We start from the raw sequence: 288358 nt of genomic DNA on the forward strand, positions 1-288358 counted from the left end.
GGCAACAAGAAGTACAACCAGACTAAAGTTTGAAAACCACATTAGAAATGACAAGCCAAGAAGACTGATATAATCAACAGTCTGTTCATCATGACACCTGTTGAAAGCTTTATGATTTGTGCATGTGCAGCCTAAATGAAGGAGATGCCATGGGACACCCTTCACAGTGACTCTGACACATTGGATACAGACTAGTCATCAGTCACAGAGTTGCTTGATGCCTATCTATTGGATGCATCCCCTGAATCCTTTCCTTGTGGGAAGGGATGATGACACAGTGGTGTATTTGTGCAGCAAGTAGTCTGTTCATCTGCACTTGTGCACATTTCTATTGATTGGGAGTGCGAGGACAAGTGCAGTTGTCCGCAGCTCGAACAGGGTGGGCCTGTGTTGCTGGAGGGGGTGATTTGTTAGTTACACCGTTCCCCATCTTAAACGCTGATCGAGTACTGAGCACAGAACTTGGAGTGCGAGGACGAGTGCAATTTTCTGAATCCCAAACAGCATCAGCCTGTGTTGCTGGAGGGAATGATTTGTTAGTTATATTGTTCCCCATCTTGAACTTAGATCAATTGCAGAGTGCTTAGCATAGAGTGCGAGGACGAGTGGAGTTGTCTGCAGTTGGGATCAGGAGGGGCACTGTTATGCGAGGTGAAACTGTACTATTGCAATAATGTATCATCTCCGTAACAAAAGCTTATTGGAAGATGTGCAATCTACCAGCTCTGTCCCTGCTCCCCATGACTCATTGGAAAAGATAAATAAATAATTGCTCCTGGATATCTCTACCTCTGCTAAAATGGCAGCACTCTGTAGAAAAAACATAGTTGATTACTTTGGCCACAATTCTCAGGTAACCCTCACTACTTCCTCAACTGCCCAGCCCTCGTCAAGTACAACCAAAACAGATGTAAAATGTAGAGGAGGGAAATATTACAAACTCAGTTCATTCAGATTTCTCTACCTTGAATGCTCCTGCAATCCTAAAAGAGCAAAAGAAATTGAGGAGATCATTCCAGGAGGTATTGGAAATCTGGGTCCTACTTCCATATCTGCTCTCAACCTGGTCCTGGCATCTATGATACATTTGTATGATAACATTATGAATGAGGGGAAGCAGCATACTTCAAGTCTGTCCACAATGCAAGCCTGCCTGGGCTCATTATTTGGCAGAGCATTGTGGCTCTCCACAAACCTCAATAATTCTGTTAAAGTGCTTGGACATGGAAATTTGCCATTTCAGGAAACATCTGCAAGGGATTCTTCTGAACAAATTGGCAGCTGTGGGCTAATTCCTCAGAGTCAGTGGTATTGTTTGAAGATTCTCAAACAGCTGTAGAGAACATTTGTGAGCAATTACCTGCTCTTCCAACAATGAATCTATTCCCTGTAGGGTAAAACTATTCTAACTTGTAAGAAAAGAAAAAAAGAAGAAAGGCGAATCTTAATAAAAAATCCCCTAAAAAATGTCTAAGTTCCCTCACTAGTGAGGAAAGCTTAGGTCAGGAATCTAATGCCTCGATCAACCAAAAAGGAGTAACAGGAAAAATAAAAAGAAGCATCAGGAGATGGTCTAAGGCTTCAATTCATCTTCACCCATGGCTCCACCCGTCCCTGAGGTTGTTCCAACAGTAGTTGATGTGACTTATGTGACCCACTTGTTTTCTCATAATATGGAAGGCATGCAAAGCATCTCTAGAGGAACTTGACTCAGTCTTGTTCAAATAGTACTTTAACTGTGAATCCTTTGGTAAATTCATGTCCGGACCAAGGAATGAACATTTGCTGTCTGTCACAAGAAGAGAAAATATATACCTTTGAGGACTTAATTAAAAAGGGATAGTGTCATTAAATGATCTAGGCTCCTGTTGGCCTACTGTAAATGAGAATACACCGGGGTAGAAGAATCTGATGAAACGTTCACTTTCAGGACTTAATCTCTCCAATAAATCTTTTAGACCTCTAATACTAAAATTAGTTATGGAATATCTATTGCCAGAGAGGGATAGACATTTACTCAATCGAGCAAACATTTGGCACTATGTATGATATTCCCAAACTTAGGCTAATTACGTCTCAGGATATGTCCCTGGTTGAATTCCAGGAGGAGGACCGCTTGGATCTGGTTATTCTTCAAATACTCTCATGAGTAATTAGATATGGGTTACTCTCTGAAGCAGAACATTTCAGGTCCTTGCATTATGACATGTTGCCTCTTTTAGAGAACATGCAAACATTATTAATGTCAGAAAGGTTACATACCCTCTAGGGGAGGGAGCTTATCTGAGACCACTTTGGCTTTGAAGACTGTTTGAAACACTATTCTCCAAGTGAGGGGACAGAATTTCAATGGGTGTTGCAATAATCCGAACAGCATTGTCTCGGATAAATTGAGAGAATGGCTCTGGCTACCCACAGCTTTGATTGAATCAGCTCAACAAGAAAATGTTGATAAGAAGTCTCTTTAACACAGAGGGCTATCTCAAAGTAATATCATGCAACTCTCGAGGCCATAGTCATCTCTGGACAAATGGGGACCTATGTAATATGCTTGGTAGCCATCACATTATATTACTTCAAGAAACCTGGCTGTCAACTAAAATTCACATGGATAGTTTCAAAGTATATTTGAAAAAAATGCATTGAGGATAGGTCGTCCCTCTGGTGGTCTCCTAATTGCTATAAGAAACTCATTAGGAGCAGCGATTGGTAGAGTAAAGGATTCCTATCAAGTCCTTTTGGCCATTGAAGTTAACTTGTTATTGGACATGGAGCACTACAGGGTGCTCATTGTAAATGTTTATTTTAATTCCAGGAAATATGATATCCAAGCTTATATTATGAATGTTAATACAATAGTAGAGGAGTGGTCATTAGAATCTAAACAAGGTCCGATCTTGAGAGTGGGGGATTTTAATACTGTGTGTTGTGAAGTAGGATGAGTGGTAACATTGAAGACTTATCAAAAAGGAAATTTTAATGATGTGATATGGTCTATTGTTTTATATGGGGGGAGTTTGATCAAATTGAACCAGAATGTTCCAGGTAATCAGGATCGGGCTCCTACATTGCATCATGATATGGTTTCTACCTGTATAGATTACATGTATGTTAGTTCAGATTTGTCTATAAAATTGTAACGCTCACCTGGTTCCCACGGGGGCGCTGGTCTAGTCTGGATTGCTGTGGCCTCTTCTAGCGTGATGCGCAGGACCCAGAACACCGATTGGACAGGACCTCCAAATCGTGCTTGCCTGGCCCGTAGGAATATCCTTCTGCAGATGAGAACGGGGATTAACAGTCTGCAGAATAGTGTGCTAGCTCCCCCCTTTCCCCCTTCCCCCTTCGTTCCTCTCTAACTTCCTCCAAACCCCGGTTTAAGCTCACCTTATGGTTTGGAAGGATGAACTCTTCATCCTGCTTCTGGTGCAGGGGCGCGTGTTCGTCCAGTTACTTCACTGGTTTTCAGAATGGCGCTGGCAAAATCCACTTGACTTTCCTGAGCGATGCGCCGTAAGTATGAAAGTTCAAAGTTCCAGTGAGGCCCCCTTTATGTTGTCTTTCTAACCTGTGATCTGTCCTTTATTTCAGGTGCAGAATGAAGGCGATGCGTCGAGGGGTTAAACTGCCGAGGTGAGTAGTGATGAGGGCGATCCCTCTAAATGTCCTTATCATTCCCCAGAAATGTCTCTTGTCCTTTCCCCATAGGGGCCGGGGTACGGTACCTGCCAACGGGGCGGCGCCGACCCAAAATGTGGAAGAAAAGCCAGTAAGTATTATGGCTGTTAATCAGGCTTTCCTTCTGTGTTCTTTCTGCTCACCTTTTGTTTCTTCCTCTCTCCCCTAGGTGCAGAGATGTGGCGTCCGATGCTGACAGCCACGATGGAGCCGGGAGATGTCTCGAGGACAGGTGAGTGAAGCGTGGCGCTGCAGCGAGCAACACAATGCTTTTAAATGGAAGTCTTTCTTCAGGGATGCTGGCGAGAAGATTCCGGATGCAGGTAAGAAGTTTGAAATAGTCCTTGGTTTTCACCTTTCTCTTCTCTTCCTTCCTTGCAGGTCTTCCAGGTTCGAGGCGGGCGTGGCTGGAGTCCAGGAGCAGGAGCAGACACAGTGAGCGTTAAGCTGCAGGAAGCAGAACAACGCGAAGCATGAGCTGCTGTCTGGACGTGGCTTAAATAGCCTCCAAAGAAGTCCCAGGTATGTATCCTTCCCCAACTAGGTATGTATCCTTCCCTGGCCACGCCCGAGTGAAAAAATAGTCCCTATGAAAAAATAGTCCCTTTCAGGTCTCAGGGAGGCCTGAAGCGTGCAGCATGGTCTGCATCAGGTAAGTGCACAAAACACCTCCCTTTATGAGCCTGGCGCCTATGGCGCATGGAGTGAGTCCAAAGAGCCCCTATAAGGGGTCGCTGGGCTTTTACCCGAGGGTATGATGCCTGCTTCCGGGGGTGCTGGGCCTGGCCTGGTGCTCCAGGGTAGGCATCATGACAAAATGTTTGTATTTTGGCATTCTAGATAATAATTTAAGCGACCATAATATGGTGTACACTATATTTCGACAGGCAAGGAAAAAGCGAATATGATAGAAATAAAAGAATGCATTGTTAAACCTTCTGGTAATCGGATTTCATGGACTCCTGGATTCCTGTATGAATGTAATAATCAGGTTAACCTAACCTCCGAGAGTTATAATGCATATGAGAGAAATAGAATGTTCTCCTCACAGGAAATAGAATGTTTCTATTCACAGAAAATCATGTAATGTGTAAAACCCATGCATTCTGTAATCCTGAAATGCACAGGTAAGTCCATGTGTAATGTGAAAGGCAAGGGTGCTTTAACGTGTATCTCCAGCCTAAAACATGTAGATAGGAAGGCAAATTAATAGAAGTGGATTGAAAGCTGCACACACACATACATAGATTGAAAGCTCTATACACACATATATATATTTTATGTTATTGTGATTTTTCTTTCAACAATCATTTCACATGCAAAACTAATTACTTACTTACACATTATAAAAACAGTTTTTGACAAAATACGATAATAAAAATATGAAAATAGCATTCTAAATATGACTTTCCATAAAAACACGTATTTGAACTATGTAAACAATACTGAACTGTAATGTATATTTACAGAGATAATCATTTTTCCTATTTGTCTTTAACTTGTTTTATAATTATAAAATAGGTGGATCTTGGGTTGGCTGAGAGAGATATGTGTATGTATTTATATTTTTGGGTTAAAATGAAATATGTGGAATCTTTTTTCAGCTTGACAAGAATTTTAAGTTAAATAAATGGCAAATTTCACCTGTGTATGTCACTGGTGAAGCATTGTACATGAATTCTCCTCCATGATATTAATATATGTGCATGCTAATTTCTTTTCAGTGGCTTCAGCTAAATGGATTTTTATGAGGGGCCAGATATTGATGGATGTGACTGCTATCTTGGTACTTATACAATAGCTAGCAACTGGCAATGTTTATGGGGACTGGCATTTCAAATTAGTTCAAACACAATGAATAGAGTGGTTCTAAAGAATAGTTTATATTTATTCAAATTTCTACAATGAATAATAAACAAATCACAATAACACCAGTCACAAACACTGAGGCACAACACAATAATCACAAATGCAAATTACTTTCATCAATTAACTGACATGTATTTCTTAATAGTCTTTCAGTTACCACAACAAACACACGTTGAATTTTAAGTCAAAACACACATAGATTTCTTTGCACGTTAACACGGAGGAAACTTTAAAAACAGAGAGTGATTGTTTGTTTATCACAACAATCTTTTCTCTCAGCAACCCCTGACCCCCAAGCATCAGTTATATATGACCCCTTTGGTTTGAAGGCAAGGTACAGGGAGTGGGAATATAATGGGAATTTATTTTGGACTTTTTTAAATTTTATTTGAAAGGCAATGTTTGGAAAATGAACTCAATGGGAAAATCATTTGGGGAACACGCATTGAAATGAAAGGCAGGGCTTTGGGATTCTGAATTGGGAATACATGGAAACATTCATTTTGCAACAGACATTCTAATGAAAAGCAGGGCATTGGGATTCTTGCTTGGAATGAAAGGGAACATTTGTTTTTTGACACACTACATACACTTGAAAGGCAGAGTGTTAGGGATTCTTATTTTGGGATTAAGGACAGCCCTCTTCTGTAAGGAAGTCAGGGGTTAGAGGAAAATAGGGTCAACAAATTACTTGATTGATTGATTTTAATGCCTGTAACGCACTGGGCATGACATTGGTTAGTTTTAATTTGTAGCACAAATCATCCTGTGATCTTTTCTATATGGGAATTAATTGAATTAACTTTAAATAAATGTGCTAAGTGTCTACACAGTTTCACCCCCTCACCCACAATTAAATGAAAGGATTAACGCAGGTAGTTCCCAACACAATGTATAGCTTTGGGGATAGATCTACTTACATAGGAGGTCTCTATTCTCAGCTCAGGCGGCCAGCCAAGTTGTAGGACTCTCTTTTGGTAGGCAGCTCACACCCTAGGCCTCTATTCACAGCGAGGTCTCCCAGGTTTCTAAGCAAATGTCCCCAGCGAGTGTCCCATGGTCTCCTTTTCTCTCTCCTTCTAGGTAGGCCTTGGTTTAGCTTTTTTCCCCTAGCCAGGTGGTACCCTGATGGTTTTGGCATCTCCCATTGACTCTCTTGCTCCTTCTGTCCCTCTTTAGATTGAAAACTGATATTATATAGTGCTGATGACACTTACATATTATGAATATTCACATGCTATGCAATGGACATCTCTCTCTGTCCCCCTTCCACTAATCCTCCCACTTCCACCTGATAGGTCAAGTAGTTAGGTGGTCTGTACTATGGATAATGGGGGAGGAGAAACTGTATCATTTCAAAATGACATGTTTTTACTTTTTTTTTTTCAACCTCCACTTTTCACATAACTGCATACACATACATATTTTTGAATTCTGCAATTTATGACAAATCAGGGAATACTCATTTTATTTTGGCAAAATCTTCCTGGGAGGAGCTGTAATTTTTGCTGGTTTATTCATGAGCTGCAATAGTTATAACTATCCAACTTTATAAAACACACATTCATTTTTCTTTCAATCAGCTCACCAAATGTCCAGTTCCTCTGAATTATGAGAAGGCCAGGATCATGGTGTTCTTCCTAACTCAAATTCTATACATCACATAAGGTTAGAAGATACATTAAACTGACAGGCTTCTGATGATTTACAAAATGAGCCCCGAATGAACCCATCACGATCTACAGTTCTCCTATAATGAATGAAACAGTGTCCCATGCTATTTCAATGGCCATCCATTCATATGGAAAGTTGTAGTTTCATATTGCAAGCAAATCCACCCAGTTCTGTTTGACTCAGAAGCATGTGACCTGAACATTTGCTTATCAGTAGTGTCTGCTTCTAACACAGTCTTTGAGTATCCATTAGCATTCTCTGAGAGCCATTTTATTGGGCCATGACAGTCTAAGAGGTCAATTCTGCTGGCTGGTTTATCTGACCCTTTCACACTTTTCATCTAAAATTGTTGTATTTCTTTGGATTTACTGTAACAGACCTGCTTTTCCTCTTCAATTATGTAATATTGAATGTTGAAAAGTAAGGGTTTTTATTCATGACAAATGCAAAGTGCTTGGCTTCAATGTAGATTTCTGGATCACAGTCCTGTGCTGCATTGAAGTCAATGTAACAAGCTGCTCTTTGTCTCATTAAGTGAAATTGTAGCTTTTCATATTTTATGAAAACAGAATTTTCAGCCATAACTGTCTTTTGCAATGTATTGGGCACATCCAGCAGTTTTAAATTCTCAGGCACATTTTCCTTCACTTGAGCGCCTGTCTATTTTGATGAAGTTGAAAGAGGCCCATTTTTGTTAATTATCTAGGCCTTATGTTGGAAAACAATGTTTTGAACTGGCCTGCATATTCCAATGAGTCTCAGCATCAGTCAGCTTCATTTTCACAATAGGGGCCTTGCATGGCCACTCAATTTCTGCCTGCTGGGGCTGTATTTACACCTGACAGTGGGGGCTGTAACAGACAATGCGTTTGGAGAATTTCAGCCAGATCCGTCTATTTGGTCAAATGCTATTAGAGATTGTTCTCAAAAGACAATGGTTTTTAGGTGTTATCTTAACTATAGGGTTACCATAGCTGCCGTATAAATATCAATGATGCATATGTGATGTCATCTGTGTTGTTGTGTGCCAGTTTCAGCAGTCCATGGCAGGGCCTGAGTTATGATTGCATAGTTTATCATGACTGATGATTTTCTATGTTTTTGAATGACGCTTTTGCATTGCAACCTTAATGTCCCTTTAACATGCACAGGAGATAGGACAGGTAGCCAGGAGGAGGAAGATTGGCATCCACCACTGCAGTGATGACAGAGAGTATGGCAGTGTCTGACACTTTACCAGAAGACCCAGGCCTTGACATCCCAAAGCCCAGACATCAGTGGTAGAGGTTTATCAAAAGAAGTAGTGAAACTGTGGTCTCAGCAGGGAAGAGGGTAGGTGGAATCATAGTGCACCATGTGACAAGGTGTTGCATTTGGAGCATTGCAATAGTCTAAGTGACTAGTAACTAAGGCTCCTATTACAACTAATCTCTTGCACAGGCACATGAATGGACAAATACAATTCAAAGAATGGTGGTTATGGTCATTTAAAGTGGAGGAATGGTAAACAGAAAAAAGTGAAAGTAGTGGAACACTGCTCCCACTCATTTCGATCAGTGCCAGAGATGTCTTGTCCCACATCACTCACTTGGAGCCTTGACTTATAATGAAGGCTTACGGTTTTATTGTATTTATTTTTCTGCAACTTCCTTCTGTATTTATCCATATTTATTTGTTGGCCTTTTTTTCTGAATGTATCCACATTTATTTTTTGTCATACAAATATATAATTTGCATAACAGTATTTTTCTGTATTTATTCTAATAAAAAATGCATGTATTAAAGCATAGATGCGGCCATATAGGAAAGTATGTGCAGGCTCTTTGTGCAGCTTCACTTTGTCTGAGGAGGGCAGGATCCCATCCCTCTCTTCCATCGTCCCGGAGGCTACAGGAGAAGCGGAATGTACCTCCAGCAGATTCGAGCCGGCCCCTTTGTCATTCCACATGCCTATCAAAGGTATTTGCCCTACCACCTGAAAGGAGCATTCAGGCCCTGCTCTAACAGCTGATCTGTCCATTTGCACACGTTAAAATCAACAGCTGTGCCGTGATTTACATGTGCGGCGAGAGGAAATGGCTGCTGCACCGTTGTTTTCAGGTTGCTAAGCAACTGAATCTCAGAAGCAGTCTGCTAATTGGCTGCCACATTCTATTTGCCGAGGTCAGCTCCACCGGAAGGCGTGAGCCGGCCTACACCCGAAGCGTCTCTTCAAAAGGCCCAGGCCCGCCTGTGCCTGTCATTGCCGCAGGAGCCAAGGGACCAGTCACCCTGCTCCCCATTCCTTCTTTACACATAGGTAAGAAGTTCATTCATTGTGCCTGTAAAACATTTACACTATAATACAAAAACTTGAAACTCTGCTCTATCTTCCCGTAACTTCGCGGTCACCTGCACGCTATTAGCCTGCTTTCCAAACAAGTCAAAGAGCTTGCCCCACACTCTACTGCCTGTTACTCCAGGTGCTGCCTCTGCACAGACCCTTCCGCCTCAATCATAAGGCCCTGCGATCGTGGATTCAGACTATTGACTTTGGTAATGGACTACCAACCATAACTGAACTTCTTACACGTACCGCATACTGCATCATTGTTTTTTATCTGCATTGCTACATGCTGTCCACTAGCCCTCGCTACAGTCGTTTGCCTTTTTCCTATGTACCGTTTTATACAGCTTAATCAGGGATGAGCCTCAGAATTACACCTGTGGCCATCTATCATTCACCAATGTGTTATTACCGCATTTTAACTACTACTCGCCACACAATATATATTCGCATTAGGCCTTATTCTTTAATACTGTCAAAATGCTACCATGTCACCAATATGATTCTAACTTTAATAGTGCTCACGCTGCTTGGAGCGTTCCAGATTGCATATACCATGATTGATAGCGCGTGACCTTTATTGATAGCGCGTGCATTTGAGGAGACTTGTTATCTCTGTTCAGCCGTGTCATACTGTTATGTCATCACTGCCTTAAGTGCTGGATGACCTATATTGAATTATCAATGTATAGCCTTTCCAGAATGTTTACTTTTGGCAGGATTATTTAACCTTACATTAGAAGTTCCCCAGTCGAATGTTTGCAAAGCTTACACCAAGAGCCTTACAGAGCCATACTGCCTAATACTGTTTTGCTAAACTATAACCTAGGCTCTCCCTTATGCTGTCCTGCCCATACCTAGTTCTATATCGTGTCTGTCTTGCCCCACGTTCTTTTCCATCAATACTGGACCCTATCTAATTTTGTCTAGACACGTGCTCCACTTCGTTCTAGTTGACCACATTTAATATGTATGCCTCGTTATTTTCCTGTTACCTCTGTTAGGCTTAATCTCTGTTTCAAACCAGTACCACTCAACTATATATAGTGCTACGCCGGCACAGACAGCGCGTCTACATAATGCTCTATCTATTTTGTTTATTTCCAAATGCTGGTTTGATGCGGCTGATGAATCGCGCTGGTCGTTAAACTATGGGTATGTTTTCGTCAATTTACAATTAATGGACTACATTTTGTCAGATTGAATTCTACCTGCAATCACGAAGCAGCAGAGGTATCGTTTTAGTTTAATTATGGTATCTCTATATTTGAACAATATGATAAATGGTCCTTTGGATACTGGATAGATGAACAAGTTACTTCTTACCTTGTAACGTTCTTTCGATGGGATGTTCCTCCGACGTATTCCTTATCTTAGATATCTCTTTCCAGCTTTGCTGGCCTCGGAAATTTTTTCTCTAGAGGGCGCTGCGCGTCGACGTCCGCCGACTCGATGTCTCTCGACAGCCGCCGTATCGACGTCGACGTCATCCTGCCTATAAAGCCTGCGCGCAGCGTCCGTTGCTCAGTTCCGTTTTGTAGCCCACAATAATTCTTTCTGGACTAGACTAATCACCCTGAAGGAGCGTAAGATGCAACAAACAAGAGAAGTAGTACTGCGGGGATGGATGGGAGGGTCGATAAGGAATACGTCGGAGGAACATCCCATCGAAAGAACGTTACAAGGTAAGAAGTAACTTGTTCTTCGAAAGGATTGTGTCCTCCGACGTATTCCTTATCTTAGATAGGCTCCCATAGCAGTATTCTGTTATTGGAGGTGGGAGTACTGACTTCATGCTTCCTCTTATTGATGAATAGAGTGCAATACTGCCCTTCCAAACCTAGTCTCTTGACTGGAGGAGGAATCCAAGTTGTAAAACCGTGTAAAGGTATGGACGGACAACCGTGTGGCAGCCGCACATATGTCTCTAACCGGCACTCCTCTTTTGAGGGCCGATGAAGCTGCAATACCTCTGGTCGAATGAGCCCTAAGATTTTGAGGGGGCTCTTTTCCTGCCAGTTTATAATATTCCAAAATGGCTAAAATGATCCATCTGGAAATGGTCTGCTTAGTTATCGGTAACCCCAGCTTGGGACCTGCGGAGCCTACAAACAGCTGGTCTGCTTTTCTTATGCTAGCCAGTCTACTAATGTAAAAACTTAAAGCCCTTCTTGGGTCCAGCCTGTGTAACCTCTCTTCCTCTTTCCCCGGATGAGGAGGAGGATAGAAAGATGGAAGGGTAATCTTCTGAGTGATATGAAATTCAGAAACCACCTTTGGGAGGAAATTAGGCTTCACTTGCAGAACAACTTTGTCTTTGTGAAAGATTGTATGAGGGGGTTTACAAGAAAGCGCTTCTAACTCGCTCACCCTTCTAGCAGATGTAAGTGCTATTAATAAAACAGTCTTAAGGGTAAGAAATCTTAACGAACAAGAGTGGAGTGGTTCGAAAGGTGTGCCCATCAGGAAAGTTAGGACTAAGTTTAAATCCCATAGGGGAACCTGCAATGGTCTTGGGGGATAAATGTTAGTTAACCCCTTTAGAAACTGTATTACCAAGGGTAACTTGAAATAGGATGGTTCTTCCGCAGTGCGCTTAAAGATGGATAGCGCTGCGAGATAGCCCTTGATGGTGCCAACTTGAAGGCCTGAATTCACTAAATAAAGTAGGAAGGACAAAGCCATTGGTGTACCACATGAAAAGGGATCGATATTCTTTTCTCTACACCAGCTGCAAAATCTGTTCCAACGGCAGCGGTATAAAGATTTTGTTGCTGGCCTTCTTGCCGAAAGCAACACCTCCATGACATCAGGGAGGTCCCAATCCTTGTACCTCAGCCTTTCAGAAGCCAAGCGTGAAGGTTGAGGGTTTTGATGTCTGGATGGAGAACCTGACCTCCCTTCTGTGAGAGTAGATTCTCTCTGAGTGGAAGTCGAATTGGAGGGCAGATGGACAAGTCTAGAAGGTCCAGGTACCACGTTCTCCTGGCCCAATCCGGGGCAATTAGGATCATGGTTTTCCGGAATCTTCTCAACCTCCTGATCATTTGAGGAATGACAGGGACCGGTGGAAACACGTACAGAAGCGGAAACTCCCAGTCCACTAAACGCGTCTCCCAGAGCTCCTCTCGGGGGAAATTCCCTTGAACAGAACAGATCGCACTTCCTGTTGACACTGGTGGCGAACAGATCCACCTGAGGGGTTCCCCAAAAGGCGAAAATCTCTTGAAGGACTTCCTGAGCTAGTTCCCACTTGTGGGAGACTGTGCTCTGCCTGCTCAGAGCGTCCGCTGTCAAGTTCTTCTCTCCGGCTAGGTGAACTGGCGATAGAGAGATTCCTTCTTGGATTGGCCAAAACCAGAGCTGCATCGCCTCTCTGCACAGAGGTAGTGATCCTACGCCTCCTCTTTTGTTGAGGTAATGCATGGCCACTGTGTTGTCTGTCATTATCAGGACATTCTTTCCTTGTAAAGGTGGCAGAAAAGCCTTCAGCGCAAGTCTGATGGCCCTCAGCTCTAACAGGTTGATATGTAGTCTGGACTCCGAAGGAGACCAACGACCGCTGATGGTCAAGTCGTTGGCGTAGGCTCCCCACCCCGTGAGTGAGGCATCCGTGACTACTGTTATCTCCGTCCAGGGTTGCCAAAACTGCTCTCCTTTCAGAATGTTCTCCTGACAGGCCCACCACTGAAGGTCTCGAGCCACCCTGTCGAGAACCTGAAGAAGATCTGTCATTCTCCCTGAGAATTGTGACCACTGAGTTCTCAGTGCCCACTGGAGGGATCTCATTCTCAGGCGAGCCTCTGGCACTAGGAAAATGCAGGATGCTATGAGGCCTAGCAACCTCAAAAAGTCGAAGGCTGGGAGACGTTGGGCATTTTGAAACTTGGTAACCATCTGTAGGATATCTTGAGCCCTCACCTCTGGTGGCGAGGCTTTTCCCAGGGAAGTGTCCAGGATCGCTCCGATGAACTGGACTCTCTGTGATGGTATCATTTGTGACTTTTTTAAATTGAGGGAGAAGCCCAGTCCGTGAAGGGAGTGGCAAACATGATCTAGCTGGATCTGAGCTTGTTCCGAAGATACAGCTCTGATCAACCAATCGTCCAGGTAGGGGTAGACGTGAATCCCTTCTCTCCTTAGACTTGCAGCCACTACCGACATTAACTTGGTGAAGACCCTCGGGGCGGAGGTCAGCCCAAATGGCAGCACTCGAAATTGATAATGAGAGTTGCCAATTGCGAACCTCAGGTATTTCCTGTGTTTGAGATGGATTGGCACATGGAAATAAACGTCCTGAAGGTCCAGAGATACCAGCCAGTCCTGGAACTGAAGGGCCTGAAGGATCTGAGAAAGAGTTACCATCTTGAATTTGTCTTTCCTGAGGAATTTGTTCAATTCTCGCAAATCCAAGATGGGTCTCAGTCCTCCGTCTTTCTTTGGAATGAGAAAGTAAGGGGAGTACCAGCCCCTGTTCCTCTCCGCTACAGGCACCGGTTCTATGGCACCTTTCTCTAGCAGGTCTAAAATTTCCTGCAAGAGGAGCGGATCTGGAGCTTTTTGAGAGCTGATCCCCGGTGGATGACTCTGAGGTATGCATAGGAGAGGCAGGCAGTAACCTTGTGCAACTGTCTCCAATGCCCAAGCATCTGACGTGATAGCCTGCCATTCCGCCAGATGTTGAGTTAACCTGCCTCCTACAGGTGTCTTGTGAGGGAAGTCCTTAGAGTGGTTTTGGGGCGGCTGATGCAGATGCCGATGGTAAAGAGGCACCTGCTGTTGCTGCGGCTTTTGAATATCTATCCCATTCACCTCGGGTAGTTCTTCTTTGTCCCCTTTGAGCCGGTCGTCCTGTACCTCTTCCTAATGTGGAGTAGAAGCGAAAGGACTTACCTCTCGCAGAGGTTCCTGTGGGACGAAAAGGTGTCTGACGGATTGCAGCGCCTAGGGATTTTGCTGCTGCCTTTGATGTTTGCAGTTTTTCTAAACTGTCATCCGCCTTTTTCCCAAACAAAGAAGAGCCATCAAATGGCATGTTCAAGAGCCTGGCTTGCACATCTGGGGCAAAACCAGAATTTCTCAACCAAGCAAATCTCCTGGTTGTTGTACTTGCCGCCATTGCTCTGCTGATACTGTCAGCCGAATCAATGCCCGTCTGGAGGGATTCGCACATAGCGTCTTTACCGTCCTGTATGATATTTAGGAACACCTCCCTTTCTTCTCCCTCCGGGATGCAGTCAGCCGCTGTAGATGCAGACTCCCAAAGTGTATGGCTAAATCTAGCAAGGGTGCAAGTAGCATTAATAGATTTTAACGCCATGGTACATGCCGAAAATACTTTTTTAGCCATAGCATCATATTTTTTATCGTCCCTGTCCTGTGGGTCGGTAGGGTAAGCAGTCTTGATGTCAGTAGAAGATGCTGCCTGTACCACCAGACTTTCTGGGGATGGGTTTTTGGACAAAAACTCTGGGTCTGCAGAAGATACCCTGTATTTAGTAGACAGTTTTTTATTTACTGCCGGGACGACATCTGGGGTTTCCCAGTTCGTCATGATTTTCTTTTGAAGAGCTTTATGAAAAGGTACTACAGGATCCTCCTGTGGACCTTTATCAAGAATATCCGTGAGGTCATCCTGTAGGAAAGCCTGTGAAGGTGTTGACCACCCCATAAATTCTGTGATCCTGGCCATTAAGGCTCTATAAGGGGTTTCAGCATGCTCCCCCGGGTCTGGCCTAGCGAACTCCACCTCAGGGGAAGTGTCTAAACCACTTGCCTCATGTAAGGAATCATGGAGTTCCTTTAATCTGCGTTCCTCTGAGGATAACTCCTCTTGAACTGGGGTTGCAAATCCCTGCAACTCAAATGTCTCTTCTTGGTCAGATAGTTCTCCCTCTTCCATAATTGAGGACATTGTTCTCAATTGGTCTGAACTCACAAAGGGTGTGAAACCCATCTCCAAGACAGAGGGTGCCAAACTTGTTGTAATTGGCCTCGAAAACGTCAATGTCATCGACGCCGACGTCGAAGGCTTCGAACGTGGCGTCGAAAACAAAGGCAGAGGCCTCAAGGTCCTCGATAGAATTGGAATTCTGCTTGAGGATGTCGACAAGCTCGACGACATCGTCATCGAAGACCTGGGAATAGCCACTGGGTGCGCCGCAACCGTGACTTTCCTTGGCGTCGGCGCCGGTGTTGAGGATGGCGTCGAGTCGACAGACCCGTGTGTCGAATGTCCCTTCGACAACGGCGTCGAAGATACCGACCTCGGCGTCGATGGAACCTTCGTCGACGGAACCTTCGAAGAAGGATTCGAGGTCTTAGCTTTACTCAAGGGTTCGTCACGCGCTCGAGAAGCTTCCTTCGCCGGGTACTGCGACTCGCAGCGTTTTGGACCTTCGGGTCTTTCGACCAGAGCATCACTCTCAGCCGTCTTCGAGGGGGTCGAGGCCGCTTTCTCGAAGACGCTCATCATATTTTTTCGGAATTCCTCCCATTCAGACCAGGAACTATGTTTCGTGGGGCAAGGGATTCTCTTAGGTGAAACAGTGGAAGAGGAGGACGAAGAAGGGGATCTTCGACGTCTCCTCTTCGAGTGCTTCGATCTCGAGGAGTGATGGGACCCGCTTCGAGACCTGGAGTGCTAATGGTGACGAGGAGATGAATGTCTCGACTTCGTCGAGGAAGAAGAAGCTTTAGAAGGCTTACCTTTTTCCAGCTTCCCCCTACGCTCCTTCAGGGCCTTAGCTGTCATGGACATACAGTCCACGCACTCCGAACAATGGTATACAGCTCCCAAACACCACAGACAAACTCTGTGAGGGTCAGTCAGCGACATCTTTTTTCCACAGTCTCGGCATTTTTTAATACCGGACCGAGGGGTCGTCGGTTCCGACGAGGAAGCCATCGAGTATGGATCGAATATCTCGAGGAAGTTGGATTAATTCTCTACGAAACTGAGCAACTATATTCCGAGGCACTGAGTAAGCGCGGAAAAACAGAACTGAGCAAAGGACGCTGCGCGCAGCCTTTTATAGGCAGGATGACGACGTCGATACGGCGGCTGTCGAGGGACATCGACTCGGCGGACGTCGAAGCGCTGCGCCCTCTAGAGAAAAAATTCCTGAGGCCAGCAAAGCTGGAAAGAGAAATCTAAGATAAGGAATACGTCGGAGGACACAATCCCTTCAAAATAGGTATTTCTTCCTTTCTTTCATTTCAGTAATTGAACAACCACAAGGGGTTTTTCCAGCAGGTACAAAACCTGTCTGGAAGTTCTGATTTTCATCTCTTTACATTGTCTCAGTAAGCCTGGTTTGCGGGCGAACGACAAGTGATCAATTTCAATAATTGCTGTACTAGAGTGCATTTGACTTTTTTTGTAGAGATACAATTTAAGAAGAATTAAGGTATTTGAATGCTTATTAGTAACCGGACTAATGGCTGATGTGCTCCTTTTGGCGCACATACATGATGTTCATAATATTTTCTGATGTGCACCAATTAATTGTAGTTTCTCTTTTCTTCTCTTTTCCTCTTCTTTTTATGAATATGGCAACAATTTCTGATAATATACATATACACTTGCATTCGGAAATATCCATGTTGTCATTGATTATTTGTGGACAAATGCAGAACCGCCTGTCCTTGTCTTTTTTTGCTTGATATTTAGGCTGTGATTATTTATGTCCGATGTACAATCAATTGTTTTGTGTGATATTTCATGCCATATTATAAATCAGCCTCAGATGAAGAGCGCTTTGCTCGAACCGCGTGTCAGGCAGACACTTCACTGAATAAACTGCATGCAATTAAGCTTGAAAATCTGGAACTTTTGGTGCAGTGTCACTGTTTCTGTTCGGATCTCATCAATAAGATCAACCAATTTTTTACCTAAGCTTTGCCTAGACTCTAAGACTCCTAACATAGCTCTTTTGAGTGGTGCTAACTCTCCTCTGCCTTTACCCAATCTGGCCATTAAAGGCCTCTATATCCAGCCTACATCGCCTAGACATCCATGCCCCACTAAAGACAGAAATTACAGACGCCGCTCTAGAATCCTGACCCAATATGAGCCCTTGCTCAACACCCCACATAACAATTCACTACCTACTATTCCCAAGAACCTCACTGCACCTAGTAAAGACGTAACGAAAACCTTGATCAACCATAAAAAGAACCAAAACGGGATAAATTAAGGGTCACTCCCATTAAAGATTCCACACATACCATTAAGGGTACATTAATTAATGCCAGATCAATGGTAGCTCATGCGACAGACATCACTGATCTAATCACAGCCGAAAACCTAGACTTCCTGGCTGTAACTGGATCCTGGCTACTTGCTGTACCTGACAATTACTCGTTTGTAAGAGCGGACAGGTCTGATTCCAGAGGTGGCAGTATTGCCATCATAGCAAAGTCTAACCTAGACCTCAGATTAGTGACTACGCCAACTTTTTCATCCTGGGAATTACTCACAGCTAAAATACCAATTGCAAACTCCTGCACCATAACTGTCCATTTATTATACAGACCTCCAGGGCCCTTTGGTACCTTTGATGAAGATATGACGATACTACTATCGGCTAAGACTAAAACCTCCTAGCAAATATTAGTACTAGGAGCTTTCAAGCTAGGATTTAATGACCCCAATGATCACCAAGCACTACCAACAGCCAACACCTTTACAGAACATGGCTTGAACCAAAATGGTACCCAGCCTTCTCATGACAAAGGAAGAACCTTAGATTGGGTAGCTTACCTCAACTGTGATACTATGTTCACATCTATCACACCCCAATCATGGACAGATCATTACCTATTGTTATTTACTCTCTCTGCAATCCTCTGAAAACTAAACCTAACAGCGCCTCCATGTCCCACGAGGAACAAACGGAACATTAGGGCGGATGCCATCCTGCCACATGTGATCGCTATTCTGAATTTCCTAGAGGACACCACTGACTCAAACATGTTAGTAGAGGTCTACAATTCTACTATGACTAAAGCATTGGGCATCATTGCCCCACTTAAATTGCGCAAAGGTAAACCAAGAGCTCACCTGTACCCTTGGACACCTTGCATTTAAAAATTCTACACACTGAAAAAAGAAAACTGGAAACTCTTTGGAAACACCTCCCTTCCGCAGAGAATAAAACCAATCTGGTGAATATGTCTGCAAAATACAAGGAAGAGATATTTCACACTAAAAGTGAGTCGTACAACAACAGAATCAACAGAGCTAGCTCCATTACCAAAGAGCTCTTCGTTATCCTGAAAGAAATGGAGACGCCACTCCCCCAATGGATCCTTGCCTAAAGGACAAACTCTGGTGTACGAACATTCAGAATGCTCTCACTAACAAAATAGCCACACTGCAAAGCAAAATTGCTGACAAATGCCTAAACCTACAAAACTCAGACACCCTAAACCAAACCCTAAAGCCATCTACTAAAAAATCCCAATGTTTTAAATTTTCCAAAGTCTCTGTCCTGGAGGTACAAAATATTACTGCATCCTTTAAAATGTCAAGGTGCCAAAGAGATAGTTGCCCGGCTCCAAAAATTAAAGGTGCTGCCAGAGACCTGCTGGCTTTCATATCTAAACTAATGAATGCTTCATTTACCTCAGGTATTGTACATAGCAACTTAAAGGAGCCTAGGGTTCTACCCCTCCTTAAAAAACAATCATTGGACCCTACAATTCCCACAAAATACAGGCCAATCCCTATGATCCCATTCTTACTGAAGATACTGGATAGGGTAGCATATTTGCAGATCCAGGAACACTTTGAGATCAACCATCTCCTATGGACTCAGAAATCTGGATTTAGACCTCAACATGGTACTGAATTGGTGCTGATTGATTTGAAAACACAGATTGATGAACTTAAGGATTTTTGGAAAATTGCACTGCTAATACTGTTGGACCTATCGGCTTCGTTTGATCGGGTCGACCACAGAGTACTATGTAATCAGGAGAAGTGGGTTTGCTCCTGGTTATCTTGCTTCAATTTTCGGGATAAATAATCCTTCTAACACGATAGTTAGTGCGATACAGGTTTGCTTTTATTAATGGTATTTTGAGCGGTTCTTCTTAATACAACGGTGAGTGTTTAGAACACTGTTCTGGCATTTGTGCACTAGCTCAGTCAGCCGACACGTGTTTCGACCCAAGGGGTCTTTCTCAAGGCAAGTAAGTCATGCTGCGATCCCCGGGTGGGGTCCTTGTCGTGTTTGTAGTGGCTGTCCTTAAGGCAGTCAGGCTCATGTTGGGCTCTGAGTACGAGTAAATCCTGTGTTGGGTTGCTCCCTGCGGCTTCAGGGAGCAACCCAACACGGGATTTACTCGTACTACAAATCGCAGCATGACTTACTTGCCTTGAGAAAGACCCCTTGGGTCAAAACACGTGTCGGCTGACTGAGCTAGTGCACAAATGCCAGAACAGTGTTCTAAACACTCACCATTGTATTAAGAAGAACTGCTCAAAATACCATTAATAAAAGCGAACCTGTATCGCACTAACTACCGTGTTAGAAGGATTATTTATCCCGAAAATTGAAGCAAGATAACCAGGAGCAAACCCACTTCTCCTACGCACCAAATTGGGGTCCAGGCTAAACCCCAAACCACTCCTGTGATCTTGCGACACCAGAACAGTCCTCCAACCCATAATAAAATTGGCGCTCAGCATGGGCAGGTTCCATTTCTAGAGCCAACCCAGACCCTCCGTACTATGTAATCACCTCGCCTCAGAAGCTCACTTCTCTCCAAACGCAATTACATGGATCCATTCCTTTTTGAACAATAGGACCATGAGAGTCTTCTCACTATCAGCAGCAGCTGACCCCATTCCCATTACATGCGGAGTCCCCCAAGGATCCTGCTTGTCACCAACCATGTACAATATTTTCATGAAGCCTTTGTTCGATGATCTGGACCATCTAGGTGTCTCCTACACTAACTATGCAGACGACACCCAGATCCTCCTCCCTTTACCGGATATCTACAACACTGATGTACTGCTAGTGAACAAAATGTATCTAATCATTCAGGCATGGATGGCCACCCGTGGCCTCTGCCTGAATGATAATAAAATGGAGCTTCTGATCTTGCGCTCCCCAGGTAACCTGAATACACTTAACACAGATTATGTCTCCTTCAATATCAAAGGGAACAATGTCCTAGTGGCGAAAGAGGTAAAAACATTAGGTTTTTATCTAGATTGCACACTAAACTTACATAAACAAGTTAACACCACAGCCTCGTCCACAGCCAATACTGGTAAACTGATAAGGGCTTGCAAACCTCTGCTCTCCAAGGAGAGTTGCCTTACCCTAGCCAGAGCCCTCATCCAGTCTAAGTTGGATTACTGTAACAAACTTTACTTAGGCACAAGTAAGTACGTTCTCAATAAATTACAAATCCTGCAAAATAATGCACTTCGGACTGCTTTGAGCATCTCAAGGGGAGAACACATCTCGGAAACAAGAAGACAGCATAAATGGCTGTCCATCAAGGATATGATTCAACTCAAAACTATGTCTCTCGTACAAATTCTTGAACCATGCAGCCCCACTATACTTAACTGAAAAATTCAACATCAGATCCTCAGCGCGGGCCACCATGTCATCAAAAACCTCCTGCCTGGTAGTCCCTAGGTACAAACTAAAAAAGGCAGGAGGGAGCAGTTTCCCAGTTATGGCGGCCCAGCTATGGAACACACTCCCACCCTCCCTGAAGATGACCCAGTCCTTCTCTAACTTTAGAAGAAAATCCATCACATGACTAACTGGGAAGTACTAACGTTGAGAATAGGATCTCCCCACCACCAAAGGGCACCTACTGCACACTATTTATCTCTGCACTGCTAATATTGTTCCTATTACTGGTCATCACCTGTAACCTATTGATTCATTCACTGTCGTATTGTATTTCTCTGTATGTTGTGATCATGCCTACTTGCAACACTTGTAACCGTTACAATGCGCCCAAATACCTCTGGGGTCGGTGCACTATAGAAATAAATCAAACAAACAAAACAAACAAACAAATGCTAGCACCATTTATTTCCATAACAAAAGGTTGCTTCTGTGACTGCTGTTGCCTTAAGATTTAGATTTAGAAATTAAAGGATAGTTCCGGGACTTTTTTTTTATTGTCCCTACGGTTCGGCCATGTGTTTTTAAGCATAACTCGGTAGATCGTAGAAAACTTTCCTATGGACCTTACCCGACTTTTCGTCCATTAACGCACTCGAAATCAGCCGCCATTTTCTGATAATCCTATCATTTCCCCCCATCGCCCTGGCTCACCTGCTTTTGCGGTACTAACTCAAATCCCCCGCCCCTGAGCCTGACATCAGCAGACGCGTACCGCCCATTTCCCAACGCCAAAGCACGTTTCGTGTCAACAATCGCTGCGCCTCAGCTAATGAAGTGTCGCCATGGAAATGGCAGGACGCCTCTTTCCTCAATAAGTATAAACACACCGTTTCACAACACACAGCAGCAGATTTTCGATTTCATTACTCTCTCTGTGTTACTTTGAGTATTCTGTGACTCGTTTCTGTGCTCTGGTCAGCTACCTTCGCCGCTTCTAGGCCTTGTGAACACCTGTACCATCTCTGTAAATTATTTTACTTTCTTTACCACACAATGGCTACAATAATGCCGTATATGTACGAGCCTGAGTACACCGAGCAAGAACTACTGGAAAGGCAAGCACGCGAAAACGATGGGGATTCGCACGGCAGTTGGGAGGACCAGTCAACGGATGAAGAGCCTGGACCATGTCGCATGGACGGCGTCTCCACCTGGTGCACGTGCAATCGGTGCGAGCTAATGCCAACTGAGGAGGAGAACTGCTGCTGCCGTGAAAATTCCGGGTGCTTGGCCTACATTTCGGAAGGCGAGCCAAGTCCGCAATGCATCACCGAGCTGCCAGAGTTCAGGGAAGCCTGCCTCTCACGGACCGTGTTGATGATGATGATGGTGCTTATGCACGAACTTCGCGGCACTGTTCGTCCGCGTAATCCGAGTAACAAGTAAGTATACTCTGGTTTTGATGTCAGTGATGCCACTACTATGTCATGGTCGTCTCCCACATATAAAATGACATCTACATATCATTCGAATGCATGTAAATTGGTTCCATATTGTGCATTTTCTAGATAGAATGTTTTTCAAAGCAGAATGACATTTTTTACCTGAATCGACAGTGATAAGAAAGTTTTGTCATTTTAATACAGTTTGCATCTTTCGTTTTCACAGGTGGTACAGGCTGGTGGCCTATCGTTGCTTCACTTGGTGGCTTCACGGGAGGCTCGGACACCGCGTTCGGAGAGTAATACCTGCCTGTGCGGTACTTGCCATTAGACAACATTTCCCCAGCGACAGTGGACAATACCGCGGATTTTCCCTGGATGTGCTGCAACCGGAACTTTACAATGTGTAATGTTTATTATTTATGTTCAATTGACATTAAGATCTAAAATAAAACCCAACATATATTTTAACAATGGATGTTTTGATTTTTTAAATGAATCTAGTGTGTCTCCATTGAATAGTCTTCCTGTGCCTTGTCTTGTCACACCACATGTCTCCGGCCAGCATCCTCCCTCACGCTGGCCGCCCACCTTCAGTCCACATTACCGTTGAACCCATATGCAGCAGACATACATATGTTATTTTGCGGGTTGGCATCAAGCCTCCCGGCCTTGCCTCCTCCCCCAAAAATACTTACCACACCACTTTGTTCAAGCGTTGGCAATAAAAGGAAGGCCGTTGGATTTTATTGATACAAAACATGGTTATAGGTAAATAATCAATATGGTTGATCATAATAAATCATCCTTTTGGGCACCGGGTACAGAGATGACCCCCTCTGGCCTGTGCCGCCTTGCCATCACAGGCCAGCCTGCTGCTGACTAACTGCCTAGGCATCCAGGGTCTCCAGGGTGAACTGCACCCATATATTCTCCTGGGAGGGTGAGGTATTTATAAACTCACCCCCCTGCCTTCCATGTACTAGATCCTGCAGCCTGCCTCTTACATGCAGTTAGATGGCCTCTCCTTGGTGAGGCCCTGCGGCAAACGAGTCTTGTCTGCACGACCACCGCCCTAATCCACACCCCCCCCCCGCCCTATCAAAGGCAGTTCGCACCGGGGTACTTGTGCTGCCAAGTGGAGCTGTCAGGGAGCGATAAAGGCCAAGAGGTGCCAAAGACCATGTACACTTCAAAGTGGTCTATAGAGCATGGGTTGTTGTTCCCATGTCTACCTCCAGACCCCGTGTCTCCTGCCAAGCATCCCCCCTCACGCTGGACGGCCCCCTGCAATCCACATAAGTGTGTCTCCATTCACGAGTCTTCCTGTGTCTTGTCTGCACGACCACCGCCCCAATCCACCCCCCCCGCCCTATCAAAGGCAGTTCGCACCGGGGTACTTGTGCTGCCAAGTGGAGCTGTCAGGGAGCGATAAAGGCCACGAGGTGCCAAAGACCATGTACACTTCAAAGTGGTCTATAGAGCATGGGTTGTTGTTCCCATGTCTACCTCCAGACCCCGTGTCTCCTGCCAAGCATCCCCCTTCACGCTGGACGGCCCCCTGCAAACCGCATAATGCCACGACATATACACGTCATTCATTCACAAACACACCCCTGTTTCGAATTCTTTATAACCCACTTCATATTTCTAATGAGAACTTCTTTGCGCTTTGCTAGTCACCCGTGAAGGTGCTGGTTATCTGCTCTTCGTCTCTGTGAACTTCCGTGACCACTTCGAGGAAACTCTTCAGTTTGCAACCTGTGAACTGCTCCCTGTTCTACGACAAGAAACTACTCTGATCCCTGCATCTAACTGTTTGTTCGTCAAGGTAAGGTCATGTACCATAATCATTTTGCGTCCAATTTCTTTTCGTTCAAGACAGTACATGCAAGGAACTAGTCACATGTTCTGAGTTTAGTCAAATTATCTTTCTATTTTTTTAAAGTTATTCAAATAATTATCCGCATGTGAATAACGTGTATAGTTCCAAGAACCAAAACGAACCTTGCATTGAACCTTTTATGTGTCATTTAATTTTTTAACACATTGGTATTCATAGAGAATTGTTGATCTTTACTTTTCAGAACTTTCCACAATGCCTGCCTGTTCCATTGGCGGTTGCCCTTCGAAGACCCATAATAAATCTGAAGGTACTATAATGCATGTTTTCCCTAAGACAATAGATCAGATAAGAGAATGGGTCCGATATTGCGGATATCCACTGTCTGAGCTTGAAAGTAGAGTCCTAGAAGTCTTTGCGGACAAGAGGGGTGATCGATACCGCATCTGCAGCAGGCACTTTAGCTCAGACATGTACTCCACATCATTGCTAATAAAGAAGAACACATCGCGAGCGAGGCGAAAATTGCTCTCAACCGCTATTCCCACTCTATTCGTCCACATCCCTCCACTGGTGAGTCAAGCTTACGTATTTATCTCTCGGCCTTGCGGTAGTGTGTAGCATTAGCTAACAATAATTTCCCCATTTATGTATCCACTCAATATGAAGGCGGAAGATTCTCCATCCGTGTCGTTATTGCAGTCATCAGCCACTTCAAGCGCCTATCGGGTAATCTTACTTAGCTATTCTGCCACTGACTTGTTTTAGGCATGTAAATCAAAAATTTTAATTTATTGTGTAATTATTTTACCTAATGGTACACCCTTGTACTCGTCCTGTAGTCTTTGTTTTCAGTTATAATTATTGTTATCCAAAATAATGCAAGTACTGTCTTTCAGGGAGATGCTGAGGAGTCCAACGCATTGACGACAACCGTTGATGTCACTCAGATGCTCGAGGTACGTTTCCGGACAGTTCCATCGATGGAGATCATCAGATCTTGCATTCTTGTAGCGTGATTGTTACACACAATGTTTCTTTCGTTTTTAGCCATTGATATGTCCTTCTGTCGTCGCCCTCCTATGTATCTTCTTTTTTCAATATTGTGTTCATTACTAACGAAAGTCCTATGTTTCAGGGAGTCGATGGAGCATTAGTCCAAGAAGAAGGGGGAGCATGCAGTTACGGGTCGGCGCAACAGCTTGCAGAAGTGTGCACCGCAGTTACATCGTCCCTTGATGTTCTTATGCATTTCGATGTATGGATACTGACAGTTCGATCAAGCGAAATCATATGACGTGATTACATCCGCTATACTTCCTTCTTTATTAACGCAAGTACTATGTTTCAGGGAGATGACGGAGCTTCTTCTACAAGAACATCACCCCTAGTAGTTGATGCAGATCTCTGGGTGGTGACACTTCCAACGATCGAGCAAATCGAATCATATTTACATATCCATTATTTATTTTAGACAACTGATCATTTGTGCAGGTCTATTTAGATGAGCCGTTGACGCCTGCACAAAGTTTATGTTCTTTTTAACAAAATAGAAAACCATACTAATGCAATTACTGTGTTTCAGGGAGTTACTGAAGCATCATCTTCAATAATATCATCAATGGAAGTCTATGAGGAGCCCGAGGTATGGATCTTAACAGTTCCATCTAACTAGATCAACAATGCGTGAATAATTGTCGTTTGAATGTTCTACACAAAGCGTTCATTCGTGTTTTGCTATTGAGATGTACGTGGGTATTGGTCCCCAAGTACATTTTGTGTTTTCGATATTATTATACATACTAATGAAAGTTCTATGTTTCAGGGAGTCGATGGAGCGTCAGTGCGTGATGGATGTGCTTATCATGAAAATATAGTCGTTGCAGCGCAAGAGGAAGTGGAGACATGCACACACGAGTCGGAGCAACAGCGTCCTGAAGTTGAAGTTCGAGGCAAGAAAGTTTCAAAGAAAAGAAAGCAAAAGAAGGTTAGTGTCCTGGTCACTATATTATGTTGTTTTTCACTGTTAATAGTTCAATACTGTAAGTTGTGTTTAAACTGAACATCCCTTTTCCAATCTGTCCTCTAGTTGCGAGTGGGTGTACGAACTAGATCTACACAGACAGTGAAGCGAACGAGAGATGTTGCTTGTCAAACCTTTTGGCAGGGACTTGAGACTGGAGATGCATCGTGCCAATGGGAAGAATATGAAGTGATTGACAACGGAGCTATACCACATCCAGCCATTGATAGTGAATGTCCTCCTGGTAGTTCGGATGCAGTCGGAGATCAATTCACAGAATCCACACCCGCAAAAACTAAGACCGCGAGAAAGTTGAAGAAATTGTTTTATTCACCCATCGCCGGAGAAGGAACAGATGTTGCAATGGAAGAGAATGAAGTGGACGACAATGAAACACCATCAATATCACTGAACATAGCGGAAGACGATATCAGAGATTCTACCTTTCATGTGAGTGACATGTCCTCAACGTTACAGGCCGAACCAGCTGGGATGCAGAGTGACAGTATAAGGAAAGAGGCCAAATTCATTGTATTCGGTAGTTGTTTGATTGATATTATTATTCGGATGAAATGTGGGCATTCGGTTGGTGGGGAAGTATGTGGGGAGCCATTGATTAATGTGACTCGTGCAATTCGAGGCACTAACCTTAAAATACATGCCACCTGTACAAAATATCATCCTTTCTCATGGTCTGCACAACCCATGCTGGGGCAACTGCCAGCAGGCAATCTACTTTGTGCAGCGGCTGCACTTTTTAGTGGTTCAAGTTTTAAAAAGTTAGTCTTTCTTTTAGTTTGTGGGAATCCATTTCATTGCGAAAACTCAGTTCTACAAATACCAAACCGATTATCTATTTCCAGCCATTAGCGAAGCTTGGAGAATGGAAAAAATGTCTATTGATAGTACATTCGCGGGCAAACGGTTCAGGCTAGCCGGTGATGGACAGTGCGACAGCCCAGGATTTTCAGCCAAGTACTGCACCTACCACTTTCAGGACATGGAAAGTAAGAAAATTGTGAGTTCGGTGGTCGTGCAGGTGTCGCAAAGTACATCCTCAGTGGCCATGGAGAAAGTTGGCTTTGTAGCATCATTGCAAGAACTACAATCGCGGGGAATGGTGATCGACCTGATAGCCACGGACAGACACGTTTCAATTGCCAAGACAATGAGAGAAGAGTACAAAAATATAAATCACCAATTTGACGTTTGGCATCTTGCAAAAACAATCAATAAAAAAATGTCGGCTGCAGGTAAAAAAAAAGATATGCAAGGTATTTCACAGTGGTCCAAGTCAATCAGCAACCATCTTTGGTGGAGCTCAAAAACATGTGGAGGGTCGTTGGAAATTCTACTGGAAAAATGGCGGTCAGTAATGCTACACTGTAGCAACGTTCACCGCTGGAACACAAACCAACATTTCCACAATTGTGAACATGGCCATTTGTCCACAGAGGAGGCACGGAAGAAGAAGTGGTTGATTCCTTCATCACCCACTCACAAAGCCATTGAAAAGATTGTATTTGATAAAACTATAACAAGAGATTTGAGGGGACTCACGGAATTCTGCCACACAGGAGATTTGGATGTGTTCCACAATATGTGCCTAAAGTACAGGCCAAAACGATTGCATTTTGGCATGGAGGGCATGATAAATCGGACTCTTCTAGCGGTCTTGGCACATAACCATAATGTTGGCCGTCAACAAAGTAGGACGACCGGAACTTTAGGGACGCTTCGCTCAATAAGGCCTTCACTAAAAGAAGTAAACAATGGGTTATCAAACCAGTGTTTGAGGATATGCAATATGACCTTATTGAGAGACTTATTGTTCATGTCCTAGATAGGCACATACATGGAGTTGTGAACGAACCTGTGCCGGGGACAACTGCATTGCCACCCAACATTGCCTCTGTTCCATGTCCACCTAAAGAAGAGCTCATTGAGAAATACACATCACGGTTTAAATGATTGTAATTTGATTGTCTGTTCTCTCGAGTCTCCTCATGTCGCAGGCCCATTGAATATGTGTAGCTATGTATTGTGTAAATAAAAGTGATTGCTCTGTGAGTCCTGTGAGATGGCCTTACACTGAATGTAGCTAACTAGGAATGTGTGCTCGTTCAAAGTGAGGGTCAGCTGCTTTGATTTTTTCTCGGGTGCCGGAATGGCCCACGACTCAGTATAAGGTTCTATTGTTATTTGACCTTGACAGGCCGGGACCATCCCGAAAGACTTCTTTTTGGGGGTGTGGGGCAATAACATAAGAAACGATAATGAATATAATTTCAGAAACGAAAGCCATTTAATGTTCGTTCATTAGAAGAAATAACGTCGGCATAGAAGGAGTGGTATTTCGGGGCTGCCCTACGCACAGACACAATGGAAAATGCAAATATAATGTAAGTAACTCTTTAGATGAGTTTATACCGCAATTTAATTACTATACAGTAGCTTTAAAGACGGGTTAAGTTGTACTTGTTCGTTCTATGTGGCATATTGTTTTGTACCGCGCACTATCTTGAGGAGAACCATCTCCTTTTACGGAAGCACCTCAAAACCTTCCTCTTTGCTTCTGCTTTCTCTCTCCCTCTCCCCTGCTACAACTGGTCCACTGTCTGCGACCTCGGTCCTGGGCCCTTCCACTCTCCACCTGCACTGCCTCCCTGTCAACCCATGCACTGGGGGACTGTCTCAGTATCCTACAGCCCCCCCCTTGACGTATAATACCCAGTTGCACTGTCCTAGCTATGAAATAATTTCCCGACCTAATATATAAAATGAATAATTTTAATAAAGATCTGATGGTGAGACTAATTTCATTTTTTATGTTTTTAAAACAGGTACATCCTTCATTATTGTATGTGTCACGAGTACCAGACACCGGCGGATGGCTTTTTCAACCGCCAGTTGCTTCTCCGCGTGAACAACTTTACCACCCTGACCATTTTATGGGATGATCGCCAAGTACAAGTATGCCCTTACGCGGTACTAACGGCTAGATGCAACATACAGACCGTTGTGGTGGCCTAGTGCCTCGTTGTTGGAACAGCCATGCGATTATAAGTGCGACCGAAGAGCTTATTTTATCGTAAACCAACACCCTGTGTACTGCACACGAACATCGCTTGCCTCAAGACGAACTATTTTGGATCGAGAGCAAAGAAAAATGCAAATCGCTGAATATTCTCAAAACATTTGATGTCAAATAAATGTACTTTGCCAAATGTACAATCTTGCCGTTTGCTTTTAAACCACAGTTTCATATTCCGAATTGTGGCGCTGTATTGTGAGATGATCTAAGACCCTGTGTACAGCAAAGGAACATCGCGTGCCTCAAAACAAACTTTTTGGAACGTGAGCAAATAAAAATGAAAATCGCTGAATATTCTCAAAACATTTGATGTCAAATAAATGTACTTTACCAAATTTACAATCTTGCGGTTTAATTTAAAAGTACAGTTTCATATTCCCAATTGTGGCGCGCTGTGTTGTGTGAGCTCATCTGTGTTGATTTCCGGGTTCTGTGTGGAGTCGCGTAGAAGACGCCTGGGCGCGTTTGCCTACGCAGCTCAGTCACGTCACAGATAGAGGCGGGGAATATGAATGTTTTAATAAAGTCTGTTTCAGGGGCGGGGGATTTGATTTAGTGCCGCAAAAGCAGGTGAGCCAGGGCGATGGGGGGAAATGATAGGATTATCAGAAAATGGCGGCTGATTTCGAGTGCGTTAATGGACGAAAAGTCGGGTAAGGTCCATAGGAAAGTTTTCTACGATCTACCGAGTTATGCTTAAAAACACATGGCCGAACCGTAGGGACAATAAAAAAAAAAGTCCCGGAACTATGCTTTAAATGCTATTTTTATACAACGTTTACACTCTCCATGCTGCAAATCTGCAATGTGATTGGTCTGTGATGCATGATTGACATCATAGAAAACCAGACAAAAAGACCTATTATTTTTTAATGTTTATAAATGAATACAGACAGAAAGATTGATTTCCCTGTATGTATGTGTACAAATCAGTACAACCGGAAAAACTGGAAGCCTTGCTTACAATGCAGGAGCACCACTAAGCCCACCTGGTGGAGACTGTTCCCAAAGAGAGTGACAGGCTGAGAAGTGCAATGAAAGAGCAACTAACCACCAAGAAGACATGGGGTGGCATTTATTACTACAAGGATTGTACAAGACTTTATTTGACAACCAAATTGTGGAGCCAAAGGTAAGCAAGATATAGAATGGCAGGTATTGTAATCACATACCAAGCATTGTCATCATAGAGGTAGACCGATGGACTAAGGTCCTTATTCAACCATTTGGTATCCATTCTCCTTCTTTAGGTCCGCCCTAAGTTCTTAACATATATAGTTTGTAAAATAAACCTGTTTAAACCATATCCTCTGGGATACGGATTTTCTGGTCATTCTTCAGTCGTCATAGCTCAAAGTAGTGAAATGCCCACTTAGTGTACTTTCAGTTTAGTCCTCTGGGGGAACAATGCTTGAATTGCAATATGCTCCACTCACTTTATCATGCTATTTCTAAAGGAAGTGTCTTTAGAGTGCTCATTAAGCTATTAAGGGGTTGTTTAATGGAAAACAATAATTTCTTAAGGTGTCAGAAAAAGATGAGATGGCCATCTATGCTAGCAGGTTCCAAGGACTTTTGATGCTGCAAACAAGTTCTACCCAATCAAATTTGGTGAACACTTAGGGTCTGAATCTCAAAGATGTGCGCTGTGCAATAAAGGAGATGCCTATGAGCATCACCGATTTGCACCTGCTACCTCGTATCTGATTCTCAAAGCCTAAGATTGGAGAAAACCTGAAGATGCCTTTCAGCAACTGTTTAATTTGCATGTGCCCATGTGCATGTCAATGATGCACCGTGCATATCCTGATTTGCTCCAAATGTGGGCTTTGAGAGTTGGGTATAATCAGGTATGTCTGTGGCATTTCCACATTTACTTCTCTGCAATCTTTGAGACTGGGGCCATTATTTTGATCTTGCTCGAACATTTTAAGTGTTTCGTAGGGCCGGTTCTATGTGTTTTTACAGGAAAAAAAATGTCGATGGATATTTTACCAAAAAATATCCATCGGAAAAATCACTGATTTTTAAAAAAAAGAATAGATTTGGGTGTTGCCCTCTAGCCCCACCGGTTCCTATGTTTTTAACTTCCCCAACTGCCTCTCTACCCGTTTTTACCGCTTACCGCCATATATATATATATATATGTATATATATATATATATATATATATATTTCTAAAATCAGTGTTTTGCAGTGGATGTTTTCCGGTAAAAAATATTATTACATTTTTTTTTCCGGTAAGGTCACTGGATACTGCCCTACACATTGGAAATTGGAGGTAGGGGTTAAAGACTGTATAACATGGTGATACCAAACTGCATTAACACTCCCTGTACCATTCGCATCAGAGTGGTCCAAGTACCTGTCTTTCCATTGCAACAAACTGCCAACAATGTCAGTACCTGTGAATATGATTAAAATGCCCGGTATGTGACACAATACTGCCAACTGATGTGCCATGTGATGTGAGTAGCTGGGCATATCGTTTCAATGCATGATAAATGATGGCACTACCGTCTAACGGATGGACAATGCGCAACACAACCCAGTGGTTTTACGATGGCATGTCTGGCAAATAGATATGCAATGGCTAAACAAAAGCCAATATACTTCAACAAAGAGATAGGACACAAAACTACTACAGTACAAGTGTAATACTGAGACCCTACATGTATTCCCTAATAGAACACACATACTTATATCTCGAAAAAATAGATCAAGTACAACCAAATACAAAAAATATATATGCATTTATTCATCACAATGGAAAAAAATTGAAACATTAGAAAAATAGACCCATATTAAAGCACAAAAATCGGTCATAAAAATACAACTCAATTATTCATTCAAACCATTCTTCATCACACATTTATACCTCATCCATAAACACAACCTTAGCAGCAGATCACAATATCATAAAACAAATGTGTTTTCAATGATGTATATAATCCCGACATGTAACATGTTTCAGTTCTTGTCGCCATACAATGGCTGAACTCTCTTCAGGGGAAAACAAACACTTCTTTCTTGTAGTATTAAGATTCTTTCAATGTTGTGCAGTAGGGGTCCCAAGCAAATCCACCAACAGATGTAGTACACACGAGTTGTAAAATATAAGGGAAACAAGGGACCTAAGTACTCAGTATTCACAAAACATAGACTCAACATCATTCACCATCTCTATCAAAGACGAGGAGCAGGGCCCCGCACGTGAAGAAGAAGGTGAGAAAAATAATCACCATGACCATATTGCCCTAGAGTCTGAACAGTCACCCTCGACGTGAACCCAAATTCACAGAAGCGGGGGACTACCAATAGTCACTTCCGGGGCGACAACCAAAAATTATTTGTTCGCCTCAACCACTGTAAATGTGGTCAAATGGATGTGAGGTGCAAAAATCTCCTCAGGTTCGTAGAGTAACCCATCACCAGAAGTGTGCGACAAAAGAAGAAAGAGAAGGGAGAGCAGATGTCACCCAAATTTCAAAAACGCCACAGCATGGCATAACATAGACGTTACCTGGCCAAATAAACGCCCTGTTCATACAGCGTAATTCTGCACACGGATCACATTAATGCCAGATGGTCATTTGCTATCCCGAATCACGTCAGGGTCCAATAAGTTCACTGGGACCGGTAGCTTCAAAGGAGTTTGAAAATCTAAAATCAATAGTAAATAAATATATATACCTCGTTACCCTCGCGTTCCCACTAAAGACCTAAAAGCAAGGTGACAACTACATATAGCTATCAGGCGAAATGGGAAACACACACAGCATCTTTAGGCAAGGGAAAGGACTAAATGACTCAAGATAAAGCATGCTCTGTAATTACACAGTATTACCATCGAGCGCTTGTTGGATTGAAGACACCCGTAAAACATACCAGCATATAGCAACAAACTCACTCATGGTTCAAACCTACTTGAACAACGCCTCTGTCCGACCTGAAATTGGCCGCTTACATGCTTCCGCACACCCGGCGGAGCTCAACCAACTATTTCCGTGTACCGCGAAGGGGCAGGGAAAGTGAAATAGGACTTAGAATAGGAGTCCTAAATGTATGAGCGTGCATAAATCGCGCCATCTTAGAGAATTCAAAAAACGAGCTACACCCTATGATGCACAAAGCTGAAAGAATGAAGAAACCAGGGTCATAGAAAAGGGCTAATTAGTCACATATAAAACTAAGAGCTAAACAATTCAGACGACCAAAGATGTCACAAACACAGAATTTTTCAAAGTTTTACAGCGGCATACATCATGTGATTCCAGCATGTATTTAAACTTCCGTGCATGGATATCACCACACACCTTTTTAAACACCTCATTGCATGTTTCCTCTAGGTATATACATGTTCCAAAAGAGCTCCCTATATACCAGTTGGGATTCATAAACTGAAAAACCCATACATAAGATTTTCACAGATAGTCAAAGAAACACAGGTATCTCATAAATTAATTTGGTGCCAATCCACACTCTCATTTAAACCCACCACATGGCTTTGTAATTTAAAAATTACTTTCTGTTCAAAATTCAGTCGTTTTTGGTCAGTTATCTCTTTATTCATACCCTCAATTTTCTTCAGGATAACCCATTCAAAATTGGTATAGTCATGTTCCATGTCTACAAAATACTTAATCATGGGTGCTGTGAGAACCTTATTTTTGATACAACTGCGATGTTCAATGAGTCTGGTGCAGCATTTTCTATTTGTTTTGCCGATGTAATGTAGGCCACACAGACATGTAATCATATATATCACATTTTGGGTGTTACAATTAGTCATGCTACTCATTGTCCACAGCAGGTCAGGATTAATCTGAACAGATTTAGTAGTTTTGGTGAACTTGCACATAACACAGTGGCCACATGGAAAATGGCCCAACACGGGGGGGATGTCCCCACAAGGTGGTTTGTTTCACAGGCACGAATGGTTTAATCGTGACATCATTCCTGATTAGTACATTTCTAAATTCTGACTCTTTTTGAAAGCTACTAAAGGAGAGGGTGATTACTTGTTATTGTAGACTGTTTTCCATGTTTTACCAATGACACCCTTTATCTTGTATGACAAGTTAGAGAAGGTGTTGACAAGTACAGGACCCATCTCTTTTCGTTCTTTATTGTTTTTTTCCAAAATGGCTTCTCTGTTGTTATTATAAGCCCTTTTGGAGGAGGTCTTGACCAGTTTGGCCGGGTATCCCTTATCCAACAATTTCCGGGACAGAATATTAGCACTAGCAACAAAATCTTCCTTAAGGCTACTGTTACGTTTAAGCCTAAGAAACTGTCCGTAAGCCAAATTGGATTTCAAATGATTTGCATGGTGGCTATTGTAATGCAGCAGTGCATTTTTGTCAGTCCCTTTGCTGTAGGGTTTAACTCTGAGGACCCCTAGGTAGTGGAAAATAGTAATGTCCAAAAGGTCAATTTGATGTTCCTGTATGGTACCAGTAAATTTCAAAAACCTATTTTGTAGGTTGAGCCAAATGATGAATTCATTGGCTTGGCACATAGATCCATCCCAAACAATACAGATGTCATCTATATACCTTAACCACTTTCTCACAAACCGTAGATATGGATTATCGGCAGAGTAGATGACACTCTTTTAAAAAAACTCAACATACAAATTTGCTAAGTTCGGGGCCATAGCTGCACCCATAGCCGTGCCTTCTGTCTGTTGATAAAAAGATCCTTGAAACTGGAAAAAATTCTTGGTTAAGGCAAATTCTGCGCACCACATAATAAACCTGTTACTGACTGGATGTCCGTCTTCACTGTTCAAACCTCTTTTAAAAAAACTCAACATACAAATTTGCTAAGTTCGGGGCCATAGCTGCACCCATAGCCGTGCCTTCTGTCTGTTGATAAAAAGATCCTTGAAACTGGAAAAAATTCTTGGTTAAGGCAAATTCTGCGCACCACATAATAAACCTGTTACTGACTGGATGTCCGTCTTCACTGTTCAATAGGGTTTCCTCTATCACTTCCAAATTGGCACGCTGCGGGATCATAGTGTACAGAGACTGGATGTCTAAACAAATAAGAAGTGACTTGCCCGATTCGAAAGGTAGATTTTCTATCTTATTTATGGCATCTGTGTTGTCTCTTAAATAACTCCGCCATTTTGATTACAAACGTTCTCAGATAAAAGTCTGCATATTTGGACATTGGTTCCAGAATCGAATTCATCGGCCTACCCGGAGGATTGGTGGGGTGTTTGTGAACTCTGGGAAGTATATAAAATACTGGTACTCTGCCAGTATCCCGAATGAGAAAGTCACATTCTTGTTTAGAGATAATTTCTGTTTCAAAGGCTCTTGTGACCTTTTCTTTAATGACAGAGCACAACTCACGGGTGGGATCACACATTAGGCGAGTATAACTTTTGACATCAGAAAGTAATCTTTCACATTCATTCACATACTCAGTCCGGTTTAACATGACAATGGCTCCCCCCTTATCAGCTGGTCTAATGATCACATCTTTGTCTTGAGCCAATTTGGAAATTAGGGTGCGTTGGGATTTGCTGGGATTTGCTAAAATTTGAGTTGTGGGACTCCTCTTTGCTCTCCAAGTTCAGTACCTCCTTCAATACCTGTCCTTCAAAAACTAAAGGTTCAGGGCTGTACGAATGGGTAGGGGAACAAAACGTGGAAGGATTGCGTAGACCACTAAGGTTTTTGTTGACATATTCATTATCATCTTTGAAAAATTTGTTGAGACAAACTTTACGCATTAAGGCATAAAACACAGTCCTAAACTCGAATGGATCATGTCTTTTGGTAATCACGTAGTTCAGCCCTTTGTTCAAAATGGCTTCTTCTGCAGCAGTTAAAATATAGGTAGAAAGATTCATTACCATTGATTTCTTGACATGCTCTGTGTCCGAACCTCGTTGTCCCAATGCCCTCGGATCGGGCCTTGCCCTAAGAAACGCCTTTTTAAAGTGAATGATGTTGAGTCTATGTTTTGTGAATACTGAGTACTTGGGTCCCTTGTGTCCCTTATATCTTACAGCTGGTGTGCACTACAACTGTTGGTGGATGTGCTTAGGACCCCTACTGCACAACATTGAAAGAATTTTAATACTACAAGAAAGAAGTGTTTGTTTTCCCCTGAAGAGAGTTCAGCCATTGTATGGCGACAAGAACTGAAACATGTTACATGTCGGGATTATGTACATCATTGAAAACATATTTGTTTTATGATATTGTGATCTGCTGCTGAGGTTGTGTTTATGGATGAGTTATAAATGTGTGATGAAGAATGGTTTGAATGAATAATTGAATTGTATTTTTATGACCAATTGTTGTGCTTTAATATGGGTCTATTTTTCTAATGTTTCAATTTTTTTCCATTGTGATGAATAAATGCATATATATTTTTTGTATTTGGTTGTACTTGATCTATTTTTTCGAGATATAAGTATGTGTGTTCTATTTAGGAATACATGTAGGGTCTCAGTATTACACTTGTACTGTAGTAGTTTTGTGTCCTACCTCTTTGTTGAAATATATTGTGATACCCCCTAAAGTTAGAGATAGTGAATATTAGGGGTAATTCCTGTTTGCCCTTTTTTGATTTACTAAACAAAAGCCAAAACATGTTGCTTTGCCAATGCATGCTATGTATTGTATGGAGGAGGTAGTTTATTCCGTGGCATGGCAACACCATTACCCCCTTTAATACTTGGTGTTATGATCGTGTTGATGAAAATTCTTGATTGGTGGATTACATGTAAAATGCACACTCTGTACTGTGGGATACAATGCATCAAAGTGCAGTTTTGATGAGTTGCCAGAAATAATGTTTTTCGGATTACTGGAAGTAACATTAAAATTCGACTTGTAATTTAAATGAAATGGTATCAGGTAGATATCATCTTGCTATTATGTACTAATTCCAGTAGTGAAAGAAATAAAAACACTGACATAAACCTCGCCTTAAAAACTAATATTGAATTGTCAGAGCAAAAAAAACTTAGATGAAAGGAATCTGAAATGCTAGTCAACACCTGAATGGTGTGCTTCAGTAGGTCTCACACTTTATGCTGGCAGTCAGCATTCTGCCATTACAACGTGTCCCTAATGAAGCATTACTTGACGTAATAGGGGGCTTCCGTGGCCAGTTTTGGCCCGCCAACCAAGGGTGATAGGTAGAGTGAAGCAATGAGCCCCTTTATCACTCTCTGTACATGCGAAGTGGCTATGGAGGGCAAAAGGAGCCGGACGAATGGCGTGGGCGGCAGGTGTTCCCGCAAGGACGCCATGCAGCATGCATGCCATAGGCCCATAGGAAAGAAAACAAGTGGTGTGTTGACCGGCAAAGGCCGGGCAGGTCAGGTGCCTCAAGACGGGAGGAAGACGTGATCAGCAGGGAGAGCGGTTCATGGAGATTACAGGTCGTGGATGGAGACATGGATGAGTGGCCTGGAAGATGGTGGGACAGCACTGGAGCCAGGAGGACGGGAATGCAGGTAAATACTGCCAAAGTCAGCCTGCAGTCACTGCAGTCCACTGGCTCTGTGCCTTCCAAGGATGCTAAAATGGTAGAACAGTTGGTAGCGATGTCACAACTCGACTGTTATAAGAAGCTTATGTTCAGTAATTTATAAGGATATTGCAGGCTGTAATGCTTTAGAAATAATTATGTGTAAGTTGTATATAGATATTGCAGGTTGCCATTTATTATATATACATAATACTTTGGAAGTGCAGTAGAACACGCTCAGCTGCACAGTTCAAAGCACCAGCTGTTACAATGAATGCTCACAGATTTGCCCCTCCTTCTTCCTCGGCAGCACGTCAAGCTATGAATGATAGGCAAAAGAATGTCGAGAAATGGATTCCTCTGAACTACCTTTCCTGGAAAATGAATACCTATGGAATGAGTTGCTATCCTGTTTCTGTGTGCTTGAGCTAATGATTCCCATACTTGTGGGATGGAATTTACAGGCCTCTTGCTAATGTAAAGAAACCTGGGAATGTGGGGGTATTGAATATATGTTTCACCAAATGAGTAACCTTGAATAAACTAAGTATCACAAATGTAAAGTTCTTAGTACACTGATTAATAATTCTTAATGATGAAGTAGAAGGAGAGATCGACTAATTAAAAGAAAATAATGCTACCACTATGCGTATTGAATAACACAGGCTGACACATTATTTGTATTCCAAGTTTGATTCAGTCCAGCAAATGGTCTGACCATTGCAAACATATCACAGAAGAGGTACAGTCATACTCATCCCTGAAAAGGTGGTAAGAGTGCAGTGGCTTTCATGAAGGACATTAACTCTGTGGCATGAATTCCTGACGCACAGTGGCGTCGCCAGGAATCAAATTTAGGAGGGGCACAGAGGGAGCCAAAGACAGAAGTAGGGGGGACACAGACAAATGTAGGGGGAGAACATGGTCACTGCTCGTCTTAGGTGGGGGCCACAAAGGGGGGCACAGGGTTTCACAGAGGGGCCAGGGCCCCCCAGGCAACCCCTAGAAACCCCACTGCTGACGCAGTGATGTCATAAATATTGCATATAAAACGCTAAGGGCTGGTACGTGCATGTTCCATGCACATGTATAACCTTATTTATTAAGTTCGTTGTTAGAGTGGTGCTATATCCCCTTCTTCCAGAGAAGCTTTCCAGCCCTTGTCCAACAAGCATGATTATTATATTGTGCTTTACATGTTCTGGGAGGCCCCTGATAATGACATGGTGGGACCTCTCTGTAGTAGCGTATACACCACAAGCTTGCTTAAACTGATCTCAAAGGAACAAAGTGGTGTGCCATTCCTAGCGCAAAACTTACAATAGCATAACTAATGTGGCATTCTTTTCACATAAGCTCCTCTCACCAAGCCTTTGGTGCAGTGATGACTGCATGAAGCGCCTACCATGTCATTACACAGGTCCTCTTCTACCAACAGGAAAACACTGAGGAGGATTTGAAGATTCTTTTAATAATGTGAGCTTGAGTACCAGGGTGGTTTCTAGTCTCTATGGGCCTGATTTACAAAACATTTCCCAATGGGATTGCGCATTTTAAAACCTATTTGTAGATCAAACACAATGTGGTTTAATGGTGAAACTCTAGAATGTACCCCGACCCTCAAAACACAAACATTCCACTGTAACCCTGCACCAACATCATAAAAGTATTGCAATAGAAGCAAACTTAGTTCTAATTAATGTTGCATGTGTTATTAAAGTAATTCAAAGTAATAGGTAGAGAGAGAAAGGCATACAACAATATTGAAAATCAAAGATGAATTGAAGCAGTAACTTCTCTTCAAGCATTAAACATCTGAAATATGTCTCTTTCAGATTTAATTGCTTGAAGCCCCATCTACAATTAGTTACAGCAAGTGGAAAACTAACAATGATCCTCAGGGCGATGCACCCACGGAACAACTAATGTTTCTTTGTGTAGTGAATATGTTGTAACAAAACATTTTAGGATCTACAAGCCAAAATGATTGGCTTTGTCAGTGCGTGCTTTCTACCTATGCATGTCAGCACTTAAATAGCACTCCTGCAATAAATCAAGCTGTGACAAATATACTGCCAACTACTAATGGCCATTATTGCTTAAGTGCACCCCTATCAGTTTTTAGACTTTCACGGCTCGAACCCATTCAATGCAAGTTCCACATACTCGTCCCAGTACTTTCTTTTAAAGACTTAGCGAACAATGTTATTTCTGGCTTTTTTTTTCGAAGGCCGGCTTCTTCGTGGGTTGGGTCTGTCAAAAGGTGGAACATACATTCTGGGAACCAGCCGAGTAAGATACTCAGAAGTGGACATGCAGATCCCCAGGCAATCCAGTATTGGGAGCAATGGCTGGTGAATCATGGTTGCGGCATCCTGGAACGGAGAATCGCTCCACGTCCAGGTGAAGTCAGGAGTCTGTTATTATGCAGTCTGTGTACAGGGATGATGGTGCTTTTGCTACAGAAAATAACATTCTTGGCAGAAAGCTGTGTTATGTGGGAAAAAATCTGTAAGGGGTCCCGCTTCGGGTGAGGGTGTTTGCGAGGACTATAAAAATGGTGAACCTACCATGGTTGTGATAACACTCTGCTGCTTCATCCGCCTGTCTTAACTGGTCTCCAAAGGTTAGAGTGAAGGTCCACTCAGCAACAGGAACGCAGAACCCTTGCAGGGAAACTATGCAAACTATCAATAGGGTTTTTCCCATGTACTGTGTGACAGCCCAGTGATCATCTTAGTTAGGGATCGCTTTGCCCTCTAGGAGCAGGCAGTCTTGGGCATGCAAAAGAAGTTGCTCAGTTGTTGTAATGGTTATGTTGTGACACTAAAGCTTTGGTGCCAAGATGGGTTCCTTGGGTAAGAAGGCCATGAAAAAAAACTTAATTACATGCATTCTGACCCCTCTTCTCCTCCCGAGAAAAGGAGAAGGAAGGAAAAGAAGCACAATAAATCTGACATTTTCTCATCTCAGGTGAGTCAAATAGTAAAGAAGACCCAGAGAAAGAGAGAAAGCGTGAAAAAAAATCTTTTTCTTCACCTTCCGCATCTTGGGGAGGATGGTCAGAAAGGCAAATATTGGGCAGAGAGTGGGTACCAGAAGTAGTGGAAGTGGTGGCAAAAACCCAGACCCTGACAAGAACTCCAAGATACAACATTTCAAACACACCGAGAAAGTTGGTTACTATGATATCAAGAAAAAAAAGCCCTGAGAGAGGAAGCAATCTACCTTATCTGTTTTCCTGTTCAAGCTCCCCTCATCCCCCGCCAGCCCCAAAGAGGGATGAGAAAGCCTTGTCACAGAACATTCGGATTGATTGATGAAATCCTGCCAAGCCTTATCTAGGTTATCTATGGTGGATGAGGACCTGGTTCAGGATGGGGCACTAAAGAAAGTGTACACAGGGCAGACTAGCACCTACACATAATATAATTCAAAATCGGTCCTCAATGGTTTTTTAAAACCTGCATCAGGCTGCAAATTATGGGATTTGTACCCTATTCTAGGGTCCACGCAGAGGCAGATAGAGTGCTTGTTGGACCTCACTTTGTTGAGCTGAGGGTAGTGGTCATGATGATGGAAGCTTCTCTCTCTGGATGGAGATCCATAAATGGCATACTAAAGGCTGCCAAAAGTCCTTGGCCATGAGGATGCTCATTAAATGATCCTTGTCATTCAGCAATCACCTTTAAGAAATGTTCCATAAGGAATTCTGCTATGATAACCATCCAGACAAACTGCAACAGAAGAGAAAGCAGCCAGTGAAAGCCAAAAACTCAAGGTATGTGAGGTGTTACACATGACAGCACAGTTTCTTTGCAAAAATAGGTCTCATCAGAAGTCAGTTTGGAAACATTCGCCATCCATCAAAGCTACTTTCCCTGATAAGCTACAAAGATGCTTTCAACTAGACTATCCCAGTGGAGGCCAGATATGTAGGTTCCCTGTAGGTGTAGAGGAGGATAATCCAAGATCAATGGGTGCTTTGTGTTGTAAGGTTGGGATGCAAAATGGGTGTCTGTGTCTTTATCTGTTTGGAGCTGTCTTTGACATCTTGCACAAATGATTGGACAAGATTAAATCCCTTCTAGATAAAGAACTTACTAGTAAAAAGAGTTTTCTTGAGAATTCCTACAGGTCGGGCGGGGATAGGATTTTAATTCATCTCTTTTCTGGAGATTAAGGCATCAGGAAAATACCAGATAGTCCATGCCTTAAAGTGTCTGAACTTCTCTGCAGCCAAAACTTGTTTCAACATAGATAACCTGCACAAAATCATACTGGTGATAACAGGAGCAGACTTTGACATCCGTGAATCTCCAGGATGCATATTCCCGTATGTCAATCAGGAAGGCAGCTTAGAGGGTTCTCAAAGGTTTTTTGGCCTCAATTTGGAACTGACCGTTTTCACAAAGGTTCCGAGTCCAGTCGTGGTGGCTTTTCAGGAGGTGACTGAAGGATTCAGGTCTTTGCATACATTGACAAGCTGCCCCTCCTGCTCTTTCCTGTTCAAACATATTAATCGGACGTGACAGCTGGTGAAATCTTTGTGATATCTAAGCAATTTTCAGGAATCACAACGTAGCCTTTCCCACAATCTGTTTTACAGAGGGGTACACTTCAAGACAGATATGACATAGTGCTTCTTTTAGAATACAGGCTAGAGTGGTTCAGAGTCATGCCACAATCAATCCTCTAGGTGGACACTACCTCCGGGAGGCAGCTTCTTTAGGGTGTGCACTCATCTACCCCCTTTTGTGGCCCATATCCACAAACACTGAGTTCAAGCTTCCCAGGAGTTGAAGGAAATTATTCCATTGGGCAGGTTATCAAAGATGGCCATGAAGTTGTACAAAGAGTGGCTTCAAGAAGATAACTTAGGCAGGGTATCCTCTATGAGTTGGCCATCATTGCCTATTTTTTTCACACAAGCAAGGGGGAATTGGTTGGGGCAACCCTTGATCAAGTATGACACCAGGAAAAATGGGAGCCAGAGTAAGGATGTCACACCTCCGAATGGAAGGAATTGGAAGCATGATATGGATCTGTGCTGTGATTTAGGTGTGGGGTCAAGGAGAAGGTGATCATTGTGAGGACAGAGAACATCAAAACTATGATCTGTATCAACAGGGACAGAGGACTATGAACAATGGAATATATCCCCAACTTACACCTAACACAAATACTCAACAAATAATGTATTTTAAAGTATATATTAATAATGTTTTATGTCTCAACAAAAGAAATGATTTTTTTAACAATCCAGACAAGAGGGTTCAAACTATATAACAAAGAAAAGACAACTTGTAGATAATTGATAATAATTTACATTGCAAAAACAAAGAGGTGATGGCTGGAAGATTTAGACTGAATCTTAACCATTGGCATTGCTCTGGGCAACCTTCCAGACCATCGTTCTTCGCCTGCCAAGCTATTACAGAAGGGGAAAATCCGTATGCAAATCAGACTTGGTCTCACCTCAAAAGAGGCAGTCCAGGCTGAACTGCTAGGTCACATCCATTCTTCACGAGATCACAAGCATCCCCAAACATGTTTCGGCCTTGTTGGGCCTCATCAGTGAGGAGTAGCTTGGGTCTCTAGGCCCAGCAGGCATGAGACCCACGTCTGGGCAAACCCGTCCCACTCGGGGTGACAAAGCAAAAACAGAGAGGTGACGGCTGGAAGATTTAGACTGAATCTTAACCACTGGTGTTGCTCTGGGCAACCTTCCAGACCATCGTTCTTCGCCTGCCAAGCCATTACAGAAGGGGAAAAAACACAATGAGGAGATAACTTGTAGATCTCAGAGATAATCTCAAATGTTAAGGTTTTTATAAAGGATTAGAAAAGTGGGTGTGTATGTGAATGTGTGACGTGTTTGCTGACATCCACTCAGCCTCGATGGCAATGTTTCACATATGCCATACCCACCCTCCCTGCCCCCTTGCGAGCGCATGACCACAGGTGCGAACTGCCATTGATACTGGAGGGGGTATGGCTGGGTATGAGGCAAGCACAAATGGCCCAGAACACAGCTGAAGGAGACAAACTTATGTGGATTGCAGGGGTGGGGTCTTGAAGAGAGCAATGTGGAGACACTGGGTCGGGGGAGACCATGGGAACAATGGGCTCCATGCAGAAGATCCCTTTTGAAATGTACATGACATGATGTTTGGCACCTTGAACGTTCCCACCCTCCCTGCCCCCTTGCAAGCACATGACCACAGATGCGAACTGCCATTGATACTGGAGGGGGGATGGATTGGCATGAGGTGAGCGCAAAAGGCTGGAACACTGCTGAAGGGAGACAAACTTATGTGGATTGCAGGGGCATGTCTTGAAGAGGGAAGTCTGGAGAGACTGGGTCTGTGGAGGCCATGAGAACAATGTTTACCATGCAGAAGATCCCTTTTGAAGTGTACCTGATGCTTGGCACTTGAGCGTTCCCACCCTCCCTGCCCCCTTGTGAGCACTTGGCCACAGGTACGAACTGCCATTGATACTGGAGGGGGGATGGATGGGCATGAAGCAGGTGCAAAAGGCCCGGAACACTTCTGAAGGGAGACAAACTTATGTGGATTGAAGGGGCGGGGTATTGAAGAGAGTAGTTTGGAGACACTGGGTCTGGGGAAGCCATGAGAACAATGGTCACCGTGCAGAACATCCCTTTTGAAGTGTACATGATGTTTGGCACCTTGAAGATGCATCCTAAATTCTATGGCAGTCCAATTTTATTATAATCTTGTGGAGAGGGCCGACTCACAACTAAATAAATCCCCTCATTACATGTTAAAATATACTGGGCCGATCAAAGCAAAGAGGAGGATAATAATGGGTGTGAGTAGGTGAAGGGAACCTACCAAAGAGTTTCCAATCCAAAATTGCCATATCAAATGATGCTGCCCTGGTATAGTTTGCAGGGTATTTAAAGTCAAACACATAGCAGTGAGGGGGAGCTTTGGAAAAGCAGAAAAGTAGCTGATGGCAATTCTCCAGAAGAAGGCCTTTTCCAGAGCGAACTGAACCAGATTTCCTGAGAGGGATTTGGGAACAGGTGAACAGAATTAAAGGAGCAGCTTGCGTGCTAGTTTTCCTGAAGCTGTTGGAACGCACAATCTGTCCTGGACATTTAAAGACAGACCAGAAGTGATTACAATAACCCCTTGGCATGAAGATGAATGTTGCAATAATTAAATAAATCCCAGATAACAATTGAAAGTATTTTGGGGGCCCCATGTTTACAAGCTAAGTCAATGAAACAGGAACGGGGCGTGTAAACAAACATTTGTGTATTTAAAACAGAGTGCCTAAAATCTATACGTGTACAGGGCATATTGGTCTATGGCAGTAGCCAATTATTAATAGTGCCCTGAGTTTTCAGAAGAACAAATACTATCTGGGTTTCCAAGTGAGGTGTATAATGTGTCTCATAGATTATTAGTGACTGAAAAATTTCTTAACATGTGAAAACCATAGTTTACATAAAATAAACATTCTGAATAGTGTTCTTCTCCTCAAAGTGAAATAGGCCAGAGGTTAGTTTCTCCCCATCGTTCCCAAGAAAATAATGTAAATATAAATAACCAGTGTCATTTTCCAAAATAATATTGAGCAGAAATACGAACTCTGCCCTAAGTAGATGCCTAATGCCAATTAAAGGTATTGTACTGATTCCTTTTTGGTTTCAATTTTGTAATCCCATGCTTGCATGACCCTTTAATGGCATGTTGCTCTCCAAAACAAAATCTTCTACCTAGTAGTGATGTCCAGATATCTCAATGCTGATGCCTGGGCCATTTCCGAAAAGCCTTGTCCGTGGTGTTAATGTACATAATGCTTACTTAGAGTATCATATATGTGCAATACAAACTGTAATGTTTAATTAAACCTGTTTGGAAATTACTGTGTGAAATATCAGCAACCCATATCTTCCTTATTAGATGCCATAGTTTGCTGATATAATTTTATAAGTATATAATAGATTTTTGTTTTCCCACAAAGGAGGTATACCTGTTTGGCTGTGCCTGTTTCAGCTTTATGATTTAGATCACTGCTCATCCCTAGTAGTGCGGGGCAGAGGATGAGTTTTATTCACTACTCATCCTTATTTGCAGACTATCCACAACCCGCCCCCTTTTACTAGCAACCAGCCTGAGACTTGGTACTTTGGATTTTTGTGTGCATGTTTCTGCCCCTTACCACCCAGACATCCACCATCCCACACACAGGATCTTCTCCCAAATCCATACCCAGCATCACTTGAACTTTGCTTGCACCCATTGGTTTGTGCTACCTCTTCATATAACTGACATTTACAAGGTAGCATTACCTGGACAATAGGTTAAAGGAAAAGCAAACAGTGTCTTATCTTTTCCCATTCACTGACATGCCCAATCCCTCGTTTGCCACTCCCTATAAACACGAGAAACCAGCCAGCAACCAGTTAACAGACATTCTCTTAAATGTTCCCAACTGGTTGAATAGTCCTTATATCTCGGGGCTCATTTTGATATTTGCACTGTGATAGCTGTTTCTAGGTGGGTCTACTGTCGCATTTGCCTCCTCAAAGCAGTTGACCTCTAGCATTTGCAGTGTTATATTTGCACTGTGATAATTTCACCTGCATGGGGTCATCTTGGCTACTTACTCTGGACCCTGTTTTGTATTGGCAGATAACCCTGGAACCAGTAGATTGGGAAAAGACAGGCATTTCTAGTCCAGCTGTCTGTTCCATTACACAGTGCTGACATTTTGAGTATACAGGGACTCAGCAACTTTCCAGCTGATGATGAACCACATCAAGCAACCTACAGCATATGGTAGAGGTGGTTTTAAAAGTGTCATTTTGGCATAACATTGGTAAAGTGCATGGGCTTCAAAAATGATTTGCAGCTGTCTTCATAATCTGCTTACAATAACATTCTCGATATGTTCCCCAATGTTTGGACGTTGTACATAAACAATCGAATGCTATTACACCCGCAATTTCAATGTAATAAAAAGTATTAAATATTATTTAACTTTGCAGATTTAATATGGTGTATGATTCATTAATGTATAGCTTTTGCCTTCCCTTTATTTATATTACTGGTCCTCAATTGATAAGACACATGTCTGTGGTTGCTATCGGTACTATATTTCAGAAGAGAATTGCCCTAGCACACCAGTGCTGCACTGCCCATTTGGGTGACAGAAATAGTAATTTGCAAATAGATATTTACCATCAGTCCGGTACAACCCCAAAAGGCAAACCTAGAAGTCATAATAAAGGCCATACTACCCACAATGAAATGGGATTTGAGAATCTTCCCAGACTGAGTGGGCTACTTTCATCAATTTACACTCTACTTTTTGCTAGAAGCCCTGATGGGTGTACTTGCAGGATGACGGGCACCTGGATTGACCAGTGAGTAGAGAGCTTCAAGTGATTGAAAAGCTCACTGTGCCATCTGCCCCTCCTCATAATGGAAGACTTCAATCAGAATTTCATTTTACAAACCGATTCCAACTGATTTGGTCTTATCTTGTCTCAAGAACTAAATAACATTGAACAGATCATAACATATCCAAACTGAAAGCTTTTCCACAGGAAGAATCATGGCACTGTTTTAGAGTTATAATGGTTGTCCATCAAACGGGCGAATAAAACGTTGACTTTTTTTGATTGGGTGAAACTGATCACAAACAATAACTCCAATTCTAGTGTCCTATAGTTTTTCAAAACTCTATAGATATAGCATTTTATGATTGTACACCAGAGTATCACATACTGGTGAATGTAGATTTCCTAAGAAGGAAAACCATTGATACCCTGGGAGAGAGCTCTGAAGAAGGACAAGATATGGGGCAAAGTTCTGTGCCTCACCCTGGATGTAGATGGTGGCTTTAGCAAGTGGGCTGGGTTCACCGCCATCTGCGTGAAGATGAGTAAGTGCTGTGTGGTGGATCCTTGGCTGACCCCACCATTGTACATGAGGAAAGAAAGGGCTCACCCAATTGCCACACCTAGGACTACTGCCCCTTTAAGGGATGTTTTTGAAGTGCAACGGGCAACATTATAAGGAGGTAACCGTTTGGCCTACTGTCCGTTAAAAGAATTTCCAAGATTACAATTCATGTTTTCCTATCGAAAATCATGGCCACAACTGTAAAATGCTCTAAAGTAGTTAATAGTCTAGTCCCATTATATTACAAAACCTTGGTCTTTTAGAGAAGCTAGTGAAGATTAGATACAGCAAGCCAAGGTTGTGGACGTGTTGCATGGGGGCCTACTCTAATATGATCTTTCTGCATGTCATAAAAAAGACAGCCGTCAAGACCTTTGAAGGCTCATACAGTATATCACTGTAGCCCAGCAGCCCCATCAGAAAAACAGCTATAGCAATCTGAAGTCAATATGATACACAGGTGCAAATGCTGAGATCAAAGACAGCCTGAGGGAGGGATGATGGCCCTACAAAATACAGGAGGAGAATTTGGGAAGTGAGGGAGTTTGGAAACAGAACACAAATGAGGGGGTGGTGTAATGTAGAGGAGAGGAGTGGAAGTAGTAGAAGCCGAGAGGAGGACATTGAATAGAGGTGTTAAGGGGGAAGGAGGAAGGAGAGGAAGGGATCAATTCCCTGCAAGAGATGGGATGAGCAAATAGGGAGTGAGGGAGTTTGGAGACAGCTGGAACAAGGGAGTGCTGTGGTGTAAAGGAGAGGAGGGGAAGTACTCGAAGTAGAGGACAGGGTTGAAGAGAGGTGTTAAGGTGGAAGGAGGAAGGAGAGGCAACTTGGAGAGAGAAGGTGAGGAGGTAGAATTAAGGCAACAGGAAGTTTGAGAAAATATAAGAAGAAATAGAATTGAGGAATGGAATATAGCCAACGGGAGGCATTAGTGAAGAGTTAACAATAGAAAGATGATTCTTCAAGGCAGAAGAAGAGGTTTGTAATAAAGACTGGAGGTGGAGGGAGTACAAGTACTGGGAGAGGGTGAGGTTGTAATAGTCATTGGGGGACGGATGAGAAGAGTTGAAGGAAAAAGGGGAGATGGATCAAGTGAAAGAATTGAAGGAGGATCCTGATCTGTTATCAATTGGGTTAAGTGAATGTAAAGGGCTATCAGCATATGGTGAAGGGACAAAACTATGAGCTAGGGACAAAGAGAACGAAAGAGAGAGAGAGGGAGAGAGATAGAGAAAGAGAGAGGGTGTGAGAGAGAAAATAAAAGAATATATATATATATATATAGAGAGAGGGGTTGAGAATGGAAGCAGTTTTTTTATTTGTGTATTTGGTTAATTCAAAAACCTCACACAATTCATTGTAACATATAAACACATACAAATACATGCAATTCAATGTGACAGAGCGGTATGTACTATAAAGATTATGTGCATCAAAAATCACAATGTTTTTACCAAGATGTTAAAATTGTACAAACTAAGTACCGTTTATTTAATTCACCTTTGTGGGACACATCATTTAAAAAGCACTATAAGGAACTCATGATGGCAACAGTAAAGGCAGACGCAAGTGATCAGTTCAAGGGTGTGTATTGAACTTTATAATGGGTGAGATAAACACCTAATCTAATCCTGAATCTAGGTTGGGAGAAAGCTATGACCATCAAATAGTAATAAGGCAGTCCTAGTGGCCTCATCAAATAAAAAGGGCCTATACTAAAAAATAAAATATTGTCAATCCTTACTAGTAAATTACAAAAAGAGTGTGGGATAATAATGTTCACCAGAAAAGATACAAGTGTTCACAAAATTATAAGTCAGGATGGCAAGGATGGGTCTCCCTTGCCCACGTTTTAAGCATGGGACAAGGCGGGACCTCTGAGCACAGCATACTCCTGGGCCTCAACCGCACGAGGTTCACAGTTCCAGTTCAACAATATCAAAAACCTTCAGAGGTCAAATCTCTTTCCTGCAAAAGTGTCTTGTCTGAGAAGGCCTGCTGTTTCACAATGACAAACAAACAAAAGTTATCTGGGTAATCGTGCACCTTGAGTGATTGCTCTTTGCCCCGATTTCACAATGACAAACAAAAGATCTTTCTGTGATACTGCACCTTGGGTGATTGATCTTCGCCCCAGGATCTCCCTCTGCGAGGCTTGGATCCTCATTGCCACTCAGGCTTCCGTCCGTCGGGTTTACTACGGCCTTTCAAGAGCAGCTTGCAATGTTCTAGAGTATTTATCTCTTTTCAAACAACTTCTCAATGTGGACAACCCTAGGCCAGGTTAACTGTAGTCGACACAAAGTTCATGTGTGTATTTGTCTCCACTTTGCAGTTTGGGCCTCCCTCTGTTGGGTTCTCTACGACCTTTCTTTAACAAAGATCATGTATTTCTAATACAGTTCATGTATTGCTCATTCACATCAGAAAGCAGGGTTTTCTTTCTCCTAACTTTCTTTCAGCATCCTGTCAGGTTCACAGTTGCATTCTTTCATAGTTCACAATCTTATCGGAAAGCAGGATTCCCTTCCCCTAGCTTTCCTCTGGCAATGGATCAGAGACTTTCAATTGTCCAAGAGATTTGATGTAACCCTTATAGGACCACTCTGATACCTCACGCCACCCTTTGCTAGGGTCTTCTGGTTCTGGTATTTTCAAAACATGTCCCGGTCAGAGTCTTTCAAATGAGCACCCACGTGGCACCGGACCCCTCTGCACTTGGACCTCAACTGGGCTTTCTTTAAACTTCAAACACACACACAAGTTCTTTCTCTTGCAAATTCCTTGCATTCAAAATGTTGCTTTTTACAACCTTACGCTAAACACAGTTCGGTTTTCTAGCAGATCCCTCCGACTCAGCGGGTGTGCTGAACCCGTTGGCTTCTCCGTTCTCTGTAGTCAAGGATAGTACCATGGTAGCCAGCTTGCCTCTCCGCCTGCATTATCAATGCGGGAGGCCACAGTGTACCATTGACATCTGCTGCTCTGTATGCCAGTTGTAACTCCAGGTTTTATGATTTCCCTTTCAGAGGCTTTGCAGCTCTGAGTTGAAAGAGGAAAGGGCAATTCCCCTTTGTCATACTTCCAGGTCTCACCACCTTTCTCCTCAATTTTAACTGCTGGTGTGATGTAGCTGTCTCCTTGTGCATTCAGCCTTGCTCCTAATGTGCTTTCGGGCTCCGCCTTTTGTCCCTGTTGGGGAGGAAAAGAGCCATCAGGTGTGCATGGTTAGTGCCAATTGCCTGACTCTGCCTGACCGGTGTATTGGAACGTGTCAGGTAAACGGGTCTGGTGTTAGTCCATTGTCTGTTACAGTGTAAGAAAGTGTCATATTGGAAAAGGGGGGGAGAACTTCTAAATATCCTAAGGGGTAGGAGGAGGAAAAGGTGTTATATGGAATCATGGCCCTCGTACTAGGGGTTTGGGGAAACTCAGAAGGGTGAGTTTGGCAAGGTTTGTGAAACCAACAGGAATGACCGGGATTATTATCATGAAATGAACAGGGAGGATTGTGGGAATGGTAGTGTTTTGTGAAAGCAGATTGGGAAGCTGGAAAATAAGGAGAGGGACGAGAAGAAGAATAACTAGGAGTGTCCTGGTAGGATACAGGAAAAGTGGGGTCTTGGAAGATATGGGTTCCAAGCGCAATATGGGGTTTGGGCTCCTAGGGCATTTAATAGATATGGAGGGTTTATTAGATTTGGGCAATGGAAATTCTTTGCGTGGAATAGAGGCAGACGTGGAACTACAAATGCCTCCAGGACTTTGTCCCCAGTATAGTACCACGTCTCACCTGTGGCATTTCCCCGAGCACAACCCTGGGTTACCCATTCCAGGTGATGCTCCCTCGCTCGTCCGCCCCCAGGTTTGGGATCTGGGAGCACCAGCCCTTCCCTGGCCACCTGAATAAGGGACTCTCGAGGTCTGCTCAGCAGAATACCCTCATGTTTCTCACAGCATATTGCTTAATATCCTATGCCAAAAGTGACAAAAGTGCATCTGTACGTAGATGTTCCCATCATGGAGAAACCTCTTGAAATTATTATCTCTATAGTGGAGGGTTTTAATACATCCCGTTAGGAGTTCGTGTCTCGATTGCATCCTCCTCTCCACACAGTCTACATTTTCATTCTTCTCTTGATATATTAGTCCTAGCACCCCCAAACTCCAGGCTCAGCTTAAGTCTGAGGAAGCTAGACCTCCATTTGGGGAATGGAAATGTATTCCTCAGTAGAGTGGAAATGTTTCTCCTGCAGGGCCTGATATCTAAAAAGGGCATAGTTATTAATGGTGTCCATTGTTAAACACCAATTGTGGTCCCACGGGGCTTGTTTTTGCATTAAGGGGTTGGAGGTCAAGAGACTCTCTTTTTCGGTCTATTTTTGTTAGGAGACTTTCACATTCATTCACCCAATTACAAAAATAAGTACAGCTTTTCTCATTCATAACCAAATTCAGTTTGCAGAAAAGTGATTTTTAGGGTGGGGGGAACAAGGATTTTGCTATAAAAAAAAATGAAGTCCTCCATTTAATCATACTAACCAGATAGATGAGGCCCAAATGATACCGTATTATCGCCACAGGGACACAGTTTGGCAAGCCAAGCACTCTTCACCAAATAATCCCCTCCAATTTCTGCCACTTCTGATGTTTAATGTTAAAAAGTATCTCCACATCATAAAGCAATGCAGGAGTTGTTTTTGCCTTATAATAATTATAGGCAAAAAGGAGAAAGGGACATATCTATTTTTTAGCTTTTTCATTTTGGCGATGAACACTCTGCATTTTTTTTTAGTTTCTCGAGATGCGTACCCCAAGTAGGAATATTGATCAAGAGACTCCATCGTCTCCCCATTTAGCTTCAATTTGAAATTTGTTTTTACCCTCTTATTTGTACATGTCATATTTTAGACTTGTGGGTATTAACTTCAAGTTAATGGACCCGCATGTATGTAGCTAGGGCATACAAACTATGCTGTAAACTGATAAGTGCCTGGTCCAGGATGACCAGGTCATCTGCGTAAGCCGGGTATTGAGGGGGAAAAGTACTAATGCGTGGAGGAAATGCCCAGGTCCCTTTTATTAAATTGGATAGATATATATTAAAAAGTGCTTGGCCCAGGACACAACTCTGTTGCAAACCCTGTTTAGTACCGACTGCCTTAGATATATGTCTGCTCCTGTCTAGACTTACCTTTACCTTCTTGTCCGTGTGGATGGAGATCAAGATTTCCAAAATACTATCATGAACTTCATCTTTTCTTTATCATCTCTGAAGCCAGGCTCACTTCATCAGCCCACAGGCCCAGGACCGAGTGGAGGGGCTAAAAGCTGGTTTACCCAGGGAGCCGGAAAGGCGAACAATGGCCTCTATCCAAGGGCTGTATTTAAGGGGCACTGCTGATGCTGTCTGGGCCTGTCCGGGTCCTGGAGGGCACTGGGGGACTCTCCCTTGCCACCTGATGCAGCTGCCTTCTCTGGATTGTCCATCGCTTGTCTGCTGGTAAGCCTCTTGCAAGCCCTGTACTCCAGTCTCTACTCCTCTACTTTGTGCTCATGAACACCTTGCATGTTCTGATTCCCTGTGCCTCTGTGAGCTCAGTCTGCCACCATCGCTCAGCCTCACCACCTTCCTACCTGAATAACCTGACTTGCCTGACAACCCCTCCCATTGACATTCTGCCAGCCCTGACTCAACAGTGTTCACCAATGCTGCCAGATGTAGCCCCTTGTACGATGAGGTGAGGATTTGCCTGTCTAACTATTTCAATTTGACTCCAATGCTGCCAGATGCAGCCCCCCGCAATAAGAGGTGAGGCTTTGCCTGTCTGTGTAACCATTCCATTTTGACTGCGATGCTGCCGGATCTAGCCCCCCGCAACAGGAGGTGAGGTTTTGCCTGTCTGTGTAACCGTTCCATTTTGACATCTATGCTGCCGGATGTAGCCCCCTGCAACAAGAGGTGAGGGCGTGCCTGTCTGTGTAACCATTCCATTTTGACTCCAATGCTGCCAGATGTAGCCCTTTGTACCAAGAGGTGAGGCTTTGCCTATCTGTGTAACCAATCCATTTTGACTCCTATGCTGCCGTATGTAGCCTCCCACAAAAAGTGGTGAGGCTATTCCTGTCTATGTACCCACACCAACTTACAAATGTAACCATACGCCTTGCACTTGACTAATGTACCATGCACTTGCTGTAACTACCGCCTAGATACCTCAGGGCTTTGTGCTCTGAAGTAAATGCAAAAAAATAAAATAAAATAAAAATAAATCTTTCTCCAAAGAATAACTGTGCTCACCCTGTCAAAGGCAGAGGAAAGGTTTATATAAGCAATATTAAGATTATGTTTCTTAGCTTTCCTGGTCTTAAATAACAGTGACAAGATAAAGCCATTTAATTGGGTACCCAGACGCATACAAATCCGGAATGGTTTGCATCCAGTCTGTTTGAAAGTTCAGCCCATTAATTAAGTTCCCCCAGAATTCAAGTGGAAAAAAATCTTACTTCCCATGTTAAAGAGGGCTATAGGGCGGTAAGTTTTAGGTTGTGCCTTATCACCCTTCTTGAACATTGGGATTAAGTAGGACGTCTTCCAATATTCAGATATGGTTTTAGTGTAAAGGATATTCCGAAACAGAGTCGGAAGTATAGGTGGCCACAAATCAATGTCCCTCTTCGGAACCTAATTGGATAACCCGTGTGGGCCAGGTGCTCCAGAAGGGTCTGCCTTTCTAATCAGATGTTCAATATCGTCTATGTTCACCTTTAAATCACGCTTTTTACAATTCACGTTTCGATGAGCATTGCTCTACTCCCATCAACGAATCGGGTAAAGGATTTAGTTGCTTACTTTCCTGGCACGTCCCATTCTCATTCATAAGCAACCAAAAAGCATGAGTGGTGTTTGTAATTGGTGTTTTTAACATTAGTTCTCCATCAGATTGGCAAAGCTTTATTTTGTAACCCATTAGCCAGTTTGTATAGGCCTTCTTTAAGGCCTTCACTGTTTGTCAACTCTCTGGATCAGATCTATTTTTTTTAGAGCTCGTAGATGACATCTTAACTTTATTTTTCCTGAACTCTATCGTCAAAGCTATGATTTTTCATATATCTGCCAGTGAAACCGTGGGTTTCTGTTCTCCAGCACATTTAGGTATAGTATTTCTGAAAAAGGTGATAAGTGCGGGGCAGAGAATAACTCCAATGTTTCCTCTATAGCAAGGCTTCCATAGAATCTTGCCAGTTGGTAGCTGAAGCTTTCTACTATTTTGGGTCTCGACCTAATATGGTTTCCTGCATAGTTTACCAGGGCTTCTTTTGTCAAAGCTTAGTTTTCCCCTCGAATGAATCTCCTGAAAGTAGATGGGTCACTTTGGTCAGCTGAGTATATGTTAAACCCCTGACCATTGTCCAACAATAACTGGGAAACAAAAATGTAGTCAATCATAGAGGTTACATTACCTCTTTTAGAGTTGTACTCAGGTGTTCTTTTTACTTACAAATTCCTTATTTAAACATTGCCTATCCCATTCGTTCATGAGGTACTCCCATCTGCAAACATTCCTATTAGACATGAGATCTTTCCCTTTGCTACAGTAGAAGTAGGGGTTCAGGAATTTGTGACAGTCACATTTCAAATCATCCAGAATAACCACTTCCACAGAGTTATCCCTGCTAAATCATTCCTCTAGCAATACTGAAATAGGATTGACCATGTCATTTTTATCCGGGGCGTGAGGGATCCAGTAAATATTGATTATGAAAAGCTCCCCTGCATGCCCCCCATGCCTAAAAAAGGATTCAGAGTTTTAGCAAGACCACAGCAAGAATGCCCAGATGGGAAGTGTCCCGTATTTGACAGTCTGCCTTTCTTCATGAATATAATGAGCCCCCCATAAGGCCTCCCCCTCGATCCTTGGCTTGCAGCTTGTGTGAATGTCAGATAACCATCCAGAAAGGGTGCTTCCTTTAGCCATACCTCGTGCAAATGTATTATATGAAATTGCGTTAGATGTTGTTCCTCCTGTCCGACCCTAAAAAGGTGCTTATGTCCCTGTGTGTTCCATGAGGCTATGTGTATGCTATAATCCTGTGCTCCAAATCCTATCCCTCTCGTGATTTTTTTCCGTCCTTAAAATGGCTGGAAAAATGACCAGTCCCTGTCACGCAGCAGCCTGTTTCTGCCCTTACCCTCTGGAAGGGTCAGTTTTTGTGGTTCAATGTTTCCTGTTGATCCCACCCCAGGGTCCGCTTCATACACCCCGTCCCCCTGCCCCTCCATACTCTCCCACCCCCACGCAACACCCACCAGGTGTCAGCACATTTTTTCTTTTTAGGGGATCAGTATAGATCGGAGTCCATAAATGGTAAAGCCACCTTTTCATAGAGTAAAAGATCAAGCACAAAATTAGAGCGAATATACAGCCATGCAGTTTCAGTTCTTTCCAAGTCACAAAATTCTACTTGTGCCAAGTCCTTGGAGTAGACCTTTCTCAGACTTGGGATGTTATTGAGAAGGACCAATACATTCCCCCATTTAAGCATAATGTTGGAATAACATGGGGACGGGTGGGAGGAGGATCAGACGGGAGAGAAGTTTACAGAAACGGCACGGAAGTGGGTTGAGAAAGTCGTCTGCGGTGGCTGCGTGTCCCACTTTGCTGTTTGTGGAGAAGTTTGTCTGCAGTCACTAATCCTATGGAGATGGGACCTGACCTCTCACAACCCAACTTCCAGTGCCGACTGCAGCACGGAAGTGGCTCGAGCTAGTGGTCTGCGGTGCTCCGCAGTGTCCTGCAGTGGCGTGAGGAGAGGAGACTTTGTAAACCACACAATTAGCTCCTGAGAATAGAGATCCCCAGAGACCTGTCAGCAACAGCGTTGCCTGGACTGCATTTCATTTTTATTTTTCAGGTCTCCCTCTTTAGTGAGTCTATTTTATTTACTCTTTTTTTCAAACAAACAACGTGTATTACTCACCATACTTCTTGGAAAGTTTTTGATGCTCCACCTTACAAATGAAATCTTACTTGCTTGGAAGCAGTAGTGAGGCTATGCTTTCTCCTAACATGCTTTCTGGAGAATGTGTGCCCTCTGTTGAACCTCCCATTGAACTTCTGACCCCTACGAATACTTCGATCCTGAACATGTCCAGTCAAGGAAATGCGTCCTCTATGCAAGTGGGCATTTCCACATGGGTACCAGCGGTCAGTCTCCCTGAAGCTCGCCGCATCTCATTTATTTCAGAGACTCGTCATTCAATGGTTAACAATCTCTGTCTCCAGTTTTATTTTCGGCTGCCTCACCTAGATGCGAGGTCACAGATTTTCAAAGTGATAATTTTTCAATGTCTGGGCCTATAACCACAGCGGCTCCCCTCTGACGCATACTTCTGTTCAAGAGAAATCTGAATAAACCAGGATCAGCCATGCAAGAGCTAAATTTTACACTCTCTAGCTTGACTAATTCTCAGGAAATTATAGCTGATGAATTTCGAGCCAAACGTTCAATAATTGACTCAATGGCCTCTAAAATGGCTTTCTTGCAGGGATTCATGTATGGCAAGGTGGAGTCCAACTCTGTCTTGCCCCATGCAAACAATGCCAACTTAGCCCCCACGCTCCAGCAAATCCCCCATCAGAGAATTCAGCTTGAACAACCCAGTCCTGCAGTCTGCAATAATTATACGCAAGCAGACAGACTCTTGGTGGCAAGGTCTGGAAGGATTTCAATTCGGGTGGACATTAGCACTATCCAAGAAGAGACAATTATGTTGGATTCAGCAACAAACACAATTAACCTTTATCATGAGAAGAAATTGAAAAACAAGAAAATCTCCTCGAAGCAATGGAACAGGGGATCTCGTCAATTTCTGAGGAACTTTGCAGGTAAATAGCTCACCTGCCCCGTGTGATAGATGCACACAAGAAAACACACCTTCAGCCTCATACTGAGCCCCTACCTCTGAGTGAAGCTAAAAAATTTCCCCAAAAGAAGGTCAAACTGAAAAGGAAAAATCTTTAAAAACCTTAGGCCTACGGATGGAGAGAGGGTGCTTTTATTTCAATTGGTGACTTGGAGGAGTCAATGGGTATATGGCCACTCTCGGTTTTCCACTACTTTCCTTTGAAGAGGGTCCTGGCGGGAGAGACTTGGAGGGAGAAGATTCAGGGAGACCTCACCCCTTTTGAAGCGCTCCTTGACAAATGGGGGGGAACGAAAGGCCCGATCTTGGCAATGTATGGTATACTGGTGGATGCGGGAGGAGGTCAACGGAAAAGGTGGGAAAGAGATGCCGGGTTGGACATAGACCCTGAACTTTGAGGGAGAAATTGTAAAGGGGCCTCGCAGATCTCCATATCCAGTCAGTACAAACTACATGCCATTAAACTGCTTCATAGATGTCAATATGACCCAGTCAGGCTCTCGAAGATGTTTCAATCGGCCAACCCGGGTTGTTGGCACCTATGTGGAGAACGGGCAGACTATTGGCCTATGTGGTGGGGTTGTCCACATATCAAGGTGTTTTGGGATGAAGTCCTGGTCTGGATAAGAGACCTCGACGAGATCCAACGTGTTAAGTCGCCCTTTCTGATTCTATTTGGGATGGAGACAATAGAAGGCAAATTCATCAGATTGATTGGGCTCACGGCCCCCTTAATGCAGGCCGCAAGGACCTGCCTGGTTATGAACTGGAAGGGCTCCGAAATCCCAGGTAAGCATGAGTGGATTAATGTAGCTTTGATCATATGTGCGATAGTGAGTATAACAGCTGCGATCCATGGCAAAGCAGTGTCGCATGAAACAATGTGGGGTGAATTTATGGCTAAATATGTGGATAAGGATTAACGGAATGGGATGCTAGCAGGACCAAGGGGATCCTTTTGATTAATGTATCCCCATGTCGAGAGAGGGTCTAACCCAATCTACTTTGGACTTGTGAAAGCCTCCCGTGAGGCAGCCAAAGGTGGAGTTTCAAACAGCGGAATGACACCCCAAAATGCCACTATCGAACTTTGAGCAGAGTGATTTCAATGTATGCTGCAGAAGACCCTGTTCAATAGGGGGTAGGGGGAGGGAGGGTGAAAATCAGTATAATGACGGGGTGTGTATATGTGGGCGGGGGATAAGTAAAATAACCAGGAAGGGCCAATTGACAAATACCTCAAACCTGTGGCAACATCCATTGAAATCCTAGATATGAGTTCTTTGTCACTTCATTCAGAGATTAAAAGTATTGGAGAGCTGGCTGATACAAATAGGATATTGCTTGGGGAGACCTCACCCCTATCCTTGCTGGTGAGGATCTTCAAAGATTCTCCTGTTCATGTGTTTCCTCCTGTACCGGCCCCCAGAACAAAATCCACCCTATCAACTAAAACTCTGGCCTCTATCTTCCGGACCTGCAGATCGGTAGCTTTAAAGATTTCTCCTCCATTAAAGCCATCTTTGGAGGCAAGCCATAGTTCTGCTTATGGGGCTGCATCTTCCAAACAGGTTGACGAGAGGCAAACTACCATGGCTCTGCGATCTGGGGGAGGGTCCCAGACATACCTCTGCCTCTAGTATCATATTAAATGGCTTTTGTACTTTAGAAGAAAAAAGGAAGGGAGCGGGTACAGTTCTTTTAACCTCGAGGCCCCCTGTGTACCATCTATTTAAGGTTCCTGCCCAACCACCCATGGCCTCCGAAGTTAAGGTGGAAAAGGGTTACTTTAATTTAAACTCAGAAGCTTCCACCCTGGCCGATTACCGCAAGCCAGATGCCGTAAACCACACAAATTATGGGAACCAGGCCCTTATGCACTATGCAAGGGCCGGACAAACTAAGGCCTTTGGAGACAGAGGAAGAAAAATGTGCAGAATATTAGAAGCTGCTTTTCAGAGATCACATTTTGTCCTTGAAACAGGTTTTGTGAACTCAGAGTCTTACTCCTTACATTGTACTCATATTATGGCTCTGTTTTCATAAATCCCAAATTTACGCCTGCTGTCCTCAAAAGACTTTGCTCTTGTTGAGTGTGTTATTAAGGGTACATTTGATTGGGTCAAACTTTATACTTCCTCTCTGGAATAATCAGGTCATTAGTTATTTCGGAAATGAATACTTCTTGACTATGGGCTACGATGTAGTGTCACTTTCAGACCTGGAATTAAATCAAAGACCCCAAATGCCCAATAGAGGGGCGATGGGGAAAAGTATGGGTACATCATATATAGCCGATCCAGGAGCACCAGTCTACCTAAGTCACACAGATTGGAACCCCGGCATGTGGCCTCCTGGAATTGTAGAGGCCACAGCAGTTTGGCTTCTGACTTCGGTAGATTGGCGGCCTACACTCTTCGTTGCTTTCAGGAGACGTGGTTGACAGCCTTTGTATTCTAGATGGTTACACAGTCTGTAATATTGAGGCAGTACAGGGTGCATGGGGTCGGCCATCTGGGGGCTTAATTTGTACACTTAAGCATGGGCTGAATCTCACAATGACCAGACTCGAAACTTCTCGCAAAGACATTCCACTGCTAAATTTGCATCAGGATGGTGCTGTTAAATCTACCCCCTGTGTTATCTAGTGATACTCTCTCTTTTTTGAAAACCTTGTCCAACCTCATATCTGAGGCATTGCCAGGGTCCTTTGCAGAGGTGATTGTCGTGGGCAATTTTAACAGCAAATGCCTTGATCAGAAATGGTATGCAAAAAGAAATAGAATAGGCACTTCATTTCAATCTCGGAAAAGAGGCATACAGATACATTCTGAACTTAAAGCATGGGACCTAATCTTGGTCAACGGGCATCTGTTGCCAGATATGTCACCGGAATATAGCTGGAAAAATGGTTCATTGAAGTCCACCCTAGATGTCTTCTTATCGAAAGACCTGTACTAGAAATGTTCTAGTGACCATAACATGCTAACCTTGGTTTTGGACTTGAACATTTGCCAAACAAGTGAGCTCGAACCATTAATTGTGGTTGATGTAAACCCACAAAATCTCTCATTTGTTTGGAAACTATCCTTAGAATTGCGCCTTAATGACCGTACCTTTCACTTGAGGGAACGGGAAGAGGGGTTCTTGTTAAACCCTTCTACTTATGATAAAGCAGTCCAAGTAGCCTTGCGCAATTTATATATTGGCAAATCAGCTAGATCCTTTCAGACAAATAAGAATGCTACTTTTGCACATAAATATGATTCCCAGGTTGTGGAATAAAAGTGTTTCCTTAGTAGAATGCTACGGCTGTTGATGAAATCCTCGATCCATGTCGGCGAGCAGGTTAAGGTTCTAAAAAGAAATTATGAGAATTGGGTTAAGGGACAGCGCTTTAATCTATATATTAGAGATGCTGAAGCCATGCTTGGCTACATCTTATGTAAGGACGCAAGCTCCTTTTGGAGATTGGTAAAAGAACATTTACATCATCAATTCCTTCTGTTCCAGCCATTTAAAGCAGAATGCTGGGAGGCTCACTTTTCAGAATTCTACTGTGAATTAGGAACAGTCTCTGAGTCCCCATCGTACAAAACCTGTTGGTGGAGTGACATGAAGGTAGACCCGTTGGATGTTAAAAACATGATCAGAAAATGTAAAGCCTCAAATGCTCCAGGTTGGTCTGGCTAATGCCACGCCGAAATCCAACATTAATCTTTGGCGCACTTTTTTAAATGTTTTTTTCCAGGATATTCTGAAGTCCAATAATCTCCCTTCTTCTTGGAAGAAAGCATTGATTGTGGTCATATACAAGAAAGGCGATAGGTTACTTCCATCAAACTATCGGCCTATCTCATTGCTGGATTCCGCCAGTAAAATCTTTGGGGTGTTAATTTTGATGGAGCTGCAGCTTTGGGTATCAAAAAAGGGCTGCATTGATAAATTCTAATCTGGCTTTAGACCAAGCCTAAATACCTCTCGTAATTGCTTTGCAATCCATTTACTGCAATCAAAGTCAATTCAGGAAAAAAGGGTTGTTTATTGTGCCTTCATAAATACATCCCAAACTTTAAATCAAGTAAATTGCTTCATTCTCTGGCAAAAATTGCATGATTGACGGTGCCCCTCTGTACTGATTGCCATGCTAATTGCCTTACACTCGGACACCGAAGTGAAGATTTGTTTTGGATCAAAAGGGCAATTATTCCAGATGGATAAACACCCTCTGGCATTTGTGCCAGGGCTGTGTGTTAGCCCCATTTTTATTCAACTTTTACATAAAGGAGAAGACAAAGGCACTTTGGAAAATAACCAACTTCCCGCCTAAATTGGGAAGTCTGACAATTAACTATCTCGCTTATGCAGATGATATTGGGCCTCATTCCAACTTGGGTGGTAAGGGATAACGGTCACCAGTAAGGAGACCGTTGCCGGTAAACCCTTAACACCCAATTCCGAGGTCCCTTAGCGGGAGCCGCAAAGAACGTGTGGTCAGACCACATGTCCTTAGCGGGTCCCGCTAAGGGACCAGGGCGCTAATTATGGGCCCGCTATTTGCGGCCCCATAATTAGCGCCTTCCCCATTCCCATTGAGCCCTATAGGGGCTCAATGGGAATGGGGAGTGGTTGGTTGAATGGGGATTTACCGGGTCCTCCAAGGTCAGAATGACCCGGTAATTCCCCATTCAGCCAGACTGGACCCGGTATTGGAGGCAGCCATGGTGCTAATAGCACCATGGCTACCTCCAAACTCGGAATGGGGCCCATAGTCTTATTTGACATGACTCCAATCGGCCTTCACAGATCATTGACAGCAATTAATTCCTATTTTAAATCCTTAAATTTACCATTGAATGTGCCTAAATCCAAAATAGTTATGCTGAATTACACACAAAAAAAGGAGACAGCATCTGAAATGGTTAATAAACCACACACATTTGGAAGTGGTTCCTAATTTTAAATACTTAGGAGTTGAAATCTTTGAAATATGGTTAGGTCGAACAGACTTAATCAAGTTGAACAATAAAATTAGATTCAATTAAACTATCAGCTTTTGATAAAAAATATGGAATGTTTTCAGCTCTTCCGGTCTTGAAATATTACCAGCAAAAGTCAATTTCACGTCTGCTTTATGGGGCAGATACAGGGCTTCTCACAATCAATGGGATACACTTGTGTGCATGCTATTGAAGAGATTGCTTTGAGTGCCAAAGGGAACTCCTACTGCAGTTCTCCGTCACGAGATGGGCTTGATCTCTCTTCAGGCCATGGTGACTGCAGGAGACTGCACATTTTAAGAGTTATTATGTAGCCCCCTGAAAACTCTTTAATATCTGAACTTCGTATGGTATTGTTCACAACCCCTTACAAAGTTCTGAGAGACTGGGTATATGACACTTTGTTAATCATGAAAGAATACAATCTTGACCCATTAGCTCTGATGACTCCATCAATCAATATAAAAAAGCTCCTTTTTGAATTTGACTGTATTAGGAATAGAGACTTAGTTATGACCTATCAAAATAATAGCTTTTAACACTCTGCCTTTCTATCTAAGACAACATCCATCTAGACAACACAGATTTGATATGGTAGACTTTGAAATGAATCTTTTTCCAACTATGGAGGTTGCTGGTGCAAGACAGGGCATTCCTCGCTCGGAGAGGACTTGTAGGCATTGTGCATAGAGTGTTGAAACTCTTTTTTTCCTCTGATCATAGAATGCCCTGTCTTGGCAGATCTTCGCCGCCACCTCATTGGTCACTTTGTGCGTGATGTTTGTTTTTAAAACATTGAGTGGTTCTGAACTAGAATTTTAAATAGCAATGAAATTTCTTCTGATATTTCTATCCAAAAATGTATTATTGCATTAATGAAATTGCTATTGAATCACTGATTTAATATGATCAATCCCCTTTTTAACTTACCTTTTTATTGGTGTAATGTGCTGTGGCTTGTAAACTGAATTGTATGCACCGTTTTTTATTGCAAATATTTTGCATAATGAAAGCAATTAATAAAATAAATAAATATTAATAATCCTGCAATAGGAATGCTAGACCCAGTAAACCATACAACCCTACATAGTTATGATTGTCATGTGTCATGCTTTTGTTATGCACATTCTTTGTTATAGAGGCAGTGAGCCTTGTCCTCAACTGAGGATGTTCCTACTGGAGTGAGTGCCTCTCTAGGACTTTAAAATAGCACTAAATGGGAGGGGCCAAATGGACAATATCATGGTCTCCTCATGCGTGGTGTGAAACCGGGATACAAGGCCTTTTCATAAAGTTCCAGACGAAGATGGCAATGTGCTTTCACTCCCTTAAAGTTCCATGAGGAGAACAGTGAGCAAGTTACAAGCACAGAGAAGAAGCCTTGGCCTAGGGCCTAACTGATTAGAGATGGTAGGCGAATGAGCTAAGATGTCTGACATTGTTCCCCTGCACCTGCATTCCGTTTCTTATGTGCTGCTAAAGAGCAGAATGTCCAAGGGTGGAATAGTGTGCCAACCAATCATGAGGGCCTATGTAATGATGGACTATACATTGGACCTCATTCCGAGATTGGTGGTAGTCATGGCGCTATTTGCTCCATGACTGCCACCAATAACGGGTCCGGCACCGGTCTACTTCAATGGGGAGTTACCATTGTAGTCCGACCTTTGTGGGCAACTGGTAAGTCCCCATTGAAAATATCATTCGCCATTCCCATTTGAGCCCCCATAGGGCTCAATGGGAATGGGGAGGGCGCAAATAGCAGGCTTGCGCATGTCAAGCCCGTTATTTGCACCAAGGTCCCTTTGCGGGTCCCGTCCATAACGCCTGGTCAGACCAGGCGTTACTGGAGGGACCTGCTAAGGGTCCTTGTAGTAGGGCGGTAAGGGATTACCAGCACCAGTCTCCTTGCCGGTGTTCGGTATCTCTTACCAACCTACTCGGAATGAGACCCATTGTCACAGAAGCCTATACTGCTGGTATTGTGCTATTATCTGTATTTTATGTATTTAGAGGGTGTCTAAGGGGTGCCTACCAGACAAGGGGCAGCCAATGATGTTACTAATACTTTATATATTCAATAAAAAAACGTTGTTAAAGGACATTATGGTTCAAAGTAAAATCGAAAAACCCCTGAAATTCGGCAGTTATGGTAAGATAAGCAACCATAACTCGTGCCACCGTGCACTGCTAACACTTACACCCAGGACATCAAAGATGACATCACAAATGTCATTGATGACATCACTGATGACATCACATATCTGGCTCTAACTTTTTTCCCTTTACTGACATATCTAGGCCACATGGTTTTCTTCAGTAACAGTCAGGAAGTAAAAATTGAAAAGGTACTATATTTGTAGACTTAGGGTCAAGTCACATCATATGAAACATATACGTAGCGGAAGATGCAGGCTTGAAAGAGAGCAATCCTTTCTGTGCATGAAGATAATCATTAGGGTTATCAGCACTTTCTCATAGTTTTATTTTTATTACTCTACCTTCCCTGTATATGCTCATATTTGTATACATTATACTCACTCTCCTTTCCTTTGGGTGCAGTCACATCATGTGATACACATACATATGGTAAGTAGCAGCTTTGAAACAGAGCAATAGTTTCTCTGCATAAAGACAATCAGGTTATGAACTCTTTCTGCTACTACTTCTGCTTTTTGGTTTACTTCACTGTCCCTGTATATACTCATATTTGTATGTGTTGTTGTCTCTTTGTGTTTTGTCTGTAACAATTATGTATTAAGTGGGTTTTATTATCTACTTATTCCATGTTTCACAGTACGCAAAACTCTAATAAGAAAGCAGTTATCATTTCACTATTCAACATGCCAAGATTATGAATATGGCACCTTCATCATGTATGCTGCACACACTGCCTATGTTTCTGCATGAGTAGCTTAGTATACTGGATATAACTTCATAATAGAATGCTATTTATATCAATGCATTGCTTAATGCACTAATTAGCTCATGATATTTATCCCAATGATCCTTGACAGTTTTTGGTCAGCATTATAAGAATCCCTTGTACAGAGTTTTCATGAAAAGTAAATGCACATGTGATGTCATCAGTGATGTCCTGGGTGTTCGTGTTACCAGTGCACGGTGGCGCGCATTATGGTTGCTTATCGTACCATAACTGCTGAATTTCAGGTGTTTTTCGGTTTGACTTTGAACCATAACGTCCCTTTAACAAAGTTTTTTACTGAATTTCATAGGTTTTTAGTAGCACAACTTAACCATAATATCCCTGACTTTAAATACATGTAACATAGAACATACTGAACCCCTAGCTAGTGATTTCGATGTCCGCGGACTACCGCCATGTCCGCGGACATATCGAAAATCTGAGCGTGGTGAATGTAAATTTAAATAGTGTGCCCCACTTCCCCTTTCAGGTTGGCTCTGAAAAGAGCCTTTTTTTGTTTTTTTTGCAGATGCTTGACAGACACCTGTTATTTTGTATTTTTTTTTCTTTTTTTCTTACTTTACTCCTAAAATCTTCACATAACCTTCTCCAAAGCAACCCTTACATTCCAAAACAGCATGGCATTTCCCATAAAAGATAAGGAAATGCCATCTTCTTTAAAATAAACTGCATTACTGGAATCAATATTCTCATTATTACAGAAGAATATACCAGCTCTAAGCATGAAGGCACACAGGCCTCGGTTGATTACACACCTAGCATTGTTTTTCTGAGGACAAAAAACTGAACTATTGTCCCATATTGCCCTAGGTAGTAATCCAGAAAAAATTACTTTGCCATTTGGAAGGATGTTCATTACTGCTTGAACCAAGTGTTCCAAATCTGCCAACAAAGTAGGGGCACTGACATAGCCCAAGCAGAAAGCACCATAGTGCAGAACTACCACATGGGGACTGTTGATCCTGCCCATATCTTCACAAACTTGTACAATTCCCTGTACATTGCAATCAGGCACAGTGCTCCACACGATCTCCACTCCTTTAACATCAAAATTCTTTGCAACATGCCTGCATTGAACATACTGTTGTAAACCATGCACAAACATATCTCCGAGCACCAACACCCTGACTTTCTCAACTTCTGCCATCTTCACTACACACAGTCTCTTTCAACACAAATCCACAACCTCCATCTGATTGGCTGATCCCTACAGTCTTCTTTCCATGCTGGATTTGCTGGAAAACCCCGGATATAGCACGCCCTGTCCACGGACAGACGCGGTATCCGGAGACCGTGTAACTCTTGGACAGCCCTTCTACCATTTCCACTTCACTCTCTGTGCCATTCCCTCATTGCATACAGCTAAGCAGTCACACAATACGGAGAATGTCCTCAGAACACCCCCATTTTCTTTATGTACGAACATTTCAGTACACAGCGAGTGTTCTTCTGGCTCACACTTTTTTTTTTTCTTCTTTTGCTGACATATCTAGGCCACATGGTTTTCTTCATTAACAGTCAGAAACTAAAAATTGTATTTTATTTGTAGACGTATCCTACAAGTAGGTTCTTATAGTAATTCCCTTAGAGTCCAGTCACATCATATGAAACATATACATAGGGGAAGACACAAGCTTTAAAGACAGCATTATTTTCAAGCAAATAAATGATGATTTCTCTGTTTCAAAGCTGCTATTTACCCAATGTATATGTAAATTGGTATGTGTTCTTGTCTCTTTGTGTTTTCTCTATAGTAATGCAAGTATGTAATACATGGGTTTTATTAGCTACTTATTACATATTTCACAGTACACAAATCTATTAAGAAAACAATTATTTCATTATTTAACATATTAACATTACGAATATTATACCTTCATCTTGTACGCTGCACACAATGCTATGTTTCTGCATTAGTAGCTTAGTATACTAGATAGAACCCCATAATAGAATGCTATTTATATCAATGCATCGTTCAAAGCACTAATTAGGGTATGATATTTATTGCAATGATCCTTGGCACTTTTTTCACAACATTATAATAAGAATCCCTTGTACACATATTTCTTGAAAAGTACATACACATGTGATGTCATCAGTGATGTCATCAATGACGTTTTTGATGTCATCTTTGATGTCATGGGTGTTAGTCTTAGCAGTGCACGGTGGTGGCACGAGTTATGGTTGCTTAGCTTACCATAACTGGCGAATTTCAGGGGTTTTTCGGTTTTACTTGGAACCATAACGTCTCTTTAACAACGTTTTTTTGTTAGCACGCACACAATATACAAAGATGGAGTGTAAAAAGCAATTTCTCAGAGATGGCTGTACACAGAATGTTGCAAACTAAGAATTTATGCTCGTTTACAGCTGATCCATTTTTGGCTCGCGTGCCGGAGAGGCCCACTAATCGCACTATAAGGTTCTATTGTTTTTTTACCTTGACAGACAGGGATCGTGCTAAAAGACTTCTTTTGAAGGAGTGTTGCAAAAACGTAAGACACGATAAGGATGAAATTTCTGAAACAAAACCACTTTTATATATTATATCCCTATGAGAAAGATCGTTGGCACAGACAGAGTTGTATTTTGGGACTGCACTACGCTTAGACAATGGAAAATGCCAATATAATGTAAGTAACCCTTTAGATTATTTTATACCAGAATATAATAACAATAGCGTGGCGTTATAGCCCAGTTAAGTTGTACTTGTTCATTGAATGTGGCATAGTGATTTCTACCGCGCACTATCACCGCCGAATTGGTCCCCTGTCGCTTAGCGGGCTCTGAAAAAGGCAGAGGACAGAGGGTGGGTTAATGGGAATAAGTTAACATACTCCGTTGCACTATCCTTGCTAGCAAATAGTTTCACGGCCCAATAAATTAAAATGAATATTTTTAATGAAGATCGGCTGGTGAGACTAATTTATGTATTTTAAAACAGGTACGTCCTTCCGTACTGTCAATGCCACGATTTTCAGACCCCGGCCGATAGATTTTTTAACTGCCAGGTGCAGCTACTTCTAAACAACTTCATGACCCTCACCATTTTATGGGACAATCGCCAAGGACCAATATGCCCTTAGGCGGTACTAGCGGCTAGAAGCAACATAACAACCATTATGGTGGTCTAATGCCTCGTTGTTGGAACAGCCTTCCGATTATCAGTGCGACCATGGTGCTTCTTTTATCATAAACCAACACCCTGTGTACCGCAAAGGAACAGCGCGTGACTCAAGATGAACTTTTGCGGATCAACAGAAAAGACAAATGCAAATCGCTGAATATTCTCTAAACATTTGATATCAAATAAAAGTACTTTACAAAATGGACAATCTTGCTGTTTGCTTTTAAATCAGTTTCATATTCCGAATTGTGGCGTGCTGTGTTGTGAGATGATCTGTGTTGTTTTCCGGGTTCTGTGTAAAGTCGCGTAGGACTGGAGACGACTGGGCGCGTTTGGCTATGCACCCTGTACCGTCACGGAGACAGGAATGCTTTGATAATGTCAGGCTTAGGGGCGGGAGATATGATTAGTGTCGCAAAAGCAGGTCAGCCAGGTCGATGGGGCAAGTGATAGGATCATCACATAAAGTTGGCGCACAGCAGCCTGATTTATTTGTATTATTACAATTGTAATGTCAACGGACATAAGGAGGGTTCTTAGAACACTTTCAACCTAACAATACGAACAGCGTTCTCAGAACACCCCCATTTTGTTTAATTGCAAACATTACCTCCACGCCCACTCTTCCTCGTCCCAGTACTTACTTCATGAGGCCCCTGCCTCCGACACAGGACCTTCTTCTATTTCTTTAAATTCCTATAACTCCTCCCCCACATCCACATCACTCAGTTTCATATTACCAAGCCGGAGCATGGGACCTTCCCCGCAGGGAGGGTGAGGAGGGTCGTCAGTACTGCGACAAGCAAGAGTAGGACTAGGAGTAATGAAGATTACCGGTAACTAATCGGCGCATTTCAGGACACCGCGAGTGTTCTTGGAACACATTCAACAATACGGACAGCGTCCTCAGGACACCCCCATTTTGTTTATGTACGAACATTTAAGGACACCGCAAGTGTTCTTAGCTCAAATTTTAGCTTGCTTGCGAACAAAACGGACACATACTCCGTCCTCAGAACACCCCACCATTTAGTTTATATAGAACATTTCAGAACAGCCGTGTTGTCTGCAGACAAATCGAACACAACAAAAGTGTCTAGCATATAAAAAAAAACAGAACATTGAACCTATCTCATACTCCCCCACCCTCCCCAAACACTCTTACACACCAACACACTCCACTAAATACAATTTTTAATCCAAGTTTCACCGCGCTGTCTGCGGTTGCGAATGCAAGATGGCGGGCGCCACAGAAAATCTGACGCGCTTCACGCACCACGCCGTCCAATCAGCGAACATGTCGCATGTCCGTGGACATCACGCAAGCCGCTCGGCCAATCGGGGCACTGTCCGTGGAGCGAACCGGGAAGTCCGTCCGCGGAGCGAACGGAGATATCACTAATTGTTTTGCCTTACATTTTGGTCATTTTAATAAAAACTACTGGACGGATTTACACCAAATTTGCAAAAGCAAGCTTTCGGGACCAAGCCCCCGCTCCTGCCGCAAATCTGGTGTAAATCCGTCCATTGGTTTCTGCTGTAGGCGCGCGCAAAGTTTTTTTTTTTCCCCTTATGTCTATGGGAAAAAACAAAAGTTTTGGGACCCCCCTACAACTTTGCCCCCCCTGGACCAAACCTCTCCAAACTTTGCAAAACATTCAGAGTGGGCCATATACTTTTTGCAAAGTTTGGTGAGGATTCGTCCAGAGGGAGCGAAGTTATAAGCCACCCAAAATATGCTCTTCCTATGGAAACACCAATTTAACCATAATATAAATATACTATAGGTATATGTTCCCTTAACCAATCCCTCTATCCAATAGTTTTTTATCATTTGCCACGTAGAATGACGTCATAGCTGATGTACATTGAGGTACAATGTCTTTTGCATAATGGAAATGCGATGAGTGTGTGAGCTACAATCTGTTTGTTTGATGGGTTTCCCTACTTTATTGAGCTGATAAGGTAATATTTTGCCACATTCTTTGTCCAGTTATTTGGGCCTTACATCATTGATTTGGTAATCCTATTCCGCACCTGCAATGATCCAGGCGCTATGGCAAATAATGAATCCACACTGTCCCTGACAGGCATCTGCATATGTCATTCAGACAAAGTATGCTGTTTGGCTGGTCAGGCAGGATGCTGCTTGCTGTGTGCTGCGAGTCGCTGGTTCCGTCAGCAAGAAGAAGTTTAACAAAGTTCTCCTGGCGTAACTTTTGAGTGCTGTGATTGGCTTTTGGATTTGTGTGTCCCTGCCCCCAACTTACCCAGCTCCCATCACAAATACTGACCCTGCAGCGCACCTGCGCGCGCCCCGATGTAGCCCAAAGTAGGCTGTTTGGCTGGTCAGACTGGATGCTCTTGCTGTGGGCTGCAAAATGCCGGTGCCGATGGCATGAAGAAGGTTAAGAAAGTTCCCCTGCCGTAACCATTGAGTTAGCAAGATTCTTCTAAGAGGCCAAACGTTTATGCTTGGAACTTTAGCTGCAGTGAACTGTTACTCTGTTACACACGTTTTAACAAACGTTTGAATTCAGCGCTCTAACAGACTCTTCTCTCTTGTTTATTCAGTGCTGTGATTGGCTTTTGGATTCGTGCGTCCCCGACCCCCAATTTACCCAGCTACCTTCACAAATTCTGACCCTGCAGCGCATCCGCGCACGCACCCGAAGTAGCCCAAATTAGCCTGTTTGGCTGTTCGGTTGTGCAGGGGTGCGCGGGGCTGTTAAATCTCGATGGTTTAAGTGGTTTGCATGGTCTTTTTTTACGTGGAGTGCCAGAGGTACATGTTATACTGTGGGACACGGTAGTATCATTGTTCACTGATTACTGAAACGCTGTTGCTTTAAGAGGTTCACGTGGCTGTGTGTATTTATTTTGCCATGCGGTCTGCAATAGTCATAGCATTCAGATAGTAATTCAATAAGGAGGTATATGTTTAAATTAATTTACAGTTAATCTGCAGTTGGAATTTCATGCGCTTTTGGGTGCTGTTGCATGAAAGTCTTTTAAAAAGGCTTTTTAGGCAGTGTGGTGACTATCTTCATAATTGTAGAAATGTGTACATTTGTTGGAAGTGTTGCTATTGTTTAGTATGAAGAGAAAATCCAATATGGATAGGACCAATATAGTTCCTGGTATATTCAGGTCCATCAACACACGATGGTCGAGTTTAGCTAGAGCAGCTGCCCTTCCACTACCTACAATCAGTGATAACAAGGAGGAATTACTTGATTGTGCAATGTATTGCTCAAATGAATTTTAAAAAAATGACACAAATAGTGTGATTGAATTAAATCCTATCAATGAAGGTTCCTCCCACTCATTGTGGAAGATCCCAAAAAGCTTCTAGCTAATGAAAGCAATAAGTCATGTATTGACTAACTTGCTATTTTTCAAAAGGGTGATTCCTTGCGGGGGCTTTCGGTGCAAACTGACAAAAGTGGTGATATATAATCTTGCAACATTAACGTGCCCGAGTTATCGTCCCTACTAGGTTTTCATAATGGCCTTGTCATACAAGAGTTAAGGAAACAAACGGAAGTGTTTCATGGCATATTTCGGATGATTGGGCTTCTTCCGGATAAATTTAAAGAGGACATGACATTTGTGTTTCTGCTCTCTTAGACAACAAGATTAAGTTAAAGGAGAATGACCAAAGTAAGGGGTTGATTATGCATTACAACAAAGTTCTGAACGCTTCTATTCTGGAAGTAATAGACATCACTATTTCCATATCTAAGGAGATGTTTGCAAAAGCCTCCAATCATGTTCCTGCTGAGTTGGCCATATGTAAAATTCCTCCAGTCAGTGTGATCAACCTGGTAGAGGGGGCTCACAATTCAGATCGGGAACTCAAATAAGTGGGAGGTGTACCGTCCAAGGTTAAATGTGGAAGAACTCATCTAGGACATTTTTTGAGAGCTACAACCCTCAAGCATACTATCGAGGAAGCTTCTCATGAGATTATTTCTGAGAGGCAAGCCTTAGCTGATATGCATCAACCTCCTAAGGGTTTAATTGTGAATAAATTCCCAGTAGAGTTAGGGATACAGGTGGGGCATAAAACAACTACAGACCTAAATCTGGAAGTAGAAATATTGGGCCTGGATCAATATACCCAGAGCGAGTATCAAGAGGGGGAACAGAATCTCGCTGACATCTTGAAAAATAAAGACTCTACCAGTCTTGAACTACAGCTCAAAACGATTGAATATGGCATCAATAAAATCTTCAAGATTTTTAAAAACCCTAACGCTCTGTCTAGTACAGTTACACCCATATCAGCCCATAGGGAGCAAGTGGGTGCTGACAAGTTGTTAGAGAAAGTCCATCTCAAACTCTTGGATCAAGAAAAGGTTGATGGTAGTGTTCCTATAGATTCCGAAGCTGTGGTGAATTCAAAGGTATCAACTGGTGACATAATGATACCTCAGGGTGGGAGTGATAAGGGATGCAATGTGCCATTGGCTAAGGTAATTCATAAGAATTTGCTAGAAAATGGGGTAATCAACAAAGTGGTAACTAAGAAGGATGAGGGTCTATTGAGCCATGGTGGGGAACTGGTGTCTAATGTGGCTAGTAATATGTTATTGGATACGGAAGCTGTCAAACGTCTCATCTCCACCATGTTAGAAGACAATGAACCTCATTGTTCTCAAGGCCAGAATGAATATTTGGGTATTGGCCGGGAGAACTATAGACCTATCAATAACATTTATAAGGAGGGGGATAAAAGAACTTTATCCCAGGTTGAAGTCGATTTGAGAAAGCCGGTATTTCCAGATTACCCAAGTTTGATAATGTCATTTTTGTTTGAGGAGAGGGGTCCTAGAGCCTTGAATAGACCATATATTCTTTCGTTGTTGTCTGAGATCCCTGAATTAAGTCTAATTTCATCATCACACATAATATTGGTGGACTTCATCCACAACTTGAGGTTTGACTATGTATGGCTTGTTATCCCCTCTCCACTTGTGAGGGCCCTATTCCTAAAAGAAGCAGCAGCCATACAAAAAAGGGGCTTTGACATTGCTAATTTTGAACAACCAATGTGGTGTTATGGGAGAAAGGACTCCATGACAAGGAATTATTCTGATATCCATAGAAAAGGGTCGACGGCAAAGAAAGAAGAAGTGATTAAAGGAATGGAGACTCAGAATTGGCGATGGCTGACTTTATCTTTAAGAGACTCTATTAGTAATCTTCAAAATTTAAATAAGCCACTGTAGCAGTACTGAAAAATGAAGTGTATGTATTTGGGATGTGCGTGGCCATTCCCATTTGGTGAATCAAGTAGATCTAATTAAAGAGCTATCCGGATTTGATATCATCCTACTCCAGGAGACATGAGCGAGAGGGGAATTTATTTGGGATGGCTTTCATATAATCAATACTTTTGCGATCGTTGTGGAGAGAGGGAGGCCTAAAGGGGTCTCATGATTGGGTATTGTCAAGGTCGATCTATTAGGGAGTTGGATGAATGGAGAGTAGATAATTGTATGCTTATACTTACTATTCAGATTAAAGAATTGGCCTATGTGTTAAATATTATGGTTGTTAATGTCTATTGGAATCCATTGGAATACTGTGATGCCCGTTTGGAGAAAAATCTCTCCCAATTAGGGAACATTATGGATCTCTCAGATCGAAATGGACACAAAATAAAACAAAGACATTTATGACAGTTATCTTACATGATTTTGAGTTTTTAAAATTGGAATTGAAATTAGTAAGCTATTCTGTGTCAAACGATACACCTTATTTAAAGGAAACCATGATGAAGATGGTTAATAAGAATTCCAAATTGAAATTGCCTTTTAATAATCATTTGCATCAATTCAATCTGTTGACCCACGGCCGTAAAGCTTGTCTCCGTAAAGAAATTAGAGTTATACAAAAAAGTAAAGATATTGTGGGGGTCAAAATGCTGAAAATTAAAAAGCTTACACAAAGTTTCAAAAACTGGAATATTAGAGGAACCATACACCAAAAAGATTGTGAAAAACTACTTCTATCCGTTGGGTACAATGACTCCAAATCCTTCTGGCAGGTTTTAAACAATCTGGAAGCAAACCAAATAACAAGGTTCCTCAATCCAATAAATGAACAACTGTGGATTGACCACTTTTTAAAGATATTTAAAAAAGATGTGGAATGTGCAACTGCTGGTATAATTGAGTCATCTGGCTGGTGCATCAATTTGACGTGTACTGGGATCAATCGCCTTATTAAACTTTCAAAAACATCAAAAAATGTTGGTCCTAATAATATTTCGAATGTACTGTTAAAAGAGAACATTGGTGTATGGTCCAAAATTCTATACATTCTTATGACCCAGACCATTCCTGACTCTTGGAGTCTGTCCTATGTTCTTCCAATTCATAAAAAAGGTTTAAGGAGCAATCCGACAAGTTAAAGGCCAATTGCTATAAGTGATGCCAACTCTAAAATCTTTGCGTCCTTGGTATTAATTGATATCCAGAAATGGATAGATACAAATGACATCTTGAGTATCAACCAGACAGGATTTAAGAAAGGTATGGGAACAGATTGTGGGGGACTGATTCTCACTTCCTTTCAAAGAGACACTCTGAAAATAGGAGCTCAGCCTGTTTTTATGGCCTCAATGGATCTTAGTGTGGCATTTGATAGGGTTGATAGATCTACCCAATGGAGAATGTTAAATGCAATGGGTATGCCACACAGCTTGTTGAATATCATAATTGATATGTACTCACATACTAGTATTCAAGTGATATTGAACTCAGAAGGGATCTTAACAAGAACAATTTATATTCTTAATGGATTGAGGCTGGGGTGCATGTTAGCACCCATCCTTTGCAACCTTTACACTTCCAGTGCTGGAAGGGCTCTGAAAAATAAGGGATTAGTTTCCCCCAAATTTGGAGGCTCTTTGATTGAGTAGATCTCATACGCCGATGATTTTCTTTTACTAGACTGTACAAAAGTTGGGCTCCAACAAATAATAAATACATTTGTGGAATATATAAAAGTTCTAAAGCTTCAAATCAATCCGACTAAAACTGTCCTCTTGCGTTTAGGCCAAAGAACAAATACACATTCTAAATTATCCTGGTGTTGTGAAGGGAAGCTAGTTAAGCTATCCAATACCATGGGTTATTTGGGTTATGTAATTTCAGATATAGACTCAGTAAGTATGGCAAGAAATCTGATAAAGACGAAAGCCGAAACTGCACTCAGACAAATGAGAATAATTTAACACAAATTCGGAACATTTTCCTTAGTTCCTTTGAGAGAATTTTATAGGATGATCGTCCCTCGTCTTTTGAACGGTTCAGAGTTTTGCTCATATCAATGTCTAGAATATTTGAAGGGTATAGAAAGTTGAATTTGGAAAGGGGTATTATTTTTTCTGCCAAAAAGTGTGCCTATTGAAATGATTAGATATGAAATAAGTCAACAGTCATTGAAATCTTTAATCCTTTGGAAAAAAAGTGCAACTTCTTAGGAAGTGTTTAACTTCTAAGCAGAAGGATGTATATGCTATAGCTGGGGTGGATAAAAAAAGGTTTTATGTTGAAGTTGAACCAGGAGGTGGAATCTGTATTATGTACTTTGAGATTGTCCATTACCACACTTTTAAACAGACCATCAAAAGTGACAGATTTAATTAACTGTCAATATTGGTGTGTTAATCATGAAATAATTTACAATTCAAGGATCTTCAATCAAGTTTGCTCATCATGGAAATTCTATCCAGTTTTAGAAGTGTACTTGGTGAAATATGCTAGTAAGTCTGTTCAAAATCAACTCATGAGATTTAGAGCCAATGTTATGTTGACTAATGAAATTGAAACCATTAGAAAAAATAACTGTGATGACATTAAATGGTGTAGATTCTGTGAGGATGAAAGATAAGTGGAAATGTCACAACATCTATTATTAATTTGTCCAGTGCTTCTACCACAAAGAATTTTATATTTTTCACTGTTTGTGACATCAATTCATGGTATGAAATTATTCATTGTCAGAGTGTCACTGAAAATTAGATTAATAGCGTATCTCAAAAATATACCTGAAGTTAAAATGATTATATTGAGATTACTATTGAAGTATTGGTTCTATAGAAAGATGTTCTATGTCGTAGATAGTGTTTCATCAACAGAACTTCTAAGAATGTATAACACAAAGATCCTAAATGTGTTTTATATATAGTTTTTGTATTGATTTTGTTATTCATATGTAGATGTTTTTAAATTTTGAAGGAAGGGTGACATTGAGAGTATGGAGTTATTTTGTTAGGTTGGTTGTATAGGAATGGTAATAGATCTAAAGTTGAAATTTTAATATGCTTTGCTGTTGATATTTTTGTAATGAATTTCTGCTATGTGTATGTTGGTGTATGTACAATTAGAAAATTTAGGATTAGGCTTGTTTGCAATATGGTATTGTACTGTTTTGAATGAATTGTTTTTTTAATGAATTGTACAACAATGGAATTTTATTATGAATTGAATTGTTTTATGTTTTGTATATTTTGCAAAAGTTTGTATAAACTAAATGCAAATAAAAAAATAAATATATATGTCATTCACAACTGGTTTCAGGCTAACTAGAACCCCCCAGTCCTGGGGAACACACATACAGTGGCCAAAGTTGTCCACCTGCTCCATCTCACACACAAAAAGAAACAAAGGATAGTCATGTGGTCCCTCAGGTCTTGGAGGTGAATACCTACAACTTCCAATTTAATTAATAGATGAGGGGGTCAAAAAGAACCCAGCCAAGTCAAATGGATTCCACACAGTCAAACCATTTTACACAATCAAAAAAGCCACCACCAGCCTAGCTACATGACTAACAGAAAGAGAGCACTCTCTATGGGAGATTATGGGTACCTTTGGGCCACCCTTTTCCTAGGAGTCATGAGGACTCTTAAGGCAGAGCACAAAAAACACAGAGCTAAACTTTTAGTCAGGCTTCAGATTAAGCCTGCGCAATAGAAAACAAAGTTCAAAACCCAGAAAAGCAAGAAAAAAACACACAAGGGCTAACACATATGGTGAAAAGTGGCATTTCTTCCTAACAACGACTTCACACTATACCGTCTTGGGTTTCATGTCCCAGAAATCCTTCACATTGTTTTTCCTATGGAATCCATAACAGAACCCTTCTTAAACTGAGACTCAGCCAGTAGGCTGAAGGGAACTCTCTCAGATGCATGGGACTTTGCATAGAATCTTCAGTTGTAACCAATTCTGGTGCAGCCTAAGAACCACGAGTGACCAGGGATGGAATTGTAGGACCGCGCAGGTTTGGAGAGGGCCCACTGAAAACAGAAGAGCACTATCCTGATAACTTTACTTTGAGTTTGACAAGTTCCAATTTACTTTCAGTTGACCCACTGTGTACATGTTCCCCAAATATAACTGTGCCTTTCTTGATCCTACATTATAGGTGGCAAAGGTTTCATTTGGTTGACATCGGGACAGGCCTCAAAGCTGTTGCAAAAAACCAGGTGCTTTCTACAAATTGTATCTTTTTTGTCTCTTTAGTTCTCAGTCATAGGGTATATCCTTAGTTTCTCACAACCCATCTTTGTCTACCTCCTCAATGGTATGATTTCTGCAATCACTGCTTTGCCACTGGAACTTTCCCCTCCCCCATAAGCACTCTCTTGTGCACCCCTTCTAAAGAAGCCCTTGGCCGATCCTTTCTCTCCGGCTAACTATCGCCCGATCTCCATCACTCATTTCCTGGGCAAACTCTTGGAAAAGCTGGCCATCTCCCATCTTAATCTACATACTGGTTCTATTGATTGCCTCCATGACCACCAGTCTGGCTTCAGAGCTGCCAGAATCACGGAAACTGCTCTCATGAACACCTGTGAAGACCTGTTCTGCAATCTTGACTCTAGTCTCCCTTCTGTCCTCATTCTCCTTGATCTATCCTCTTCTTTTGACACAGTCAACCATGCCATCCTGCTCAATCGTCTCAGGGACAACCTTGGTATTACTGATCAGTCCCCAGCCTGGTTGATCTCCTTTCTCACTGACTGACCCTCTCAGGTCCAACTGGGGTTGTTCCTCTCTTCTATCTCTCTCTCTACTTTTGGTGTTCCCCAGTGGTCTAACCGCTCTCCCTGGCTCATCAACCACTGCCTGGCACCTTTGCCCACCACATTGCTACTGTCTGCTCCAATTTCAATGTTATGGGGATGATACTCAGGTCTCATTCAGTCTCTCCTTAGCCACCTCTGCTTCTTCTCTCATATCAGACTGTTTGGCCACAATTTAGAAATGGTGTGCCACCAATGATCTCTGCCTTAATGCCAGTAAGGCTGAGATCCTCCTCAATTGGACATCTGCTCCCTCCTTATCTCTCTCTCTCTGGCTGCCCACTCCCTGGGCCTTCTTCCTGCTCCTTCCTGTGAGGCTAAGAACCTCAGTGTCATCTTTGACTCCACCCTCTTCTCTGACGTCTCTAAGAAGTCAAACAGTCAGCTGCACCTCCTCAGAGGTATTCTTCTTTTTTTCACGTTCCCTCAGAAGCTCACTGTCTCCAGAGCTCTGGTCCTCTCTAGGCTGGACTATTGCAATAGCCTCTTTCTAAATCTTCCTGCCACTACTCTTCGGCCTTTACAACTTATCCAGAACAGGACTGCACGACTTGTCCTTGGCCGCAAGCCCAGGGATCGTCTCTCTCCAGGTCTGAAATCTTTTCTCTGGCTTCCTGTGGCTGCAAGGATCAACCCTCTGCATTGTCCACAAGGCTTTCTGGGGCACTAGACTGCTTTACCTGAAACATTCTCTTCCAAAACATCTTCTTTCTCAAGCTCTCTGCTCACCAGCCACCATCTCTCTGAGGGTCAAATGCTTCTCCAAGCAGAGAGTTGGGGGCAGATCTTATCTCCTTAGCTGGGGCCTCCCTCTGAAACAGCCTCCCTGCCTCTCTCAAACTTGAGCAGAACCACCTATGGTTCTGGAAGCAACTCAAGACCTTCCTTTTCACTTCTGCTTTCTCTCTTCCACTCCCCTGCTAATGCACATGACTGCTCCACGTACTTGTCACCTGGTCACCCTCTGAACTCGGGCACAGGCTCCTGCATGTCCAGTTGCCCTTGCACTGACTCCAGGCTCCCCAGTCTGTATCTGCAACCCTACAGTCCCTTCTCTCTGCACATATGAGCCACCTGCTGGCTGCACTTGTGAGTTAACTGCACTTCCCCCTTCTGCTCCCCCGGCACGTCTCCCCTTCCCTCTTCCCACACTTGCGCGATCTGAATGACGCAAGGCCTAGTAAGATCGCTATTTTGTCCTCCCTTGTTTCCGCCTCCTTGCCTCGTCGCGCCTAGAAACACTTGTGTACAGGCGCGTTATAAATGCCACCATGTCATATGCAATGATCGTGTAACTAAAGGGACCCTACTTCCTCTCTCAGCCTCTCCTCTCTCTCTCTCTCTCGCTCTCTTTCTCTCGCTCTCTTTCCTCTTCACCTCATTGTCACTTTGGAAGGTGCATGTACCTCCACCACTCTATTCACGCCCCATAAATGTAGGGTGAGTCTTCTTCACTTCCTTCACTTACTCATTCGGTCCCATTTCCATCAATTCTCACCACCCTTCCCCCACCTATCACGCTCCCATTTTCCTCCACTTCTTCTTTTACTCCAGCCTTTTCCTCTTGAGATGTCCTTAAAACATCTCCTCTGCCTTGATATTCCTTATTTGTCCTGTTAACTACCTCTTCACCACCTCCTCCCCTCTGCTATACTCCACTTCATCCTTTCCCTCTTGATTTCACCTGATATTTTCTGCCTCTTTCTTCCTCTTTACTTCTACCGCCTCATCCAGTTACCTCTCCTTCCTACTCCTTCCATTCCTCTCCTCTGCAACACACCAATGGATATTTTTTTACCCATCCCAAAACTATCTCAACTCTCATATAATCCTTCTAGCTTTTAAAGGGCATTGGTCCTGCTCTCGGGCCCATGTTTCCTGTAAGCATAAGCATGTACCTATCATAATGGGCTCTATGTTTATGATTGGTGAATTACCAATGTTCAGTTTGTAACAGGTGTGTTTCTGGTGGGTCACAGGGCTGCAGAGATGCATGGTCCACGACTTCAAAGGGCTTGGCCACCATCTTGTTACTGAGCTCTGCAGTGGCTACAGGAGCAGGTTAACCACTTCGATAATATTTTAATGTTGATAATATGTTGGGACTACCTCTTTGACCACTTATGTGAATTTTACTGTTGCAGCCCTCATTTTCTCTTACACACCTTGAGTTACAGTCTTGGGAATCCTTAGAAGGACAGCAGGCCAAAGGGTTACCTCCTGATTGATTTGCCCACTTTACATCAGTAAGTCCATTAGAGGGACCTAATTTCCTGGGGGACTATGTTGTGAGCCCCTGCCTCGTATAAGTGGCATGATGCGGTTGAACACACCTTGCCCACTTTGGAACCCTATCATCTACATCGATGGCGCGGCAGGCAACGTCATCATAACATGTGCACTCCTCAGCACGAACACACCTACATGTATACATGCATGTGCACAAACCTGCATATGCTCACACCGTCCTATGCATGCTCGCACACATCTTCACACTCAGTCATGGCCACACACACCTCCAAAGAGGCAGAGAGAGAGTGATACTCCTAGTAAGACACTTGTAGCAGTTATATTATCTACTGTACGTTTCATTGATACAATGTGGGCCTGTGTTTACTATCTGACAGGACATAGTCTGGTGAGAACAACGTCAGGTTTCTAGTAATCACTCTATTATTTTTTCTTTGTTACAGACGCAGTAGAGAGACAAAGGTGCATTCTAAAATGTTTTCCCCCATAAGTCAATTGCAGTACTCATTTAGTGACTAATTTATAAAGTTACAAGGTGTCTTCCTAATGATAATGCAACTTAATTATAGAAATTGTCTTGCCCTCCTATGCCAAGGACAGTTAATTAAGTAGCCTCTAACACTGATAGATACATCACTACAAATTAATCAAAACATGTTCTACACACGACATCATGTTAAAATGACTTTACATCACTAATAAACTAGATCCAAAGTGGCATTGGTCAGATTTCTAAGAGTATCTAACAAAGGGGCTACATTGTGGCTGGCTTAATGTTGTTCAATACTATTCCGCAATACATTTTGTTAGACAGGATATAGAGGCTAATTGCAAATAAATGGCCAGATACAGATAGATTGAGTCCTTCCTACAAGGAAAACAACATCGTGCACACATAGGACATTATTTATATCTTTTCATGATTAAGAATGTGAGGATCCTCCTGATGCTGCCCATTTCCCTGATCTTTTTCTGTAGTTATTTGAGATTGCTGGGAGAACTAATTTGCTCACTGCCGGTTCCCTAGCTATATGGATAAGATATGACACAATTCCCTGGTGATAAATTGGCTAGACAGACTTACAGAAAAATGGCTTTGCAGATGCTCAGTCGGGATATTGGGGTTTCCACTGAGAATCTTTGATGCAAGATAGCATGACCAGCCCCCACACATTAAGAATAATTCAGAAAACTGCTTACTGTAGTTTTCTCGGAGGCTGCTTATAGTCTTAAACCGATACTGCTGTCGTTTGAATTGAACACATCTGCAATGTTTTCAAAATTACTGCTTTAAAGAGAAAATAGCTTTATATGTTGCAGGGTGGTCAACTTAACATTAGTAATGCTGTTTTCTAAACCAACAATCTGAAAAAGCCAGTAGATTTCGCTTTTGTACAGACATTGTGTAATGCGTTAACATATGCACATTGTGTCGGTGGAATGAGCAGTGTGCAATTGGGTTTTGTGTGTGAGTGTGTATGCAGTGTGAGAGAGCACGTGCAATGCAAGGACAAATGTGTGGAACGGATGAAATTGTAGTGAAAGAAAACACTGTCTCACACTTAAGAAGATTCACAAATAAAACAAAAAAGAGACACATGGAAATGCATGAGCTTACACCTATTCACTGACAATTCCACTGGGTAAGGTTCTATTCCATTCTTTAATTGCTTTTTTTGTGTATTTCTCCATGATTTTTTGGCGAGTGAATGTGCAGTTTAAGGTTGCATGTCAATGTGAACATGCGTGTGCAGTGTGAGGGTGTCTTTGCAATGCGAGGTTAGTAACTTTCACTCTTGGGGTGACTCAAAAAACGTAATGGTGATCTCTGGAAGTGTGTTGTTTAGCTCATGTAGGCGTTTTCAACCATTACCTTTTTTGTTTTTTGTCATTCTGTTTCTCTGCACTATAGACAGGTTCTGGGAGTGGGATGGGTGAGTGGAGACACGTCATACAAGATTCATAGAGGAAGCCCACTGACTGCCCATCTCAGGAAACATTACTATTAACCATTAATTTCGGCAGGACAGTTTCAATCACAACTCTGTGTAAATGTATGCATTATGTGTAGTTACCATGAATGGCAGGTTCTGAGCATGCCTTAAGAACAGAAGTCCTAGAACATACATGAGACAAGCAGGGAAACTTCCTGCATGAAAGATGGTATGCAAAGCAGGATAGCTGGTACACAATAGCAGGTAATACATTAAAGTCACCAATTTTGCAAACTGTGTTGCTTTGGTGACTTTGTAATGTAACCTGCCAAATGTACGCAAGCTGTAAGAATTGTAACAATGTGCATTTAACTGCACTTGTGTTATTTGCTGAAAAGTTTCTCAAACTTAAAGTTCAGTTACTGAAAACAATGTTTTACATCTAATGTTGTGGAAGGATTAGAAAAATGTTCATTGCAGTTCAATATAAGAAAATCAGTTTTTCATTTACTATAGAATGCCAGATTAAACCAGCTTTTAACAATATCCTGTTTATAGTGGTGAAGTATTGAGACAGCTGTGGGTTTGAACTTGAAAAGTGTAGACTTGCTCTGAGTGCAAGTCAAGCACCTACATATGAGCTATTCACCCAGTAGTACAAACGATCGCACACCAGTGCTGGCAGTGAGCAAAGCTGACTCTTTGAACTACCTCTCCCTTCTTCATGCGAAGGGGTATAATAGTAATGTGGAGGATGGGTTTGAGGAGTGGAGCCCCAGCAAAATTTCGAGCAAGCAAGATCTCCTCAAAAAAAAAAAAAAAAGAAATCCAAATAAATTGCTGGAGGGACCAAGTCCTGTTGGTTTACCTAAAAGAGTATTTTGAGCAAATAAGAATGGCCACAACATTTTATATTTTAAATATGTCTGCATAGTAGTTAAAACAAGAAACCTTTCTGATGAAGTAATGCAAACTGGGCTCACTGCTCCTTTCATTATTTCCAAATAAAGATTTATAATGATGATGATGATGATGGTTATTATGATGAATTCAAATCTAGTCTTGGTTTTTTAATCGAACAAAGGTTCAAATAATTAGAATCAATAATGTATTTAAGTATGTGTTACTGTAAATGCATTTTGCTTCCACCGCTGAACATTACATTTTTGTGGATTCTTGTTAATAACAGAAAACATTTGCTGGAGCAGATATCCTGGAGAATCTCCTAAGAGAATGCATGTAAACGACAAGACATAGAAATTGATTTAGACCGTGGATGTCTATAGATGTGACACGTGGGCCTCTTCCATGCAAAGTCCTTCTTGCCGTCTTTGTCTGGCCAACTCCTCCCCTGCACACAACACCAATAACCGGCAACATAGCGAAACTTAATATGCAGCCCAAGAGGTGTGTAACATTCACTGAAAACAGTTGTCTTCCTCCACAGCAAGCATTTGAGTTAAAAAGACTGATGGGCCTTTGGTTGTACACAAACTGAAAAAAAGACCATGCTTCACTGACAGAAATTCAAAATAACAAAATATCACCACATGTGCATATGCTTCTGAATTAGCACAGATAGTTTTCAGACATGGTCAATCAGGAGCCTTTCTGATCAAAGCCAATGTTTGATCCGGGTGGCTAGTGTCTCACCGAGACTTCTACTTAATGCCCATCTCCATCACTACCCAGTGACTCTTGCCACTTCCACCCACCACCTGACCACTTCCTCACTTACCTGCTCCACCCCTCAGACACAGAGGCTCCTTTCCTGCTCCGCAGCCTTCGTTCCTCACCACCATCTAAGTCAGCTCCTATCAGGTCACTGCTCGCTCCAACACAACACATCAATGCCTCTGGATCCTTTTTGGGGCCCACGCCACAGATCATCTGCACTGTCCCACTACACTTCTATCAGGTCAGCACCACCCAAAAAGACAAGGGCCTCCACACAGAGCTGTTTCCTTGGTGACCCCGGTTTTAGTATGTTTATTTTGAATGAACATCTGACTTGTGTGCTTATTTCTTGCCAGCTTCCCATCTCCCAAAAAATGCACTTAGCACCTAGGTTAGGATAGTTACCCAGGCTGATAATAGATCAAAACTCCCAATCATTGGGCCCTATCTAGTGGTAATGACCTGACTGTCTGAATTCAAGGCCTCTTAGGTACAACCCACCAAATGTGGCATTATAGCTTAATTCACTAATTGCACATCTGCACTGTTTTATGCTTATTGATTGAAAGATCCCTCAGTAGAAGACAATGTATCTCAGGGTTCAAATGATCAAACTACCAAAGCTTGTATATTGCCTAAACGCACCAAATATATACACAATGCAGCTAATCAATTATAAATTTCATTATAAGGACTATAAATATCTCAGGGCCTTTTTACATGGTTTTTGTGATTTTTATGACTCTATTATTAATAGTGTTTTTGTTTACATATTATCAATGTTATTTTTATTACTGTAAGTAGATGAAAGTTCTTCTTTATGAAAATGGGTAATTTCCGAGTAAAGATTTACGATGATGATGATGATGGTGATGATGAATCAAATCTAGCTTTGGGATTTGAATGGAGCAAAGGGTTAACAGATTAGAATCAATGTATTTAATCATGTGTCACGTTAAATACATTTAATTTGTAATGCTGCACATTTCATTTTATTGAATTCTTGATGCTGATTCTTGATATTAACAGAATACATGTGCCGGAACAGATATCCTGGGAAACAAAGGAATCATTTTAATAGGATGGTTTTGATGTAGCAGACCTTATTGGTCTGCCACATCAAGGTTCAATGTTTATGTGGACATCTGTTCCTCTGATGTGGCCATTACTGGCTGACCATGCATCCACCAATGTCATTCCAATTAAGCCATCCAGCTAAACTTTAAAAAATAGGTTTTTGAAAGTTTGCAATTTGGACATGCTCAGCTTAGTTGTCTTGAATTTGCGAGAGAAGACTGTTATTCTCGGCAAGCACAGCCTTTCCTATTCATGTCTTTTAATGGCTTTGTCACAGATTAATACAGAGGTTGGTTGTACAGAAAGCTAGCCTTGTCTGAAGAGAGCTGAGCACAAGCACATCTTAGATTTAACCAGATGTCAACTATTTTATTTATTGTATTTTATGGGAATTTTTGTTCAGTACTAGCCCCACCTAGAGGGTCTGGAAGTGCCTCACAAAGTTCAAAATTTCATGAAGTGGAAGAAGATACAGGGTATGCATGTATTCGGTAAAGAATAGGACGATTGGGATAGACTGGTGATGGCAAGACAGGTGGTGTGGCTGTAGTAGGTGTGGGGAAAGAGGTATGTTTTGAAGCTTTTTCAGAAATTGGTGATGTACGATGTGGTGGGGATGTGAGAGGTAGGATGTGAGTGGTAGGGTATTCCAGGCTCTGAGAGCCCACTGGGTGAATGCTTGTTTGTGTGTGCATGTTAGTTTACAGAGTGGAATGCATAGAAGATTTTGGCAAACGTGCCTGGTGTTTGTGTGGGTGATGTGTGTCAGTTTGTTGTGAAGGTGGGATGTCATTTTGAGGTGGATCGATTTGTATACAATGCAGAGTCCTTTGAAAGCAATTCTCTGAGATATGCAGAGACAGTGGAGCTGGGCAAGATTGGGTACTAGCAGGATGACTCTTGCCACTACTTTCTGTAAGGATTGGACTGGATGAGGGTTCTGTTGTGGAGTCCAGTGAGTAGAGTATTTCTGTAGTCTTGCTTAGCCAGAACTAGTGCTTGAACACTGGTGCACAAAATGTCAGGGGAAAGGATGTGCCTTATCTTGTGGATGATGTGTGGTTATAGGTTGAATTTTTGGTAAAGGCAGCTATGTGGTGTGTGTGGAATGGTGGAGGTTGTCTGTGGTGAGTTCACAGATAGAACGGGTGAGTCATGTATGTGCCTGGGTAGCACATGAGGAGGCGATCTGCTTTGGAAGGGTTTAGTTTGAGGAAAGGTGAGGCCATCAAGGTGCTGATTCCAAAGAGAGACAGCTTTTCAGGGTATGGAGTTGTGAGGGGTTTGTGATTTGTAAATATACTTGTCGTCTCTATATTGGTGAAAATGGACATTGTTGTTTCTAAAGGTTTGTAAAAGGGATTTGGAATATAGGTTGAACAGTAGGGTGAGACAGTGGGAACCTTGACTGAGTTTGTTTTGGATCGATAGGGGGCCAAGGAGACAAAGTGTGTCCTGTCAGCGAGGAAGGGGGTTAAAGTCTAGAACAGTGACTGAAAGTTTCATTCTGTGGGATAAGATGTTTAGGAGAATGGTGTGTTCAATGGTGTTGAATGCTATGGGGAGGTCTAGGAGTGTGAGGCGTGTTGTGTGTCTCTTGTTAGTGTTGTTGTGGAGGTCCTCAAAGATACAAAGTGTTGCTGTCTGGGTGATGTGGTCTAGGCGATAGCCAGATTGGAAGAGAATGAGACTGTTGTTTGTGATGATGTGTTGTTGGAGGTGACTCATGTCATAGCATCCATGATTTTGGCAAGGTATGGCAGAGTAGTGATGGGGTGGTAATTTCCAGGGAGTGTGAGGCAGAGGGATGTACTCTTCAGGAGGGTGCCAATCAGTCCTATTTTGAGTCTGGATAGGATTGTCCCAGGTGTCAGACAGGAGTTGATGTTGGCCCAGTGTAGAACCAGGGTGGTGATGCAGTGTGAGGCAGCTTGACCTGGGCATGCATCTTCCAGGAAGATAAGGGTGTCTCACTTGATGGGGTGGAAAGTGTTGCATAGTGAAGAAGGATGTGTGTGGGGGAGGACGCAGCTTGCATGAGTGGTGCTAAGGTTGCATCTGTAATGTGTTTCCATTTTTTGGCTGTGGGATGAGGTAATTTGTGGCAGGTGGGGGTATTGTGTGATAGAGTGACTGTGAAGGGGATTGCAAATTGCTCAGACCATGATACCCATATTTGATTTTGTCCGAGATGTGTTTTTGCAAGAAATATGAAGATCAAGGATGTTGCCAGAGATGTGTGTTTGTTAGGTGAGGTGAGATTATAGGGGCGAATGGAGGTAGGATACTGTTTGTAATGGGGTTGTTGTCTGAGCGGTAACTACATGGTTAAAATCGCCATGGTAGATGTTGATGTAGTAAGAGCTGTGAAATTGTTAGCATTGAAATCAGACCAGTCAGTATGGAAGTAGTGATTGTGTGTTAGAATGCAGTAAATGAGGTGGATGAGTGTTTGATGTGGGATGTGGGCTTAATAGAGAGAGCAACTGAGACAGAGCTTCAAAGGATGTGTATAGAGGTGTGTGGGGTTGTCAAGTGTGGGTGAGTCTTTGCAAATGATGGCAATGTCACTACCTGCTTTGTGTGTGTGATCTTTGTGGTGGATTAGAAAGTGGGTGGGGGGCATGTCAGGGATGATAGGTATGTGGTGTAGTTTCTGCCTTGTGAGAAAGAGAATGTTTGGAGAGTGTGTGCTAATATAGCTATCACCCCGGCTTTGGTGTGTACCGGGATAGTGGCAGTCATCCACCCCGAGGCTATCCAGGTCTAAGCAAAGCAAGGGCTCAGGGCCGTTACCAGCCTAGTACACCTACCCGATACAGGGTGATAGCTGTTCGCACAACAAGGCTCTGTCCAATGTGCAAATTGTTTGCATTCATTTTTTCACAGGAGACGTACTTTATGCAAATTGCGTGATCCCAATCTCCTGTGAAAAAAACAAGATGGCTGCCTCCATAGCAAAGAGAAAGGGGACTGAGTCCCTTTCCTTTTTCTATGTCGATGGTCTGAAGAGAAGGAGCGGCAGAGCTGGGAGGCCAGGAGGTAAGTGGAATGGGGCTAAGGGGTGGTGGAGGTTGGAGGATGATGTGGGGGCTAAAGGGTAGGGAAAATGGGGCATCGGGCTGGCATGGGACAGAAGCACCAAATAAAAAGGCAGAACCCATGGAAGGGGCTCAGATGGCGGGTAGAATGTGGGCAGGACACTGGCAGTTCTCGCCTATGTTTCCAGCCACCTTCCTGGTGCAAATGGTCAACTAAAGTATCATTTTCAAGGTAACATGTAAAAGGAAAAATGTTTTTTTGTGTAATTCTTATTTGTAATGACAATGTTAATAAACTGTAGGCCGATCAAATAAATTCACTGTCTATATAACTTATTTTTTATTTTATTTATTGGACAGTTGTAAGGCGCCTATACAACAAAGGGTGTTGCAAGACACCACAAGACAAAAAAGGGGGGAACAAGGGAGAAAATAACAATAACAGTCCTACTAGGCCTTGTGATATTTAGATCATGCAAGTGCAGTAACAAGAAGTGTGAGGGAGAGGGGGGGAGGTGCAGGTCTGCACAAAATGTGAAATGCTAGGGTGGGAAGGGATGTGCAGGGGAAAGAGGAGAGAGTGCAAGTGAAAGGGGGAGTGTAGGAGGGGGAAGAGGACCACAGGCCTAGGAGGGTGCTAAGGGAAAGCCATGAGGGCAAGTGTTAGGGATTGCAAGGGGTGCAGGGGGTGCCGGTCCACACAAGATGCAAAGTGCTAGGGTAGGAAGAGAAGTGCAGGGTAAAGCTGGGCGGGTGCTAAGGGGAGGCCAGGAGGGCAAGTGTAGAGGGGGTGATGGTCAACATGCTAAGTGCATGGAGGGGATGGACTGGGCAGGGAGAATCTGGCACCCTGTAGAACTCAGAGGGAACCAGGCAGCCAGTGACTGCAGAAGACGGCAGTGTTAACAGGGGAAGGGGGAGGGAAGGAAGAAGGGAAAAGGAGGGTCTTGAAGAGCTTTCCAGAATTCAAGAAGATCCGGCTCAAACATGAGAGGGCCAGGGAGAGCATTCTAAAGAGAGGCTTCTGCAGAGGAGAGAGATCTTCTCCCCACTCTCTGCTTAGTGAAGTATCTGATCTGCAGAGAGTTGTAGCTAGAAGACTGAATGGCTCTAGTAGGGAGGTATTTAGAGAGAGAGAGCTGGATGTAGCACAGTTCCTGGCACCAGAAAGCCTTGTGGATGATGCAGTGGGCCTTGAACTTGATCCTGGCAGCAACTGGAAGCCAGTAGAGATTTTAGGGTTGGTGAGATGTGGTCCCTGGGCTTGAGGCCATGGATAAGTCTTGCAGTCCTATTATGGATTAGTTGAAGGGGGTGAAGGGAGGATAAAGGAAGATTGATGAAGAGGCTGTTGCAGTAGTCTAGCCTAGAGAGGACCACAGCTCTGGAGAAATTTGAGTTTCTGCTGGATGATGAGGAATGAGAGTATGCCTCTGAGGAGGTGCAGCTGATAGTGGGCCTTCTTGGCAAGGTCTGCAATGTCAGGAGAGAAGGAGAAGGGAAACTTGAAGGAGAGCTTTGTGTCATCTGCATAACACTGGAAGTGAGGAGAGAAAGAGGAGATCAGGTGGGCCAGAGGGGCAAGGTAGATGTTGAAGAGCCACAGCGAGAGGATTGAGCCTAGAGGGGCGCTGCAGGTGGACGGTGTAATAGGAGAAAGGAAGGGGCCCAGTTGAACCTGGGAAGGCCGCCTCGAGAGAAATGAGGTCAAGCAGTTCAGTGCCAGGCCCATGATGACAGGGGTGTCAAACATACGATTTGTCAGGGTGGCATAATTTACCATTTTGAAGGCAGAGGAAAGATCCAGAAGGATAAGAATGGATGGACATTTTTTCCATCATCTCACAGAATATTGTTTTAATGTTTTTGTAAGTCAGCATGATAAAGTCTTTAAAAATGCACCTTGTGCAAGGAAACACATTAAATGTAGTCAGTGATTAAACTGGTAACATCTTGAGCTTGTACCCAGTATCACTGGCTCCAATAACCAGGGTGACACAATGGCAATATTTAGTTTAGGGGCCAGAGCCAGAAATGGCAAACTATAATGATGGGGTGAATATCCACAGCTAATGAGGCGTACATTGTAAATATTTGCATGTGTCCAGGTATTTCCGATACTGGTCAGTATCAGCACTTAATGATTTAAACACTAAAACACAATGCATTCATCAAGGAAGCTAGGATACAACTCATGCTATCTAGTCACACAGTAGCCAATTTGAAATGTAAGCTTCAGCATTCATATGCAATAAATCGGACAGGGTTTGGTGCTTGGAGTCAGGGATATAGGGGTCGGCAGTTCATGAATGTTGAGAGCGATGGTTTGCCATTTATAGAGCTCTTCACAGAGGTAATGTGTATACCTGGTTTGGGAGCAGTAGGCTCCATACATTATGGCATCCGTGGCTTTGCTCACAACAGTGTCTGTTTAATGAGTACAAAGCAAGCCATGTTCTGCTGCAGATGGAGGGGAATTCCATATATAGTTTGCAATCTCAAGCACAATTGTAGAAAGTATGTGGGTCCTCTGAACCCATATCCTGCAGGTCGGATTTATCGTTGAGCCCTTCCAGTGATAAGATGTGGAAGCAAGTAGACATTGGACATAGTGCTGTTCTTGGGCGTAGATACATCTGACTTAGAGTAATGTGGCCCTATAGGAATCAAAAGAAGGCATCACAGAGACAAAAGTTTGACTTTGGGAGTTGCAGATTCCTAGAGTGCCCTAAAAACTGCTATCATGCAGTGGCTTGCACTAGTAAGATCCTGATTGCAGCATTGAGGCAAGCTGCATTAAGGACAATTCCTGGGTGAGAGTGTGAAAGTGCCCCAGCAGATATGGCCTAGGTCCTGTACAACCACCAATGACACGTCGTTACAAGTGTGGAGATGGTAGGGACATAGTGGAAGCACAATTATTCGTAGTGTTGACTACACATTGTGCCACTAAAGCACCACCTTCGTGCCAAACTAGAAATGTGAGTATGTTAAACAACCAATGAAAAAAGAACACTGGTTACCAGTACACCATCAATGTCATTGCAGCTATATGCTTCACATAAGATGTACTGCATATAGGCTATGTCACCTTTCATGTTCTTATGTCATCTGCCTAACTGACAAATACATTCAATATGGCAGATATTTAGGACGAAAAAATAACCACCAATATGAACGTAGCTTCTGGTAAAAAAAAAAAAAAAGAAATAACACATACGTAAAACGAGAAAAAAAAAACTGCTTTGCACGTTTTGTGGTCGCAGTCTTGGGCCAACCTCCCTTACAATTGCACATTGTTTTCCTTGTTGTTCTTTAAAAATATATATATATATATATATTCACAGGAAAAAACTTTGTTAAAGGGACGTTATGGTTAAGTTGCACTAATAAAAACCTATAAAATTCACTGAAAAAACTTTGTTAAAGGGTTGTTATGGTTAAGTTGCACTAATAAAAACCTGTGAAATTTGTAGGGTGTTATTCTTAGCAGTGCATGGTGGTAGCGAGAGTTATGGTTGCTTAGCTTACCATAACTGGCGAATTTCTGAGGTTTTTCGGTTTTACTTGTAACCATAACATCCCTTTAACAAGTTTTTCCAGTGAATATATATATATATATATCTATATATCTCTATCTGTTAAAAAACTTTGTTAAAGGGACGTTATGGTTCAAAGTAAAACCGAAAACCCCTGAAATTCGGCAGTTATGGTAACATAAGCAACCATAACTCGCGCCACCGTGCACTGCTAACACTAACACCCAGGACATCAAATATAACATCACAAATGTCATTGATGACATCACTGATGACATCACATGTGCATTTACTTTTCATAAAAACTCTGTACAAGGGATTCTTATAATGCTGACCAAAAACTGTCAAGGATGATTGGGATAAATATCATGAGCTAATTAGTGCATTAAGCAATGCATTGATAAATAGCATTCTATTATGAAGTTCTATCCAGTATACTAAGCTACTCATGCAGAAACATAGGCAGTGTGTGCAGCATACATGATGAAGGTGCCATATTCATAATCTTGCCATGTTGAATACTGAAATGATAACTGCTTTCTTATTAGAGTTTTGCGTACTGTGAAACATGTAATAAGTAGATAATAAAACCCACTTAATACATAATTATTACAGACAAAACACAAAGAGACAACAACACATACAAATATGAGTACATACAGGGACAGTGAAGTAAACAAAAAAGAAGAAGTAGTAGCAGAAAGAGTTCATAACCTAACTGATTGTCTTTATGCAGAGAAACTATTGCTCTGTTTTAAAGCTGCTACTTACCATATGTATGTGTATCACATGATGTGACTGCACCCAAAGGAAAGGAGAGTGAGTATAATGTATACAAATATGAGCATATACAGGGAAGGTAGAGTAATAAAAATAAAACTATGAGAAAGTTCTGATAACCCTAATGATTATCTTCATGCACAGAAAGGATTGTTCTCTTTCAAGCCTGTGTCTTCCGCTATGTATATGTTTCATATGATGTGACTTGACCCTAAGTCTACAAATATAGTACCTTTTCAATTTCTACTTCCTGACTGTTACTGAAGAAAACTATGTGGCTTCGATATGTCAGTAAAGTATAAAAAGGGAGAGCCAGCCATGTGATGTCATCAATGACATTTGTGATGTCATCTTTGATGTCCTGGGTGTTAGTGTTAGCAGTGCACGGTGGCGCGAGTTATGGTTGCTTATGTTACCATAACTGCCGAATTTCAGGGGTTTTTCGGTTTTACTTTGAACCATAACGTCCCTTTAACAAAGTTTATTTACTGAATTTCATAGGTTTTTAGTAGCGCAATTTAACCATAACGTCCCTGACTTCATATACATGTAACATAGAACATACTAACCCCCTCGTAGTGATTTTCATGTCCGCGGACTACCGCCATGTCCGCGGACATATCGAAAATCTGAGCGTGGTGAATGTAAATTGAAATAGTGTGCCCCATTTCCCCTTTGAAGTTGGCTCTGGAAAGAGACGTTTTTTTTTTTTTTAACAGATGCTTGACAGACACCTGTTATTTTGTATTTTTTTTCTTGTTTTTCTTTCTTACTTTACTCCTAAAATCTTCACATAACCTTCTGCAAAGCAACCCTTACATTCCAAAATAGAAAGGCATTTCCCGTAAAAGATAAAGAAATGCCATATTCTTTAAAATTAACAGTATTACTGGCATCATTATTCTCATTATTACAGAAGAACATACCAGCTTTAAGCATGAAGGCACACATGCCTTGGTTGATGACACACCTAGCAATGTTTTGCTGAGGACAAAAAACTGAACTATTGTCCCATATTGCCCTAGGTAGTAATCCAGAAAAAATTACTTTCGCATTTGGAAGGATCTTCATTACGGCTTGAACCAAGCGTTCCAAATCGGCAAACAAAGTAGGGGCACTGACGTTGCCCAAATGGAAAGCACCATAGTGCAAAACTACCACATGCGGACTGTTCATCGTGGCCATATCCTCACAAACTTGTACAATTCCCTGTACATTGCAATCAGGCACAGTGCTCCACACCACCTCCACTCCTTTCACATCAAAGTTCTTTGCAACATGCCTGCATTGAGCCTACTGTTGTGAACCATGTACAAACATATCTCTGAGCACCAACACCCTGACTTTCTTCACTTCTGCCATCTTCACTACACAGTGTCTCTTTCAACACAAATCCACAACCTCGACATCTGATTGGCTGATCCGTACAGTCTTCTTTCCATGTTGGATTTCCTGGAAAAACCCAGATGTAGCATGCCCTGTCCACGAACAGCCGCGGTGTCCGCGGACGGCGTCCACTTTACTCTCTGTGCCATTCCCTCATTGCATACAGCTAAGAAATCACACAATACGAATAACGTCCTCAGAACACCCCCTTTTTAGTGAATTTTCAAACATTTCAGGACAATTATCATTTCATTATTCAACATATTAACATTACAAATATTATACTTTCATCTTGTACTCTGCACACAATTCTATGTTTCTCCATTAGTAGCTCAGTATACTAGATAGAATCCCATAATACAATGCTATTTATATCAATGCATCGTTCAAAGCACTAATAACGGTTTGATATTTATTGCAATATCCTTGACACTTTTTTCGAAACATTATAATAAAAATCCCTAGTACACAAATTCCATGAAAAGTACATACACATGTGATGTCATCAGTGATTTCATCAATGACATTTGCGATGTCATCTTTGATGTCCTGGGTGTTAGTCTTAGCAGTGCACGGTGATGGCGTGAGTTATTTTTCATAGCTTACCAAAACTTGCGATTTTCAGGGGTCTTTCGGCTGTACTTAGAATCATAACGTCCCTTAAACAAACTTTTTTTTAATATCACGCAAACAATATACAAACATGGCGTGCAAAAACCAACTTCTCACAGATGGCTTTACACAGAATGTTGCAAAGTAAGAATTTATGCTTGTTCACAGTGAAGGTTAGCTGCTTCCATTTTTTTCTCGGGCCCCAGAGAGGCTCACGAAGCGGACTATAAGGTTGTATTGTGTTTTGACCTTGACAGACAGAGATTTTGATGAAAGACTTCTCCTGAAGGAGTGTTGCTAAAACGTAAGAGAAGATAAGGATGAAATTTCTGAAACTAAACCACTTTTATATATTATATCACTATGCGAAAGATCGTTCGCACACGCGGAGCCGTATTTTGGGACTGCACTACTCGTAGACAATGGAAATTGCAATTGTACTGTAAGTAGCCCTTTAGATTATTTTGTACCAAATATAATTACAATCGCGTCGCATTAAAGACCGCTCAAGTTGAACTTGTTTGTTGAAAGTGGCATAATGTTTTCTACCGTGCACTATCACCGCTGAATTGATCCCCTGTCGTTTAGAGGGCTATGAAAAAGGCAGACGACACAGGGTGGGTTAATAGAAATAAATTAACCAGTCTATAGGCGGTCAAGCACTCTACTCGCTGTGCCACTTCACTGTAGCCTGTCAAGTGGCACAGCGAGTGAAACGCTCGCTTTGACATCCGTGCACAGCTTGTTCAAATCCCGGCAAGGCCAAACTTCCGTGGTCGATAAATGAGCACCACACACCGTGGTTAATAATAAGCACTGCTTAGATACCTCACGGTTCTTAGCGCTATATGAATGGGAAAATATTATTATTTTATTATTAACATACTCCATTGCACTATCTTCAATAGCAAATAGTTTCACGCCCTAATAAATAAAATGATGATTTTTAATGAAGATCGGCTGGTGAGACTAATTTATGTTTTTTAAAATAGGTATGTGGCCCCATTTTGCCTATGTCACGATTTAGACTCCAGCGGATGGGGTCTTCAACTGCCAGGTGCAGGTCCAAATATGCAACTTCATGACGCTCAGCATTTTATGGGACAATCGCCAAGGACCAATATGCCCTTACGCAGTACTAGCGGCTACAAACAACAAGGGCTCGTTAGACCTTCCGATTATCAGAGCGACCATTTACTGCTTTTATCATAAACCAACAGCCTATCTACTGCAAAGGAACAACGCGTGGCTCAAAATAAACAATTGCTGATCGACAGCAGAGACAATAGCAAATCGCTGAATATTCACTAAACATTTCATGTGAAATAAATGTACTTTACCAAATGTACAATCCTGCTGTTTACTTTTAAACCACAGTTTCATATTCCGAATTGTGGCGCACTGAGTTGTAAGCTGATCTAACACCCTCTGTACCGCAAAGGAACATTGCGTGCCTCAACATGAACTTTTGCGGATCGACAACAAAGACAAATGCAAATTGTTGAATATTGTCTAAACATTTGATGTCAAATAAATGTACTTTACAAAATTTACAATCTTGCTGTTTGATTTCAAATCACTGTTTCATATTCCGGATTGTGGCGCGCTGTGTTGTGACATATGTGTTGTCTTCCGGGTTCTGTGTAAAGTCAATTAGCACTGGAGAGGACTGGGCGCGTTTGATGACGCACCCTGTAACGTTACGGAGAGAGGCGGGGAATATGAATGCTTTGATAATATCAGGCTTAGGGGCGGGAGATATGATTTATTGTCGCAAAAGCAAGTCAGCCAGGTCAATAGCCCCAGTCATAGGATTATCACATAATGTCGGCGCACACCAGCCAGATTTATCGTTTCTTTAGTGGACAAAAAGTCGGTTGACGCCCATAGGAAATTGGACTATTAGCAGACAAAAGGAGTGGTCTTAAAACACATTCACCCTGACAACGAACAATACAAACAACGTTCTCAGAACACCCCCATTTTGTGTAATTGCAACCATTTCGGGACAAAGTGAGTGTTCTTAGAACACATTCAACTAGACAGATTACAATACGGACAGCGTTCTGAGGACACCCCCAGTTTGTGTATTTACGAACAATTAAGTACACCGCGAGTGTTCATAGCTCATTTTTACCTTCCTTGCAAACAAAAATGACACATACTCCGTCCTCTAAACACCCCAGCATTTAGTTTATTTACAAAATGTCAGAACAGCCGTGTTCTCCGCGGACAAATCGAATGCAACAAAAACGTCTAGCACATAAAAAAACAAAACATTGAACCTATCTCATACTCCCCCACCCTCCCCAAACACTCTTACACACCAACACACGGCACTAAATACAATTTTTTATCCACGTTTCACCGCGCTGTACGCAGTCGACGGCGAATACAAGATGGTGGGTGCCACAGAAAATCTGACGTGCTCCACGCCCCTCGCCGTCCAATCAGCGAACACGTCGCATGTCCGCGGACATGATGCAAGGCCATGGGCCAATCGGGGTGCTGTCCGCAGAGCGAACAGGGAAGTCCGTCCGCGAAGCGAACACAGATATCACTATTTTTTTTGCCTTACGTTTTGGTCATTTTATAAAAAAAACTACTAGACGGATTTACACCAAATTTGCAAAAGCATGCTTTCGGGACCAAGCCCCTGCTCCTGCCGCAAATTTGGTGTAAATCCGTCCAGCGGTTTGGCCTGTGGCCGTGCGCAAAGTTTTTTCCCTTTATGTCTATAGGAAAAAAAAAAGTTTTGGGACCCCCCTTATAACTCCCCCCCCCCCCCCCCTGGACGAATCCTCACCAAACTTTGCAAAAAAAATCAAAGTGGGCAATATATAGTTTGGTGAGGATTCGTCCGGAGGGAGCGAAGTTATAAGCCACCCAAAAAATGCTCTTCCTATGGAAACACCAACTTAACCATAACTACATGGACGCTACCGCGTCCATGTAATATATATATATATATATATATATATATATATATATATATATATATATATATAATTTTAAAATACTTGCCACTGATTAACTTTATTTTCTCAACAGATAATAATTGATCAGCCTTTAAGATCCAGATTAGACTACATTTTCATACATGTTATGTGTGATCCTCCCAAGTGTGTTGCCCTTTTAAGATGGTCTGTCCCTCCCAAGTGTATTGTCCTTTTAATATGGTCTGTGACTGAGTTATGCCCAACCTAATAAATGGAGCCCATGCATGCACGTGCTTCAGACGGTTGCAGACTCCATGAATGGAATGACTGAGTTTGTGTCTCATTTAGGCCTGCAGGCCCACACCGTGTGAGCACGGGCCTGCAGGACATGGTGCCTTTGGACCCGCTTTCCAGAACGGTGGTCATGGGTCTGCATGGGTTGGGCATGGTCCGCCCTGCCCCTGCATAAGACCGGGTGTTCCCTGGCCAACGACCTAACTCCCCCGAGGCACTGAGCCTCCAACTAAGGTGCTGATGTCCACATCACCAATGGGGCCGGCTCGATGCCAATAGCTGGCCCCCATAACACATGTTATCGTATGCATCTTGTTAATGTTCGCAATTCCCTCATCACCTACAGGATTTATCATGTACCCTCTACATGTTTGCATTTGTATTGAAACAGATTTTGTTACTCTGTGAGGGGTACGTGGGTTTCACTCTTTGCTGCGAGTCTCTGAAGGAGGGGAGATGTTTCAATGTGTTATTTGGTATTTTTCAGCCAGGTAAACATGGCATCTATCACTATTGTTTTGTTGATCTATCAGTTTTGTTTTGTTCTGTTCTTCTCACATTAACATCACGAACTGCAAGCTCTTGTTTTGATGGTACATGGTGCACTTTCAGCACGGCCCATGACGAAGACATAAACCTGTTCTAAATCGAGGCTGCTTTTTACTAGTAAACAAACAAACATTGCCCTCACGCTGCTGTAAATGTAACTGCTCTTTAGCTGCTGTTTAGCGATCAGAACTAGGTAAACAAAATAAAAACAACTGTAAAAGGATTCACGGAAAAAATATCCACATAAGCATTTTAAATATAACTTTTTCTTTCATGTTTGTGAGAAAATATAATGCTACTCCTGCCCTCTGGATGCCATTTTGGCTGGATTCTTTTTGGTCAGTTGTATGGCACTCATTTTTGAAAAACAACTTACGTTGTACTTGTATTAGAAGCAACAAATAAAAATATGTTCAACAGGCATGACACTACCCATCACGTAGAACGCCGCTGTGGAAACCCTACCACTAAGCTGAAAAATGAGTTGGAACTTACTGGTTCTTTAATGACGTAACAAAGTAAGGTCTGTGAAAAGTCACATTTTGGGTTATTATATAAGTGGAAAATTCAGCTCAACCCATCATCTTCCATACACAAGATAAAATTGGCACCAATTTTAATCAAAAACGGACAAAATGTACAACTATTTCTCTAAGCACATTGATTTCCTATCAAGGATGTAAGGTTTAATCATGCTTCAAAGTGGAATTATCCAATCAGACCAGGTGATTGAGATTCTGGCATGCTTAAAGCTGTGTAAGTACATGATTTATTGCCTCAGATTGACACAAGCTAGTGTGGCACAAATGCGTAACCACATCATTATAATAAAACCTCAATTTATACTTTACTCAGAAATGCAACATTTATTTAATCACATTCAATGCATTTGTTTTAACTTCCAGCCTTTGAATGGCTGGAATGCTATATTTATCACATGTATATACCCCACACAGATATTGGCCCGCATTATAAGTTTGGTGGTCCAGAAATGAAGGTGCCAGTAGCAATGTACCGGCACCCTTCCGGACTGCCAAAATATTAGTCCATTACTAGTGGTGCCGGTGCTTCAGTGTCCCCATTCCATTTGAGATTTATTGTACCGCTGCCACTAGCACTGGGATGTGAGGTGGCGAAAACGGTAATACAGGGTTGGCTGCAACCCGTCGGTAGCACTGGCATGTTACCGCCAACCTCGTAATGAGGCCATTTGCCTATCTGCAGCTTCAGGGTACCTTTTACAGTGGGCTGGTTTGGAGGAGATTACAGTGAGGAAATAAAAAATTTGCCTTGAGGGATGATAGGCGAAGGCTAATCCATAAGCTTGATGCAAAAGATGGGTTTTAACTCCTTTGTGGTACTTGATGAAGTATTTCTGCAGGAGAAGTGGCGAGGGTTAAGCTAAGGATGGACTGGGGCAAAAAAATAATCCTAGGCAGCACAACAAAGTGGCCCACAATTGTCAATCAGAATTCATAACTTCTTACCACAAACTATTTCACTAATATCTGAGGGACACGTTTTTTTGTGAATATTTGTGACAAATAGCTTATTAAGTATATTGACCTGGTAACATATATAATATACGAGCTGCAATGCCCAGTAGGTAACTGAAACATTCCTCATTAGCCCTGAAAACTGGCCCACACTGGCATGTCAGGCCTTCCCCTCGGGACCTTTCCTGTTGCTACTTGTTTGTATAATGTTCTTTCTCTAAATATTTGTCTCCCGCCATAAAGAAAGGCACGTCAGCTTGGAGAGGCCGACCCAGTCGTCTAGCCAGTTGGCAGAGCTAATAGGGATACTTGAGGGAACACAGCAGTATCTAGTAATCAGTGTGGTGTTTGCCCCTTTAAGGGCGTACACACGCGATGGAGTGACGCAATTCTGCCGGGTGTGCTTTAAATAAAGGGCAAGTTCGACTGCAGCATTAGAGCGACCGCAGAGCCCGAACTGAACACACGCATCCTGTGTGTGGTCTTTGCAGTGGGGGGGGCTCACGGGGGTCAGGGAAGAGCCTGTGACTATGCAACAGTGGCGACAAGGCAGGGAACCGACCCGGGCATAGGCGGTGAAGGAACGGAGAATATGCGGTGAGCATGCGGTGACCATGCGTTTTGGCCACCATCTTGCACATGTGGTGGATAGGGATGCGGCTCCGTTCAGGAGTGCTTGTGCGCCCATCCCAGCAAAACCTTTGGATTCCCTGCAAGAAGCATGATGCTGTGCTTTTCTTCATTTTTAAGTTTTTTGGACATTTCTATCCCATCGAGTATGAGGTGAGGAGCTGGGGGAGGCCGACCATCTTTTGTCCTTTGTCCCCTGGGCCCACCCCACTCAATTTATGGAGCCATTATTTATGGAAGAGGAGTTCCTTCTTTGTTATTCCTGGCTATTTGGACATTGGTGAAGTGGGCCTGGTATGTTTAGTGCCCTGAGGTATTAGAGTGCCAAGTGGCTCTATGCCTGAATTTTTGGACAGTAGAATAAGATGCCTGCGAGGGAATTTGGCTGGCTGTGTGGTGGTGGAGGAAGATCAGTAGAAGTAGCTGCAAGTGGTGTGTCTTGCCAACATTATCACACTCAACATCTGGGTGCAGCCTTGCCCAGAGTAGCACGTCAGTGAGTTGCGGCCCCAGTGCTCTTGTAGGGTGCCTGTGTGCTCACTGCCATGGATGCCCAGGCTGCTGAAGTGGCCACTGCCACCCAAGCACTAGGGCCAGCTGGTCCAATTGCAGCACATGTGTTGAGAAAACAAGGGGCACTCGCACCAATGCCCGAGTTTATATCTCGGGGGGCCCCATCCAGCCTGGGATTGAGATGCAGAATGTTGATTGATAGGCTTGATATGTACTTCTGGGCCACTGGGGAGACAGATGAAGACATTGTGGTGGCTACACTCCTGTACTCAGCAGGACCGGCAGTACACAAGGTGTTTCAGTGCCTGCAACCGACAAATGTGACATACGCTGCAGCTAAAGACGCTCTGCAAGAGCATTTCATGCCGCTTGCCAATACAGACTATGAACGGTTTGTGATGTGCAGCACTAAGCAAAAGGATGATGAGTCCCTGGAGAATATCTACAGATGGCTGCACCACATGTCTCTGCCATGTGCCTCGGATAACCGTGATACGATGATTAGGAACCAGCTTATACAGGGATATTTGTCTCACAAACTGTGTAGGCAAGTGCTGCGAGAACTGGGAATCACACTGCCTCGCATATTGGAACTGGGATGCTGCCAAGAGGTGCGGGAGGTGCGGGCGTCAAGGATGAAGGCAGCTGTGCGCCCAGGGAAAGTGGACATTGTGTGTGCTGTGAGCCACAGTCAAGATGGCAGAGGGGCCCGGCATCCCAGCAGAGGCCAGCGGGACAGGGGTTCAAGGGCCTTTGATTTGTGTATAAAGTGTGGGAACGATCTCCCACACCCCGCTGAATGCCCTGCGCAAGAGAAGTCTTGTGGACGTTGCAGGGCACGGGATCACTATGCCCACATGTGCAGATCTCCAGTGCGGGTGGTGATACCACGGGGGCCTGTGAGGGCAGGGTTTTTCAGGCCACAGAGCCCACCAAATGCCTCCCAGATAGACCAAGGGGAGGAAGGTGCCCCTCATGCGGAGGATGACAAAGAGGAGAAAGAAAACATCTTCATATCAAGCATGAGTGCGCTACGAACCACCAACAGGAGACAGCCAGTGTCTGGTGAAAGTGAATGAGTCAACGGTGCCGGTGGACATAGGGGCATTTGTTAATGTGATGGCGAGGGTGCACTACGACACCATGGTGGTGCTGTCTAAACTACAGAAGCCAAGGGCGCGCATCTGGACAGACTGGAGAAGACCTTGGAACGGCTCCAGGCACCCGGGTTAACGCTGCATAAGGACAAGTGCAAGTTCCTCGAGAAGACCATTGAATTCTTCAGATTTGTGTTCAAAGAAGGGGGTGCGTCACCAGATATGTGTAAGGTGAAGGACACGGCCCCTATAGAACGTGTCGGAGGTCTGAAGCATCTTGGGGATGGTCACGTACTGTGGCCGATTCATCAGAAATATTGAATCCCAGTCAGAACCTCTGCGGGTGTTAACCAAGAAGGACGTGACATGGCAGTGAGGATCCCTTGAGCAGACTGCGTTTGAGGAATTGAAGGGGGCGCTGACGGCAGAAGATATGATGGCCTTTTTCAATCAGGCCTTGTCATCAGAAATTGTGGTGGATGCCAGTCCATTTGGTCTGGGGGCAGTACTTATCCAGATGGATGCAAACGGTGAGGTCCGGCTGATAGCATTTGCAAGCAAGTGCCTATCAGAAAAGGAACAGCAATATTACCAGATTGATAGAGAGGCCCTGGCAGTCGTGTGGGGGGCCTATCATGGCTGGGTCGTCGTCCAAACCTCCCGCCAGCATCGAGAGGTGGATGTTGTTGCTGTTGGAGTATGGGGTCTCTTTGTTGTACCGGCCAGGCAGAAATAATGCAGCCAACTACTTGTCCAGACACCCCAGGTGCGAGCCAGATGGACAAGGAAACATCAGCGCCGATGAGACTGATGAACATGTGAGACTGGTGGTGGAGGCGGAAACTCCAAACTATGTGCCCATGCACGAGCTACATCAGGCGGCGGCTGACAATGAATGGTTCAACATCCTGAAGGCAGCCTTTCGATAGGGTTTGTGGAGGTCAGTCGTGGATACGCTGCCGCAAAGGACCCAAGAGGCAAGGTCGGCGTTGGAACTGCTGTGGACGGTCAAGGACGAGCTGGTGTTTGTGGAGTCAGGACTGTTACTCGAGGGGACTGAATAGTAATACCACAATGCAAGGTCCCCTAGGTCATCGAGCTGGCACACCAGGGAATTGCCAAAACCAAGGCTTGCCTGTGACAGAATGAGTGGTTCCTAGACCTGGAGAGGCAGGTTGAGGAGTTTGTTGCTGCCTGTGTGTGGTGCCAGGCAGCGTCCCTGGCACAGAAGGAGCCTCTGATTGAGACCATGCCCAATGGGACGAAGCCCTGGGAGAACGTCCATGCTGGCTTCGGGTCCACAGGCCAGGGCACTCACTTCCTGGTGGTCATGGATGAGGGGTCCCGGTATCCGCCGGTTGAGTTTATTGACTCGGTATCTTTTGACAAGGTGGCTGTGGCATTGGAGAAGATCTTTGCTACACATGGCCTGCCTCAGACCTTGTGCTCGGAGCACGGACCACCATTCCAGGGGGACAGCTTTACCCGACTGATGGAGGAATATGCTTCCAGCGTCGGAAGATCACTTCTGTCTGGCCTTGGGCAAATGGCAAACCGGATAGATTCATAAGATTCATGAGGACGCTAAATAAGGTCTTTTACATCGCCCACGTCCAGGGACATTGCCTACAGAGAGCCCTGTATCAGGTTTTAAGGGAGTACAGGAACACCCTGCATGCGTCCGTCCACAGGAGTGGCCCCGGCAGAAGTTATGTTCCGGCGATGTCTGAGGGGGATGATTCCAGAAAGTGAGGGAGAGAGAACCCGCCTTCATTGGCAATGCTCAGGTGGAACGGGAGAGGAATCTCAGGACGGAACAGGATAACATCAGGAGAGGTCTCCAGCCCCATCAGTTAGCTCTGAGAGTTGAGGTGCTTGTAAAGTACCGGCACCCTCGAGGCAAGTTGTCGCGAACATACAAACCTGGTCCAATGGAAGTGGTGGCGGTGTACGGCTCCATGGTGACAGCTTGGGATGGGACTGTCACCCGCAATGCCAGCTTCTTAAAGAAGGTTGGAGAATTCAGGTCGGAGGCGATTCAAAGAAGGGACCATGGTGATGTACTGGACGAGGGCGGTGGCCTGGCCCATCTGCCGATTTACCCAGGTCGGAGGGGTCACAGGTGGGGAGGGCCCAATCTGGGAGGCGGGCAGGAGGTATCCCCAAAGGGTCGGGAGGGAGAAGCCTGCCCATCTCAATGACTATGTTTTGGACCCCTGAACTGGTGGGCCCAGCTCATGGACTGGAAAGTGACTGATGGGTCTGGGGTGGCATGTGAATAAAGGGGTGTTTATAATGGATGCAGTGTATTGTTGTTTGTATTTTACCTCTTTTGCTGTTTTGTTATGAAAACGGAGGAGTGTGGTGTTTGCCCCTGTAAGGGAGTACACACGCGGCAGAGTGACGCAACTCTGCCCCATGTGCTTTAAATAAAGGGGATGTTCCAAAGCCATGTCAGAGCAATCGTGGAGCCCGAACTGAACGCACACGTCCCGTGTTTGGTCTTTGCAGTGGGGGGCACACGGCGGTCATGGAGGAGCCTGTGACTATGCAACAATCATCACTGTTCGTAAAACACGTTCAGAATATGAAAATGCTGCAGTCAGAAACATGCAATCAGCTGCTTAAGGTTTGAGGTCTGATAATTGTCCTTGAATACATTATTGTAGGTAACAACTGTATGGATCTGAATGCATCCCAGCAGTCTTTCAAATTATTGTCCAACCTAACATCAGCTGTGAGCTAAACGCTCACCTGCTGATGCGGGCGAACAATCTGTTGCGTGGACTGCAAGCACTCAGGTATTGTTAGAGGAGTACTTTGTGTTGTAGGTACCCTTGGCCCGCCCTTCAAATTAGAATGCCTTGTTGTAGGAGACAGTCATACGGCTTGTTGTAAATATTTAGCCCCTGGTATTTAGACAGTTATCAGAAAAGCAAAATATACCAATGCCTGGGTTCTTCGCTTGCCTATAACCACGTGACCCTGTCCACATGCCTCTATAAAAATAACATTAGGACAACAAAGAGGAGCCACCAGCGCACCAGCTTATTAAGCAAATGGGCTGCAGCCTGGTTGCAAGTCCCACACAGTTGTGCTTCTTCTGTGCGTCTTGAGCAAGTAAAGAAAATACTTTCGTAGAAGTGGTTGCTGTTTATTTCAGACATGCATCCGACTTGAACAAATGGGCATTCTTGGTGACAGTTATTGTTTTGCAAGTGTGCAACCACTTATATTTGATTTTGGATGTAATCCTTCTCTTATGTTTGTTTAGTTTTTCAACACGGGTTTCACTGTTAACTGTTGCAGATGATTCAGGAGAAATGCATGTAGCATAGAATTGCATTCGTATCTGAATAATACTGGCAAGGCCAAGATTATTGTTCTGACCGGCATGATAACTAGGGCTGACATGTCCGAGAAAGACAATCGTTTGGTCTTTAACGGGAATGGTATGGACATTTGCCAGGTATTTATCGTTTGCCACCTGCCGCTAGCATATCTCTAATTACTTCCATCATTTGCTCTTGTACTCACATTAGTTGGCAGGCATTTGATCACATATCAATTTCCCAGGCACCCTCAACATTGACAGGTTTTGTTATAGAATTTTATGTGCTCATGCCATTGTCGGAGAGTGAAGTATTGCCAGCAAGTGCCACGTTTCGTGAGGCTATGGGGGGAAAGTGAAAAAGCGCCTCATGGATGCAATGCATCTTTACCATTTATAGTGTAAAGGAATAAGCCCCCCCCTCTCTCTCTCTGCCACAGGCAGAATGTACTGCAGAACATGCTCTTCTTTAACTGCATCCTTTTCCAATCCGCTTCTTTGCATGCAAAAGGATTCACACAGCATCGAAGGATTGGGAAGGATTGTTTACTCCAGTCAATGTGCCCAGCGCTCTACTATGTAGAAGACCAGAGTTGACTGTTTTTGGCCACTCCACCCATCTGCCACTACTAGAAATTAAGGTTTCATGGTGGATGAAGTTGACTCTGTAGTGTTTCAATACATTCTGGCGATCCTGTGTCAATGAATGAGTCCAGCTCTGGGGGCTCTCTTGGTGTTTTGGGTCCAGCTCTGGAAGTCTCACGTGAAGTATTGTGTTATCTCTGGTGCCCTTCTTGACTTATTTAATGCTAGGATGAAACTTCTGAAATATGATTCAGTGAGTTCCCTATTTCAATATTTTGCATTTTCTTTCACGGTTCAACAACATTTTTCCCCATGCAATTCTCCATCCAGGGCTTCACCAGTGATGTAAATCAATATTGTGTGTTCCTGGGAGTCCCAAGAGCATCCAAGTCAGGGTTTCCCAAAGGTTCTCTGTAGACTGTTCCCGAATCTGGTGCACTGTTCTGGGTGTGCCTCACTGACTAGTCGCAGTTCCTGAAAGCTTTTAGAAGGCTGTAAACATCAGCAGCCATTTTGTGGACAGGGAACAAGGGCTTGGTCCCAGAAGGTCCATATTAAAATTGTGACCTGCATTTATATATGGGCCTGACATTCCTGAGACTCCAGGTTGGGTGCTGAGAGCAGCCAGGACCAGAACTGGGAATACGGTGTGATGCTATTTGCGCTCAGCATGATTGTCCAATGGTAATAAGATACATTTTGCTGCTATTGTCCAAAAAATGTATCAACAATGTTCATATAAAATTTTGCTGGTTTTCTTTAATCTCAATTACAGCTGGCACATGTTTCAACATAAGTGTCGTTCTCAAGTCTCGGTCCTTTGACATGTGTGTTTTTGCAACATCCATGCAAATTATTGTAACCGCAACCATATGGCACATTTATTTTGCGTTAATTATGGCTACTGGCATCTTTGGGTCGGCGTTTGTTTAATGTTGTCATTTGGTTACCATGGGAATTAGCAGGATCACGTCACCGTTATGCGACTTACTCCTACTGTACGACAGTAGGCTGCAAAACGCATGCACGGAAGTGCTTTTCAGAACATCTGCATATACATAAACACGGGCCTCACTGGCATGCATTTCCAAAGCGTAGTGCGAGGGGTCTATCCCAGAGAATACTCACATTCACTGCTAAGTGGGGTGGCAATGCCACCAGCTGGATTCCCAGCGTTAATATGGTACGACCATACAACAACGGTTATGAATTTTTCATACTTTCTATACTTGAGCTTAGCCAGTTAGCCAATTGTTTCCCCGTTTTTCCTTCCGTAGGAACGTCAACTGGGACATAGACTATATTTGCAGATCTAATGGGGCATATACCAATTCCGTCTCAATATAATACTTTAGATAAGATTTATACCTTTTAAGGGTTCTGATTGGACTCCGTGTATACTGTTCCAACAAGCTCACTGTTATTTTCCTACACCTGCCTAACAGGTCATGATATAACGGACCTAGGAAAGGATTATCCATTTTCCTTTTCCTCACTTGGGGATAGCAAATATCCAATAGCAGCACTGGGGACGGTACTTCACATGTGTATATACATAAAGACTTTTACAAAAAAATCTTTATAGTATATAACCACTATTATTTATGGCTCACCATTGCCATTATTAATGTGCACGGGTTTGTGGTTGCTGCACACTCTTTGCTCTTAACATATTATTCCAATAGCATCTGCTTAATCACTGTAAACAAGCAAGAACATTTCAATAAGGCTATATCAGATTCATTTGGACTTGCTATATGTGTGCAATTCAGATATATCCTTATTGGGCACACTGCTCATGACAATGTCTGTTTATTTATTTTGATGATAGTCTCTCATTTGCTCCATCAATGGCCCATTATGGCATGTCTTGTTTCTTTTATTCTCTTTATTTCTGTTGTTTTACCAATTTTTCTTTGTGTTCTATGTGCGTGGTACCGATTATATTATGGGCTGTGGGGTGCCTTTAAAGGCCCCAGACAAAAGTCCCTTTCACATGAATAGCAAGATTTAAAACAAAAACGGCTTGGCTTTTGTTTTTGTTTTTCAAGTAAAGTTAAAGAGCAATGTGGAAAGGGGTTGACCTGTCATTACCAATGGACAAGCAGCATTTTAATTTACAAAAGAAGGAGGAATTAAAGATCCCTGTCACATGGAAAACAGAATTTGGAAACATTGAAAACAAAAACGGCCTGCACATGTGTGTGCAAATAAAAATGGCTTTCAAAAAAAGCAAAAGTGGAAAAAATATCACTGCTCACAGAAAAATGTTAGGAAAACAAAAACATAATGTGTGTGTTGACAAAAGCAATGTATATTATGTTTCACCAAAAAACTCCAATGACATTTGAGGAGCCACTTTGTCTTCATGGAAAATGTCAGCCTAAGGCAGACTCTGTTTCTGGCTGTGGTCAAAAATTCCCAAAGGAAATCATCCACTTCCAGCCTGAATGTCACATCTCCCATCTAAAGACCTCCCACAATAGAATTTCCTGCTGAAGGTGTCAAAATCCCATGTTCTCGAGACCTGCTGGCACTGAAAGCAGGGACTTCTAAGGAAAGTCATCCTTGGCTGGAGCATGACTAAAAGGTGTGAAGACTTGGGGCTGCAACTTCAAAGAGCAAACTACCAACTTCAGAGGCACTCATAAAAAATCCTCTGGTCACAGGCTGGCACAGGGAGACAGATAACTATGCTGGATGAGGCAGAAAACTGCCTTTTGTCCCACATGAACATTCACAATTAATTTAAAAGGACTATTATCATTTAGGCCTTTTTCTTAGCAACAATAATGTGGATTGATTTCCTTTATTTACAATGTTTTATGTCATTATGGGCGATTTTGGGGATATAAAATGCATCTACCTGTGACTTTGGGAACTGTAATGGCCAGTTAGACTAGGTTTCTGGCTGATCTGAGCATGTTCCAAATGTGAGAGTTGGTGAGTGGGTGTAAAATGAAATTAGGGATATGCTTAATAACTTACATCTTCATAACTGCTGTGCTTTTGATGGAAATGGCAGAAATGTGCCATGTTGCCATGCTACATCGTACAAATTTGGCGGTCGGCTTATCTAATTCTCCATGATCCGCTTAAACAGAAGATATGTTTAGTATGGCAGTTACTAGTAAAATTATGAAGTTGTAATACATAACTAGTTTTTGCCAAAAAGTTGAAAGCAGAACAAAGGATGATGACAAATGGGAATAGAAATATGTTGCTCCAGACCCCTAAACTAATCCTGACTTGGAGGCTGGGTTGGGGCGAGAGAGTGACTAACTGTCCAATCCTAGTGGCATGGATTATTGCACGGTACTTCCCCAAGATTGTAAAATTGGTGATGCCATTGCTGCTATATAAGGGGGACTGGGCTAGGACAGAGGACACAGAAAAGACAGAAAAAGGAGAAAGACAGAAGGACAGAGAGGAGAGACATAGGGCCTCATTACACGGTAGGCGGTAAACCATGGCCGGTACCAAACCGGTACCACCATGGAGGAAAGGGGAATTACCACCCCATTCCAAGGTTGGCGGGGCGGTAATTCCCCCTTCCTCCATCGCCCTTCCCCATTCCCATTTTTGCCCCATAGGGCATAATGGGAATGGGGAAGGAGCTAATTACAGTAGCGCAAATTGCGGTACCGTAATTAGCACCAAGGTCCCTTTGCGGGTCCCAATTTTAATGGCTGGTCTACACCAGCCATTAAGGTCGGGTCCCGCAAAGGGACCTCGTAGTAAGGCGGTAAGGGTTAACGGTCACTGGCACCCTTACCGGTGACCGTTGACCCTTACTGCCTTCGTGTAATGAGGCCCATAGCATGAGGAAGGTAAGGAGACACCAGCGGCGATTGCTCAGAGTGCATCTGGGTGGAGCTGTCTTTTTCTAGGAAGGCCTCAAAGCTGACTGGGCCCTGTGGTGGAGAGCAGGAGGCCATCTTTGAGAGTGCAGTGAGAAGACCCCTGCCCTATCTTTCCAGAGTGTCCTGAGATGCAGCTGGCTTTCCTGAACCTTATACAGAGGTTTTCTATGTAAGTTGACCTAAGCCCTGGAAAACCAAAAGGTGGGGGCAGTCTGCTTGCCTTGAACCATTTCCCTGTATAGGGGGTGGGAGGGGGGGTCTGTGTAGATCATTAGCCTATGTAACAATAAATATTAGTCTAATTAATTCCCTATTTGCAGAACACTATGGGTGAATTGTGTTAAAATTAAAAATTAACAAAGCTCACTTCTCAGTGTGTGCTGAAAACTATAGCCTATCATTTAATTAGGTAATCCTTGTTGTCCAGCTGACCCTGACTTCTTTAAGGAAGCGGGGTGTCTTTGTTCTTAAATCGGTCCAAACTTTTATCCAGCTTCCCCAACACAGGCCTTTCAGTAAGGGGGGTCTGAAATCCCAAATTACCCAAAGCATTCCATTTTTTCTGACTGATTTCCCAGTATAGACCAAAGCAAGGAGGGGTCTAAAAAAACAAAGCAATAAATCATCCTGTGTTTGTTTGAAACCAAATGTTTGGGCAAAATTATATTATAGATCAGTGTAATTATTTCGTGGAGTGAAATTGTCAGAAAGTGTACAATTGTTATTATTTTCTTGTTAACTCACTTGTGTGATTTATTTATGCTGAGAGAAGTTGATTGTGTTGTTCCACGGATAAAGTGGTGTTTTCAATATTTTCATCTTAATTTCTATTACTGTTAATTTAAATAAATACCAATATATTTCCCGTACACCGGCCTGGTTCTTGGCGGATTGTTAGTTCAGGGGAGAGGCATCCAAGGGGCATAATATGTGTCTGAGATAGGGCTAAAAAAATATTTTAAACAGTTTGTTGAATAACCACTTGAGTAGGGTGGAAAGGAACTCCCTGTGTTGAGGGTGGCTTCTCAATAAACCATTACAAAGTCTGGGCTCAGGCCGGGATTTAGCTTCCTATTCCTGACCAAGTCTATTAATTTTGATGCAATTGCATTAAGGATTGTGGGGATGTCATCTTTGTTTTGTTAAAGTGCCACAAGGACTTGACTCCTGAGTGAAGGGAGGTCTATGGGTAGATAATTAAGAGTGTGTAAGAATTTATTTGATTGAGGAAATCAAGCAGGAACAGGGTGAGTGCGCCCCTGCATAAAGAAAGTTTTATTAAAGTGAAAAAAGACAATTGTGAAAATGACTACTGTACAGATTAGCTAAGCCAGGGAGCATCTCCTAACTCAAATATTTCTCAAAGGAGAATGGATTGAGGACAATGCAGGAAACTGGCAAACCAGAATTGTGCGGGAGTTTACCTCAATAAGCAATGATATTTTGCTTAAAGCCGGGATATTGCACAAAGCACTTGAAGCATTTTATGTGACCACAACTGCAGATACAAATGGCTCAGCTAACTGCTCAGTTATATTGTGGACATCTTTTTCTTTTCTTTCATGATTATGATTCCAATTTTGTTCATTACTATCTGACCACTATATCATGTATATGTTACACAGCCTTGAGAACGAAGCTTATGTCGAAACACATGTCAATGTACCTAGCCTTGAGAACAATGATTATGTCGAAACATGTGTCGGCTGTAATCAAGATTAGGGAAAACCAGCTAAACTTTCTATGAACATTGTTGATACATTTTTTGGACAATAGCAACAAAATGTATTTCATTGGACAATCAGGCTGAGCGTGAATAGCATCACACCTTATTCCTTGTATCTTTTATTGAGGGTGGGTGGCGGTTTACCACCCTGTGACTGCGTCGCAGCCATCTGCCAAAATCAGAGTCGAGGCCTGAGTGCACTTCCACGGTCTCAACTCTTACTCGTCTTTCATGACCAGAACTGGCAGAATGTATGAATGGATGTCTTGGTTTTACTGGGCAGATCCTGGGCACATCCTGACTGTATACCCAGGGAGCAGCCCTTGAAGGTTTCAATGTCACAGCCAGCCATGAATTAGTGGTCGCCAAATATTTGAGTGGTGCTGTTTGCATTATTGGTATCTCAATCTGCATTCAGTTACCATAAACTCTATAAGAATAGGGATATCTGCACCATAGCCTTGTCAAACTCCGAGACTCATCTTGAAGCCTGAAAGAAAAAGACATACCCAACAAACAGGAAGACTCTGCTCATGCAATCTATAATCTAACCATGAAGTGGTGTGTTATGTACTTTCTTCCTGTCTTGTCTGCCTTGCATGAATGGTAATGTCATGAGAGTTCTGAAAGTGGAATGTGGTGTGAATGCTGACTGCTGAATGTTCTGTTGGGGAGAAGGTGCAATCGACCCAGGATCCAAGCAGTTTTGAATGAGGCACAGGCTGGAAGTTTACGATATGGGCCTAGGGAGGGTGCAGCAGAGAGGTGAGAGGCGGCAGGGGCTGCTATGTGAGAAAGGTAGTGCATGTTGTAGGTTTAGACCACACTGGAAATCAGACACCATCTTAAGTAGTAGTAGCCATACTGAAATCGAGGCCTAAAACTGCACCACAGCCGGGCTGCAAGCTTAGGATGCACACCCATGGAAATAAGTGTGAAATAGGTTGTGTCATGGGTGCTGGTGAGAAAGGCCAGAACGGTAGTGATTCATAGACTGTTCATTGTCTCATTTTGTCAACATTTCATATCCGAAGAACAATGTGTCCTGCAAGGCCACAAGGGAGTTTAGAGCTCCCTGCAAAAAGTGATTGCACAAGAAAGAAGGCACGAACATCCAACCTTCCCCAGTTCTAAGTACTAGCACCCAGCTGCCCCCATTCCACGACCAAAGCATTCCAAGGTACCAGTCAGTCCAAGACCACAGACCATAAAACTGTTAGCTCCCCCCCCCCCCCCAATCGATCGGAAAAGATCAGAAAGCAGGGACAGGCTGCCTTCACCATGGGTCACATTATTTGTGCTGTGAGGTTCCGGGAGGGATAAAACAGCAAATCTAAAATGAGGGTGAAAAACTTTGGAAGAGGCGTCCACATGTATGGAATCAAGTTAGGATGGCCTCAAAGTATCCTCTTAGCCCTTGTCTGCAGTTCCAGGTGCACATTAGGATAGAAATAATGATTGTATTGTTTTTTCTTCATCTAATGAGCCAGCAACTGTAGCCTCCTGTTGGATGAGTGAAGGAGAAGCCCACGTGGAATAAGATGGACAGACAGGGCTGGGACCAATGGCCTGGTCTCCCTTATGGAGCCGGTAACCTATGTATAGGGTCATGCCAACCAGCAACCCTTGTTTGTAGCATATGTAACTACGTCACTGATGATGCAGTATGCCTTTTTAAAGTGTTGCTTATGCTGATTTTGCTGTAACGTTCTGCGGCAGCAGAGTGCTTTGCTGGTGCATCTCCATTTTTGTGGAAATAAACTTTGTTTTCCTTGCAAGAGGTGTGCTGGGCCTTTTTCCCTAGTGGGTTGCATTGTTTCTGGTGTGAGCGTTGAAGGGTTTCTCTGCATTTTCATGGATGACAGTTTAAGAGAGGCTGGCTTTGAGAGATGGTGTGCCAGTTGATGATTGATTGATTGATTGTTTATTCATATAGCGCCGATAAACAATGTGTTTCAAAGTGCTTCAAGACAGGGAGGGAACAAGGGAGAATACAGTGACATTCTTACAAGACCTTGTTACATTCTGAATGTGTAATCAGCCTGGTGACATTTCAGATGGTGCAACAGCTTTTGACAATGATAGGAGGAGAGGGGGTGGGCAGGAGAATGAGACAGACAAGAGGATACATTACTATGCCTGACAACAATTATTATTATTCTTTTTTTTTAATATTTATTTTCATTTTATTCATAGAAACATGTAACATAAGCAAATCAAAGAAAAGGATAAGAAATGCCAAATTACAATAAATATTTCCATAACACAGTGTGGACTATAAACAATAGTCACAAAAATAATATACTATTCACTTTCAAACCTCCCCCCACGCCTAAACCAACCAACACAATATTACAAACAATAATGACATTAGTGCAGATCAAGAAAAGATAAAAATGTATAGTAACAATAAATCTTATCCATAGATCAGTGCAAGCTAAAAAAAAAAAACAACTTTAAAATGAAAACAGTTCCGATCCAACCCTAAATGATATATTGCAAATACAAAGAGACTAGTACAAATCCAAAAACCTTCCCCACATTGTCTCAAAAAGATTAACATTCCTGACCCTCCTGTAGATAGTCTTTTCCATGTTTGCAAGCTCATTTTTTTCATCGATCTAATCATCTATAAGATGGAGAGACCGTAGTTTTCCACCCACATAAAATCAATTTCTTGCCAATTGCAGCACTTCTGAGAAGCCATTTCTTCTGAGAAATGTTCAAGTCCCGCAACAACTCATCCCCACACAGGATCATCGTCTTAAAGTCAAAGTCAATTCTCTCACCAAGCATCTCCTCACAGATTACGTAAATCCCCTGCCAAAAATCATGCACTCTTATGCAATTCCACAACATATGTTACAGAGAACCAACCTGGTGTACACAGCCCCAGCATTCATCAGAGTCAGAAAGACCTCTTTAATACAAGCGTTCAGGACTCCATTAGACACGGGTACTGGGAGGGCGGCGGGTGGGCAAATGTTGAAGGAGACAATGAAGTGATCGTACCAGATGATACGGCTGGGGGGTTTAGATGTATCTGGTCGTGGGAGCTAAAGATGGCATCAAGGGTTTGTCCTTTATAGTGAGTTGGCCCTTTATGTGGGTATGGATGTTAATCGCGTCTAGGCAGTCGACCAGAGAGTGGGTCATAGGGTTGGTGGGGATGTCAAGCCAGATATTGAAATCTCCTAGAAGAGTGAGGCTGGGATGGTTTCATTGGATGGTAGCTATTGAATTGCAGAGGTAGTTTGAGAATTGTCTTTCGTAGCCAGGAGGTCTGTTGATGATTAGGAAGCTGTGGGAGAATGATGGGGGAGGGAAAGTTTGACGAGAAGCGGTTCGCAGAAAGGGAAGGTTGGTTGGCTGTTGATGATTGAGGCGGAGAAGTGTGACTTGAAGGCGATTGCTACTCCTCCTCCTCTAGAGGGTCGGTTGAGTGGAATGAGGGAGTAGTCTGGTGGGAAGGCTTCATTGGCGATAGGGGCAAAGTTGTCGCAGAACCAGGTTTCTGTGATAAAGGTTAGGCCTGGTTTGTCTGAGGCGAGGAGGGCGAAGATGCTGTGTCTATTTCTTGCTACAGATCGGGCATTAAAAAGGATGCATCTTACTTCGGTACAGGAGGATGATGTGGAGGTTGCAGAGGTGGTGGATGGGAGGAGAGGGGGAGTGGGTCAGGGGGGTGGTCAGGGGGTGGAGGTGGGTGAGGGGAGAGAGTGGTAACTGGGGTGTGAGAGAGGGGGATAGATGGTGGTCGATGGGAAGAGTAGGCGGGTGGTCATGGTGGTGGGTGTGGGGGGGGTGGGGTTGGTTGGATTTGTGTCAAGGGACTTGAAGGTGGGGTGTAGGGGGTTATGTCTTCCAGTTGAGGTTGGTGAGAATTTGAGGGAGAGGGGTTTCAGGCAGGGAGATGGAGGGGGGGTGGTAATGGTCGAGATTGGGAGATTGAGATGGCGGGTCAAGACAGGAGTGGCGAGGTGTATTGAGGGATTGAGGGAGACCAGGTACGTTTTATTTTCAGGGTTTTTGTTGCAGTTGGTGTGTGAGAGAGGGTTGGGGGGTCGGAGGGTGAAAGGAATGTGGCTACTGTTCTTGCCAGGGCGAGACGTGTAGTTTTTAGGGAGGGGAAGGAGTGGGGTCAGAGGAGGATGTTGGTGGGAGTTGATGAGAGGAAGGGGGACGGGGTGGTTGCGGGGCTGGGTGTGCCTGGGAGGCTGGGTGGGCCATTAGTTGGAGGGGCCGGGGGTGCATGCTTGATGATCGTGGGTGGGTGGGTGGAGGGGATGGGGATGGGGTCTTAGGATGGTCGGCTTGCCATCGGGCTCCTCTGGCTTGGTGTTTGGATATGGGATGGGATGGGGGCGAGGTGGTTCTTCTGGCTTGAGGGTTGGAGCGAGTGGGTTGAGAAAGTGGTGGCGGGTGGGCTGGTTTGGGATGGGTTGGTTCTTCTGTCTTGGGAATTGGATAGGGAGTGGGCTGAGGATGTGGTGGAGGGCAGGATAATTTGGGGGGGAGAGAAGTAGGGCGAGAGGGAAGGCAGGTGGGCGTGAACAGGTCTCTTTCGGAGGCTTTCGGTGGGTTGGGTGGACTCATGGCATAGCTAAGTTTGAACTGTGTTACAGTTGGCATAGGATGATTTTGTTCGCACATTCGAAGTTCAACTATACCACAGGATGTTAATTGTTCACACTTTCTAAGTTTATCTATACCACCAAGTTCAACATAAACCACAGCAAGATATTATTCACTCTTTCTAAGTTTGCTTATTCCACAGTTATGGACAATTTCTAAGTTCAACCAAGCCACAGGAAGATATTATTCACACTTTCTGAGTTCAACTATACCATAGGATGATGATATTCACATGTTCTAGGTTCAATTATACCATAGGGTGAGGTTACTCACACTTTCTAAGTTCAGCTATACTACAGGATGATATTATTGGTATCACCTAACTAAACCCCAGGGTGAGGTTATTCACACCTTCTAAATTCAACTTTACCACTGGGTGAGATTATTTCACATTTTCTAAGTTGGACTATACCACAGGATGATATTATTCACATCTTTTAAGTTCAAATGTACAACAGGAAGATATTATTCACACGTGTAAAGTGCAACTGTACCATAGGGTGAGATTATTCACACTTTCCACAGTTACCCAATTATAAGGCACACTTCCCAAGTTCAACTTTGGCACAATGATGTCATTAGGCACACTTTCCAAATTGAGCTAGACCACAATTATGCTATTAGGCACACTCTCTAAACTCAACTTTGGCACAATGAGGTCCCTAGGCACACTTTCTAAATTGAACTAGACCACAGCTGCGCTACATGCATACTTTCTAAATGCAACTTTGGCAGAATGAGGTTATTAGGCATACTTTCTAAATTGAACTAGACCACAGTTACGCTATTAGGCACACTTTCCAAGTTCAACCTTGGCACAATGAGGACTTTAGGCAGACTTTCTAAATTGAATTAGACCACAGTTGTGCTACAAACACACTTTCTAAATGCAACTTTGGCACAATGAGGTTATTAGGCAGACTTTCTAAATTGAATTAGACCACAGCTGCGCTACAGGCACACTTTCTAAATGCAACTTTGGCACAATGAGGTCATTAGGCATACTTTCTAAATTGAACTAGACCACAGTCATGCTATTAGGAACCCATTTTTTGAGTTCAACTTTGACACCATGAGGTTATTAGGCACACTTTCTAGGTTGAACTAGATCACAGTTACACTCTTAGGCACACTTTCCAAGTTCAACTTTGGCACAATGAGGTTATTAGGCACACTTTCTGAGTTTGTGAGGTTTTTGCAGACAATCTAGATGTGAGACTCAGCTCAATTAAACAAATCAGGCATGGTCAGTGTTGTTGGGAGTACAGTCTAGGTGCAGGAAATTACCATAGTAGGGCTTGTAGGTTTGAGTGGTAGGGTTGTATGGAATGAAGTAATTGCTTCATTCCCCATACTTGCCACATCTACTTTTTGGTGGGTGCTGGCTTCCTGCTTCTCCTCCGGATACCTGCAGATACAATCTGGAGCCGTCCTTTGCCTCCTTGGGGTCCTTAGCTGAAGGGGCTGCCAGGCAGAGGGCTGCCCTGGGAGGGTCAGTATTGACCAAGTGAGTCAGCCAATCAGGGTGATGGGTGGGCTGGGGGGGAGTTGGCTACAGGCAAAGCAGGAAGTGAGAGCAGGGAATGCAGGCACACCGGGGTTCAGCAGCACTTTTTAAATTTGAGAAAGGGCCAAATGGAGGTCTCAAAGGGCTGCACTCGCCTGCCTCAGATGGGTAGATGCGTGCGGCTTGAGCAGCAGGTTGCTAGGCCGGCAAGCCCCGGAGCGATCCACCAATCAGGGGAGGTGGGAGGGAACAGGGAAGTGGAAGCAGGGGGGTGGGATGGAGGAAATAGCAGCAACGGCGCTAGATGCGCTGAAACAAATACTTTGGCAACAAAAAATATAAGAAATAGAAATGGATTGCAAAATGGATTGTGACATGCGCCACCATATACATATATATGAGGAGTAAAGAATGGATGTTTCCACTACGTATGATAGCAGTGCTGGACAAGAAAGGAAGGCCTTTCAAGTGTGTCAGTTATAAAAGAAATTGGATTAACAAGAGTGAAACTCAGAAAGGCGAGGCTGGATGAGCCCCAAAAAGCCAAGGTCGTATCAGACTGGGATGAACAGGCATTGGATACAAATCGTGTGAAAAAACAAAACTCCTGTTCAGAAGGCATGGACAAAACAAGGAAGATGTCAGAGGTCTATTAGAAAATAGTATTTTAAATGCACCAGAAGGTCAATCTTGTGATCATCAGTCACGTGGAAGGATGAAGTTGGACAAGCATGACGACCACACCTATGCATGGAGGCAGCGCGTGCCTTCACTCCCCTGAAATTCTCCAGAGCAAAGAACACTCCCAAGGAAATGTTCTAAGCCTTAATTGACAGCAGACCACTCAGTGATGACAGATGATATGGTAATTGGTGGGAAGCTATGGTTATGACCAGCTCACCAACACCTGGAAGTCTAGCCTGCGTGCTGCTAACAGGTGGAAAAGTACTGACAGAGGTTAGAGTGCAAACCAATTGTAGGGGGCTGCGTGATTAAGGGTTCTATAGTTTGTGTAACCAATGGGACGTTGTGTATTTATTGACGTTTGAACAGAAATTACTAACTCCCCCTCTTAAACTGAATGTAGTGAGAAAGACCCCCTCCCCCTTAAAGTGAGTGGTAGGGTGATCCATGCGTTCAAATATGCAGAACACTAGAATTATACTGCTTTGTGTCTAAATAATGAAAGACTTATTGAGTAGTGCATGATAAGTATATTGTACTAAAAAACTAGGTTTGAAACGGACCAGGTGTCAAGATATGAACAGAAATAGGGTAATCCACCATTTTGTGATAGATCAGACATTTTGTAATATGGGCAGTCATCTAAAATGGATGCTGTGCATTTGAATAGTGAATAGTGAATTTCTGTGAAACCATGTTGAAATGAAAAAGAATTACCTCTTGGTGGTTCAATGAGAGTTCAGTAGCTAGAGGCGGGGTTTTCCGGACTCTTATCTCTAATCTTAACAGAGTACTGCGTGGGAGCAGTGTAGCAGTCAAGAGAAGATTGTGAATGTGCATTTGGCTGGTTTAATTAACAGGGAAAGCACAGCTGATGCCCATATTTTGGCCTCTGGGACAGGAAACCAGGTGGCTGGTGCTGAAATGACCTCAGAGTGGACGTCAGTAGCATCTCCAGTTGAAGGTCAAGTACAGCACGCACAAGTTTTAATTAGTTGTAGGTGTGGGTTTGACGTCAAAGAGTCTTTTTTATAAAGAGTGCATGCAAAGGACAAAGACAAAAGGTGGGGGCTAGGAGTGGCTAGAACGAGTTCAGACTAAGCTCGAGTGCCAGATGAGTCAGCCGAGTGGCAGAAAGGTCAGCCAATCACAAGCAACAATAAGAACAGCCCATAGATCAGGCCATATAAGTTAACGAATCAGAGATAGGAAGGGGTTGTCTTTATGACCAAACCACTAGCTCACCTCCCTAGGACTGTATATAAGGATGAGTGTATTCCGTGTTTTAGAGCAGAGTTCCAGAGATGTCCAAGATGTATGATGTGTACCTGCCTGCTGGAGAAATAAAGCCTGATGTCTTCTTGTAACCTGCCTCAGTCTCCTGTTTGTTCCAGTGCCTCTTCCTGATCCTAAGAGATTCCAAGGCCCAGCAGATGGGGTTTTTTGGGACCCTCAATACACGTTCATAGTGACCTGTTTTGGGGGAGGACTTAGTTGCCCCACCTGATGTTAAGGAGCCTATTACTCCCTTACATTAGCATGGAACATATACTTAGATGTTCCCTCCAGTCCTATCACTTTCTTCAATAGGTTTTTGTAGTTTGCCTTGAGACGTTGATGTCCGTTGTATTCCCTGTTTTAGATAATTGATATTAAAACAGTTAACCTTTTTACCAACTACCTGAGTTGTTTCGCTTATTGATGTTTGAGTAACTTCTGCATCCCCATTCATCTCAAGGGTATTGCTACCTCGTCTTAAAGGGCTGGGTGGAACCCCAGTTCAAACTTGTTGGGATCACCTCCTCATCCTTAGTCTTGTTGTGGCGGGGAGCATGTCAAGTTGAAAGTCCTAAACTGCGACTCAGAGTGAGTTCCCTTTTATTTATTTATCTGTTTGTTTGTTTGTTTATTTATTTAGCATTTTCTCTCATGGTTTTCCAACTTCCTTTTTTCAGTCGGTCACCATCCAGGGCCTATTTGGTGATGTAACACAAAGTGTTATGTCTCTGTGACAACACCCAAGTGATGGTCCTTCAAGATGGCATGTAGTTTGTTCCCCAAGCAGGTTGCCCTCACTCCCTTCCTGTTTCCTTCCTATGCTTGCTTACAACTCCTTTGTGGTTTGTAAAGCTGTAAACTGCTTCAGCCATTTTGTGTACAGGAAACAGTGTTCCCACCAGTTTGCATTGAAATGGCAACCTATATTCGGACATTCACTGAGAAACACTCCAGGGCAAGAGGAAGCACACTGGTGTTCCCTCCCGTTGCCTCGCTGGACTCAGCTGGGTTACTCACGACAGGACACCAGGTCTCTTTGGAGTAGCAACCAGCTTACCTTGTGTTTGAGACCTCAACTCTCCTACAACACAGCTGTTGTAGGTAGTGCCTTTGATGTACAATTACTAAATCATTTTCTAACTTGCTCTATTTTCACAGAGCCTTTTACCTTGGCGACAGAAGTAGATGCAGTGACCCTGAATCATCAGGATCACCTTTTGTCTGTCCAGCGACATTGTACACTGTCTTTTCTCCAGCTTCCTTGTCTGAGTGACACTACCTGCACACTGTGCTTCCTTCACTTCCACTACTAGACTGCAACTTTGACATCTCTTTTTCCTCCAAACCTATGCACGTTAGGCTAGCCTCACAACACCAGACTCCACAGCTGGGACTCAATAGAAGGGGTCAGAAGTGGCAATCTGGGAGTTTCTCCGGTGAAGAGAATAAGTGAAAAGCCTTCAAACCAGAGCGATGGAGGATGAATTGCTCTGTTACTGAGCTTCCCAGAAAGAGGAAGACCTTCTTGTAACATAGGTGAACTACATTCCTCTTCCCTGTGATTTGGACATCTCTTTACCTACGCTGGCTCTTTTTCTGTTCTGCAAATGGGAAAGGTGCACTCATTATTTATGTTTGTCCTCAGAAAGAGTAACCTCTCTTTCTGCCAGTGCATATACAAGGATATGGTCGATCAGAGGCAGAACTCCTAGTGCTTCGATTCTTAGTGAAAGGCTCCTCTTTAGTTGGGTCTGTGGAGAGGTACTCTTATCAGGGGCATGTCATTGTAATTAGAATTAAATAAGGAAGGACAGCTGTGAATAGATGAAAGGACTATGATGAAGGCCTGGGACTTTTGAACTGTGCAAGGTCTGAGGGGTCGTTTTGAGGGACTGTGAACTGGTACTGGGTCTCTAGAGTGGTAACAGTACAGTGGAGCGGTGACGGGACCATGAAGAGATCATGCGGCTATCGTGAGTTATGTGTGCTGCTGCAGTGGTCGTTGGGTGTGAGTTGGAGCCTTGTGAAAAGGTGCAGATACTCTGTATTGAGGTGATTGGATGTGGAGAGTTCCTGGGCTGTGGAAAGCTGCAGTGCTGTTGGAAGATGCAGGGCCTGTAAGAGATGCCCTAATTAGGGCAATGTTCTCCGGCAGTATATATTTAGGGTAGGAATGTGAAGATGAAATGGTTAAAGGGATGCTGCAGTTATAGAAAAATATTGATACTTTGGCGAGGCAAGCATTGAAAGGAGATGCTGGCCTGTGGAGAGAAACTGGGGCCATGGAGAGTTGACGGGGCTGTGGATGAATGAGGGGTATGTGAAAAGACAAGGGGCTGTGGATAGGTGAAATTACTTTTGAAAGATGCTGGATCTGCGATGTGATGCCTGAGATATGGACAGGTGACAGGCTGGTGTGATGAATTGCCATCTGGTAAGGGTATGAAAGACGGGGCGTTTTAAATTCTTATTAAATAATAAAATGACATGGGTAATTTCATTTCAGGAGGGGAAATCTGCAGCTCAGATTTCCTTTTCATAATATACCATGCCAAAAACATAGTGTACACCTGTGCACTTTTGCCTAAGTATATTGATGGCAGCATCTGTCCTACAGTGCAACATGGCAGTTTTAGGTGCCTGGCGCTCTCTTGACAGCTTCAGTGAGAGCCATGTCTCTGCAGCACAAGGGCTGCATTTAATGTCTGCACTCCTTTTCCGAAAACTGCACAATTCTGAGGATTGTTTCCTGGTGGAACGATCCATACATGAGTTAGGGTATGGTGGCCAGCATCTTTCATAGTTATCTCAGCCACATTCAATTACTGTCACACATGTGTGTCAGCCCTGTGGGCACAGTTCAGCTGTGGAATGGTTATGTGTATTTGTTCCAGACTAGGCTCCCCATACCCTTGACTGGACTGCAGCCTTAGGGAATTGCCCCTCTTTGTTCGTTTGTAATGGCAGGTAACACCTTTCCCCAGTGACAGCCACTTCAGTGGAAGCTGGCCTAGGAACAGGAATCAAAGGGGACACCTTTTCACAAAGGGTTAGGCCTCACACCAGGGTGATGCATTTATAAAGGCCTTTGATTCTTTTCAGAAGGGAAGGCGTGAATGTGGGTAGCCACGGATACATATGTACAGCGGAAGAAGTCATTCACCATCTTGTTTCTCTCTGCTCCTTTTTCTCTCCTTCCTGTCCCCTCTGCTTCCTCTAGAGCAAAGCAATTTTAGTGTGATGTCAGAAGAGAAATGGCCACTCATTTCAAGAACAGGGATTGGACCACTAAGGTAGGCTAGCTTTAGTCCAATCACAGGTGGGTGTTTGCATTTGAAAGAAAGGGCCTCATACAACTTCTTTGAATCATTTCTGGAATCCAACCGTGGAAGAAGATTTTGCTGGACCCTGCTGAAAGATCAGTGGTTTCTAAAGTCATCCAGTTGTGAGTTGAAAGCAGGTGTTGCAAGGCAGAGGAGAGCTCTCTCCCCTAACCATCCACAGGGACCATTGGGGTGAACTCTGTTGCTGGGCCAAGACCAGCATCTCTGCCAGCCACTGTGTTGTCTAGGACTTCCCTTTGTTGCAGGATCCCTGAAAGTGTGCCAGTCTCCCCCATGAGTGGAAGCCAGAGAAAAGGACTAACCTTGGCCCTTGAGACCCTGGAGTGAGGCTCACAGTTCTTGAAAGCCTGAACAGCCAAGGTCACTGGATTATCGACGTTGACCCGCTGCGAGCTGTGATTCAAGCGTATTCGATGCTGATCAAACCTCCAGGAGCCTTTAAAGCTTCCTTTGGGGTTCATTGTTCTGAGAACTGCCATTTGCTGTTCAACTCCATTCACTACTGCACTGCACCAGCTGAAGTGTGTCATTGCCTCCGGTCAAACCAATGAAGTACTGTTGCCTTGAAAATTCTCGAATCACCGTTCAAAGCACCCACATCTTCATCGCTGCTCCAATAAGTCGATCAACCCGACTCTGGTGTTTCCTGAACAGTGACCTCCGTGCATCCAAATCAAATTGACTCACCTGTGCATCCTGCTACCAGCTCAACCGCTGTCGATCCTTGACGCCAAACCAAGCCTGGTGACCGCCCAATCCGCACAGCTTGAGTAGATGATTTGAGACGGCAGCTCCTTATGTTCGACCCTCTATCGACATCAATTTGCTGCTGGACCATCATGAATATCACATCCTCAGAACAAGACGAGCCTGAGATTGATGCTGAGAATCCCAGTTCCACATCAAACCACCAAGTCATTTGCAAAGATATTGACTGATATCTGCACCCCTGGTCCATCTTTGTGCCCTAGAGACTGGATAGGGGTATTGTAATCCCTTTTACAACCCCAAGAAATATCCTTTTTGAACATTGTGGTTACCTTTTCTCACTTTCTCTCATCACCCAGAGTGCGGCATGTTTTCAATCTTTGCATATTCTCTGTTCTTTCTACAGGGTGGCTTTCTACAGTGTTTTCTAGGTGGTTATTATTGTACATGGTGTGCTTAATTAAAGTATACTTTATTGGCCATTCCTTTATTTTGGGCTGTTATACTTCGCTCTTTGCGTTGCTACTGAATCACATTCACACCCCTCTTGAGAGTGTAGCCTTTCCTCAACCCATGTCGCCACAAAAGGTGAAGGAGATATATCTCTTAACTGTGTTTATTTTACCTTTATGATTGTGTTGGCTCTTGGGTTGTGTAAGTGTTAGGGCTGAGAGGGTGTTTTAGCTTATACTCATCCTTGAACTTCTGTGGGGCAGAAGTCAATTTGTCACAGCTGGGCAGAGATGCTCGGCTGTGTAGAGATTCCGGTGCTGTGTTCAGGTGCTGGAGCAGTGGAGATGTGAGGGGGCTGTGGAAAGAAAAAGGAAGAGCAGAGAGATTAGTACATGTGGCGAGATGGTCAGTTGTGGTGAGAAGCTGTGGTGAGAAGACGGCATGTGAAAAGATAACTAGGCTGCCCAAGAGATCCCAAGGCTGTGGAGTTATGCTGGGGCTGTTGTCTCCTTGTCAATACTGCCTTTGGGATCTCGGGAGGAAGGCACTCACTTTGTGCAAAAGATTTTTTTTAAATGAATGCTTCATGTATGTCATCTCTTCATAGTCTGTTCTTTACAGGGTTATGACAATTGTGTCTAACCAAATTGAATGCCCCTCTGATGGCTGTATCTTACAACAGTGCCAGAGGAAAACATCTGCAACATTTTGTACAGGCTAGTTGTTGTCCTTTCCTATAAGAAACATATTTTGGCAGTACCAATGTTGTGAAACCTTTGAGGCAGCATTACTATATGGTCTCCCAATGCTATATCTTTGGAACAGCCCATCACATTTAGTTCACTCAGTACATCTCTTCCATCAGGCCAAGAAGAAACCAAATGGTAATCTAGTTCCTGGTCAAAGAAATTACCATAGCAATGTTTCCATAACGTTCAAGTTGTTTACATTCTGCATAGCATCAAAGTGGACTCCAAGGGTGCGTTCCTGCACTGATACAAGTGATTAAGTGTTGGTCCTGCTTCCCATAAGCAACGATATAAATGGCTGGTCAAACTCATTATTGTTATAGGGTGAGTAGAGAGCTGACGCATTGGCGCCGGTAAGTGGGGTAGGTGCAGATATAGGCTAAGGACACGTGCAGATGTTGTATACCTCCACAAGCGGCAGCTCTAACCGTTTACACACTGGATGTCAAGAACTGTGTTTCCACCGGCGGCACTTCTTTGAGCAAAACCTAAAAAGGCACTGATGTGGTGAGAATTAACGTTTCCAGAGGCACAATGGCAGTGCAGATATGGCATATGTGTTTTTCGGTGCTGTAAAGACTAGGGGGGGGTATCTGTACTCCTGCTCCCTATATGGCAAAGTAGAAGCACAGAGCACCCCAGCCAAGGTTCTCTATTCGGTAGCTTTCGATGAGCAACCAAGGCTAAAGCTCTCAGGAGGTGAAGCGTGCTGGTTCTTAAAGTACAGTGTAGTCCCCAAGCACCCACCAAGGAATGTCCACACACTATGTTAGTAAAAACAGTTCTTTATATAAATACGCCTTAGATTATGTACACATACAATAACACACTTTGTGCTCAGGCAATTCTAAAATGGTATATATATAGTCTCTATGTGGTACCACAATTACTTCTTTGATTCCATTAAAATGCATCAACTGTAGACAGTTTCAAATGGCATACAAATCAATTAATAAAGTGAACCAACAATAGACTTAGGAGGAATACAAGTTGGTTAAACAATTGGCAGAATACTGGGCCCCTACAACTAGGCACAGTACTGTATGAGGATCTCCCCACCTGGGCAATCTGTAAAATAAAGTATATTGACAAGCCCAGTCCATGTATTGTCTATTAGAGACTTATTTCCTTCTATACAAGTTCTACCACCCCAATGCTCCTGATTTAGCAGAGTTTGACACATGGTCATCGACGGATCCTTCTTGAGTGACTCCCTTTAAGGCAGAAGCCACGGATCATCGAGAACCCTCGAAGAAAAGGTGAACCAAGGCATTGCATTGAGGCAGCAGCTTCGTCCTAGCGGTGCGTATCGACGATCGGTCGTGGACGTCCTGGGAAGATTAGGCATGCGGTGCACCTCGACGATGATAGTTTGTTGCCGCAAAGAGTCAATGAAGAACTTTGGCCCAGCAAGGGCGTCGGTTCGTTGATGTCTTTGTGGTCTTTGGGTGGTGGGAAACCACCGGCAGATACTCCTCAGTACGTCAGTGGCCTTGGCTTTCTCCGGTGGGACAAAACGGTCGTCGATGATGAGTGAGGGAGTCCTTGTTTCAAAGTGTTCTTAGGAAATTTAGCGTTACGGATGTGATCGTCGGCGGAAAAGCATCAAGCTGTCCCTGCTTCTGGGCAACATGGCTTCAACGGGCTTCCAGCGGTTACAGCGATTCTCAGAACCCTGCTCGACGACATTGGAAGGAATGTCCAGGCACTTCTCTTCAGTTTCCTCGGCGGTCCCCACCTCCGGTCGACAGTCTTTCGAAGGCTGACTTCCAGGGAGCCTTGGTGAAGGTCAGCTGGTGCACGATGGTCCCTCATACCTCAGGAAGAGGTCTCCTAGCCAGGACCTCTTTTGGATCAGTTTCTTGAAGGCACAACAGCTTTCAGATTGCCTTGAAGGGAAACAGCAGTTAACCTTCTTCCAGCTCGGCTTCGAGAGTAAGCATCAACTTTTGACTTCAGCTTCTGAACAATTTCCATCAGCGAGAGGTCCCCAGATATACTGTTTGGTCTCTCATTCACTCTGCTGGGTCACACTCAGGCAACCAATCATTCAGAAGGGCATTCAGGCAACCAATCAGGCTCATAGTGCATTCAGGGCATTCTTATCCATCCAGACACTCACAACAAGGAATGTGGATTGGGACAAGTACCCAGCCTTTCAGCACTCCACACTGCATCCATACCAGTTTTGGGCAGGGCTGTCTCAGTCTTTGTGTCACATACCAGAAACCAGACATCCATAACATGAAACTTCTTGACATAAGATGCTTGTCATGTTATGTCACCTTAAGTTAATGGTATTTGTTGGGCATGCTTATTGTGACCAATGCAACTTTATGGCACTGGCTACAGAGTTGTGGTTATGCAGGATGATTACTGTGGCAATAACTTTTAGGCCTTCTTGAGTGCCAGAAGTGGTTTAATCGCCTTGAGATATATTGGAAAGAAGTTCCAGAGAGTAGGTGACTGGAAGGGAAAGGGCAGTCCTCCCATGCTTGCACGTTTAAAGGGAGAATACCGCAAGCTTCGCCCTACTGAATGGCAAAGCTCGGTTTGGGATCTACAGGGCAACTGAGGTCCTCGCTTGTCCATTGCTCTATCGACAATAGAAAGAATTGTACATGTGATGAATGTTTTCACCCTCAGTCGGTGCAGAGTGCTTACGACTGGGGAAATGAGGTGTAATATCGCTCAGTATTTGTCGGAAAGCATGCTGCCGCTTTTTGGAATCTCTAAGTCTCTAGATCATATACTTAAGAGCTCCCAAATAGATTCCACTTCCATGATATAGCCGTGACCAGAAGAAGGCGATCCCATCCTTTGTAGGGGTGGGGAAAGCCATGCAGGAATATAACTACCGAAATTGCAAAAGCATACAAAAACTTTTCGTTACAAGGCTTACCTGCTATTCTAGGGAGAGACAGTTCTAATCTAAAAGTACTCCTAGGATTTTGTACCACATCAGCTGTCTGAGGACAGGGGTCAAATGTGTCTGCACTAGAGTTAACATAGAAAGCGAAGGCAAAAGGAAGCATGGAATGGAGTGAGTTTAAGACAAAGTCAGGAGAAAACAAAGATGGCGGAGAGAAAGTATCGGCATGTTTAAAAAAAAACAACCAGGAGGAATTTCAATTTGAATTTTCACTTAAAGGGTTGCCATTTAAGTTGAAATGAAAGGTGGCGAGCAGAACGGGGAAGCTGAATGATGGTTCTGGCTGCAGAAGTAAGAACAGATTTTAAAGCAGAGAGAGAGAGGGTGTGTGAAGTGTGTCCAAGAAAATGTGAGCCTCAACCAAGGTGTGGAAACATGAGCATGTGAACCATTCCTTCAGTGGCAGGAGCAGGTGATGAGTGGATGGATTTTCCTGATATTGCAGGGAGGTGTCAGCTGCGGGTGCACCGAGGCTGTAACGCGAGCAGCCAAATACAGGGCGGGATCGAAATGATGTTGAAATTTTCATTCCCTGGAAGAAACAGGAGCAGAAACAAGAAAAAAAGATGCGGGCGCGGGAAAGAAAACAACGTATGGGTAACAAAATAGAAATGTAATGTTCTTAATGTTTGAGAAAATATGACCTACTGGAGGTTTGGCAGCATGCTAGTATCGCAGTGGGTGGCATTGGTTACACAGAGAGAATGAAAATAAATGTGTGCACTTCAGCAACAATCTGTGATTAAAAATAATATAATAAATACAAAATTAGAGGAACACAACTGATATCACAGTACAATGACAGGGAGCAAGGCATCTCTGTGACATTTCCAATATGCATCAGACTGGACAATAAATACATCTGGTAACCAGCTTGAAATCTCCGAGTGTATCTAACACACAATTCTGGATGAAGCAAAGAGGAGTGCAGACATAATGCTACTTGCACAGGCACCAATCGACACCTTCTCTTTGGCCTAGTGAAATCTAATTGACTCTCCCCAAGCCCAGTAAAGAAAGTCAAAATTCTATGGGTGCAGGCCCACCACAAACTGTCTTTCAGAGTTGTTTTAATGCAGAGGTCAAGGGGCCGATTTCCGACCGGCCATGCCAAGGAGGTTATCACAATTGCTCCAGATAAACCAAACTATACAATTCGTAGCGACTCATTTTAAACTGGTAGCAAATAACTTGTTTTGGACCATGGCCACTAGCACACGTGTGTTTGCGCCATCTCCATGCAGTTTTCATTATTTTGTTTTACGAAAAGCATACACTAAATGCATGGGAATTCGAGCAGTTCCGATTTTTCAGTGCCTGTTTACACTCATTGTTAATGCTGCCCACCATATACGTCAAATGCTGGTGGCCTTAACATTAATCCGTATGGATTCCATCTGGATCCATAGGGGTTCCTTCATCAGCTCTCTGGGAGAGGCGAAGGAGTACTTTCGGCATCGAGCTTGCAGAAGAAGCAAGAGCATCTGCCAGATCTGTGCTACCAATGCATTAAATTTCAGGGGTCGTAATTCACAGATGGCGGGCTTTCGTTGCCTCTAGCCTTTCATCTGTCAATTTTAAGGCGCAATTTAAAATAACCCCCATAATGTAACTTTGTGTAATGAGGTCATGTATCTCGTCCGCCTAGTTATTTTAAGGGTGGGACCTTTCTTGGCTGTATTGGAGGGAAGTGAGCTCACCGGTTAGGGAGGGGCACTAATGACAGGGAAGCAAGAGAATAAAGTGTTTTACCTTACCCCCTTCTCCACGTCTTTCTTGAAGGGAAGCACCATGATGATACCATGCAGCCGGAGCCCTGCTGGGACACAACACTAGCGGTGATCGTGGATGGTCTCCTCCATGCGCTGTCACCTGCTGTGCTTAAGGATGGTTACCCAGGCGACAAGCCGCCATTGAGATTGCCGAAGTGCCCATCTCCGTCTGTGCATATGGCTGATGCTGCTGACCTTTTGGCGCTGTCTATTGGTCACTCATTTTAGCCAGAGAGAGCGAGCGAGGTGCAGGGAAGTCCATGGCAACCCTGCTGTGACCTGTGTCTGATTTGCTGCACGGGTTTGTTGAAAGGAACTGCTAGAGGTCGCTACTCCACGACCCCTGGAGGGTTGGTGAGTGAACCAGGGTGGATTCCCTATTGGTAGCGGAACTTGGAATATGGGGAGAAACATTGGGGACTCACCCATTTTCACCGGGGGAAAATAATATGCAGAGGCGGTGCACTTTTAGCACACAGGGTGAAATTCACGGAGCCCAAGATGTCAGATGATGAAATCCACTCCCTGTTGTGATTGTGTCAACCTCACGCAATATGTTTCAAACACGACCCCAGGAGTTCCTGTCATTACAATTACCTTGCACATTGAATCTGATTGAAACCAGCAATCTAGGTCTCTGGTGGGAAAGGTGGTTACGTGGCTTTGATGTATACATTGATGCAGTAGGCCCACCTGATGACCACAAGGAGAAGAATCGACTTAGTCTGCAGTAGGTTTGACCTTTCAGAACCTAGTGTACCAACTACCGAAGGATACAACAGATGTATTCAGAGTTCTGAAAATGGCTTTAACTAAATAGTTCACACCCCACACGAATGTGGATTATGAAAAACACATTTTCCATTCAAAGTTCCAGATTAAAAGTGAAACAATTTACACTTTTGTTATGTGTTTACTTTCCTGCCTAACGCAGTGTGCATTTCACAGATACTCAAATGAGGAAGCTCTGCGATCACAAATCATTGTGGGATGCGAATCCTCCAACTTCATTAAAATGATCCTGCAAAAACTGTGTTCAGTAGAAAAAATCGTAATGTTGACTCCCACAGAAACGGCGGTAGAGATCCCAATCAAATCTATAAACAAGCTCAAAGTGCCCTCCACTCCTCCTTTGGGGGTGAATAAGATAACAGTGACGCAGCACTCAAACACACAGTTGGACAAATTCTGCTTCAGGTGTGGATATCAGTTCCTGCATGAAGGAACGTTCACAGTGATAGGTCAATTCTATTCTGCCATTTGGAGGAGGCAGTCACTTTAAAGTGTTATGCCGAATATCGAGAAACTCTAAAAACCATCTTCGAGACTCATAGAAAAAGCATCAATTACATCATTCTCGCAATATAGAGAAACTCCTTGTGGGCAACCAAATGACTGAATGTGGGTACAAAAAAAGAGATGGATCATCGGAGAGCAGGAGATGGCCAGAAAGGCCACCTCGCAATCATCTGATCATCGGCAGTACCAGCTCATCTCAAGACTGTCAGAGACAAAAGGGATATGTGTTTACATTGGGGAACCAAGCAGCACTGGAACACAGCCCAAAACTGTTGCTACAAATCAATGATTTACAGGCTGAATTTTTTTGTGAACACTGGCGCCAGGGTGAATGTTGGGAGTGAAGCCATCTATAACAGCATATGTCAGAATTAGACATATACCTCTACGGATCACAAACTGGATGCAAAACACAGCAGCCAAAGTCCTATTTAGACTAAACAGATGAGACCACATCACTCCAGCACTGAGAATCTTACACAGGTTACCAGTAAAAAAGTGCATCAAATTCAAAGCACTCTGCATCGCCCACAAAGCCTTCCACAGGCAAGAAGCAGCATTCCCCCAAAACAAGATTAGACGTATCGCCCAGGAAGGGAACTAAGATCCAGCAACGACTTACAAATAGAAGCAAAACACTATGAAAAAAGGAAATGTTGCAGAACAGCATTCTCACGTATAATTGCTAACATCTGGAAAAACATGCCCAAAGAAATTAGAACCACAGAAGACCACATCACCTTCAGGAAACAGCTCAAAACCTGGCTATTCAGCAAACAATGACAACCTCGAAGGGACACCAGCAACAACAACACCACAGACAACTAGAGAGTAGATGAGACAGGCCAAAGAACCACAAACCAGAACCTGTCTAGATGCCGTCAAGCGGCAACCAAATAGCCAGGCCAGCCAGAGGCTCCAACAAACTGATAGACTTACTAACTCATTTTCCCCTTCTTGCTCCTTCAACATAACTGACGCCAATACACCAGACCTTGGACTAGCCACACTACACATAAACAAACAGGAACTCAATACTATGCTCTCTAGATGCTGAAGCACACCCAGAGTGAACCACCCACATAGTCCATAAAACCATCAACAACGCAACTACACACCAAGATACCGTATTACTTTACAACTACAGAAACCCGTGACTCTGGATTCTTTATGGACACTATCTAACCAGTGCGCACAACCAAACCCACAACAACCCCACACAACACACTAAAACCAACACAAAGTACTACCACACACCCGAGGAACTGAATCATACCCATATGGTTAAAATGCATGAGAATTCTCGCACAAAATCCCACATGCAAAACAACACTCACAGAGGCCAGTTCCTCTTGGTTCTGAACATGTCCTCTCACCCTATCACCACTAACCTCCCTACCCCCTCTCTTGCAGATCCATGCAAGCGCCTTGGAGACTGCCCCCGGGGAGGGTAGCGGTGCGCTGTATAAATCAACAAAACATAACTCCACTACCATGCAAAGGGACTTTTGAAGCCATGTGTCAATATCCATCTTAATCTGCTACCTTGCAAGTACATGTTTTGGAGGTCACGGCTGAAAGTGGGTGGCTCCTCAGCTGCAAATCAGCTCCAGACATGGGGCTGATACATGTTCTATACAAACTGATGGCACACACGTATATCAACCCAGTGGAAAAGATGGACCACTTGTTCCTGTCTTTATTAAAGGGCTTTGGAAAACTGAAACATAGACAGGTACATCTGGGCATTGATCATACCTGGCAACATTCAATGGCAGGTGGAAGATGAACTCCAGAAACTCATAGATCATGATATTATAGAGCCTTAAACCAGGCCCACATCATAGGTATCGCCCATGCTTCGGGTGGCTAAGAAAGGATGAGACATCATTAGAGCGGGCATGGATAGGAGGTGCCCCAACCAGACCATCCAAAGGGAAAAGCATCAAGCCCCTTAAATCACAGATATGATTCTCATGCTAAATGGAGTGCAGTTGTTCTCGAGGTTGGAATTCAACAAGGGCTATCAGCGACTGGGGCTGGCAACTGAGACATCTTGTATCATAACCTTTGTGACTCATGTAGGTCTATACAAGTATTAATGCCTCAGTTTTGGGGTCTTGTCTGCGGTTGAGATTTTTCAAGAGGAGATTCACAACGTCATCAAACACATACTGAACAGACTTAATTACAGGAATGACATTCTCGCCTTTGGCACAGATATTGAGAGCCATGACGAAACACTGATCCAAGTTTGCATGGCTCTTGAAGTGGTGAACCTCACATTGTACAAAGAAAAATGTGAGTTTAGAAGACACACTCTGATTCTTTGGCCATATATTCTCAGAGTGGTATGGTATGGTATGGTATGGTAATGTTTATTTGTGGAGTGTTTCAAGGCGCTAGAAGAAACTTGCATCCAGAGTCCTAAATGAAGAGGAACAAATAGGTCACCAGTGTTTAAAGACGCTTTTTGAAAGGGATGGGTTTAAACTCCATGTCGGGGTAATATTAGAGTCAGAGGTCTATGTAACCGGCTGGAGTTTGTCTAGTCTGTTAACGTCTGTCGTATGTGTGTTTGTTGTGACATCATAAGTAAAAATAAATTCCTTTGAGGAACTAGTATAAAAATTACGCAATTTGATACTTTAAATGGTGTAGAATACAACCTGATGTTTATTGACTAAAATAGAAGATATCAAATTTTGTGGAAAAAACAGGATTGGAGCTTGCAACGATTGGTGCTCGCTCATATTGTTGGAATTGTTTAAGTAACAAAAGACATTAACAAGTGTTGTATGAGGAGGAAGTCAACAGATTTAAATATGGAAGGCATGACTCCATTAGTACACATGTGGAAACAGTTGCCAAAACATGCACCCAAGCTGAAAAGGTACAGTGCAGAATGGGTGAAAGGAACCGCAAACAAAATGTTTATGCCTTGGTCCCACGGTCGATCGTTATCTAAAACGGTCTTGCAACACAAGACTACATACTTGCACGCCACATACACGGGCAAAAAGTTAGACAAACACCTAGCTAGTCTAGAGTTGTGGAAAAGGTACCAACAAGATAAATAGGAGGAGCTGCCATTAGATTGGATACTTAATGTATGCACAGAGGGGGGTGAGATGCCCTCAGCGCCACCCACTCCATCTGAAACGAAAATTGAAGACATTAAGGACGAGGGTTATACCCGTTGAGAGAACTTAAAGCAGCCACAGGCTATAGCAACCCGGCATATGAGTCACCTATGCAAAGTGGCAAAGAAAATCTAGACAAAGATAGAAATAGAGATAGCACCTCCAAAGTCCTAAGGGACAAGGAGAGACGCGAGAACGAGAGAAAAAAACAGACGCAAGCAAGTACATCTCTCGATACAGAGAGAGAAGGCAAAATATGGAAAGGCAATGAGGATAGAACTGATGAGATTGCATTCACACAAAACGAATGGATGGGAGGGCAGATTTTATTGAAACTTGATGGTAAAGGCATAGATGACATGAAACAAAAAGAGAAGCTAGACGATTTACAGAGAAAAGAGAAGGAAAAAGAAAAAGGATTGAGAGATGAAAGAATAAGGAAAAAAGATAGGCAGAGACGAGAACAGTTATGTCATGAAGAGCAAGCAAGGCAACACGATCGCAAACAGAGAGTAGCCAATGATCAAGGCAAACAGGAACAGCAAAGGATAGAGGAAGAAGAAAGGATATGAGGGAAAAGAATAAAGAGATGAAGTGATGAGGAAATCCAAAATGCAAATGAACGTAGAGACGCAAAGAAAGAGGAAGAACGTAAGCGAAGACAGAGAGCATGTGATCTTGAATATCTGGAAAGAGAGGTTAAAAAATTTGAGCCAGTAGTAGACTGGGAAGATATAGAAGAGTTCTTTCCTGAGTATGATTCAGTACCCGGCAGGTCTAGGGCGAATATCGAGGACCACTTTGACACAAGAAGCATCGGAGAGACGATCAATAGAATATATGATGAAATGGGCCTAGAACAAGTACCCCAAGGGGAGGGGGAAGACGAGCGCCTAGAGAGCACTCAGCTGTACGATGCTGAGGATGTCTCCCGAAGTAGTGGGAATAGAGAACTGTCCCTAGATAGGTTGGAAATAAGTAGGAAGAAAGAGGATGCAAGAAGTTGCACGAGTTGGGCGCAGACAATGTCTGACACTGAAAGAGAAGAGCATAAGAAAAAAGAGGAAGAAAGGAGATGAGAAAAGTGATTCTCAGGAGGGACAGGGATAAGATGGCTAGATTCTAGTGGGACTGCACTGACGGCATCAGGATCAGCCATGCAGTCAGGCCGACTCGAAGAAGTATCTCGCGGTCAGAGGGGGGTGTTTCCACCACCCTATGTGAGCAGGCTAAGGACATTGCCATGTAGGCGGCAATAAAGGAATATTACTCCTGCAATAGACAAGAGAACAATGAGAGAAGAGAGAGAGGGCTATGCGTCCCAATTTCTGTTGCTCAAGCAAGGAAGAGCAAGACCACAGTATATTACATGGCCACACATGGATCGGGAAAACCTGAAAAATAAGCTTCCAGTGCTGACATTGAGAGCCGGAAAATGGATACACGAGTTAGAAAAAATGACAGGAGGGAACACGTTAGCTATAGGGGATATCAACATTCTCTTAATTGCTATACTCGGTGATAGAGCAGACGATGTGTGGGCGCAAGCAGGTTACCCTGGTGTGACCACAGTTAATACCACACATGACGGAGCTCCATTTAATAATTGCCCAGCCGCGGTGTGGAAAGCATTACGATTGCTATATCCAGATAATTCCAATATGGGAGCTATCATGACTCAGAAAATGAAGGAGTTGGAAGACCCGTTGATTTACATTCAGAATTTCCAAGATGCGTGTGTACTCAAGACTCGGGAATCTTGGGGGAAATCTATACCTGTGTTCTACCATATATTGTGCCAAGGGCTGCCAGAGCTGGTACAGAAACATCTCAAGAAATTGGTGCCAATCGAGGCCAAACCGTGGTGGGAAAATGCAGCTGACATCGCACATTATTGCAGGCTACTGCAAGACAAGAATCGCAAAAAAGAAGCTGCATGAAAAAGTGAAGAGGTAAAATTAGTGCAGAAGAAATTGTCAAAATATGCCCTTGAAGGAGCAATGATAACTAGCACAGACGGATCGAACATGCAACAAGCCAATAGTCCACAGCAGAATAACCAGGGCAATACTGGGTTTTACCCTAGGGGAAGAGAATTTAGAGGAAGAGGATGGCAGAGTAATCATGGAGGTTTTCGAGGTAATAAAGGAGGTTTTTAAAACATGCAAATTGGCAACCAACATATGTCAAATGGGCAAATAATCAGAACGCCGCCAGTATGTTGGTTGTGTGGGATGACAGGGCATCTAGCACGCACATGCAGAAGTCAAGGCATGATGCATAATGGCCAAGGAACAGGAGCAGTTATGGTGAATCCACCTGTGTTTTTACAATGGGGAGGAAATGGATTTGCACAGAATCACACAGTGCAACAACAAATGTCAGGAGCACAGCAAAGCTTGCAACCCCAGAATTCAATGAGTTTTCCACAAGGACAGTCTCAACAGTCGCCAATACAACTGTCACAGACAGTAAGTGCAGGACAGCTGCGAACCCTGGTGATGGGGGTAGTCATTTCGCACAGGGTGGGACAAAATTATATATGGACTAGGACAGCTCACTGGGAACCCTGATGTGTTATATCCTATCAGTGACACCAGACCCTCACCAGGAACTAAGGGTGGATGTTGTTGTAGGGGATAAAGAATATTCCCTCCTAGTTGAAAAGGATGCAACACGTTTGTGTATACATGAAGGCAAATTTTCCTTGTCCGGTGATGCTATAAATACTCAGAGTTTCACAGGAGCTACAAGTCATGTTCCTTTTACAAATACACTTCCAGTCTCTAGGAGAATGTGATATGAATGTACCTTTGTTATATTCGCGACAAACCCCAGTAAACATGTTGGGTCGATATCTAATGACAAAGTTAAATGTGACAATCTCATTCACGAAGGAGGGCATAGTATGTTCCACTTCAGGAATGCATTACCTGAACATATGCAAAATGATTAGAGCATACGCAGGACATACAGCTATGAGGGCTATAGCATTAGAGCCCAAAATATTTGAATATGGAGTGCGTGTGCGGACCCCAGGTGCATTTCCCTTTAGGCCAAGAATACCTATGCATGAGGAAAAGGGACAAGTATTTCCCTTGATGATACATAGGGAAACTGGCTTTGATCGATGGTTGTGAGGATGAAGGCCGACAATGGTGAACAGTAATCGCCATTGTGGATGGGTACAGATTGACTGACGTCACTGATGATGATCTGTTTGAAGAGCAAGCAGATGGGGGAGAAACAGCAGTTGAGGCAAACCTCACCTTTTGGGTGAAAATGATCAAAAGAGTTTCTGAGAATGATGCTGGCACAGAACCGCCCTGAATATTTCGAGGAAGACATGGCCCAAGGGCCTGTCTCAGTGTGGACCACAGGGCCCTATTAAGTAGGCTTATTGAAAGGAGTCGGGGAAGTGAAAATTAAACTGAAGCCAGGAGAAATGTTACCAAAAGCACGACAATATCCCATGTCCAGGGAGGCAGATGAAGGAATTTTTAAGACAATTTCAGCTATGATGGAGCAGGGCATCTTACTGACGTCAGAGTCGTCATGCAATACTGTGGTTTGCCCTATCAAAAAATCAAAGGGAGGGTCTTGGAGGCTAATTCAAGATCTGAGGCCAATAAATGATATTGTGGAGGCCGAGTTCCCTTTAGTCCCTAACCTGGCTACAATTCTATGTAATATACCTGTTGAGGAAAAATATTTCACGGTGATTGACTTGAAAAATGCCTTTTTCTCAATCCCATTGCACCGTGACTCACAAGATCTGACATCATTTACGTTCGGACAGATATGTCTGAAAAGCACGAGGCTACCCCAGTGGTACTGTAAGTCTCCTTCTATCATTAACAGAGTCCTGCAGATGGACATAAGAAATATTGCATTAGAAAGTGTTGTCGTGCAATATGTGGATGACATCTTAATTTGCAGCACGACAGAGGAGCAATGTAGACACAGTTCTGTTCAGCTATTGACTATTTGGGCTGGGAAAGGATACAAAGTTGACAAAGAGAAGTTACAATATTGTCAACAAAAAGTGCTATACATAGGTCAGCTTATCTCACATGAGGGGAAAAGAGTTACCCCAGAAAGAGCTGAAGCCATACTGAACACAGCTAAGCCACACACGGTAAAACAGATGCAGAGTTTTTTAGGCATTTGCAATTATGTCAGGGCAAGGGTCTTCGACTACAGCTCATATACCAAGCCTTTGCTTCAGGCCCTAAAGAAGGCACAAGTGAAGAAAGGAAAGATTGAATGGTCTGAGACCATGGAGGAAGGATTTGCTGAACTCAAAAGAGCCATTTGCACGGCACCAGTTTTAAGGATTCCCAATTATGCAGAGGAATTCTACCTGTTCTCCCACATGAATGGCAGTGTCATGACGGCAGTGCTCACACAGAGAACCACATTGGGGTACAAGCCTCTGGCATACTATGGTGGAAATTTGGACCCAGTGATGAGGGGCCATTTCCCGTGAAAAAAAAGTTTAGCTGCCACAGCGTTCCCCATCGAGAAGGCTACTACCATTGTAATGGGATGCTCAATGTACGTCGAGCACTCGCTATTTGCTATTTTAGAGAAACCGAAGGGCACACTGACATCTCAGAGAGCTTCTACTTATGAAGTTATCATATCAAATTCATGGATTATAATAGTCAGATGAAAAATAGTGAACCCAGCTATGTTCATAGCCGAGCCAGTCACTGAAGGAGAGCCAATACATGACTGAGGATTTCATCATAGAATTCTTCATATTTCGCACAGAGTGAAAGAAATTGCATTGGCAGAAGGAGAAATTGTCTTCATTGACAGTTCTTCGAGAATCGATCAAAACGACGGGCAAAGATATACAAGCGTTGTTGTGATGAAGCACACAGCAAATGGAGGATTTTGAGTGCTTCTTAGTGCACAAATACCATCACATTATTCAGCACAGGCTGCAGAATTATTAGCGTTGATACTCGCGATTGAGAATCACGCAGACCAGGATGTAACGCTGTACAGTGACTCCGCCTATGTGACGTCTACAGTGCACGCAGGCTTAGCGTGCTGGAAAAGGAGGGGCTACCTCTGAGCAGTGGAAATGCCAGTGGAGCACGCAGCCCTATTGGACAGGTTAATTAAGGCACTACAGCTCCCAGTGGGCATAGCGGTCGTGAAATGCGCCACCCACACGAAGGGGACACATTTTATCTCACCAGGAAATCAAGCAGCAGACACGGAAGCTAAGCGTATGGCACCCAAGAGTGAGACAATCATGGATGTGGAAGTCACTAACATAAATGAGAAAATGATTGTCGCACGGAGTGAACCTGAAAGCTACAATAATATTGGACAAACGCAGTTAATGGAACTCCAAGGGGAGGCACCACAGGAGAAGAACTTATGGAAGCGGCGAGGGTGTTCTTTAAACCCCTCCGAAAGCTGGTGGTGACAAGACAGCACTGGTAAACCAGTAATGCCTATAGCCCTGTTAAAAATAGCGCTGGAGCAGTTACACTATCGAGCACACATGACAAAAGAGAATCTACCGGCAACGCACGCTGAAGACGTGTTCATACCGAATTTAGCGGAGCATGTTGCATTTATTCTGGTGAACTGTATAATTTGCCAACAGTTCACAGCTGGGCACACACTAAAAGTAATTGGAGGAGTCATCCCAAGGCCCAATGGACCCTTTCAGCACTTGCATGTCAATTACATTGATATGATTCAAGTATGTAACGTGTACAGGTATCTAATTGTTGTGGTGTGTCCATTCCCTAGATGGATAGACGCAGGTCCATGTACACACACAGACTCTACCTGTGCGGCCACATTTCTAGTGAGAGAGGTATTTCCCAGGTGGGGGGTATGCCAAGTCATGCTATCAGATAACGGGACTCACTTTGTAAATGAAGTGTTTGAGCAGATTAGCTTGTTGCTTGGTATAAGGCACAAGTTCTCGTCGGTGTATCATCCACAGGATAATGGAATATGTGAGAAGCTCAATGGCTTGTTAAAGGAAAGTATAGCCAAGTTAAAGCTTACTCTAAGAAAGGGATGGTTAGACTGCCTTCCTTTGGCACTGTATGCGCTCAGGAACCAACCCCGTTCTGACCATCATCTTACACCACACGAAATAGCCACAGGAAGAAGAATGCGCACTCCACTGACACCCCAAGACAGAGCTAGATATGATGCCCAGTCGACAGGAGAAATCTTAGGGTCTGAAATGCGAAATTACTTGAATTGCATGACATCTTGCCTTAATGTAATTTCAGGCCAGCTGCATCAACGATGAAAAGTGTGCAGGGCAACACGGAACACAGAAGGAGATAGTACTGCAGACAAAGCTCAAGGACTACGTCTTCCATCCATCTTCCCTGGAGATACCGTCCTGGTAAAGAATCATACGATGAAAAGGTGGGAGGAGCCAAGGTTTAACGGTCCCTTTATAGTGGAAGACTGCACTCCCTCTGCAGTGAAGCTACAAGGAAGAAGAGCTTGGATCTTTTTGGGTGACATCAAACCATACATCGGAGAAGGCCCCCTGCCTGCACCCACTGCAAAGAAACTACAGACGACGGGGAAGAACCACAGCACGTGCAGACGCGATCCATGACGAGGAAGAAGGACGCATGACCAGCAGCAAAGTAAAGACAAAGAACTTTTGTGCAATAGTTGTTGCTTCATTTTGGACATTCGTCTGAGCAAAAAAAGGGGATAAGGACATTAAAAAAATGGACACTCTGTGCATCCTAGTTGCAGGGTGAAGAAGAGAATTGCATTTATAAACCACAACATAGTCTTTTGACTTTGAACTTTGGACGGAGGCGCATTGAAGCCTTGATGAGAAAAGAATATGCCAAAAATTTTTTGAGGACACATAAATTGGAAGAAAATACAGTATCCAGATTCTTTCCACACAGAGACCTTGTTCGGAATCACTTATGGTGTCCCACAGTAGCAACATCACCAAAGATGTGGTGACATATTTCGATCTAGTGTTAAGATCGTATCCGTCACTGGTGGGGAGGCTCACCAGCATCACTGACTTCCTTCAAGATCCTGAAAATGAAAAGACTATAAGAAGGCTGCTTACTGTAGTTGCCGAACAGTTCCTCCTACATCCGAAATACAGCAAGGAAAAACCAAATGACCTAAGCGGAGGAAGAAGGGAATAGGCTTATTAATGTACTGTTCTTCCGCCTAATTGAAGACTGTCCAGACCTTGTCGGAAGAACTACAGACATATTGACATTTCTTCGTGATCCAGCAAACACAGAACTTTTAAGTATAATCCTAAATGGAATGGTTATCCAAGTAGCTCTTCACGCACACTGAAATTGCAAAGACTGTTCACAGTAAGTGAGAGCCAACAGTCCCAAAATTCAGCAAAGGCAGGACAAATGTCCCTGTCACCAGAAGACAGCAGATTGGCGAGTAATGTGTTATTTTGCCTAATTGAGGATTTTCCAGAGCTTGTAGGGAGACCTGTCGATGTTGACATTCTCACAATCATCAGAGACCCAGCTAATTCTACGCAGATGGGCATACTCTTGCATGGTATTGTGATGCAAGTGGAATTCTCTAACCATCAACAGAACTATTTGTGAAGATTCTAAACTTTCCACCGAGGGACAGATCGAGAGAGCAGTGCCATAGATTTAATTTCTTATTTTTATATTGACAAGGACACAGCATTGGTAATGAAGCAGATCAGAGGTGGAGATTGGGAACTAATATATTTTGAACATGCACAAGAGACTTGCTGAATTGTTGCCGATTAGACACTACCCAGAGCCCAACAAGAGAACTGTGTCCAGAAATAATAGACAATCCAGTGTTCAGACAAAGGGAGACAATTGTGTAGTACCTAGAGCCCACAAACCGAATCAACAGAATCCATAGATAATATTGCTTAGTAGTTGTATTAAAAGTTAGCATATTTCAATAGATGATCGAGATGGGGATCCAGAGCAGCAATCTCATCCTCCCTCAGGAGGAAAGATGTCCTTACTTTTCTGGAAGTAAATGCTGCCGATTGACCTACAGGGGCATAATGGTTTTATGTATTATATTCATCATTGTTTTACTGTCACTGGCGATCAGAACTGCATTTTGTATTGGTGCACAAAGCATTCCAATTCCAGTGCACCCACCTAATATTGCATACATGAAACCTACAAAGGCACCCAGAACTTACATAGTCATTCCAGTCCCTAGAAAATCTGATGGTGGAGTGAGTTAACTTGAAATGGATGTGATTAGCAATGACACACACACTTATGATAACAAGCAAAGTGAAAAGCCGGAGACAGGGTCGACAGAGTGTGAATGCAAAAAGATTACTGATACCCACAAGCATGCAAACATTGAATGCACACATACCAGGCCTAGTGTCAACAACTGCAGAAACACAACCCAAAGCAGATGCTCACCAGAGGAAGAAGAGATCTGCGGAACTGCTGAATCGAATGAAGAAAGAGAATTACTTTTCTGCCAAATCAGAAGAAGCTGTTCATGCAATCTCATACGAACACAGGCTGTTCAGCCTTACCTCATCAGTGTTCACAACAATTTTCATGCCAAGATTTCAAGTTGGAGCAAATACTAAATGGTTACAGATAACCAGCTGGGAGTTACTGCAGACCATCAACATGACCATAAAGGGATTCACCGCAATCAAGGAAGAGTTAAGGGCAGTCCGCCTGATGACTCTCCAGAACAGATATGCAATTGACATGATCACAGCTATGGATGGAGGAGTTTGTGCAAAAATCAGAGAATCATGTTGCACATTTATACCTTCTCACGATGAACAAAATGGAACTCTAAAAGAAGCCATAGGTTTGCTGATAAAGCTGCAGAATCAGAAGATTGATGAAACTGATGAAGTTGATGATGACATTTGTTTTGGATCACTATTCTCGTGGGTTCCACAATGAATGGCAGATGCATTCAAATTCCTAGGTGCCCTGCTAGTGATGATATTGCTAGGATTCTGTGTTATCAAGATAATAATATCTCAGTGGCAGAAAACTGCAAAAAAAGCCATAGGGATGAGATCATGATTGATGTCGAGCCAGGATGGAAGCCCAAAGACCTGACTGATGAAGAAATAAGAGACTTTGTGAAGGCTAGCATACACGCACCAAAAGGAACAAAGTTTCTATATCCCAGGAAGCATAGAAATTGTGTGGGAAGATGGGTTTACTGTGGCCCAAATGAACTGTGTCAACTGATGACGTGGAACAAAGACGAACACGTGAGAACAGCAGGAAGTATAAAAGGAGTCATAAAGATATAGACCCCAAAAAGACATTTTTTCAGACCATCATGTATAGACCCAGAAGATGAAGAAAGAATGGAACCAGGCAATGAAGTAAAGGTGAATACAGAGGAACCAAAGAAGACGGATCCAAAGAAGGGGGTGAAAGTGAAAGGGGCCCCTAGGGGTCCCTAACGTCTATGGAAACAAGGCGAGTCACCACACATGATAGATACACCAGACACGAGGTTGTATTCCCAAAGCTAGGGTTTATTCCAAAGCAAAAGTCTCAGTTGGCCAACTCGGTCTCACGCCCCGCAACGTGTATCTCTAGACCTCGAGGGACGTAAGAGTGAATTACGTACATCAGTTACATATATACAAAATGCATATCAAACAATCAGCTATGACATGTTTAACACGCCCCTTTTATTGGGTTTCTTTGAACTTGGTGTGATGATGGACATCTCCGACAACTATGACACCTTCAAACATCTATTCTAGTAACAATTTGCAATTTGTGAGTGCAGAGGCATCTTTCAGTTGTTGAATAGAACACAGCGCTTCTGTTCTTGTAAGCGAGCTACATACGGGGGGGAGAGTTACATTCCAAATCTTGCTATCTATTAGGTGCTATTCGTGTCCTGGGAGCCGACACGCTCTAGCGGGCTCAGCAAAGGGTGGCCATAAGAAAAGCATAATTCAAGCCTTTAGCTATATTATTCAAACATATTCTACCATATAACGAGACTGGCTGGCAGCTGCGAAATGATTAAATGCCCTGCAGCTCTGCTTCAAGGCTACATTCGGGAGGGAGCCGGGCATTCTTCTGGCGCTGCCTAGGTTTGTGTTTCAATGAACTCTTGTTATCCTCTCGGCCCTGCGGCCTTGTCCTTTTTACGTACAGACAACAATGTTTTACAATCGAGCAGTGTAAGCGGAAAATATACTGCAAAGCAATAGGAACAGAAAGCAATGAGCAATGTTTGGACAACAAAATGGCGATTCTTGTTACATCAAAATGGCCGTTCATTGGCAAACTCGAAAACCTATATTCTGTCATATCGTGCATGAGACGGTTGGCCCACGGCCACCAAAATGCGTTTGCGGTCACAAAGTAGAGGTATCCATTTTTCTAGACTGACAAAATTGGTCGATGAATCGCCCAGAAGGGTGAGTGTAGAGGAGGTCCCAAATACAGCCCGCACTCCAACCGTCCATTTCGAAATACCAGGAACGTTCATGCCAAAGTATGTGACGTAGGATGAGCAAATAAACCAGCAGAGAGCTGCAGTAGGGCTCTGTCTAGTACCTATCAGAAGAACAGAACCTCTTGAAGTACTGATACCAAGGAAACCATGGACAGTAAGGTATCCATTGAGAAAACCATATCAACAAATGAAACGAAATGAAGATTGTCTAAGTACAGAGCCTCAAGAAACCAAAAAGGTCTTAATGGAAGACGAATAGTGACGTCACGAGAACCCGGACTGACTCACATATAAAAGAAACGACGACCAGAGAATGATGTAACGAAACGAGGTGCCATGGGCCAAATATATTGTGCACCTAGAGTGAAAGGACAATGTCAAATGTAAGAAGCTCAAGCCGTGAGCATGATGAAGATATTCGACCAGTTTACGCATGTACATATGCTTGGAACCGCAAGAAAGCTAAGAAAATCGTGCAGCTTGCTATGCTTAGTAGAAAGATAGTGCGGCAAGCGCCACATATACATATCTACCTCAAACGAAGCACATTATATAAGTGTATTTCCACTTTGCACAAGAAGCAGAATCAACCCAAGGTTACTAAAGGCCACACGAGAAGGGCTTCATATTTAGCAGAATCAAGAATAAGCGGCAGAAGCGAAACTCAGCAGAGACAAACTGTGCCAGGAAAACCAAGGTTGTAGCAGTAGAATAGACGAACAGTAGCTACAATTAATTGAAGCTAAGAACAGAATATCCTGCCTCTGAAAGGTCAAGATAAGAAGGCGAAGGCAGGTGGTGGGTGAAACGAAAATCAAATACACTAATTATTTGGAGAAGAGGCAAATTCACGGTGTCTGAATCACATGATCAGCCGAGCAAGAAGAAGCGATACACCTACGCATGGCAGCAGGCCAGTTGAAGATATCAGAACTTTTCCAGACAGGAGATGCAGTCTCGAGGCCAAGCATAGTGAAATAATTGACACATCGCCACTAAAGTGATGATTGATGTAACAATAATTGGAGGAAGGCCGGGAGAACTAAGGGGCACCCCACACCTGGCCAACCATTCTGTGTGCTGCTAAGCAAAGGGGAAAAGTATGCATGGGGTTGGTGCCAACCCAATCACAGTGGACCAAGTAATCTAGGGTCCTATAGTTAGTAGAACCAATAGGACGTCATACTTTTAGTGATGTGTGCAGTAGCCATTTTGAGGGAAGGGCTTAGATGCCCCACCTGGCAGTGTTTTCCCAATCCCCTTACTCCGTTACCATATACAGATATAGTACCGATGTTAAACTTACCTTTCCTGAAAAAAATAGAAGTACATGCCAATTTTTAAGTGCTACACACCAATGATGATGAGTTTTCAGTATAAATGTCATGTTTTTATGAAGTTAGTTGGAGTTGTGAAGCGAGAAGGAAGATCACGCATACGCTGATATTCATGAGACTCCCTGTTTTTTGTACCTAACATTAAATGGACTCCCTTTGCCAAACCGTCGAGTTGTCATTATTGATTTGGTGTTGGAGCATTTAATCTGCACCCCTATCCATCTCACGGGTGCTGCTATCTCGTCTTAAAGTACTTCTGGGCAAACCACGACTCTATGGGCCGGTTGGGGGTCTCAGATCAAAGAAGATAGATAGACGATCTACAAGGCATGGTATGTTCAGATCATGCAACTGCAAAGACATTGCTGGAGAGGGGGGACAAGTGCAGGGGGTGAGTCAAAGTGTACCCAGTCAGTCAGAAACTGGGGTAAGTGCTGAGAGATGCCACTCTCATGTCTCATTGACCAAGTGCAGTAGCGATGAGGCATGTGCAGGCCCGGAGGCAGTGTGAGAGGACTGGCGAGGGTGCACCTGTGAGACTCTGAGGTACACCCGGCGGCCAGTCAGCAAGCTGTGTGGAAAGGAGGGAGAGAGGGGTAGAGTGGAGAGAGAGGTTAGCAGGGTAGAGGGAGAGAGAAGGAAGAGGAGAAGAGAAATGTCTTAAGGAGTTTCCAGAACTTAAGGAGATCAGGCTCAAGACGGAGAGCGGCAGGGAGGTTATTCCAGAGGGAAGCCCTGCTGTGGAGAAAGATCTCCCTTCAAATCTCTGCTTGATGAACTGGCTCACTCACAGAAGGCTGGAGGTAGATGAGTGGAGGGCTCGGGAAGGGACAGTATTTAGGTAGGCATTGTTGTAGATAGGTAGGTCCCAGGCCCCAGAAAGCCTTGTGGACAATGCAGAGGGTCTTGAACTTGATCGTTGAAGCCATGGGTAGCCAGTGGAGGGATTTCAGCACCAGAGAGATGCGGTGCCTGGGCCTGAGGACAAGGATAGATCTTGCGGTTCTGTTCAGGATAAATTGCAGAGGGCGCAAAGCAGAGGCAGGGAGGTTGCGAAATAGGCTTTTGCAGTATTCCAGCCTTGAGAGAACCAGGGCTCTGGAGATAGTGAGCCACTGGGGGAAGGTGAGAAAAGGGAGAGTACCTCTCAGTAGGTGCAGCTGGTATTTGGACTTTTTAGAGATGTCCAAAATGTGAGTGGTGAAGGAGAGAGTGGAGTCAAAAATGACACCAAGGTTTTTTGCCTCAGAGGTGGGTGCGGGCACAGAGCCAAGGGAGGCCGGCCAGAGTGAGAGTGAGAAAGCGGGAGCAGGAGTCCCAATGCAAACGATCTCAGTCTTACAGGTGTTGAGGCAGAGGTCATTTGCAGCACACTATGACTGAATTGCAGACAGACAGTCCGATATGAGCGAAGGTAGTGGAGGTGGCTGAGGGTAGCCTGGAGGAGAGTTGCGTGTCATCCGCATAGCACTGGAAGTTAGAGATGAAAATGGCAATCACATGCCAGGGCGGCCACAGATTGAAAGCGTGATAGTAGAGAGAAAGAACCCACGTTCCACCTGGGATAGGCAGTTGGAAAAGAAGGAGGTTAACCACACCAGACCCTGACCTGTGATTCCCAGGGTTTCACAGAGATGTGCGATCAGGATGTTGTGGTTTACTGTGTCAAAGGCAGAGGAGAGATCAAGAAAAATGAGGACAGAGGGAGTGTTAGTGTCAAGATTTGAGAGCCGGTCTTCACAGGTATTCAGAAGAGCAGTTTCTGTGCCTCTGGATACTCTGATGCCAGACTGATGGTCGTGGAGACAGCCAACAGATTCAGTGTGGAGGGTGAGCTGAGAGATAGCCAGCTTCTTTCTCCAGGAGTTTGCCCAGGAAAGGGGTGATAGAGATGGGGCGGTAGTTTACCATAATGGAGGGGTTGGCAGAGGGTTTCTTAAGCAGAGAGTTCACATGGGAGTGCTTAAGAGAAGTTGGGAAAACAACAGTGGCAAAAGAGAGATTGCAGAGATCAGCCAAAGGTCCTGGGTTCGTCAGCTCGGGCATGAAACTGGACCCGAATAAAGGGGCCACTTTGAATGACATGCCTCAGCCCACAAACGTGTCAGATCTCTGGTCATTCTTAGGATTAGTAAGCTATTGTACAAGATATATTCAAAACTTTGATGCAGAATGCTGTACTGAATTGACCCTTGATGCGAGTCCGGTGGGTTTGGCAGTCATAATGGCCCAATTTGATTTGTCGGCCTCTCAACAGCGGCATAATGTCTTATGTACCAGTCATAGCCTGTCCTTAGCAGAGCAGGAATGCATATAGGCGTAGAAGGATGGAAGGGCAGTAGTGTGAGGTTGCAAACATATTCACCTTTTCCTTTATGGGAAACCCTTCACAGTTGTGATGGACCATCAGGTACTACTGACCATCTATGGAAATCCTCCAGGCCAGGGTACCCCTGAGGATGGCATGGTGGGGATTGACGCTGCAAGATTATGCCTTTAGATACTACTCACTGACCTGGAAAGGAGGACTACCCGGCAGATTTTCGCTCAAGTCATCTGATGGGATCTGCGCGTACAGGACCTTCCATTGCAGACAGGTATATCAACTATGTGATTCATCAGTTGAAGCCGAGAGGTTTGGTACTCCAAGTGCTTCAGAGGGAGCCAGAGAAGGACCCAGATTTGTGCGTCATTGCTGACTGATTGAGGCGATGTCGCTGGAAGCATTAAAAAAGGGCATTGGAGACCAGGAGATGGCTGACACTCAAAATGACATTTGGAAATCTATTGTTAGTGAAAGAGGAGCTATCCTTGTCCAAGGATGAATTACTCCTCAAAGGCACCAAGCTGATAATATCATCTATGTTGCGATGAAAAGTGATTTATCTAGCACATGAGGAGCACTGAGGGATTGTGACAACAAAATGCTTGCTAAGAGAGAAGATGTGCTTTTCTCAATTGGATACACAAGTCAAAGAGACTCTGATTGGATGTTCCAACTGCCATATCATAACTCCGCAAGCACAACAAGAACCCCTACAAATGACGACACTGCCAGTGGCCGTGTGGAAGGAAGTGGCCATTGATTTTTTGGGCCGAAAGTAGATCTTTACATCCTGGTGGCATTTTCCAGAGCTACAAATAGTAGCATCCAGAGCAGGCACTAGTCTCATACATGAATTAGACAACATATTCACAGCATATGGAGTTCCACGAATTGTCAAATCTGACAATGGGCTTCCATTCTCCAGCCAAGATTGTAAGGCCTTCACAGAATATATGGGATTCAAACATTGCAGAGTCACTGTGTTGTGGTCCCAAGCAAATGGGACAATTGAGCGATTCATGGGGAACATAAAAATAACATTACAAATCTCTCATTTAACTCCTTGGAGGAACTTCTATATCAACTCTTCAGAGACTACCGAAACATGCCCCATAGTACCACAGGGAGGTGTCAGTCAGAGGTAATGTTTGGAAGGAACATCAGAACAAAGATACCCCACGTAAATGGCCAGCATGAACAGAACAGAGAGGACCAGGTTACACAGGAGCTGGAGCAAAGAATAAAATGTAGTCATTTGTTGACGCCAGAAGGAAAGTAAAGTCGAAGAATCAACCCTGGCCATAGGCGACACAGTACTGGTCAAGCAACCAAGGACGCACAAATACACCATGTCATTTCACACATATCTGTTAGTAGTGGTTCAGAAAAAAGGATCATTGGTGATTGCACAAAGTGACAATCATCAAATCACAAGGAACCTGTCCCACTTCAAGAAAGTTGAGTGTGATGAAAAGATGATGGATCTGATATTCTCTCCACTACCCGCCCTCTCCACCTGTAGCTGCTTTTTCATGTAAATGGTGCCTAGATGCCTCTGGGTTGAGTGTGCTCCTACATATTTAAAAATAAATATAGACAGCTGACCACCATTCAAGAGACTTCAAATCGGACATTTCATACCTGGGTGATGGGCTGATACATCTGAAGAATATATCTTGGGGGTGCCTATTTCCGTGGAGAATATGATTGAAGAACGAGCTCATCATATGAGTACAAGGCCCAGGAGACTGATTGAAGAAATGGGATGAGAAGTATCTGTTAGTTTAAATTGGGGTCCATTGTAAAATTGTGTAATATGGTCATGTACCTTGTCTGCCTTGTTTTGTTGGGGTTGGGTTTTGTTGGGTGCATTGGAGAGAAGTGAGCATATGGGCTAGAGCGGGGTAGTAGTGACAGGGAAGCAAACAAATAAAGAAGTGTTTTACCCTGCTCCCGTCTCCGTGTCTTTCCCGACTAGCTTCCGAATCAAGGTTTACCCTTCTTCAATTGCTGTTTATACCAAGTTCCTTCTCTGCGTCATTTCTATTGGGCCTGGATGTTAGTTAGGTGCTAGGCCAAACAGTTGTGAGAGCAGTACTCGAATTCGGCTATATTGCACTGTATCGGAATCTGGCAAAAATTGGATTCCTGTATCTAGAGAATGTAAAAGGCCATGTCTGATGTACTATGCAACACCGTACCTGTATAGAACAGGTGTACCAAGGCACAGAGACAAGCATCAACACGTCTTGCTGAGTGGTTAATGGGGAATGGCAATGGTCTGCTGCATGTCCCTTTGCAGTCCTCCCTCTGAATAGTGGGTGACTGGAAATGGGAGCGGCGTATAAAGGGAAATACTGCGTGAAATAATAAATACAAGAAGAAAAATGAATCACACATTATTTTCTTTAATTGTGTTCCTTTCAGTGTTGCTAGAACAAATGTAAACCTCTGAGAAGATTGCCTTTGGTTCACATTACTTTGCATGTTAGTAATTGTAGTCATCCATTCAGCATGGGGAACATAAAGCTAAAATCAAATGTGTTCTACTAATCGTATTACTGCAATGCTTGAAATATTGCTAAATTGGTTTATTGTGTGCTTTGTCCATGTTACAATTCATATGTAAAAAAACAGTGCCATTGTATCCTCCACCTTGTTTTACAAGCCTACCACTTACATTCCATGACTATGCCCCTAGACCAGTTTCCATTTCTCCAGCCACTCCACATTAAGGGGGGTTTCCAAGAGTACATTTTGCCTATGTTGAGCACTGCCACAGAGGTATGGATTATGGTAAAACTGTAACATGTGTCTCTGTCCTGTATGCATTTTATTAGGCTCCCCAGTGCAAAGCCTCCAAGCAGACTAGTGAGTCTTGAGAAAAATGTAAATGCATTTAAAACCACTGTCCATATACTATGCAAGACTAGGACTCGAACATGTGTCATCAAAGACAATAGATATTTTTGTGATTATGAACATTTGCCAGGTATTCACTATTTGCCAGACATCATTAGCATGTTCAGGGGGTTGCCTCGGTATTCACCAGTAAAAATTATAAAAGTAGTAAAAAAACAGTGTGCAAGCCAGGCAAGCAGTAACGGCAGTTTTGGTCAGGGCCCCAGACGCAGCTGTGACAGCAATATTCAAACAGAATGCAGAACAGAACTGCATGAAAAGGCCCTGTCAAAGAAACACCCCTAAATCAAAAGCTTTTGTAATCATCTAAACTAAATAACATCAATCACTTTGCAACATTAAAACATCTCCCGACAAGAAGCTGATTGGCGAAAGCATTTCATTCCCCTATAGAAGGGCATTCATTATCTTTTATGATTGGGTCCCGCAAACCTTATCACACTACCCCTAGCTTCCCATTGTGACGTCACAATCCAACCCCCAATTCGCACATCATAGTGCCAATTCATTGAAACATTCGAGATTACCAGTGGATCTTTAGTCATCTGTCCCAATCTTCTCATCTACATTCTCATGAGAAAGTCTTCTACCATGACAATGTCAGAGCCTTGAACCAAGAACAAGTTACTCGGCCTCGTTATAAGTTTGCTGGTCCAGTACCTACAGTACCGGTAAGCTTTCCGGTACTGTAGTTACCTGACCGGCAAACTATGAGTTCTGCTCGCAGGTGCCTTTTCGCCCACCAGGTCTGACCTGGCGGGCGGACCGGCACCCGCGAGCAGACCATGTCGGATGCACTGGCACCCTTCACGAATGGTGCTGGTGCATCCGGCCTCCCCATTCCCATTGAGCCCTATGCGACTCAATGGGAATGGGGAGCATTTTTTACCGGTGTCTGGGAATGGGCAATTACTGGGTTCGGCGGGCCCGTAATGACCTGGTAATTGCCTATTCCCGGGCGCCAAAAAAAAATGATACTGGCGGCAGCTGTGCCGGTTTTACCAGCATGGCTACCGCCGGTCTCATAATAAGGCCCACTATGTTAATGTTGCACATTAGGAACTCTTTGAATTTCTTTCCAGGCAGAAATGTACTCCGGGGCAATTTGAAACTGCCATGGGCTTTCAGAAACCGACAGTAGTCCAGCCTTTGTAAATTAAAATGCCGAATTATAAAATTATTGTGCAGTCATTGCTTTTCTCCGGCACCCTGGAGCTCTGTTTTATGTCCTCCAAAGTAACAAAGATTGTTTGCTTCTACCGTGCGATCTTGGGATCGTGGGATTTGCAATGTGCTTCCAGCCGCAGCGGCTTCCAAGCAAGTTATTGAAACGAGCACTCCTTTCTGAAAAGCATGTTTTGAGGCCTATTTGCTGTGCCTCAGCCTAAGGCTAAACCTTGTATACTTACCTGTGACCCATCTTTACTATCTATGTTTCTTTAACATGAAATACTCCTATTTGTGAAATACTGTTATTTAGGGCATTCTCCAGCCTAGTTCAAATTACTGTGTGGATATCAAGGAAGCCCCCTCACCATTCAGAGTGCTACACACGCAGCTGATATGTTTGTGCCTTTTTACTCTGCTGACCTTGCATTTTTACCACAAGCATATGCACAAGTATTTCTTCCACTTGATCTGGTAATCATGTCTTATGACTGATATTGACATCATATGACAACCACTGAAATAAAAAGTGCATGTTCTCAACCCATGGACAGTTTTTGCAATCAAATGCCCAGGGATTAGTATAAAATACCCATTACGACAAAGTCAGGGGGTTTGGGAAGCTTTTGGGGCCAGGTAACGCTTCCCTCTCCATGATGCTGATGCCAGAGGTGGGATAGCTGGAATCTCCACTCTGTCTTTCACCTAGGCAACTCATGTTGTGGATCCCCATTGGGTACAAACAAACAAGGTACAGAGGAAAGTAGTAAAGCGGTAACAGTCCACAATTGTGTTTCTTCAGCTGGAGCTCTTAGCCCAGATAGAGACAAGGGATAACTTAGAGAGAGAACAAGAGAAAGGGAGAGAGAGAGAAGCGAGCATGAGGGAGAGAGAGATAGAGAGAGAGAGATACCTTCTCTCTCAGCTATATATTCTGACTCAAGGAGAGGGAAAAGTTACCCCCTTGTTCCATTATGCACCACCGTTGGCGGGGGTCATGACAAGAAAATAACTTCGGGCTGACACACAGAACAAACAGAACAGACAGAACGAGTGGGGAAGAAATATACTGTAAATAACTACACTATGGTCTGGCTGAGCTGGCAATCAGAGTAGGGTTAACCCTTAGCCCAGATGAGCCAATCACGATGGCCAATTGACAGGCCCAGGTGCGCCAAAAACAGGAGGGTCAATGATTTATGAAAATAAGTTGCCTGGAATGCATATTTAGAGGAACAGTGAGTGACTTTGTGATTTATTGATTTATACATTTATTAGGGAATTTTGGACCAGAATGTGGGGTCCTAATAGATTAGGATTTGCAATGCCTCTCCCATTTTATGTGTCCTCTTGGACAACTACAGTGTTGTACTTAGTCATATCTTTCTTCTCCTATTAGTACTCCCTGGCATTTACGACAAGGCCCAGCCTTAGGGCAGCAGATTGCCAGAGGAGCAGCATTTTATTGCAGTTTTTTTTTTTATTTACTGTTGTCAATTTTTTAAATATAAAGCCTACTTTGTTTCTCTGAATCTGCACTGTGAGTAATTTTCAGCTGTTAGCAGTCATTCTACTCTCCACACCTGTATATATGACACCTGTATATATGCTTGATATTTGCAAAAGCTTTATTGTTAGGGTGAATATTGTTTATATTTTTTTTAAAAGGAAACACGTACCAAATCCAGCATGCTTTAGGTATTTAATGGCTCAGTTATACAACTCTCACAGACATATATGACAGATACAAAAGCTCTTTGGTCATGCTTATCTTCCCAACATGCTCTTTCATATGCAAAACAGCCAAACCCTTGTTGGCTTTATTGGTGCCACTTCACATTATCTTTGGAGTTATTTCTGATCAATACACTGTGTTAAGAAATTACTTTTACATTCCAAGCACAGGGTTACCACAGGTTGCACTAAAATGATGTTGAGAAGCAAGCACTCATTTCCCTCCCTGTCCCCACATTTCATAGGTCTGTGACTGCCCAATAGGTGCAAGCATGAAATAGATCAGAGAGTAGTTAAAATGGCAGAAAGTAAATCTGAATGCGCAAGTGCATCAAGAAACCTGTGAAAGTATACACAAAGCCGTAGAAGGATGGAAAAAAAACTGGTCCAAAGGTACACACTGCTTCACAACTATAAAGGTGTCCGGTAAAGATTTCCATTCAGCCATCTTTACAGAAGCTGTTCAGTGCAAATGGCACCCCTGCCGGGTTTATCATGTACCGTTGATGACATTCGGCTTCACGCTCAGAACTGCCAAGAGAACCAACTGCAAAGTATGATGCACAATGCATAACTGTGATGCTTGTAAGTAATCTTTACATTATTTATATTTCCCTTCCCTCTTCGTCTTGAGCAGGACCTCCTAAAGTTACGGAATCGCCTCAAGACCTTCCTCTTTACCTCTTCCTTCCCTCCATCTCTGCCCTGCTAATCGCACAATAGCTTGATTGGTGTGTAGGTCCCTTATGCATCCTCAGGGCCCTGCCCTCCCACATCTTATCATCCCATCTGCTTCTACTCTCTTCACTTGCATCAGCTCACCCACCACCGCTAGAGGTTGGATTTAACTTTCGTCATAGCACTTCATCTGCTACTCTCTCTGAGCACAAAAGCACCTATCCCACACCCCGCTCCCCTCTGCAATTGCATGTTCTGAACACTCACAAGGCATAGTAGGTTTGTCCCCCCTCCTCATTGTCTCTTCTCATATTTTTGTATTTAATTATTTAATCATTGTTGTAATTATATTGTGTAACATCCCCTGCCCTCTCCCTGTTGCCCTGTGGGCGCTTTGAAACAGTATTTCCTTCCTGTATAAGCACCTAACAAGCAAACAATAAATAAATATATAAATAAAATAAATACATGGTAGGACTTTTACTGTGAAACAGTACTTCAAACGACAGCAGGAGATCTATATCTATAGCTACACACCTCAAAATGTTCTTATGTATTGGACAGTCCAAACAATTCTACAGAGTTAACAAACATTTTAAAGTACCTTAAATGCAAGCTGGCAATATTCATAGCCTAAACCACGCCAACAATGGTAATATTGTGCTGTAACGCCTGATCCATTGCTCAATTTTACTCTTGGAGTGTTTAGCTATGAGGAATGCTGTTGCTTCCCACACATGAATGTTCAGAGTTGCCCTTATCCATCACTACACCGCGAGAATACACAATCAAAGATTCCATGAACCTTCTCCAACTGTCTTTACTCTACTGAGGTGTTTATGTCAAGGCAGAGTTTACAAATTTCACTTGTGATTGTACCATATTCTAATGGGGTTCCAGCCCAAGAGATTAGAGGTACATAAGGTGCAGCCGGTAACTTGCCTTATTTCTCAATTGTAGAACACACTGCCTTCTCCAAATCTTGGGCAGCAGAGATCTGAAAAACTCTTGAAGAGGGAAGGTCAAAATACGCCTCCCATTCCGGAAGACCCTCCAACCGAAGAAGTACCAAAATAATATGTGCGCTGATCGTACACGCTCACATCAATCCCCACTGCTCCCACGATGGAGAACTACCAAGAGAAATATCCTCTTAGCAGACCCTACAACCCAGGAGCAGTGCGGACACTACCCAAAATGGGTGAATACACAAAAGAGGGAGCTGGAGACAGCTACATGGACAGAATTGACTAAAGCGCTGAGAAGCCATGCCTCAATTCGTTAGAGACACCATGACTATATAGCAGCGTCAGACATGAAGCACATGTTCCATCTGCACATCCGGGACACTCACACACCCAACTACACGAAGAACACATGCGTACAGTTCTATGAGCTATAGGACAGTGACATATACATACTGCCTGCACGTTTATTGTTTTGCCATTAGTTTGCCGCAGCAGCACAATAACGCAAGAAGCAAAAAGACAACGTGTGAATGCTTGCAGATGCTTACATGCAAATAACCCCATGGAATGGCAGGAGCACTCCAAGGACCTGACGGGACCGTAATGCACTAACCTATGGACACTATGGAAGGCACGTACAGTAGATGTCAGACTATGGCTTAGAAACTCATAGTAGGCCATAACCATTGTAGGAAAACCTGAAGCCATGCAGAGTGCTGTACAAGCAGATCTTCTGCGTCTGGAGAAGAGCAGCTGCCAAGGTCACAATGTTACAATAAACAAAGGGGTGCCTGGTATAAATCCCTGGGCCTCCAGGCTAAAAGCGTTGAAAACAAACAATAATGTACCCTTGGAATTGGGAGCAGCACATCTTATACATTTATCTTTTTTTAAAATACCAATAAATGTCACAATCTGAATTCAAATACATTTTTATTGTCACACACAAATAGATAATATAAATTCATAAAATACTAATATCAAACAATTTATTCAATACTCAACTCACATACAATCGATCCTACCATCTATTCAATATCACTTAAAAACATACATATAACATTTATCTCTCTGACCTCTTGGTCAAAACTAACAGACTGATTCATGGAATTATTTGCGTGAAAAACGCAGATTTGCGCGCCTTTCTGCCTGAAAATCCCTGTTTGAAATATCGGGATTTTCGGGCAGAAAGGCGCACAAATCTGTGTTTTTCATGCAAATAATTCCATGAATCGGGCAGTATATATGTTCACTTGTGAAATGTCCTCCACCCGATTTGCAAATGGTACTATCTGTATGTAACAATTTATACAGATATGATATGATTATATATAATCGTTGACATGTGTTTCAGGTTGTCTGTTTGGACTTCAACACATTCGTCCACTTGGTAATGCAACCTTCATCAGGACCACAACAGGGAACCCAATAATTCCCGTTTATCAGAGTAGGGTGAGTTACACACTCAAAAGCATATATCACAGTGTTTTTGATGTCGTCTTCGAATAATTTAGACGTATCCTTAGTTGGTCGAAAAGGATCCTTTGTTCCCTGAATCGTTTCCTGCACTGTTTACATCAATCAAATATGTAATTCATCTGATCATGTCTTAATTGGCATCATCAAAATCAACTCCTTGTGGATACATTCTATTGATCCTTTATAGTCAGATACTCAATGTGGTTTACCAGAGCTTATCATCAGTATAACATGTGTCGCCTCAGTCTCCTTTTACAGATTCTCCGATTTCCACCTCGCCGAATGTCGAGTGTTTTCTCTGTGACCGTCGCACAGGAATTCCGTTGATGATGCCTAATAAGACATTATCAGATGAATTACATATTTGATTGATGTAAACAGTGCAGGAAACGATTCGGGGAACGAAGGATCCTTTTCGACTAACTAAGGATACGTCTAGTGAAAATATATAGTTTTGACCAAGAGGTCAGAGAGATAGATGTTATATGTATGGTTTTAAGTGATATTAGATGGCAGGATTGATTGTATGCGAGTTGAATATTGAATACATTGTTTTGATATTACTATTTTATCAATTTATATTATCTATTTGTGTATGACAAAAAAAAAGAATTTGAATTAAGATTGTGACATTTATTGGTATTTTTAAAAAAGATAAATGTATAAGATGTGCCACTCCCTATCCCATGGGTCCATTATTGTTTGTTCTCAAGGTCACAATGTTGCAAGTGACATTCTTTACCCTAAACTAAAGTAACACCAACGGCAGAAGAACCTATATCCTTGTAAATACAGAACAATTCGCAGCTGCAGAGCTCATAAATGCAGTCTCCAAACACATGATTCGACCGAGCTGATGAGGAGCCAAGATTTGGTGGCTGGGAAAAGCAACTGCCTTACAGACCAGCCAATGGTCACAACAAAATTGTTACACTCCAGCTACAGCCATGTTATGGAAAAGGGAGCACTCTCACAGCAATGATGGTCCACACACAGTTAGGTCACAGACACATAGTTGCATATCACAGGCACATAGCACAATGAACAGGTGCATCCTGAGCTGGTAATTGATTTTATCCCAAGCCTGGGGGCTCACGGCTCAGCCAATCATAAATCATGGCACTAGGGGTGGGTAGCTGGGGTCACTGACCAATCATTGGGTATGCATATGGTAATAATTAGTAAGTATTAGTTTTCGGGGATGGTTCAGGCCTGACACCTGACATCGCCCTGTCCTATCCACTAACCTCTATATGGGCTCCTAAAGGGCAACTACCAATCAATAGCCTATCCAGAGTGAAGTTAGGTCTTGAAACGGGCCCGGGTGGTGACAATGTTGTGTGCCATCTGTCATCTAAACTGGCCTGCGAGCCAGAATTTGTTGAGTTGAGCCTGGACTCACCTCCATGCATTTGATCCCTGTGGTTTGTTGACTTTAATAAACCCAGTTGAACTTACTACTTGTCTGGACCCTTACGTTCTTTTGGGTTGGGAAGGAGTTAGGCCTTCCATGAGTTCGGCATCCGCTGACTTCTAGCACGTCACTCTGCCTGTCTGGGAGTTCTACCCTAACAAGTTGGTAGCAGAGCTGATGTTTCGAGGCGTCACCCCAGCAAGAAGCTGCCTCCTTAGCCATCTCACCTGAAAGCTGCAGGGCCCTCATGGGAATTGCGAGACAACCAGCAACCACAACCGGAGATAGGTCGTCGGAAGCCGTCTTGAAAAACTATCCCGCCCGCGATCATTGAGTTGTCCAAGCAGACCAGAAGGGCGAGACGAGCAATTCATAGGGAGCCAGCGGCTGAGCAGCATCAATGAACACGGAACATAAGTGTTGGTCCAAACAATCAGCAACAGTGTGAGGGTGGGTATCACATGCGCGGGAGGAGGGAAGTATTGATTGTAATATGTAGTTGTGAATAGTGTTCAGTGAATAGCGGTAACACGTGCAGTAGAAGGGACCTAAGCGGAGGTAGAAGTCCCTTTTCTATGTCTAGGGAACATTCGATCCTAGAGGTAAAAGGTTCCGGTGATAAACCAGTATTATAAACTTGATAGGCTTGGAGTATAGAAGTATGTAAATAAGGATTTTCTATGAATTGGGTGTTTTAGCTTGAAGCATAGCTGTTGGTATCCCTGTACGGGTTAGCTGGAGCAATCCTAGATTGCGGAAGGTGCTCTATCTGGTTAAGTCTCCTGGAGAGGTGTTTCACACGTTTGGCGACACAACGGATGCAGTTAGTCACGAGACATAAAAGTATACTCTGCCCCGGAGAGGCAGGAAGACAGCTGTAAGGTTTTGTGGGATTATTGTGGGGTTTGTGCAGGTTTAAAGAAACAGGTCACTGTGCTATGTGTACACAAATTATCTGCATACCTGTACAAACTTTAGCTTGGTGACGTCACCCATAGGTCAGTGCATAGAACGGAGTGTTGTGACGGAGAGGAGCTAGCATTATGGGTTTGGAATTAGGAGAGAGGTGAACGAGCGGCATTGCGTGGGAGGAGCATGGGCAGGATTGAGGTGGTGTGTCAGAGAATGGCGGCGCTGGTGAAGGAGGGGCTGTATGCGGAGTACGCCGTGTAAGGCGTAGAGCCACTGGGTCTTGTAGCAATTGAAGGTGATAACAATTGCATTTTAACGTTTTCCATTTGACAGCAAAGTATTGAAAACTTCGGTTAGAGGTCAGTTAAACAATTAATGACGTACCCTGCCACCATATAAAGATAAAATTATAACAGTGTAGTACAGTGGACAAAGGACACTGAGGGTAAAACAACCAACCCATGGCCACCTAATGCCAATTTCAACAACGACGTGCTGCTATCGCTGCTGACACACCTACAGAGCACATTCAAGGGGAAGAGACTAGCAAATCGAATGTCCATATTCCAGTTGTGGCGCATGTTCCAAGAGAGGGTTGGAGAAAGACAATGGATGATGAGCCAACAGGAGGTAAAGGAAGGATCCGACCCTTCTGCGCCTCCTCCACCCCAGTCTAGTGTAATATCGGATGAGGCAGAGGAGAAACATGACATGTATCCTTTAAGGGAACTAAAACTGGAGGAGGGGTATTCAAATCCTATGTGTAAACCACCACCACCATACACCAAAGAAGAACACCAGTGAAGTACAGGGCAGGCCGCCAGCAGCACCAAACTCGTTGAGGAGTGGCTGCAGTGCATGAAATAAGAATTTGGGGGAATAGGGGTGGATTAATTGATAGCAGCACAAATACTTCTGAAATTAAAGGGGTCAAAAAAAGGAGGGAGCAGCCGATGGGGCAACAAAAGCAATAGAGAGCTTGGAATTGTGACAAGGATGCTGTGGATGGGCAGGAGGAGGAGCAACAACAGGATAAAGAAGCCAGACCAGAACGTGAGGACAGGGAACAGAGAAGGGAGATAGAATTGGAATTGAAACAGTGGGAGCAGGGAAGGAAAGAGCACTTGACAATGTTGGAGAGGGAACGAAGGGATAACGTGGAGCGGGTCCATAATGAGATAGTGGAAATAGAAAGGAGGGAGAAAGAGATGGAAGAGTGGGAAAAAAGCAGGAAGAGGAGAATGAGGCAGAGATGGCAGCATGGAGGAAGAAAATATTACTGCAGAAAACACATACATATGAAGAGAAATGGCTAAAGCAGTTAAGGTTGGAAAGAATGGTAAGGGAATGTAACAGAGAGGATGAGGGTGCATGGGTAATAAGGCAGGTGAGTGAACAAATTACACTAGAATTGGATAGGAAGAGATGAGGAGAGGCAAAGGGAACGAGACAGCACAGTTGAAACTAAGGAACGTTCAGCAGGAACTGGCGCTGCACACCTAGAGGTACGGGAGGGAGAGCACACGTGTAAATTAACAGACATCGATCTTAATGTAGAGCAGAACTCCAACCTAATCACACAGAAGTTAAACTTTTCAGAAGGATTCTGTAGCAACATAGACAAAGGGTCTGGCAATGAAGACAAACACAGTGATGATGAGAGAGGGGGAACCAGCAAACTGTATCTCACATGTTCAGGTGAAGGAACATCATGGGAATGTATGTTACCGAACCAAAGGGAGGAAGGACAGCCCACAGAAAAGCAACAAACACACTACAAATGAGGATGTTGACACCACACCATACCTTGACAGATTAAGGGAACTTCCAGGGCGCAGGAGAGATGAGGCCAGTTTAGCACAATCCAGAGGACAACTGTCTAGAGCACACAACCTAATACAATGGAGACCTACATTCGAATGGACACCTGCATTAGAACCAATAGACATGTGCGCAGACGTAGAGGATGAAAGAGGACCTATCCAGATAGACAATATAGACGAACACCACAAGAAACACCAGCATACTCCTAGATGCCCCTGCTAGAAAGAGGAGGAACAAGGCCACAGTACGTGACTTGGAAGCACACAGACAAGGAAAACGTTAGATACAGGGTTCTACGTTATTTCGCCGCAGTATTTTTCATCGCAGGTTTTTTCATCACTGTTTATTTTTTATTCCCTTACACCCACAACCATATATTTAATTTTTTAACCCCCCAAAAAAAACAAAAAAACAATGAGGTTTTTTTTCCAAATAAAAACGGCGATGAAAAAACACGCGATGAAAAATACCGCGGTGAAATGTGTGTATACCAAATACAGATTGCTCTCACTTAGTGCAGGGGCTGACAAATGGATATATGAGATGGAGACGCTAACAGTAGGGCACAGGCTAGCAGTGGGTGACGTCAAGGGACTGCTGGTCTCCATATTGGGTGACGCAGCTGACGACATCTGGAAGAGGGTGGGGTTCCCAGAAGTGACCATACAAAATACAGCCCATGACGGGTCACCATTCACTAATTGCACAGCCGCAGTATGGCAAGCATTTTGGACACAATATCCTGACATGTCAGACATAGGAGGTAATACATCACACAAGATGCGTGACAGTGAGGATCCTGTTAATTACATTCAAGAGATTTGGCGGCTTGAAACTTGAGAGCCGTGGGACAAAAGGATAGCAATCTTTTATCACATCTTGATGCAGGGGTTACCAGAGCCTGTACAAAAAAATGTGAAGAAACTAGTGGGAATGGAAGCAAAGGCCTGGCCAGAGATACAGCTCACCATAGTACACCATTGCAGACTATGGCAGGAGAAAGCAAAACAAAAAGCAGAAGAGAGAAAAGCAGATGAGGCAAAGTTAGTGCAAAATAGATTGTCAAATTATACACTGGAAGGGGCATTGATAACGAGCCCCACCCCACAGGCACTTACACCTACAACACAGCCACAATACCAATCACAAATACCATACCACCCCATACAAGAATATACACCACCCATAAGAGGAGGATGCACAAGGAGGTGCGGGTACCAACAAAATTATCGAGGGACGGGGGTTTCCAGAGGGGGCAGGGTTTTGGGCCACAATCACACTAACCTCCAGGGGGGACTTGGGGTTATAACCAACAAGTGCCACAAGGACAAGGAGAATTATGGGGAGGTTTCCCATGGCAAGGAAGGGAACCACCCCAGTGCTGGACCAACGGGCAGCTGAGACACATTTCCCGCACATGGAGCAATAGGGGGATGCAACAAGGGTGGGGACACCAGGGGCAGCAGGGCTACCAAGGAGGACAGGACAGCTATTACACCCAAGACACACAACAACAAGGACAGGTGCAGAACATACAACAACAGAACCCACATTCAGAACAGACACAACCTCAGGCTGCACCTGTAACACCACCCATGACAGCACTCCAAACCATAGCACCACTACCCCAATATTTGCAACCAGTACAACAGCTAACATAACCAGAACCCATGGACACAATGGCAACAGTACCGGTCTGAAAAGTGGAGTTACCATAGTGGGGAACAATCCTGACATGGCGAACAGATTATCATTGTACCCTCAATAAGACAGCCCACAGAGGAACTTGTGTCCCATCCTGTCGATCACACCAAATACTGTGGACCTCGCATAAGGGTGGCGATAGATGACAAAAATGTTTCCTTTCTTTTTGACACTGGAGTGACTATGTCATGTATTCGGGAAGGGACATTTGCATTGTCAGGCGATGCCATTATCACTCAAGGATTCTCTGGGGCTTGAGAAATTGTTCTTTTTACTGATAACATGCCCCTATCTATAGGAGATCATGACTTAGCTTTACCCTTTCTTTACTCCAAACAAGCACCTGTGAACATATTGGCACCCGACATAATGAGCAGACTAAACATGACCATCTCATTCACAGACAAGGGCATAATATGTTCCACACCAGGAATTCACATGTTAACTGTAAGGCAGATTGTCCAAACATATTGTGGGAACACAGTACAGAGAGGGGTGCCATCAGACCCTGAGTTGTTCCAGTACGGGACAGACATGGCCCTCGCATGGATTGCAGGGATAGCAGGGAAGGTGTGGAGAATGCCAGGTGTGTACCTGTTCATCCCAGAGACACCATTGGATAGGAAGGATGGAAGAGTTGTGTCTATAGACATCGAGGCAGTTGTGGAAAGGGAAGATTGGATTGCAGTACATGCAACAAATGACCAAGGGAGAGCATGGAGGGCAATAATTGCAATGGCATTTGAATGTAGGTTGGCACAGGTTGCGGACGAGGAGTTGTTTTCCGAAGACAGATCAGAGACAGAGATGATGTTGGAAATGAGTGCGAGGTTCTGGTTGCAAATCACATACAGAGAGGGTGTGCAGAAAATACCCAACAGTTTATGGATCATAAGTCCCTATGATGTGGGGTGCATAAAAAGCATAGGGGGGTGAAGATAAAACTGAAAACTGGAGCAATACTGCCACAGGTGAAGCAATACCCCCTGACAAAGGAGGCAGATGAGGGCTTTTATGAAATGATCAATGCCCTTATTGAGAGAGGCATTTTGGTACCATCAGAATCTCCATGCAACACTGCAGTGCACCATGTATGCAAGGCAAACGGGGGGTCATGGCATTTTATGCAAGATGTACGCCCTCTCAACCACATTGTGGAGACAGAGTATCTGGTGGCAGCCAACCCTACAACAATTCTGTGTGGCATTCCAGCGGAAGCCACCTGCTTCGCCGTGATCGATCTCAAAAATGCGTTCTTCTCAGTACCATTACACCCAGACTCACAAGATTTGACAAGCTTTATGTACCACAACCAGAAGTGGAAACACACCAGACTACCACACTATCTTTTAACAGAGTAATCCAGATGTATTTGGGGAACATCCAGACAGAAAGCACAGTCTTACAGTATGCAGATGATATCCTCATTTGCAGCAAGACAGAAGAAGAGTGCAGGACAGATTCAGTACACATACTCAGAGTACTAGCAGACAATGGGTACAAGGTAGACAAGGCCAAACTCCAGTACTGTCAAAAGGAAGTACTATACATTGGACAGCTAATATCAAAGACGGTAGGCACATTGCCCCAAAGAGAGCCCAGACAATACAGAACACACCACAACCTAAAACAGTGATGGAGCTGCAGCAGTTCCTCGGCTTGTGCAACTATTGCAGAGCATGGGTTTTTGACTACAGCACATACACAGGACCACTTCTAACTGCCCTGAAGGAAGCACAGAGAGGAGCAAAACCACTAGCATGTATGTGAGAAATGACTGATGCATTCAACGAGCTGAAGGAAGCAATATGCATGGCCCCAGTGTTAGGGACCCCAGACTACAAAAAAGAATTCTTCCTGTTTCCGCACACCGACAGTGTAGTAATGAAGGCAGTACTGACACAAAAAACAAGCATGGGTCATAAGCCAATTGCTTACTACAGTGAACAACTTGACCCAGTGATGAAAGGACACTATCCGTGCGAACAATCACTGGCTGCTGCAGCCTTCGTAGTGGAACATGCCTCAACAATAACCATGTGGTGCACAACCACCCTCTACATGGAACACACTCTATTTGCGATACTGTACAAGCTTAAGAGCACATTGACAATACCGAAAGCATCAGGTTATGAGATAATACTGTCAAAAGCAGAATTGAAGATAATAAGAAACAAAACTGTAAATCCAGCCTTATTCATGGCAGACATCTATCAACCAGGAGATTGGGCTTATGACTGTACCAAAAACATAGAGCAATTTACTGAGACACGGCAGGTGGAGGAAGATGCAGTTGAGGGGGAGAGGTACTTTACATTGATGGGTCTTCCACTATTGATTAAAGTTATGGGATAACGAGAACTGGGGCTGTTGTAATAAAATTGAAGGAGGATTGGACAAGAGAGGTAGTGGCAAATGCTCAGTTACCGCCTCACTATTCAGCACAGGCAGCAGAACTGGTGGCACTCATACTGGCTCTATAAAACAGTGTAGAAAAGAGGGTGACAATCTACTCAGAAAGGGCCTATGTCACCTCAACTGTACATTCAGGATTGGCCAGATGGCTCAGGAGAAGTTACAGGAGGGCTGATGGAACTCCAGTGCAACATGCCCTATTGTTAGGAGAACTAATTGAAGTGATAACATACCCACAGGAGCAAGCATTAGTGAAGCGTCAAGCACATACAAAAGGGCAGGACACTGTTTCAAAGGGAAATGAAGCAGCAGTCTATGAGACAAAGTGTGCATCACATTTTGGAGAGATATGGCAATTGAAGGGGAAGCAAAAAGACAGAGGCAGGTGCTATTGAAAGATGGATACAATTACCCACCAGAAACTCAAATAATGGAACTACAGGTAGCTGCACCCAGGGATGAAAAGGAACTCTGGGTAAAGAGAGGATGTTCAATGTCCCTTACAGACGCCCTATGGTGACTAAACAACACAGGGAAAGTGGTCATGCCACTTGCGTTACTGAAAGCAGCACTAACACAGTTGCATCATCCTACACACACAGGAAAAGAAGTCATTGCTGCACGCATTGGAGAATCATGGTTCTGCCCCAACCTAAATGAACATGTGGCAAACTTTATCACTAACTGCTTGACGTGTCATCAGTTCACTGCTGGAAACACCCTGAGAGTTGTGAGAGGAGCCATACCTAGACCCAAAGACCCATTTATGTATCTCCATGTTGACTACGTGGACATGATCCATATATATCAAGGATACCATTACATGATAGTGGTTGTCTGTCCCTTCTCAAGATGGATAGAGGCTGCACCCTGTTCCCATGCTGACGCTCTCTGACCAGCTACATTTCTGGTCCGGGAACTATTTCCAAGATTGGGCATCTGTGAGGTCCTGAGGTATGACAATGGCCCTCACTTTGCCAATGAAATGTTCCAAAACATCACTACGCTGCTGGGACTAAAACACACATTTCCATTGTGCGTACCACCCACAAGCAAATGGGGTGTGTGCACTCCTCAATGGTCTCTTGAAGGAGCGAATTGCCAAAATTCAGCAAGCACCAAGAAAAAGTGACTTCACTGTCTGCCATTGGCACTATTCCAATTGCACAACAAGCCAGGGTCCAGCCACCATTTAACACCCCACGAGGTAGTAACAGGATGACTCATGCACCTGTCATTGGCTCCTCCCACTAGGGCACTAAAGGACTGTGAGAATGTGGCTGAAGTGTTGGGTCAAGAAATGTTTGAGTATGTCACTTCACTGGTTTCTAGCACTTCTTTTGATACAGCGGACACAGGGCAGGCCAGAAGACAATGTACAAGGATATACTAACGACAAAGAGCAGCAAACACACAAGGAACCAGCTGTGCAAATAGGAGACCATGTCCTTCTAAAGAACTTCATTAGGTGCTGTAACGTGTCCCGTTTTACAGGTCCCCACGTTGGCAAGGCAATTACCGACAGAGCAGTGAGGCTACAGGGGAAGACAATCTGGGACCACCTGCAGAACATCAAGTCATACAAAGCGCCAGCCTTGCCCAGGAGTACAACTGCAGAGATCGACAGGATCAATGCTGCAACCACTGACAATCCACAAGGAAGCACAAATGTCCCAAATACCTGTGAACTAGGAACTAGGAACTAGAAACTACCGGCACCCTATGGTAAGGCGCTCCCAAACAACTGAAATTCCCACAGCCATATTGGTACAAATTGACCAATGAGGACCACTATCCCTGCCCAGCCCAGAGCAACAGGTATACATTTACACATTGACAGCAGTAACACAATTTCACATTCTCTCATTTTTGGACACGCAGGCCATGCACATTATACAGCAATAAAACTGTCTGAACATGTCTCTTTTCTCGCACATGCATGGTGCTGCGACTGCGATATAAGTGTTACAAGAGGACTGTCTGATGTTACCTCCTATTGATCACCCAAAGCATTTTCCAACCAATTTGTCCATGCTATAAGAAGACTCTGACATTTTAGAGCACATTCCCCTGAGATTTACTTCCTAGTCATTCATAGAGTATTTGGCCCAGGCATACCCACAACTCGAACACAGTGCATAGCTTGTCCTGTCCACGTTACGAAACTTATCTATAAAGAAAATTTGGGAGGAGATTTTTGCATGGGCACTCAGTGATTACTTAGTACGCAGGAGCTTAAATATTACTTACAAATACTAATACAATAACGCCTTTACTCATGATTTTCAGGTGGGAAACTTTATCATCTCATCAGTTACTCAAAAGCGGCATAAGTGGTTATGGTACAAACAATAAATATTGTCATGATTGTTGTGTGGTTCCTATTATCCACTGGGCTCTTAGGTACTGCCTTCTGGCAGCTGTACTGCTTTGCATGTCACTGCTTTATCCCGCACTAACACTTCCCCGACCCAAGCAGCGAGGACTACCATGCCAGGTGGAAGTGAAGACACTGCTGATAAGGTAAGAAGAGGTAAGTGCAATGTTGCCACAGACATGAAGGGAGTTGACACATATCTCACAAACACAGCACAGGTTGAAAGGGGCCCCTCGCGCTATGGAAACAAGGCAATGACCATACACGAAAAGATGCGCCAGACACGAGGTTTCAAATTCCCAATGCTAGGGTTTATTGCAAGCAAAAGATAGTATCAATTGGCCAATTCTGATCTCACGCCCCGTGACGTGAGTTTCCTAGACCTCGAGGGACGCAAGAGAGCGAATTACGTACATCAGTTACATATATACAAAATGAATATCATACAATTAGCAAAGTCATGTTCAACACCCCTCTGTTTTAAGTTCCTTTGAACTCGGGATGACGATGGACATATCCGACGAGTATGACGATTATAATGCTTTCGATGTCTATTCTAGTAACAATGTGCAATTTAGAAAGTGCGGAGGCATCTTTTAGAACACAGTGGTTCTGTTCTTGGAAGCAATCTGTACACGGGGGAAGAGCCACATTCCAAGCTTTTCTATCTATGAGGTACCATTCGTGTCCTGGGAGCCAACACGTTCTAAAAGGTTTTGCGAAGGGGGGCCGTAAGAGAAGCATAATTCAATCCTTTAACTGTATTATTCTAACATATTCTACCATCGTACGAGACTGGCTGGCAGCTGTGAAGTGATTAAATGCCCTGCAGCTTCCTCCCAAGGCTACAGAGAGGGAGAGTGGGCATTCCTCTCTGGGCTACTCATGAGGAGTTTCAGCAAACTCTTCAGTCCCGCGACCTTGTCCTTTCATATTCAGACAACAATGTTAACAGTTGAGCAGAGTAAGCAGAATTCGCAAGAATTGCAAGCTGCAAAGCAGTTTTTAGACAGAAAGCAATGAGCAATGGTTAACAAGCAAAATGGCGATTCTTGCTACATTTAAAATGGCCGCTCGTCGGTCAAGCATAGCAGTTTATATTTCTATAATTTGGTGCATAAGACGGTTGGCCCACGGCCATCAAGTTACGTCTATCATTCAAATGAAGGGTATTCATTTTTCCAGATTGACAAACCCTCCTTTTGGCCGTGTGTCAAACGTCTTATTTATTCATTGTATCCTCCTCTTCTGAGGAGGAGTCTGGGGTATCTGCATCTGAATCATCTCCATCATTAATGTCTATCGCCATGAATTGTTTTACTATTTTTGTTTCCTCAGTGTCTCTGTTATTCCAGTCATGCGTTTGTTTTCCTCTCAACACCATGTGCATACATCCCTTAGTACATCCATCAGTTATTTCAATGCATTTTGTTGGTAAGCATTGTATGCAACAGCAGCATGTTATGAATATCCCGAGTACCATCATTAGTATCGAAATTAACTTCCATCCCCAAGACCGCAATAATCCCCATAACCAGGATTCTATCCCCCAACCCCCTGCTTCAGTAGAGAGTGTGGAACTTATGACATGTAATTTCTAGATCGCTTTAAATATCGTAAGGGAGTAGTCATCTATATACACACAGCATGCAGTTTTTACGAGCTTGCAAACTCCCCCACGATCAACTAATATTATATCGAGAGCCATCCTGTTTTGAAGGGCCATCAGTCTAATTCCTTTTTCTTCTAACGTCATATTCAATAAAATATCCGTTGTGGAATCTATTGTTTTTTGTAATATTCCAGACAGTTTTCTTATATTGTAAGAATTTTCTATTTGGGACAAGAACGGTATAAATGATTTGGCTATATCCATTGCTATCATTCCATCATCACTACTCCTTCGAGTTCTACCTTTTGTTCGTCTGGCTACTTCTGCTGTCTCCAAAAGGAACACGCCTGGAAACAGTAGACCTAGGTAGCATGTACCTCCCCAGTTCCTAGGTAACCATGGATATGCCTTTTCGCCACATATAAAATAACAGGATCTCCCACGTACACGGGTTCTATTTCATGTTTTAAAACCACTGTGTTCAGGCAGTTGCTAAACGTTCCTACTTTATAGGAACCCTTTTTCTGTAGACATAGGGGAGAAGTTTTGGGGCTGTGATCCACTGCATAGGCAGGGGGCACAGCATCTTTGTTCCATTCATCCCTCATCTGAAATGTCATTACTGATGTTCTTTCTGCTGGCAGGGTTGGTCTATTCTGCCTATGTAATCTATCTAGTCTTGTTATTTTTCGTGTATTCTTTCTCATGGGTTCTAGTGCAAACACGGGAGCTTTTTGGAATATGGAACAACCCACAGGTCTCATGATTACTTCCTCAAATTCATTCATATTGGTCTCATCTAGCTGACCCGTATTACTCTTGTTCCATTTCCCAAAGAACATTGCACTTAACGTTACTTCACAGGAATAAATCAATGGCAATGGTTGAGCATACCAGCCTATCCCTTTCCCAACGTGCTTTGGTAAATGAGCGCAAACCCAGCAATCTTTTTTCTTTAACACTGCATGGATGAGCAACAATGTATTGTTGCCGTAACCTTCTCTGTCTTTCTTCCATTGGGGGCAAAGTACCAGTGATTACATGAACCAGGCTTTCAGTAGCTGCTTTTGGTAAAAGTGTTTCTAATGGGTGTACATACTCCAGGAACCATAGTGTAATAGCTGTTATTGTTGGTACTATCATACTTAAGAAACATAGGACCAATGTCCAAATCAGTACCTTATTCCTTTTACCATGCTTTTTCCCTAAATTTACAGTCTCTAAATCTATTATTTTTTTAGCAGGGGTGCAGGAGGAGGCTGAAACGGTCTTGACTTGTTCTTCATCGTCCTTCTTCTTGCTGGCGAAGTTTGTCGTGAATGTCTCTCGTTCTTGATGCCAGAAAAGTTCAACGAAAAATGTCAGTTCAATTCTGCCAGCCTTTTTACAGCCGGGATCATTTATCCACTCCCGAGCAAGATTAGTTGTTCTTTCTCCTACTGCTCAGACGATTTCTGAACAGTTCTTTATTGATAGAGTATCATGTGCATCCAGCTTGTCCCGCTCTGGCTTAGGACACATGTACTCTATCAGCCTTAGTACTTATGTGCGTCCAGCTTGTCCTGCTCTGGCTTCTGACACATGTATTTTATAAGCGCACCGAGGAGCCGTGAGTTTTGAATTGTCCGACTTGCACAATTCTCACACTTCTCTCCTCTACGCCCCTGGTTCCTACTCCGTCCGTGAGTAGAACCAAAGGCCAAAAAGAAAAGCACCAAAGATCTGTGGATCACTTTGCCTGTCGAGGCCGCAGATTATATCGATTCACTCCTGCTATTGTATGATCCGTGAATGGTGCCCTTGCATTTCCAGTATCAGGCTCAGTGTCAGCCTGTGGCACAATGATGGGCAGTGATGGGCGTCGTGGCAATGATGTAGTTTCTTTCTCTGGCTTTGGTGCATTCGCGAGAACTGGTGGACGCCAAAGGGGTGCACGTATTGTTTCTGCTTGGGTTTGCAATGCAGGGTTTGTGTCGTTCGGCAGTGATGTTGTTTCCGCTGAGCAACGTTGGGGCACTTTTCGCCCTTCCCCCTTACTGGCAGCCTCCTCAGGCTCTGTTTCGAGTTTCACTTCTCGTTTGCGCTTTGTTTTAACTTTCACTTCTTGCTCAGGCTGATGCTGTGGTCCTGGACTGACAACAGTTTCTTTTGTTTCCGAGACCGTTGTCTTTTTCTCGTCATCTGGATCAGGCAAAGTTTTCAGTGACGCTGGGAACCTTTTGGCATGGGTAGCATGGATCCATGCCTTGCGTCCGTCCACTCGGATGGCCGTCTGTGTTGCCAAGAGTACTTGATAGGGGCCCCGCCACCTGGGTGCTAATGCTGTCTTCCGTTCAAAGTTTTTGATTAGCACCCAGCTCCCAGGCTCCAGTGAGTGCCCCGGTCCTGTCTATCGCATCGGCAATGCCTCCTGCACCTGCTGATGAATCAAACGCAACTTTTGTATTAAAAGTCCACAGTAAGTGCTTAACATAGGATGCTCGACCTCACATAATTTTCTGGGCTGCGGTGCGCACCATACATTTGCTGGTCTCCCCATTATAATCTCATAAGCGGAGAGCCCAGTCTTAGCCTGCACAGACGTGCGCATACACAACAGCGCTAGGGGTAATGCATCCACCCAACTCAACTTGCTCCCAGCGCAAATTTTCGCTATATTTGACTTCAGGATTCCGTTGCGTCTCTCCACAAGCCCGGCAGAACTGGGATGCCTGGAACTGTGGAATCGCTTCTCTATTTGCAGACCTGCACAGATCTGTAGCACTACTGCGCCCACAAAGTGGGGGCCGTTGTCTGACCACAGGACACGAGGCAACCCAAACCGGGAGAAATACTCCTTCAGCATTACTTTTGCTGTGGACATGGCAGTACAATCTTTTAAAGGATATGCCTCCACCCACTTGCTGAATGCACAGATTACCACTAACACGTACTTGTAGTTCTGGCACCTTTCCATTTCTATGAAATCAAAATGGACCACCTCAAACGGCATAGAGCGTGGGCCGAAACTACCTGCTGGAGTCACGGTTCCCTTTCCTACATTGTGTTGCAGGCACGTGATACAATTCTGCACTAGCCTTTCTGCAATCTTTTTTATGTGCTCATTCTTCCATACTGTGGATAAATGCTGTACCATTTTCTTTGCGCAAATGTGGGTAGGGCTATGTGCCATTATAACCATTGCAGTTACGTAACAATTTGGCAACATCCAGTTCTTTGTTTCCTTGTCCACCCAACATCCTTCCAAATCTAACGCAGCAGAGCCCATAGCCCACCCTTGAATCTCTTCGGTCGTGGCCTCAGCCTGCATTTCTTTGACTGTGGCAACTCCATTCTCTATCATACAAGGTACTTCCTCAGTCTGTACTGTCATCATTTTATTCCCCAAATCTGTGGTTGTTTGCTTTGCAATCCTGTCTGCAAACGCGTTTCCCTCTCCCACTCTGCATGTTACTTTCTTATGCGCCTCGCACTTTACTATAGCTAGGCGCTTTGGAAACGTGAGCGCAGACAACAATCGCACAATCAAAGGGCCATGCTGAATCCTGGCTCCATGTGATGTCAAGAAACCCCTCTCAGCCCAAAGTCGGCCAAAATTGTGAACCACGCCAAAGGCGTACTGGCTGTCAGTATAAATATTTACGTTCAGATTCTCAGAGAGTTCACAGGCTCGGGTCAGTGCTATTATTTCTGCGGCTTGTGCCGAATTGTAGGGGATCCTTCTGCTCTCTACAACTCTCTTAAGGGTAGTAATTGCATATGCAGCTGTTGATGTGCCATCAGGTAATTTAAAACAAGAGCCATTGCAAAATAACTCCCTATCTGGCTCTTTTTGTGGGATATCGCTCAAATCAATCCTTCCTATTGTTTCTTCTTCGGTGATCATTAAACAATCATGGGGTGGTGATTCGTTGTCACCAATTTCTGCTATGGGCAGTGGCATTAATTCTGCAGGATTCAATGCGCTACACCTCATAATTTGGATGTGGGGTGCAAACAAGATGAGCTCATATCTTGTCAGTCTAGCTGAGGTGAGGTGTTGCATCTGCGTCCTATTTAATAGAACGTCTATAGCATGTGGCACCATCAGAATTAAAGTGTGCCCCAATACCATTCCTTCCGTTTGTTTCACTGACGTAGCAGCCGCTGCGACGGATCGCAAACATCGTGGTAGTGGGTGCGCTACAGGGTCCAACGCGCAAGAAAAATAGCCGCACGGCCTATTTCTTCCACCTTGTTCCTGTGTCAAAACCGCCAATGCACATCCTTCACTCTCACTCACAAATAGTCTGAAGATCTTTTTATAGTTGGGAGTGCCTAAAACTGGCACAGCACACAATGCAACTTTCAATTGCTCAAACGCTTTCTGACATTACTCATCCCACTGTAAAGGCATCTTTGCATCCTTTTTAGTCAACTTTATCATCGGCTTCACAATCAACGCAAAATTACTGATCCACTGCCGACAATAAGAGGCCATGCCTATTACAGCTCTCACTCCTTTTTGAGTTTTTGAAATAGGCATACTAGAAATACTTTTTATGCGTTATGGTGTTAATCTTCTCCCTTCTTTCGAAAGTAGGTATCCCAAATAAGACACCTCCTTTTGATTATACTGGAATTTCTTCAAACTTGCCTTATGACCATGGGTCGCTAAATGTTTCAAGAGTAATACAGTACTTTCTTTGCAGATCTCTTTCGTGTCAGCAGCTAATAACAAGTCATCTATGTACTACAAGAGTACGCAACCTTCGGGTAGTTCTAGCATGTCTAGCTGCTCTTTTAGCGCTCTGCTGTAAATGCTCGGGCTTTCTGTATATCCTTGTGGAATGCGTGTGAATGTGAATGATCGACCTCCTAGAGTGAACGCGAACAGATATCTACTGCTTTTATCCACTGGGATGCTAAAGAATGCATTCTTCAAATCAACTACACTAAAGTATTCTGCAGTGGCCGGTATCATTGTCAGTATTGTTGTGACATCTGGGACCAAAGGGAATTGTGGGTCTACCACTTTGTTTAATGCGCGCAGATCAATTATGAAACGATAGGGTACTTCATTGCCTTCTTTCTTGTAAACTGGAAGAATCGGGCTGTTGCATGTGCTCCCTGCAATTTCCTCAACCACCCCCAATCTCACCAGGTCAGTAACAATGCTTTTCAATCCCTTCTCACCTTCAACAGAAATTTTATACTGGGGAATTCGTGGTAGTGTTACACCTTCTTTCAGAGTTATTTTTGCTGGCTCTATTTTCAAGCATCCTACATCATTATCATGCATTGCCCACAGACAGGTTGGTACTCCACTTAACTCTTCTGGCAACTCTTTTGACATGAATTCCGTCACCGGTGCATCGTGAGGCCACATCGTGAGGAACACCCCGCCTGCCGTACAATGTATGACTGCCCCCAATTTTCTCAACAAATTTAATCCTAGCAAGTTCTCTCCACAATTCTCTGTCAAAAGAAATGGACACTGCTCCATAAACGGTCCTATTGTAATTGGGACAGCTTCGGACATGGGGTTAATTACTGGTGCACCTGCGAACCCTACAGAAACATTCTTCTGCCCCGACAGTGGTATCTCCGGAACCAAGTGGTGGTCTATCGAACACTTCTGTGCCCCTGTATCTACAAGGAAACGGTGCTCCTTATTCCCGACTCTCATTTCTACGTAGGGTCCTCTCTGATTCACAGGAATAGACACTGGTTCCGACCCCTGTCGTGGGCTGTCCTATTGCGAAAATAACACATCGTCCGATGTGTAGACACCGCTACTGCTATAATACGTGTTTGGTTGTGTATCAAAAATATTCCCATTTCCCCCTCGATGTCCTCCACTCTGATCATTTCTCTGTTGGCCCTGCCCGCCCTGATTTTGGTTTGAAACACTTTGGTTCAATGTCTGGTTCTGTTGTGCTTAGTTTTGGCCATATGATTGGGTTTGAGTACCTCCATTGGTATATCCCTGCTGCTGCATGTTACTTCTGCTTGGGCCGTTAGACCCCTGATGTCCTCTATGAGACCTTCTCTGACCAATCCCACCTCTATTCTGTAGGTGCGGGCATTGCGCTCGCCAGTGTCCTTCCTCCTTACAGTACGCACATTGATTTAATCCCAATGACACCACATGCATATTATTCAAATTTCCCCGGCCTTGTGCATTACCTCTACCTCTATTGTATCCAATGACCTGCTGCAGTAACACCCCTACTATCGTTTGCATCACTTCCTTTCTCATCTCCAATGGGTACCCATTACATATCTCACTTACTTCTTTTACTGACGTTCTTTTGTTTAACATCCATCGCATTGTTTCCCCTACCCATACCTGCAATCTTTGTTTATCGCCTATCTGTCCCGGTACCGGCAAATGCTTTGTACCACCTGGAAAAACTCTCGGCCATGATTTTTTTATACTCAACCTTGACGCCTCCTTCCTACCTTTCTTAATAAACTCTCTGCTATACTCAGGTGTAGCAAACATTTCAGCATATCTGTCTTCCATTTCATTTTTTACTTCAATCAGTTTGTGCACATGTTTTCTTACATCCTCATCTCTTTGCTCACTGCGTGCTAACTTATTCAAATCTAACAACCGCTGTGGCGGTAAATTCCCAAGTATCTTTTTCCATTCTCCCACCAGAATTTCCCCCATGCATTCCAACACTACCTGTCTCTCGTCTCTTCTTCGGTACCCATACAATGAGGCCAATGCTGCCGTCCCATCATTTCCTTCTATGTAAATTTCTGCCTCTTGCCATAATTCAATCTTTCTCGCTTTGCTGATCGCGCTTCGAGTTACCCGTCCAAATCCTGTTCCTTTAGCCCCGCCTCTTGCTTCCCCACTCTCAATGTCGACTTCGGGAGGGGCGGATGGTGCTGAATCTGTCTCTAGAGCGGGAGGTGCGGATGGGACAAGTGACACAGGTGGCATCTGTTAAGGGCCTTGCTGGGTGCTGGGAAATTGTGTGTCCGTGGTCTGCGCTTGTGGGAGTGCTCGTGCTGTGGGCGGGGCTTGGGTTAACGCTTGCGTGAGGGGGAAGTGCTCGGGCTGCGGGAGGGGGTAAGAGAGATATTGGTTGGGCCCGCGCAGTCACTGCTGGCGTGTTTGGTTTCGATTCTGGTTTTGGGCCTCGACCCGTGTTAGTTAGCAGATGAATTAATGGAACATTTGTTATGTGTAGTTCCCGCTGTGGGTATATTCTGTCTATGTTCATCTGGTCCCGTCTCCCTTCCCATCTTAGACTCTCAGTCCACTCCTCCTCTTCCTTCTCTCCTGCTATCTCAAGCTTCATTTTATGCCTACGCGCATGCTTCTCTCTACTCCTTAGTCGGAGCATCGCTTCCCTCCTCTAATCTTTGACGGTCTCAAAAGCTGCAGGTCGCGCTTTCTTTCTAATCAGCACCCTCTCTAGGTTATCTATCCTCCCCATCTCATAACTACCATTAATTGGCCACTGATGGTCGGGTTGCTTTCTAGTTTGCCTATGCCAAATTTCACAAAATATTATATCGCATCCACACCATATTTCGCATACATATCATAAGCCGGCGTTCCCCCAGGCGGTGCACTTTGGCCATATTCCAAGGACTGTCTACCGCAGCTGCCCCGCTAAAGTGGACAGTACTCCAGGCATGTTTCTTTAACCTTCCCCTTTGGTTAGCCACTTTTACCTGGACGTTTGAGTTTGCAAAATCAACACTCTACCAAAAATCAGGTTTTTCTTTGAATCGGGGAATGACTCACCTGATAAAACAAGTCGCCTGTTCTAACGCAACCTCTCCCCACGTCGTGTCTGCGCTTCTCTGGCTTCTGCCTCATCTCGGGACGCTCGCCTCCTTTGCCCTCTGGCCCGGTACGTCGATCAGGGATCAGATGTGTGCAGATCTGCGGAAGGAATCTCTCCTCTCTTCTACAGGGCGCCCCGTACACTTCTTGATCCCGGCTCGACCGTCCCGTCCTTCCGCCTTTACTCCGTTACAACGTATACGATGGGGCAAGTGGGGGAGGGTCCCTATTCGGGCGCCATCTTGAAAGGGGCCCCTAGGGGTCCCTCGTGTTATGGAAACAAGGCAATGACCATACACGAAAAGATGCGCCAGACACGGGGTTTCAAATTCCCAATGCTAGGGTTTATTGCAAGCAAAAGATAGTATCAATTGGCCAATTCTGATCTCACGCCCCGTGACGTGAGTTTCCTAGACCTCGAGGGACGCAAGAGAGCGAATTACGTACATCAGTTACATATATACAAAATGAATATCATACAATTAGCAAAGTCATGTTCAACACCCCTCTGTTTTAAGTTCCTTTGAACTCGGGATGACGATGGACATATCCGACGAGTATGACGATTATAATGCTTTCGATGTCTATTCTAGTAACAATGTGCAATTTAGAAAGTGCGGAGGCATCTTTTAGAACACAGTGGTTCTGTTCTTGGAAGCAATCTGTACACGGGGGAAGAGCCACATTCCAAGCTTTTCTATCTATGAGGTACCATTCGTGTCCTGGGAGCCAACACGTTCTAAAAGGTTTTGCGAAGGGGGGCCGTAAGAGAAGCATAATTCAAGCCTTTAACTGTATTATTCTAACATATTCTACCATCGTACGAGACTGGCTGGCAGCTGTGAAGTGATTAAATGCCCTGCAGCTTCCTCCCAAGGCTACAGAGAGGGAGCATGGGCATTCCTCTCTGGGCTACTCATGAGGAGTTTCAGCAAACTCTTCAGTCCCGCGACCTTGTCCTTTCATATTCAGACAACATTGTTAACAGTTGAGCAGAGTAAGCAGAATTCGCAAGAATTGCAAGCTGCAAAGCAGTTTTTAGACAGAAAGCAATGAGCAATGGTTAACAAGCAAAATGGCGATTCTTGCTACATTTAAAATGGCCGCTCGTCGGTCAAGCATAGCAGTTTATATTTCTATAATTTGGTGCATAAAACGGTTGGCCCACGGCCATCAAGTTACGTCTATCATTCAAATGAAGGGTATTCATTTGTCCAGATTGACAAGCTAACAAACAACATGTGGTACATGCATATGACCAAAATTAGTAGGGATACCACCAGGGAGAGCTGCTATGTCTTTTCGTTAATCCCTTTTGCCATAAGTGGCTACAGAACCTTCACAGCAACAGAAATACGTGCAGCAACAGCGCAATGTTTGATGTACCTTGCAATCTTCCAAACGTGAGGAAGATTCCAAGGGAAAACAACAACGTTAACGTGTATGTCCAAAGTGACCTTTCCATATGAAGATAATTATATTAAGACTTGACCTATGCTGAACAAAACCTGCCATGCAATCGAGAGCAAAGGAAATAGGAGGAGACCCGGGGTGCTGGGAGAGGCCACAGATAATGATAATGATGGACAAGTATACACAAATGATGGCTGGGAGGACGGGGTGGTGGGAAGTAAGGCACTAACCTTAGCAAAGGCAGCAGTGAATAAAGTGCAAGAAGAAAATGACAAGAGCCCAAAGAGTGGGACAGAAGTGCAAAATGAGTGACATGGGTGGACAACGAAGCTGGACCTATGCCATTAATTCCCCTTACAACACCAACAATGTGTTATCAGCACAATGGAGAGGAAGAAGTAGGAGAAAACGTTGGATGCAAGAGAATAGAAACAATACCGGATATGGGAGCAGGAACAGCAGTACGGATGGACCACTATTGGGCTTGCGGATCCAATGCATATAACAATCTGCCACCAAATTGAGGAGGAGTATGCTCCCTAGCGAATATCAACATGCCCTCTTTAGTGGTACAGAGGAAGGACGTTCAGCTCGATGACTTTCCGAAAATGCAACCCAACGAGAGGAAGACAAGATTGCTGACCAGTGCAACAACTGTTCAACCAAACAACGCTGACCAGCACAAAACACTCAGCAAGGTGAGAAGAGAGGGGAATTACTCATGGGGAAGATCAGAAGCAGCAATGGATGAAGTAACGGCATCTCACAGATTGTTCAGCAGGGCACAAATGTTCTTTGCATCACTACTACCCGGAGTACAGACATATGCAAGCGCCATATGGTACAGGGCACTCGCTGGGAGTTGATGGTAACCATAAACTCAACGGTGAACAGGTTCAACGCAATAAAAGAAGAGCTCAGAGCGATAGATTTGGTGGTGCTCCAGAATAGATATGTTCTGGATCTCCTCACAGCTATCGAAGGAGGAGTTTGCGCAAAAATAGGGAGTTCCTGTTGCACATTCCTATCCGCCAACGACGAAGATAACAGAATACTTTCAGAAGCAGTCACCCAATTGACCCAGATGCACGCAAAAATGGAGGAAGAGATGAAGGGAACGGGGAAGGACAAGAGCTGGTTAGCCTATCACTGGTCATGGATGCCTTCCTGGCTGGCTGATGGATTGAAGGTTATAGTTGGAGGACTAGTACTGGGAGCAACATCTCTGTGTGGGATCAAAATATGTATTGGCAGGTGCCAGAAAATGGTGGACGAGGCAGTGGGGATGCAAGTACTAAAGGAGCTGGAAAGTGGAGAAGCAATGGATGACATTATGATGGAAAGAGAGAGACTAAGACAGAAGATAGCAGAATCTGACATATTCCCACCTTGAATGAAGGTAGCAAACCCACTCAACCCAAAGAAGTAAGTAGGAAAGTGGGTATGGTGCAAACCCGAAGGTGGATGCATCTACATGTACTGGTCATTTGAAGATCACATCAACTACTATGGACACTTGGCAGGGATAACAAAGGTGTGGTGTTTAGTAGACAATAGAAGAGATTGTGGTGGTGTGGTCATCAAGTCGACCGAGGGGGGCTGAAGAGGGAAGATCAGAATACACTTCCCATCCTGGAAGGCCCTCCAACAGGAAGAAGCACCAAAGACAATATGGCCAGCGATCGTACAAGCTCCTACCAATCCCCATTGCTCACACGATGGACAACTACCACAAGAAATATCCTCTTAGCAGAGGCTACAACCCAGGAGCAGTGCGGACACTACCCAAAGTGGATAAAGACACCCAAGAGGGAGCTGCAGACAGCTACATGGACAGAATTGACTAAAGCGCTGGGAAGTCATGCCTCAAGTCGTTAGAGACACCATGACAACATAGCAGCATCAGACATGAAGCAAACGTGCAATCCTCACATCCAGGACACTCACACACCCAACTAAATGAAGAACACATGCGTACAGTTCTATGAGCTAGAGGACAGTGACATATACATACTGTCATCTGCAAGTTTATTATTTTGCCATTAGCTTGCTGCAGCAGCACAGTAATGCAAGAAGACAATGTGTGAATGCTTGCAGATGCATACATGCAAATAACCCCATGGAATGGCAGGAGCACTTGAAGGACCTGACAAGACCATAACACACTAACCTATGGACGCTGTGGAAGGCACATACAGTAGATGTCAGACAATGGCTTAGGAATTCATAGTAGGCCATAACCATTGTAGGAAAACCTGAAGCCATGCAGAGTACTGTACAAGCAGATCTACCACAACGGGAGTAGAGCAGCTGCCAAGGTCACAATGTTGCAAGTGACATTCGTTACCCTGAACTAAAGTAACAGCAACAGCAGAAGAGCCTAATTCCTCATAAATACAAAACAATTTGGAGCTGCAGAGCTCACAAACGCGGTCTCCAAACACGTGATCAGGCCTAGCTGATGAGGAGCCAAGATTTGGTCACTGGGAAGAGCGACCGTCTCATGGACCAAATGTTCACAACAAAATTGTTACACTCAAGCTGCAGCCATGCGATGAGAAAGGAAGCACTCTCACAGCAATGATGGTCCACACACGGTTAGGTTGCATATCATAGTTGCACATAGCACCGTGAGCAGGTTCATCTCGAGCTGGGAATTGATTTTATCCCAGGCCTGGGGGCTCATGACTCAGCCAATCAGAAATCATGGCCTTAGGGGTGGGTAGCTGGGGTCACTGACCAATCATTTGGTCCGCATACTGTAACAATTAGTAAGTATCAGTTTTTGGTGATGGTGCAGGCCTGACACCTGACAACGCCGTGTCCTATCCAGTAACCTCTAAATGGGCTCCTATAGGGGAAGTACCACTAAATAGCCTATCCAGAGTGGAGTTAGGTCTGGAAACGGGCCTGAGTTGTGATGATGTTGTGATGCCATCCGTCATCAAAACTGGCCTTCTAGCCAGTATTCATTCAGAGTTGCCTGGACTCGCATTTGATCTCTGTGGTTTGTTGGCTGTAATAAACCCAGTTCAACTTGCTACTTATTGGACCATTACGTTCTTTTGGGTTGTGAAGGAGTTAGGCCTTCCATGAGTTTGGCATTCGCAGACTCCTAGCACATCACTCTTCCTGCCTGGGAGGTCCACCCTAACACTCTTTCAACTAACATAACATTGAAGATGACAGGCTTGAATTAATAGAGAGGAAGCAATAACCTTCTAATCCCTGCAACTTTAACAACGTCCTTATAATGTTATGGAGCCAAAATGGGGGATAAAATGGGGGTGTAGGGGCTTAACACGCGGGCAGAGTTTGTTGAAGGGGTGGAATCTGGTGAATGGCTGCTGCCATTGCAACAGGGACTTAGTCCCTTTTCCATTTACATGGTGGCCACAGTCAGGAGGAGGTAAGTGGGGGGAGGGCAGTAGGGGGAATGGTTCTAATGTCATTGAGGGGGAGAGGAAAGGGCATATGGGGCACGTGGGGACACAACATGGATAGGCTCCCTATTACCGCCCCACAATCAAGATGGCACCATCTGGAGAAGGGCCTCGGGTGGCTCGAAAGAGTGGGCGGTAAACACTTTATTTTCACCCGCTCTTTCAGCCACCTTATTCCCTGGTGGGAATATTTGTGTATCCCCTCAGCTTGTGACACCAGGCACTCACATCGTTAGTTAGCATTGTGAAACTGGTGTGTGAAGTGAAACAATGTTTTATGACAGCAGGGCATCTCCAAATTGTACACAGTGAGTACACTGACTCCTGCCCACTTGCCTCAGTGAGCATGCTGTCAAAGTTGGCAGCCCCACTACCTGGCATTGGAGAGATAAATGATGTCATGATCACCAGACCAGGGGAGGATAGGCCAAATGAACTTGTGCAGGGTTTACAGTCTTTAACTATGCTTTCCCCATTGGATGCATTCTCCACACCACTATATCACTGAATCAATTATTTATTGTTCTCCTTTTAAATCACAGACGGACATTGGTTAGGGATACCCCCTTTAACTATTGGCAGGTGGAAACACTTGCAAAAGACTGAGCAATATGCATGCACCAGAGAAAATGTTGAGGTGAACGTTTCTAGTGCTTCTTCAGTGACTGGGTGAAGGCCACTCAGCCGCCATGTTCATGATGTGCCGGTTTGATCTGGTCGAGACAATGGGGCTTTCTTCCACACCGGAAGTGCGTTGGGGAGGAGAGAACTGATGCCCCTGACCTGAGGAGGAATGGAAAAGGAAATCGACCTGGCTACCCAAATGAGCCAGAAGAGCTCCACCATGGGATATCTGATGAATCATGAAGATAGAAGATGGACTAAGGAGAGGAATGCAAGGGCATCATTTGTTCTGTGGAGGCGGGAACGGTGTGCCAGAAGGCCTTTCAAAGATACGGGTTGAGCATCTTGAGGGGTATTGTCATGATCTCTGCTTCCAAATGGTCAGGGTTTTTCCAACTCCCTTGGAAGCAGATCCATAACCCAGGTTCTGAGTGCCAACCAGTCCCAATTGGGACCTTTTGGACCCAGTCCTGGCGCCTGTGGCACCAGGCTCATAAATATGCCCAGTGCCAGCGCTGGAAGCGCCGGGCTCATAATGCTTGGGTGGACTTACCTGCAGCAGACCATGCTGCTTACTTGCCTGCCAGTTGAGTCTCTGATCCTCTTCTGTTTGGAACTACTTTTCCTGTTGGGTGGGGCAGGAGCCACTCCCTAGATTCAGAACACTGGAACTCTTCTGGAAAGCAGGAACTCTTTTCTTACCTAGGCATGGCTGTGGAAGGAGACACCTAAGCACTACAGGAGGCTATTTAAACCACACCCGATGGATGAATCTTGCTTTGCGTTATTCTGCATCCTCAGCAGCAGAACGCTCATCGTGTCTTCTGCATCTGATCCTGGGCCTAAGGAAAAAGGCTTACCATTCTGAATCCAGTCTTCAGCAACAACTATAAAGACAAGAGAACAGGTTAGCATTACGGTCTTCAGTGACAGCTCTTCACTTACCTGGTCCATCGGCTGTCACCAACGCCTCGCGCTGCATTTCGGCATCTGAAAGACAAAGGCTTACCTACTCTTCGTGCGCTCCGGAGGTCTTCACACTGCATTCCGGCATCTGAAAGACAAAAGCTTACCAACTCTTCGCACGCTCCGGAGGCCTTCGGCGCTGCATCCCGCATCTGAAAGACAAAACAAGGTGCGTTTAAAGACATTGGGGAACTTTAATACTCACGTGCCATTACTCCTTTCCACATCTAACCCAGTGGGTATTCCGGCACCCTGCAGCCGCCCCGAACTTGTACCTGCAAAATAAAAAGACAGTTAGAGCGCATCGTGAAGCAGGCAACAAGCGCTTACTTACGTGCTTCCAGGCGCTTCTATTCATCACACGGGCTCCATCTTCAACTCACTTCAGCCCGCCATCCGCCATCGCCGGAACCCTGCAAAACAAGCGGCATCATTACTAAAGACTTTAAAGACATTAGAATTACTCGAAACTTACCGTTCGTGCAGTAAACGACGGACAGCAGTCCTCTGAAGTCAAGAGGCCTGCTCCCCTTATCCAGTGAAGAAACTGGTTACAGCACCCTGCCTCGAGGCAGATGGAGAGCACGGCGTTCACTTACCTAAGGTGAGAGCATTAACCTTTGGGGTTCTACAGGAGAAGAGAAAGGGAAGAAGAGAGAGACATTCAATAACCCAGTTCATTAATCCCACATTTTCTATCTGCAGACATCTTACCCTTCGAGCCAGACATACAGTGCACAGAGGTCCAGCCCAAAGAGCCAGCCGTGTGTTACACATCACCTTTGAAGATACGGTATACGCCCAGTCAAGACCGGCGCCTCTACGGGAATCAGGTGAGCGTTACAGAACGCAAAGCCTACCACAAAACTCCCGTCCAGGCGCTATGGAAACCTCGGATACCGACCAGCTAGCCCAGTTACTTGGGGAACTAAGGGCAGAAGTGCATGCAGCCCGTCAGGAAACGAACGCTCTAAGAAGGGAACTGATTATTTCCAAGGAGCGAACAGATGATCTCGCTAGACAATTGCTACAGTCACAAGCCGGACAGACCCTGTTACCCGCATCTGGGGGAAATCTTCCTTCTACATCCTCTATGAATCCAGTGCAGATCAACCTACCTGGGAATGTACCTCTGGCTCCGCCCGAACGATTTTCTGGTGACCCAAAGAGGTTTGCAGTATTATCATCAGTGCCGGTTGCATTTCTTATGCCGGCCAGCAGCCTTTCCAACTGATCAAGCTAAAGTAGCTTTCGTGCTTTCATACCTTAGTGGCAATGTGGCAGACTGGTCGATCCCTCTAGTAAATCAAGATGATCCGGTCCTCCATGATTTTCAAGCTTTTCAGCTCAGTATGGAAAAACTGTTCGCAAGACATTCACAGGGGCAGGCCTTGGACAATGAGCTTCTTTCGTTGCAACAAGGTAATCAAGACCTTTTGGCTTATACTGCGTCTTTCAACAGACTGATAGTGGAAACTCACTGGCCTGAGGACAAAAGGATTACGCTGTTTTATAGAGGTCTACGCGGAGAGCTAAAAGATGTGTTAGCCCAAGTAGTGAATCCCCCACAAGATTGTTCAGACTATATAGACTTAGTCGCTCAAATAGGTCACAGACTGCAGAACAGGAAGGCCGATCGTTCCAAGTTTGATGCTCGAGTATTTTCCAAACCGCCAACTCCTTCCAAAGGAGTAGACTCCGGGGAACCCATGTAAAAAGGGGGTCTGAAAGGTCCTCTAACACAAAAGGAGCGGGAAAGGAGAAAACAGTTGCAATTATGCCTCTATTGCGGAAACTCAGGGCACTTTCTTCGAAACTGTCCGGTGAAACCTGCCAAGAAGGCAGTAGGAGCTGCAGTTACCAAAGTTACAAACTCTGAGCAGGGAAACGACCTCGCCCGACAAGAATAGAGGTCCTCTTGCCGAGCGTGAAAACCAGTTCTGTGACCTCGCATTTCGTGATACCTATGGTCCTCATTAGCCCTGATAATCCGGATCGATTACATGCAATTGAAGCTTACGTCGACAGCGGTGCCATCGGCAATTATGTGGATCATGAAATGGTTTTGAGGATGAATCTAACTCTTTGTCCCAAGGCTGTAAAGGACGTCATTACTACGGTGGATGGTACGGAGATAGCCTCTGGGCCAGTAACGCATACCACTCAAGAAGTGACGCTAGTAAGTCAAGATGGACACCATGAGAAGATCATGTTCGATGTGATCAAGGCCCCTCAGTTTCAGATTATTCTAGGAATACCTTGGTTAGAGAAACACAATCCTCTGATCGATTGGCGAGCAAGAACGGTCCAGTTTCCAGAATGTGTCTCTACTTATCACCCTCCACCTGGTGTTGCACTGGCAGCAATTTCTTCAGAGACTCCCCAATTACCTCCCGAATACCTAGAATACCAAGATGTTTTCCGGAAGGATCAGGCTAACTCTCTACCTCCTCATAGGTCTTATGACTGCCAGATCGACCTGATACCTGGATCTACTCCTCCTTGTAGTAGAATTTATGCCCTCACCGAGCCTGAGAACCTTCACCTTCGACAATACCTGGATCAATACCTGGCAAATGGGTTTATTCATCCTTCCAAGTCCCCTGCTTCTTCAGCTTTGTTCTTCGTTCCAAAAAAGGAAGGAGACCTTAGAACTTGTATAGATTATCGCTCCCTGAACCAGATCACCGTTAAGAATAGATATCCGTTACCTTTGATCCCTGAACTCCTGGACCAAGTCAGAAAAGCATGCATATATACAAAACTGGATCTTAGAGGAGCTTACCACTTGGTACGAGTAAAAGAGGGCGATGAATGGAAGATGGCCTTCCGCACCAAGTATGGGCTATTTGAATATCAGGTCATGCCCTTCGGACTTTGTAATGCCCTGGCCGCCTTTCAATATTTTATGAACGATGTCCTCAGAGAGCTCATAGATGTGTGTGTTGTTGTTTACATTGACGACATCCTCGTTTATTCTTCATCGGAATCTGAACATCGGAAACACGTGAAAATGGTCCTCGAAAGATTGCGTCAACACAAACTTTTCGCTAAGTTGGAAAAATGTGTTTTCAACGTGACTGAAGTTGAATTCTTGGGATTCATATTATCACCTGGCGGAGTGCGTATGGATTCAAAGAAGGTCGATGCAGTTCTCAAATGGCCATCACCATCCTCCGTAAAAGGTGTGCAAAGCATGTTAGGCTTCGCTAACTTTTACCCCAGGTTTATCCCCGAATTCTCTCGAATAGTCCAGCCCATCACTGCCTTGTTAAAGAAAAACAAACGTTTTGAATGGTCTACCGAGGCGGAACAAGCTTTCCAGGATTTGAAGACTAAATTTATCTCTGCACCAATCTTAAAACACCCTCGCCCCGAACTCCCCTACATCGTGGAAACTGATGCTTCAAGCCTTGCCATGGGGGCAGTTCTATCACAAAAGGACCCGGTAACCAATCAGTTGCATCCCGTGGCATTTTGGTCCCGCAAATTCTCGCCTCCTGAAATCAATTACACTATTACTGACAAGGAACTTCTGGCTATCAAGTCTGCCTTTAAGGCTTGGCGGCATTATCTGCTGGGGGCCCGACACACCGTTACTGTGATTACGGATCACCGAAACCTGCAATATTTGAAAACCGCAAAAGCCCAATCCTCTAGACAACTCTGTTGGGCATTATTCTTTGCCGAGCTTGACTTCATAATTACCTATCGACCTGGTACAAAAAACGGTAAAGCTGATGCCCTTTCTCGGATGGGAGTGGAAGAACACTTGATCAACCCTAAACCTGTACCAATCGTTCCCGAACAAAGAATTCTGGGTGTAATCGCCACAGAATCCATAGAGGAAGTTAAGGATAAAGCCAGGCAACTTGTAACTCCAGCAGACATACAGAATTGGCATCTGCAGGGAAAGGACTTTGCAGTAAAGGACAACTTATTGTATTTCCAAGAACGATTATACCTACCCAGCACAGATTTACAGAAAAAAGTAATCTCTTGTTATCACGATTCTTTAATGGAAGGACATCCCGGTATAGCCAAGACCTCAGAAAAGATCAAGCGCTACTTCTGGTGGCCGTCGTGGAAAAAAGATGTCAGAGACTTTATAATGTCCTGTGGAGTATGCGCCCAAAACAAGAGTCAAAAGGAAAGACCAGCAGGCCTCTTACGCCCTATTGACATCCCACCTCGCCCTTGGCATACGCTTTCTATGGACTTCATCACCGATCTACCTCCATGCTCCGGATACAATACGGTTCTAGTAATCGTGGACTTATTCTCCAAGATGGCGCATTTCATTCCGCTCAAAGGCTTGCCAACAGCAGCAACTCTGGCCCAAGAATTTCTCGAAAACATCGTCCGACTGCACGGTTTTCCTTCGGTTCTAATTTCGGATCGAGGTAGTCAATTTATTTCTCATTTTTGGCGAAGTTGCTGTCGGTCGGCTCAAATTGATGTGAGACTATCGACCAGTCACCACCCTCAGACCGACGGACAAACCGAGAGGACCAATCAAACTCTGGAACAGTATTTACGCTGCATGCTGCAACAAACTGAAAAAACTTGGAAAGACATCCTTTGGATAGCCGAATATGCCTACAATAACTCTGTCCATTTGGGAACTGGGAAAACCCCGTTTTTTCTTTTGTACGGCAGTCACCCTCGAACCTCGGAGTTGGATCCCCTCCAAGATCTTGAAACACCAGCAGTAGACTACCTGCATTCTACAATCACCCAAGCCTTTAAGGAAGCTGTTTCTCACCTTCAAAGGGCTAAAGAACAATACAAGAAAGGAGCAGATCAACATCGGAAGGAAGCCCCTCAATATCAAGTAGGGGATCAAGTCTGGTTATCCACCAAATATCTACCTCTAAAAGGGCCACGCACATTCAACCCAAGATACCTTGGTCCCTATTCCATCACTACCATAGTAAACCCAGTAGCGGTCAAGTTGGACTTGCCCCCGCACATGAAGATACATCCGGTCTTCCACGTCTCTCTATTAAAACCCGTGCAACCTCAAACCCGACTAACCAAATCTCCAAAACCTATCCTATTTGATGGAGAACTCGAGTTTGAAGTCAAAAGCATTTTGGACTCCAAGATCTCCAAATCTAAACTATTCTACCTAATTGACTGGAAAGGCTAAGGCCCCCAAGAGAGATCCTGGGAACCTGCTGAATATGTCCACGCTCCTCGCCTAATCAAAAGATTTCACTGAACATTTCCTGACAAGCCAAAACCCCCGGAGAAGCCCGGTTTGTGAGGGGCCTTGAGGGGGGGTACTGTCATGAACTCTGCTTCCAAAAGGTCAGGGTTTTCCCAACTCCCTTGGAAGCAGATCCATAACCCAGGTTCCGAGTGCCAACCAGTCCCAATTGGGACCTTTTGGACCCAGTCCTGGCGCCAGTGGCACCAGGCTCATAAATATGCCCAGTCCCAGCGCTGGAAGCACCGGGCTCATAATGCTTGGGTGGACTTACCTGCAGCAGACCATGCTGCTTACTTGCCTGCCAGTTGAGTCTCTGATCCTCTTCTGTTTGGAACTACTTTTCCTGTTCGGTGGGGCAGGAGCCACTCCCTAGATTCAGAACACTGGAACTCTTCTGGAAAGCAGGAACTCTTTTCTTACCTAGGCGTGGCTGTGGAAGGAGACACCTAAGCACTACAGGAGGCTAATTAAACCACACCGATGGATGAATCTTGCTTTGCGTTATTCTGCATCCTCAGCAGCAGAACGCTCATCGTGTCTTCTGCATCTGATCCTGGGCCTAAGGAAAAAGGCTTACCATTCTGAATCCAGTCTTCAGCAACAACTATAAAGACAAGAAAGAACAGGTTAGCATTACGGTCTTCAGTGACAGCTCTTCACTTACCTGGTCCATCGGCTGTCACCAACGCCCCGCGCTGCATTCCGGCATCTGAAAGACAAAGGCTTACCTACTCTTCGTGCGCTCCGGAGGTCTTCACACTGCATTCCGGCATCTGAAAGACAAAAGCTTACCAACTCTTCGCACGCTCCGGAGGCCTTCGGCGCTGCATCCCGCATCTGAAAGACAAAACAAGGTGCGTTTAAAGACATTGGGGAACTTTAATACTCACGTGCCATTACTCCTTTCCACATCTAACCCAGTGGGTATTCCGGCACCCTGCAGCCGCCCCGAACTTGTACCTGCAAAATAAAAAGACAGTTAGAGCGCATCGTGAAGCAGGCAACAAGCGCTTACTTACGTGCTTCCAGGCGCTTCTATTCATCACACGGGCTCCATCTTCAACTCACTTCAGCCCGCCATCCGCCATCGCCGGAACCCTGCAAAACAAGAGACATCATTACTAAAGACTTTAAAGACATTAGAATTACTCGAAACTTACCGTTCGTGCAGTAAACGACGGACAGCAGTCCTCTGAAGTCAAGAGGCCTGCTCCCCTTATCCAGTGAAGAAACTGGTTACAGCACCCTGCCTCGAGGCAGATGGAGAGCACGGCGTTCACTTACCTAAGGTGAGAGCGTTAACCTTTGGGGTTCTACAGAAGAAGAGAAAGGGAAGAGGAGATAGACATTCAATAACCCAGTTCATTAATCCCACATTTTCTATCTGCAGACATCTTACCCTTCGAGCCAGACATACAGTGCACAGAGGTCCAGCCCAAAGAGCCAGCCGTGTGTTACACATCACCTTTGAAGATACGGTATACGCCCAGTCAAGACCGCCGCCTCTACGGGAATCAGGTGAGCGTTACAGGTATAATGGCAGCCAACCTGGAGGATGGAGTTGGTCAACTAGGGGTAGAATGGGATGCTGTTTGATCTCTTAAGAGATCTTGTAGATAGTAAACCTTTGCCTGTTAATTCTCTGCATCCTAACTTGACTGTTTTTCTGTCACATTCATAGATGGTGCTCCTGACTCGGTACTGTAGAAAAACGCAGTACAACATCTTAGGAGGCGCTTCCTACTTCCGAAGACCTACTTCTGTGCATTGAATAGGAGGTAGGAGTCTTTATTTAAAACTCCAGGGGATTGGGCTGGTGTGACACGCTTACCAGGGATGGTGAGCATGCATGCAGGACCACATAGGGAAACCAAAGGTCTTTTTATAGACATGGGAATCGATATGCAAAGCAGGGATTTCTTTAGGGGTTATGCAAAGATGGAATGGAGATTCTGTGTTAGATATATTGGGCCTCATTACGAGTTAGCCGGTCCAGATTTAACGGTGCCGGTAAAACCATACCGACACCATTTTCCAGACCAGCTAACTCCAAGTTATGTGGCTGTGTGGTGTTACACTCGCCAGGTCTGACCTGCAATGCGTAACGCTACCGGCCGCACACGGACGTGGAAACACTGGGACGGTTAGTGCATGGTGCCAGTGTTTCCAACGCCCCCATTCCCATGGAGTCCTATGGGTAAATCCCCATGAATCTGTGGCAGCCTGCCAGTTTTACCGGCACGGCTACCGCCGGACTCGTAATGAGGCCCATTGTTTTCGTTATTTTTGTGTTGCCTGTTTTACTGCAGTGGTTTTGGCATTCTATATTACTTCCATCCTGGAATAAATTTGTCTAAATATTTGGATTAGGAGAAAAGTAGGCTGGTTGGTCTTAATTTGTTTTTTTATTTGACCAAACACATTTAACCTAGACAAGGTGGAGGACCCTAGATGGGCACTAGAAAATAAAAAGGAAAAATAACACCAAATCAGTGGGGAGTGTTTGCGATGTAGTTACAGGAAGTGATAGCAAGAAGAAAGCACTGTAAGGTTAGAGGGTTGAGGGAAGATAACGATAGGTTGAACTGAATGGTCAAATGAAGTATTTGAGAGCAAGAGGGGCAACAGGCAAGGACATGCACGTATGCCCCCAAATAATAGAGGAGAAGAACAAGGAGAAGGAGGAGGAGAAGGAAAAAGAGGAAGCAGAAGATAAGTAGAAAAAAGAGGACAGTGAATCAGATGACGATATTATTGAGTGTTTTACTAGTATGGGGGCAGCAGTCATAGCCAGACAGAGAAAGGCCATGCAGGAGGTGCTAGAACTGGAGGGGGCTCTACTGCCAATTCAACCCATTGCACTCAAGTGTCAGGCTCAACAAACAGAGGAATATATGCCAAGTGGTGCACCTCCCTCCTACAGCCTGTCGATATATAGAGGAGGCACAATGTATGGAAGATCAGGTAAGGAAGACAAAGGGCAGCAGCAGCTAAAGTTCATTACAGTACATATTCCATGGACGCAGGGAAATTTGTGCAACCTGGCAAAGGAACTCCTGGACATTAGAGAGAAGTCACAGTCGTTTGTGTAAGAGCTGCAAATGGTTTTTTAATGCTATACAATTTCATAGGCAGGTATAAACAAGCTCATTAAAATAATCATGGCACCTGAGGTGAGGCAAAGACTTGTAAAATGTACCATGTGGCCAGCCCTGGACCTGGGTCAAACTGACCCATTGGTTCCACCTAGAGAGAGAATAATTGTTGTGATCTTTGAGATCTGCCCACATAAGACTGGTTGGGCTAAGATAGGAAATTGCAAACAGAAAACAAAGGAGAATCACTGTTAGACTATTTGAATAGGTTAAAGGTAGTATTCAATCAACATTTCAGTATCGCAAAACCAGATGAAACAGTGCAGAAAGGCATAGCTAATTCCTTTCTGGCTGGATTTTTACCTAAGATCCAGGTACATCTTAAAAATGAATGCATTGGGTTACATACTAAACCCTTAGCAGAGCTAGTGGTGGTTACATATTAATGTGTTGCACGAGAAGAGAAAAAGAAGGAAACATTTGAAAGTAAACTCATGACTTAACATATGAAGGCAAGTGCAAGAACAAATGCAGAAAGTGCAGATGAAAACCCAATGGGTGCAAAATAAGAAAGGGGGGCTGTGGAGGCCCTTCCTTGGATCAGGCTACACAAGGGGGGTGGGAGTGGGGAATGAATGGCTATCCAGGACCACAGATCCAAAAAAGACAGTGGGGCACACTATATCAACAGGGATAGTAGGGTCTGAAGGCCAACAGAGACCAGGGAACGCCCAAACCCACATGGGGACCCCCACCAGGCCCCTTGGTTTGCAATTATAGTAATAAAAGGATATTGGAAGAATGAGTGCCTGTAAAGACTGCAGAGACCATACCCTCATAGAAATATGTGGCCGGGTGAAGTTCAAGTTCCCCCACCAAAAGGGATGGCTCCCATTCCAAAGGCTCCACAAGTAGCCCCAGCTCCTTACCGCAATTCTAATGCTAATCCTTTTGTTCCTAGATTACCAAATACCACGCTGATTGACAAAGATCCTATTTGACTACCAGAAGGGGGGATTCTGGAAACTCCTGTAGTGCCTTAATCCCTCTGGTAAGGCTGTATGGCCAATGCCATGTGGAGGGAATGCCAGTACCATGTTTGGTAGATACAGGAGCCAACAGATCTACTCTAAGAATGGACACCTTCTCTGACATTCCTATGTCTAAAAATGCTGTGAAAGATGTAGGTATCACAAACACCCCTATCATACATCCAGTTACAGAGTCCCTTATTATGCTGGGACCTATTACTGACCAACACACATTTCTTTTGAGCACCACATCACCTGTGAATTTTTTATGTAGGAATCTCCTATGTAAATTTAAAAAGAACATTGTATTGTATCCTGATTAAGTATTTCTCAGGCATGACAGCGAGGTAGGCTATATTCATATAGCTGAACCTGTTAAGATTAAGATAGATCCATTTAAGAGACTGCTACCAATTCCCCAATATCTCTTGAGGCCCACAGTTGTGCTAGGCATTATCCCAGTCATTGAATCACTCCTGAATCAGGGAATCATTGTCTCTATTAGGATCCTGTGTAATACTTTGATTTTACCTATGAAGAAACCAGGGAAGTCCACTTACCATTTTGCCCAGGATCGTAGAGCTTTTAGTGCAGTTGTAGATCCTTCCTTCCCTGTTGTTCCAAATCCTTCCGCCATCCTCTCGTGCATTCCTCCCGAGGCCACTCATTTTAGAGTGCTGTACCTTTTTCTCTGTCCCCATGAATGTAGATAACCAGCACATGTTCACATTCTTGCATAAAGTGACCCAATACACATAGCCCAGACTACCCCTGGGATACACAGAGTGCCCTACTCTCTTCTCAGAACAATTCAAAAAGAACTGGGAGGATATAAGATTACCTTGGAAGTCAGTGATGGTTCAGTATGTGGATGACCTGTTAATAGTGTCACCCTCATATGAGGCATGTACACAGGATATCAAAGTGTTATAGACTGCCTTGGAAGATAAAGGGCATAAAGCTTCCAATCAGAAGCTACATACATTCACAGAGTCATTTCCTTAGGTCATGTGAAGGATGAGGGACACTCAGTGAGTTGAACTGTGAGTTTATTTACTCATATATAAAGATAAAGTATATTTATATATATAACTTATTGCTAAGTAAAGTGGACATGAGCTGGATCGCTTCTTTCTTCTCCTCTTCTCCAACTGACCTCCGCTCTCCGCATTCCAAATTGGAATCCTCCTTTGCGTCCTCGTTCTCCACGGCTCGCGCATTCATTGCGTGCTGGATGCACGCACATATGTGAAACCCAGGACACTACACATCCCCCTTCTTTATGGACAAAGTAAACTTGATATAGTTTGAGGTTGATTAGTCTGTATAGTCAGAAACATATTTCGGTGGTCTGTAATTCCTTCCTGTTCTAGCCCTCATCTTGTCTCCTCCTTCAGGATGGTTATCTGTGCAGGTAGGCAAGGAAGACACGCTCGAGGAAATTCTACTTCTACCACCATTCTCTCCCCATGCACTCTCCTCATCTCTGTTTCTGACTTCCCGCTCTCTCTTTATTTCTCTACTAACTTCCAGCATTCCATCAGGATTATTCTCCACATCCTCATTTCTCGAGATCATTGCTCTTTCGTTATTCCAGACTCTACCAACCTGCGTCTTCACGGCATGGGAATATACCTCTACCACTCTGAATGGTTTTGACCATTGACATCCATCTTGCATCAGATTTGCAGGAAGTTTTATTCTGACCCAACTCCCCACTTGAAACTCAGGCCTTTTCCTGAAACACTTTCTGTCATGCAATCTTTTATTATTCAATTGTCTCTGCATAATACACTCTTTCACCCCTTCTATGTTGACTTCATTTCTCACCAGAACACTCATCCAGCCTGGGAATATTTTTGTATTACCTTTCCTGCCCCTACTCAGTTCAAAGGGGGTAACACCTGTGGTGCTGAGAGGGGTGAATCTGTGTGCTATTAAGGTTTCCCTAACAGCTTCTTTCCACTCTCTTCCATTCACCCATGCCAACTTGATAGCATCCTTTATCACTCTGTTAAATCGCTCCACAATACCGTTGGTCTGTGGGTGGTAAATGGCACAAAACTTATGATCAATGGCTCTGTCATAAAAATATTTTTCCATTTCCCTGGATCTAAACTTGGATCCATTGTCTGTGAGTACTTCTTTCGGATACCCCTCTCTTTCACACAATTCTTCCAAGAAATTGATAACATTACCTGTAGTAACCTGGGGCAAGAAAGTAATCTCGACCCATCTGGTTAGCATATCACTGACCACTAAACAATAAGTTGAAAAACCATCGCTCCAAACTGGGACAATCACATACATAGCAATTTTACTCCACGGACTTCCGGGAACATCTCTCAACACCATCGGATAACTAGCACCCATGCATACTTTATCACTTTTGGAGCAAAGGATACATTTTCTGACTTGGTCTTCAATCTGGCGATCACATCCGGGCCACCAATATGTATTCCTAATCCTCCTCTTTGTCTTTACAATGCCTTGGTGTCCTTCATAGCCCATTTCCATAATCTTCTCTCTCAAATTGGTAGGAGGAATTATTTTATCACCTTTCATTAGATATCCGCTTTGTAGATACAAATCTTCTCGTACATCCCAAAATGCTTTGACACTTGTACATATCATCTCATTTTTCCTCCATCTTCCTTCCTTGACATTTTTCACGACTTCTAGTAAAGTCTCATCTTTCTCCATCTCATCATTCCATTCCTTTTCAGATAAAGCCTGACTTGATACAACACAAACTGATTCTTGTTCTTCAGAATTGTCTTCAACATCATTCAAGCCAGTCAGTCTTGAGAGACAATCCGCTGTGACATTTCTCGAACCAGGAATATGTTCAATTTTGAAGTTGTATTCTTGTAGTCTCAAAACCCATCTCCTGATTCTACTAGGCACTTTATCAAGACCCTTGGTACTGAAGATCTCTACTAGGGGCTTGTGGTCCGTGTGAATAGTAAATTGCACTCCCCAGACAAAAGACCGAAACTTCTCGGTGGCCCATTTAATTGCTAAAGCTTCCTTCTCAATGGTAGCATAGTTCTTTTCTGCTCCCTTTAACAATCTGGACGCAAATGCAATAACTAATTCTTGTCCATTATGATATTGTGATAAGAATGCACCCAGACCTACTTCACTTGCGTCTGTCGTTATTATAGTTTTCCTACCCCTAACGTAGCTTTGAAGTGCTGGGGCTCAGGCTAAAGCTTCTTTAATAAAATGAAATTCCTTCTCACATTTCTTGTGCCACACACATTTCTTGTTCATCTTTAGTAAGCTCCTCATCTCGACTGTATGGTCTGAAAAATGTTCTATGAACCTAGCATAGTATTCTGCCATTCCAAGGAATGTTCTGAGCTGTTCTTTGTTGTCTGGTACATTCATGGATTTGATGGAGTCTGCCAGATCCTTCTTCAGTTTGATACCTTCTCCAGATATCACATGTCCTAAGTATTCTATTTCCTTTCTGTTTATCTTTGATTTGGCTTTACTCAACACCATCCCTGCTTGGTACAATTCCCTCAGAACCCTATTCAATCTCATATTGTGCTCATCTTGATCATTAGCATAAATTAATACGTCGTCTTGAAAGAATACTACTCCTTCCATGTCTCCAAGGATCCTTTGCATTACTCTTTGGAAAACTGAAGCTGCCGAGATTAACCCAAATGTCGTCCACCAAAATTGGTAGAGTCCTTCTGGCATGATGAAAGCAGTTAGGCACTTGGATTCCTCATGTAATTTGATTTTGTGATATGCTGCCGTGAGATCTAAAGTAGAAAAAACTTTCGCCGGTCCTAGAGTGGATATCAATTCTTGTATATTGGGCAACGGATGTCTGTCTGGGATCACGCACTTGTTTAATTCCCTCATATCGACGCACAATCTCACTTTTCTTGTAGCTTTCCTTACTATAACTAACGGCGAAACCCATTCTGCAGCATCGACCTTCTCGATAATGCCTTGTGTCTCCAATTTGTTCAGTCTTCTTTGACTTCAAAGAAGTCTTGAGAGCCAAAGGTACACTCCTGAGTTTCTGGGCTATGGCTCTTGAACTCGTCTGGAGTAATATGTTTTGTGAAAAACCTTTTAGACAACCAATTACATCATCTCTGAATATTTCATCCTTGATTTTCTGAATATCTTCATTGTGTGTCCCATCAACTTGATAAACTGCTTCATCGGCATTTGGGTCCAATCGCACTTTGAGCAGTTTCTGATGGGTCCACCTAAGTAGGGCAGTCTCCCCTCTTTTTGAGACATACATGCGGCCACTCGCCTGTCTGCCTTTAAATTCTAAATTGGTGATGAACCATCCAATTAAATCTATTCTGGCTCCACTATACGCTTTAAGTCTTATGTCTACTTCGTGGAGGTATTCTGGTCCACATTTCCTCCACATTTCTTCTGGTATAAGTGTATACTTGGCTCCTGAGTCTGCCATCATAATGACCGGGAAACCATTCACAGCAATTTTCGTCCTGGGACTCTCAACATGTTCATCTACATCTGTGACCATGAACACACATCCTCATCTCCAATCCAATTCAAATTTTGTTCTTCACTTGGGTTGCTCCTGCAACATTTGGCTATGTGTCCTTTACCTCCACATCTCCTGCAAATCATTTTGAGAGTGGGACACTCCTTGTTATTAGCCCAGTGACTTGGACTACCACACCTGTAACAACCTCTTTGTCTGGTTCTCCCTCTTCCATTCTGGGTAAACTGTTCTTTGTTTTGACGCTCACCTCCCGATGTGGGCACTCTGGTTGTCTAGAATCTATTACTTTTTCTGACTCCTACTCTGTCAGGTCTCCTCGCCATCGTGCGATTCCTGTATACTTCTCCACTATCGGAGTTTCTGCGTTGGAAATTGTTGGTATTACATTTCATTCCACTGTGATATGGTACCATTTTCTTCTTCTTGTTGCCTCTTACCACTCCTATTTCTTCATCTTGATCAGATTGTACAGAACTGATCGATGATTTGACAGATATGTCCTTCACTCTGTTTTCCAAAGTGGACACACACGTCTCGATGTGCTCTACTTCTTTGGTTAGTCTCAACACTGTATCAAGAGTGGGATCATCTTCGGACCACAGTCTCTCCCTAACTTTGCTGCTCCTACACTCAAGCATAAACTGGTCCCTGATCCTTTTGTCAAGTTGCTGATTGAATTTACAATTACGGGCCATTTTCCTCAAAGCAGTGACATATTGTTCCACAGATTCATCCTTCTCTTGGGCCCTTTTTCCAAATTTATATCTTTCTAGGATAGTACTCATCTTCTTGTCGTAGTGCTTGTTAAGCTTAGCGATGGCTATTTCGTATTCGTTCATGTCCACTATCTCATCATCTGTTAAGTTAGGTAAGTCTTCAAATTTCTCTTGTCCGGCTGGACCTAAACAATGTAACAATAAGGATTTCTTCCTCTCTGTACTGTAATTTGCTCCACACACTACATGTGTGTAATGCTCAAAAGCTTTAAGCCAGCGTTTTCATGGGAGCGTAGGTTCTCCTACTTCTGGTAGGAACATGTGAGGAGGTTGGACTCCTTGCATGGCCATGTCGTACTGAGTACTTGTAGATATTTATAGTAAAAACACTGTGAAGAAAAAGAGGATTGAGATTGATGAGGATTATCAATGCAGGGTTTAGAAGTAACCACTGCGAGGAGGAAGAGCAGTGGGAGTAGTGAGGATCACCATGCAGAGATGAGAGGCAACCACTGCGAGGAGGAAGAGCAGTGGAAGTAGTGAGGATCACCAGGTGAATGTATTTTTTTTTTACCATTCTTCTTTGTTGCACCTTTTATCCTTTTCAATGCAGAGCTGAAAGGTAACCACTGTGAGGAGGAAGAGCAGTGGGAGTAGTGAGGATTACCAGGTGAATGTTTTTTTTCCTCTTGTTGTGCAATTTTTTTTTTTTTGTTTTTATGTGCGTGGCTCCCTTGATGATTGATACACGGAATGTGATCAATTGAGTGAATACGCTCTCGAGCGCACAGAAAACTGACAGGTGCGTGTTTATTAACAACACGTAGCAGGCGTAGCAGGGTATGTCTCAATAAGCAACTCGACACCGGACCCGCCTCCTTCCTCGCTCACTTCTGGGATTGGGAAATGAGTCGTAACGTGGGCGGTCGCTGAGACTCCCAAAAGGAAGCAACCAACATGCACAGACTGCAGGCAACAGAAAGGGAGCACTCGGAAGATTCAAGATCCACGGAACAGTTTGACGGAACTATACAGGAAGATGACAGATGACACGCTATAGCAAATGCGTGAAAGGCACTCCTACCTAATGTGCGGCCGGAGATCCTTCTCAACGGCAACAATGGGTTTTCCTCGTCGCCATTGAAGGATGAGGGACACTCAGTGAGTTGAACTGTGAGTTTATTTACTCATACATAAAGATAAAGTATATTTATATATATAACTTATTGCTAAGTAAAGGGGACATGAGCTGGATCGCTTCTTTCTTATCCTCTTCTCCAACTGACCTCTGCTCTCCTCATTCCAAATTGGAATCCTCCTTCGCGTCCTTGTTCCCCACGGCTCGCGCATTCATTGCCTGCTGGATACACGCACATATGTGAAACCCAGGACACTACACATCATGATATCATAAAAGGTTACCGGCTGATATCTGCATCCCAAAAAGAGACTGTCTACAAAATTACTTGACCTCAGACTGTTACTCAAATGAGAGCATTTTTAAGTGTAGTCTGATACTGTTGATAGTGTTTACTAGAGTCTGCTGAGATAGTCATACCCCTTCAAGCGTACACTCGACTTAATACAGTGGAGCCCTTATGGAGGGCTCCCGAAGCAGAGGAAGCCTTCACAGAGATAAAAGCATTTTTGGCTTAGGCACCGCCTTTGGGGCTTCTGGATTACAAAAAGGGATTTACTCTGTACTTCCTTGAGAGGGATGGATTGCCACTTCTGTATTTACTCAAAACATAGCATCCATTACAGACCTATTTCCAACTATAGCAAATAATTATATCCTGTAGCTGCTGGAATATTGTCTTGTTTGAGATTTGTGGCTGCAGCGACTTCAGCAGTGGAACAAAGTGAAAACATTGTGTTATGGCGTCCCTTGGAATTATCAGTGCCTCATGCCTTTGGCCCTTAATACCAGTTTGCCCTTATCCCACTGGAAATTCTGGCAGGATACCGCAAAACTGTCCCTACCATTACCAGTGATTGATATCCCAATATTACCGGGATATTCAAAGTGCCAGCAATGGCAGGAAATCCCCATTCCATGGAGTCGTTTCCATGGAGGTAATTGCAGCATTTTTTTGCCAGTGGGAACCTGTTAGGCAGAATTCTCATAAATGTAACAACTTTGCTGGATTTTGAGGACTTGATTTTTTTACCTGGAAAGAGTGTGAGCCTTCTTTCCCACTCTTTTATGTATTTTGATGTTTGTTTGTTTTATTATTTATAATGCACGAGCGTACCCAGAGGTATCAGGGCGCAGCCTTTACAAGAATTTTCGAAGCTTAGTTACAATAAACATAGAATATACATAATGAAAATGAGGTAAACCAATGTTATATACATAGCAGCAGTGAGGCAAACAGGCCATTATATACATGCAAACAGGTAGGCACACGTGTTTACAGTGTGTGCGGGTAGCGCGGAAGGGAGAGACTAGGCATTTAGTTGTCTTAATGGGCCTCCATTTGCAGCCATGAAATTACCTTGGATCGGAAGTTCTGATAGGGCGGGTCCACTCTGAGACTTGGAGGCAGGGAGTTCCACAGTTTGGCTGCTTTTACCAGGAAGCTGTTGCCCCCTATGGTGGCACGTTTGTAGTTGGGAACGAATAGGCAGTCTTTATATGCAGTTCTAACGGGTCTTAAGGAGGACTGTCTGTGGAATCTATTAATCAGGTAGGTTGGGGCAGCATTATTAAGAGATTTGTAAGTGAGTGATGCCGTTTCTAAGAGAATTTTATCTCTGGTGGAGAGCCAATTGTTCTGTTGGCTAAGTCCTGTTATATGTTCTCTTCTGGAGATGCCCAGAGCTGCTCTAAGAGCATTGTTCTGGATAGTTTGTAGTTTTCTGGTGGTGGCCTTGGAAGATCCCAGGTAAAGAGCGTTGCAATAGTGGAGGCGGGACAATATGAGGGCTCTGGCGAGTGTCAGGCAGCTAGTGTCCGACAGGAATGGTTTGGCTGCGCGGATTAATTTGCACGTATATGCTGTGGAAGATGCCAGGGAGCTCACTTGTTTTATGAAGGAAAAATTAGAGTCCCGGCAAAATCCCAATAATTTGACCTCCTGTCCGACTTTGATGTTGTTCCCGTCAATCATGAAGGAATTGTAGGCTGGGCCAAGTTTCTTTAGGCTGGACATGGTACCTAGGATGATAAGTTCTCTTTTATCATCATTCAGACATAGTCCATGAGTGGCCATCCATGCCTGGATGATGATGTACACCCTATTTAGCAAGGCCAAATCCTTTCCATAATCTCCAAAAAGCGGAAGGAGGGTCTGGGTATCATCTGCGTAATTAGTGTAGGTGATAACGAGATGATCCAAATCATCGAAAAGGGGCTTGGTAAATATGTTGTACAGTGTAGGGGAGACACAGGAGCCCTGTGGTACACCACAGGTGATGGGTATAGGGTCTGCTGCAGCAGTGGGAGAAAAGACCCTCATAGTTCTACCGTTAAGGAAAGATGTGATCCAGGTGATGGCCTTAGTAGAGAAGTGCACTGAAGTGTGGCGGTGTGAGCATAGGACAGAATGATCGACCAGATCGAAAGCTGCAGATAGGTCGAGGAGGAGAAGTAGGGCAACTTGCCCAATGTCTCTGAGCGTGTCGATCTGCGCTTTCAGGTCAATGAGTGCCGTTTCAGTCCCGTGTTGAGGACGGAACCCTGATTGTCTGGATCCTAAGAGGTGGTGTTCTTCCAGGTGCTTCTGTATTTGTACATAGGCAACCTTGTCCAGGATTTTTAGTAGCAAGGCAACAGTCATTATGGGTCGGTAATTTGTGGGTGTGGCTGGGTCAAGTGTGGGTTTTTTCAGTAGTGGAAGTACCCAGGATTGTTTTAAATTGGTAGGGATGGAGCCAGTGGCGAAGGAGGCATTAATCAATTTCGTAATGAAAAGGGAGGGGTCGCGGGCAGCGTCTTTAATGAGCTGTGCTGGGCACAGATCTCCCTGGCAGTTAGATGATTTCAAGGACCGGATAATTTTTTCTACTTCAAGTGTATTGACTTTGGAAAACTTGAAGCGGGTGAGATCTATGGACATGAGCTTGTCTGGAATTTTTGAAGAGAGCATGTCATTAAGGGAAGCTTTTTTGCTGGAGATTTTACTTTGAAGGGTCGCAATCTTATTTGCTAAGGCACTTTGAATTTCTGAGCACCAGTTTTTATCTTTGGTGCAGGTGTCAAGGGGTACTATGGGGGTTTCTATTTCTTTAAGGATGGAGAAGAGTTCTTTCATGTTGGATTTTACTTGGGATATGGAAGAGTCAAAGGAGGCTCGTTTAGCGAGGTAAATTTATTTTTTGTAAAGTGCGGCTAGTTTGGAGAGTCTGAGTTTGTTCGAGACTGAGGGGGATTTTTTCCAAGTGGCCTCACAGTTTCTTTTTTGCTTCCTTAGGTTTTTGAGGAATGGAGTGTACCATTTGTTGAGGTGCGTTTTCGGTTTGCTAGGTCTGAGTTTGAGGGGGGCGATAAGGTCCAGCGAGGTGGCCATGATCTTGTTATATTATTTAACCAAGGTCTCTGGGTCCAGGTTGTCACGGAGTGTGTTGAGTAGGTTTGGGATGAGTCTTTCTACTGTCATATTCTTCTTATTTCTAGTGAGAGTAGGTGGGGCCCTAATGGCAGACGGAGGTGGAGGTCTGTCAGTAGAAAGCATGAACGATACTAGGTGGTGGTCGGTCCAGGCTAGGGGTGAGATATTTGTGATATTCACTAGGCAATTGTAATCGGCCACCAAGTCAAGTGTTCTACCTTTCGAGTGAGGGCTGCCGTACATCGTTGCGTGAAGCCTAATTCAGTAAGAGTGTTAACTATAGTGCTGGCGATATGGTCTTCCGGGTCATTGTAGTCCAAATTAAAGTCTCCCAAGGTGAGAACTTGAGTAGACCTTTTAAGGTTGCTGGATAGAATAGAGTTGAGGTGCCAATGGGGCCAATGGGGCCTGGCGGGCGGTAGATCAGATAGATTTTAAGGGTTTGGGTATTGGTGAGTGGCACTTTGACTGATAGTGTTTCCCATGAGAAGACATTGGTAAAAGTTGCTAGTCTCATTTTAAGACTGCACTTATGGATAATGGTGACAGCCACTCCTCTAGAGTTGGGGCGATCTTGTCTCAGGATAGAATAGTTATCTGGGACTGCCAACATGAGCATAGGGCCAGCAGCTGGGTGTAGCCAAGTCTCGGTGATGGCGAGGAAGTCAAGGTCTTCTATAAGGATTAAGTCTGCAATTTCTGTAGCATGAGCTACTAGCGATCTGGCGTTGATCAAGGCTCCCTTAATTTTGGGGCTAGCTTTATTTTTAGAAGCAGTAGTATGGTGCTTGTCCTGTGTTGATTCAGGAGTGCCCTGAATGAAGGAGTTATGAGGGGGGGTCTAGGGTTGAAGTTTTGGGGTGAGTTGGAGGTTTTTGTAGAAGAATTTGGTTGAGGCGGCAGCGCTCTGGAATTCTGTGTGGTGGGCTGTGAGCGGGCAAGGGGCTCATAAATTTTGGCTAGTCTGGCTCTAAATCCTAGGTTCCTATCTATGGTGGTGCAAGGGAGACTGGTGGGTAACAGTAGCTGAGGATCGTTTATATCTAAGTATGATGCTTGGTTGCTAAGTCTGGTTAGAGATGACGTATTGGGTAGGTGTGGAGCCATCTTAAACTGTATTTCAGTGTTTAAGATGATCAAGAAGCAGGCAAGCAGGTTGGTAGTGAATGGACACATACTAAGTGGTGATGGCAGGAATGTTGGGAAGCCGGGGAATAGGCTTGGTTAACTCCAATTAGACCAGTGTGCATTTGTATAATGGCCTGGGTTGGAGGTATAGCAGTTAGGCTGAGATGCGCTAGGGTTATGGCTAAATTAGGACTGAATTATTTGGCTGAAAGCACTGAGCGACACCTGTATTTGTGCTATCACCATGTAGCTAGGGAGCGCTAAGTAATATCTGGGTTTAAATGACAGAGTGGTTGAGATACGCTACATAGCAGCTGGATATGAGGTCGGATGATATGGCTAAGATGTCTAGAGTGACACCTAGATTTGAAATACGGGGGAAGTGTTGCTAAAAATACTTCAGTAGCACCTAAATTAGAGATAAAACAAGTAAGGCAGGATGGCTAAAGTACATAGATCAACAACTAGATTTGAAATATGGCAATTTGGCTAAAATGCATTGAGTAGCAACTAGAATAAGTAGAACAACGAAGTAGAACACCGTTGCTAGTATGCATTGCGTAACACCTAGATTCGAAATCTGGCAATGTGGCTAAAATGAAATGAATAGCAGCTCGGTCCGAAAAGGGCAATGTGGCTAAAGTACATTGAAAAATAGCTGGATTATAATAAGGCAACACGGCTGGAGTGCATTGAGTAATACCACGATTTGAGGTAAGGCAGTTTGTCTGGAGTGCACTGAGCAGTGTCTGCCTTTGAGTGCTGCAGTTTGACTAAAGTATTCTTTATAGGTTGCAGTCCACCGGGCAGGACCTACATTGGGGAGGCACATATGACAAGGTATGATAGACTAAATTAATAGGCACACGGTTGCGCACAGGCAATTATGTTACAATTGCGTAGGGACTAGCGTCAGGAGCATAATTGACTGTGGGTGACATGTGGCTCACATCAGAGTAATGCAATGTAGGTAATGACAGTTATATTTATGGAAGGCTTAGTGTTCGGTGTGGAGACAGTGGTAGTAGCTGGAGATGCCAGAGAGGCGGCAGGGGCATAAAAGTTACCTTAGTAGTATTCGAGCCTAGGGCCAGGGGGTCTGGCAGACGGGACGGCAGAGGCGGCAAGAACAGGCAAAGAACAGGCGATGGCCTTGTTCTCGTGGCCCTTGCTGGGAGTGGGCCGGCTATGCCTGGCGGCATCCAATCCCTAGATGAAGGTCGCGGCAGCCAATTAGGATTAGGTATAGGCTGCAAGGCGCCTGAATATGCAATGGAGATTTCCGGGATCAGGTCTGAATATGCAATGGAGATTTCCGGGATCAGGTGGGCGGCCATCTTTGGCAGGCTGGGTACCTCATGTACTTTAATGGCGGGCGTGATGGTTTGCTACGGCAATTTCATGCTGTGGTGGTCTGCGGGGATATTAAGTCATCCGTGATGTTGCAGATGGATTGGATAAAATATACAGAGCTTCGGGTGCATTCGCATTCAAGCACAATGCTTACCGCGTTCAGGCTGCAGCAGGCAGGGATCTGCTGGACTCCATGCTGGGCGCCTTCTGCTCCTGCAGTTCGGCTCGACGTGGAACGGGAGGGCGAAAGGAGCTCCTGCTCCAATACCAGCTGATGGAAGAGGACTACAGGCGAAAGGAGCTCCTGCTCCAATGCCAGCTGATGGAAGAGGACCACAGGACCACAGATGTGTGTTTTACCTTTGTGTTCTTTGACTTTGGAGTTTTAAGATAACTTCATAGGCATCTGTTCATGAGTGTTACACAGCACCCTCAGTGTAGTGACACAGGGATGTTTTTTTAGACTTCACAAAGTTTTCAATACCTTCTCTGGGGTTACTACTGTTTCCCAGAGAATGTAAAGTGAAATTGACTTTACTGGTCTTTCCAAATTCTGAGACCCAGCACACACCATCTTACAATGGAGTGCTGGAGGGGTTACATAGTATCCCCTGTGTCTAAAATACGCATGTAGCAGTGTAATGCTACCCTTTCCTATTGAAAGGCTGGTGGCAGTGGTTTTACAACAAACTACCATGATTTTTCCCGACCGCGAACACCAGTAGCTAAAAATCACGGGAGCCATGTTTTTCAAGATGGCGCCTGAAGCTCCTTTGTTTAAACGGGTCCAGGTCTTCTTTTTTCACCGTTTCTTTTTGGAAAAGTCCTTCTAGTGTTTGTCTCTGCGTGCAAAACCAGGTTTGGTCCCTTTCTTTGTGTGCCTTTGGCGGGCTTCAGGACTGAAGACCGCCTCTGGCGTCTGAGTGTCTGGGGTGGGCAGGAAGTGAGGGAGGTGCCCGAAACTCCCGGTGCTTAGTCTCCTAGGAGACCCAAATGCACTCTGGCGTGATTGGCTGGCTGAATGTCCGGTAAGGACAGTCACCCTGTTGGGTGAGTGACAGCTATGCTGGAATGAATGGTAGAAAACTCTTTAAAAGGCGAGTCTCTAGGACTGGAAAGCAGAGTCGACCACAGGAACGAAAGAACCGAAGATGAGCTGGAAGAGGACGGCTGCTGCAACTCCTGGACCGTTGGTTTGCCGGGTGAAGGCTTGCTGCAGGTCTGATTGGCCAAACTCCATTCGACAGAGAAGCTCCTTCAAGGACAGCTTCTTCCTATGAGTTGGTGGGATCAATCAACTCATAAGAGACCTGGATACCATTTGCAAGGCTGGTTAGGATTAACCGGGGAGAGGGACACCAGTTTGTGTTCTTGAAACTACAGCTACTGGCATTGAAGTGACTCCATTTTGTTTGCTTTCTTCTACGATCCCGTGCAGTTCAGGAGTGCCCCGACATCCTCCCTCTTGTCCCGACGACTGAGGCTCAGGAACAGTGAGATCTGCAGGACCTGCCAGGAACCACAACTTCAGCAACATTTGTTTTCTTCATACAAAGGTAATGTGCCAACCCGATTGAGAGAACGCCACTCTTGCGGTGAAAGTTTGTAAAACTTTCCCAATTTACAGGCCTAATCAGCTTGTGACCCATCGTATGATTCTTTTTTGCCTAAACTACTTCTAAGAACTTTCGCAAAGACTTTACCGTTTCATACCAGAACTGCTCTTTCCTATGCAGAACACTAGCCAATTGACTTTGGCCGGGCCTATTGACTTGAATTGAACTCTTCTGGTGAAGGTGTCCTTTTTGGTCACTGCTAAGTAATTGAACTGCCATTTTGCTCCTATTTCAGGGGAGCTCAAACTGCCTCAAAAGCTTACAGTTTCGTATTGGAGTGTATTTGTTTATATTATCAATTTGCCTTCTTCTAGTGAAATGTTTTCTAAATGATTGTGTAATAAATTAATACGTTTTTTTTACCAAGAAACCTTGAGTATAAGTGTTTACTTGAACCACTGTGATTGAAAGTCCTTTGTGTAACTACTTGTACTGCTCACATTCACTCTTGAGATATCCCTGGCTGTTCAGCTTGCTACCAAAAACTGTGTGGTACAGACTTATACCAAAGGTTGGTTTGGCCAACACCTGTAGTCCTAATTGTGGCTGGTGGTCCCAGAGGGTACTGACTGCAATTCTGCCTAACAGGACCTGATTTATCGGGAGATCGGGCCGGAAGGTAGATCCGTGGCCCCCACCGGCAAACCTGTGTTTCCCTGGTATGGTAAAAATGCCGGTGGCAGACTCAACAGCAATTTTACAGCCATTTTTACCATACCGGGAAAACTGTAATGAGGCTCTCTGTCTCTTTCATGCTGAAAACTAAGATTCAACATGGTTTATAGTCATTTTTTCGACTGCAATAATGTCGAAAGTCATTTTTTTGAAAAAGAAATGTTGAAAAAAAATGTAGAATTTTTTTTTCAATGCATTTTTTTTCGAAATGGGGGGTCCTCTCCCCCCAACCCCCCTTTTTTATTTTTTTTTGTTTTACCCATTTTTTTTTAATCCCGAACCCCAAAATAAATATATAAATTTAAAAAACGGAATTCGACATTTTTTTTTGTGACATTATTTTTTCAAAAAAATTGTCATTCCACAATTTTTTTTCAAAAAAATGACCGACCACCATTCAACATATGTCTCTAGGTCAAGTAAATATGAGATCCTCCTCTTAAATTCCTCCAATATTACTTTGGCTAAGTGCCCTGTGTTAAATCCATCTTCGTAACTCCCTGCCCACATTAAAGAGAACCACATGATACAAACAACACGATTGTGTACCTGATTGTTCGCTGATGCCACCGCCTGACCTTAATGGCATACCTTTATCTGAAATAGATTTTATATACTTTTGGTATCCTACATGAGTAACCAATGACGACAGGTGATACCTATTATTTTGATGATAAAGGGTTTGTGGGTGGATCGATCTGTAAGTATAAATAAGCTAAAGTAAAAATAATGTGAAGTGACCTATCATGGTTAAGATAAATGATCCGTAGAAGCAAGTGTGGTTATGGTACTTTGGTTATTCCATAAAATGATGTTATGAAGTCACATATGGTCTACTGCTGTGAGAATACGAGAGCAGGTGCAAACTCTCCCTGACAATGCTCAACTCATACGAGCAAGAAAAGTAGGAAGAAGAGGGGAATCCTTGCCATGGCCAACAAAAATCACCTCATCTTCTCATCAGCACCATCAACCAACATCCAAGTTTACAAACCCCTTTTCATTAATTTCAAACTCAGCCACCAAAATGACTTATTTTTCCAACCTCCCACGTACAATTCCAGTTTTGCAGAGTACATTGCAGATGCATCATCCAATCTAGTAGTGAGAACATCCTCATACTAGGAGATTTTAACATTCGGTTCAAGGAAGGAACTGAAACCTCAACCAATGCCCTCACTGCTTTCCTGACAAGCCTTCATCTCAGACAAATGGACAATGTAGACACTCCAGAAACAACAGGCAGAGCTTATAAAGCTAAGCACGGTACAACATTGTTTGTCCTTTTAACCGTTAACAAAATCACATAGGGTAACACAAAAACAACGGTTTTATAGGAAAAAATGGTATTCAAGGTGCATCAAATGTATGCCAAACAAATAAGTGAGTTGAAGTGCTCACACTCAATTACATGAAAAGAAGGGCCACCTGACTCGGCGTACCTAGCCCTAAGGAAGAACACCCTGACGGGGTGCCTTTCCCTGGGTTACGCGTGATGTATCGCCTACTAAAAAGATATAGAGGAGAGTACTGTCCCTCAACCTTCTATACTGGTGGCGGTGTCTGAGAACAGACACGAGTAGTCCAACAGGGACATCTAAAAAGTGGTAGACTTCAGCAGGTTAGGCAGCGTGCAACAAAACTGTATATTAGATCTTGAGGCTGCTAAAATGTGTGGATACAACCTGCGAAAAAGGTCAACTGCTTATATTCCATCCAGAATGTATAACTTTAATGATTCCCGTAGGACATTGTGGTTGGAGTGTAAAGCAGTACTGCTGGAGACACCACTAGAGGGTGCAATAAAAACAAACCCAGCCTCAGGGCTGTAGGGCTAAAAAATGGCTCTTGTAAAAAGGTGTAGCTCGCTCTGTGAGGGTGAGTGTGCTACAATAAGCAATTTTCTAAAGAATACAGTCTCTTAAGTTGGTGTGGAAGAGATCACGGGTAGGTCATGAGAGCCCTCATGACCGAAAAAGGTCGACCGGTTTCGATGGCATGGGAGATTCAAACCATCTTCTTCAGGACCGTGACTTGAAATGCAAACAAGTTTGCCAAATGTTCAGGTAAATGCTGAACAAGGGGATGCTGGTGTCTCCTGTAGGGAGACAGAAGGGAGGGGGAAAGGAAGAGAAGGGCAATCAAACAATGATGAAAAGCAAGCACCAATAGTGTGCAGACATACAGGTGGTGCTTGTCATGCGTAAAGTAGAGCATGTCTAGACAACAGAACTACAGCGGTCAGAAGTTTACAGGAATGGTGGAGGTGCCTGGACACCTGTGTAGGGTCTCAACGCCAAGTGTGAAGGAATGCGAGGACAAGGAGGTGAGGGAGAGGTGGGCCGTGAAAAAACGAGTCTCTCCAGGTGACAGACGAGCTGCTGCCTGGGTAGTGAGGGGCAGCGAGTGTGCTAGTGTGGGAAATGGTGCAGTACAGAGTAGGAAGGTCGTGAGCCTCTGTGTGGTCCACAAGGAAGGGGGGGAGCTATCCCAAAGTGGTGCAAGTAAAATGGAGGGGGCTGAACCTACCTCTACGCTGAAATCTCTAGGCATAAGGTCTGTTTGGGAGGCGAGGGATGACACTGGTTTGTTTAGAGCATCATGCTGGTGAGGAAGGATCAAAAACCCGCACAATCGGGTGAAGATGTGCCTGAAGGAAAACAAAAAGACCACAAAGTGTGGGTGGAAAGGGCTCAAAAAAACATGGCTTTATGAGTTAGAGTATAAAGCCAAAGTATCTAGGGGTGTGCCATACCTTTTAAGCTGTAACTGCTGGGCTCCGTAAAATCTGTGTGCTGTATCGAGCTGGTACAGCTCGAGACAGGCGTTCTACAGAAAAAAGGCCCATCGCCTATAAAAAGGAGCGAGCAGCGCGCTCACACTAATTGAGGCGGCGGCGGCGGCGTCGGCGTGACGCGGCTGGCTCCAGGGAAACGCCTTGAGCGTTCGGAGCCAGCAAAAGAAGCCCGAACGCCTCTCGACAGAGTGGCAGAGCGCGCTTGGGTGACGAAGGATCGGGCGCTGAAGCCCGATCTCATGTGGCAGAGACTCGATGGGAGGGGGGGAAGAGGGAGGAGAAAGGGGGGGGTTATGGGAGTGCAAAGAAGGGGGGGTGGGAAAGATAAAATAAATAAATAAATAATTAGAGGGCAGATAATGGCACCAGAGGGACTGAAGAAAAGGGGGGGCTGGGGGGGGAAGGTGGGACTGTGTGGCAGCAGGGGGTTTAGAAGGGGGGAGGGGAGGTGGGGAGAGGGGACAAAAGACCGGATGGGATGGTCAAAATAGCTCCTGAGCCCTGGGCAATATGAGGAGCGTATGTCTCATAGGACAATTGCTTACTGTAGCACCCTCACAGAGCGAGCTACACCTTTTTACAAGAGCCATTTTTTAGCCCTACAGCCCTTAGGCTGGGTTTGTTTTTATTGCACCCTCTAGTGGTGTCTCCAGCAGTACTGCTTTACACTCCAACCACAATGTCCTACGGGAATCATTAAAGTTATACATTCTGGATGGAATATAAGCAGTTGACCTTTTTCGCAGGTTGTATCCACACATTTTAGCAGCCTCAAGATCTAATATACAGTTTTGTTGCACGCTGCCTAACCTGCTGAAGTCTACCACTTTTTAGATGTCCCTGTTGGACTACTCGTGTCTGTTCTCAGACACCGCCACCAGTATAGAAGGTTGAGGGACAGTACTCTCCTCTATATCTTTTTAGTAGGTGATACATCACGCGTAACCCAAGGAAAAAGGCACCCCGTCAGGGTCAGGGTGTTCTTCCTTAGGGCTAGGTACGCCGAGTCAGGTGGCCCTTCTTTTCATGTAATTGAGTGTGAGCACTTCAACTCACTTATTTGTTTGGCATACATTTGATGCACCTTGAATACCATTTTTTCCTATAAAAGCGTTTGTTTTTGTGTTACCCAATGTAGACACTCATCTGGGGAGCCATACACTACAATCAATTTTATGCAGGGAAGAACTTCCCATTACGACCCCTTCATGTCAGTGATCTGCAGCAACCACCACAAGATCTCTTTTGCAATCTACAGATATGCTTGCTCGCCTGATGCACCAGAAACCTAGCAACTACAGCCAACAAAAACTGGGAAAACACTAATCTAAAACACGTAACACAGTTAAAGGAGAACCCCAACCCCAAAATCCTGTGGTTGAATAAAATGATGTCTGATACCTTTGCAAATGAACTCCATAACTGGATGACAAAAATCCTGGATTGTGCTGTCCATAAAACCGTTCATCCCATCACATAAACGCTGCAACTTACAGTTCTCAAGAAAACAAATTGAAAATTAGAGCAAGCTTGGAGAAAACACTACAACCAGGCCAGCAAATTTCAATAACAATATCAATTTGTCTATGCAAAGAATTTCACTAAAATAAACAAATCAGAACAGAGGCTAACCCACAAAATGAAATGTTCAAAATCGTCAATAAAATTAAAAACCCTTCCCCCTGCAACAACATTGCATACCTTCCCAGAAGCTCTCCAGTGGCATCTCAGACCATTTCAGAAACAAAATTAACGACATCCAGCATGCCATCGACACAGCTACGTCAGATACAATGAACAACCTACCCAATACAGAAAACCCAACAGCACCAATAGAACTGATTCAAATCAAACCAAATATGACAGAAACGTTTCTCAGACTAGTGAAAGAGAGTACCATCATGGACATTTAAAAAGAAATACTTAGCAAAGAAACACCAGTTTACTATTTCAAAAAAGTGATGAATCAATCATTGGAAACCGAAATAGTACCAAAGGCATTTAAAGCCTATCTTGAAGAATAGTGCAGGATGAACGGACGACTTGACTAGCTACAGGCTGATATGCAACTTGACCTACTCAGCCAAAATCCCGGAGAGCTGCGTATACAAAAAAAGCTGAAAACATGTGAATCAAATGGAGTAATGGACCAATCTCAAGTAGGATTCCTGACCAATGAGAGGAACCGAATGTACACTACTATCCAGTTGGTACAACCTAAAAACGAATCCTGACAATAACATATTTTCAGGGCTCATTCTGCTGAACATAGGGGCAGCTTTCCACACCAACAGCAAGAGAGGGTATTGTCTTAAACAACACCCTCACAAGCTTCCTTAGCGAATGTCTGGATGTCCCATAACAACTTCAAGAAACTAAATCCAAATACAATGGGAATCATGATCACCCTGCACAACAACAGTGTGCCATGCACACCGTTTCCTTTACGTGGTAAAATGGGAATAGGACCATATACCTCAACAGTGATAATAGTTCTTAGAATTCTCGGGGACAGTGGACTCACAGTAGAACCACAAGTCAACACAACACTATACGATATAAATGCATCTACCACCAACCATCAATCAGGTGTATCAGGCCGTATCTCAGTGTTCTACCCAGGACCCTAACCATAATTTCACTTATTTTGGCAAGAATGACTAGACAAACAGCTTATACACATGTATGCCAAACTACCTCACCAAGAAATGACAACGTATCCAAATCATGACAGCAAGACTTCTACTGGAACAGAATAGGATGGAACACATCACCCCAGCCCTGAGAAGCCTCACTGGCTACTGCTGGAGAAAATGAAACCTTTTTAAAGAACTCTGCATTGCACACGGAGCACTGCATGGTCAATAATTTAATCGAAAATCACCCTGCACCAACCTCGAAGGATCCTTAGATCTAGCAAGGACATTCTTACAAAAACCCAGGTGCCATGAGAAAAACAAATACAGAGGCACAGCTTTCTCCCCACTATTAGCAAAAGTGTAGAACTGCGTCCAAAGAAAACTCTGGGCAATAGAAGATCGAAAACTGTTAGAAATCTGTCTTTTTAATACACCACGATAAAGCTCACAACCAAACGAGAGATGATGACACTAAAACACATCGGTACAAAATCGTCCCCATCAAATGGCCTGGCAACAACCCAAATAGCATAACACCAGAATGAACATAATGCCCAAAGACTCAATAAGCATAGAGATAAATCCATATTGCAGCAAACCCAATTGTGTCGGTCTAACATGTCGTCAGGGTTGCTAGATTGGGTTATTTACAGCACAATTGGGCTACTTCAAATCCATTTGTGCAGTAAATTTCGGGAGAGTGTGGGTTGTTTTTTTGGGCTGGTAAACACAGCAGTACTTTGTAAATTAAATGTTTTTTGTATATCTATGGCCGGAATTGTTGTACAAAGCATTGGAAGTCGGTAAAACTAGTTCATTTTCATTTTTAAGTGCACACCTTTAATCAAAGCGTCACGAAAAGAGAGCCAAGTTTATAATCAGCCATGTTCGTTGAGCAAGCACTGCCCACTTCCCAAGTCATGGCCTGAGACACACACACACACACACAACAATTTGGGACTGTAGCCAGCACTATAACGACCTGTAAACACATGTCTTTTGTCATCAGTAAAACCTTTCCCGTGCATTCTTTGTTATCAGAATCTCCTTTCTTATACATGATGGCCGGGGCATTTCCCATTGAAACCGAAACAGCACCAGCTAACTAGAATACTTACCAATTTCTAAATAACAAATTGTTCCACCAAATAAATGCGCTGCTAGCACCACAAAAGTTCAAAACTTTCAATGATAAGGTTCAATGTTGCCAATGAAGCAAAGTCCTCAAAGATGCAGCTCATAGGGATCTCAAAATTGTTTTATATATAATATTTAATAGTGTCCATATTCAGGAGCCAGAGTTGTATGCCAACACGTGTTTCGACCTCCACAGGTCTTTTTCAAGGCAAAGCTCAATTAATACTCATTTCTAAATGCATTCAGGCGTAACCGCACTCGTAAATCTGACGTCCCCGAAAAGAGGAATGAACTGCCGTCTGATTCTGAGATCCCTATGAGCTGCATCTTTGAGGACTTTGCTTCATTGGCAACATTGAACCTTATCATTGAAAGTTTTGAACTTTTGTGGTGCTAGCAGCGCATTTATTTGGTGGAACAATTTCTGTTTCTTCTCTGCGTGTAGTAGGTTTTGAGGTGCCTACCTGTTTCATCAGAGTGCAGCAGCTAGTTGTGGTACATTATCAAGCGGTTTGTACGTGATTTGCTTGCTCAAGTGCTTCCATTCCCTTGCACACCTCAGTTATACTGTTTTTCAATTTCTAAATAAGTTAAAGTGAATGGAACAAAATCCCCTTGACATGGGTGTCGGGGGGCAAGGAGGACGGGTATGGTTTACTTTATGTCAACATTGAAATGTTGTTCTTTACAAAATAGATGACAAGGAGCTGGAAGTTTGTGACAAAGAATCTGCATACCTAATACGTTTATTAAACATCTTCTTTTGGTCTGAGTGGACGGGGTGAAGGTATAGTTCTGTTAGAAAGCACACGCTTTTTAAAAATTATTTGCATTCTGGTGCTTAGAGTTTTCTTTTCAGGATGTGAAAAATAAAGCTACAGTGATACTCCTTTAGCTTAACATTTTTCTAGAAGGAATTACATGTTTTCGGGTTTCTGCAATATGTGTATTTTGCAAGAAAACTGTGTAAGGTATTGTGGCCCTTTGGAATCGAAACCTTACATATGTTTACCAAATAAAACCTGGAATGTGTGGTCAAGTGCTTATTTATTTTATTTATTTATTGTGCATTTATAAAGTGCTTATACAACACGTAAATTGTGTTTCAAAACACCCACAGGGAAACAGGGAGGGAACATGGAGTAAAATAGATATAACACTGTAAGATAGAGGCAGGCCTTGTGAGCATTCAGAACGTGCAAGTGTAGAGAGAAAGACGTGGGGGATTAGAGGCTAAGTGCTAGGTGAATCAAGTGGGAACTGCTAGGGAGTGAGCAGTTGTAAGTGCCTAGGTGGAATGGTATACTACCAATAAATAGGTAAGTGCAAGCCTGCGATGGCACAGGACAGTGAAAGTGCTGGGAGGGGCAGGCTGATTGGGTGTGGGAGGCCAGGACCCAGGAGAACACAGAAGGGTCCTGGTCACCAATCTCAGCAACTGTCAGGTTTAGCAGAGGAGGGAGGAAGCGAAGGAGGAGGTGAAAAGGAAAGTCGTGAGAAGCTTCTGGGAACTTGAGGAGGTCCGGCTCAAGATGAAGAGGAAGGGGGAGGCTGTTCCATAGGAGGGAGCCTGCAGAGGAAAGAGATCAGCCACCAGCTTGCTGTTTGGAAAAGTGTTTAACACACAGAGAGTTGGTACTGGAGGAACATAGAGATCTGGAGGGAGAGTATTTAGTGAGAGCAAGTTGCAGATAGCCTGGTCCCCAGCCCGAGACAGCCTTGTGGATGATGCAGAGGGATTTGAATTTGATCCTTGCAGCAACCGGGATCCAGTAGAGAGTTTTTAGCACTGGAGAGATGCAGTCCCTGGGCTTGAGGCCAAGGATAAGTCTTGCAACCCTATTCTGGATTAGCTGGAATGGTTGTATAGAGGAAGAAGGTAGATTAAGGAAAAGGCTATTGCAGTAGTCTAGCATAGGGAGAACCAGAGCTCTGAAGACATTGAACTTCTGGTTGAAAGTGAGAAAAGGAAGAATTCCTTTGAGGAGCTGGACTTGAAAGTGGGAATGATTGGCAAGGTCCTGAATGAGAGGAATAAAAGAGAGAGCGAGGAGTTCAAAATGACTCCAAGGTTTCTGGCTTCAGATGAAGGAGAAGGGGGAGAGCCCAAGGAGGATGGCCAGAGTGAAGGAGAGAAAGAGGGAGCAGGAGACCGGATAGGAAGGATGTCAGTCTTGCTGGCGTTAAGGCAGAGATCATTGGAAGTACACCAGAACTGGATGGCAGATAGACAGTCGGGAATGATATATGAAGTAAGAAGAAGATCAGAGGGAAGTTTGAAGAAGAGTTGTGTGTCATATGCAAAACACTGGAAGTTTGGGGAGGGTGGAAATGTTGTGTGCAAGCGGAGCAAGATAGTTGTTAAAAAGCCAAGGAGAAGGGTTGGATTCCTGGGGAACACTGTAGGTGGAGATAGAGGTGGGGGAGGAGAAAGATCCCAGAATGACCTGGGATTAACAGTCACTTAGGAAGGAGGTCAGCCAATCTAGTGCTCGCTCTGAGTTACCTAGGGTATTGTGGGGCCATTTTATGAGGATGGAGTGGTTTACCATATCAAATGCAGAGGAGAGATCAAGTAAGACGAGAACAGCTGGAGAGTTGCAATCAAGAGATACGAGCAGATCCTCATGGGCGTTGGAAGAGCAGTTTCCGTGCCTCTGGATGCTCAGAATCAATTGATGCTCATGGAGGCAACCAACGAGTTCAGTGTGCTGGGTAAATTGGGGGAAGACCAATTTCTCCAAGGGTTTGCCAAGGAAGGGGGTTATAGATAAGGGGGGGGTAGTTGGCTGGTCAAGATAGGTCTGCAGAAGGTTTTTTCAGCAGGGGGCGCACAAGGGAGTGCTTCAGGTAGGAGGGGAAAGATCCAGTAGGAAAAGAGTGGTTGCAGAAATCAGCAAGTGCAGGGGCAAGAGAGCCAATGTTGTCCTTAATGGTTCTGGAGGAGCAGGCGGAGACCTGTTTGGAGGAGACCTTCATGGAGCAGACAACTCTGTTGACCTCATCAGGTGGGACAGGAGAGAAGGCAAATGGGGGGTGCAAGGGTGCTCAGATTGTCCTGAGTTTTTGGAGTGAAGTGTGAGGCCCGTGCTTTGCAGAGGGCTTGGGAGAGTAGAGATGAAGAGGAGACTGCAGAAGGGTTGGCTAGTTCCCAGCAGATTTGAGAGTTCAGCCATGTCGTTAGATGCACCAGAGACATGAGCCTAGATGTGGGCCCTTTTCTTGGCATGGACAGATAGTCTGTATTGCCTTTGAGCAGGCAACAGGCATGTTTGTCAGAGAGTGAGCCTGAGGTCTCCCCCTTCCGTTCTGCAGCTCTGCACTTCCGTTTCAGGGCTGAAAGTTTGGAGTCATACCAAATGTTATGCTTGGAGGCATCTTTCAGGTGGATCCTCATGACTGGGGCAAGAATGTCAAGGTTATTAGTAATGGCAAGTTGGAGGTTTCTGAGAGCAGAGTCAGAAGTAGAGTCTGTAGTGGGGACAGCGGGGGGATGAAGGTAGATGCGAAGGCAGCAGCGGACACTCATTTCATCGGACAGATGTTCGTGAACGGGGTTGTCAGGAGTGGAGAGGTGCAGTCAGAGGGCCGAGAAGACCCAGGTGAGAGGAGAGAGTGCGCACACTCAACCATTTACTCTCCAGGTACCCACTTCCAATATCTGTAAAGACCTGTCTGGAAGTTGCGCTGACAAGGTGTCTGCAATGGGTAAGGCAGGGTTCTTGTCAGGATGTCTTTTATGCTTTTTTCTTCCAGACTTCGTGAGGGAGGGAGGATAGGCGATATGTAGCAGTTAGAGAAGATAGGGGAGATGTTGAGTGCCATAGAAGCGGCAGATGATAGTTAAAGGAAAGAGGAGTGGCTGCACAGCACAGTTCTAGCACAAACTCACCAAGCAGCCTGGTAATTGCAAAAAGGACACAAAATGCAATGCAAAATGGGGTGCAAAGATGTTAAAAAACACGCACCTAAATTCGAATTTAAAAAATGACACAAAATGCAATACAAAATGGGGTGCAAAGATGTTAAAAAACACACACCTAAGTTCGAATTTCAAAAGGCATAATGAGGTGGGCACAGTTGTTCAAAGTTGTTAGTGGAGGAAGCTTAAAGTGCAGAATTTGTTAAAATCCCTGTTTCACTTTATAGACAAAGGGGGGTTATCCAGGGCTAATAATTTAATCTCACTTTGATTTAACTACACAAATTGGAGTCTTTAATAAGAAATTAATTTCACACTATATGAAAAGATGCCCTACTACAGATAAGAATGATTTTAGGGACAAAATGGTCTACCCACATGCCATTGTTAGTGGCCCCCAATTCCGCCGCCTAAAATGCCATTATTGTTTCATTGGCCCTCCCTCAGTCCAATACCATTTGATTTGACAGAAAGATATATAATAGTCTCACCAGTAATTCGGTGCACCAGAGATTTGTGTAGCACAGTGCTAGGAGGGAGTAGGGGGTGGAAAAGGGTCTGTGGCAGAACCAATGATAATTTCCTCCTCTGGTGTCAGTCACTGAATGGTCAGTCCTAAGATGTGTCCCAAAGGCAAATACATGAAACATTTCTATGCCCTGGTATGCTATGGTATTGAATCTTGCATGGCGTGCATTCTGCCATTTTCATGGTTTCTAGGAGCTTCAGAAAGAGAAAGAGGACTAATTTAGAAGCAGTGGGAGCAATACACGTTTACTTTAATACAATGGTGATGTGTACACATTTGAAAAGATAGGTCTCTCTGTAGGGTGTTATTTTTAGATGTTTTGTGAGCTATCTGTAGCAGTGGTTAATGTGCACTCCAAGTTATTAAGGTAATTGTGTGGTTGGCTGTGGTGTCAGAGCAGTGCTTAATGGGCGATTAGGGTGTTGGTGCATCTGTGGTGGATTACTGTGACTTTTAGGGAAATGTAGTGCTTCTGCTATTGTACATTCCATTGTGTAATCTGTGTTTCGGTAGAGTTGTGTGTCGATATGTGCAACCGCTCACATGAAAGCATAAACTACACAACTAGCAAAACCTTCTAATAATCTTATCAACATATATCAGGACCTGCCAGATCCTTGCCCAACTATCCAATAAAGCACAAAGCTTGCTTTTTACAACAAAAGGCAAAGCAAACATCCTAACATTCTGTATGTTGTCCAATAAGCATAACTCCACTGAACTACAAGGAAACCATAAATATGAAGACACACCACAACATCATCTCCTCAAAGGAACATAGAAAAGTAGGAAAATGATAGAAAAGTTACTTACAAGACAAAGATCACACAAAACAAAAACAACAACACAAAATAGTGTCACCTAAAGAAATACTATAGATAACCACCAGAACAAACAGTTAGCTATGCCTTAAGTACTTATGATAACTAAGAAAATCAGATAGACATGTTATCAATAGTAGCACTTACACTGTTCCATAACTCCACTAAACACTGCTATAAGGGCTCTACATATAACCCAAAATCCATAACCAGCTTCCAAAATATTAAGAACAAACATTTTAGTGGAACGTGTACTGCTACATCAAACTTGCTGGAATAGGTGCTCCAACCATATTATCAATTTAATGTTACCAGACTTCCACTTAATTGCTGGCCAGGAACAACACATTACAAGCTGTATCCAAAACCAGACATCCAAATGTCCTCAATAGATAGGTGCACCATTTTCCAAATCACGAAGCAGGAACCACTCCAGACCAGGTTTGGTAGAAAAGGAATGCTGCTTTATTAAATCTTAGCTACAGGTAAGTTAGATGTAGGAGAGAGGTAAATGATTATCCTTCCGGTTCCTGTATCTCTACAATAGTGACCAACCATCATCAGGAGACCTCTCATCATACCATCATTCTTCATACATCATCACATTCCATTCAGCCTGCATGCTGACATACACAGACCTAGTATCAGAGGATACAACACTAGTATCTCCTGAATGTAGTGGCACATGTTGTCTATTATATTATATGATTCCCTCACAGTGTGCCTGGATGGCTTGGCTACATGCAATCGGCGATGTTCTCGTTCCATTAAATCCTTCTTTTGATTGTTTTTGTTTGTAACTGATTTGCAGTTTTAATATATCATCCAAAACTATTAGTGTTTCATGCATGCACATCATATTTTGAACAGAACACTAAGACCCATGCACAACCATGTGATTGGGCTACATTTGGGCTAGTCCATAACTCCATTTGAGCTATAGATGGGTTTCCTTTTCTGGCAACCTTAACCCAGTGGGGCACACCAACCACTCTCTAACTGCAGCTGGTCTCCTTTTATTAACTGTGGTTGACTTGGCTGCTTACTTACAGGATGTTGTGGCCAGGCCCAAAAACACCTGCTACATGTGAAGAACATAGTAAATCAATCCTGTGATAGAAAAGCACTAAGTCAATTCAGTATTTAGAAGCAGTTCCTTCCACTCCAAAAATAGATTAGGATCATGTTCCTATATTATCTCAAAGATAAGATATTCCATTTGCAAATGTAAAATTGTTAATAGTCTTAGTTCGACTGGTGAAAAGCACAACAGCCAACACGTGTTTCAACCCATGGGGTTGGAAGGGAGCAGAAGGAACTGCTTTGAAATATTGAATTGACTTAGTGCTTTTCTGAAGCAGGATTGATTTACTATATCCTTTTCTGGCAACCCTGCATGCCATACAGGTGTGCGCCTTCTTACACCAACCACCACCACCAGATAATCTAGGAATTACACATGGAAATAATGAACAACACAAAACAAAATTACAGGAAAACAGAAATGGAAGCCAATCAAAAGATTTGGGCTAATATACCCCAAAGAAACCAGGATAAAGGACAGCTCAAGCGAGATATAGCAAATTAAAGCACACACCAACAAAGCTGCCCATGAGATGACCTGCCAGAGTCCATTTGCAGAATTAATTTTGGTGCAAGAAGCCAAACAGCACTTAGAGGCCAAACTCAAAGGCCATATTGATATTCACAATCAGTGTCTGCTGGCACATGCGTTATTACAGGCCAAAATAACTAAAAAAGCCATTTATACTGTAGGCTTACTAGATGACATACTGAATATAAAAACATGATTGAAACAGAGTCATGAAGAAAATGTAACACTTATAATCTGGTAATCTGTAGCCATCCTGCACAACAACCACTTGCACCGCTAACAGGACAGCCTTGCCCTTCCCTAGGGAGCCTACCATCCCTGTGTCCCTTTTCACCTGGCGCCCTAGCCCTCCAACATGCCTCGCTATCCATCTACAGCTACTTCCAGGTAAGGGATGTCTTCAATTAATCTTACCTCTGGTATATTTTGCCACACTTACATAGTGATAGTGCTTCCAAAGGTGTTCCAACAGGGGGCTTGTTACTTTAAATCTTACCACTTTTTACATTTTGCCCACCAGGGTGTCCCAAACGTAGTGCACCCCATTTTGAATTATGTCACTGTGTGGGTAGCACCATATTTGAATGTTGCTGCTGCATAAGTTGGTTAAAGAAGTTTTTTTAATGTAGCCACACTAGAATTGCAGCCTGCTGCTTTTGACTTTAGCCACACTAGAATTGTAGGCTGCTACTTTTGACTTTAGCCACACTAGAATTGAACTGAGTTGGCTAGCGCTACTTTTGAATTTATCCACACTAGAATTGCACTTATTCAGCTGCACTAGGATTGCAACCCACTGATTTTGAATTTAGCCACACTACAATTGAAATGAGTATGTTAACGCGGCATCGAAATTTAGCCATACTACAATCGTAACCCATTGCTTTTGAATTTAGCCACACTAGACTTGTAACCTGCTGCTTTTGAATTAAGCCACACTAGAATTGCACTGAGTTAGTTAACGCTGCTGCTGAATTCAGCTGCATTAGGATTGCAACCCACTGATTTTGAATTTAGCTACACTACAATTGAAATGAGTTGGTTAACGCGGCATCTAAATTTAGCCATACTACAATCGAAACCCATTGCTTTTGAATTTAGCCACACTAGACTTGTAACCTGCTGCTTTTGAATTAAGCCACACTAGAATTGCACTGAGTTAGTTAACGCTGCTGCTGAATTCAGCTGCATTAGGATTGCAACCCACTGATTTTGAATTTAGCTACACTACAATTGAAATGAGTTGGTTAACGCGGCATCTAAATTTAGCCATACTACAATCGTAACCCATTGCTTTTGAATTTAGCCACACTAGACTTGTAACCTGCTGCTTTTGAATTAAGCCACACTAGAATTGCACTGAGTTAGTTAACGCTGCTGCTGAATTCAGCTGCACTAGGATTGCAACCCACTGATTTTGAATTTAGCTACACTACAATTGAAATGAGTTGGTTAACGCTGTATCTAAATTTAGCCATACTAGAATTGTAACCCGTTGCTTTGGAACTTAGCTATACTAGAATTGTAACCCGTTGCTTTAGAATTTAGCCATACTAGAATTTCAACCCGCTGCTTTCGAATTTAGCCAAACTAGGATTTCAACCCGCTGCTTTTGAATGTACCCACATTAGAATTGTAACCCGCTGCTTTTTAATTTAGCCACACTAGAATTGCAACCCGCTGCTTTTGAATTCAGCCGCACTAGAATTGAACTGAGTTGGTTAACACTACTATTGAATTTATCCACACTAGAATTGCAACTTGCTGCTTTTGAATTTAGCCACACTAGAATTGCACTGATTTAGTTAATTCTGCTTCTGGAGGCAGCTGCACTAGGATTGCAACCCACTGATTTTGAATTTAGCCACACTACAATTGAAATGAGTTGGTTAACGGTGCATCTAAATTTAGCCATACTAGAATTGTAGCCCGTTGCTTTTGAATTTAGCCATACTAGAATTGTAAACCGTTGTTTCCGAATTCAGCCATACTAGTATTGTAACATGCTGCTTTTGAATTTAGCCAAAATAGTATTTCATCCTGCTGCTTTTGAATATACCCACATTAGAATTGTAACCCGCTGCTTTTTTATTTATCCAATCGAATTGTAACCTGCTGCTTTTGAATTCAGCCACACTAGAATTCTAACCTGCTGCTTTTGAATTTAGCCACACTAGAATTGCACTGACTTGGTTGACGCTGCTGATGAATTCATCTGCACTAGGATTGCAACCCACTGGTTATGAATTTAGCCACAATAGGATTGTAACCTGCTTCTTTTGTATTCAGCCACACTAGAATTGTAACCTGCTGCTTTTGAATTTAGCCACACTAGAATTGTAACCCGCTGCTTTTGAATTTACCCACCTTAGAATTGCAACCTGCTGCTTTTAAATTCCGCCCACTAGAATTGTAACCTACTGCTTTTGAATTTAGCCACACTAGAATTGAACTGAGTTGGTTAATGCTGCTTTTGAATTTAGCCACACTAGAATTGCAATCCGCTGCTTTTGATAACAGTCAAAAGAAGACCTCATCAAACAGATTAAGGCCATAAACAGATGTATGACCCTTACAATAAAAAATGAGACATTTTCTGTTTGGGAATATCCAGAAAGGTACAAACAGATGATGGTATTAAATGGATTGAAACATTTTCAAAATAAAAAAGAATTTGTAAAACAGATGTTCTCTCCAGAGTTGTCAATTTATTATTGCTGGCCTGGAAGATCAAGGTCATTACAAATGGTCCTCTCAGATGGCGACCATTTTGAAATATTTTTCAATTTACAGAAATCTTCAAGAAGCCTGCAATTTAATGTGTGCTGCGGGACCAATCTTCTTGGGAGTTTGCTCAAGAGCTCATTTGGCCAGGTTTCTTAACATATCGATAACAAAAGATAAGAGTTGAAAACCACATTCTTCCATGTCCTTCCAAAATACATAGGGCCTCATTAGGACCCTGGCGGAGAGGGTGTTACGCCAGCGTAGTGCATGGCGTACCTCTCCGCCATACTACGAGTTCCCGTAGCGCCATGGAGGTTTTCTCCGCCTGGTTTTACCAGCCGGAGAAAACCATGGCGCTACGGGACCTCGTTGTTAATTACGCCACCGTATTTTACGGTGGCGTAATTAACTCCTTCCCCACTCCCATTATACCCTATGGGGCGAAAATGGGAATGGGGAAGGGCAGAATGGGGATTGGGGATTTACCGCTCCGCCGAGGTCGGAATGGGGCGGTAAATCCGCCAACCCCCATGGCGCTATCGGCGGCTTTCCGCCATGCTTCGCGGTGCATTTAGCACCGCGAAGTCCGCCTGGGTCGTAATGAGGCCCATAGTGACTTAGTGCATGACTGATGACTCGAGAACCCTTCAGTAGACAATCACGCATGGTACAATCACGCATGGTACAAGGAACTAGGAAGTACAGACCCCAAATACACCAAAAAACAAGAACCCCAAAGAAATGCCTGCTCCTGCCACCATTAAGATAGCTGATATAAAAAATACTCTTCAGTTGGATTTAGAAACAGAGGCAAAGACATATTCCTCTGAAGTTAAAGAACCTAACAGACAGTGAAGACCCTGTATTGAAAGCCAATCAACTAGGCATCCACCTAGCATGCAGAAAACAAACCCTAAACACAATCAGAGACTTATGCAAGCCCTCCGTATCTTGGTTTAAAACCTATATGTTGGCTCTAAGAATGTTCCTCTGACCAAGAGAAATTCTCAGAACCCAGGATCAAACTCGCAAGAACATTTTAATCATAATGTTTCCAAGGAGAGAAGTCAATCACCACTTTCTAGGATCAACTGCAAAGAAAATTGCACTCCTCCTCCTAGGTTCCAGGATAACAGATCGTAGTACCAGGGGGAGTGGAGAGCCAACAATACATACAACAATAGTCCCCAGAACTATCAAAATGATCCCCCTAGAAGAGACAGTTGCCCAAATAGAGAAGAACAGAGATAGGAACAAAAAAGGCTAGGTAGTCGAGTAAGTGGAGAGAGATTCTCACAACTGGAGCGGCTGATCATGCAACTGACAGGCAGCATTGTTCACCACATGAGATCCCAAAAGGGAAATCCTGATTCTGATGCTCATAGAAATCCCAGCTAGAATGAATCAACAGGTCAGGATGGACAATTACAAGAGGACATTATTGAAGTTCGAAATACACAAGGAGAAGAGGAAAGGGGAGGTGACAGGAAAGATATGCCAAGACTTACAAGAACATTATTTTACCCTCTGTAAAAATACCTGTGTTTTCTGAAAAATTGGCAAATGCCAATGGTGATCCCTCTATATTTCTTGAAATAAAATCAAAGAAAAATAGGAAAACGAAATTCAGTTAAGAAAAAAATGTCACTATTACCTTTGAACAGAAGAGAACTCTGAGGAGATAAAACCCAGTGTAGCTTCTTTCCCATATGCAATACCTCCTCCAAAAAACAGAGAATCTGAGAGAAAAGAAGTCTGACAAACAACTCAAAAGAAAAGAGGAAGCAAAGAAACCCCTTGAGACGGGACCCAAGATGAACAGAATCCAATAATGTTGACAGAAACCCCAAGCCAAAAGGATAGTCCTCCCATTTTAGGTGTTTCTCTCAGTAAATGTTTGAACATCGGACTTAATGGTATGCCCAGCAATATGGTGTAACAATAACAATCAGAATCCTACCTTTTGGATCAAAAAGTAGAATGGTTTGAATATTTGGCAATTACTTTTACCAACAATCTGTCGGGAAAGTGCCAGGTTGGGAATGGTGCAAGCACCCTTATCGGGGGAATATGGCATTTTGTTAAATCATATAAGACCCAAACAGTCCAGATGTGCCTGAAAATATATGATGCAAAGGACAAAGCAGAGGCCATATATATGGCACAGGAACATAGGGATTTACATACTGTGGGCAATGGATACCTAAAACACAGATTGGGTTTACCGCTTTCGGCATCTAAATTGGCAGTTCATGCAAAACTGAATATGCCTGTAATTGAGGACAAGCTTGCTTTAGGACTGGCTATGCTATGGTTAAGAATATGGGTGAACAAGAAAGCAACCCTCATAAAATGAATCTTGAATCTCATTTTTGCTTCTGATGCAAGCTCATCCTCAATCCCTTGGTTGCATCATATTAAGAACACTTTTAGTAATTTTGGCACACTTTTTTATTGTGACCCTCAAAATATTAGCTGTTACCCCTCATTAAAATCAAAACGGCCCTGAAAATAAAAATGTTGTCAGACTGGGAAGAATGGAAGAGATAGAACTAAGGAAGCCACACAATAGGAAACTTCTTTTATAGGCTAACAGTCTTATACAGGCTACTTATTATGGCCAAAATTGAAATTTGAACCTGGTTATATTACGAGAGCCCATTGGATGCCCTACAATTGAGAGATATTACAGCATCCTGGGCTCTTGAGAATCAGCATAATCGTAATTGTTTATGTTGTGGTGCCCCTTGGAGGATTTGCTGCATTTATGTTTTTTTTGTCCAGCATATGTATCCTCGAGAAGACATTTTTTAACCCTGTGTTACAATCACTATACTCTGATCAATGTAAACCTTTGTTTTATTTATTGCTTGTCGAACCGCAGTTGATTGTCATTTTTTTACATTTTTAGGATACACACGAAAAATCAGGAAAGCTTTGATAAAATAATTATATTGTAAAGTTTACTTAAATATAAGGAAGATTATTGATCTCTTTTAATGTTTATGATGTTTTTATTTTTGTTTTTAAACATGAAATTTGTAGCATATGTTTTGTTTTTGTTGTTCATTGTTGTTAGATTTATGGAATTTATTTCTGAAAAAAATGTATGAACTGAGGCAGTGTTTCTATGTCTCACAGTCCAAATGGAAGAAGTGACTTGGAACCTGCAGTAAAGGGAAAAGTCCCCATTCCTTAGTAATCATAAAAAGTTGTTTTAATCCTACAGCAACCTTGACCAACCCACATGAACTTAACCCTGAGGTAAATGACCCTGTGGGGACTGCTCATGGTCAAACTTATGAAATCCCAAATATTCTGAAAACTGGAGATAAAAGATGAAAGGTGTTTCACACCCCTCCAAGTTCAAGGACAGTGTGACCTTCCAGCTCTCATAGATACCGAGTCAAAAGCCACTTTGATTTCTAGAAAAGTACTTGAAACTATCAACCAATGAAGAGGGAAACGTCAACCCTTTTTTCTCAAACCCCTCTTTCAAGAGCTTCACATTTACGACAGGAACCTGATCCGAGTAGACAGGGTTACTGAAATCAAGATCAAAATAGGGCGACATAGACTCACCAACCCAGTGATGTATGTGGCTCCCCGGTACACACCTGTTTTACTAGGAAAAGATTTTATATAGAGGCTTTTGCCACTGATAGTGAACATGTGAACACGTGAACCAGGTTGCCTGGACTTAATTTCACCGTCCGAATAAACTAAAAAGATGTGGCAACTATGTGAGTTTGAATGGCAATTGCCATTTGATTGAAAAACATCCTGTTCGAGTAGAAATCCATTTTTGAAATATTTAAGTCCCAGACATCACTGTCATATCTGTGAAAGATCAGGATGGAAGTGAAGGGACTTCTATTTAACCCTTGAGGATAAATCTTCCTCCAAACAATGAGTAGTTCTCCACGCTGGAAGGAAATACCCTAAAATGTTATCGATGGTGCTCCGCTACAAAGAAAAGGAGAACTCCTGTACTTCCATATTCAAATGAATGAAGGTAAGGAAACAGTTCTCATCAAAATTGTTTAACTCAAGAAATAAGTTTTATCAGCAAAATATTATTCAGGAAACTACAAAAGCATCAGAAGATTAATCTGAATAGAAAGTGGGAGTCTGGATTTGATGTGATTCATTCAAAACACATGGTTACCAACAGGTGCTTGCTGGAGTTCCAAATAAAAAAGTAAATCATAATTGTTGGGTTGTCAAAGATGCCATGCCTGATTTTTATATCAGCAATGACATACTACATTAACCAACAATTAATTTGGAACTTATTACTAGCAAAGTGTGGTGCCGAACCGGGGAAAACCAGGGGAACTTCAATGATCTCACAAAGGAATTTCAGTCAGCCCAATTGCTGCCCTATTCTGCTGAAGTTCAAATTACAAAATAATAATAATCTTCCCTGAAATATACGTTAATACAAGTTACCAGAAAAGCACAGACCCTGTTTAATAAAGAAGCTTTTATTAACTTAAATAATATTCGTCAGCGACAAGGGCTGTCTCTCCATTAGTATATCTTAAAGATGGCTCAATATGAATTCTAGTGGATATTAATGACCCCCAAAGCATCATCTCATCCCCAGATACCAAAATTGGAATTTCTGTTGAGTCTAAACACCTTTCCATGGATTTAGCCAACCCTATAATTTGTCCCATACTCAGAGATTAATACTGATGGTGATAGACCAGAACTGAATCATACTCTCCAAGGAAGGAATTATTATTTTATTTTATTGCATTTTTAAAGTGCCCACACAGCCCGCAGGCATTGAGGCGCTGTTACAAGAATTGTTTGTTTTTTAGTTGCGTAATTGTTTATTGTCTTAGTTGCATATTTATAACGTGCTTAAATACCCAGATGTTTCTAAGCACGGACTCGGGGATCGAACCTGTGTTGCTTCGTGACGTCTTGCTTCCAAAGCGAGCATGTTTCCGCTGAGCTATCCACCTGGGATTATGTATTACTTTTAACACACTGCACACCGCTGAGCTTCAGGAAGCACAAATAACAGACAGACAAAACATGCAATAAAAGAGCCAGATGATAAGAGATAGGTGCAGAATAAGAGTAAATACAACCTCATGATGTAAGAAAATGATGAACCGACATGAGAAAAAAGAGGTTTCATTGAAAAGTCAGAATCGAGATAGACTCCCAATGTCTTGACCTATTTTATCACTAAAATAAAAAAACTGCTGCATTGGGGGTCCAGTTTATTTATTTATGTAGTGCACCAAGCCCAAGGGCAACTAGGTGCTGGTTACATTGAGAAACACTACAGAGCCGTTGAGACAAAGTAATGGGTCAGTAGTCAGTTGAAAAGTTGGGTTTTTAGTTTCTTCCTGAAGGAGTTGCAAGAAGGTTCATTGCACAAGTGTGCGGGTATCTCGTTCCAGGGGGTCCGGACTGGGGAGCTTACACCGCCTGCTCTTTTCCGGTTCAATATCAGGTTGATAAGTCAATAATTGTAGGCAGTTCTTAAGGGTCTTGTCACAGAGTGTTATTTGAGTTTTCTAATGAGATAGGGCAGAGCATTGTTTGAGAGGCAGCGGTGAGCGATGGAGAGGATTTTGAAGTTGATCCTATCTTTGGGAGCCAACAGGTGTTTTTTATGGCTTCAGAGATGTGCTCTCTTTTACTGATGTCAAGGGCTGCCCTCAGGCTGTCGTTCTGTATCATTTGGAGCTTGCTCTGTTTTTTTTCTGGGTGTACTACTTAGTAGGGAGTTGCAGTAGTCTAGTTTCAAACAAATGAGGGCTCGGGTTACTTCTAGCGGTTCTGTGGTGTGAGGAAGGGTTTGCTGGCTGTGGTCAGTTTGGTGGCATAGCCTGATGTGGTGGCGATGTGATTGACGTGGCGTGACATGTTTAGTGAGGAGTCCAGATAGAGTTCTAGGGCTTTCACAGAGGAGGCCACTGAGATGATCAATCATCAGTGGTGAAGGATTTGTAGGAGGGTTGCAGCTTGGCTAGCCGCATTGGGGGCCAATTAGGGACAGCACAGTCTTTTCATCATTGAGGCAGTGGCTGTGTGAGGCCATCCAGGACTGGACTATTTCATAGATGGCGTTCACCTTGATGACGTCTTGGCCATAAATGCCAGAGAGGGGGTTAAGGATATGTGTGTTGTCAGTGTAGTTGGTATGTGAGATAGCGAACGAGTCCAGGTGGTCAAAGAGTGGCTTGGTGTTCCATTTATATAGTGTGGGGGAGATGCAGGAGCCTTGCTGCACACCACACAGCGTGGGTGAAGGGTGTGTGGCAGCTTTGCCTGTGAAGACTGGAGAGGTTGTATCTGCTAGGAAGGCTGCTATCAACTTTGCTGCTGCCGGGGAGAAGTTGGGTGAGGAGGTGAGGTGGTGGCATAGAGTTTGATGGTTGGACAGGTCGAAAAGGAGGAGGAAGGAGAGGTTGCCTTGGTCATTGGCTTCGTCTACCTTATTTTTTAGGTCTAGGAGGGCAGTTTCTATACCATGACTGTGTCGGAAGCCCGTCTGACGTCATGGCCCTGAACCAATAACAGAATTTATGTTTTATTATCATTGAGAGCCATTTTTACAGGCTATCCATGATTGAATCACAGAGTGCACTCTGTTCAACGCCTCAGAGTCTTGTGAATAGTTACCTACAACTCGAAGAGGATCTGAGTATAGTCGGTGTAGTTTGTATACCCCACGTCAGGGCTATCTAGAAGGTTAAACAAGGATCTGATGTAAATATTGAATAGAGAGAGCAATTGTGAGGCATTCAACGAAACTGCACAGTGGGTGTGCGCTCGCCTGGGCTTTTTTTAAATGAAATTGAATGATGGTAGATCAGCCTCCGGAATATGTGTGGGGCTTATCCACACACAATTTCCTATGCTCATTGCATGATCTACGCATGGACATGTGTACTCTGGGTGGACACAACCTACAAGCGCAGTCACCTCAATCATATTTAGTTGGGATATGACAGCCAGGAGTACACCATGTCATCTCAGAAGGGGTGGGGGGCAAACCTTCCCCCTGCCATTGCCAGCCTTATTAACTAACAAATGCTCAATGGATTTGATCTGTCCTTTTTTTTAGCCCTGTCACTAATGGCAGCATTCACACACTAATCAGAGTGTTAGTATTAAACAATAATACAATTGCAACAAACACTAAGTTAGAACCTGTTTGTTCTTTGTAGTGTCTTTTCTTTGTGGTGTCTTTTACTTGTGGTGTCTCTTCTTCGTAGAAGTCCAGTCCTGGGTTTCCGATGGGAGCGCAACGAGACGCCAGAAACGTCTTCTGTGCCCCGATAATGTAAAGGAGCAGAGGAGGTGCTCCTCGGACCAAGCCCAATTTTGGAGAAAACCCCCCAAGGGGGAAAGAACCCAGTGGTGTATCCAATGTAGACAATTAGATCCAGTTAATAGGCAGAGAGCAAGATTCCAGTGGAAATTATGGAATCCAGTAATGATCCATTAAGAGAAATGTAGCACAAGCTCCAGAAGTACCAAGCGCCGTGTCTTGGAGGCACTGGAAGTATCACAGCCAAACAGTAGAATGTTCCTATTAGCCAAAAAGGAAACAATAGGAAACACAATCTGAGCGGTCAGGATAACACTGAGCAGCACAGCATAGAAAGAAATGTCCCACACCGAGTGAACCGGCTGTTGATCCCCACGGGCACAGATAACAGGAGTGCCGGGGAGCTGCGGGAAGGGGCGGCAATTGAAACAACTGTAAATACTGGCAGAGAGATCCATGGAGAACAGAAAGCAAGATCTGACGGTTTCCGCACCTGTTTAGAAAACAAAGATTGCCGAAGAGAGCCAAGCCCCTCTTTTGGCAGATCATCTGATGGCCTCACCAGAAGCAGAAGGAAGAACTTATCATTGGACAATATCTGAGGGTATAGTCTGCCTTACATCTTCCACCAGTGAAGGAAGGCCAGGACCTCCAAGAGGGAAGCAAGATCCCCCCTAAACATCTCCCAGAGAATAGAGGGAAATACCAAATCCAGAGGACCTCCAGCAGCTCAACGTGCTAGGCTGCACAGCAACTTCCTACGTGGAAAGTGCCAGAGAGTCTCTCAACCAAGCCAAGGACGTCTTGAATTTGATCCGTGCGGCCACCAGGACCCAGTGGAGAGATTTTAGGGCTGGAGAGATACAGACTGTAGGCTTGAGGCCAAGGATAAGTCGTGCAGCCCTATTCTGTATTAGCTGAAGGGGGCGTAGGGAGGAAAGGGGAAGATTGAGGAAGAGGCTGTTTCAGTAGTCCAGCCTAGAGAGGACCAGGGCTCTGGAGCTATTGAGCTTCTGGGGGAAGGTGAGGAAGGGAAGAATGCTTCTTAGAAGGTGACGCTGGAAGTGGGCTTTCTTGGTAATGGTTGTGTTGTGCTCACACTAGTTCTGTTGTCTTCTTCCCTTGGTCCACAGAATGTGTTTAAACGTCTACAGTGGAGATGTTCCCCTCTTCACCATAATTTAGCAGTATTTGCATTGGCAAAACTAATACCGGTGAGTCTCACATAGGTTATTTGTAGCCTTGTGAGTTGATTTGAGGTATATTGTTAACACAGATCTCTTTTCTCTTTTTTCTCCCTTTTTGTTTCTCTTGCTCTTTCCCTCTCCCCTCTCTTATTTAGCGGGTTGTATATACTAAAGGTCTTCATTTACTTGGAAGCAACCCTGACGTTGAGTTATACTTCAGCTTCTCTGACAGTTCTAACAACGTGTCTTGGATTATGTTTAGCTATTGTTTATAGTGGGAGTTGTTTTGGATCCCCTGATGAAGATCATGCAATTTGTTTCCAAATGTATTTTGAACGAAACATGTCAGGCATATGAGCACCTTAAATTGTAGGGTGCGGTTTATTGACCAATTCAGTTGTTACAGTCACTCTAGTAGCAGTTTCAAAGGGTAGACAATCAACAGACAGGTGATTAACAACACACCTCCAACAAACAAAGATTAGTAGTTGTTTGGAGGTGCTACCTGCCAAAACGTAACTATACACTAGGGATGTATTTTTTGTGTCGCTCTGTTTAGATTTGCATAGGCAGGAGCTTTTCTGCGTGTTTAGGTGACACTTAGGCAGGTTGGTGCTGTTTTTATCAGTTTTTTTATATATTTAATTTAAAACTGATTTAGAAATTGTATCGTGGTTTTGTACTTGATGTTTTAGTAAAAGTGCACTATGTTTTACATTTTTTTTACAATGTTCTGATTGTATTTAAAGATAATTGCACATTGTGTTTTTTTCTCTTTAATAAAATTGTATTCTGTTACATTCATTTTTCAAAACCTGAGACTCAGTCCTTGTTTGGTCCATGGACCGTGAGTGGGAGTATAGGTAGAGCTTTAAGAGGAGATATACAGTTGGTTCCTTTTTTGTCTGGTATTGTCCATAAGGCTTCAATAGGAGTGTGGAACAGGCGTCTTTAAACTACTCTGTTAGTCTCTCATTGTTATTAGTTGTATTGGCGTGGGTGTTTCCTGTGAGACTTGTGTCCAGAGGGTCATAGATTACACATTTAGGGCCATTGAGACTGAGGATTTTTATGGACAGAGTTGAGCACATAGATTGACATACCCTTTCTGGTGATTCCTGGGATAGACCCTCACTTGTTAGTGAGTTGAGTCTTTCAGAATGGGATTGGATAAAACTAAAAGTTACGACAACAAATATGTTGAAGACCTACTGGCCCAAGCTTCTCTATTTCTGGAAGGAGAAGGTCCTCTGATTACCAATTTGAGTAATTGGGGTGAGTTAGTTCAATTAAAAAAAGACTTATCAGAACGGAATAACACGGCTCCATCATGATTGAATATTTAAGATCAGACACCTTACCACAAAGACTTGTAGTTTGCAATGAACCCCGTTTATTCTTGGATGACAAACATTTCATACTACAATGGAGCTACATAGCTAATAAATGTGGGCGTGATTGGGTTATTCTGATAATTGATACAGCACGCGCTATGACCATTAAACTTACAGGAAATTTAGAAACAATGGAAGACGCCATCAAAAAATTGGTCCCGCTGGAAACTTACAAAAGAAGATTAGACGAAATCACGCGAGAAATGGTTGAGTTCAAAAGTTTTTGCACAACAAGAACGCATTACGAGGATGCGTAAGGACTTGGTTCAATTTTCTCATGAAAATGCATTCCAATACACTAAAGAGGGGTATATTTCCCCCTATATGTCTCAACAAGGACAACAAGGACAAAGGGCAAACACCACTTTCAGCTCTGGAAGTTCAAATGGAGGAGGGTTCAACAGAGGTAATGGACAAAGACCTTACAGAAACCGTAGTCGTCAACAACGAGGCTGCAATCGCAATAGGAGACCCCAAAGAAGGGGTGGAGCCTATAATCAGTTTACCTCCGGACAACAACTACCACCGCCACAACAACAACAACGCACGGGCAGCCTACCCACGGTCTCTTTTTTGGACGAGCGCGCGATAGGAGACAATTGGGACCTTGACGAGAGGAGAACAAGGAGCAATCATCCCTATTAGTCAACTTGTCAACATATCAACCTGAACCTGTGGAAGAATTGATCTTGAATAAGGGGTTGGGTTTTGTTCCCACAGCACAGTATGACAGCTTTTGGACACATGTGGAAATTGAACAACTACTGCGTAAGATTCATTTGAAACAATTTTTTGCTGACGAACGCTGTGTCAAAGAAAGCAATGAGAGTGGGTTACGCAACAGATCCTCTTTCAACCCTCCTACAGCAAGCCACACTCCCAAAGCCATAGTCTTTGCGAAAAGAGTATGGAAAGATTTGAAGCTCCTTGAGAGCACACCTCCAGGTTCTACATTTCAAAATCTCAGTAATGCCGAAACGGCAGCTGTGAAAAGATTGGCTAGCAATAAGAACATAGTGATACGCAAAGCGGACAAGGGTGGAGCAGTTGTAATTCAAGACAAGACAGCATACATTACAGAATGCAACAGCCAATTAGAAGATACTACCTTTTATGCTCCCATAGAAACGGATCCCACTATGAGATTGTCAGACTTGATACGCAATAAAGTAGACAGAGCTTTTGAGAGAGACTGGATTTGTAAGCAGGAACATGATTACTTGTGTGTATCCAAACCATCCATCCCGAAATTTTACACTCTACCCAAAATACACATGACAAACCCTCTGGGCCGACCGATTGTGTCAGGCACCGGCTCTGTATTGGAACCTCTTTCCAAACTAGCCAATAAGTACCTCAAACCGTTTGTTCTCACCATGTACTCATATATACAGGACACTACAGAAGCTATTAATTGTGTGGAGAATATGAGCTTTGACTCCAATAAACAACTATTAGCAAGTCTTGATATTAAAGCTTTGTACACGTGTATCCCACAGAAAGAGACTCTTGATGTTCTTGAACACGTTCTTTCATCTAAAAGAACCACAGGCTCCACACCAAACAGCTTTATTTTATGGTGTGCCGAGACGGTGCTTACCAAAAAATTATTTTTATTTTAACAGTAAATTGTACCATCAAGTCCATGGGACGGCTATGGGCTCACCTGTAGCCCCTACAGCAGCCAATCTTTATGTCGAACATTTTGAACTTGACCATATTTATCCTCATTCTAACCCTTTTTTCACCAGGATTGCCTTATGGAGGAGGTTTATAGATGACATTCTCATTGTTTGGGATAGCACAGAAGAATCATTTGCAGAATTTTTCCAATGGATTAATCAGAGGAATCAGTTCCTCAAGTTTACTTACACCTGCAGTAGAAAGAAAATAGACTTCTTGGATATTACCATTGAGGTGGATGAAACTAGTACCACTCTTAAGGTCAGTCCATTTAATAAACCTACGGACTGTTATGCTCTGTTAAAATTCGATAGTTGCCACCCCAGACATACGCAGGAAAATTTACCATTCGGGCAGTTTCTACGCCTCAAGAGAAATAGCACCCTCAATCTCACGTTCCTGACAGAAGCAGCACAATTGAAATCGAAATTAGAGGCCAGGGGTTACCCCCCGAGAATAGTCAAAAGGGTTTTCAAAAGAGCTAAACACACCAATAGGGAGGCCCTTTTGGAATACCATCAGAAGGATCCCATTACAAACAAAATTGTTTTTGTTAGCACTTTTTGCCCAAGATCTAACCAGGTTACTAAAATAATACGAATGAACTGGCACATTTTGGCTGGAGGTGAATGTCCTTTAGATTTCCCCATGTTTGCACATAAAATAACTTTTAATTTGAAAGAATTGCTTACAAGGAATGACATCACAACAAAACAAGGACATGTGACTAGTGTTACAGAAACCTGGGGTCTACCTACCCTCAAGGGACATTCTCCTTGCGGCCATTGTGTTAATTGCAAATACACCAAACGTACACAAGAAATGGACATAGGTTTAAAACGACCATGGACACAAAATCAATTCACTAATTGCGATTCCACCAATGTGGTATATGCTGTATGGCGCCCTTGTCATAGGCTCTATGTGGGGATGACAGAAAGGAAAGTGAAGAGTCGGATTAGCGAACACAGGAGTTGCATTAAAAGGAAGAATATTGCAGCCCCGTTAGTTAATCACTTTATCATCATGGAACATAGCCCAGATGATATACAATGGACTTTTGTATGGCAACTAGATAGGTCCAAAGTAAATGACAACAAAACAGATAAACTTCTGTTCAAAGAAAAATGGCAATATTTCTCACCAAGTCAGCAATAATCGGACTTAATGAACAATAAGACTGACATTGCAATATGCTTGTTGCTTCTAAATTATTAATGTCTGATGACATTTTTAGCTCACACCATTAGGATGGTCATTCCTTTCATGTGTTAGTCTGGGTCAGCGAGTCTGACATCTGCTTAATTCGTTCCAGTCTTCACGTTCCAGTTAACATTACATTGCTTCCTTTCCTAACACGTGGCGCCACGGTTTTCATCCATGCAATTGATCATGCCTTACCCACAATGTCGGGTGGTTGTATCTCCATCTTGTTGTTTGCATGGACCGATATTTTGATCGGAATCCCCTACGCTCTATTTTGTTACACGCAATAGTAGCGGTCACCTGACTCATCACGTGATCAGCAGGCCACATCCCCTGCCCCTACTTACACTTCCAGGTGCGTCATAGGAACGACACTGAGGGGACAGCGGATACGAGAGGAAGCGGTTGGGAGTTTCTTCTCCCTGTGAATAACCGAGTTCGGGTAAGCTGCGGATGTTGCTCGGTATTGCCGCCTTCTACTTTAAAAATTTTCTAAGCAGGAGTCGGCACTTAGACCATGAGGGCGAGTTGACTCTGTGTTTCTCTGCTACTGTTTTTCCATAGAGCTGTGACATATGTGAATGGCAGTAAGGTGCTCTAAAATTTTCCAATACGAGGCACGGCCAAAACGTGGGCAAGACATAGCGCTCCAATGATTGTTTTGTACGCTTACCTTCTCTGAGGGTAGGTGGCTTTGATGATGTTAGCTGCATCTTTTCATTATTTATCACACGATTGTGGCAGTTTGGCAAACAACACTTTAGAGGTAGTGCATGAGAGTGCATGCCCCCAGTGCATTTTTTGCTTTGGTCTCACATGGTTTCCTCATTGCATGGTTAACAACACAGTTCCTCAGCTAATGGGGATAGGGTCGTGAGAAGTCACAGGGTGTTGATTCAACATGCAGCAATAATGTTTTCAGTCACCTAACTTGGTAGTCACTATGGGGATGTTATAAGAGCAGCTATAATATGACCCCTTGTTATGTCAGAAGAATAGCGAATGGTTGTGTTGTGCTCACACTAGTTCCGTTGTCTTCTTCTCTTGGTCCACAGAATGTGTTTAAATGTCTACAGTGGAGATGTTGCCCTCTTCACCATAATTTAGCAGTATTTGCATTGGCAAAACTGATACCGGTGAGTCTCACATAGGTTATTTGTAGCCTTGTGAGTTGATTTGAGGTATATTAACTCAGATCTCTTTTCTCTTTGTTCTCCCTTTTTGTTTCTCTGGCTCCTTTCCCTCTCCCCTCTCATTTAGCGGGTTGTATATGCTAAAGGTTTTCATTTACTTGGAAGCAACCCAGACGTCGTGTTATACTTCAGCTTCTCCGATAGTTCTAACAACGTGTCTTGGATTATGTTTAGCTATTGTGTATAGTGGGAGTTGTTTTGGATCCCCCTGATGAAGTTCATGCAATTTGTTTCCAAATGTATTTTGAACGAAACATGTCGGGCATATGAGCACCTTAAATTGTAGGGTGCAGTTTATTGACCAATTCAGTTGTTACAGTCACCCTAGTAGCAGTTTCAAAGGGTAGACAATCAACAGACAGGTGATTAACAACATACCTCCAACAAACAAAGATAAGTGGTTGTTTGAAGGTGCTACCTACCAAAACGTAACTATACTCTAGGGATATATTTTTTGTGTCGCTCTATTTAGATTTGTATAGGCAGGAGCTTTTTTGAGTGTATAGGTGACACTTAGGCAGGTTGGTGCTGTTTTTTATCAGTTTTTTATATATTTCATTTAAAACTGATGTAGAAATTGTATCATGGTTTTGTACTTAATGTTTTAGTAAAAGTGCACCATGGTTTACATTTTTTTACAATGTTCTGATTGTATTTTAAGATAATTGCATATTGTGTGTTTTTCTCTTTAATAAAATTGTATTCTGTTACATTCATTTTTCAAAACCTGAGACTCGGTCCTTATTTGGTCCATGGTCTGTGAGTGGGAGTATAGGTAGAGCTTTAAGAGGAGATAGATGGTTGGTTCCTTTTTGTTTGGTATTGTCCATAAGGCTTCAATAGGAGTGTGGAACAGGCGTCTTTAAACTACTCTGTTAGTCTCTCATTGTTATTAGTTGCTTTCTTGGCAAGGTCCATAATGTGAGAGGTAAAGGAGAGAGCATGGTCGAAGATGACCTTGAGGTTTTTGGCCTCGCAGGATGGTGAGGGAAGCGGGCACAAGGAGGGCAGCCAGAGGGTAGGAGGAAAATAGCGCACACGTGTCCCAATGAGATGGATCTCCGTCTTACTGGCATTACGACAGAGATCAATAGCTGCACACCATGCCTGGATGGCGATCAGACAATCAAGGATGAGAGAAGAGTAAGAGGAGGTAGTAGAGGGAAGTTTGAAGGAAAGCTGTTTGTCATCAGTATGGAAATGAGGAGAGAAGAAGGAGATCGGGTGGGCAAAGGGCGCAAGATAGATATTGAAGAGCCACAGCAATAGGATAGAGCCTTGGGGACACCACCGGTACAGAGTGTGGTGGGGGAGGAGAAAGGGCCAAGTTGCAACTGGGAAGGGTGGTTAGTGAGGAAAGAGGTCAGCCATTCCAGTGCCCGGTAAATGGTGCTGAGGGTGTCAGTCATTTTATGAGGATGAGTGGTTGACTGTGTCAAAGACGGCAGAGAGATCAAGGAATATGAGAACAGCAGGAGAATTAGAATCACAATTTGCCAGAATGTCTTCACTGGTGTTCAGGAGAACATTCTCCGTGCCTATGGACACCAGATTGATGATCATCGAGGTAATCAACAAGTTCAGTGTGGATGGTCTGTTGGGGGAAGACCAACTTCTCCAGGAGTTTACCCAGGAAGGAGTTTACCCAGGAAGGAAGTGCATCCCTTTTCCTTCTCTGAAACGGTCTGTCGTCTGCATTCCTTTACAGGGTGGATTGTATTTCGTAGTGTGCTAGAAATTTCTGTTGTGATAATAAGAAAGTAGATATTTTTATACAACCTTGACTGGACAGTCCCTTTTATCATTGGTTAATAATTGTATTTTCGCTGTGTTGCAACTAACCAACAATCCACAACCTTTCGGAGATGAGCCTACTGTTCCATCCACGTTACCAAAATTAGACAACAAGGTTTATCATTTTCCTGTGTTTCCAATCTGTTTGGATCCCTTCTGGTGTACTAGAGGTGTGGGACTGATTGATGGTTTAGAAACTGATATTCATCCCTGAACCACTAGTACCCCGGAAGTTGATTATCGCCTTGGTGGCAGGTGGTCGTACAGAGTTGGTAACATGCGCACAGCTTAGTCACCCAGCGATTAAAGTACTGTTGCAGGCAATGTTTAGACACTGCTAGGTATTGTTAAATAATCATGGCTCTTGATATAGAGACTGTGAAATGCATGAGCAAGGATGCCCTATGCGTTCTATGTCAAGAGAGGGGATTTCCACACAGCACTAAGGTTAATAATGTTAAGTTGCTGACCAGCCTCCATGCTTGGGTAGAAGCGAGGGTGGTTGGGGAGAAGACCGCAGGAGACAGGTTAGACCTTGTGCACCTGAAGGAAGAAGACCTTCCAGGAGGGGTATTGGTAGATGATGCAGAAGACGGCATGGGGCAGTGTTTTTTGCCAACCATCCTGCTGGGGGGCAAGCATGGGTTCTCAACACTTTATAGTGTCAAGGAGGTCAGGGGCTAGTGCGGCATCCCACAGTTCCCAGGCCTCAGCACAGTCTCTAAGTGTCCCACTAATTGTCCCGGCTGTTAACAATACAGTGGCTAGTGCAAGAAACTCATGGTGACACAAGTAAGACAGATACAAATGATCACAGTTCAAGGGTGTTTATTGAGCAATGAAAATGGTGTGTGGGTTGGAAAAATGCCTAATCTACCTAAACATGAGATTTGGACAGGTGTCGACCATCAAAGGAAAAATAAGGCAGTCCTAGTGGCGTTGTGTCAAAATAAAAGGGCCTATACTAAGAAACCTACTGGCAAACCTTACAACTGCTACTGTGGGATATCTCTCAAGAAAAGAATCGTTCTCAGTGGTTTGGGTCTCCTTTCCCCACGTTTTAGCACGTGGTAGGATAGGATAGGTAGGATAGGATCTTGGAGCACTGTACTGTCCTTGCCTTCTCCAGCCTTCTCCAGCACGAGACAACAGTTCCAATGGCAGTTCTCAGGACCGCCAATGGCCAAGTCTTGTTTCCTCTGAAAGTCTCTTGGCTTCGGGCCTGATGTGTTTCAATAACAAAAACAAACACAAAGTTCTCTTTCACAGTTCACATTGGGTGACGACTTCACCCTTGGCCCCTCTCTTCTGGGCGCCAACCCTTCGCTCACAAATATCAATGTCTTTTCAAACAGTTCCTGTGCACATGCCTTGTTCAGGTTCACCTTTGCCAACACTCTGTTTTTCGGCACTTTAGACTTTGTCACCATTTCGTTAGCAACAATTTTCTGGGTTCAGTCTCTCCAATTTCACATTCACTTTGACTCTCAATGTTCATGGGATTCACTTCCATTTTACTTTCATCATGCTTGATTCACTTCCCTTACTTTCTCAGATTTGTAGATCAAAGTCTTTTGATTGTACGAGGATTTTACTAGACCTGAAGTATGACCACTTTGACCTCTTCTGCGACTCTGCTACATTCACTCAAACGGGTTTGACCAGAGTCTTTCGGAGTTTCACCCACGTGGTGTTGGCTCCCTCTGCAGCTGGTCTCCCCTCCATACTGTTTACAGTTCCTTTCAATAGTTTCAAATTTGCCACTTCGCGTTTCTCATTCAACACAGTCCAGTTCTAATAGGTTATCCCCTCAACTCACTGGCTGTGATGACCTGCTTGGTTTTCGTCTTTTCTGGAGTCAAGGCCAGTACCACGGTATCAGGACTTTCCTTCACTCCCGCTTATCAGCATCGACACGCTATATGTACCATTGACATGTATTGCAATACACTTGTGCTATTGTCTGCAGTCTTAGGGTCTCCTCCACGAAGTTTCTGCGCTTCTAAATCGAAAAGGGCAAGGTCACTTCTCACCTCGCCAACGTCTCACTTTCCCCTGCCTTTCTCCTTCTCTTGAACAGCCGCGCCGCATTAGCCATCTCATCATGCTGTCTGCTGTGCTTGTGGTGGGCTTTCTCGCTCCACCCTTTATCTCTGTAGAGGAAGGAAAGGGCCGGCAGGTGTGTGCGATTTTGCTTAATTGCCTGACTTTGCCTGACCCTTTTATCGGGACATGCGAGGTAAACAACATTAACATTAGTCTGTTTTCTATCACAGAATAAAAAGTATTCATATTGGAAAAAGAGGGTGTTAGAGGTTTCAAGTGTCCTACGGGGTAGGATGGGGAAAAGGTGTCCCAAAAAAAAAAATGGTTGGTAGACTGAGAAAGATGAGATGGTAGGATTTGTGGGGCAAACGACCTACATGCTAGGATGGGGAAAAGGCGGTAAACGAAGGGGAACACTTCGTCTCACCCATCGGTGTCCCACCCCCCGAGGACCCCTCATCCAGATGACCCTCCCCCACTGGTCCACCTCCAGGAACCGGATCCAATAGTGAAGGCTGTGTCCGGGCCACCTGGACGACAGATCCCCAGAGACTAGCCAGGGAAACACCCTTAGGTTTCCCACACTAGAAAGCGTCTGTTGGAGGAGAGGAGATTAGTGCTGGAGGAACAAAAACAGCTGGACAAGGTCGCAATGGAGCATGACAGGGCTGCCATACAGCAGCGCGGACTGGCACTTGACAAGAAGAAGGAGGCCCAGAGACCCATCTCTAGGGAAAGCAGCTGTAGTGGCTCAAACCAAGGTGCCCGGGATGAACCCCGGCACCACATCCCCAAAGACTTAGTGCAGGCTTATGTTGGGATGCATGTGCAGATTGTCACCCCTCCCAGGCGATTTAGATTGCAAAACAATATTTTAAAACCTGGAGAATATGTGCAGGATGATGTAGGGGGGAGGGAGTGCATCATGGGTGGGACTAACTGGTGAGAGCGGGGAATCACATAGGGGGAACTAACTAGACGTTTTTACAATAGAATTATGCAAGATACATAACGTACATACAAACATGGTAATCACAACATAAAGTAGTGTTGCATTTTGGAGTAGGCCTGGATCCTCGCAGGCCGTGTTGAAAACACAGACCAACGAGGCCTCATTCTTTGTCTGACCATTACATTTTGATTCCCAGGCACGGCAAAAAACACACACGTACACCCACACCAGCTAGGCCTTTGATCAATTAGGCATGAATATGTGTAGCTGATCAGGCTGCAGCCTGGCACGAAGGTCATATTCTTGGGAAGTGAGGCAGAGGTCCAGTAGTGCCAAAGCATGAACTTAGATTTAACACACTAGCACCCCCCGGAATGATCGGCATTCTATTTGAACTACTGGATGTGAAGTAAATGGTACCTGCATTTTTCAGGAACCGGATTGATTAGTGGGACACTAAGTCTACTCTTGGGGAGGGGAACTGATAAAGGGGAAAGTGGAGAACAACATGACCTATGCTTTGTGCCACGGAGAGCCAAGTATGATGTCCATACAGTGGGGATGGCACAATTGGGTTGCCAACGTGTTTGGGATGTGAAAAGGGCTGCTTTGTTAGCCGGTACCAGACTGACCTCATAATTGGCTGCTGAGTTGATGTTGATAACCAGGTGTATATCACTTGGTTAGGATTGAAGGTAGGGTGGTGCCAGTTGAATGATATGATGTGATATTATAAGTCAATTATGACGCATGTTTACACAGTGGTTCAGCGCAACAAGACAAAGAAGGGGAGACAAAGGGAGGACAAAACAAACGATCTTACAAGGCCTTGTGTCATTTAGATCATGCATGTGCAAGTGGGAAGGAGAGAAGTGCCAGGGGGAGTGAGGGGGAAGTGCAGTAGGGAAAAACTCAAGTAAGTGCCGCCAATGTGGCCGGCCCTGAGTAAGTACAAGGAGACTTGGGACTGTAGGGTGGCAGATACAGTCTCTAAGTGTACTGTAAACCCAGAGGCAGTGCATGGGGTTACTGGTCATGTAGGAGCTTGGTGCCCATTAAGATTCAGAGGATGGACTGGTAACCCGTTAGCGCAGCAGACAGGTTTATCAGCAGGGTAGAGAGAGTGAAATCAGAAGCAAAAGGGAAGGTCTTGAGTTACTTCTGGAACCCTGGGTGGTCCTGATAAAGTTTGAGAGAGGCAGGGAGGCTGTTCCAGAGGGAGGTAGCAGTCGAGGAGAGAGATCAACACCCCACTCTCTGCCTGGGGAAGTCTCTGACACTCAGAGGGATTGAGGTGGATGAGTGAAGGGCTCGAGAAGGAAAGTGCTTAGGAAGAGGGAGATTTGGATGTAGTGTATTCTCCAGCCCCAGAAAGCCTTGTGGACAATGCAGAGGGTCTTGAACTTGATCCTTTCAGCCACCGGGAGCCAGAGGAGAGATTCCAGAGCTGGAGAGTTACAATCCCTACGGTTGAGGCCAAGGACAAGTCTCACAGTCCTGTTTTGGATTAGTTGCAGATGGCGAAGATTAAAGGCAGGTAGATTTAGAAACAGGCTGTTGCAGTAGACCAGGACTCTGGAGACAGTTAGCTTCTGGGGGAAAGTGGGAAAAGGAAGAATACCTTTGATGAGGTGCAGCTGCTAGTGGGATGTCTTAGAGAGGTTTGTGATATGAGGACAGAAGGAGATGGTCGAGTCAAAGTTGACATCAAGGTTTTTTGCCTGGCAGGAAGGCGCTGTGAGAGGGCCCATGGAGGGCGGCCAGAGTGTAAGAAGGAAAGCAGGAGCAGGGGTACCAATGTGAAAGATCTTGGTCTTGCTGGCATAAAGGCAGAGATCGCTTGAGGCGCACCATTCCTGAATCACGGAAAGACAGACAGGAATGAGTGAGAGAGGAGAGGAGGCTGAAGGGAGCCTGAAGGAGAACAGAGTGTCATGTGCATAACACTGAAAGTTAGAGGAGAAGATAGAGATGAGATAGACCAGAGGTGCCAATCAAAGTTTGAAAAGCCAGGGTGAGAGGTTAGAGCCTTGGGGGACACTGCATGTGGAGAGAGAGGTGGTAGAGAGCAAGAACCCAAGTTGGACCTGGGAGGGTCGATCCAGGAGCAAGGAGGGCCTGATCCATGATGCCCAGGTTGTCACAGAGATGATTGATCAGGATGGCCTGGTTGACCGTGTCAAAAGCAGAGGAAAGATCAAAGAGTATATGGACAGAAGGAAGGCTAGAGTTGAGATTAGAGAGCAGGTCTCAATTTTCTTGCAGTGTCTCAAGATGGAAAAGGACGCTACCCACTTGTGGTGAAGATGGGCAAGAAAACATCAGAAACAATTGGAAAATGGGCTATATGTCATCATTAGCATGCATACAGGCGGTAGACAATGCGTGCAGGGGATTAAGACTGTATATCGAGTGCATCATATGTGACAATTTTTGTGTTTATAAGGAGGACGAGAGCTCTGTGGCAGTGGACTTATAATACGATTGTCGCCATTTTTCTTTTGTATACAAAATAAAGCTCTTGTCTTTCTCGAAAAAAAGGGTGCACCTACCTTTTCCCTAGTGGGTTGTATTCTCTTGGTGTGATCTCTAGGGAGTTAACCTACACACACAAGGTGGGGAAGGATATTTTGGACTGGTTTGAAGCGCGCAAGCTTGCTTTTCAGCTACAGGCGGTGGACATGGTACTATGGGATGCAGCCCTGATGAGTTGCTTACCGACACATGGGACTTATGCAATCCTTCAGTTAACTCCAGAGGAAAGGCCCATTTATGAGGGCAAGAAGGCAGCCCTCCTCAGGAAGTTCTGTAAAACCCCTGAACAGTATCCCAAGAGCTTCAGAAAGCTTGAAAAGAAACGTGGGCAGCCATTTGAAGTGTTCACACACTTGTCGTTGAAATATCTGAGCTGGTGGGTGGCTGGTTACAAAGCTGACACATTTAGAGGGATGTACAATTTGATTGCGTGTGAGCATGTATTGATGAATTGTGAGGTTGACCTACACCAGCATCTTGTGGACAAGACTATCACAGACCCCAGGGAGCTGCTAACAGGTTTGTGAGTGCTCGAGTCCAGAAAAAGGCTTAGGCGGGCACACCCAAACCGGAAGAGAAGTTTTCTGACAAAAAAGATTACAAGGTTGGGAAGGACAAAGGTCCAACACAATCATCTTTGAAGTTAGGTCCCCAAAAGAATTAAAGGTAATCCCAAAACTTTAGTTCAGCCGTAAACACGAAAAGGAAGAGAGCAGGCATCCCTAACACATGGGCACCTGCGTTCTCACCACTCAAAGTTTGTTTCATTTATAAGGAACAAGGCCCATATAAAGGGGGTTCTGCTTGCAAGGGTTTACCCAAGCAAGCCATAGTGAATGTTGCACTCACAGAGGAGGCCATCATTAGTGTGGGCCTCCTATAGGAGGACTTCCCACTTGGCCAAAAAGGGGCCGAATGTAGATTGGTTACAGTGAGCGGGGATGCCACTGAGTCTCCAGAAGAGCTCCAAGTTCCCAATAATTCTCAACTCTATTTAGAACATGTGTATATCAATGGACACAAAACTCCTGCTCTTTGAGTCACCACAGCTAGCCTCACTGCTGTCACCCAGCAGTGGGTACAGCCAGGCCAGTATATTGATGTGCCTGATTGTAGCATCAGTGGGTTTGAAAGACTCCATCCCTGTCCAATGTCTGTTGGGTAATGATCTTCCCGAGATTGTCACAGAGGCTACCCAATCGAGGGCCAAAGAGATCGCCAGATTGAACACTCTCAGAGCGTTAGAACCTGGAGTGCGTTCGGAAGGCGTGTTGGAGGGACCGGCAAGACCAGTAGCCCCTATTCCAGTTCCACACACTGCTGAGTAGCCTATTTCTGCGGGAGAGGGTCCAGTAGCCAATGAGGACCCTACTTTGATAGCAAGGGACTCAGTGACTTCAGAGTTGCCTGCCGCAGTGTAGGAACCTGAGGTGGAGGACCAGGTGAGCGCAAATCTGAAGGGTTGCCCAAGCTGGATGAGTTTACATCAGCTGGGGCCGGATCACACTGACTGCTTTAAAGCACAGAAAGAGTGTCCCACTCTGGCCGGTCTGTGGAAGCACGCGGAGGAGCAGGCTAAGGGCGAGGCCCCTGGACTGTTCAAAGTGTACTGGGAGGATGGACACCTGTACAGTGAGTCAAAAGACTTTGAGGGTGAGGGAACCAGAAGGTTGGTGATTCCCAGTGCCACTGAAAGTTCCCTTTGGATTTGGCCTGCCAAATTCCTTTAGCGTGTCACTTGGGAGTGGCTGCAACATCAGGCCTGTTTTCTGTGCACTTTTACTGGCCAAAGTTTGGGATAAAAGTTAAGGAATTTATCTGGTCCTGTTCTACTTGCCAAGCTTCTGGCAAGTCAGGTGATGCCACAAAGGCACCCTTAATGCTACCACCCATGATTGGGTGTCCATTCAAGAGAATAGGCATTGACATTGTGGGTCCTTTAGATCCTCAAACCAGCTCAGGGAACATATACATATTGGTGGTGGTACACCATGCCACAAGGTAACCTGAGGTTTTCCCTCTGAGGAGCATCAAAGCCCCAGTAGTTGCAAAGGCTCTGATTGGTATATTCCCCCATGTTGGATTGCCCAAGGAAATTGTTACTTACATGGTATCAAACTTCATATCGGCATATATGAAGGCTATGTAGGAAGAGTGTGGAGTCACCTACTGGTTCTCTACATCCTTCCATCCACAAAGAAATGAGCTTCTTGAGTGTTTCAACAAGACCCTGAAAGGCATGATTGATGGCTTGGAGGAGCACCTCAGGAGAAAAGGACATATTCTTCTGTCATGCCTTCTATTCACCTACATGGAGGTGCTACAGAACAGATTAGGGTTCAGCCCCTTTGAGCTTTTGTTTGGACACCCTGTATGAGGTCCCCTCAGTCTAGTGAAAAAGGGATGGGAGGGCAACCTACGTGAGATATTATGTACTATGTACTATGTACTTAGCCTTCGGTGTAGAATGGCAAAGTACATGGAACAGTCAACAAAAAACCTAAAGGCCTGTCAGGAGCTGATGAAGCACTGGCCCCAGCGACAGTCTATTCTCCAGGACAGTGGGTGTGGATTATGGAGCCTGTAAAACCCAATGCCTTTCAGGACAAGTGGACTGAGCCTTACTGTGTGCTGGAAACAGTCAGTGAGGTGAATTACCTCATTGGCGTGAAAAGACCTAAACAGATGTGCAGGGTCTTTCAGGTCAACTGACTAAAACCCCATTATAGCCGGGATGACTTGGTCATGGCATTAGTGACTGCAGAGAAACTGAGGAGGAGACCAATCCCCTCCAAAACCTCCTTCTCACTAAAGCCACAGATTGGTCTGTTGAAGGTGTCAACCTGCAACAGACCTGTCAGAACAGCAACTGACAGACTGAAGTTTGCTTTTTTATGGACTACAGGGGGCTCAATTCTGTCACGAAGACAGATGCTCGTCCCATTCCTTGGGCAGATGAGCTCATTGACAAGCTTGGCGCTGCAAAGTACACGAGTACCTTTCACCTCACAACAGGGTAATAGTAGGTCGACTTGACAGATGGAGCGAGAGAGGTCAGCATTCTCAACCCCAGAAGGACATTTTCAGTTCACTGTGATGCCCTTCAGATTAAAGAATGCCCCAGCAACTTTTCAGAGGTTGGTTAACCAAGTTTTGTCTGGGCTGGAAAACTCCAGGATCACCTATTTAGATGACTTTGCTGTGTTCAGCCACACTTGGGAGGATCACATATCCCACCTGAAACAAGTTCTTCAGGCGCTGCAGAATGCAGGTCTGACTATCAAGGCCATGAAGAGCAAGATCTTACAGGGCACATTGGCTTACCTCGGCCACCTGGTCGGTGGAGGTAAGAAACAACCTCTTGAAACAAAGGTACACGCTGTGAAGGATTGGGCTCTCTCCACCATACAGATGCAGGTGAGAACCTTTCTAGGTCTCAACGGGTACTACCGGTCATTCATCAAGGGATATGGGACAATTGCCATGCCCCTGAATGATTTAAATTCCAAGAAAATGATGAAGAAGGTAACTTGAAACCCTGCCTGTCAAACCTCCTTTCAGGATGTAAAGGATGGATTGTGCAGATCCCGAGTTCTGACAGTTCCAGACTATGGTCAGGAGTTCATTATCCAGACAAACGCCTGTGATTTTGGGATTGGAACATTGTTAGCTAAGATGACCTCTCAAGGGGTAGGGCAAACTATCACCTACATTAGCAGACGATTGCCAAAAAGGGAAAGGAACTGGGTCATCATTGACAGAGAAGTTTACACGGTTGTGTGGGTGGTCCATAAAGAAGCTGAAACCCTACATCTTTGGTCAAACTTTATGATCCCGACAGACCACTGGCCTCTTTGATGGTTAATGGCCATGCAAGGATAGAACCTTAAGCTTTTCCGTTGGGCCGAATCCCTAGAGGGATTAGATAAGGACATCCAGCACAAGCCAGGCTCCAGCACGGAAATGGAGATGGCCTCAGCAGGAACTTTAGCTTTGATGGTTAACCAGACTCTCAGTAAGTTGGTGGTGCACATGCTGAGGCTTGGGGAAATGTGAGGAATTCAGCAATGGGCACGGTGGATGTGCACTCACCTGATCTTTTTTGAAATTTTAAATGAAATTGAATGATGGTAGAAAAATGTGTAGGGATAATACGCACACATTTTCCCATGTTCACTGCACAATTTATGCATAGACCTGTGTTCTCTGGTTGGACACAGCCTACAGGCACAGTTCCCCCTGTCATATTTATTTTGTATATGACAGCCAGGAGTACACCTGTCATCTCAGCAGGTGGAAGGCCAAACTTTCACGCTGCAATGGCCAGCCTAATTAACTTACAAAGGCTCCAAGAATCTGTCCTGTCTTTTTAATGGGCCCTCTAGCTGGTGGCAGAATTCAAATACTAATCACAGTTTAATTCAAATAGGCCCACATGGGGTCTGACTGCAAAGGTTAACAAAGGAGACGGGAAACCCCAACACCCTTTAATATGCACTGTGTTAACCTGATGCCTGCTCCTGCCCTCAGTATCGATATACAGTGAAATTACATGTTTGGTACTGCGTGTTTACAATAGTCATCCCCGCAGAGAGTCCCCATTCAGAAGGTACGAGTATGTGGATTGGCGGAGCCAGAAAGTCTGGTCTTGCCACAGCTTCAAGGGAGACCTGACGCTTTAATCAGGAAACACAGAGAGCTCCATTAACCAGAGGGACCCTTTGATCCACAACAAATAGGAAGATGGGTGGGACTTAGTATTACATGTTTTCAACCCTTTACATTTTCTGTTGCAAAGCACTCTGGTTATGACCTCACGCATTCAGGAGATTGTTGGTGAGCCCCAGCATTAGTTAATTATGGTAAGCTTAGCCAACACCAATCACTGTGGTCCATGCGGCTTTAAAATAGGGCCAAGCCCTTCTTTTGGCAGATCATCTGAAGACTTCACCAGAAGCAGAAGGAAGAACTCATCATTGGAGCCTAGCGGAAGGTACACTCTGCCTTACATCTTCCACCAGTGAAGGAAGGCCCAGACCTCCAAGAGGCAAGCAAGAACCATCCCCTAAACATCTCCCAGGGAACAAAGGGAGATACCACATCCAGAGAACCCTCCAGCAGCTCCAGACTCGGTACGCAGCCAGCACACAGCTTGGCTTGCTTGGCTCTGCAGCAAGCTTCCTAGGTGGGTAGTACCAGAGAGTCTCTAAACCAAACCAAGGACAGGGCAGATGCCTGCAACACTCTCCTCAGCTTTGGGCTGTCCACCTTAAAGGACGGCATGTGCTCAGTGAAGAAGCTAGGAGGAGTGCATCGACAAGTATCTACTCACGTCCACTTTAAAGGAAATTTTTGAGCCAGTCGAGCCACTCAAACTGCAACCGACTGCACTACTGACTGTTGTCATGCCGCAGTTGCTAAAGCCATCCAAGATGCCTCGACCAGTGCTTCAGATCTGCCAACCAGCACTGAGACAATGATTCCTGACCCTGAGCCATTGTGTAGGCCAGCCTGCAGCCGAAGGTCACCGAACTGCCTGCCGCCTGATACCCCGCAGCTGTCACTCATCTTGAACTCTGTCGCAGAAGCTGCAAAGAGCCCTGAAACTGACTCGACCTTGTCGAGCACCGAAAACTCCTACAGCACAAGGTACATTTTGGTTCTGTCTCCCTGGTCCTTCTCCAAATGCCCCTAGTGACATTCTTCAACCCATTGCTCCCTTTCTTTTCACAGCAAGTATCACCAAACTATTGGGATTATTTACTATACCGACTACACTCCTGTCAGTATCCAGAGTGCATCTCTTTTCATTCTTTGAAACTGTCTGTCCTCTGCATTCCTTTACAGGGAGGGTTGTATTGTGTAGTGTTATAGAACTGTCTGTTGTGATGATAATAATAAAGTAGATATTGTTATTCAAACTTGGCTGGACAGTCCCTTTTATCATTGGGTAATAGTTGTACTTTTGCTGTGTTGCAGCTAACCAACAATCCACAACCTTTCTGAGAGAAGCCTGCCGTCCCGTCATTGTTACCAAAATAGGACAAGGAGGTTAATAATTCTCTTGTGTTTTCAATCTGTTGAGATCCCTTCTGGAGTACTAGAGCTGCGAGACTGATTTATGGTTTAGAAACCGAAATTCATTTCTGGACCACTGGTGCCCCTGTGGTTTGTTACAGCGATAAACAAGAGCCCTGGGGCACTCCAAAGGTTGTATGCAGGGGGAGTGCTTGAAAGTTGTCCACCACCACCCTTGAGTATCGTGGGCCATGGAAGGACTTAATCCAGTCTGCAGCGTTCATAGAAAATTGTGCTATTTCCACTAGCGGGATCACAAGGAGAGCATGTTCAACCAAATCGAATGCTGCTGGATGCTCCTTTTTCGATAATGCTCGAAATATTGGACTTTGAGTCCTGCAGTGTTTTCTCTGTACCATGGCTGGCCCTGAACCCTGATTGGCGAATTCCAAGAATGTTGATTTTTTTTCAACAAACTCCTGAAACTGATGGTATGCAATACAATCAAGAATCTTCAGGAGGAAGGGCGTTTTAGTTATTGGGCAATAGTTGTTAGCTACTGCAGTGTCCAGGCTACTTTTCATTGGGAGGATGTGATCCAAGCTTCTTTGAGAAACGATGGCACTAGAAATTCCCTAATGGAAACGTTGGCAATCTTAGTGACCCATGTTACTAGCAGGTCGAATGAATCCTTAAAGATACTAGCTGAACAAATATCCCTGATACAAGAAGTCGGTTTCAAACCTGCAATGATCTTTGAAATTTCTGCTTCAGTAATCTGCTGAAAGACAAATTTAGGCAGATCTACCTTGGCACCAAGACCGAGCATGACGAGGGAGTCCCGACAGCCAAAAGGTTATCTTTCAATAAGGCCTGTCGTGATTTACTCGACTGGTGATGCAAAAAGATGTTCTTGGTGAATTCATCCTGTATTGTTTGACACTAAGAGGGAATACATCTCTACTGTGGTGGACTGAGTGGTTTTACCCTCAAAATCCTTTAAGAATCTAAAGAGCACACTAGAGCTTGACCTAGCATTATCGATTTATTAAAATCGTTGCATTTAGCCAGATATATATTTCATTTTAAGCTCATCACGGCCTTCTTAAAAACTGAAAGTGTCAGGAGACAGGTTTGTATGATCTTTTATGTTTTCTCTCACAGATAACATCATCTTTGAACCAGGTGTTCTTTGATGTCTCTGGTTTGATTGTTTTACTGGAATAGAATATTTTAACCAAAAAACCCCACAAAACAAACCTGCCGATGCAAGAACATAGAATGTTTTACTATGCTCCGGAGCCAGATGATTTATGGTGATCACAATGGCGTGTTGAAAATGTGTCACTAGATCCGTTGAATCTTCAATGGAATCAAGCTTAACTAGCTTTGGAGCCAATGATGATGCAAAATCAAGAGGCACAGTCCTACTCTTTTTAACTAACCTCAGCAGTTTGTGCAAACACAGCGGTTTGGATGGCAACAGAAGTAAGAAGGATCCTATTGTATGTTCAGACCATGGGCAAAGATTGACCGTAATAGAAGAGATGGGAGAATTATATAACAAGACCCAATCCAGGGTATGTCCATCTCTATGTGTCAACAGGATGATTCATTGCGAGTAACCAACTGCTTCTAGGGCTGACAATAAGGAGACTTGAGGGTCATTGTTCTTCTCTGCCCAAAGATTACAGTCACCCAATACAATCACGTGACTGAGATTTGGTAATTTCATTGAGAAGAGCAAGGAATTGTTCTACAAACAGCAGTGTATTATTAGGTGGTCTATGCAGAATAAGAATGCTCATTGTGGTATTGGGGTCAACCCTTAATTTAACAAACGTAAGTTCACTGTCATTAAGGTTTCAAATGTTAACAGAATGACAATCAAGGTTTTCTTTAACCATAAGGGCATCCCCTCCACCCTGGCTCCAATCTGATCGATCAGTTCTAAACATCTTAAATCCCACAGGAGATACCCGAGAGGCTGCTTGGGCAGCCGCTTCATGCAGCCATGTTCCTGTAATAGCTAGCATACCTGTGCTGGATTATGTTAATATGTCAGCAATCTCCAGTCCATATTGTACTAGGGAACGTGTGTTCAATATTACAACTTTAAGGTGTGCTGTGGCTCCTTGTGATTTGCAACTCGGGTCAGCGATGATCGTTTGGCCAATAGGCGACCCAGGACTATTCCCAGAAACCGGAGGGCTAAGCAATGTCAAGTTGGTTTGTGATAGTAAAGGGCTTGAAGTAGGTGCTTCTGCACGTAGTTTTTTCTCTGCTTGTATGTTCTCGGTGAGTTCCAGGCTGTTTCAAAAACTCACCGAGTATGGTACACTGCAGTCCAAACATGACGTTTGTGTGACTATGAATCATCATATCAGACTTTAGTAGTTGGCTAAATGAAACAGTATTATTGAGGCATCACATCTGAGGACTCAGAGGCATCCTAACAGTAGGTAGGCTTTGACAAATTGCTTTTATTAAGGAAATGGGATCAGGGACTTCATCATGTGTATCCATCGGCACAGTGAGAAAGGGGAAGTTCAGAGGAACATAGATGGGAGATTTCAAGTTTTCAGAGTGGTCACAGAAGTTGCGATCACAATGAAATTGCTCAGTATGTCAGCAAAGAAAGTAACAGCACCTCCTTTTATTTAAAAAAAAATAGATTAAAGCGAAATTCTTACTAGTAACTAAGAAGGAAAAAACCCTAGCCATTGCCAAGGACCTCACACAGCAATGGAGCTAGGCCCCCGCCACACGGTCGCGAACCAACCTCTCGCACCAAAGCTCACATGTCTGATAATGTAGTTAAATACACTGGGAAATGTAGTCCCAGTGGCGGTCAAGCATAAAATCAATTACAAAACATTTAAAACAATTCCCTTCAGTTTCCAAATGAATGTAACAGCGTGTACCTGCAAATTACTATTACTAAACCAAATTTAAAGCAATAAACGACTAAATTCACTAAAATAAAATGAAACTGACAAGCAGAGTGACAAAATGTCAGTGTGTGTTAGGCTCTAATTTGGGAGGTACTGAAGATGCAAGGCTTATATGTCGGGGCACACGCACCTGATAATGTAATTAAATACATTGGGAAGCTTTGAAATGTAGTCCCAGTGGCGGTCGAGCATAACAATCAATTACAATACGATTAAAACAATTCCCTTCAGTTTCCAAATGAATATAGCAGCGTCTACCTGCAAAGTACTATTACTAAACCAAATTTAAAGAAGTAAACACTAAAATCAGTGAAATAAAATGGCAATGGCAAGCAGAGTGGCACAACGTCTATGCGCAGTAGGCTCTCATGTTATGGTCTACTGCATGTGCCCCTATAAAACAGAGGAGGTTACCTGTGAGATGCTAGAAGATGAGATCGTGTTTAAAGTCAGAAGTAACTATCTCAATGGTAAGGAATCAATTGCCAAGGTAGATGACATAAATAAAGATCTCTTCACACAGTTAGAAGATACTTCAGAAATATCCACCCCTGAAATATTTCCAGGCTTCTGCCAGATAGTAGGAAAACAGATGTGATTGCCTGATGCCTCTGAGACAACAGAACAGAAACAAAATTGAGACAAATATTGATGGATTTTCAGAATGTTTTCTCTGTAGATGCGTGTGATTGTGGGAATACTTCTCTTCACTACGCAACTATACCTATGGACCCTAATATGGTGCCAGTAGTAAAACAATACTGGTTACCTCTCACGTCTGTGGAATCCCTCACAGAGATTATCAAGAATTTGGTATCACAATGGATTATTTAACAATCTACAGTACCTTTTAATAATTCAGTACCAGGAATATGAAAACCCAATGGACAATGAAGGTTGTGTTTAGAGCTAAGGGAACTGAAGAAGAGGGGACACATGTCAAGTTCGCCTCTTCCTTATATTGGCCAGGACCTTACACAGAGCCATGGTTTAAAAGTATATACTGCCCTTGATTTGGCTAATGGATATAGGAATGTCTTATAACTCTCTGAACACCAGCAAAAACTTGCCTTTAACTTTTCAGGGCAGCAGTATGCATAGATCAGATCTCCATTTGGATGCATTAATAGCAGAAATTAGTTCCACGCTTCCTACATAAGGTTTAAGACCTGAAGAGCATGCAAAAGCTGAGGAGTGGTCTTCCTCTGGAGACCTAGGCCAGATTAATGTTTTGTCATAAGCAGGGGGACTGTCCTACTCTGGTGAGTGTGTTGAAGCAGACAGAGGAGGAGGTGCAGGGTGGATGCCCTGAATCATTCCTAAAAGGGAAACAGGAGCAGAACGAAAGCCCTGGCCTATTTCAAAACTAGGAACTGGTGCAACAAGTGGAAGGCAAAAGCTCAGGCCTGTTAAAAGACAAGGATCCCAAGAATTCTGGGGCTGGGCACAGCCAGGCATTGGTCGTTCACCCAGGCTCCAGGTGTTTCCGACCAGACTTGGTTCCTGACAAAACTGCTGTTCACTTAGATGTGACTGGAATATATGATAGCTTGTCAGATCCATTGTGTAATCCTGTGTGGATTCAGAAATGGGAATTATGCACTCAGTCAAGTCTTGCCTAGGCAATGACAGGACAGGAAAACCCAAACCCCTTAGATCCTCTACCTGTGGTTGGGTAGTCTTGTTAGAGGAACAGTAACTTCTCTCAGATGGGATCCCACCAAGATGGCATAACTGACAAGGGACCCTCATGTCATTTTTGTGGCTGTGCAGACACGACAGAAATGTCAACATGTGTCTCCCTATCAAACCGCTTTCCGGTGCTGGAAAGCTAGCTTTAGCAGGGCCTCATTTCTAGAACTCCCAGACTATGGGCATGGAAATAAAAGCCAGGCAGGCACCTGTAAAGTTGTAATTCGATTGCAGCTGAGCTTAGATGTTGTTTATCAGCCCATTACCCGCCTTCACAGGTGGCTGATGGGATTAGAGAGAAACTGGGCCATGGTTAAGAAGAGTCCAGAGCTTGGGCATTCGGACATTTCTCTAGAGAGAGTTAAAATGGGCATGCTATTTAAATCTGGACCTCAACATGCTAGTGCAGATGGCATTCAGTTATTTTCTCACCTTGAGGAAGAGCCTGACGCTTTTTTGGCTGGGGCGTGCGATAAATTGCCATCTGGCAAGGGACTGAAAGCCCTGTTTTTTTTAATTTTTATTTTGTTAATGTCATCTCTAAAAGGGTAATCTGCTGATCAGATTCCCCTTTCATAAACTCTTTGCCAAAAGCATAGTGTTTATCTGTGTCCTGCTACATCAGTATCTTGATTTGCAGCACCTACTCTACCAGTGGCACATAGCAGGTTCAGAGGTCACAGCTACCCATTTCACAGTTGCATTGACAGCCACATCTCTGCAGTGCAGAAGCTGCATTTAAGATATGTACAGCTGTAACATAACTATGATGATCATAAGTAGCCAAGCTGGCCGCAGGGTAAACTCTACATATAAGGAATGCCTCGGTTAGGGCATAGAGAACCACACTACATATGATCATTATAGCCAGCAGCCACATCCAGGTTGATATCACACATATGTCAGGAAGGTGATGTGCATTCTGGCCAGACAGACTGAGCCTACCAAATGACAGGACAGGAAACTGAATGGCCATGCCTCTTTGTTGATCTTTTTGTGAGGGCAGGTAACACCCTCCTCTAGAGACAGCTGCACAACAGGCTGCTGTACTGGGCCCAGGCATCAAAGAAGAACACCTATTTGAAAGGAGTAGCTGCACACAATGGAGCTGCATTTCTAAAAGCCTTTGTTCCTATTGAGAAGGGGAAAGGGTAGGGCTAGAGAAGACAAGAGGGCTCTGTATAGTGGAGGAAGACTTCCACAATCTTGTTTCTCTCTGCCTCACTCTCTCTTTCCCGTCCACTCCACTTCCTCTGGAGAACAGTACTTTGGGTGTGATAGCTGAAGGGAAAAATCCACTTCTTTCAAGAACAGGTATTGGACCACCAAGTGTGCGGGCTAGCTGTATTCCAATCACCTGATGACTTTTACCTTTAAAAGAGGGATCTCCCACCACTTCTTTGTAAAATATTTAAATACTCTTTTAGACACCAACCCTTTGAAACCTGGTGGGAGAGCAGTCTTTTCCAGAGTCCTCCAGTTGTGAGGTGAAGGCTGGTGTTCCAAAGCAGAGGTGAGCTGTATGCCCCAGCCATCCACAGGAACCACTGTGGGTGACCTTGCTGCTGGAACAAAACCTACTTCTCAGCCAGTCACAGTGGTACCCAGGGTCTCATCACGTTGAAGGACCTCTGCAGTTGTGTACTAGCCTCACCATGTTTGGAGCTTGAGAAAAGTACTCATCTTGTCCCCCAGTCCCTGGAGTGGGACTCACAGCAACCTGAGGAGGGACCTGCTTCAGTAGCATGACCTGCCTCTTTGCCAGCCATAGCAGAACCCAGAAGCTCACTGTGTTGAAGGACCCCTGCAGTTGTGTGCCAGCTTCCCCCGTGTTTTGGAGCATGAAATAATGACCTATCTGCTCCTTGAGCTCTTGGATTGGGACTCACAGCACCCTGAGGGCCAAGACATCTGATTTGGTGCCGCTGGACCAACAAGAACCGCAAAAAGGTACTATTGACTGCTAACTGTCCCCCTTGTTCGATTTTTGGGCCCTAGAGACTGGTTAGGTCACTTTTATCCCCTTTACACACACAAACATATCTTTTTTGAACGTTGTGGTCTGTAACTGCCTTTTCTCCCCATCTTATTACCCAGAGTGCTGTATCTGCTCTCTTTGCATATTCTGTGTTCTTTCTACAGGGGTGTTTGGTTTAGTATGTTCTAGTTAGTTAATACTGTTCGAATGGTGTGTTTGAATAAAGTTTATACATTATTATAGAACCTTGATTGAACCATACTATATTTTGGTCTGTTATACTTCACTGTTTGGGTAGGTACTGAACCACATTCACGGCCCTCTTGAGAGTATATTCTTCCCTCGGCCCACATTATCACAAAAGGCAAAGGAGATACATCTCTCAACTGAGCCTTTGTTACCTTTATACTTCTGTTGGCTCTTGATTTGTAGATAAATGAGGGTTGGGTGGGAGCTACACACTATTCATCCTAGTACTCCTGCAGGGTAAAAGTCTATTGTTCACACAGGATTCTTGCAAATCTGCTGGAGAATTATGAAGTGTGCACCCCACAAGTTCAGTCATCTTCTAGAGTTCTGCATTCACCACCAGATCAAGCACCTTCTCCCATCATGTAATCCCTTGCAGGCAAGTCCAGATCATGCCTTCACAGTGATAAGGGTAGCTATCACCTTCTAGGTAGATGGCCAGGCGTCCTTCTGGTGGTTGTAACCGTGATAGCCCTTCAGCTGATGTTCCTTTAGCCAAAAAGTATGCCTGACCTCCTGGTGACATTATCCTATGGACTAGCCTTCACTAATGGTTGGATCCTGGCTGCACTCGTACACAAGAACCGACCAAGCATCTTTGTTTTCAACCCCAAGTACAGCTATTGTACCCCCACGTTTCACTTGATCAAGTCTTCTCTTCCGCCTCCCTGGTGATAGGTAATAGGTTTTGCTCAGATGCCCTACAAATCTACGCATTCAGAATAAGGATGTTGATTGGGCCACCAATCGTCAACATACCTTGTTGGTCCATCCTCAATCCGTTTTGATTTTTGGAATTCAGTTTCTGAGCTGGTTGCCAAGGACCAAGCAGTTTTGACCAAAACAGAACAGCCTAATGTAAATATTGCTGTACCAACTGAGTGGAGCTGAGCAAGCTGTCTATTGTTCAAGCCTAACATTTGTCACACATGATCAATAAGAATTAGCAAGTGGTGAATTATCCTTTGCCAAATGCTAAAGCATTTGGTCTTCATCCAGTTCATAGCATTTGGTCTCTACTTTACTAAATGCCACCTTCATAAGTACCACTAATTGTCATTCCTGTGAATCCACATCGTAGAGCGTAGAGCGTGAAACAGCAAAGGGCCATATGAACTCTCGAAACAAAAACAGACCTTTATGGGAGATAATCTAAAGTGTTCGGCGTGCAGCCCATGTTCTACAGTTCAATGGGACAAGCAAGGGTTTCATTTCCCAGTTCTTCCCTGCCACTGGCATATCCAGCCAGTAATGAACATAGAAGCCAATAGATGGAGGATTATGTGGTGCACACCCCACAGGTCCAGTCATCTTCTAGGGTTCTGCGCGCCCAGCCGCGGGCACCAATGTCATGGGCAAGGGTCTCATTTCTTTTCCCGTAAAAGTTGTCACACCTAGGAACAAACGACTGCAACTTTTCAGTGAGTTTATGATTAACAGCCCAGACGTGTTACCTTAAACTGGGAACGGAGAACCGAAATATCGTTTACAAAGTACCGTGTGAAATTAAACACTCGCGCTGCAGCTATTTCGGTAGAATTTCTAGCACCTTGTCAAACCAAGCCGTTAATTTCTTATCTGAACATTTACTTGAACAGTATTTTGTGTCTCCACTTAAGCTTGAAATTCCCTCTTTGTTTCCTGAGAATAATCGGAGCTGACTCTGGTCCATTAGCTGTTACGCTCTTAGCCACAGGCCTGCCTTTCGCATTACCCTGGAGTGCGCCCTGCCAAAAAAGTTCCTTCCTTCTGTCAGTAATAGCAGGCCCTTGCTACAGAACTGCCTGCTTGAGGTTCACGAGCTTTCGCGGCAAGTTGTTTCCAATTTCCTGCCTTGTTCCCATTCCTCTGCTGCTGCTGCTGCTGTTCCTACAGTTTTACGGAAAGTGTGAAAGCCTCACGGGGACGCTGAGCTGGAATTCACCCTGCAGCGGTTCCATGTTTGCCTCCACACAGTAATACCGTGTGCATCAAAGTACGCACTTCCTTCCGTTCTAGTCCCATCTAATGTTAGATTTTTTACACTATCTTTTTATGTATTCGTCGCTTTTGTTGGGCATTTATATTATGTTATGTCGACAAAGGTTATTTTACAGGGAACGCACAAGAACAAGAAAGAAACCCGCCTCAAAAGCCAAGAGGTATCTTCTATGAAAAGTAGCAAGGTTTCTCTGCCACCACCTGGCACTGGACTGCATGCCAGAGACGGCGTCAATGGAAGAAGAGTGTCTGGGCACACGGTCGTGGGAGTAGCGTACAGATGATGTGTTCCTGCCTGGTCACGTATCATTTCTCCTGTTTGAGCCATTGCTTGGGCTGTGGAGGGCACACACCTGGCACCTGATATACACAGATTTGGCCTGGAGCAAAGGAGCAGATGCACGTGAGCATCACATATGCACACCTGCTCCCTGCTGCCAGATTCACAAAACCCACAACTGGAGCTAATATGAAGATGTCCTTGAGCAAATATGTGTGATTCGTATTTCCTCAGGAGTACCTCAGAAATGCTACAGCCATCTCCAGGTTTGCTCCAGTTTTAGGCCTTTTCAATCAGGCATAACATAGTAGATGCACAACTGAGATGCTTACAGGCCAGTACTTGATTGCTGCAGCACAGAGCTTTGAGAATTAGACCCCATTTGTCACATGACCCATTCCTACATGTGGGAACAACGGATAATGGGACACGAACACAACGTGTCGACATATTTCGCAGTTCCTTAAGAGCACAGATGCTACAAGGATAGCATTTTCTGGTGATGATCACACATGTCCCAATTTTAAATTTTGAGAGGTATTTCATACGCACTCAAGGAATACAGAGCTTAGGGGCTCTATTCCGCCAAGGCAAGCACATTTCACACCACCACAAGGCTTTTTTATTTTGCTTGGAAGATCATAGAGAGTATCATTAAAATTACCACCACATTGACTCTTACAACCTATTATGTGTGTCTACACGGGCTTCTTTCATGCTTACACCACGGAGCCTGGTGACTCTTCAAGCCAAAATGATATTGCAATTGATGAGGGGTAAACTGTGATTGTGACATTGTTTGAATTCTCTGCTGCGTTTAACATAGCTGACCAACAGGTGCTGTGGATGGACTTGGAAAAATGGTTGGGAAATGAAGTTTACTGTGTTTGAAAGATTTGGCTCTTTTTTTCTAAAATAGGTCGGATCAAGCCAAAATGTTACAACTGAAAAAGCCCCATTGGCATCAGTAGTTTCTCACTCTCCCCCTCCTCTCCAATATAACTCCATCCCTTGTAAGATTTAGACTGCCTGCTCATTGTACAATTTTGGATATAACCGTATTGGCTATCATGAAACTGCTATAAAGCAAAAGTTATGGTGGTCCACTACTCAATACCCGCCTAATATAACTCCTCCCCCATGGCCAGCCTCCCTCTGAGATCAACCAGCACCAGTGACATCAGTCAGGAATTACAATGGAATACAAGCTTTCATTTCCATCACCCACAAAACAACTGCATAGGGAGATAATCCTACTTTAATTGTTGCATTGCACCACATGCATGGCATGCTAACAAAACCACACAGGAGCTTCAGGTGGTCCATAACAAAAGTGGTATGAACCCTGCTCAGCCTCAATCACATCTCCTCTTACATTCCGGCTTTATTGGTTGCTTGTTCAGAGATAGGCTGGTCTGAGTACCTCTGTTTCAGCATCACTCTTTGCAAAACTAGTGTCCTAGATTTTAGAGACCTCGGCAGCCGTTATATACACTAAATTCACCCTTTCTTAGCTCAATTTGTACTATTACGGAACAGATCATTAGTGGTGGATGGGAATCTAGTATTTGGAATGGTCCAGCTCCATCCAACTGATATCAAACCTGACTTTGAGGAATCTTCTTCACACATATTTACTTCACAAGGGATTGTTTCTAGGATTCTGTAAAAACACAATAATTTATTAAGAAAAAGTCTGGTTAGTTTTGGGTAACTCACACTCTGAAGCCGAATTTTGGTGGCATTGGCTGCCATGTAAAACAACAATTAACATTATTATTTTGGGTTAGGAGCAGAATGTGTGTGTCTGCCATGCAGTGGTAGCAGTGTACCAAAATAAATAGTGGAACTGTGGTCTCGGCAGGCAGAGGGTAGATGGAAGCACAGTGCAACATATGACAAGAAGAACACTCCATCTGCTTGATGGATCACTTTTCATCCATCAGTCATTCCTCAGTGTGTACTGGTAGAAGCAAATCAGTCAAGCTCCTGAGAATTCTCAGCTTGGAGCTCAGCCTATCCTTAACTAGGGCCAGGAGCTATTAAATTCCACATGAACCACCAACTCTTTTTCTGCAAAGGGCTCAAATTAAGATTATCTCTCCTCGCAGAACAGCACCTTCTCCTAGTCTTGGCTGTAAATTGACCCACACTTAATCAAACCTCACAGATGTCTGCTCGGGATCCCTGAATATCTTTGCAGACAAAATGAAAGCCATTCTTCTACAGCAAGGCATCCCTATTTTTGCCAGGCTCAAAGGTTGCAAACACCTGGCTGATTTTTCTCTCCACCTCCCAGTGTGCATTCTTTGTTCCAAGTGTATCTCCTGTACTGACAAACGGATTTTCAAAAGGAAAAAGGGGGGTGGGTCTGTTTGCCAGCGGTATTTAGGCCTTTTTAGGTATTTAGGCCTTTAGGTATTTAGGCCTCAGCCATTTAACATAGTAATTGTCTGCCGAGCTATTCTACATCCTTTGCAGGTCTCACAGGCATGTTTTGAGGTACAAGGACATCCCCCGAAAATAACTGCAGGAGGCAGATGTGTTTTCTGAAGGCGTGCATACTTCCACATGTTTCAAGGTGATGAACACAAAACCATATAAACGAAATCTCCATAATATAAGTCTTTCCCACACCACCACCATTTTACACGAAATAAGCAGCACCAAGTAAAGGTGTCCGTCCAGCCCTGCCGAACCAGACCAATATTACATTCCATCACCAGTCCTCTTCTGCCTCCCCACGCCATTAGTGTTTCAAAACATAATAATGAGAACAACCCTGTTTTCTAATGTTGCCTCATAACTAGTAGACTCTGATGGACAGAACAGTGTCTACCCCTCCCTCAAAATCTTAACTCATTATTTTCTAGTCAACAATGATTTCCCTTTCCAGTTAGACGTTCACGCAGGGGACAGTTTTGCTTAATGAGCTTATGGGTCCCTCTAACTTTGTGCCTGCAAGTTAATATATCCTCTCCATTTTGCACTGGCTGCCTGCCCTCCGGGCCCACTAATTTGGATATAAGTTTCTTTATCTGCCACAGGCTCCCCGCTCAGGACCAACAACGCTAGAATGCAGCTATCCCCACGATTATTTTGGCTGAGCTGCACACATAATTATACACCACCTTTCACACCACAATGACCATACTACCTGACTCACACACCATGCACACTGCTTCCAGCATTAGAATGCACCTATCCACCACAAAGAATGCAGTGTAGCAGCACACATTTAGAGTGCACACGCACACGGTTGACTGCTCTGACCATCTCCACTTACCTGGACTCCGGTCCGCCAGGGCGTTCAACCTACAGCACGTTGAGACCATGCCAATGGTGAAAGGCGTTATACAAATGCCCATTGACATATAGGTGTACTTCATTAAGTGGCAATCTCTAATTTAATTCCCCTTGGTATAGAATCCCACCCCACCCAACGAAACAGCCTGTATTTGGAATCAATGTTATATTTTCTTAAAGTTAAAAACAACTCTAAGGTGGTACCCTAAGTTTACGACAGAAATGTAAATACACACACACATTGGTAGCTTGTATATAGAAGAACCTGATGCTACCAATGAAATTCCCACTAAGGTCCAATAGACACACATTTGTTCCATGAATCTACTCATTATGTTTCTGAATATCCAATTCTAATAGGACAAACTACTTTTTTTAACAAAACACTCTAATTAATGTCTTAGTAAACCCCTTATCAGCCAGCGTTTTCAAATATGTTGCACAACATATACATACAACTGTCCTTCCTTCTTTCATAAATGACAAATTTCAAAAGACACGTTATTTTCTCCAATGTTAAACACAAGCATTGGTATCAAATGTTAGGCAGGAAATGCATTTGTTGGAGAATTCCTGTTAATAATGTGCTCCATGTGAAATCTGTTGTGTCACAATCTACAGTCTTGGGTTTCTGAAAGCTTTGCTGGAACTTACAGAATATTGGTTTTATCTACCCAATGTATCCATCCAAGAACTTGATTTTCTGGAAGAGAAACAACTATCGCATGGATGAATTGACTGTATCTAATTTGGGTTCCTAGTATCACAACACAATATCATTGGCAACATTTTACTGTTCATTTGAAATTGTATCTTTTCTATAAAATTGGAATCTTCCCTGCTAAACTCCCTTTCACCGCAATATATCTTTTAAAATATCTATGGCTTTCACGGGTCAAAATGTATAATTTGTGAAAATGTGTAAGTCACACGCTCTTTCACAAATCCAGTGTCAGACTACAACTGTGAAAATGCTCAGGGTTGTATCTTGTTGGATGTGGTTTTCAAAATGGTTTGTGCTCTGCGCTGGCATGTACAATGTATTGTACACTGTGCACACAGCACAGAGAAATGTAGAAACATGCTATTTGTTCTTATTTATCATGCTCAGATTTGAATATGTTCAGAAAGCAGGTTACATTTCACACTAGCATGCAACTACATTCTATTCACATTCTATTGATTAGAGTTTATCAGCCACTGCATGCTGTGCACACAAAAACATATTTTTGTTCTACAATAAATCATATTTGATTTGGCTTTGAACATAGCAAGAAAGCAACGTTCCAATTCACACTAACATGTTAAAGCATTCTATTTGCGATCAATTTCTATTAGTGGCATAGCCCCCCAGCTTCCACAGTCTGTTCTACTCCAGGGACATAACAGGAAATTGATTCTAGGGCATCAATATCTAATTACACTGGAGAATGTATATACTCGCTTTGAATAATTCTTTAAAAAGTCACAGAGTCAGCATAGATCCTCAGAGTTTAAAGACACTTCTCAGTCTACTTGGTCCCTCTGGTCTGTTTCACCCACTTCTAGGAAACCAGCTATGCCTCAGGGACAGTCTGTTTCAGGTTTCCTCATGGCCAAGGCCATTTAACCTGCAGATATTATCCAAGCTCGGCAATCATCCATCTTGGACAGTGGTTCCTCTTTCTGAAGCCTTCACAAACCCAGAACTACTCCTTTTTAATTAACTGTGTGTTTCTGATTATATAATGTGTAATATTTCCTTGGTACGTCATAGTGATATAACACTTTTTTAATTGATCAAGACTTTCTATTGGCTTGGTTAACAGGTGAACACCCTCAGGGACTATACCTCTTATTTCATAAATTGATTGTATTTCTACACATGTTATAGGTTGGTGATGTATACTTTGGACTCAAAATCATACATACTTCCATATCTCCTGACAGGAATTGTACCCATTAATAAAATATGAATTTCCAGATGTTGATGGTCAAGGTGAGTTCAGGCATGAATCTGTGTGAAGCAATATGAGGTTGTTATTAAATAATATGATTTTTTAAATTACTGATACACATAAAAATATGTTGTCAAGTCTTCTAATGTACAGGGGAGTCTCACAATGTCAGATCATATTTTAATTAGGCTCTAAGCTATATTTTTTGAAGTTATGTCAAAATCATATTTAAATACATCAAATAATGCTAATTTTAAAAAGTCAGCAGTATAAGCATGGAAACCGTGTGCTAGCATAATAAATTATGTAAACTGCTCTCAGAGACCCTTTTGTGAAGCCTTCAGTCAATGATGAATATGGCAGAAGGGATGCAGAAGTGTTTGGTTGTATCCCAGAGGAGACGCTGTTTATATAGCGGCGTGACAATGTGGAGAAGGTTATTTGTCTTGGATGTATTGTGCTGCTTGGAGCAGGGGAAACATATTGGCTCCTTTAAGGATCTGGACTCTTTCACTTCAAAAAATTTCCGGCTATGCGCAGCATAGCGTAAGTGTTGCAGAAGTGTCTGGTTGTGTTTGGTGATGGCTCGGTGAGGCGTATACACGCAAGTGCTCCACAACCTGTTTCCCCCGGTTATTTGATCTGATACACTAACTGTTTGATCCTTTACCAAGCTCCCCGGCCTGTGGATACGGTGCACAGCTCAACAACCATAGTAAGGAACTTAAAGGTAAGCCATTCAAGAGCGCTGGATATTGTTTGATGCAGAAGCAAATGTAGGCTGTACCGTTACAATGAACCCGGCTAAAGAAGCTGAATAGGCACGGCCTGTAGGTGGGCACTGGCAGTGTCTTAGATGATTACTAGATAGCTGGTCAGCCTGCATCTGTACCCAAGAGACTTAATTTGGGTGACTGTTGGCTAATTGCCTTGGAGCCCAAGAGTAAGCCAGCAAACAGAATTTAATGCGGCAAACACAAAGGTTGAAGTACTGATACATTGACATTTTACCTGCCCCAGTGGGGTCCCCCGCAACTGTGGAAACCTCCACCCAGTTATTCTTAGTGCAGAGGTGCAATCGGTTCTTTGTTAGGTGGAAATGGATTTTTTGATTAAACACCACATGAGCGGGGTGATAACAAAGTTGGAAAGCAAATTATCCCTGTGCAAAACGGTCAGAGAAATGAAAACAAGAGGAAAACACATCAGAAGTCCAACTCTGAATAAATCTGGAGTGATGACAGTGCCTTGCAAAAAGAAGGCAGTAAATACCTCCTCTTTATCAATATCCTCAAATGAGCCAAAAATCCAATCTTATTTCACAACCGATAAACAGGGAGGTGAACTCCCGGGAAAAGGGGATAATCTCCCCCTATCTGGAATTATGGAGCAGGACTCAATTATATTCATTGATAACAACGGCTCACTTTTGAAATTATGCTGCGTGGCCAAAAGGAATTCCATAGCTCCAGCGGACTTTGAGGTGGATAATCTGATGTCCTCGGACCTTTCACTCATGCCAAATTTTGAACATTTCATGACCTCATCTGAGTCGGCGCCTGGGGAAAGTGAGAATGAAGATGGAACAGGCGAGGGGGGAGAAGAAGAAAGCGAGCCTGTCAAGGAGGGGAGCCGCTGCCCCAGTAAGAACAAGGGCTTTGATGTTGCAGAAACAAAAATCAATGCTTTGTTTCAGCTGTGTGCTAGGATGGCCACGGAACAAAAATTTGAAAGTTCCAGTTTTTGAGGAACTGTTAGTTCAAAAGATGAATCACACAATAAGTTCTACGTCTTCTCCCAGAAGGAAAGAGGCATCCCAAGAAAGGGCCTTCGTGATGGCAGAGTCAGACAGTGGCACTTTGGTAGCTATCTGTGCCGAATTATCCCTTGTTAAATGCCCCTGAGTAGCCACCTAGAAAGCTTAGGCGTATTAAGAGGGGCCTTAAGAGCAGCGGGAGTACCTCTCAGCTAGTATAAGGAGCAAACCAGGAAGCCAGACCTAGGCAGAGACAGTAAACCAAAAGAAAGGGTCCTTTTATTGTCACGAATAGCTTACCAGATGGACAAACTAGACCAGTGCTACTCAAGGGCCCTATGGATGACTGGGTTGCAAAATCTCTTATTCCACCCTCAAAAAAAGGAAATGGTAGGTACGAAGGGTTGGCCCGTGTGGACCAAAGATCACAGAACAACAGCAAGAAGCAGAAGCCCAGCCGTACGGGGGAGCCGAATGCTGGTCACCTAGTGAGAAACCCAGTACCGATAGTGAAGCCGGTTAAACGCTTGGTGTCCCCAAGCCCTAAAATGGCAAATAAGGAGATATTTCAAGCCCCAATACTTGTGAAGGAGGCAGCTCCTTTAAACTGGGTGGGCAGGGTGAAGCAGCTAAGACTGCAGAACAAGATTAAGGAAACCCAAATGAGTGATTCAGCCTGGTGCACAGAACTGACCCTCATTAGGTTTGTGCAGAAAAACATGACGATAAATAGCCCTTTTCTGAATCGATCATGGTTGTTGGAACTGTTGCACATGATACCCGACCTAGGCCCAATCACGTCCACGGATCTTCTAAGACTGGAACTGCCGAAATTCGATAGTTTGGACAAATGGGCAGTGGTGACTTTTGTGTCCCCTATGGTGGTTGAGAGAATTTGTAAAAATGCGGGGCTCTTAACCAGTTAGGTTTTGATATCCAGGTTTTCCTTTCAGATCAGTAGAAAACCTGGGCCACGGAGGGAAGGTTTTCCAAGGAATATTATCCTGGCCACAGAAATCTGGTTGCTTCCTCTGTCTGTAGGAGGCAACAGGGAAGATGGGTGGATATACATACTTACACCCAGTGACAGGTCAAAGGGTCAAGTGCTAAATGTTTCTCAATTTTGTCATGGAATTCAAGAGGGCATGGATCTTTTCTTTGCAATTATGAAACAATGAATACTTTGAGAGCTATGTACTGTTTCTGCCTACAGGAGACATGGCTGTGTGCTCCATTTTGCTTAATGATTATACCCATTCAACTTGGCTGATTTCACACAGGGCCATCCTCACCTGAATTTTTTGGAGGACATTCTGACGAACCACGGCATGCTCTCATCTCCAATCCTGGTAGCAACACTCTATTATCTGCCAGGGGGGTGCTTTTCATCAGAAATTATGAACGCAGTGATAGAAACTTTTAGATACTAGGTGACTAAATATCCCGGAGCAATTGTGTTTATCACAAGGGACCTTAACGTGTGCAAGCCCAATTGGGAAGTCAAGGATACAGCATGAGTAACAGACCAAGGGGGAGTGCGAGGGCTGAGGAATGGTGAAGAGCAGTGGCGGAGTTTGACCTTGTGCCCATGAAGATGGCCCAGGGAATGGATCACACTACGTGGTCAAATGGTCAAGTCAGCACTTGCATAGATTTTATATATATTAATACCCAGGCGGGCTGTCTAACCCCTCTATTAGAGATTAGACCAACAGAAGCAAGTGATCATGTAATGTTGATTATGTCTGTGGAGAAGCTTGCACAAACACCTAGAGATAGGTTGGCTGAAGGTTAACCCTGGAGACAATCCTCTACGTTGGTCAGTAAGCAGGATAGGAAAATTGAATGCTTGGCTGAGAAGACACGAATGGCTGGGGAGTGGTACTCAGATCCAGGCTTGTCTAGGGACAATGATGGGGCAAGTACTGTTGAACAAGAGATCAGCTAGACAATCGAGTATCCAAAACAGCTGTTATAGATTGGGCCGCCGACATGACCCGGAGATTGCCAGAAGGAAGAGAGAGTTAAACTCTGCACTGCAAAAGGTAGGAAAAAACATCTCCTGGTTGGAAAAGAGTTCCAACCTGAAGAAAAGATATGAAAACTGAGTGAGAATTCACTGGTTTTCACTAAATGATGAGGGTTGGAAATTCATAAATAGATTAATCAGGACAAATGATAGCAGGACATTTTGGCATTGGTTGCGGAGTTCCCAGGCAAATCCTTATCAGATCAGGGAGTTAGTCACTGTCACAGAAAAGAAATGGCTAAACTATATAAAGAAAAGCTTTGATGGCCCCATCATTATTTCTGAGAATGCCAGACCTATGATAAATACGAAGGTCAGTGAATATATAAAAATGATCGACATGGAGGCAAAAATTTATCAATTAAAGGCATCCTCCGCAGTGGGCCCCAATGGCCTATCTAATCTGGTGTTGAATATGGGAATACGGTCTATCCTGCATCTCATATGTGGATGATATGGTGGTCTTAGATAGAACAAAATTGGGTTACAAAGGTCATTGCGGGCCCTGTCGGAGTACGTGAGTGCCCTTGGTTTGAAACCAAATATTAAGAAAACTAAAATCACACTTTTTTTGGGAAAGGGGCCCGCTCTAGTAAAAAGCTTGAGTGGTTTCTTGGGGGCCAAAGAGTGGAAACGACTCCTGGATACAAATATCTAGGGATTGTTATCAGGACTCAAATCTCTGGGGCCGGTTTACTGAAAAGTATGGAATAAATGGATCATGCTAAGGAAATCTATTGACATTCAAGGAGGGAGATCCATAGAGGCCAGGATTCTGGCTTATAAGACCTCAATAGTCCCTGCCATGCTATATGCTTTGGAAGTCTTCCCATGGAAGTGGGTCACCGCCGTAGGCAAGCTATAAGGAAAAATACTACGCGCAATGCTAAACTTAGCACTGTCTACTCCGGTTCAGGCCATCAGACTGGAGTTAGGAGTGACCTCCTTGTTTTTGTCATGGTCAATGGCATCTTGCAATATATGGGCTAGGATAAAGTTTGAGATAGGAGAGCCAGACTCCTTTCACATACACTCCTGCATGCTCGTCAATACTCTAAGAGCGAATGTTTCACCAATTTTGATATAAGGACAACGGGTTATCTGGAGGATATTGGTGTGACACCTATCCCGACGTCATGGTTGGAATATAATTTGGCAAGGTTCCCGGTCAAAGACAGGGCACATGATATTGAGCTTGAATTGAGGCATCTGAATTCTTTGAGGAAATTTCAGCAATACACACACCAGGCATTTGTGATAGGGCGACCTAAATCGTACCTAACAAAAAGACGATAACCGGGTCTGATAAGATTCACTCTGTCAGTAAGGTGGCAGACTATCCCAGCATTGGAAAACACTGGGGCCTGGTTGGGGATCCCACATGATAGCAGGTTATGCAGATTCTGTGGGGAAAACATTGAAACCGCCCGACATATCCTCACGCAGTGACAAGAACTATAAATATTTTATGAGTGGTCATATGCTAATTTTCAAAATTATGCATCCAAGCAGGATTGCTGTATATTGTTTGGGGCGGAATCACTAGTGAGTACCGCTGCCGCCATGCATGTCAGGGGAATAACCTCTGGGAAACGTATTGCTAGAGTTGTATAATAGAGAAACCAATAGGTCCAACGCACTCTCATTTTGCACACTGAGACCGCTTACCACTCTATTAGGCACAGCTGTCCACAATTTCCTTTAATCCCCTATTCCCAAACCTTTCTATTTACGATGCACCCATTTTACGGCATTCCGGATGACCGTCCACACTCTCATAACTCGGATACCTGCTATCTCATCGGTCCAGCATATCTAATTCGCTTTGCCCATATCTATGGCCTACTCGTGTCCTCCTTTTGCCAACGTGATGACTCTATGCCTGTGACTACTGTCTCACACTGCCTCCATTATTGCTGCATCATGCACTGTGCCAACGTGATGCCACTGTATTGGTGACCACTGAGCAGCTATTTCCATATACTGCCCTCAGTACAGCCGCATTTATGCACTCTGCTAATGTGTTGCCTGTGACTACTGCCTCATTATTTCTGCATCATGCACTCTGCTAATGTGTTGCCTATGACTACTGCCTCATTATTGCTGCATCATGCACTCTGCTAACTTGATGCCACTGTATTTGTGACCATTGAGCAGCTATTGCCTTATACTGCACTCAGTACTGCCACATTCATGCACTCTGCTAACATGTTGCCTGTGACCACTGCCTCATTATTGCTGCATCATGCACTCTGCTAACGTGTTGCCTGGGACTACTGCCTCATTATTGCTGCATCATGCGCTCTGCCAACGTGTTGCCTGTCACTACTGTCTCATACTGCCTCGTTATTGCTGCATCATGCACTCTGCTAACGTGATGCCAATGTATTTGTGACCATTGAGCAGCTATTGCCTTATACTGCCCTCAGTATTGCTGTTACTATGATGGACCAACGCACTCCCATTGTCTGCACCTACCGCGCTCTTTGCCTCTCCCTCATTTTATTAGCTTTGCTAGGACTTCTCCTAAGTTGTATTTACACCTCACTTGCAACCTCATCACTGACCTGCCTTCACGCAAACCCTTCACACGCCTGCGTGCCACAACTCTCCACTATCATATATCCCACCACACACGCTCCTTGCTTTAGTGGCACCTTCTGCCTCACACGGCAGCAAAACCCCCCTCTGGCTACTGCTACTACTACCTTTCACAGCAACCCTTACCTCAACTCCCCTTCCCTCTGGCTTGAACATTTTGTATCCAAACCAACTCCTAACCAACCCTGCCCTGGGCCCCTGAGGAATCTCAGACTAGGATCTAGACTACCTCATGCCTCCCACCACCTCATTAATATTCACCAGCAGACCAACCAATCTCACTCAGAGTCATCAGCCCTCACCCCCCACCACTTACCCACACCCACAGTGGGCACTAATCCTGATGTGAGTACCCAACCCCATACTCCCACAGCACCTCTCAAGGCTGCCCTGATCAATACCAGATCACTTACAGCACACACACTTGATGTGGCCGACCTTATCACCACTCACGACCTTTACTTCGTAGCCGTTACTGAAACCTGGCTCCATGCAGCTTCAAGACCACTACTATCTCTACCGATCCATGAAGGTTATACTATTATAAGAAGTGACCGCACACTGGTCAATCTAAAGGAGGCGGGATTGCCTTCAAACACAAAAATACCATTACTCTTTGCCTCTCTGCTGCGCTCCAAATCAGATCAGCTGAACTACTCTCAGTGAAGCTAGCCATCACCCCTATTCAGACTATTGCACTCCACCTTATCTACAGACCCCCTGGTCCCTTATCCACGTTTGCTGAAGATCTCTCCCACATCCTTACTGATAACACCAAGACGAAGTCCCAAATCATCGTACTTGGTGACTTCAATCTAGGCTACCAAGACTCTAATGATGCCTCTGCACACAACTTCAACAACCTGCTACTTAATTTAGGCTTCAAACAACAGATCAACTTGCCAACACACTCCAAGGGCAGGATTCTCGACTGGATAGCTAACTTAAACTGCGACGCTAACATTGTATCTAATCAACCATGTGCCTGGATAGACACCACCTCATCACCTTCAGTATCCCCACTAAAATCATCCACACCACCCCTGATATCGCACCTGCTACTGCCACAAGAAATAAGCGCAACATAACCTGCGCTAAATTACTCCCACTCATCCTCCCTGCTCTCAACAATCTATCCCTCTCATGTTCTGACTATACTGTCCTGGTAGACACGTACAATCAGACCATGCTGAAAGCACTTGACCTCATTTCGCCCACCAAACTTAGAAAACCTAAACCTTGGGCCCACCGCAACTCATGGTTTACGCCACAGCTGAGATCCCTACTCAAAGAAAAAAGGATCTTCGAATCACGCTGGAAAAGTCACCCAACTGAAACAAACAAAGCTAGCATTACTCTAGCTACTTTAAATTACAAAGAGGCCATACTTCAGCCAAAAGAGATGAGTACAACAAACGCATTGAACTAGCCCAAACAAACACCAAAGAATTATTCAGAATCTTAAAGGAACTGGAGTCGCCTGCCACTCCCCCTGACACCTGCTCCAAAGACAGTACCTGGTGTACTAACATTCAAAAGGCCGTCCTCGGCAAAATCGCCACTCTCCAAACTAAAATCAATGACAAAAAAACAGCTTGCAGACTGGTCTGCAGCAAAAAATCCTTCAGGTCAGTACCAATACTGATCTCGATAACCTCAAACCATTCAGCTTCTAACCCTTATCCACTTCTGAAGTTGAGCATATCATCAATAACCTTAAACCCTCTAACTGTCAGGGCGACCTTTGTCCTGCCTCCATTATTAAGGAAGCCTCGCACAGTCTAGCACCTTTCATTACCACGCTCATAAATTCATCATTCAGCTCGGGGACTGTCCCTAACAACCTAAAGGATGCCTGGGCCATTCCCCTCCTTAAAAAACCTACTTTGGATGCTAACATACCCACTAACTACAGGCCTATCACCACGGTCCCTTTCCTTCTACAAATTCTTGATCGTGCTGCTTACCTGCAGATCCAACATTACCTTTAAACTAATAATCTCCTGGTACTGAGACAATTAGGTTTCCGCCCCCGGTATGGCACGGAAACTGCCTTGTTAGATCTTAAAACGCAGATTGAAGACCTAAAAGATAAGGGCAAGCTAGCCCTATTACTCCTTTTAAATCTCTCTGCAGCCTTCGATTTACCAAACCACCAAATCCTCTGCCGTCACCTTAAAACTGCCTCCCACTTCTCGGACAAAGCGACGGCCTGGATCACTTCCGTCTTAGAAAACAGATCCATTAGAGTCTTCTCTCATTCTGCCACCGCCAACCCCATGCCGGCTACCTGCGGGGTTCCACAAGGATCGTGTGTTTCACTAACACTCTATAATGTGTTCACGAAACCACTCTTTGACATTTTGGACTATCTGGGTGTCACATATACCAATTGCGCTGATGACACCCAGATACTCATCCTTATCACAGGTGACCACAAAACGGACACTCTAGCTATCAACTCCATTTACCAAGTTATCCAGGCTTGGATGGCGCAGCATGAATTGTGCTTGAACGATGAAAAGATGGAGATTCTCATTTTAGGCTCTCACCAAAGACTTTGTAAGCTTTATACGTCCTTCAAATCCTTCACAATTGACGGCAATACCATCAAAGTAGCCAAAGAAACAAAAAAACGCTTGGTATCCATATCGACTCCACTCTCTCACTTTCTAGACAAATTAACACAATCTCATCTGCTGCATCATATACATGCAAGCTCATTACGGCATGCCGACCGTTCCTATTACTAACCAACTGCACCACATTAACCAGGACCATGGTCCTGTCTAAGATCGACTACTGCAAAGCCCTCTATGTCGGCACCAACCAATGGAACATTAACAAATTACAGATCATCCAAAATAACGCCATTAGAGCCACACTCAGGGGCCGATTCATGGAACAAACGTGCACCGAAAATCTATGCGCAAGCAGGCGCAAGCGCGAAAAAACAGGCGCACGCGCACACGTGCGATTCATGGAAGTCCCTGTGTGTGTTTTCCTCGGGATGTGCGCCAAACCCGTGCATGGCGCACACGTCACTGAAACATCCCGAACGGCGTGCGCGACGCGCACAGTGAAAGCGCACAACCTTGGCGCACACACCAAAAAGGGGGCGGAACACGGGACGTAACGCGTGGAATGGGGAACAAAGCGCGAAAATAAGGACGTAACTGGGATGTACTGCTGGGAAGCAGACGGAACGCCCACACGCACGTGAAGCACACATATTCATGGAATCGAATAGGGCAAAGCCACGCACGGCCAAAGACACGCACAGGCCTAAACACGTCCGCCACACGAAGGCAAGCGGTAGCGTCCCTGCGCATCACAAAAGCACCAATATACAGCAATGATGAATGTCCCATACTGCTATTGTGCCTGGGGGAGCGGGCTACGTGTATCACGGGGGTTTGCGCGAAGTTTTTCACACGATCGGGCCTGGGGGAGCGGGCTACGTGTATTACGGGGGTTCGCGTGAAGTTTTTCACGCGATCGGGCCTGGGGGAGCGGGCTACGTGTATTACGGGGGTTCACGTGAAGTTTATCACGCGATCGGGCCTGGGGGAGCGGGCTACCACTCACCGTCTGCCTTGCGTGTAGAAGAACGCGTAGCCAACACCCGCTGTGAAGTAAGTAATAGCGTGTGAACCCCAACGGCTGCAAAACACACGCACCGCACCCCACGAAAAGCACATACAGAGCAATGTAAAGGCACGTGGGATCTACAAGCTCTGCCAGGGAAACGCCCGTGCGCGAAACGTCACAGACGCGCTTACGCACTAAGGGCCTTTGGTCCAATGAAATCGCGTATGCGTGCTGACACGCTTACGCGCTAAGGGCCTTTCCTAGATTTACACGCAGACGTGCAATATTTTCACGTGGCAAATCACTGCGTATCAAGCTGGCCACGCGTAAGCACACGGAAGACCACGCTCCTGCCCAAAAGGCCGAATTACTGCCCCCCAGAGCCCTGAGCAGCCTCCCATCAGCCATCTGCTGCTGCCTGCCTGCCTGCTGTCACCGTGCCCTGCCATTTGGTGCGTGCACATCAGCCATCTGCAGAGGTCCATTTGCTGTGTCCACCCCTGCTGGAACAGAAGACTCCCAACTGGGATACCATCGCTCCACAGCCCAGCCCCAGGACCCAGTTGCCCACCCACTCCTGCCTTTGGGGTTGCCATGTCGGGCACTGAAACATCTGGCACCACTGGCAACCCCCGGCCAGAGAGGCAGACGGGCACCAGCTTCTCTGCCACCGAAGTTGGTGTCTTGGTGGAGCAAGTCCTGGGGCAGTATGATGCCCTCTTCGGAAGTAAGCGCACCAACAAGGAAGGACGGACTCGGATCTGGACGGACATCGTGACTGCCATCAACGCGGAGGGGGTGGCAGTCCGCGTCTACCAACATGTCAAGAAGCGCTGGGATGACTGCAGTTCCAGGACCCTCTTGAAGGCCTGGCGCCTCATGGAGGGGGACCGGGGCCGCATGAGTACCATCCAGATGAGGGTCCTGGAACGCGTAGGTCCAGCGCTCCATGCCCAGATCCTTGAGAGGCAGACCCGTCTGGAGTTGAGCGGTAAGTGGCCAAGTATTGCTGTGTGAGACAGGGCATGTCGCAGTGTGCTGTTTGTCTGATACTTGCCTGTATGTGTGACATAGGCCATGTATGCATGTGTGTGTGCAGGGACGTCATGCATGTGAGACCAGTAATGTGTGAACCACACGGTTGGTGCATGTGTTCAAATGCAACATGGGTTGCCCTATGCGGAATGGCCACATGAAAGCATGCCCATCTCTGTTCCTGGACATGGGTGGGGGTGAGGGATGGGTGCTGATGCCATGTACATGTATGCTGTCCATGTCTGTGTGTCTGACCTGTGTGTCTGTGACTTGTGAATGCCAGGGATGCATGACACATGTCTTTCGCAATGTTCAGGTTCACCGATGCAGCCTAGTCATCCTTGTATCCACTGTGTCTGTGGTGTACGAGGCCAGATGGATGAAACTAGGGTGAAGTGTGTGCATGTGATAGGCATGGCCCATGATGCATGTGAGTCCCAAAACAACATTGTATATTTCAAGAATCCTGTGGGCATGTATACTAATGTCCATAGCATTCGCCATGCCAGTTGCAGCATGTGTTTTACCTGCACTGAGCCATGTGTTGTGGAGGGACATGATGGAAGTGATCTTTGACAGTGCCACTCATCTGCTATTGCTTCCTGTCTAGGGGACCATTGTACAGTACCCTGATGCTTGTGTTCTATGTCTCCCTCTACACAGCGCCACGTGAAGAAGAGGGCAGAGACGGCTCTGTGGAGCAAAGCAGCGGGGATGCCCCAACGGCTGCAGCGGAAGGGGTGGGTGAGCCCCCACAGGGGCTTGCAACGGCAGAAGACTGGGTGGAGCCATCCAGGTTGGTGGTTTCCACAGAGGAGGAGGAGGCCGCTACTGAGGCGCACATGGGGCCTGGTGGGGGCATCCCTGCTGGTGCAAGTGTTGCAGTCCAGGGGCAGGGGCAGGAGGCAGCACAGGTCGCCGTGGAGGGGCCTGTGCATGTCACTGTCCCTGACACTGTGACTGCACCACCATGCACCAGCAGGGATGCCCCATCCCAGGCCCGTCCGCAGGTAGGGGGATGGCCATGTCATCTGACTCCCCTCCACCTGCGGACGAGGGGACCCCTGGCCGTATGGAGAAGGTCCTGATTGGCGTCGCGTTGCGCACAGGTGCAATTCGTGATGAGGTGCGTGCTTCCCGGGAGGAGCATGCACGTCATCACGGAGAGCACCGTGCCGACATGGCCCAGTTGGGATCGGCCATGGTCGGGGGTTTCCTACATGTGTCGGCCAATCTGGCGACCCTCTTCTCCTCTGTGGAGACTATGCACCAGTCGTTCTCCATGTCGTCTTCCGGCCCAGATGCCACCAGGGCCCCCTGTGGACCTGCCCCGACCAATGCAGCCGGCTCGGTGGGGATCCAGCAGGGGTGGACACACCAGCAACTGGACCCCAGCAGATGGAGGATGTGACGGCATCATCGGGCAGGGCACGTGCACAACGGCGTCGGTGGATTCCATCAGCCTGGATGCCGTCGTGCTGGCACAGGCAGTTGCGTCGGAGGCAGCGGCAGGCTCGACGTGGGAGGCATCATAGCTCGGGGCCATCAACATCAGGGGTGCAGGCATCGGCCAGAGGGCAGGAGAATCCTGGAATGGGAGTGGCTTCCGTGTGGGAGCGGTTGGGCCAGCAGATAGGTGCGGAGCGGTCGCGGGCAGAGGAGGAACGGCTCACAATGGTCAGGGCGGAGAACTCCATGCGGAGGGCGCTGAGGCGGGCTGAGTGCCTCGAGGGTCTTCGCAGGGAGTTGGAGCTGGACACTGCCTTATCCCTGCGAGACCTCAGGAACAGGGAACATGCCCACCTCCAAGCCATTGAACAGGAGTTCGATGATGCCCTGGCCCATGACAACATTCAGTGAGCCGTTGGACTAGCCCGCTGCCCATGTAAATAGTTATGTAGTTAGTGTTAGGTTTCCTTTGTTTTTGTATTTTCTTTGGACCTTTTGGACAATGGGCCACATTTTTGTATATAGTTATTTTTTATTAGGTAGTGTTGTTAGATAGGTTTCATTTCTTTTGTTGGGATCATGGACCCTGGCTTGTTCACCTGTACATAGTTCACTGTTGGATTTTCTTTTCTTCTCAAAATTTACCCATGGAGCAATAGCTTTCAATTATAATTTTCCATTGGAATTTCTTTTGTGGACTGTGACTTTGGACACCATTCCTTTGGATTCTGATTTTTTGTTTTGCATTTTTTCACGGCCATGCTTCTTTTCACTTTTTTTACATTCCCATTTCTGTAAGTTTATTTTTGATTCAATTCATGTTTCCTTTAATACATATTTTTTTTATCAAACTTCAATGTGTGGTATCATCTCATTGGTTTCATGCATATCATGATATGGGTTTTGAGATTCACTGACACCCATTGGGTGTATGTGAGGGACATGTGTTCGTTTCCAAACTTGCAATTGGTGTTCTATCATGTTATTGCCATTTCTAAGTGGGTGGATGCAATACTCGGGTGGGTGTTTTGCATTTGGAGGCTGACCATAGGGACCAGGGATCTATATTGTGATGACATGTTGGCTGGGGAACATGAGTTGGACATGAGTGGGGGCCTGCTGGCAGGTGCCCCACAGTGCTGGGGTATGGGGGTGCAGGGGAACATGAGTTGGACATGAGTGGGGGCCTGCTGGCAGGTGCCCCACAGTTCTGGGCGGTGGGGGTGCAGGGGAACATGAGTTGGACATGAGTGGGGGCCTGCTGGCAGGTGCCCCACAATGCTGGGGTGTGGGGGTGCAGGGAGACAGGAGTGGGGGCCTGGTGGAGGGTGCCCCTGACTGCTGGGCGGTGGGGGTGCAGGGAGACTGGAGTGGGGGCCTGGTGGAGGGTGCCCCTGACTGCTGGGGGGTGGGGGTGCATGGAGACAGGAGTGGGGGCATGGTGGAGGCTGCCCCTGACTGCTGGGGGGTGGGGGTGCAGGGAGACAGGAGTGGGGGCCTGCTGGCAGGTGCCCCACAGTGCTGAGGGGTGGGGGTGCAGGGAAACAGGAGTGGGGGCCTGGTGGAGGGTGACCCTGACTGCTGGGCGGTGGGGGTGCAGGGAGACAGGAGTGGGGGCCTGGTAGAGGGTGCCCCTGACTGCTGGGGGATGGGGGTGCTGGGATACATGCATTGTTGATCAGTAGTGCAAGGTGACATGTGGCCTGGCTGGGGGGCATGCCCATGGTGGATGGGCTGCCTGCGGGACATGAGCAGGGGTGCAGGGTAGTCGCCCGTGGTGTGGGCTGCCTGCAGGGGCCGTGGAGGTTGTAGAGCGAACACCTGGGAGGACCCACACGGCCAATTCACGTGTAGTACTCCCCAGGACCCCTGAAATACACGTACCCTGCTGAAATCGTGTGTGGAACTTCCCGCGCACCCCTGAAATACACGTACCCTGCTGAAATCGCGTGTGGAACTTCCCGCGCACCCCTGAAATACAAGTACCCTGCTGAAATCGCGTGTGGACTTCCTGCGCACCCCTGAAATACACGTACCCTGATGAAATTGCGTGTGGAACTTCCCGCGCACCCCTGAAATATGCGTACCCTGATGGAATCGCGTGTGGAACTTCCCGCGCACCCCTGAAATACACGTACCCTGCTGAAATTGCGTGTGGAATTTCCCGCTCACCCCTGAATTACACGTACCCTGCTGAAATCGCGTGTGGAACTTCCCACGCACCCCTGAAATACACGTACCCTGATGGAATTGCGTGTGGAACTTCCCGCGCACCCCTGAAATACGCGTACCCTGCTCGCACGGGGCCAATCGCGTGTGGAACTTCCCGCGCACCCCTGAAATACACGTAGCCCGCTTGCCGTGCTGGTACAGGGTTAGCGCAGCCCTTTGCGCTGGATTGGGGATTTTGATGGCTTTTCCCTGCGCGAGAGGCGTTCTTGGGGGCGTAACTGGCGCTGCTGCAGGGTCGCTGCACCACTGTGCGCCACGGCTGGTTTTGGTAGCTGGAATCCATGAATACGCTGCGCGCGGAAATGGATTTTAGCGCATGCGGCTGGCGCAGGGATTCGCACGCGCACACTGTGCGCCAGCCGCGTGCACCACTTGTGCGCTGAATTCTATGAATTACCCTCTCAATATCCCCAGGAACCTCCACATCTCATACTCTAGATGGAGTCTCCGCTGGCTCTTGGTATCCCAAAGAGTTTCACCTAAAGAGTTATCGCTAACTCACAAAAGCCTCATGAACCAAACACCCAGTTATCTGGCCAGTAGATTTTCTTTACACACTTCTTCAAGACCACTCAGAAGTGCTCAAGCCAACTGTCTGTCCATTCCCCGCTTCAACCTCCAGAGATCAGGCGGGAGCATTCCTGGCTGGGAAACTATGGAACACATTACCCAATCCACTCAGAGCAGAACCGTCCTTCTTGGCCTTCAAGAGCAAAGCCAAAGCCTGGTTGTCAGTCCAAGATCAGCCATGATTCCTAGCACCCACTGTTCACTCGGACCTGCTACACCAGCGCCAACTTGTTAGATGCCTTTCATGATTGATTGTTAATATGTATAGAATTTGTATATTATCCTAAATTACCTCTTTATTGCATTGCTTGTATTCCCTCCCTTATGTATTCTGCTGTATGTAATCTGTATTATGCCTGTAACCTAAGTGATACGCCCGGATGCCCTTGGGCCTGGTCCGATTTATAAATAAAACAAATACAAAAATACAAATACAACCTGGATCTGCATCTTGAATCTTCTGTTGATGCTCGTGTTTCACTTTTCTTTTTATTTTAATCCCTTAGGAAAGTTTTTTTTTCTTCTTTTTATGATGAGTTTCAGCGTGTAACACTTGACAAAGTGTATTTATAATATGCACAGTTTTAATTGTGATATTTTAAAATGTGTAATTGAAATAGTGTGAAAATATTGCACTAGAATCAAATGCACTTTAAACTAATTACATTTTTAAAAAAAGAATATGGCTAGATGACAGGCATTTTTGTTTGAGTTTCAAGTAGCACCACAGATGATTGGTTTTCTGCGGAGAGCTAATGTCAAAAGTTGAAATCTTAAGTGAATTCTGGCATTTGATGCTTTAAAGATGAACAGCATGTGGCCAACATAGATTTTCAGCAGCAGTAGGACCATGGGCTTGGCTCTACTGGAATGTATTCCAATGTATTTATTTAAGAATATTTTTCTTGATGCGAGCCCAGGTGGGTGCGGGCAACCCGTTAACCAGAGTCCTGGAGTTCCTTTGTAGCGTTAGGCCACAAGTACTTGTTTGATGACTGGATAAGAACCTAACATTTCAGATGGAGAATTTTGAATACCCTGTGGTTTCAGGCCTACCCCCACCAGCAATGTATATACTGGGTTGACAGAAATTAGATTGTTGTCGGGATCACTGAAGAACCAATAAATCTAGTATTGGTCAAGCCACATTAGACCACCAGACTATCTATGCAGATTAAACATTTATGTATTTCCTGAATACATTCTAATATGTAACCATAACATACAATACATTTACAATAGGTTTTTCTTTGTGTTCATAATTGCATCATTTTATTTTTAACATTATTTCTCATGCTCTGAATGAAACACAATGCCAAGTTAAAGCAACACCTTTCACAGTGTGGTGCTTCATTTGAAACTACAGCAACCGTTTCCAGGCAAATGCACAAAGTCTTATTTAGAAAAGAGGCTTTGAGCATTTCTTGCTGTTAATTTAAATATCAAAACCCAGTCCTGGGCCTTTTTGCGTTTTGGCCTGTGCAAGTCAAATATTGATTCAATATTTGTGGGGAAATCAACATCATTTGTCAGGTGTTGTCTATTACCTCAGGTGGTATCAGTTTGCATTTTATAGGAGCACCTTTATAATTGCTGTTGAAAAAAATACAATGTCTGTGAATAACATATACTATTTCAGTGCCTCATGCTTTATTTGAATATCTGTGGACTCCATTTCTTCTTATTTTCACTTCATACTATACATTGTTTATTAATGAACTTGGGACGTGATGTCCGTATTACCAGGGATTTTGAAAATGCAAAATAGTTCTCTTTCAGGTGTTCCAAATGCAGAAGCAGTTTGGAAGCAAGAACGGTTAGACAATCTATTCCCTGCATCATTCCCAAACTCTACATCTCCCTCTACTAACTTACATGAATTTTGAGGTATTTAGTTATGTAATAATGTATCTTTCTGGAGGCATTATTAGGTAGTATGGGCCTTACTGCCAAGTGGTTTTGGGCTTTAATGAGGGCCAATCGATATTGCCATCTATTTATGTCACAAGGAGATAGCATTATTACTATTAGAACATTCCATCCAATGAGGGTTTCTACTTAGGTTATGCTTAAAACAAGGAAAGATAAAGGAGAAATATTGAAATTCTTAACAGAAGACCTAGGCAGGGTGTTGTTCCTGCAATTTCAGGCAAGCAGGATTAGTTCATCAATGTATTCCCAAACATGACCACAATCCAAGATACTACAAATATTGGAACACACTATAACCCAAGCCCTGAAATAAGTTACCACTCTCAAAAAGGGACTTCTCAGGTTGGACAACACTGAGGCAATAGATGATTTGATAAAAACCTCCAGTAATGAGCATGCAACTCCCATGGTTCAACCCATTTGTGCCCATCCCCTATGGAGCACACATGGGTAGAACGCAACTAAAGCAACAACTTGAGTCAATCGGGTGTCATCACCACAGATTAGTGACTTTGTTGCTGTTTAAAATGGTCATTAGCATTATTTTTTACTTGATAAACATGTTCTTTTAAACTTGTTTATTTTCAGCAGCATTAATTCAACATATTACTAGAGACAAATTAAAAGTAAAAGGATTGCAACTAAATCACCAGTGGGATAACATCTATTATGCCTCAATGCACCTACATCAGAAAGAGGTATTTAGAAATTTGAATATAGCCTCAGTACAGTGCATCACTAGAGTGTGTTTATCCACATCAGGGTTGTAGAAACTGGGCAGAAGGGCAGCATAATGCATTAGTCATGTGAGGAGGTCAGGCAGCCAACTTGGAGATAGTGAAACCAAAGTGGCATGGCTCACATCCTGGCTCTGTCACTGGACGTTACTGTAATCCTTGACAGACCATCTTATCCTGATGAATAATACTCATTCATTTCATGTTCATACTTGTATTCGATTTCAAATCTTCAGGGCACAGGGTTGTGCACTGCTTGGTGTCCGAAATCCAGGAGGAGATTGTGCTTGTACTGTGGCCCTGCCACCGTGTAGATTTAAACTAGGACGGGAATGATTATGTGTCAAAAGTATATAGCCGCACCCTCTTACATGCTAATAAAAATGTTCCACCTATGAAAATAAGGGGTCCATTCTCTAGGAATGGCAGCAACTTAAGCAAGCCAATGGAAATACATGACCAATCAAAAACACAAGGGGAGCTAGGATTTTGACAAAAGGGGAATCCTTGTTCCAAATGGATGAGTGCTGAGCTTGAATACTATCCTGAGGTAAGGGGGCCTTATTCGTGTTGAAGACTAATGTAGATTTTACCTGAGACAAACCTGGTTTACTAGAGGGAGAAAGAGGCCACAAGGGGAATTGCTGTGTGGGAATTGCCTGGAAACTCTTTCTGTTTCAATGCAATTAGAAAAAGGAGCTCTAGAACTGTATCTCTGCTAAGTCCTAAGAGTCAGTGGGCTGGGAGGAAATGCCACTATTGGGAGCTCATTCCAAATACAATGCTTTAACATTTTAGTGTGACAGACAACACTGTTTCTTCACTATATTTAAAGCCAAGTGAAATCTGATTGTGTTGGAAATAACAGCATTTTTCTGTCTTCAGCGCACAGTGGCTGATAAACTATTGCCAAAAGAATGGGAATAGTATATTCCAGCATCTTAGTGTGAATGATATCATATTTTCACTGTATTAAAGCTGAGTTAGATGACACTTAAATAATAACAAAAATCATGTTCTGCCTTTCTATGTGCTGTGTGTTCAGTGTAGTACAGATTGCATCTCCCAACTCAGAGAGCGCAGCATTTTGTAAACAAAAGCCAACTAAAATTCACGCCTGCAGATTTCCGACTTGTAGTCTGACAAAGGGCTTGTGAAAGGGTGTACAATGTCCAAATGTTTGTGATTAATTGGTAAATTGTAACCCGTGAAAGCCTAGTTATTTCAACAGAGTTATTGGCATGAAAGATGAAAGGGAGCTTAGGAGAACCACTTCCATTTCCATACAGATGGATAACATTTCCAATAAACAGTAACATTTCACCAATAACATTGTGTTATAGGGAGAGGAATCCAAATTAGACACACCCAAATCATCCTAGAGAATTGAGGGAAAAATTGTACCTACAGAAAATGATAACCTTGGGTTCATAGTGTAGATAGAAATATTCAGTTCATTTCAAATTGATGACACAACTTCCCTATGCACAAGCCTGTACATTGTAACACAACTCATCTTGGCATCTATTTCTTTTATATGCATATGATATGAACCCAAAGCACCATGTTTAAATGGGGGAAAGGGGTCAATGCTATGGAAAAATGGTCATGGTAATGCTGATGTTTGTGCAAATGTTCTCTGGTGCCAGTACTTGTTATTGATATTGGAGAAAATACAATATGTTTAAAACCTGACAGTTACAAAAGAAAATCAGTGTTATGTATATGTGGTGCTGGCTGATGAGCAGCAATGTAATTATAAACTCAGATTGTGTTATTTAGAAATTAGATTGTCCTATAAGAATTATAAATATTTAGTAAAATACCGAATTGATTGATATAATGAATGCATGTGTGCACTGTATCGAATTCAGATTTTCACTGGCAGGCCAAGTCCTATTCCGCTAAACCAGCTAACAATCCACCCATATTTTACTGTGGTCACTTCCCCAGCATAAACCATGGCGATCACCTTTGGTTCTCTTTTATTTAAATAAGCTTGAGTTTTAACTCCAACAACAGCCTTTTTGTTGTACCATAATTGTGGGGTAGGCTTGTAAACTAGAAAGTGTTAAATTAGTGAATGCACATTTTCAATATCTATAATTGAGTCTGCAAAAGATCTTGCATCTCAGCTCAAGCTCACAGTCCTTCCATGGCAACTGCAAAAGTAAAAGCTGTAAAGTTAAAAAAAACAACTGTGTGCACTTTACTTCGGAATTGTGATTGCAGCAACAAAGGAAATGGGGAAAAATGAAGATAAGCACTGCTGTAGCTTGCATTGGTTGCTTAGGATTTGCTGATCCCATGTTGTGTGAGTGTCTTTCAATTATACATTTTCAAATGTGACATTCTCCTGTTTTTGCGTCATAGGCTAGTGCTATCCTACAGAAGAAACAGCAGCAAGATCAGCCAGTGAGTGATTTAAATGAGAGGAACTAGAACCAGGAGAGAGAGACAGTGAGAGACAGAGAGAGAGTGTGCGCGTGCGTGCGTGTGTAGCTCCCCTTTTTGTGTGCCACAAAGCTCACTCTTTGGCACTCTGTGTTGTTTTATTACTGTAGGTCTTGCCATCACATCCTATTTCACCTCTTCTAGCTAAAGTCATTTCTCAGAGTGCCAATGTGACTGTGCATTATACACATTAGCACACACACTTACTGGGCCCTCTACTGCACATTGCACACTAAGAATGTGGGCATTCGTCTACCAGGCATTGCTGAGTGTTCCTGTACATTGAGCACTGGTAGCTAAATTGCTTCTTGGCGTTAGATGGATTTGATACCATTAAGGTACTGGAGAAATGAGAAGCAGACTATGGACTGAAGTTCAAGATTTAAACATTTTAATGTTTTGGGGAGATTTTTGGTATGGAAAGCATTGCAATGACTAATATCGTAGATAGATTAACAAGCACTTCATAAGGGCCTACATTCCGAGAGGTTTAGGATTTAAGAGGTTGGGCAGGACATAGTGATATATGTTATAGAGGGGCGAACCCATGAGTGACTGGCAGGCAGTGAGCATAGTCAGAGTTCGAGGAAGCCTGTGGCCTGAGTTGAGCTCAGAATGCGGCTCCCTTATCAAGGTGATCAGGCAGCAGACTCATGTTCCCCTTTTGGCAAAGGTGCTGAAGAGTCTTGGGCCTATTTTATGAGTGGAAAGAAATGACCATATATGTGGCTCTCCCCCAGGCGCCGAAGACATACTAGTGCCCAGGTAGTGTGGGGCGGTTGGGTTCACTGTTCTGCTTGGCCCCTGCTGGTTTCAGGCAAAGTGTGGCATAATCTTCAAAGTTTGTCTCAGTATTGCCCAGATCTAATGCAAAGAAGCAGAGCTGCCTGGATGGTTTTGCAAAGGGGTGCCTTCTGTTCAAGATAACCCACAGCTACCAGCATGCTCCCCTTCAGACAATGCTGCTGTGGAGCAGCAGTCGCTTGAGGTCCACACCATTATGCTAGAGGTGAAAGGCACCCTACTGTCAATGGACCTGAACATTGATACACTAGCCAGCAGACTGGAAAGCATGCAACATAAAATTGAACAGCTATGAGGGCGCATGACGAAGGGGGAAACTTGCATCAGGAGTTGCCAGGACTCATTAAGCAGGATGTTCCGACAAACAATAATGACCTGGAATCTAGGTCACGCCACAACAATATCCAGTAGTGGGTGTAACTGAATCAGCTGCAAACAGCCTGCTGCAGATATTTCTTGAGAAACAACTGTCTAGTCTCCTGGGACACCCGGTGCGGTTGGATCACTTCCTAATGGAGAGGGCGCACCGCATTGCAGGCCCCAGGCCAGCACCTGGGTGCCCACCGCGTACTGTCATTGCCTGGATACTCAACTACAGGGACAGGGATTTTATCCTGAAAGGGGCTCGTGAAAAAGACGAGCTGAGATTCGAAAATGCCAACATATTGACCTAACCTGACTACAGCACGGAGGTGCAGGTGACGAGGAGGACATTGCAGGACGTCAAGAGGATATCAAGAGCTAAGTACTTGTCATATCAAATGCTATTCCCAGCTAGGATGAAGATCCTATAAGGCAACAGTTCACACTTGTTCACATCACCATAAGGTACCTCAGGCTTTGTAGACTTGTTGTGAGCCAATCAAGCCCCCATATTGGTAG

The sequence above is a fragment of the Ambystoma mexicanum genome, chromosome 8, assembly GCF_040938575.1.
Source record: "Ambystoma mexicanum isolate Mex_15411 chromosome 8, UKY_AmexF1_1, whole genome shotgun sequence".
NCBI lineage: Eukaryota > Metazoa > Chordata > Amphibia > Caudata > Ambystomatidae > Ambystoma > Ambystoma mexicanum.